Genomic DNA, 288,358 nt, shown 5'->3' with positions numbered 1-288,358 from the left:
ATCTTAATCATTAGATTGTCTTTTGACTTTCTTGATGGTATCCTTTCAAGAACAACAGTTTTTAATTTTGTTGAAGTCCAATTTACCTGTTTTTTTATTTTGTTGTTTTTGCTTTTGGTATCATATCTAAGAAATCATTGTCTAATCCAAACTTACAATGATTTACTCCTATATTTCTTTGAATAGTTTCAAAATTTTAGCTCTTACTTTTAAGGCTTTAGTACATTTTTACTTACTTTTTGTATGTAGTACGAGAGTATAGTATGACACAACCTTGGGCGCTGGAAGTGAAGAGGATGTGAAGCACTTACTGATGAATAGCAAAGACTACAGGCTTCAGTATGGATTACACCTCAACATAAAGAAAACAAAAATCCTCACAACTGGGGGGTGGTGCCAAGATGGTGGAGTAGTTAGATGCTTCCGGTGAAACTTCTTACAACAAAGACCTGAAAAAACAAGTGAAAAGATTACATTTATTTTGGTTTTAGAAGCCCTGAACATCAAAAGCAAAGTTAGAAAACGGACTGAGCAGCATGGGCAAGGAGAGGAGGTTCAGAAGCTGAGAGGAATTGTCAGACCTGAATTACTGGGGACCCTCAGGCACCATTTCTGGGAGTGGCTGAAGCAGGCTGGTGGGAGTGTTCAGCCAGTTTTCTCAGGGGGAAACATCCAGCTGCACATCCTACTCACACCTCCAGAACCAGAGAAGAATAGCACTCTCAGCAAAAGCTAAGTGCTTGCATGTATTTTACAGTGTCCCCACCCCCCCACCCCCCAAGCCAGCTTCAGTGGCTGTCGATTTCCCTGGGCCTCGGATAGGTCCTGTTGCACCACCTGAGCCTTTCTACCGGCCTGGGAGAAGGAATAAATTCACAGTTGGGGGAAAAGAGAATCTGCGCGCTCCACTAACCAGGGCAACTCAGGACAGAAGTAGCTCCTGTCCAGGGATAAACTGTCAATGGACTTTGAATATCTTTTCCCCCTGCATGGACGTGTGCAGGCCTATTTCAGAAAGAATAGGCCCTTGCTGGCAGACTACAACTGTTTCAGCTGTGTAGTGGAAAAGTGGATGTTTGATGTTTGACTCTGTTTTGCCTGTTAAACAGGGTCCTCACCTACCCACATCAGGGGCCTAAGGACTGGTCGTTCCCTCATGTCACCCAGTCACACACAACTAGGGTCCAAGGATAAGTGGCACTTCCCAGTCCTTACAACCAAAAGCACTGGGTGCCCATGGTCTGTCTGTAGAACCCAACCACCTGTGTGCTCCAGGGTACAGTGATGCACTTTCCTTACAGACACTTGGGGGACGGTTATCAACACCCTGCCTTGTTCAGAGTGTGGCCAGATACTGGTACCTATGCCAATCTCCATGCCCCCCTAAGACAGTAGGACAGAGCCTGTACCACACAATTGATGACCAACTACCTGGACAACTGAGCTGAATCCATACAAGAAAAGTGAAGGGACTCCTAGGCTTATATACATAGCAACACCTCTAGCCATCTGGTGGCAGGATGTTAGCGCTTCAAAGGTGAAAATAATCAAGGTAGCTCACTCAAGCAACCTATCTAGGCATATCAAAACAAAACAAAGCAAGAAGCTAGGATAGAGTAAGCAAACACAAAATAAACTAATACAATAACTTATAGATGGCTCAGAGACAAAAGTCAATATCAAGTCACATAAAGAAACAGGCCATGATCACATCAACAAGCTCTCAAAACAAAGAATCAAGGGATCTTCTACATGAAAGTGCCTTCCTGGAATTACCAGAGGCAGAATACAAAAGATTAATATACAGAACTCTTCAAGACATCAGGAATGAGATCAGGCAATATGCAGAACAAGCCAAGGAGCACACAGACAAAGCATATGAAGAAATTAAAAAAGGTTATTCAAGACCATAATGAAAAATTTAATAAGCTGCAAGAATCCACAGAGAGACAGCAATCAGAAATACAGAAGATTAACAATAAAATTATTGAGCTAGACAACTCAATACAAAGTCAGAAGAGCAGAATTGAGGAAGTAGAAGGCAGAATTTGTGATACTGAAGATAAAGCAATTGCCAACAATATACTTGAAGAAAAATCAGATAAACGAATTTTAAAAAATGAGGAAACCCTAAGAATCATATGGAACTTTATCAAGAGAAATAACCTATGAGTGATTGGAGTACCAGAACAGAAAGGGATAACAGAAAACACACAGAGAATTGTTGAAGATTTGCTGGCAGAAAACTTCCCTGATATCATGAAAGATGAGGGGATATCTATCCAAGATGCTCATCGAACTCCACAGAAGGTAGATCTTAAAAGAAAGTCACCAAGACATATTATGATCAAACTTGCCAAAACCAAAGACGAAGAAAGAATTTTAAGAGCAGCTAGGGGTAAATAAAAAGTCCCCTACAAAAGAGAGTCAATGAGAATACGCTCAAACTACTCAGCAGAAACTGTGCAGGCAAGAAGGCAGTGGGATGACTTATGTAAAGCATTGAAGGAAAGAAATTGCCAGCCAAGACTCTTATATCCAGCAAAACTGTCTCTCAAATATGAAGGTAAAATTAGGACATTTCCATAAACAGAAGTTTAGAGAATTTGGAAAAAGCAAACCAAAACTATAAGAAATACTAAAGGGAATTCTCTGGTTAGAAAATCAATAATATCAGGTATCAACTCAAGACTAGAACACTAAAAATTTAATAAGCTGCAAGAATCAGAACATCAGAACAATCAGATGTCAACCCAGATAGGAAAATCACAAAAATAAATCAAGATAAAAAAAATGCTCAAAACAGGGAAACAGCAATGACATTACGGAAAAGAAGACAACATTGAAACAATAAAGAGGGACTAAAAGAAATGTAGTCATAGATCTTTCACATGGAGTGGAAGATGTGGCAATATAAAGAAATAAAAGTTAGGTTTAAACTTAGAAAAATAGGGGTAAATAACAAGGTAACTACAAAGGAGACTAACAATCCTACTCATCAAAATAAAATACAAGAAAAAAATAGAGACTCAGCAGAAACAAAATCAACAACAACGAATAAGCAGAAAAGACAATATATAAAGATAAGATACTCAGCACAAGAAATTAAGTGGAAAAAAGAAACAGTCAACAACACACAAAAAAGACATCAAAATGACAGCACTAAACTCATAAAAAAAAAAAAAACTCATACCTATCCATAATTACTTTGAATGTAAATGGGCAAAATGCACCAATAAAGAGACAGAGAGTGGCAGAATGGATTTAAAAAACATGATCTGTCTACATGCTGCCTCCAAGAGACACACCTTAGACTTAGAGACACAAACAAACTAAAACTCAAAGGATGGACAAAAATATATCAAGCAAACAACAATCAAAAAAGAGCAGGAGTGGCAACATTAATTTCTGACAAAATAGACTTTAAAGTTAAATCTATCACAAAGGATAAGGAAGGACACTACATAATGATTAAAGGGACAGTGTACCAGGAGGATATAACCATATTAAATATTTATGCACCCGATGACAGGGCTGCAAGATAAATAAAACGAACTCTAACAGCATTGAAAAGTGAGATAGACAGCTCCACAATTATAGTAGGAGACTTCAACACACCACTTTCAATGAAGGACAGAACATCCAGAAAGAAGATCAATAAAGACATGGAAGACCTAAATGCCAACTTGACCTCATAGACATATACAGAACACTCCACCCAACAGCAGCCAAGAATACTTTCTTTTCCAACACACATGGAACATTCTCTAGAATAGACCACATATTAGGTCATAAACCAAGCCTTAGCAGAATCCAAAATATCGAAATATTACAAAGCATCTTCTCTGACCATAAGGCCATAAAAGTAGAAATCAATAACAGAAAAACCAGGGAAAAGCAATCAAACACTTGGAAACTGAGCAATACCCTTCTCAAAAACAACTGGATTATAAAAGACGTCAAGGATGGAATAAAGAAATTCATAGCACCCAGTAAGAATGAAAACACTTCCTATCAGAACCTTTGGGACACAGCAAAAGCAGTGCTCAGAGGTCAATTTATATCAATAAATCCACACATACAAAAAGAAGAAAGGGCCAAAATCAAAGAATTATCTCTATAACTTGAACAAATAGAAAGAGAGCAATAAATGAAACCCTCAGGCACCAGAAGAAAGCAAATAATAAAAATTACAGCAGAATTAAATGAAATAGAGAACAGAAAAACAATTAAAAGCGATAAGAAGACCAAAAGCTGGTTCTTTGAAAAAACTGATAAGCTATTGGCCAAACTGACAAAAGAGAAACAGGAGAGGAAGCAAATAACCCAAGTAAGAAATGAGATGGGTGATATTACAACAGACCCAAATAAAATTAAAAGAATCATATCATACTACCATGAAAAATTATATTCTAACAAATTTGAAAACCTAGAAGAAATGGATGAATTTCTAGAAACACACTATCTACATAAACTAACACAATCAGAGGTAGAACAACTAAATAAGCCCATAACAAAAGATTGAAAAGGTAATTTAAAAACTCCCAAGAAAAAAAGCCCTGGCCCAGTGGCTTCACTGCAGAGTTCTATCAAACTTTCAGAGAAGAGTTAACACCACTACTACTAAAGATATTTCAGAGCGTAATAAAGGGCGGAATACTCCCAAACTCATTCTATGAATCCAGCATATCCCTGATACCAAAACCAGGTAAAGACATGGCAAAAAAGAAAATTACAGACCTATATCCCTCATGAACTTAGATGCAAAAACCCTCAACAAAATTCTAGCCAATAGATTTCAACAACTTATCAAAACAGTAATTCACCATGACCAAGTGGGATTTATACCAGGTATGCAGGGATGGTTCAACATTAGAAAAGCAATGAATGGAATCCATCATACAAATAAAACAAAAGACAAGAACCACATGACCTTATAAATTGATGCGTAAAAGGCATTTGACAAAGTTCAACATCTATTCATGATAAAAACTCTCAGCAAAATAGGAATAGAAGGAAAATTCCTCAACATAGTAAAGGGCATTTACACAAAGCCAACAGCCAACATCATCCTAAATGGAGAGAGTCTGAAAGCATTCCCCTTGAGATCAGAAATCAGACAAGGATGTCCTTTATCACCACTCTTATTCAGCATTGTGCTGGAGGTCCTAGCCGGAGCAATTAGGCTAGATAAAGGAATAAATGGCATACAGATTCGTAAGGAAGAAGTAAAAGTATCTTTTTTTGCAGATGACATGATCTTATACACAGAATACCTTAAAGAATCCTCAAGAAAACTACTGAAACTAATAGAAGAGTTCAGCAGAGTATCCGGATACAAGATAAACATGCAAAAATCAGTTGGATTCCTCTACACCAACAAGAAGAACGTTGAAGAGGAAATCACCAAATCAATACCACTTACAGTAGCCGCCGAGAAGATAAAATACTTAGGAATAAATCTTACCCAATGTGTAAAAGACCTATACAAAGAAAACTACAAGACACTACTGCAAGAAACCAAAAAAGACCTATGTAAGTGGAAATACATACCTTGCTTATGGATTGAAAGAATTAACATTGTAAAAATGTCTATTTTACCAAAAACAATCTATAGATTTAATGCAATTCTGATCCATATTCCAACAACATTCTTCAATGAGATGGAGAAACAAATCACCAACTTCATATGGAAGGGAAAGAGGCCCTGGATAAGTAAAAAAAAAGCATTACTGAAAAAGAAGAACAAAGTAGGAGAGCTCACTCTACCTGATTTCAGAACCTACAATACCGCCACAGTAGTCAAAACAGCCTGGTACTGGTACAACAACAGATACATAGACCAATGGAATACAGTTGAGAATCCAGACATAAATCCATCCACATATGAACAGCTGATATTTGACAAAGGCCCAAAACCAGTTAAATGGGGAAAAGACAGTTTTTAACAAATGGTGCTGGCATAACTGGATATCCATCCGCAAAAAAATGAAATGACCTATACCTCACACCATGCACAAAAATGAACTCAAAATGGATCAAAGGCCTAAATATAAAATCTAAAATGATAAAGATCATGGAAGAAAAAATAGGGACAATGATAGGAGCCCTAATACATGGCATAAACAGTATACAAAACATTACTCACAATGCAGAAGAGAAACTAGATAACTGGGAGCTCCTAAAAATCAAACACCTGTGCTCATCCAAAGACTTCACCAAAACAGTAAAAAGATTACCTACAGACTGGGAAAAAGTTTTTAGCTATGACATTTCTGATCATTGTCTGATCTCTAAAACCTACACGGTACTGGAAAAACTCAACAACAAAAAGACAAAAAACCCAATTAAAAAATGGGCAAAGAATATGGACAGGCATTTCACCAAAGAAGACATTCAGGTAGCTAACAGATACATGAGGAAATGTTCATAATCATTAGCCATTAGAGAAATGCAAATCAAAACTACAATGAGATTCCATCTTACTCCAACAAGGCTGGCATTAACCCAAACAACACAAAATAATAAATGTTGGAGAGGTTGTGGAGAGACTGGAACACTTAGACACTGGTGGTGGGAATGTAAAGTGGTACAACCACTTTGGAAATTGATTTGGCACTTCCTTAAAAAGCTAGAAATAGAACTACCATATGATCCAGCAGTCCCACTCCTTAGAATATATCCTAGAGAAATAAGAGCCTTTACACAAACAGATACGTGACACCCATGTTCATTGAAGCATTGTTTACAACAGCAAAAAGATGGGAGCAATCAAGGTACCCATCAACGGATGAATGGATAAATAAATTATGGTATATTTACACAATGGCATACTACGCATCAGTAAAGAACAATGATGAATCCGTTAAACATTTCATAATATGGAGGAAGCTGGAAGGCATTATGCTGAGTGAAATTAGTCAGTTGCAAAAGGACAAATATTGTATGAGACCACTATTATAAGAACTTGAAAAATGTTTAAACAGAGAAAAAAATATTCTTTGATTGTTACGAGTGGTGGGATGGAGGTAGTGATAGGGGTTTCCACTAATTAGATAATAGATAAGAAACATTTTAAGTGAAGGGAAAGACCACACACAATACAGGAGAGGTCAGCACAACTGGACTAAACCAAAAGCAAAGAAGTTTCCTGAATAAACTAAACTCTTCAAAGGCCAGCGTAGCAGGCGGGGGTTTGGGGACCATGGTTTCAGGGGACATCTAAGTCAATTGGCATAATAAGATCTATTAAAACATTCTGCATCCCGCTTTGGAGAGCGGCATCTGGGGTCTTAAACACTAGCAAGTGGCCATCTAAGAGGCATCAATTGGTCTCAACCCAGCTGGAGCAAAGGAGAATAAGGAACACCTAAGACACAAGGTAATTATGAGCCCAAGAGACAGAAAGGGCCACATGAACCAGAGACTTATGTCATCCTGAGACCCGAAGAACTAGATGGTGCCTGGCTACAACCGATGACTGCCCTGACAGGGAACACAACAGAGAACCCCTGAGGGAGCAGGAGAGCAGTGGGATGCAGAACCCAAATTCTCATAAAAAGACCAGACTTAATGGTCCAACTGAGACTAGAAGGAGCACAGAGCTCATGGTCCCCTGACCTTCTGTTACCCCAAGACAGGAACCATTCCCAAAGCCAACTCTTCAGAGAGGCATTGGACTGGACTATGGAATAGAAAATGATACTGGTGAAGAGTGAGCTCTTTGGATCAAGTAGACACATGAGACTATGTGGGCAGCTCCTGTCCTGGAGAAAAGAAGAGAGTGCAGAGGGAGGGCAGAAGCTGGCCAAATGGACAACAAGATAGAGAGTGGAGGGAAGGAGTGTGCTATCTCATTAGAGGGAGAGCAACTAGGAGTATATAAGCAAGGTATATTTATGTTTTTGTGTGAGAGACTGACTTGGTTTGTAAACTTTCACTTTAAGCACAATAAAAAAAATTCTTTTTTGAAAAAGAAAGTGTATACTCAGAGGCAGACTGCAAAATATACATTCAGAAAAAGAAAAAAAAAATGCTCACATCTGAACCAATAAGCAACATCATGATAAATGGAGAAAATATTGATGCTTTCAAAGGATTTCAATCAACACCCATGGAAGCAGCAGTCAATAAATGAAACAAGGTATTGCATTGGACATATCTGCTGCAAAAGACCTCTTTAAAGTGTTAAAAAGCACTGACCTAAGCCATGGTATTTTCAGTTGCCTTGTATGCATGCAAAAGCTAGACAATAAGTAAGGAAGACTGAAGAAGTATTGATGCTTTTGAATTACGGTGTTGGTGAAGAATATTGAATATACCATGGACTGCCAGAAGAACAAACAAATCTGTCTAGGAAGAAGTGCTACTAGAATGCTCCTTAAGAAGTGAGGATGGTGAGTTTTCCTTTCACTTTGGACCAGAAGGGGACAATCCATGGAGAAGGAAATCAAGCTTGGTAAAGCAGAGGGTCAGAGTAAAACAGAAAGATCCCTGTCATGGATTGAATTGTGTCCCCCCAAATATGTGTCAACTTGGCTAGGCCATGATTCCCAGTGTGTGATTGTCCACTATTTTGTCATCAGATGTGATTCTCCTGTGTGTTGTAAATCCTATCTCTATGATGTTAATGAGATGGGATTAGTTGCAGTTATGTTAATGAAGCAGATCTCGAACTACAAGATTAGGTTGTGTCTTAAGTCAGTCTCTTGGGATATAAAAGAGAGAAGGAAGCAGACAGACATGGGGAATCTCATACCACCAAGAAACAAGAGCCAGGAGAATAGCATCCTTTGGATCCAGGGTCCCTGGGCTGGGAAGCTCCTCCATCAGGGGACGGTTGATGACGAGGATCTTCCTCCAAAGCTGACAGAGAGAGAAAGCCTTCCGCTGGAGCTGACACCGAATTTGGACTTGTAGCTTACTAGACTGTGAGGGAATAAATTTCTCTCTGTTAAAACAATCCACTTGTGGTATTTCCGTTATAGCAGCAGTGAATAACTAAGGCAGCTCTCAGCGAGATGGATCAACACAGTGGCTGCAACAATGCGCTCAAACATAGCAACAATTGTGAGGATGGCACAGGATTGGGAAACATTTTGTTCAGTTACATATAAGGTTGCTACGAGTTGGAACCAACTGTAGCACACCTAACAACAACATGAGGTAGAGGTCCAACTTCATTCTTTTCGTGTGAATACCCCGTCGTCCCAGCATCAATTGTTAAAGAGAGTCTTCTTTCCTTACTGAATTCTCTTGGTACTCTTGTCAAAAAAACATTGAGCATAAATGTAAGGATTATTTCTGATCTCTTAATCTACTCCATTGATTCAGATTTCTATTCTTATGCCAGTACTATACTGCCTTGACTACTGCAGTTTTATAGTAGGCTTTGAATAAGGAAGTGAGTCCCCCAACTTTGTTCTTTTTCAAGTTTGTTTACCTATTATGGGTCCCTCGCACTTTCATATTGATTTTAGAATCAGTTTGTTAATTTCTGCATTTTGTTAGGGATTGTGTTAAATCTATAGATCTATTTCAATTAATAAACACCCTATGTCTTTCCATTTATTCATATCTTCTTTGTTTTAATGATGTAGTGTAGTTTTTAGTGTACAAGTCTTGCATTTATTTTGTTAAATTTACTCCTAAAATTTTATTCTTTTTTATGCTATTGTAAATGGAATTGTTTTCTTAACATATTTTTGGGTTCCTCATTGTTAGTGTATAGAAATACAAATTTTTTTTTTTTATTATTGATCTTGTGTCCTGCAACCTTGCTAAACTCATTTAACAGATCTAATATATATTAAAAAAAACTTTTTTTTAGTTTTTTAATATATATATTGTGTGTGTGTATAACTTAGGGCTTATTATGTACAAGATCATGTCACCTATTAATAGTTTTGCTTCTTCCTTTGAGATCTATATGCCTTTTATTTTTTGTTTCTAATTGCCCCACCTAGGACCACAAGTACAACGTTGAGTAGAAGACATGAGAGTGGACATCCTTGTTTTATGCCTGATCCCCTTAGAGAGCACATCTAGCTTTCACCATTAAGTATAACGTTAGATGTGGATTTTCCTTAGACATCTTTTATGACAGTGGTGAAGTTTCCTTTTATTCCTAGTTTATTGAGTGTTTTTTATTAAGAACAAGAACTTTGTAAAAAGTTTTATTTGCATGAGTTGAGATGATCATATGGTTTTTGTCCTCTATTCTATTAATGTGGTATATTACATTGATTGATCATTACATGTTAAATCAACTTTGCATTCCTGGGATAAATCCCACTTAGCAGTGGTGTACAGCCCTTTTTGAATGTTTCTGGATTTGGTTTGCTAGTGTTTTTTGAGGACTTTTCCTTCTATATTCACAATGACCATTGGTTTGTAGTTAATATTTTCTTGTGACGTTTTTGTCTGGTTTAATACTGGCCTCACAGAATAAATTGGGAAATTGTTACGTACACTTTTTGTAGTGTTCTCAAACCACATGTGATTCTGCAATGCTCTTAAATCATGTATGATCCTGTAACGTTGCTTCCGTAATGCTCTTAAGCCACAGATACGTAAGTTACTTATAACATGAAATTAGAAATATTTCTACATTTGTGAGGCCCTCTAACATTAACTATAAGTCATTAGAAACCTGTAAGTCATCAGAAAGGTATTTAGAAAACTTCTGAACTTAGAATCATGTGAAGTAGGTGAAGAATGTAAACAATCTTTAAGTTGACTTTGACCCAGCTTTCTGTAATAAAAGAAAACATAATATTGTTAATCTTTGTAAACTAGCCTTGAGACATAAATCTAAACGACCTTCCTAATCTCTAACCTTGAAGAAAAGAAGCGGCATTTGGCTAATCTCTAACCCTGGAGAGAAGTTGTCACACTGGCCCTTATCGTGTGACGCCAAGGTGAGAAACTCACATAAAAAGCCTAAATTTCTGTTCACTCGCTGAGAGAAGGAAGAGGCAAAAGGATCTTTCTTCAGTCTCTCACTTTCTCTGAAGACTGAGAGACTTCTGCCCACTGCCACCGGCCTTAGACCCTAGCTATGAGGGACATCCACCAAGTTCCAACCTTGGTCAAACCTTCCTCCCAAGACCTCTTGTTAAAGGTAAATGCTTGAAGTCTAAAGATTTGGACTCTAACCATTGAACTAACGTTGTAATAACAACATTGTAATAGTAATTGTTAATTCTGATTCTCCAGTTCTAAATGCATGTCTTGAGGTCTTACTTGCATGCCTTGTCCTGACTACCTTGCAATAAACTAGATGAGTTTATGAATGTCAAAACTGAGTGTCTCTCTGTTGATTTCTAAGATTAAAATCATACAGGACAGAAGTGTTCTCTTCTATATCTTTGAATAATATGAGCGATTCATGTTGTTTCCTTTTTAAACATTTGGTAAAATTTATCAGGAATCCATTGAACTTGGCTTTTCTCTGCAGTTTTTTGACTGGCAATAAAATTCCTTTACTGAGATATCCTGTTTCTCCCTGAGTTAGTTCAGGTAGCTTATATCTTTCTGGGAATTTTTCCATTTCATCTAGGCTGTCTAATTTCTTGGCCAATAATTTGATAATATTTCCTTATAATGCTTTTTATTTCTGTAAGTTGACTACCATATTTTCACACAAATAACGCACTTCTATGTTTCTTTGCCTACTATGCCCTCCCCCCTTTTTTGCATTCCTGATTTTAGTACATTGAGTTTTCTTTCATCTTTTCTTGGTCAGTCTAGCTAGAGATTTATCACTTTTGATGACTTTTTCAAAGAACCAAATTTTATTTCATTCTCGGAAACCGTGGTGGCTTAGTGGTTAAGTGCTACAGCTGCTAACCAAGAGGTCAGCAGTTCGAATCCATGAGGCGCTCCTTGGAAACTCTATCAGGCAGTTCTACTCTGTCCTACAGGGTCGCTCTGAGTTGGAATCGACTGGACAGCAGTGGATTTGGTTTTTTGGGTTTTTTTTTTTTTTTAATTCTCTGTTTTCCTACACTCTGTTCCATTCTAGTCCTTATTATTGTCCTACTTCTGCTTGTTTTGGGTTTTGTTTGCCCTTCTTTTTCTAGTCTTTTATGGTGGAAAGTTAGATTATTAATTTTAGATCCTCCTTCTTTTTGATAAGGTTGTTTATAGCTACAAATTTCCCTCTGTATACTGCTTTAGCTTCATTCTATAAGATTTGTTGTGTTTTGTTTTCATTCACCTCCAATTATTTTCCAATTTACCTTTATGATTTCTTCTTTGAGTGTTTTAATTTCCACATATGTGTGAATTTCCTAAATATCCTTCTGTTATTGATTTTTAATTTCATTCCATTGTGAGCAGTTACCATACTTAATACGATTTCAATCCTTTTAAATTTATTAAGACTTGTTTTATGTCCTAATATATGGTCTATGCTAGAGAACATTCCATGTTCACTTGTGAAGAATGTGCATTCTTCACAATGTGCATTGGATGGAGTGTTCCATAGACACTTGTTAGGTCTGCTTGGTTTATAGCGTTAAGTCTTCTAGTATTTTGTTGATCTTCTGCCTAGTTTTTCTACCTATTATTCAAAGTGGAATATTGTAGTCTCCATTATTGTTGAATTGTCTATTTTTCCTTTCAATTCTGTCAAGTTTTACTCCATGTATTTTGAGCCTCAAGGTCAGCCAGAGGTGAGAGCTTAGGGGATTCTCTGGCCTTTTCTAGGCATATGCACAGCCTGGTACATGTGTGTGGCCTTCTAGATTCTTGGGAATATTTGAAACTTTTCAAAATCCCCTGCGGATATCTCATTCTCCAGCTTTTCCTTTTAAAATATTTAGTCAGCTTCTTGATAGCCCTAACTGGTAACATTGCCTCAGGGAGCTGTGATGCTGAACAATTGTCATTAATTTTATTTAGCGAATTCCCTGCTGGTAATATCATTTAGATAGAGTTAGTCAAATAAAGATAAGCCCTAAGAATGGAGCTTTTCTGTGAACTTCCAGATAGAAAATTGTCAAATAGTAACAATTTTCTGGGTATGAGATTTTCAGGGACGCTCCAAACTCATTCTGCACACTCCAGGTTCTACTAGGCTGTTACATTCACAGCTACCATAGTTGCAGGGCAGTTAATTTTCAAAGCTACCACAGAGTTGGAAACCCTGGTGGTGTAGTGGTTAAATGCTACAGCTACTAACCAAAAGTTTGGCAGTTTGGATCTACCAGGTGCTCCTTGGAAACTCTGTGGAGCAGTTCTAATCTGCCCCATAGTGTCGCTATGAGTTGGAATCAACTCAGCGGCAATGGCCTTTTTTGGGACCACAGAGCTGTGGACAGGAAGATGGAATTAGGGCAAGTTACAACACATAAATTGCACTGTTCTCATTGAGATTCAGCCATTTTTCTTGAATAAACACTCCTCAAATTTTTTTAAGATTTTAATTAATTTCCAAAATTCCGAAAGAGTTGATTTGGGCAGTTTTTGCCAGTGCTGTTAGTATGGAAGAGCAGATATTTGAAGAGTCTTACTCTGTCATTCTGAATTGGACATTGCAGATATTTTTGTATATCTTTAAAATTCTTTGCTGGTTTTGTGAGCACCTTGAAGGTAGGAACTATATATTTATTGGAGGCTGAATGGTATAAGAGAAAAATTGCAGGGGAGAAAGCACTACATTAAAGTCAGACAGACTTGGGATCAAAACCTAGCTTTGCCACTTACTAGCTGTGTGACTTTCGATAAATTATGTATCTTCCCTGAGCCTCAACTTTCTTATCAGTAAAGAAGGAAAATCATTCCCTTGTAGGCTGTGGTGAAGATAACAGATAAAATATGCAAAATCTCTAGAGTATTGCTTAGCACATAATAGTTATTTATGTTTAAATGATTATTACTGTCATTGACATTCTTGATTTTTCTCTGCAAATCTAGAGTCTCACCGTACTAATTACTAACGGGAAAGACCTGGCTTCTCTCTGGGAATTTTCATATGGGATCTTGGATTGCATTCTGTAAAGTCTCTGTTGTTTGCCCCTCAATCTGTAATTGAAGGAGCCCTAGTGGCACAAACTTAGCTGCTAACTGAAAGATTGGAAGTTCAAACCCCCTCAGTGGCTCTGCAGGAGAAAGACCTGGTAACCTGCTTCCAAAATCTCCCAAATTTTCCCATCGCCCTTAACAGAAGCTTGGTTCTATGTGACCTGCTTTCATGATGATTACAGCCAAGAAAACCCTATGGGGAAGTTCTACTCTGTCACATGGTGCCACTGCGAGTCAAAATTGAGTCAATGGCACCTAACAACAGCAACCCTATAATTAGGAATCCAAGACCAGGTTACTGTCATCACTAGATTTTACCTGCAGTGCCTATAAATTTAGGTGAGTTCATCTCTTTTTGAGGTTCCCAAAATTGGCTAAAGTTCTTGACCTGCCAAGGAGCATGTCTTTAACACCGGTCAGACTGGAATCCTTTAAGTCAGGTACCCGGCCAGTTTCTTGGGATGGCTATGCACACAAAGGTGTCACTTTGAAGACTAAGGTGTGCCTGACCCAAAACATGGTGTTTTCATTCACCTCATATGCATGTGAAAGCTGAACAATGAGTAGGGAAGACTGAAGGATAACGGATGCCTTTGAATTATGGTGTTGGTGAAGAATATTGAATATACCATGGACTGCCAAAAGAATGAACAGATCTGTCTTGGAAGAAGTACAGCCAAAATGCTCATTAGAAGCAAGAATGGCAAGGCTTTGTCTCACATACTTTGGACAGGAAGGACCAGACCCTGGAGCAGGACATCATGCTTAGTAAAATAGAAGGTCAGCGAAAAAATAGGAAGACCTTCAACAAGGTGAACTGACACAGTGGCTGTAACAGTTGGTTCAAAAAATAACAACCATCATGAGGATGGCACAGGACCTGGCAGTGTTTTGTTCTGTTGTATATAGGGTCCCTGTGAGTGGGAACTGACTCTATGGTACCTAACGGCAACAACAAACATGCTCATATTGTCTCCACATATAAAATTGATCTTTGTTCTTTATCAGTGGGCTTCCTGTACGTAGTTAAATAAGATTTATTCTCAAATGTGGCACTCTAGGTACGGCCTTGGTTATATCACTGATTTATGTAATTATATGCTGGTAAAAAAAAAGAGGACAAGCTCTTATAGAATACATACAGACAATATTGCCATGAAAAGTAAGACAATTCAGTGTAAGGTTTGTTTCTGAATTCTGAGGGGTCAGTGAAAATCAAATGCCATTTAAAAATATTTCATTTCGTAATTCTGTTATGAAAACATTCTGCATCCCACTTTGAAATGTGGCATCTGGGGTCTTAAATGCTAACAAGTGGCCATCTAAGATGCATCGATTGGTCTCAACCCACCTGGATCAAAGGAAAATGAAGAACACCAAGGTCACACGATAACTAAGAGCCCAAGAGACAGAAAGGGCCACATGAACCAGAGACCTACATCATCCTGAGACCAGAAGAACTAGTTGGTGCCTGGCCACAACTGATGACTGCCCTGACAGGGAGCACAACAGAGAACCCCCGAGGGAGCAGGAGATCAGTGGGATGCAGACCCCAAATTCTCATAAAAAGACCAGACTTAATGGTCTGACTGAGACTAGAAGAATCCCGGCGGTCATGGTCCCCAAACCTTCTGTTGCCAGGACAGGAACCATTCCTGAAGACAACTCATCAAACATGGAAGGGACTGGACAGTGGGTAGGAGAGAGATGCTGATGAAGAGTGAGCTATTTGTATCAGGTGGACACTTGAGACTGTGTTGGCATCTCCTGTCTGGAGGGGGGATGGGAGGATAGAGAGAGTTGGAAGCTGGCAAAATTGACACGAAAGGAGAGACTGGAAGGGCTGACTCATTAGGTGGAGAGCAAGTGGGAGTACGGAGTAACGTGTATATAAACTTATATGTGACAGTTTGACTTGATTTGTAAACGTTCACTTGAAGCTCAATAAAAGTTAATAAAAAAAATTTTTTCATTTCAGTTTATAAAGTCATAGTCTACTACATAAGTTAAGAATAGCTTAAGAAGAAACAGGAAGGACTTCCTCATATAGCCATAAAAAAAAATAGATCATTAAAGGTAATAACAATAATTTGAACAAATCCCAATTGAATTTCCTTCGTCAGTTAATTCCATCCTATGTTGTTTTCTTTTTTATTGTGCAAATACATATGTAACAAATTGTTTGCCATTTCAACTTTTTTTCATTGTGCAATTCAGTTGCATCAGTTATGTTTATCATGTTGTCAGACCATTACCATTAACCATTTCCAAATTTTTCCATCACCCTTAACCGGAAACTGATCCTATGTTATTGATCTGAATCTTGCATCAGCAGTCTGCTTTTGGAAGTATATAAACTTCCAGACTGGAAGGAGTGCTGAAAGTCCTAACTCAGTCCAGCATGAAAATTGTCTAAGCAATGTCAGTTTGGAGGCCTATACCCAAGAGTTTATTTTTTGAAAGATCGATTGTTCAGAGTACCTGGTACAGGCCTTTCTGTAGGGCTCTGAGTCTGTCCGTTTATGTGGAAAGCCAAGTGATAGCCTAAGGCTTATAGCAGGATCTTTAAGCAAGCATCAGAGGAAGCAAAAACCTGTTCGAGAATGAAACTGTGTGGCTGTGGTTATTTTAATCTAGTGACCAACAGTATCAGAATGAAAGGAGAGTAAAAATTTCCATCAGTGTTTGGTACATCACTGTTTCTTAAGATGCTGATCAATGTTTCCCTTGAGGGTAAGAACATACTATGGATTATGAAAGCACTGAAAAATCTCCAGGGCCTTCCCATAGAGTATAATTTGTGAAATATCCCTATGAATGGCATGTTTCTTATATAAACTTAACGTTGGAAAGGGAGAGCATCTTTTCTGATTTGACAAGTCTCCCCAGGCAGCTCTTACAATAGTGTTAATTTAATTAAGAAATATGGAGCACATCAAACAAACCTAATTATTTCTAACATCCCTCTTTTTATAAGATGCAGGAACAAACTTTTTCAATTCTCAGGGGCTTTGTTAGAAAATCACAAAGATAATTTTAGATGTAAACATATTCTGAATTTTTTCTTTTATTTTTTCTTAATTTCATATCCAGTCTTGAGAAGGAAAAAATAAATGAGTTGTAAGGAGGTATGGTAGTTTGATGAAGATTGAATAATGGATTCCCTGAGACAGAACACCTGATTACCCATTTAGATAGGTTTCTGGGTGGTGCAAACAATATGTACTCAACTACTAATCCAAAGGTTGGTAGTTTGAACCCACCCAGCAGCACTGCAGTAAAATGGCCTGGCGATCTGCTTTCATAAAGATTACAGCCAAGATAATCCTATGGAGCAGTTCTACTCTGTAACACACAGGATCTCCATGAGTTGGAACTGACTGGACAGCAATAGATTTTTGTTTTTTGGGGCTCATTTGGTTAAAATGACAATAAAATATTTCAAATAGACTGTAACTGCATATTAGGAGAAGTTAGAACTTCTGCAAGTGAGAGAATTTTTTCCTTAAAACAACAACAAAAGGGCATGATAAAGTCAACCAAAAGTAGAGCTTATTCTCTTGAGAAATGGAATTTCTGCTATTTGGCTATATTACATGGAAAGCAAGGCTCTAAAACCAATTTATTATTTTATCAGAGAGATAGCCAAATTCTATATTTGCATTAATGTAATATTTGGCAATGAAAGTTTCATGAGTTCATTTTTTTCTTAAATTAGCTTTGTGAATATGCCCATCAAAGTTGTATGAACTTTGCCAACGGTTAATACATTTCGTAGTTTCTTTTCAGATTTAAATAATATAAATCAAAATAAGTAAGTTTACCCCCTGAAGCCTTCTACATTTTTCTACTTGCTCAAGTTTTGTACTTCAGTAAGCTTGCTCATGTCCTAGAATACCCTGCGCCTTTACCTTAAGAAGAAAATACACTTCTTTTCTCTTAAAAAAAAAAACAAAAAAAACAGATAGTTGTATTTCTCCACCATTATTGCTGCTAAGATAGTCTCAAACACTCCTATTAATTACAACTTTTAAGTAAAGTAACAACTTCTGTTTGTTGTCAGGGAAGATCTCCAAGTCTGTTTAAATTTAAAAACCAAGAGTTTTATTATGGCAAAAAAAAAAGTATTTTGTGAAATGGGGGAAACACAGATCATAGAGAATCTTGACAAAGTGCTCCAAGAAGCTGCAGTGTTACACAGGTTAATAAAGGAAAAAAGCTCAAGAAAGGGAGAATACAGATGGAATATTTCTTCTTCTTCTTGTTTTTTTTTTTTTTTGCTTTTCTTCCAAATAAATTTTATTTTTAAAAATTTACAAGAAATAAATTTTGAAAGTATGAAACATCTCCCGCCTTGTCTCCCCTATAGGCAACCCCCATTAGTAGTTTGGTACATACGTTTTTACTAAGTGTATCTATTGATTCTATACCTTCTTACCGCAGACATTTTTAAACAACAAAAATGGGGTTATGGCATGTATATTGATCAGCACTTGCTTTTTCCCCTTACCGATGTATCATGGGCATCTTCCAGGTCAGTATGGACGGATCGACCTTATTTATTTATTTGTATTTTTGTGTTTTAAGTGAAAGGTTACTATTCAAGCCAGTCTCTCATACAAAAACTTATACACACCTAGCTTTGGAACCCTAGCTGCCCTCTGCCTAATGTGACAGCACACTCCTCCTTCCCATCCTGTATTCTCCAGGTCCATTTAAGCAGCTTCTGTCCTCCTCATCTCACCTCCAGACAGGAGCTGCCCACGTAGTCTCATGTGTCTACTACAGCCAAGAAGCTCACTCCTCACCAGTATCATTTTCTGTCTTATAGTCCAGTCCAGTCCCTGTCTGAAGAGTTGGCTTTGGGAATGGTTCCAGTCTTGGGCTGTCTTAGTCATCTAGTGTGGCTATAACAGAAATACCACAAATGGATGGCTTTAACAAAAAGAATTTATTCTCTCACAGTAAAGTAGGCTAAAAGTCCAAATTAAGGGAGTCAGCCCCAAGGGAAAGCTTTCTCTCTCTGTTGGCTCTAAAGAAAGGTCCTTGTCCTCAATCTTCCCATGGTCAGGGAGCTTCCCAGGCACAGGAATCCCGAGTCCAAAGGGCCCACTCTGCTCCCAGCACTGTTTTCTTGGTGTTATGAGGTCCCCAACTCTGCTTGCTTCCCTTTCCCTTTATCTCTTAAATGATAAAAGTTGGTACAGGTCATGCCCCAGGGAAACTCCCTTTACATTGGATCAGAGATATGACCTAAGTAAGGGTGGTGTTACAATCCCACCCTAATCCTCTCTACCATAAAATTAAAATCACAAAATGGAGGACAACCAAAGAACATTGGGAATCACGGCCTAACCAAGTTGATACACACATTTAAAAAAAAAAAAAAATACACACATTTTTGGGGGAACATAATTCAACCCATGACATGGGCTAGCAGAGGGTCCACAGGAGCCATGACCTCTGGGGTCCCTTCAGTCTCCATCAGATCATTAAGTCTGGCCTTTTTACAAGAATTTGAGGTCTGCATACCACTGTTCTCCTGCTCCATCAGGGATTCTCTGTTGTGTACCCTCTCAGGGCAGCCATCGGTTGTAGCCAGGCACCACCTAGTTCTTCCAGTCTCTGAGTGATGGAGTCTCTGGTTTATGTGGTCCTCTTGTCTCTTGAACTCATATTTACCTTGTGTCTTTGGTGTTCTTCATTCTTTTTTGCTCCAGGTGGGTTGAGACCAGTTGATGCATCTTAGATGGCTGCTAAAATACCCCAGATGCTACTCTCCAAAGTGGTATGCAGGATGTTTTCTTAATAGATTTTATTATGCCAGTTGACCTAGATGTCCCCTGAAACCATGGTCCCCAAACCCCCACCCCTGCTACACTGGCCTTCGAAGCATTCAGTTTATTCAGGAAACTGCTTTTGGTTTAGTCCAGTTATGCTGACCTCTCCTGTATGGTGTGTTGTCTTTCCCTTCACCTAATATAGTTCTTGCCTACTATCTAGTTAGTGAGTACCACTCTTCCTCCCTCCCCACCCTCATAACCAACAAAGAATATTTTTTTCTCTGTTTAAACATTTTCTTGAGTTCTTATAATAGTGGTCTCATACAATATTCGTCCTTTTGCAACTAATTTCACTCAGCATAATGGCTTTCAGATTCCTCTATGTTATGAGATATTTCACAGATTCATGGTTGTTCTTAATCATTGCGTAGTATTCCATTATGTGACTATACCATAACTTATTTATCCATTCATCCATTGATGGGCACCTTGGTTGCTTCCATCTTTTTGCTATTATAAACAGTCCTGCAATGAACATGGGTGTGCATATATCTGTTTGTGTAAAGGCTCTTATTTCTCTAGGATATATTCCAAGGAGTGGGATTGCTGAATAGTATGGTACTTCTATTTCTAGCTTTTTAAGGAAGAGCTAAATCAATTTCCAAAGTGGTTATACCATTTTACATTCCCACCAGCAGTGTGTAAGTGTTCCGGTCACTCCATAACCTTTTCAGCATTTATTATTTTGTGCTTTTTTTTTTTTTTTATTAATGCCAGCCTTGTTGGAGTGAGATGGTATCTCATTGTGGTTTTGATTTGCATTTCTCTAATGGCTAATGATGGTGAGCTTTTCTTCATGTATCTGTTAGCTGCCTGAATGTCTTCTTTGGTGAAGTGCCTGTTCATACACTTTGCTCATTTTTTAATTGGGTTATTTGTCTGTTTGTAGTTGAGTTTTTGCAGTATCATGTAAATTTTAGAGATCAGAAGCTGATCTGATTTGTCGTAGCCAAAAACTTTTTCCCAGTCTGTAGGTAGTCTTTCTATTCTTTGGGGGAAATCTTTGGATGAGCATAAGTGTTTGATTTTTAGGGGCTTCCAGTTATCTAGTTTCTCTTCTGGTGTTTGTTAGTAATATTTTGTATACTGTTTATGCCATGTATTAGGGTTCCTGGCATTGTCTCAATTTTTTCTTCCATGATCTTTACCATTTTAGATTCTGTATTTAGGTCTTTGATCCATTTTGAGTTAGCTTTTGTGCATGGTGTTAGGTATGAGTCTTGTTTTGTTTTTTTGCAGATGAACATCCAGTTATGCCAGCATCATTTGTTAAATGTCTTTTCCTCTTTACAGACTTTGGGCCTTTGTCAAATATCAGCTGTTCATATGTGGATGAATTTTTGTCTGGATTCTCAATTCTGTTTCATTGGTCGATGTATCTGTTGTTGTAGCAGTACCAGGCTGTTTTGACTACTGTGGCAGTGTAATTGGTTCTAAAATCAGGTAAAGTGAGGTCTCCCATTTTGTTCTTCTTTTTCAGTAATGCTTTACTTATCTGGGGTGGAGTATTTCTGGTTGATCAACATTTACAAAGTTGCTGGTGGCAGGGTCTTGGTTGACCTCCTTTGCAAGGGTGGCTTCAGGTGAAAGGATTTGGCTTGCCATGAGTTTCCTGAAACATTTTTAAAATATAGCTATTCTTAAGTACAAAGTATTGTAAATGGGGTCATGAAAACATTTTTCTAGGGGGCTCTAGGGGTATCTTCTCAGAATCTGCTTAAGCACTAAGGACACATATCTTATATTACGTCTAATACCTGTACAAGCTGAATAATCTTCTCTCAACAGGGACCATTTCTAACCACAAGTTCATCTCCTTAGAACTTTTAGAAAATTAATGTAGACAAAATCACTTTTTTCCATAGACCGGCTTGTATCTAGGCCGAAGGTACGGTGGAAAAAATTTTTTATAGAAGTGACAGATCTACATAGGGTGTCTTAAAACAAAATGGAGAGGATTTGGTTCATAATTTAGTTAGAGCCTTAGTTCTGTTAAATGCCTTAAATTTTAATACTCTATCAGTTTCACAGAGAAAACTGGAAGGTAAATGATTGACAATGGTTCATCATGCACAAGTCTTTTAGCAAACCAACAAATCCCATCAATACACATAATACATTGTTTTCTAGACAGTACACACAAGTCAGTATTTTACAGTTTCATACATTTATTTTCATACACTTTTTCCAATACAGATTTGTTCATTTTTCTGAAAGTCCACTGTATGTCAATAATCTTCATCGACACCATAATTCAAATGCACCAGTTCTTCTTCAGTCTTCCTTATTCTTTGTCCTGCTTTTGCATGCATATGAGGTGATTGAATATATCATGACTTCAGTCAGGCGCACCATATTCCTAAAAGTGATATCTTTGCTTTTGAGCACTTCATCAGGTCTTTTGCAGTAGATTTGCCCAATGCAGTGCATTGTTTGATTTTTATGACTGCTGCTTCCATGGGCATTGATTGTGGATCCAAAGTGAAATGAAATCCTTGACAACTTCAATATTTTCTCTGTTTATCAGGATGTTGCTTATTGGGCCAGTTGTGAGAATTTTTGTTCTCTTTACGTTGAGGTGTAATCCATACTGAAGGCTGTGGTCTTTGATCTTCATCGGTAAGTGCTTCAAGTTCTCTTCACTTTCAACAAGCAAGGTTGTGTCATCCGCATATCACAAGTTGTTAAAGAGTCTTCCTCCAATCCTGATGCCTTGTTCTTTTTCATGTAATCCAATTTCTTAGATTATTGTCTTAGTCATCTAGTGCTTATACCACAAGTGGATGGCTTTAACACAGGGAAATTTATTTTCTCACAGTCTAGTAGGTTACAAGTCCAAATTCAGGGTGACAGCTCCAGGGGAAGTCTTGCTCTCTCTGTTGGCTCTGGAGGAAGGTCCTTGTCCTCGATCTTCCCCTGGTCAAGGAGCTTCTCTGGCACAGGGGCCCCGTGTTCAAAGGATCCGCTCTGCTCCTGGTGATGCTTTCTTAGTATGAGGCCCCCAGCTCTCTGCTTGCTTCTCTTTCCCTTTATCTCTTGAGGGAAACTCCCTTTACCTTGGATCAGGAAGGTGATCTAAGTAAGGGTGGTGTTACAATCCCAACCTAATCCTCTTAACATAAAATTACAATCACAAAATGGAGGGCAACCACACATGACCTACAAGTTGATACACTTGATACACACATTTTGGGAGGGACATAACTCAATCCATGACAATTATTTTCTCAGCATACAGATTGAGTAAATGTGGTGAACGGATACAACCCTGACACACATCTTTCCTGGTTTTAAACCAAGCAATATCCCCTTGTTCTGTTCAAATGACTGTCTCTTGGTCTGTGTACAGGACTTCTCATGAACACAATTAAGTGTTCTGGAATTCCCATTCTTCCCAATGTTATCCATAATTTGTTATGATCCACACAGTTGAATGCCTTTGCATAGTTAATAAAACACAGTTGAACATCTTTCTGGTATTCTCTGCCTTCAGCCAAGATTCATTTGATATCCTTAAATGTCTAAATCCAAAAACCAAACCTGTTGCCGTCTCAACAGCTCTGACTCATAGTGACCCTATAAGACTCAGTAGAACTACTCCATGGGGTCTTCGAGGAGCAGCTGGTGGATTTGAAGTGCCGACCTTTTGGTTAGCAGCTGAGCTCTTAACCACTGTGCCCCAATGTTCCCCTTAACGGTCTAGAGCATTTAAAATAATTAAATTTTTCGTTCCTCTATTTTTGTGAATTGGTAAATATTCAATTTTTATAAGCACTTATTTGTCTTTATAAGCTGATCAGAACAAAACTCCTTAGTTTAAGAGATATTGATCTTATTTATTAACACTTTCCAGAGTTAGGAAAACAAACTCACACAATAAGAAGTAAAGAATTTTCTGATTACAGACACACAGGAAAATAGAGAAGTTTAGCTTCTGTTTCACAACTTCAATCACAGGTCAAAAATAAATATAAAAACACAAAAAATTCACTGGTCCATATCTCAAACAACAATTTTTCTTCCTAGTAGCCATGAAATTCTCAACCGATTTGAGCTCACAAATACACACACACAAAAACACTAACAAACTGGATTCTCTGTTTTCACTCACCCAGCAGAGAATAGATCCCTATGATCCTTTCAACAGCAATCACCCAACAGTCAGATCATAAAGCCAAAGCCCCAATCATAACTGCTGACAATAAGGAATAAATTGCCAGCCATGAGAGAATAGGAAGGGGGGTGGAGGTTTAAGATGGAGGAAAAGAACTAACTCAGAAAGTCACCAAAGTTAATTCTATTATTTGGGATTCATGCTGGAAGTCAGGAAAAGACATGTCTGGGCTTAGTAGTTCATGGGTAAGATTGACTCTGGCAACACAATATGTCTCTATGAGGTGAATCCTCTTGGGCATCTCAGCAGATCACTTTCAAAACTGTTGAAGTATAATTCTCAAAGGATGAAAAAAACATGATTAGATACAAATACAAAGGAAACATATGCCAAATATTTTATTTGATGTCTTAATTAATGAAAGAGATTCTAAAGATATTAAAACTAGTCCAAAAAACTTTGGATCTGGGTGTATGTAGGAAATTTAATAAAAGAATGTTAGGATAACTAGCTTAGATATAAAACTGGTTAAATATCTTACTGTTGTTAGGTGCTGTCAAGTTGATTCTGACTCATAGCAACCTCATGTGACAGAGTAGAACTGTCCCATAGGGTTTTCTTGGCTATAATCTTTACGGGAACAGGTTGTCAAGTCTTTCTCCCAAGGAGCTGATGGGTGGGTTTGAACGGCCAACCTTTCAAACAGCAGGCAAGCATTTAACCGTTGTGCCATGAGGATTCCTCTGGTTAATGTCTTACAGAGCAATGAATTGTCGTCTTTGTCGTATCTGATCCACTGGACAGGAATAATTTGCCTCTCTACCAGAAAGAAATCTACAAATTAACTTCTGCCCACATTGAGTTATAAAATAGCCTAGTCAATAGAAAGCCAAGCCCAAATCTGCCCTGAAAGAATATTTTGTAATCTCTTGCATATTTCCATGTTTGGGATAATTTTTCTGACTATCCATTTTCCTGTTATGAAACTTACCCCTGTTCAGCTTGCATAAAATTAATAAATTCACAGTCTTTGAGCCTAGACTCAGCCTTTGAGTTTTTATGATGGTCCTTCTTGGCTCTCTTTCCAAAATCCCAAAAGAGGAATCTGATTGGTCTGGCCCATATTTCCACTTGAGGTCATGAGTTCCTGGCCAGGCTATATCTTTTCAATCAATTTTCTTCTCCTGGTCTAATTAGCTGTAGCTAGAGGATACCAGTGGCAGTGAGTGGAGACAGTTACTTAAGGAAGAAACTAAAAGTGGAGCATATTCAGTTTCTAAGAATTATAGGAATAATACAACAAGAAAGGAATCAATCTCTTATGTGGGGATTGAGGAAGATCTCAGAGAGGGCAGGGCAGGGCAGGGCATATTATATATTTATGATTTCAAGGCTGAAAAGCAGAATGAGCAGTATCAGAGATGTCTACATTGAACACCAGGTCTTTCTGCTCCCTTTTTATCCTTCCCATCCACCCAGTACCTGTCTCAATGTTTTCTGCTGGCCCAAACCCACCGCAAGGCTTTTCTTCCAGGAAACATGCAAGCTGTCTCTTAGGTACTCATGCTTTTTATTTTTCACCCAGTTACTTTTTAAGTATAGTCAAAGATTGAGCTTTATTTCTTCAAGTATAGGTGTTCACAGCTAATCATGAACACCCTAGAGTATGGTAGATAGGCACTTGTCCTTCTTTTTGTAATTCTGCAAAGCAATGATATATTGGAGGAATGAACTGGAACAACTCTGTGAGATTAAATCTTATTATAAAAAACCATTGGGAACATGAATGCACAGAGGTAATGCATTTTTAAATTCTTTGCAACAGTTGTCAGTAACAATTTAGTGATTATTAAGGTGGAAAGAATATTAAAAATGTAATTTACTTTTTTTTTTTTTTACTGCCCTAGTTGGGTTCTGGTTTTTTAGTTTATAGTCTGTGTTGTGCTGTGCTTCAGTGATTTGTGGCTCTTGTTTATAGTCAGGAAAATTCTTTGCTCTCTTGGTGATTATGCTGCCAGAGAGGTTTAGGAGAGAATGACCTGACCAGTGCTTCTGTAATTTGTTCCAAGAATCTACATAACGAGTGACTTGATAGGTGGCTTTCAGGGTTGGAGTCAGAGCACAGCAGGGAAGAGAGAAAGGAGAGTGGTGTGTTTTGCAATGCTTCCTAGGTGATTCTGATATGCTTTCCTACTGAAAACAGCTACTTAGAAGCATTTCAAACAATAGCTACTAGAGATAAATCAGCCGTGAAACGTAAGGAGTAGGTATACATAAATTAAGCAACTCTGGAAATTTATATAACAAATAAGCCAGTGGGGGGGGGAGTTAAAATGATGACTTGTGAGATTAGAAATCAGATCTTATATAGCCTTACCTCTGCTCTCAAGAAATGATATTGATAAGTCTTTTTTGTTTTTTCTTTTCCATGTATCAGATTTCTCAGTTGGAAAAGCAAGATAATTACATAGTTCCTTTCAGGATTCATTTTTTAAGAATGTCTGTTTTCCAAAAATATGGCCAAAGTTTCTGATTCCTTCATACAAGAAGTAAACTGCTCACTAGTGCCTTTATAACAGGTCACTTCCCACAGTAAGATCCCACTCTTCTGATAATTCATCTCTGTTAAGACACTTTTTAATTTTGCTTCAACTTGTTATTAAGAACACTTGGAATTTGAAAGCAATTAATTCCTGATTAATGCCCAGATGACTTGGTGGGACTTATATGTATACTACCCAAACTTTTTCAGAGTCTCTAAATAGTAATATCCACCATTCATCTGTCAGCTTGTCGTACTGTGGTGGCTTGCCTATTGCTGTGATGCTGGAAGCTATGCCACTGGTATTTCAAATACCAGCAGGGTCACCCATGGTGGACAGGCTTCAGCAGAGTTTTCAGGCTAAGAGAGAGTAAGAAGAAGGATTTGGTGGTGTACTTCTGAAAAAACTAGGCAGTGAAAATCTAACGAATAGCAGTGGAACATTGTCTTATATAGGACCAGAAGATGAGCCCTTCAGGTTGGAAAGCACTCAAAATATAACTGGGAAAGAGCTGCCTCCTCAAAGTAGAGTTGACCTTAATGACATGGATGGAGTAAAGCTTTCAGGACCCTCATTTGCTGAGATAACACCACTCAAAATGAGAAGGAACAGTTGCAGACATCCATTAATAACTGGAACACGGAATGTACAAAGTATGGATCTAGGAAAATTGGACTTCGTCAAAAATGAAATGGAATGCATAAAGATCGATATCCTAGCCATTAGTGAGCTGAAATCAACTGGCATTGGCGATTTTGAATCAGACAATCATACGGTCTTCTACGCTGGGAATGACAAATTGAAGAGGAAGGGCACTGCATTCATCTTCAAAAAGAACATTTTAAAATCGTACTGTCAGTGATAGGATAATATCCATACCCCCTACAAGGAAGACCAGTTAATATGACTATTCAAATTTACCCACCAACCACTAAGATAAAGAAACTGAAGATTTTTACCAACTTCTGCAGTCTGAAATTGATCAACTATGTAATCGAGATGCATTGATAATTACTTGTGATTGGAATGAGAAAACTGGAAACAAAGAAGGATTGCTAGTTGGAAAATATGGCCTTGGTGATAGGAATGACATCAGAGACCACATGAAAGAATTTTGCAAGACCAACGACTTCCTTATGGCAAATACCTTTTTCAACAACGTAAACAGTGACTATACATGTGGACCTCCCCAAATGGAATACATAGAAATCAAATCCACTACATCTGTAGAAAGAGACAATAGAGAAGCTCAATATCATCAGTCAGAACAAGGCCAGGGGCTGACTGTAGTACAGACCATCAGTTGCTCACACGCTGAAGTAAATTAAAACAAGTCCACAAGAGTCAAAGTACAACCATGAGTGTAACCTACCTGAATTTAGAGATTATCGCAAGAATAGATTTGACCCATTTAACACTAACGACCAAAGACCAGATGAGTTGTAGAATGGCATCAAGGATATCACATAGGAAGAAAGCAAAAGGTCGTTAAAAAGACAGAAAAGAAAGAAAAGACCAAAATGAATGCCAGAAGAAACTCTGAAACTTGCTCTTGAATGTAGAGTACCTAAAGCAAATGGAAGAAATGATCAAGTAAAAGAGCTGAAAAGATTACAAAGCGTAGCTCAAGAAGAAAAGTAAAGTATTATAACGAAGTGTGCAAAGACCTTGAGTTAGAAAACCAAACGGAAAGAACATGCTCAGCATTTCTCAAGCTGAAAGAACTAAAGAAAAATTCACACCTGAGTTACTATATTGAAGGATTCTATGGGCAAAATTTTGAATGACATAGGAAGCATCAAAAGAAGATGGAAGGAATACACAAAGTCACTGTACCAAAAAGAATTAGTTGACATTCAACCATTTCAGAGGTAATATATGATCAAGAGCTGATGGTATTGAAGGAGGAAGTCCAAGCTGCCCTGAAGGCATTTGCAAAACAAGGCTCCAGGAATTAACAGAATACCAATAGAGATGTTTCAACAAACAGACGCACCACTGGAAGTGCTCATTTGTTTATGCCAAGAAATTTGGAAGACAGTTACCTGGCCAGCTGACTGGAAGAGATCCATATTTGTGCTCATTCCCAAAAAACAGATCCAACAGAATGAGGAAATTATCAAAAAATATCATTAATATCCCACTGAAGTAAAATTTTGCTGAAGATCATCCAAAAGCAGCAGTACATCAACAGTGAACTGCCAGAAATTTAAGCCTGAATCAGAAGAGGACGTGGAGCCAGGGATACCATTGCTGATATCAGATGGATCCTGGCTGAAAGCAGAGAATACCAGAAGGATGTTTACTTGTGTTTTACTGACTATGCAAAGGCATTCGACTGTGTGGATCATAATAAATTATGGATAATATTTCAAAGAATGGTAATTCCAGAACACTTAATTGTGCTCATGAGAAGTCCTGTACACAGACCAAGAGGCAGTCATTGGAACGGAACAAGTGGATACTACATGGTTTAAAATCAGGAAAGGTGTGTGTCAGGGTTGTATCCTTTCTCCATATTTATTTAATCTGTATGCTGAGCAAATAAACTGAGAAGTTGGAATAGATGAAGAAGAATGAGGCACCAGGATTAGAAGAAGCCTCTTTAACAACCAGTGATATGCAGATGACACCGCCTTGCTTGCTGAAAATGAAGAGAACTTGAAGCACTTACTGATGAAGATCAAAGACCACAGCCTTCAGTATGGATTACACCTCGACATAAAGAAAACAAAAATTCTCACAACAGGCCCAATAAGCAACATCCTGATAATGGAGAAAATATTGAAGTTGTCAAGGATTTCATTTCACTTGGATCCACAATCAACACCCATGGAAGCAGCGGTAAATCAAATGACGTATTACATGAGGCAGATCCTCTGCAAAAGACTTCTTTAGAAGTGTTAAAAAGCAAAGATGTCACTTTTAGAACTAAGATGTGCCTGACCTAAGCCAGGTATTTTCAATCACCTCATGTGCATGAGAAAGTTGGACAATGAGTAAGGGTGATCAAAGAAGAATTGAATTTTGGTGTTGGTAAAGAATATTGAATATACCACGGACTGCCAGAAGAATGAGCAAATCTATCTTGGAAGAAGTACAAAGTGCTCCTTGGAAGTGAGAATAGGGAGATTTGGCTTCATGTGTTTGGACATGTTATCAGTAGGGACAAGTCTCTGGAGAAAGACGTCATACTTGGTAAAATAGAGGGTCAGCAAAAAAGGGGAAGACCCTCAATAAGATGAATTGACACAGTGGCTGCAACAATGGGCTCAAACACAGCAGCAGTTGTGAGGACGGCGCAGGATTGGGCCGTGTTCCGTTCTGTCGTAGGTAGGGTTTTTATGAGTCTGAACCTGACTCAACAGCACCTAACAGAAACAACAAATAGTAATATATTACTGTCTCCATTTTTTTAAAAAGGTGACCTTTTACACCATGATGGCAAAGTAATTCAGAAGGTGCAGATTTGAATGTTATTGTATGCAATGAAAAAGATAAAGATGACTGAGTGCAAAATTAATAAAACAGAAAGCCACACAGAATGTGGCTCACACCTTGGAGATCACATGAGCGGCAGCATCTGAGCTTAAATAAAAAGCAAATTAAAAGGGGGAAATACTTCTTTAATTCATAGTGCTTTCTGCATATTTTCTGAAGTTGTATAGTATGATTTCCTTTTCAATAATAAATAATTTTCTGTGAGATGACTTCATTCTGGCCTTCAGAGTTGATTTCCCACATGGGGGTGGGGAGGGGGGAAACAGGCTGATGGTATTTGAGAGACAGTGTGGGGTAACGGAGAAAGTTCAGGGGTAGAAATGTAACAATGTGGGTACTATTTGCACTGGGTCTCTTTGGGCCAATCATGTAATTTCTCTTTAGCTTAGTTTCCTCTTTTATCTATGGAATAAAATACTTTCCTACTTACTTCACATCATTTTTAAAGGCTCAAGTAAGAAAGTTCATGTGATCACAACACGTAAACTGTAAAGCCCCATGTAAGTTCTAATTTTTCGTCATGAATATAAGTAATTGCACATGTAATGACACCAAAATGTTCCCTGAGCAAAATGTATCTTTAAAATAGCCCAATTATAATTTTTTAGTATTATTTTCTGTCTTGTAACATTTCCAAAACTTCAAAGAAACAACTTATTAGCTTCCTAGAATACCGAAGGAGTTCCTTTAACCCGTTAGTAAATTCATCTGTTGATTGCCTATTTGGAAACTATTCTCAACTAAATATGTGTATTGGTTCCTTTGTAGCAGTCCCTACTTTGAGGGATTGGATCATGTCAGCATCAAGTGTCTCTTTGGCCAGCCTGCATGGAGATACTCAGCAGCAGAAAAACAAGGTCATGCTTTGTATACATTATACTTGTTACATTGTTCCCAACTGGACAATGAAACAAGATAGGCATTTTTCTGCCCAGGTTCAACTACTCCTTTTTAATTGCCCAACATGATTTACTCAGGTGGCTTTACAATCTGACCCGAGTTCAAGTTCTAGCTTCATCAACTCTGTAACCATGTTTACCTTTGTCTATAAAATGAGGGTACTATTCAGGTTTACCTTCAAAATACATTCAAAATCTGATTGTTCTGAAGGAAGAGACCACTTACAGGATCCATGGAAGGTTATTATGTTTCAGGCCTGGAAGAAACAAATCTCACGCTAACGTCTAACCCCACATTCAGTTGGCAAGACTCAGTCATATACACAGGCCCTCCTAGATGGCAGTGGTGGGGCGCTGGAAGATGTACTCCCTGTCCGAACAGCAATTTCTCAACTTTTAACAATATCTCTACATTGTGGAAGGGGAGCATGAGTCACTGGTAGACCGCTAGTTGGTTCTGCCACATACTACTAAAAAATAAACCCCATAGCATTAAGAATTTTCTGTTTTATTCCCTGCTGTCTCTTCAGAACATAGAACTGTGCCTTATACCTAATATACATCCAGGAAATATTTTTAGAATAAATGAGATTTTAGGAGTTTTGTGGCAAATAATTAAAATACTGCCTGTAAGCACCAACACAATGCTTGGCACATAGAAAACACTATAAATGCTTACTGTGTATTAGACTATCCTGTATCTTCAGTGATCTGCACTGCATGGGATTTCCTACAGAAGAAACATACATGCACACTGCCCTGCTCACTTGTATCTCTTCCCTTTCCCCCATCTAGGAGCTTCTTCTGGTGCATGACAGCACACATCAACAGAACGTTTTGCCACAAGGAAGGATTGTGGAGCATAATATTGTAAATAAAACATCCTTACAGGTGATCTGTTACAGTTCAAGAAATAAGCTATTTAGCTTCCTTATTCTTTTGTTCTGCATGCTATATCGATCAGAATCAAACCAGGCTAAACTGTTAGAGATTCCTCAAATGTGGCTGGAGTCCATTAATCTTGGTTAAAGGAAAATGTCATTAATTCTGTTAAACAGAAATCAGATGAAGTTATCAACAGTGAGAACATTGCAAGATCTGTTCTTACGATTCACACAGAAAGGAACTTACTGCAATTGAGAAACATGTCTACTTGTTATACTTGAGCAGTAGGTATAAACACAAAATAGCTCTGAGATTTGTCAGAGAAATGTAGTCGTAATTTGTATATAATAAGATAAACAGACCTTGAATATTTATTCATCATTTTCATATACATTATCTTCCAAGGAGTGAGTAAATCATGCTAATCAATACGTGTCTACCTTTGTTGATTGGGAGATATAGAGCTACTAAAGACAACGAGTCAGGTATGAACACTTGAATTCCAGATTAATAGGTGGGGGAGGGAGGATTCTCATTTCCTTTCTTTAGGTTCTTATTGTCGTTTCAAGCCCTCTCTATCAGTATGGTTTAATCAGGAGACAGAAACCACACAATAATTTAAATAGGGGAATTTTAATATAAATAATTATTAAGCTATCATATGAGAGTAAAGATAAAGCTCGACTACCACCTATCTGTCAGTTTTTTTTATTGTGGTGTCTTGCATTTTGCTATGATGCTGGAAGCTGTGCCACTGTTTTCCAATGCCAGCAGAATCACCCATGGTGCACAGGTTTCAACAAAGCTTCTAGACTAAGACTGATGAGAAAGAAAGGCCTGGTGATCTACTTCTGAAAATTAGCCAATGAAAACCCTATGGATCACAACAGAATATTGTCTGATATAGTACTGAAAGATGAAACCCCTAGGTTGGAAGAAATTCAAAATACACAGTGGCCACAACAATGGACTCAAGCATACTGTCTTAGTTATCTAGTGCTGCTATAACAGAAATAGCACAGGTGAATGGCTTTAACAAACAAACTTATTCTCTTACAGTTTTAGGAGGTTAGAAGTCCAAATTCAAGGTACTAGCTCCAGGGGAAGCCTTCTTCTCTCTGTCGGCTCTGGGGAAATGTCTTGTCATCAATCTTCCCCTGGCCTAAGAGCTTCTCAGCACAGGGACCCCAGGTCCAAAGGAGGCACTCTGCTCCTGGCTCTTCTTGCTTGATAATAATGAGGTCCCTCTCCTCTCTGCTCAATTCTCTCTTTTATATCTCAAAAGAGATTGACTCAAGGTACAACCTAATCCTGTAGACTGTCCTGTCTCATTAACATAACCGCCTCTAATCCTGCCTCATTAACATCAGAAAGGTTAGGATTTACAACACATGGGAAAATTAGATCACAAAATGAAGGAAGACCGCCCAATACTGGGAATCATTGCCTAGCCAAATTGGCACACATTTTGGGGAGACACAATTCAACCCATAACATAAACCAACACTACTGAAGATGGCACGGGACCAGGCAGTGTTTCTTTCTGTTATACAGGGGGTTGGAGCCAACATAAATCTTGAAAAAAGAACTCTAAATGTTATCCTAGAGTTGAGGGAGAATACCCAAGGAAGAACAAATTTAAAATGGTGGTTCACGTCTCAACGAAGAAGGTGATGAACGATGGAGAAATTCACTGAGTTACACAGTTCACAATCTCCAGGCAAGAAAAAACAACCTAGTGGGTGTAGGTGAGCTGAAGTTGGAAGCAGATACACAGTGGAGTGAGTGTATGTACAGATGGAAATGCATCACCACTATGGGCTCAAGGCCTAAAGCACATGATGTCTGCATCGGAAGGCTATGAGAAACAAACCCCTAGGGTGCAGTCAAACCAGGCTGATGGGCAGACTTGCAAAGGGAGTCAGGCATGCAGAGGGACTGGGATGCCACTGTAGGCACTTCTGGAACCGGGAGCTGGAAAGGTCTCCTTTTTCAGAAACCTAGTTCATTTCTGTGTACTGCTGGGTCAGAGTAGTTCTAGGCTGCTGTTCAGAACAATGGTCAGGTGGCTGGTTTGCTAAATGGCCAGCTCCATGGTGTCCCTGGTACATGTGCGTGTGAGACTAAGGAGAAGGTGCAGGGAGCTGTAACCTGGGGTGGGTCTAGAACCATACTCTCTGGGGCCCCTGGCTATACCACCTCTGCTGATCAAATGCTGGGGAACACTATACCCTACAGGCACCTAGCACTGTATATATAAGCAGTGGAGAAAAACAGCCTCATCTTTCTCCTGCAGCGCTTCCCCGGTGCTGTCTACTGACAAAGTTTAACATCGTACCAGCTGGCAAAAGAAATATATTTAAAAGGCCCATATCCATTTTCACAGATCATACAACAAAGGGTTGCCTGATCACTGGCACATCCTCTCTACGCAGTCCTTTCATTCACTCCATTCACTCATTCATTAACTCAACAAACATTTATTGAGTGCTGACCAACAGCCTGGCCTACAGATTTCAGATGTAAACTGCCAGTTTCTAGCCTGCCACCTGACCTACAGATTTTGGACTTGCTAGTCCCACAATTACATGAGCCAATTCCTAAAATATATCTATCTTTCTATCAATCATCTATCTATCAATCATCTGTCTATCAATCATCTATCTATCTACCTACCTATCTACCTACCTACCTACCATCTATCTATCATCTATGTATGTATGTATCTATCTATCTATCTATCATCTATCTTTATCCTGTTGGTTCTGTTTCTCTGGAGAACCCTGACTAATACAGGTGGCATGAAAGTCTAGGGGATCACCATGGAAGTGCATGGCTGAGGTGGGTAGAAACAAAATCATTGGAGGAGAAGAAGTTTAGTAACTGAGAGGCCAGGATTTGGGGAGGATCATCTACGCAGGTTTTGAAGTCACTAAGACATAAGAGCTGTGTTGGAGATATTGGCAGTGAGGCAGGAGATCAAATATTTGAGAGTCAGAGAGAGTGATCTTCAATCTTTAAATAATTACATGAGGAAGGACAACAGCTGGTATATTCTACTTGCAAGAGGTTCAAAACTGGGGACGGGAGTGGTTAGTGAGAACGTTACAGAAGAGGTATTTACAGTCAATACCTTGTGTGTAACTCTTTGATGAGTTCCTTTAGATATATTTCTGAATAAAAGTCAAAGACTATGAACATTTTCGATCTCTAGATCCAATTGCCGAGTTACCCACTAGAAGTGTGGCACCAGTTTGCAATTTCACCATCAGTGTATAAGAATGCCCTTTATAATGCTCCTAGCTAACACTGAATTTTATCAGTTTAAAAAATCTTCGCATATTTTGAATGCAAAAAATATATATAACTCTCCTGTTCATTTCATTCATTAAATTCACATGTGTTGAGTGCTTACTTCACACCATGCATTGTGTTAGACTCTGCATTTGTATTGGTGAGCAAGGCAGAAATCATCCCTGTTCTCATGGAGGTTATAATCTCACCAGAGAAAAAGGCTTTAAACAAATAATTATCTAATTGCCATTGTTGTCAATTGTCGAAGAAGAGAAGAACTCGTGCTGCAAAGATGTATGATAAAGAGAACTTAACCAGCCTTAGGGGTCAGGTAAATAGCTAATAAAGAAATGATGTTTAAGCTGAGATTTGATGATTAGTGGAAGTGGTCAGAAAGACATTTTACAATGGTTTTTTGCTATTTTTTTCTTCTTTTTTCAGATTTTCCATTCATGTACTTTGCACATTTTTATAGGAAATTGTATCTACTTTTAAATAGAAAAGGTATAATTTTGAATTTTTCTCATGACATGTCTTGTAACACAACACAAGTGTTCCATAGAATATAATTTGAGAAATATAGCTCAATAACCATCCACATGATTTTTACACGAAGACCTGGAACTGTATACAGTTTTACACACTTCTTTTTTTTTTACTAATAATTTTTATTGAGCTTTAAGTGAATGTTTACAGATCAAGTCAGTCTGTCACATATAAGCTTATGCACACCTTACTCCGTACTCCCACTTACTCTCCCCCTAATGAGTCAGCCCTTCCAGTCTCTCCTTTCGTGATAATTTTGCCAGTTTCTAACCCTCTCTACCCTCCTATCTCCCCTTCAGACAGGAGATGCCAACACAGTCTCAAGTGTCCACCTGATACAAATAGCTCACTCACCATCATCATCTCTCTCCTATCCATTGTCCAGTCCCTTCCATGTCTGATGAGTTGTCTTCAGGAATGGTTCCTGTCCTGGGCCAACAGAAGGTTTGGGAACCATGACTGCTGGGATTCCTCTAGTCTCAGTCAGACCATTAAGTCTGGTCTTTTTATGAGAATTTGGGGTCTGCATCCCACTGATCTCCTGCTCCCTCGGGGGTTCTCTGTTGTGCTCCCTGTCAGGGCAGTCATCAGTTGTGGCCAGGCACCAACTAGTTCTTCTGGTCTCAGGATGATGTAAGTCTCTGGTCCACGTGGCCCTTTCTGTCTCTTGGGCTCATAGTTGTCGTGTGACCTTGGTGTTCTTCATTTTCCTTTGATCCAGGTGGGTTGAGACCAATTAATGCATCTTAGATGGCCACTTGTTAGCATTTAGGACCCCAGACGCCACATTTCAAAGTGGGATGCAGAATGTTTTCATAATAGAATTATTTGCCAATTGACTTAGAAGTCCCCTTAAGCCATAGTCCCCAAACCCCCGCCCTTGCTCTGCTGACCTTAGAAGCATTCAGTTTATCCCGGAAACTGCTTTTGGTCCAGTCCGATTGAGCTGACCTTCCATGTATTGAGTATTGTCCTTCCCTTCACCTAAAGTAGTTCTTATCTACTAACTAATCAGTAAATAACCCTCTCCTTCCCTCCCCTCCTCGTAACCACAAAAGTATGTGTTCTCAGTTTATACTATTTCTCAAGATCTTATAATAGTGGTCTTATACGATATTTGTCCTTTTGCCTCTAATTTCGCTTAGCATAATGCCTTCCAGGTTGCTCCATGTTATGAAATGTTTCACAGATTCGTCACTGTTCTTTATCCATGCGTAGTATTCCATTTTGTGAATATACCACAATTTATTTAACCATTCATCCGTTGATGGACACCTTGGTTGCTTCCAGCTTTTTGCTATTGTAAATACAGCTGCAATAAACATGGGTGTGCATATATCTGTTTGTGTGAAGGCTCTTATTTCTCTGGGGTATATTCCGAGGAGTGGGATTTCTGGGTTGTATGGTAGTTCTATTTCTAACTATTTAAGATAACACCAGATAGATTTCCAAAGTGGTAGTACCATTTTACATTCCCACCAGCAGTGTATAAGAGTTCCAATCTCTCCGCAGCCTCTCCAACACTTATTATTTTGTGTTTTTTGGATTAATGCCGGCCTTGTTGGAGTGAGATGGAATCTCATCATAGTTTTAATTTGCATTTCTGTAATGGCTAATGATTGAGAGCATTTTCTCCTGTTATCTGTTAGCTGCCTGAATATCTTCTTTAGTGAAGTGCGTGTTCTTATCCTTCGCCCACTTCTTGATTGGGTTGTTTGTCTTTTTGTGGTTGAGTTTTAACAGAATCATATAGATTTTAGAGATCAGGTGCTGTTCGGAGATGTCATAGCTGAAAATTCTCTCCCAGTCTGTAAGTGGTCTTTTTACTCTTTTGGTGAAGTCTTTAGATGAGCATAGGTGTTTCATTTTTAGGAGCTCCCAGTTATCTGGTTTCTCTTCATCATTTTTGGTAATGTTTAGTATTCTGTTTATGCCTTGTATTAGGGCTCCTAACGTTGTCCCTATTTTTTTCTTCCATGATCTTTTTCGTTTTAGTCTTTATGTTTAGGTGTTTGATCCACTTGGAGTTAGTTTTTGTGCATGGTGTGAGGTATGGGTCCTGTTTCATTTTTTTGCAAATGGATATCCAGTTACGCCAGCACCATTTGTTAAAAAGACTATCTTTTCCCCAATTAACTGACACTGGGCCTTTGTCAAATAACAGCTGCTCATATATGGATGGATTTATATCTGGGTTCTCAATTCTGTTCCATTGGTCTATGTGCCTGTTGTTGTACCAGTACCAGGCTGTTTTGACTACCCTGGCTGTATAATAGGTTCTGAAATCAGGTAGAGTGAGGCCTCCCACTTTCTTCTTCTTTTTCAGTAATGCTTTACTTATCCGAGGCTTCTTTCCCTTCCACATGAAGTTGGTGATTTGTTTCTCCATCACATTAAAAAATGACATTGGAATTTGGATCGGAAGTGCATTGTATGTATAGATGGCTTTTGGTAGAATAGACATTTTTACTATGTTAAGTCTTCCTATCCATGAGCAAGGTATGTTTTTCCAGTTAAGTAGGTCCTTTTTAGTTTCTTGTAGTAGTACTTTGTAGTTTTCTTTATATAGGTCTTTTACATCTTTGGTAAGATTTATTCCTAAGTATTTTATCTTCTTGGGGGCTACTGTGAATGGTATTGATTTGGTTATTTCCTCTTCGATGTTCTTTTTGTTGATGTAGAGGAATCCAAGTGATTTTTGTATGTTTATCTTATAACCTGAGACTCTGTGAAACTCTTCTATTAGTTTCAGTAGTTTTCTGGAGGATTCCTTAGGGTTTTCTGTGTATAAGATCATGTCATCTGCAAATAGAGATAATTTTACTTCCTCCTTGCCAATCCGGATGCCCTTTATTTCTTTATCTAGCCTAATTGCTCTGGCTAGGACCTCTAGCACAATGTTGAATAAGAGCCGTGATGAAGGGCATCCTTGTCTGGTTCCCGTTCTCAAGGGAAATGCTTTCAGGCTCTCTCCATTTAGAGTGATGTTGGCTGTTGGCTTTGTATAAAAAAAAAAAAAATTATTTTTTATTTTTTTTTTTTGTATAGATGTCCTTTATTATGTTGAGGAATTTTCCTTCAATTCCTGTTTTGTTGAAAGCTTTTATCATAAATGGGTGTTGGACTTTGTCAAATGCCTTTTCTGCATCAATTGATAAGATCATGTGGTTTTTGTCTCTTGTTTTATTTATATGGTGGATTACATTAATGGTTTTTCTAATATTAAACCAGCCTTGCATACCTGGTATAAATCCCACTTGGTCATGGTGGATTATTTTTTTGATATGTTGTTGAATTCTATTGGCTAGAATTTTGTTGAGGATTTTTGCATCTATGTTCATGAGGGATATAGGTCTGTAATTTTCTTTTTTTGTGATGTCTTTACCTGGTTTTGGTATCAGGGAAATGGTGGCTTCATAGAATGAGTTAGGTAGTATTCTGTCATTTTCTATGCTTTGAAATACCTTTAGTAGTAGTGGTGTTAACTCTTCTCTGAAAGTTTGGTAGAACTCTGCAGTAAAGCCATCTGGGCCAGGGCTTTTTTTTGTTGGGAGTTTTTTGATTACCGTTTCAATCTCTTTTTTTGTTATGGATCTATTTAGTTGTTCTACTTCTGATTGTGTTAGTTTAGGTAGGTAGTGTTTTTCTAGGAATTCATCCATTTCTTCTAGGTTTGCAAATTTGTTAGAGTACAATTTTTCATAATAATCTGATATGATTCTTTTAATTTCAGTTGGGTGTGTTGTGATGTGGCCCATCTTGTTTCTTATTTGGGTTATTTGTTTCCTTTCCTGTATTTCTTTAGTCAGTCTCGCCAATAGTTTATCAATTTTGTTAATTTTTTCAAAGAACCAGCTTTTGGCTTTGTTAATTCTTTCAATTGTTTTTCTGTTCTCTAATTCATTTAGTTCAGCTCTAATTTTTATTATTTGTTTTCTTCTGGCAGTTTTACACACTTCTTATCTCCATTCTTTACATATTCACCACACCTTTTATTTCCTCTCCCCATCTCATACTCTGGTAATAGACCCTAACTTCCAGGGTACAGGGGAAGCCATAAGACTGTGGGTGTGCTAATAATTGTACCTGACCACCTGATCCAAAGTTGGGCACACCCTCCAGGCTAATTAACCAGTTGTCATTGAGTCGACTCCAACTCATGATAACCCCATGATGTTAGAGTAGAACTGTGCTCCATGGGGTTTGCAATTGCTGAATTTTTGAAAGTAAGTTGCCAGGCTTTTCTTCCAAAGCACCTCTGGGTAGACTCCAACCACCAACCTTTTGGTTAGCAGCCAAGCATGTTAACCATTTGTACCATCCAGGGACTCCAGGTCAGTTATCCATTGTCTTTGAGTCAATTCAGACTCATAGCCACCCTACAGGAAAGAGTAGAACTGCCCCATAGGGTTTCCAAGGCTATAATCTTTACAGAAGCAGACTGCCATGTCTTTCTCCCACGGAATGTCTGGTAGGTTCAAACTGCCAACCTTTCGGTTAGCAGTGGAATACTTAAGCAGTGTGCCACCAGGGCTTCTTCCAGGCCAATTAACATTCTTGAAAATAAAGAAGATGCTTGGAACAAGTTTGCTTTCCTTTCTAAAAATAAATCTGTAAGGATTTAAGTCCAGGGCTCCCTGTGACCATAGTTGTATGCTTCTGGGAATAGGTAGCTTGAGAGAATGAAGCCAGTTGCAGGGAGAAATAAAGAGGAGATATTAAGATGGAAAAGGAGAAAGGGGGAACAAGAGTGAGAGCAAGGTAGAGAGAGGAAGAGGCAGAGGTAAAGGAAAAGATAAAGCAAGAGACAGGGAGAAAGAGCAGCAGTTTAGTCTCTGGATAAAGTCACCCGTGAGATAAGCCCAGCCCAGTACTGTGGTTGCTTGTAGTTATCGTTGTTGTTAGGTGCCATCGAGTCAGTCCTGAACTCATAGCAACCCCACGAGCAACAGAATGAAACACTGCCCAGTCCTGCGCCATCCTCACAATTGTTGCTATGCTTGAGCCCATTGTTGCAGCCACTGTGTCAAACCATCTTGTTGAGAGTCTTCCTCTTTTTTGCTGACCCTCTGCTTTACCAAGCATGATGTCCTTCTCCAGGGACTGGTCTCTCCTGATAACATTTCCAAAGTATGTGAGATATAGTCTCACGATCCTTGCTTCTAAGGAGCATTCTGGCTGTACTTCTTCCAAGACAGATTTGTTTGTTCTTTTTGGCAGTCCATGGTACATTCAGTATTCTTCGCCAACACCATAATTCAAAGGCGTCAATTCTTCTTCGGTCTTACTTATTCATTGTCCAGCTTTCACAAGCATATGAGACAATTGAAAACACCGTGGCTTGGATCAGGCACACCTTAGTCCTCAAGGTGACATCTTTGCTGGTTCTGATTATTAATGGATGTTTACAGCTGTTTCTTCCCATTTTGAGTCATGCCACATCAGCAAATGAAGGTCCCAAAAGGCCAAATCTACTTTAAGGAAGCAGCTCTTCCCCAGTTGTCTTTTGAGCGCCTTCCAACCTGAGGGGCTCATTTTTGGCACTATATCAGTGTTCTCCTGCTATTTATAAGGTTTTCACTGGCTAATTCTTTTCAGAAGTAGATCGCTGGGTCCTTATTCCTAGTCTGTCTTAGTCTGGAAGCTCGGTTGAAACCTGTCCGTCATGGCTGACCCTGCTGGTATTTGAATACCGATGGCATAGCTTCCGGCATCACAGCAACACGCAAGCTCTCACAGTGCGACAAACTTATACAGCTGCGTGGGTTGCTTAGCTGAGCCCTAGAGTTCTGACTAGCGACTCATAATTATTTGAGTACATATTAGCAACTTGCAAAGTGCCTTGTTTAATATATTAGTAGTATTTTCTAATTTACTTTTAATGTATGATACATAGTAGGAGCTCAACTAATATTTGTTGAATAGATGATTAAGGAACAAATTTTAAAAACCTAATACACAGAAAACACAGAGTTTTGTGGTTGATATATATATGTATGTATTTTTTTTTTTTTTTTTTTGCTACACTAGAAAGATCCTAACCTGATGCTGTCTGGATAGTTTCAGGAGAGCTAGACAGGAACTGGTTCCGATATAGCAAAAGCGTCAAGGCTGTAGGTTTTAATTTGATTTTCAGGATGAGATATGTTTATACTTATGCTAATTTAATCAGTGTCCTATCATAATGTTTCTTCTGGAAGCCTTCTTCCTGGTGTTCTTTTCCACTTCATGCACTGATGAATTAGTAAACTCCTATTGCCCTTCTTCCTATTGGGAGAACCAGTGACTGAGGGGAATCACTGGAGGTGGAAATGAAGAACGGGAAGATCCATCATTTCCCCCCTCCCCTCCCATGCCTGTGATTTTATCTTTGCTGCTCTCTGTAATCAAATATTATAAATGAAGACCACTCTACATAAATATTAAGGAGGAGGGAAAGACAAATAACAGTGTATGCCCTGCTACATGGTTAAAAAAGAGGAAAGGAAGGAGCAGATGGAGCCAGTAGACTTGAGCCTAGGATAAATAAAACATTTCTTTATTCCCTACTTTTAAATAAGGGGTGAAGCATCTTTCAACTGTATTTCTTACTTGGCGTTCAATCTCAAGAATTTTATTAGTGCAAAAGGGTTTTAAAATAGATAGGAGAATATACCCTTTTGTATCACAATAGAAGTTTGCACTTGGCATTGCTTTAATATGAGAAATAAATAAGTAAGCTAGAGGGGAAAACCATGTTAGTAGCAAATACTATTGACTGTAATGTCATCACAGTATCAATACTGTAAACTTTGCATAGGCAGTTTTCCTTTGAAAAGCATTTTCCTATCTATCAGCTTATTTTATCTCAACACACGCATGATGGGAAAGTCATAACTACTTGAATCAGAAAATTTACTATGCCTTTAGACAATCCCTTAAGTATCCAAGGATCTGTCTCGTGTTCCATAAAATGAGGATACCAGTTGCCGTCAAGTCAATGACTCATCATGATCCCATGTGTGTCCGAGTAGAACTGCACTCCATAGGGTTTTCAGTGATTGTCACCTTTTGGAAGTAGATTTCCGGGACTTTCTTCCAGTGCCCCCCCTCTGAGTGGACTCAGCCATCAGCCTTTCTGTTAGTAGCTGAACACTTAACCATTTGCACCGTTTAGGGACTTAAGAAAACAAAGAGTAAGCTAGATTAAATGACTCGCCCCAGGTAACATCAAACGGCTGGCAGGGGCAGAAACTGGAAAGCAGACCTTTTGCCTTTTCTATGATTTCTTGAAGGATATTGTAAATACTACTATTTTATGTACATATTTATAATATATAATCCAGGAAAAATTATTTATATATTCTGTGGAAGTTTTTGGGAATAACAACATTAATTTTGTAACACTTCATACAGGCTCATTATAAACAATACAAGCAATCAGAAAATAGAAAAGAAAAAAAGATTTTTTTTTTTTCTTTTCAGCAATCAGAAAATACACACTAAAAAATTCAGCCTGAATTTAGTCATCCATTGAGATGAACATAATAGCCAATATCTCTCTGTGCATATGTACGGCAACAGAATAAAGATCAGAACTTTTGGTACTGTCTCTCAGCATTTCAGCCAAAGGCCCAAAGTTATTGAAAACAATAGGTGAGAAATACCTATATAGTCTACAGAAGCATAGAAAGCTGCTAGATACTCCCTCCAAGGGTTTCTATCTTCAACCTCTTACTTTCATTTTTTTTCCTCATAACCTTTGACAGATCCTGTAAAAAACTAAAGTCAGTATCATCCATTCTAAATTAATTTTTCTGATTTAACAATTTGCAGATTTCGTTCTTTCATTCTCAAATTTATTTTTTTTTCTATTAATCCTTGGAGATTTTTCTGTTCTTTTGTTGTAGTCTCTATTGTTCATATCATCTTTATCATCATCTTTTTTTACATATAAATATCTCTAAAATTGCTTTACAGTTTTCATTCTTTTCTCTTCATTCAATGTGACTATTTCAACCCTTTCCTCCAAGTCAGTAATTTGAATATGAGTCATGTATATTCTGATCTTGGTGCTTCTCATTTATTTATTTATTCATTACATAATGGTGCTATTTTGGTACCAAATTTTTTTCTCCTCTCCACAATTTCCTGTATCATCTTATTCTGTTGATTTACCAAAGCTCTTATGTTCCCAAATTTGTATTTGTGTCATGCTCTTTTACAACAAGAAATGATCACAAGCAATTGCCTTCCAACCCTTGGGTTATATTTTCTCTCTAGTCTCAGTCGTCCATTATTCTTTTTCATATTCTTATTCCACCTTTTTTTTTATAGTAGATTATTTGTATGGTTTCCATACACTTTTTTTTAATGTATGTCTAATGTTAATGTTGGCCACTCTGAACATGTATATTTTATTTCTTCTAATATGTTGTAGGTGAATTATCTAAGATTCTATTCCCACTTTATTTGGGCTATATTTTGACAGTGAGGAATGGGTTTGGTGAGATATTGACTTGTGTTTACTGCAGCTTTGTGAGAGGGCCTTAGCTATGCTCTCTTTTGAAATTTTATTAACTATCTCTTAATATTCACTTGACCTGGAGTAGATATATTCTATTCATTGGGGGAGGGGTGTCTTTAGACCTTTCATTGTTGCTACCATTAATATGCAGTTTTGACACTTGTGTTTCATCAGACTTAGTCAATGCTGTTTCTTAATTTTGCTCATTTTGCCCATTTCTCCTTAAAATTACTTCTATTCCATCCAAGACTAAAGAGGGAAAATAAAAAACCACCTCCTAAATTCTCTTCTCTTGAAAAATAAGGTTGAAATGACAATTACCAGGATTTACTTTACTCATTTTCTTTCCCTAGAACTGATTTTGTGGAGTCAGGCAGGTTTAGGAGCCAAAAGAGCAGGGCTCAAGTCTTTCTTTCCTTGGCTGCCATATTCTCAAAAATTGTATTGAATAAAGCATTTCTGTTTTCCTTGTTAGGCTGCTGCTGATTATTACTGTTATTGCTAGCTTTTGTTTGTTTAATTCTTTTTTCATTCTATAAAGCACTAGAGATAGGAATTATGCTATTCAGCCTCATTTTATTCTTGGAAAAAATAAATGTATACTACACTCACCATTCACTAATCTTCAGTTTCTTCATCTTTAGCCTTAGTCATTGGTGCATAAGTGTGAGTAATATTCATATTAACTGGTCTTCCTTGTGGGAGTATTGGTATTATCCCATCACTGAAAGCATTGTACTTCTGGATAGATCTTGAAACGTTGTTTTCAATGGTGAATGCCACACCATTCCTCTCTGTCATTCCTGGCACAGTAGACTATATGATTGTCCAATTCAAAATGGCCAATACCAGTCCATTTCAGCTCACTAATGCCTAGGATATTGATGTTTATGCATTCTATTTCATTTTTGATGATTTCCAATTTTCTTAGAGTTGTACTTCATACATTACAGTTTCTGATTATTGGAATGCAAATGCTGGAAATGAAGAAGGCTTGGTAGTTGAAAAATGGCCTTGGTGATAGGAACAATGCCGGAGATCAAATGATAGAATTTTGCAAGACCAACAACTTCTTCATTGCAAATACTTTTTTTCACCAACATAAACAATGACTATACACATGGACCTCACCAGACGGAACACACAGGAATCACATTGACTGAATCTGTGGGAAGAGACAATGGAAAAGCTCAATACCATAAGTCAGAACAAGTCCAGGGGCTGACTCTGGAACAGACTATCAATTTCTCATATGCAAGCTCAAGCTGAAACTGAAGAAAATCAGAGCAAGTCCATGAGAGCCAAGATACAACCTTGAATATATCCCACCTGAATTTAGAGACGATCTCAAGAATAGATTTGATGCATTGAACACTAATGACTGAAGACCAGACGAGTTGCGGAATGACATCAAGGACATCATACATGAAGAAAGAAGAGGTCATTGAAAAGACAAGGAAGAAAGAAAAGACCAAGATGGATGTCAGAAGAGACTCTGAAACTTGCTCTTGAATTTCGAGCAGCTAAAACAAAATGAAGAAATGATGAAGTAAAAGAATTGAACAGAAGATTTCAAAGGACAGCTTGAGAAGACAAAATAAAGTATTAAAATGACATGGGCAAAGAGCTGGAGATAGAAAACCAAAAGGGGAGAACACACTTGGTGTTTTTCAAGCTGAAGGAACTGAATTAAAAATTCAAGCCTTGAGTTGCAATAGTGAAGGATTCTATGGGGAAAATACTAAACGATGCAGGAAGCATCAAATAAAGATGGAAGGAATACACAGAGTCCTTATACCAAAAAGAATTAGTCAATGTTCAACCATTTCAAGAGGTAGCAAATGATCAGGAACTGATGTTACTAAAAGAAGAAGTCTAAGTGGTCCTAAAGGCACTGGCGAAAAACAAGGCTCCAGGAATTGACAGAATACCAGTTGAAATGTTTCAACAAATGGATGCAGCACTGGAAGTGCTCACTAGTCTATGTCAAGAAGTATGGAAAACAGCTTCCTGGCCAACTGACTGGAAGAGATCCATATTTATGCCTATTCCCAAGAAAGGCAATCCAACAAAATGCAGAAATTACAGGACAATATTAATATCACATGCAAGCAAAATTTTGCTGAAGATCATTCAAAAGCAGCTGCAGCAGTATATCAATAGGGAACTGCCAGAAATTCAGGGTGGATCAGAAGAGGACATGGAACCAGGGATATCATTGCTGATGTCAGATGAATCCTGGCTGAAAGCAGAGAATACCGGAAGGATGTTTACCTGTGTTTTATTGACTATGCAAAGGCATTTGACTGTGTGGATCATAACAAATTATGGATAACATTGCAAAGAATCGGAATTCCAGAACACTTAATTGTGCTCATGAGAAACCTGTACATAGATCAAGTGGCAGTTGTTTGGACAGAACAAGGGGATACTGATTGGTTTAAAGTCAGAAAAGGTGTTCGTCAGGGTTATATCCTTTCACCATACCTATTCAATCTGTATGCTGAGCAAATAATCTGAGAAGCTGGACTATATAAAGAAGAAAGGGGCATCAGGATTAGAGGAAGACCCATTAACAAGCTACATTATGCAGATGACACAGCTTTGCTTGCTGAAAGTGAAGAGGACTTGAAGCACTTACTAAGGAAGATCAAAGACCACAGCCTTCAGTATGGATTACACCTCAACATAAAGAAAACAAAAATCCTAACAACTGGACCAATAAGCAACATCATGATTAACGGAGAAAAGATTGAAGTTTTCAAGAATTTCATTTTACTTAGATCCACAATCAATAGCCGTGGAAGCAGCAGACATGATATCAAAAGACGCATTGCATTGAGCAAATCGGCTGCAAAGGATCTCTTTAAAGTGTTGAAAAGCAAAGATGTCACTTTGAAGACTAAGGTGCACCTGACCCAAGTCATGGTATTTTCAATCACATCATATGCATGTGAAAGCTGGACAATGAATAAGGAAGACCGAAGAAGAGTTGATGCCTTCGAATTGTGGTGTTGGCAAAGAATATTGAATATACCATGGGCTGCCAAAAGAATGAATGAATCTGTCTTGGAAGAAATACAACCAGAATGCTCCTTAGAGGCAAGGATGGCAAGACTGTGTCTTTTGTACTTTGGACATGTTGTCAGGAGGGATCAGTCCCTGGAGAAGGACATCATGCTTGGCTGAGTACAAGGTCAGCAGATAAGAGGAAGACCCTCAACCAGATAGATTGACACAGTGGCTGCAACAATGGGCTCAAGCATAATAATGACTGTAATAGTGGTGCAGGACCGAACAGTGTTTCGTTCTGTGGTACACAGGGTCGCTATGAGTCGGAAACAACTCTACAGCACCTAACAACAACAACACACTCAGCATGTTTTTATATTTCATTCATGCAATATCCATTTTTGAGCACCTACTTTGTGTCAAACAATGCACCTATACTTCTATAGACCAGAAGAGAGAAAGATTTCCGTGATGCAAAAACTGCATGAGCTTTTTCTCCAACCTCTACAAATTGTGTCACCTAACACTTTTGATTATATCACTTTGGCAACTCATAAACTTTTTAAGCTCCCCAGTTAGTTAAGTATACCCTCCCCACCCCCTACCATCCCTATCCATATCTACATCGCCAGCCATGACTGCTACTTTCTCTTATCTCCTTCAAAAACTTTGACAAGAGCAAAAGCATCCCTGTATTAGAAGGAAGGCTGTTAGTATTCAAATAACTGTAGAACTGAGACCACAAATTATAATGAAAGAAATTGGTATAGGCCTCAGAGGCTGAGATTGACATTCAGGTATGAATTCTAAGAAACAAGAGAAAAAAAGAGGTTTCACTTTGTTATCTCGGTAGGTGTCTGTCAGTAGTTTTCATACCCTGGATTTTCAGGTTTCAGATGACTCCCTTCAGTCTTAGCAAAATACAGGGCTAGGAACCAGGAATGACTGGGATCATTATCCCATAAGGTCTTGCCTACCCTGAGTACTTGGGGAAAAGGATGGCATGACCATCAGTTTGTTTCCTGCTTGTGTAAAGGGAATTGTCAAGTCTGAGTGTGATTGGCAGTCTCTTCAATTCTCATTGAGCAGATCTGGGAATGTTGCTGTCAAACAACATAGCACTGTCCACATTGAGAGCTGCCATGTTTGTAGCACAGTTTATGACTGGTATGTAAAACTGGAAAGCCATTGTGGAACCAGTGAAGACATGGTATTTTTTCTTGGGCTAGAAATGCAAATTTCTGCATAATAACACTGGAAACTCCACTATTTGTGAATTATTTCTTTGCATAAGTATTTCCTGTTATACTCTGGTACCTAATCATATGCTGTAATGGGTACCACATCCTTCTTCAGAAAACTGCTTTATATGTGTATGGCAAACCTTAGGTCTTTGGCCCGTCTTGTTTTGGCACTTTCAATGGTTTCTTACATTTTATGAAATCATTCCAACTAAGTAAACTGGAAATTGGTGCATCTGTGTATCTTGTAACGAGGTACAGCAGGGACTCTCCTCTATGTTGTCATCTAGGAATAAATAAATACTGGTCTATCACAAAGAATGTGACATGGAATTTAATTTTTTAATATAAGTTAGTCAAATAACACATAATTAAAATAATCAGGAAGAAAGGTGAATTTTTCAAGATGTATAACGAATCTAGGGTCTCTCAGACTTCACGATCTGAAATTTTGCCTCAAGATTCCAAAAGCCTAATCATAGGTTGAAATGTGAATACTTTGGGATAATAATCCACTAAATTCCTGGAACTTTTATATGAATGATTGTGGTAGACAACTCTTGTTCTTGATCCTCAGCCTCTATGCTTTCTTCTCCTGTTAATGTATGTTGGTTTTCCGAAGGGAATCTAACCTCTTCGATGCTCTGGCAAGGCTCAGAGATGATGCATGCGGCTCAGTCCTAAACCAATCAACCTAATACATTCAACTGCCCACAATGCATGTGTGCAGTGCAGTCAGAGTCAATGAGATCTATCGAGATTTTTGCCAAAAATTACTCCTACTCCCAACCTCTCCACCCACTTGAACCGAAGCTGAGAGAGTGTAAGGTCTTCTGCTGGCATTTTATGATGATGAGGGGAAAATCTGACTCAAATTGAATTCAACTCAGAAGGAGTGGAGCAGGAGATGGAGAGAGAAAAACCAGATGCTGGTAACATTGTTTAAACTACTTCTTCCACCCCTAAAGCTGCATCTAATCTTAGATTTTCCCGATAAATTCCTGCTTTTCTTGTTTCAACCATTTTGTGTTGGGTTTTCTCATATTTATTCAGAAGTCTTAATTAATGCAATGAACGTGCCAGTTACTTCTGTTTTCAGTTTGGCTCAACAAACATGCATTAAACGATATTTTCCAGGACTATATTAGGATTGTAAGGAGGCCTGGTGACACAGTGGTTAAGCACTCAGCTGTTAACCTAAAAGTTGATTATTAGAATCCACCCAGGTGCTCAGCAGGAGAAAAGACCTGGTGATCTGCTCCAGTAGATTACATACAGCCTAGGAAACCCTATGGGGCAATTCTACTTTGTCCTATACAGTCGCTGTGAGTCAGAATCAACTTATTGGCACACAACAACAATGACAACATATTAGGATTGTAGAGTATATAAAGATGCTAAAAACGTGAATCATGTCTTCTAGGATTTCATAAGACATTAAGGGAAGTAAACATAAGCACAAAGAGCCATAAAATGTGATAAGTACCATAATAGAGGTGCAAACAAAGCACTCTGAAAGCACAAATGAGTGAGAGATGAATTAAAATTAGAGATAGACTAGGAGAGATTTTCTCAAGCAGATATGTTTTGAGTTGTATTGTTAAAAGCAGAAGTTCAATAGACAAAGATATGGAAGAGGAACACTTGGCTGAGGCGACTATAAAAATTGTTTCAAATTTAAAAATCTGTAAAGATATATTATGCTATTTTTATATGAATAATGGATAATAAGTCAGATTACTGGGGACATGTTTAGGTTACTTGAGAACTGTTCAAACATTTCAGAAGCATCCATATATGAATAGTTAATTCTGTACTCATGAATCATTCTTATCTAATATATGCAGGTCTATGGACTATAGTCTATGGACTATCATATGTACATGATTTTTTTAACATCCAACACAATAGATCTATACATAGTACCTCTCACCATGAGAATATTACTAGGTTAATTACATTAAATACAAATATTTTCTCCATTTGACTGTTAGCTGCATTGAATACATTTTTTTTAACTTTATTCCCAAAGAAATAAAGGTTTTTCAGTAGACTAAATCTGATATCTAAGTACAATATTAATTTTGAAGATAACAAAACAAAAATCTAATAAAAAATACAGAGAAAAGACTCCTCAACATTTCTGGAGGTAGTTTTTAACTATATAAAAGTACCAGGATGCACCTATTAGGAAATTGGTGTCCCAGAGGAAACATTCCTGGGTGAATTTATACCAGCTATATGATTCTTCTTCTGTGAGAAAATCTGGAGCTAAAGACAGCACAGTCAGGGCTATTACAAGGAATTTCTTTTATAGGAATGGCTGGAAGCTGGAATTAGAGGAATGTTCTGAGTGAAAAGTTGAGAATTATATAGAGTCTAAAGAGGTTACATGGACCCTCAACCAGGAATCAGTAATTGGAGTATATATGTGAGAATTAATCATAGAGCCAAAAATATGATAGGTTAAGCAAGTACAAAAAAGAACTATTGTCTAAGCTTAGATTTTCCTGCTTTTTGCAGCATCATTTTTAGAAGACCACTGATCGTGAAGATAGTGCAGGACCAGGCAACATGTCATTATACATAAGATCAATACAATGGCAACTAACAACAATGCCTAGATGAGTCAGCTGTATTTAAATGCAAACACCAGGTACCAACATATTATGCAATGGTACTTAGATCTATGGGTATTGTAGATCTAAGCAAAAAAAAAATTTGCTTAGATCTACAATACCCATAGAGCTAATATACACATTCTCAGATCTGAATGTATATCTGATTGTATATCTGATCATAACGCTGTCAGGTACTACAAACTTGAGCCTTATATGCAACATAACAAAAGTTGTAGGAAAAGGTGGTTTGAGGATTGGAAGGATTCCTGAAAAGCATCTTGTCGTGGTTAAGATTGTGTGTCAACTTGGCTGGGCCATGATTCTCAGTGTTTTGGTAGTCATATGACATTGTGATCACTTCTCTGTTGAGATTTGATACATGAGCACCCCCATAATGGGATCTGCTGCGAGTGGTACTGGTGGGGGAAGGGCCTGTGGCAGCTTACCACCACCTCAGCCTTCATCTCTTCACCTTCCACTGCCTAGCCCTTCCTGCTCTCCTTGTCTGGGCTTTTGCTTGTTCTGAATCTTGCAGCTGGCTCCTGTTCGTCCTATCTCCAGTTCCAGGGACTTGAGCTAGCAGCTTACCGGTGGTCTTGCCTGCTCATCTTTAGATTCATCAATCTTCACAGCCTGTAAGCAACAACCTTGTGCTCCTGACTGCTGTTCTTGGGTTTGCCAGCCCCTGTGGCTGTGTGAGTCAGGAGAGGCCTCTTTCCTACCCCACGGACTTGAGATTTAGAGGCTCTAAAATCCTCATGAGCCATTTCCTGGATATAAATCTCTCCCTATATACATACAGTTATATGTTTTGCTGGCTTTGCTTATCTAGAAAACTCAGCCTAAGACACATCCGTATGGTGATATTCTTAGAAATCACTCTAGAGGACCATAAAAAAAAAAAGACCTTTGCCACCTGGTTGGTTCCAACTCATAGCAACACTATAGGACAGAGTAGGACTGCCCCGTATGGTTTCCAGGAAGTGGCTGATGGATTCAAACTCGCCAACTTTTTGTTAGCAGCCTAGCTATTAACCACTGTGCCATCAGGGTCACAGTGGAGGCTTATGGTTAAGTGACTTATCCATTCTAAAAAAAGCTGGAGAGAAATTAAAATACTGTTAATTGTAATGTCAAATCCCCATCCCTTGTGCAGACCACGCTTAAGATTCTGCAGCTTCTAATTCAGGCAGGAGCAAAACAGAGGACTGCTGGACTTCTTTAACTAGACAGTAAGGACAAGGCCATAGCCTCAGGATCTCAGTTCTGCTGAATTCTCTATCACTAACTAGTATTTTTATTGACCAGAGGCACAAAGAATGTCAGCTATTGAAGAGCCACTCCTCTTCAGAACTCAGTTGCCAGGGGCTGTACTTCCTGGCAGCACTTGAACAGGTATCCCAGCAACAGCACGTTTCACTGACTAATTATAGCCCAACAGGTCTTCTCATCTCCTCCTTTCCTTTCTCTATCACCTTCTTTTCTCATCTTGGACTTTATTCCTTTCCTTTCATCTCCAACCAAGTCCTGTCTTTCTGTAAATCTCGAATTCTCTGTACTCTGAGTCCTCTTAAGGGGGCCTTCGCATAAAAATTTTATTATGGTTCACACCTTTGGGGCAAGCACTTATATGACAGATTTCCCTCTGTGTTCCGTCTTTTGGAATATTCCATCCTTTCTCTCATTCTTTTCCAACTTTCCCTTTCTCCCTAGCACTTGGATATTCAGCATGTCTTCCAATGTTAATAAGAGTAATTTTCATCATGATTTTTATTTCCCAGGAAAACAAATAAGCATTTAATGGAGGGGTTGCAGCAAACATTGTTTCTTGCCTACACAGCCTCCATTGCCTTCACCTTCCTCCTTTCTAGCACAACCTTGATTTTGTTCAAGTAGCTACCACTTTTTCACACAGCCATATTCCTCAGGAGAAGTTAACCCCACTTCCAGCTCCAATGGGTGAATTCTAATTAGTATAATCCAACTGAGATTATCTCATTTCCTTTTCCAAGGATTGGCTTAGAGGATGGAATATGAACTCATTCTAGCAAATGGGACATGAGAGGAATTCTGCTGGTTGACTTATGGGAAAGAAAATATCTGTGATCTCAAGGAGACCAGAGGTGAAAGTGACTCCTTTCTTCTTTTAAATGTCATCATGCTTGGCTATGATGCCTAGACCTATGGCAGCCGTCTTGTCTCCAACCTGAAGTTAAAGCCAACGTTGGAGCAAGGAAGAGCAAAGCTGGACCCCTGCCATCCTGCTCTTGGGACCACTAGACTTCCCATTATGTAAGATGATAACTTTTCTTGTTGTTTAAGAGCATTTAAGTGATGAATTTCTGTTACTTTTAGCCAAAATTATCCTAAGTGATACAAATATCATCTACTTTGGAGAAAGCCAGACTAATCCACTTCATTATGAGTTAGGCTAGTAGATTAGTTGCTCTAAGCTTCGTTATTTTTATTGATATAGCCAGAAGGTCCAAGCGAATACAAATTCATATTAATATATGAATCTTGAGGATTCTTGATATTAAGATACCAAGTCCTGGCCCACAGTTTTCTAGATGACCCTAAGGTGGCTTACATGTACTCATGAATTAACCTTAGCTTATAGTTCATTGTGTGACCTTTGTCATCATTCCATTTCTGCTGCTCAGGTGTTAATGGTACTAGAGACTACAACACCTGGATACTTCTTGTTGTTAGCTGCCGTCGAGTTGGCCCTTGACTCGCAAAAGCCCCATCCTGCACCATACTCATGATGGGTTGTGACTGTTGTGATCTATAACATTTCCATTGGCTGATTTTCAAAAGTAGATCCCCAGGCCTTTCTTCCTACTCTATCTTAGTCTGGAAGATTCACTGAAATCTGTTCAGTATCATAGCAACACACAAGCCTCCACTGACAGGTGTGTGACTGCTGTGTATGAGGTACATTGGCTGGTAATCGAACTTGGGCTTCCTGCACAGGAGAGATTTCTACCCCTGAACCACCAATGTCCCCATACCTAAAGGTTCAAACCCATCAGTCACTCCACAAGAAAAAGACCTCACAATCTGTTGCCATAAAGATTACAGCCTAGAAAGCCTTATGGGGCAGTTCTACTCTGTCCTATGAGGTTTCTATGAGTTGAAATCAACTCGACGGCACACAACTGTGTACCTGGAATACAACTCTGGCACCTCTATGCCAGGAATCTCTGTTGTCTTCTTGCAAAATAAAAAAGAGAATGCCCCTTGTGTGTTTACTTGAGGAGATTCCCACAACAAGGTTATTTGAGTCCCCAAAGAATTGTTTATTAGAGCTCAGCAAAATTGCTTGAGCTCTAATGAGATTCAGCATCTCGAGATATAACTCTGATTTCACCAACTTAGTCTGTAGCAGATGCTGCAGACTGGTTCTCTGCACTCTGGAGGCTAAAATATTAAACACAACATTTCTCCGAACTCTTTCCAGCTCATGTTCTGTGTGTGATCTGACTTATTCCAAGCAGACACACCCTTAGGAGATTTAGAAGACAAGAGTGATGTGGAGGCTACACTTCAGCTGCTTTTGCCTTTTTTGCTGGTTAGTACGATCATGGAAGCATTAAGATTTTCTCAATAGTGATAACAGGGGTCCCAGTGACAGGTTTGACTTTGTGGTGTCAACAGATAGGGCATGAGACATTCATTTTTATGACTGAAGTGGGGTGGAGCTGGAGCCACCCGTGGTGGCAGCATCTTCTAGCTCAGCGACTTGTGATGAGGTGGGGGTGTTCTACATCCTGCAACTTACTGATTGATTCCTCCTCTTCCTGATCTTGGTGTGACAGTGATGCCCTTGGCTAGCCAGTTCTACAGTGTTCTTCAGGATGTCGTTCCTGGAAACTCGGCCTAACGCTGGGTCCTCCAGTCCTTCCAAAACTTTTATAAACATCTGAGTTAAATCATTTCTGTTAAAGTAGTACCTAAGATCTGCAACTGATATTCTGACTGATATACAGCTTGTTTCTCCCCAGGGTGCAAACAAGCCAACAGAGAGCTGAGTAAGAGGAAATTCCATTACCATGTACCATACTGACACCCAGAAGAACCCAGTATGCCCCTCTGAAGAACAGTCTATATTATGATATTTAGTTTATAATACCAGACTCCCTCCTTCTATATAACAATTTTATTCTCAGGGGCTCCATTTTGCTCCCTAAAAGCCAGCATCTGTTAGGGTCACCAAATCTGTAAAGCATATTTATATAGCCTTGAAATTTAGTGACTGACAGGTTAAGCCTTTTGCCCAAAAGACTTCTCAGATTTTGTGTAGATCATAGGTATAAATGGACACAGTGGGGGATGTATGAGGAAGGCAATTCCACTTGCCAAGAGGCTCTGTGCCATATGTGCCTTGATAGAACTTCTACTAATTCTGCCTCTTAGAATTAGCTACCTAGACAAGACACCTTATGAGAACTATGAAACAGAGATGAGTCAATTGCTATGAGGACCCGGTAAGATAACACATTTGAAAATGATGAGCACAATGTCTGGCCCATGGTAGGTGCCAATAAACATTTTATTTTCCTTATTAGTTCAGTTTTGGACAAGTGGACAATCTGAGCAATTTGTATAAAATGATTTGTGGTTATTTTAAACATTGTCATGGAAGTGCTTAATTGGCCTGATATAACCTTATTTGTAATGTTCTTCACATATTTTTAAACTCAAATACTAGAAGAAAAAAAAAACACTTCTTGTCATTCGAAATATTCTTATCTCTTAATCATATTTCACAGGATCTCCTAAACATAGCTCATCATCATTTATCCGTTCATTCAACAAGTAAGTATTGAGTGCTTTATGTCACACCTTGCTTTAGACACTGGAAAAAGAATAGCGAAAAAGCAGATAAGGTCTTTGCTTTTACAAAGGTTTTATTCTATTGGAGGGTACAGATATTTGCCAAATAAGGACTCAAGCAAAATATTCCTAAACTCATGTTAGGGCCAAAATCAATTGATCTCTCTTTCTGTCTATCTTTCTCCTCTTTAATCTCATTGCAATCTCTTTCCTTTCTTCCTTCTTTTTTTTCTCCCTCCTTTCTTCCTCCCTTCCATTCTTACTTTCAATAATTGATATCCGATAATGATGTATTATCAGACACCATTCTTGGAAATAGGGATATGTCAGAGGAAAAAAAAAAAAAAAAGAAGACACATTTTGTAGCCTTGGAGTTTATATTTTAGTAGTAGGATTCAACAGAAATAAATGAATTAAAAATAAACAATAAAATTAGCAGTGAGTACAATGGAGGTTGTAAACCAGATGAATTGTTGGAAAGTGACTAGAGGAGGGGAGAGTGCTATTTTAGGCAGGATGATCAAGGCAGCTGAGAAGTGAAGGGTGAGAAGGAGCCCAGCATTTGAAGAGCTATGAGGACAGTATTTCAAGCAAAGAATAACAAGTGCAAAGGCCATGAAGCCAGAACAAGTTTGGCTCTTGAAGAAAGAGAAAGGAGGCAAAATGGCTGGAGCTTAGTGAACAAATGGAAGGAGATGAGGTTACAAGGGTGGGCAGGGGGAAGGCTATATAGGAACTCTTACGGCTAGGTTAGAAATTTAGAATTTATTATAAGTGCGTTAGAAAAGACATCAAAAGGACCTTGCTCTCATATGCTTTTCAGATTCCATGTAATTCCTAGACTTTGGAATGCTACAGTGTTAAATGTGCATGCAGGATCAGAGTGCTCAGAGTAAGCCACACATAAGAGTGCCAACATTTTTTTTGATCAAGTAATAACATTAAAAAAAAAAAAACTAACACCATTTACTATCAGCTGACTGGAATACATCCATATTAGTGCTCATTTCAAAGAAAAACCCGTTGCCGTTGAACCAATTCTGACTGATAGCAACCCTATAGGACAGAATAAAACTGCCCCATAGGATTTCCAAGGAGCATCTGATGGATTTGAACTGCCAACCTTTTGGTCAGCAGCCATAGCTCTTAACCACTACGCCACCAGGGTTTTCATTACAAAGAAGAGGTGATCCAATGGAATGTAGATATTATCGAATGATATCATTAATATCCCATGCAAGTAAAATTATGCTGAAGATAATTCAAAAATGGTGGTTGCAGCAGTACATCATCAGGGAACTGCCAGAAATTCAAGCCATATTCAGAAGAGGACGTGGAACGAGGGATATCATTGCTGATGTCAGATGGATCTTGGCTGGAAACAGAGAATACCAGGAAGATGTTTACCTGTGTTTTATTGACTATGCAAAGGCATTTGACTGTGTGGATCATAAAAAAATTATGGATAACACTGTGAAGAATAGGAATTCCAGAACACTTAATTGGCTCATGTAGGACCTGTACATAGACCAAGGGGCAGTCATTTGAACAGAACAAAGGGATACTGTGTGGTTTAAAATCAGCAAAGGTGTGTGTCAAGGTTATATCCTTTCACCGTACTTATTCAATGAATAAGGAAGACCGAAGAAGAATTGATGCCTTCGAATTATGATTTTGGCAAAGAATACTGAATATACCATGGACTGCCAGAAGAATGAACAAATCTGTCTTGGAAGAAGTGCCGCCAGAATGAGCAAATAATATGGGAAGCTGGACTATGTAAAGAAGAGTGTAGCATAAGGATTGGAGGAAGACTCATTAACAACCTGTGATATGCAGGTGACACAACCTTGCATGCTAATAGTAAGGAGGACTTGAAGCACTTACTGATGAAGAGCAAAGACCACACCCTTCAGTATGGATCACTCCTCAACATAAAGAAAATAAAAATCCTCACAAGTAGATCAATAAGCAACATCAAGATAAACAGAGAAAATATTGAAGCTGTCAAGGATTGTATTTTCCTTGGATCCACAATCAACACCCATGGAAGCAGCAGTCAAGAAATCAAATAATGTATTCCATTGGGCAAATCTAAAGTAAAAAAAAAAAAGTAAAAGACCCCTTTAAAGTGTTAAAAAGCAAAGATATCACTCTGAGGACTAACGTGCACCTGACCCAAGCCATGGTATTTTCTATTGCCTCACATGTATGCAAACATGGACAATAATAAAGAACACGGAACAAGAATTGGTGCCTTTGAATTATGCTATTGGCAAAGAATATTGAATATACCATGGACTGCCAGGAGAATGAACAAATCTGTCTTAGAAGAAGTACAGACAGAATGCTTCTTAGAAGTGAGGATGGTGAGACTCTGTCTCATGTATTTTGGGCATATTACCAGGAGAAGAACATGATTCTTGGTAAAGTAGAGGGTCAGCGAAAAAGAGGAAGACCCTGAACAAGATGAATTGACTTGGTGGCTGCAACAGTGGACTCAAACTTAACAGCACTTGTGAGAATGGTGAAAGACAGGGCAGTGTTTCTTTCTGTTGTGCATAGGGTCTCTTATGAGTCAGAATCAACTTGACAGCACCTAACAACAACAACATCATCTCATGAAAGAATAAACATTTTAATACCAGTAAGATAAAAACGTAAGAAAGACATAATCTCGGAATTTACTTATCAGACTTAAAAAATTAGCATTTTGAAAAACTCACTGTATTGCCTTTTTTTTCTTTTTTTCACCTTAAGTCAGTAAATGACACTTATACTTTGGCCAGATTTGGGGAAACATTTCTTTCTTTATTTATTCTTCTATTTCACCTATTGCTTGTAGTTTTTCAGTTCTCAAGTCTGAAACATTTTCATGTTTTCTTTTAAATCCACTATTTCAATGTACTCACCTAAGGATAGTCTCCTACTTAAGGTCAAGGTTTTAAAAAAATAAGTCTTAAGGTGAAGGGACTCCAAATTCCTAGCTGTTAATCACTTCCTAGATTTTTGAATCAATGTTCACATTTTAGATGGGCCACCTCTTTGGGAATCGAATGATCTCTTATACTTTATACCTTCTTAAAGCATATATGTTGTAGTATGAAAACATTCCCTACTTTGCTTTTCATGACATGACCACTGACTTTCATTGATAGGAAACAAGCCTTGAGTCCTTTGTCAGTGTGTTGGGATGAATGCACTCAGTTATTTATACCCCCAAATGGGGCCTCTCATGGGATGTAGAACATGTATCTTGGAGGCTTGCCCAGGTAGAAGATACAATCTGTGTCATTAAATACTAAAAAATAGCTTTTAAAACTTCTATTTTATAAAACAGTATTGTTTGGTAAAATGCTTTGCTTTTTAACCCACAGATTTTTAGCCTAAAATTTTCTGTGATTATATTCTGTAAAGATAATGGCTTGAATTCCTTATTAGCAGTAAACAAATAGTCCCATGATTTGTAATGGGAGAAAACTTAAAAATAAGAGCATCTTGGGAAACAATATTCTAAGAAAATTATCCATTGGCTTTAATTTATAATTAATTGAAAGTACTAGTACTCAGCTAAGTGTTATAAACTTCTTATTATTTTATTCATGCTTCAGTTCCTAGATTAAAATATTGAATATTTTATATGAAAAGAGAAATTATGGTCATTGAAATTGATGTGGTATCACCACCGATTGCAAGTCATTATGTGTGCTCTGCCATGCTCCATAAATATTGATTTACAAACTCAAAGGCAATATAGGTTTAGCTTGATAATTCAAAGAAAACATGGCCAATAAGAAAACAAATCTATGTATTTCACAAATTACTGAAACACACAAGAATACTGTTTTTAGAAAGTTTAAAAAAAAATCAATCTTTGAAAAAGAATGTAGTCACTTAAAATGGTCCTCGACTTCATATAGTACAGGCAATAACTGTGATGTAGTGTACATCTTTAAACTCAGAATGATGGGTTTGTGCTCTGGCTCTGCCCCTTCATATTTGTATGACTTTAGGCAAGCTGCTTACACTCTCTGAGTCCTAATTTCCTCTTCTTAAAGAAATGATACTATCTAAACTTCTTCATGGAGATGTTATAATGACCCAGTGACATTATTTATAAGAATGGATTTTATAAACCTTAAATAAGGCTTAACCAAATGCTAGTTGGTCTAATTATTATATGAATTACACATTCTTCTCCCTTTTATATATTTATAATACTAATTTACTTCTTTCCCTTCTGCCCCTCCCCATGAGATTTAATGTTGGACAAGCCATTCCATTCTCCTAGGTTGATCTTCAAACTGGGAAGTACATCTATCTCCCTGAGAGTACATGAACACTACAAATAGTATGTGCTTACTAACAGCTGCAAATGAATCTATTTCTAGGTCCTCTACTTTTAAATATAGTATTTTCTTTTTCACACTACCCTTTCTCTTATTCCCCACCCCCCCAAAAAAAGATTTTTTTTTTACAAAGGCATGTCCCTCACCACCACCTCCCACCATGCCCCCTCCAGAATCTTATCATCATGTACATACTGCCTAAGAGTATAAAAATCTCTGGGGAACTAAATAAGGGAATATTTAAGGTATTATTTTCAGGAAAGGGTTCCTTAATGCTTAATCAAGACATCATAGGTTTACAAGATGAGGTGAAAGGTGACATATGTAAATTATCTGGCCCTATATTTGGCCCATAATTTCTGCTCATTCGATGTTATTTTATTAATTCATGTTTCAAAACCCCCCCTACATAATGGAAACATTGAATAAGAGCTTTAGAGGAGTGAGGATTCACTGTGTGATCAGATCTAACCCTTTGGAAAGATGTACTTTATGTATTATATTTAATAAAAGTTATCATTTATTGTGACCATATTTTGTCTCAGGCTCAGAGATTAATTTATGTATGATCTTTAATCCCCCACAGTTCTGCAGGTATGCATTATAATCCTCTGAGATTTAGAAGGTATAAAGTCACCCAGCTAACAAATAACAAAGCCAGATATTGGCCCATTACTTTGTGATCCTTGGTACCACTGGTTCATTTTAATTAGAATTTTTTTCTTCTTTACATTTAGAAACGCTTTTAATCGTTAACATAATTATTAACTAACTGGTATTCTATAGAAAGATTAAAAAATATAATCCTAAATTAGGATAATTAATTTCCTATATCTACTATTTGATTACATTTAATAATTTTTTCTAGTTACCTGATTACTGCATAATCACTACAGAAAACTTAAAAAGTCAAAAGAATAAAAGAAACAATATCTCTTGTAATCCAAAAGTAACTGCTATCAATATTTTTGTGTTTTACCGGTATTTTTTAACTCATCTATAAGATTTATAAATGCACAACAAAATTGATATATTGCATATTGTATAGCTGAATTTTTTAATTTAGCAATATATAGTGAACAATTTCCCATGCCAAAAATACACTTCCACAACATAATTTTAATAATCTTGTTGATAAACAAATATATCATGTTTCCATTAATCATCCTATGTAATAGGACTTTAATGAAATGGAACATACAAACACCAACATCCTAAGTATTAATGAGCTGAAATGGAATAGCATTGCCTTTTTTAATTGAATAATCATATGGTATACTATCCTAGGAATGAGAACTTGAAGAGAAATGGCATTGCATTTATCATCCAAAAGAATATTTCAAGATTTATCTTGGAGTACATTGCTGTCAGTGATAAAATAATATCCACACGCCTACCAGGAAAGCCCGTTAATATGACCATTATTCAAATTTATGCACCAGCCACTAAGGCCAAAGAAAAATTTTTACCAACTTCTGCAGTCTGAAACTGATCAAACCTACAATCAGGATGCATTGATAATTACTGGTGATTGGAATGCAAAAGAAGAGTTGGTAGTTGGGAAACATGGCCTTGGTGATAGAAACGATGCCAGAGATCACATGATAGAATTTTGCAAGACCAACGACTTCATTGCAAATACCTTTTTTCACCAACATAAATGGTGGCTATACACATGGACGTCTCCAGATGGGGTACACAGGAATCAAATCAAATACATCTGTGGAAAGAGACAATGGAAAAGCTCAATATCATCAGTCAGAACAAGGCCAGGGGCTGACTGCAGAACAGACCATTAATTGCTCATATGCAAGTTCAAGCTGAAACTGAAGAAAATTAAAACAAGTCCATGAGAGCCAAAGTATGGCCTTGAGTATATCACACCTGAATTTAGAGACCATCTCAAGAATAGATTTGATGCATTGAACATTAATGACTGAAGACCAGAGGAGTTGTGGAATGACATCAGGGACATTATACATGAAGAAAGCAAGATGTTATTAAAAAGACAGGAAAGAAAGAAGAGACCAAAAAGGACATCAGGAGAGACTCGGAAACCTGCTCTTGAATGTCAAGTAGCTAAAGTGAAAGGAAGAAATGATAAAGTAAAAGAGCTACACAGAAGATTTCAAAGGGTGGCTCGAGAAGACAAAGTACAGTATTATAATGACAAGTGCAAAGACTTGAAGATAGAAAACCCAAAGGGAATAATAAGCTCGGTATTGCTCAAGCTGAAACAACTAAAGAAAAAAATTCAAGCTTCAAGTTGCATGCAATATTGAAGGGTTCTACAGGGAAAATAACAAACAACACAGGAAGCATCAAAAGAAGATGGAATACGCAGTCACTATACCAAAAAGAATTGGTCAACATCAAACAATTTCAGGAGGTAGCATATGCTCAGGAGCCAATGGTATTGAAGGAAGAAGTCCAAGCTGCACTGAAGGCATTGGTGGAAAACAAGGCTCCAGAAATTGACGGAATACCAATTGCGACGTTTCAACAAACGGATGTAGTGCTGGAAGTGCTCACTCATCTATGCCAAGAAATTTGAGAGACAGCTGCCTGGCCAACTGACTGGAAGAGGTCCATATTTATGCCTATTCCCAAGAAAGGTGATCCAACCAAATGTGGAAATTTTGAAACAATATCATTAACATCACACTCAAGTAAAATTTTGCTGAAGATCATTCAAAATCAGCTGCAGCTGTATGTCCACAGGGAAGTGCCAGAAATTCAAGCTGGATTCAGAAGAGGTCATGGAACCGGGGATATCATTGTTGATGTCAGATGGATCCTGGCTAAAAGCAGATAATACCAGAAGAATGTTTACATGTGTTTTATTGACTATGCAAAGGTATTCGACTGTGTGGATCATAACAAATTATGGATAATGTTGCAAAGAATGGGAATTCCAGACCATTTAATTGTGCTCGTGAGTAACCTGTACATGGATCAGGAGGAGGCAGTCTTTTGAACAGAACAAGGGGATACTGCATGGTTTAAAGTCAGGAAAGGTGTGCATCAAGGTTGTATCCTTTCACCATTACTTAATCAATCTGTATGCTGAGCAAATAATTGGAGAAGCTGGACCATATGAAGAAGAATGGAGCATCAGGATTGGAGGAAGACTCATTAATAACCTGTGATATGTAGATGAACAACCTGGCTTGCTGGAAGTAAAGAGGACTTGAAGGGCTTACTGATGAAGGTCAAAGACCACAGCCTTCAGTATGGATTATACCTCAACATAAAGAAAACAAAAATCCTCACAACTGAACCAATAAGCGACATCATGAAAAACAGAGGAAAGATTGAAGTTGTCAAGGATTTCATTTTATTTGGATCCACAATCAACACCCATGGAAGCAGCAGTCAAGAAATCAAAGAATGTATTGCACTGGGCAAATCTGCTGCAAAAGACCTCTTTAAAGTGTTGAAAAGCAGAGATATCACCTTGAAGACTAAGGTGCACCTGACCCAAGCCATGGTGTTTTCAACCACCTCATATGCATGCAAAAGCTGAAAAATGAATAAGGAAGACAGAAGAAGAATTGACACCTTTGAATTATGGCATTGGCAAAGAAATATTGAATATACCATGGGCTGTCAAAAGAACGAACAAATCCATCTTGGAAGAAGTACAGCCCAAATGCCCCTTAGAAGCAAGAATGGCAAGACTACATCTCACATACTTTGTACATTTTATCAGGAGGGATCAGTCCCTGGAGAAGGACATCATGCTTGGTAAAGTAGAGAGTCAGAGAAAGAGAGGAAGACACTCAATGAGATGGGTTGACACAACACAGAGGCTGCAACAACAGTCTCAGGCATAACAAGGATTCTGAGGATGGCAAAGGACTGGGCAGTGTTTCGTTCTGTTGTATATAGGGTTGCCACGAGCCAGAACTGACTCGACAGCACCTAACAACAACAGTTGGGCCTTTGTTTTTTCCAATATTTTGCTATTATAAATAATGCAATGAAAAACATACTTATACACATATTTTATCCATTCCTCTGATTACTTTCTTAGCATAAATTCCTAGTAATAGAATCTAGCAAAAGGAAATGTTTTGAAACATAGCGTGAGATTGCCCTCCCAAAAGGTGGTGTCTGCACTGCCAATAGTAGTTTATTCGAGTCTTCTCTCCCTTGACTCTTACTGTTGGGGTTTTCGAAAAAGTTGCAGAATTCAAACAAATATGAAGATGAAAACATCAAGTTTATTACCACTAAAAATGGAATTGGAAGACAATGCTTTAGATTTGCAAAATTGACTTGCTAACACCTGACCTCTCAACTAGTCGGACTTACAGACTCCATCCCAGGCCTGGGTGGATTCCACAGGTTGCCTCCCTGAGGTCCTGCCTAGGAGGCTGGCTGTATGGGAAAGCAAATAAAAGCTTCAGGCAGCTGGGCCTGCTCAGAATTAGAACACAGAAAGGGGTTAGATAAGCACACACAGTTTCTTCTTCCAAACTCACAAAATCACTCCTTCTCCCATGGGAAGCGATGGAGGTTGAGAGTGGTGGCCAGGGAGAGAGAAGCCAGAATTGTTAGCTGAACTGAAATCCCTCCACATATAAAAATGAGTCAAGGCAAATGGAGGTTCTGCCCCAACATTTGCCAATACCCTGCACTGAATTTTTTAGTTATAAAAAATATTCACTACCTTGATAGTTGAAAAAAAAGTATGAGTCTCACTTTAATCTACTTCTGTGATTATTAGAAGACTGAACACTGGAATTCTATTGGGAATTGCCTCTTCATGACTTTTGACTATCTTTATACTGGAAATTGAAGTTGTCAAGGGTTTCATTTTACTTGGATCCACAATCAACGCATAAGAGTCATTGTTGGCAGCTTAGCTCGACTCAGATGAACTGAAACTACCGTGTGCCCTATGTGAATTATACAGAACTGATTTGGTCTGTTGTAGAAGAGAAAAGCACAAAAATAAAAGACCAATTGTCCCCAATTCAGGAAGAAAATTAATAAGAAACATTTAAATCTATTGAAATTAGATGAATTATTGAAGAGAAACATTCTGAGTCTTGGAAAATTAATTAAATTCTTTGCTGAAAACATATAGTAGTCTCCTGTGTCCTTAAAGAAAAAAGTTACTTTTACTTGAATTTCATGCCTCAGTATTGTAATGATTCTTGGCTGCACAGACACATACAATTAGTGATGGTCAATAAACATTGATTGAAAAGAGGCTTCCAGTTTAGTTCTTTCCATTAGCACTAAGCTATATTTTTTCTATTTACTGTGTTTAGTACTGAATGTGTGCATTTTGTCTTATTTAAAAAATTTTTTTTTCTTGCTCCTGAATCACACAAAATTTCTTCCAACTGCTTTCTTCTTTTCAAATGTAGGTAATTCATGTGTCTGATGGAAAAATTAAAAGATACCGGTAGGAAAAAGGGGGAAAAATCATTTAGAATTCCACCACTCAGCAATAACCACTGTTAAAATGTTGGACCTTCCCGACTTGTATATATTAGACATAAATATATAAATGTTAAAACAAACATGGGATTCAATCCTACTTATTCCTCTGTACCTGCTTTTCTTTGAATATTTTCTATATCCATAAATATAGACTCATATTCTCATTTTAAAGGATTTCATAATATCCCATCTTACATATATATGATAATTCAGTAAAAACCTTATCACTGAAATTTTAGATTCTTTCACTAAGAAAAACAGGTTTGAAAAAAAATTCTTTGCATGTTTTTCCATTCCTGGGAAAGAATTATGAGTTGAAGTGTACATAATTTTTAAAGTTATTGATGCATTTTGTCAAATTAGTCTTCAAAAAGGCTGTAACACACTTTTACCTAGGTTCTGTAAAAAGCACCTGTTTGCCCACACCTAACTAATATCAAGTATTTTCATCCCTATGCGAATTTCTTTCTATGGAACATTTTTTTTCCAAGTGGTTGGTATAGGTTAAAGAAGGACAAAGGAAGGAAGACCAATACCATTTTAATGAGTCACTGAAGGATTATTGGTTGTTCCTTGTCTTAGTTATCTAGTGCTGCTGTAACAGAAATACCACAAGTGGATGGTTTTAATAAACAATTTTTTTTTTTTTCTCACAGTTTTGGAGGCTAGATGTCATAACTCAGGGTGCCAGCTCCAGAGGAAGGCTTTATCCTCTATGGAGTCTGGAGGAAGGTCCCTGATTCCTCTGAGCTTCTGCTCCTGGATAATCTTCATGTCACTTGGCATCTCTCTTCCCCCATCTCTGCTTCTTAGCTTGCTTGTTTAATCTCTTTTGTATGTCAAAAGATACCTTTGGGTACATAATTCAATCCATAACATATTTTAGGGGCACACAATTCAATCCATAACATTCCTCTTTTACCGAACCATCATGGTATTCCAACAAGTTTCTAACTAATTAATATAAATCTATATCCCTAATTATTCTTGTAGTTAAATTAAATGTATTGAGAATTGCTTGTTTTCAGTAAAACCACTATTAAACCTCAAAGTGTTATTCATTTCAAGATCGTGTGGCTATCAATCTAAAAAAGCTTTTAACCAAGCCCCAAAGGCTGAATATTGGCATCTTTTCCCAGTGGTTTAATGAAATAAGCAACAAAGAAAATAGATTTAAATTGAGTTGCCAGTTTAAGACTCAGGACTTCTGCCATCTTCTGACCGAGATTTGACTGAGCTATTTTTTGGACTTCTGGTTGATTCTATATAGGTGGTTCTTTTCCAGTATTCTTCAAGATAGAGAGATTGCTGGAAATCTTTCTTCAGCTATATTCCTGGCTCCTTGATATGGCAAAAGTAAAAGAGAAATAAAAATCTGGGTTTTTTTCTGTTCCCAACTATGATTTTTAAAAAACATAACAGGATGCTAAAATGAGACTTTTTCTTAGTTTTGACTAAAGTGTTGTTATCAACATGGTCCATATTGGACATCAAACTGCTGATTCAGCCTATAAAAGGGCTGAGAGAGTGGATATAGGGAAGGAAGGATTTCTAAAGAGATTTCTTTGGAGATAGCATGGCTTTGTTGTAAGATGCTAAACTATTCCATCCAAAATGAGAGGAAGATTTATCGCCGTCGCCTTCAGCCTGCTGAGGTGGGGGGAATACACTGGGCTAGTTGAGAAATTTAAATTTGTTCCCGGAAACTGAAAAACACTAAGGAATATTTCCCTGGCCCTTAAGACAGCAGCTGTTATCTTGACATGGGCCCACAGCTCCAGAGCCTGTCAAGACAAGGGATGAGTATCTGTGCCCTGTGATTCTGATATGAGCCACACAGGAGGGAAAGCCAGCCTAGAGCCATGGTAAGCCCTGTCAAAAGGAGTGTCTAGGAAGGTAAAGATCTCCAATAAGGAGACTCTGGTGGAGAAAGGCCTGTAACACCAGCTGCTAAGGGTGATGATGGAGCAGGGATGGCAAGCCAAAGGGACAGTTGCCTGCATCAAAGGAGCTCCATAAGATGTTACAGAAGCAACCTTAAGCCTGGTCCACTCCAAGGACCAAGATCTGGTAAGGGTAGAAATACCATTCAGGAGGAGAGGAACAGAGAGCAGGAGCACATTTCCTTCCCTGGAAGCTGGGAGCTTACCAACTAGGGGAGGGGGAGAAATGCTACTTTGAATAAATATATGTAACAGAAAATCGATCTTTTGGGCTGGACATTTTTTTTAACTTATGAATCCAGAGTGATCTGAAACTTAGAGATGAGACTATCTATTCAGACATAACAGAGATAGTTTTTCTCAAAGAAAATGAAAAATCATTACTCCTTAAAAAAAAAGTTTAAGGGAACAATGGCAGACTTAATGATAGCTAACAAATATATAGGGCTTCATAGGGAACATTGGTGGTTCAGTGGGAGAATTCCGGCCTTGCATGTAGGAGACTCCAATTTCATTCTAGCCAATGCGCCTCAGGAGCAGCCACCACCTGTCTGTCAGCGTAGGCTTGTGTGTTGCTATGATGCTGATCAGATTTCAATGGGGCTGCCAGACAAAGGCAGACTAGGAAGAAAGACCTGGCGATCTACTTTCAAAAATCAGCCAGTAAAAATTCTGTGGATCACAATGGTCTAATTCCATTGTGCATAAGGTCACCCTGAGTCAGGGGCCAGTTCAACATCAGCTAACAACAAAACAACATATGCCAGGCACTACTCCAAATGCATTACCAATTTCAACTTTTTTAATCCTAACCCTGGTGGTGTAGTGGTTAAGTCCTACAGCTGCTAACTAAGAGGTCAGCAGTTCGAATCTGCCAGGCACTCCTTGGAAACTCTTTGGTGCAGTTCTACTCTGTCCTATAGGGTCGCTATGAGTTGGAATCGACTCAATGGCAGTGGGTTTGGTTTTTTGGGGGGGGGATTTTAACCACAATCCTGGGATGCAAGCATTATTTTTATCCCTGTTTTACATATGAGCACTCTGAAATGCAAAGAGCTTAACTAATTTGACAAAGGTCACACAGCTAGTAAGTGGCAAAACTGAGATTGGAAATTCAGCAGTCTGATTCCTAAGTTCACCACATTGGATGCATCCTTTAAAAATCATGTGACAGATATATCTGACATTCCTTATCTTAGGCTGCGGTCTCTAGATGAGCAAAACCAGTGAAGCATATATATACAAATATATAGAGAGAGATTTATTTCAAGGAAATGGCTCACACAGTTGTAGAGGTTGGTGAGACCGAAACTGTGGGTCAGGCAACAGCCTGGAGGCTTCTCCTAACTCATGTGGTTGCAGGGGCTGATGAACCCAAATTCCGTAGGTCAGGCAGCAGACTGCTGGCTCATGTCCCAATAACTGGAGGTCAGATGATGATGAGACAGAAGCAGGATAGGAAGAGAGCTTTGCCAGAACATCAGCCCATACTGGATGTAGATCACACCCCCAAGGAAACTCCCCTTTCAACTGATTGGCTGCTCACATCAGTTCTCCAAATGGAGGATGATTACATAATGTCTGTCAAACCACTGAGAATCATGGCCTAGCCAAGTTGACACATAAAATTAACCGTGACTTAGCACCTATACACATGTCCTTAGGCCATACATAATCTCTAAATACACACAATTACAAAGTCACATGTGTGACTAACATGATACAACTAAAATGTATACAACCAAAAATGCACGAGACCCCTTTACATCTTTATAATGAATAACAGGATAAGGGAAGGAGTCCTAATCATGTACTTGACTGCTAACACAAAGGTTGGTGGTTCAAACTCACCAGCCACTCCACAGTAGACAGCCATGGCAGTCTATTCCTGTAAAGATTTACAGACTTGGAAACCTTATAGGATAGTTCTACTCTGTCTTATAGGGTCTGTTTGAGTCAGAATTGACTCAGTGGCAATGGGTTTGGTTTGGGATGGGGTAAGGGAGGGAAGAAAACAAAAAATATTTACTATATATGCATATCTATGTACACACATGCATAACAAAACAAAGAAAAAATAATAAAAACAATTACAGTCCTCGCTTCTGCAACTAGTCAATTGGCTGTAGCTGGTATTTAGAACAACCTTCTTCCACCACCCATTCTGAATTCCCTTTGCCCTCAGCAGCACCTCATCCAGTCATGGTTCTTTGCCTGGTGGGGTGACCCAAAACTTCATAATGTAATATAAATCCAGTTTCCCCTTGGTAATCAGTCACACCAGCCAATATGGTAACTGCCTTCTTTGTCTTGTTGATCCAGAGGCGTGAGGAACCAGAAGTGGCCGGGTGGCATTCCAGTGTTGCGTCTCCTGGTAGAAGCATTCCTCGCTTTGGAACTAAGATATCTAGACCCGCAGAGGATAAGGTCTTGACCACAGGAAGCAAATTTTGGAAGTGGGTCACTAGGTGTAATAGTGAGTGGTGCCACTCTCATTTCCACATTTTGATTCCTGGACCTGTGGATTCTGGCTAAGAGAGAAACAGCACCATATGTTGAATACTGGTTTAGAGGGTATACAGCCTCCTGGAGAACATTGCTTCAGTCCTGCAAGGTATTGTTACCTAGTTGGTCCTGAAATTGTGCCATTAGAAGGTCATTCTGCTCTATTAAGTCAGCTGCTTCAGGATGATGGGGAACAACATGGTAAGACCAGTGAATTCCATGAGCATGGGCCCATTGCTGTACTTCATTTGCTGTGAAATGAGTTCCTTGATCCGAGACAATGCTGTGTGGGATACCATGACGGTGGATAAGGCATTCTGTGAGTCCATTGTTGGTAGTTATGGCAGAAGCATCGCATGCAGGGAAGGCAAACCCATATCCAGAGTAAGTGTTTATACCAGTAAGAACAAAACATTGCCCTTTCCTTGATGGAAGTGTTTCAATGTCACCAGCCTGCCACCAAGTTGCTGGCTGATTGCCCGCCCTAGGAATGGTGCCATATTGGGGGTTCAGTGTTGCTCTGTGTTGCTGGCAGACTGGGCTCTCAGCAGTGGCTATAGCCATGTTGGCCTTGGTGAGTGGAAGTCCATATTGCTGAGTCCATCCATAACCTCCATCCCTGCGACCATGGCCACTTTGTTCATGAGCCCATTGGGCAATGACAGGAGTGGCTAAAGAAAGAGGATGACTGGTTTTCCACAGAACGTATCACCCCATCCTCTTGATTGTTAAAATTCTCCTCTGCCAAGGTCACCCTTTGGTGAGCATTCACATGAGACACGAATATCTTCACTTCTTCACATCTATCCACACGCATCTTCCCCATATCTCCTTGTCACCAATTTTCCAAACATGTTCCTCCCAAATGCCTGACCTTCCAGCCAAATCATTGGTCACAGCCCATGAATCAGTATACAATTGCACATCTGGCCATCTCTCCTTCCAAGCAAAGTGAACAACCATGTTCACTGCTCGAAGTTCTGCTCACTGGGAATATTTTCCTTCACAACCATCTTTCAGGGAAGTCTTAGAAAGCTGCTGTCCACTTTCAGGTGGTGCCTCCATACACACAGAACCATCTGTAAACCAGGCATGAGTCTTCTCTTCCTCAGTCAACTGACCACATTCACATAACTTCTATTACAATAAAATATGTTGTTATAATTGTTCTATTTTATTATTAGTTATTGTTGCCAAATCTCTTACTGTGTCTAACTTATAAATCAAACAGTATCATAGGTATTATGTAGGACAAAATATAGTATATATAGGGTTCAGCACTACCCAAGGTTTTAGGCATCCATGGGGGTTCTTGGAATATATGCCCCACAGATAAGAGATGACAACTTGTATCTATCCTTTTCCCCTGGCACATAGCATAATACCCATTGTCATTGAGTTGCCTTCAACTCATGGCAACCCCATGTGTGTCAGAGTGGAACTGTGCTCCATAGGGTTTTTGATGGCTCTGATGTTTTGAAAGTAAATCCCCAGGCCTTTCTTCCCAGGCACTTCTGGGTGCATTTGAAAGGCCAACCTTTCAGTCAGTAGTCTAGTTCATCTGTTTGTGCCACAGGCATAATAATATCACCAATTCCTTGGGGATCTTACCTTTCAGTGTTAATTAATTTGGGGGATAAAGATCATGTTTACCAGTAAGTTTTATGCTTATTGAGAGCAGAGATGATGTATTCCTATTTACATAAATGTTGCACAAGTAAGATCTAATCAGCTTTTGTAGACGGTGACACACAAATTTAAGAGAAAAAACAGTTCTTTAGTTGCCAGTGATTAAGTGTGGTTCAGAAGAGGTTCTAATGAAGAGTGGACATAGAATAGTCTGATGCATTTTTCTTATTTTCTATTGCCTCCTAGAAGTCAATATCAACTGGGATAATGAGGAGCCAACAATTATTAAATATCTCCGTGGTTACAAGCTCGGCTGCTAACCAAAATGTTGGCAGTCTGAATCCACCAGTTCCTCCTTGGAAACTCTATGGGGCAGTTCTACTCTGTCCAATAGGGTCACTATGAGTCAGAATCAATTGAACAGCAACAGGTTTGGTTTGGTTTTTTGTTATGTACCAGATGACTTCATTTTTGGTTATTACCTTATAGAATCCTTACATGAAGGTTTAGTAAGAGGTAATTGTTATCGCCATTTGGTAGCCTTAAATACTTTAAAAATTTTAATAATGTTAAAAAATCAATTTAAAATTAACTAATTGAATCTTGTAATAGCTTTATGAGTTATTATTTACTCCATTTCACAAATGGGCGAACTGGAGCACTAAGAGGTTAAAAAAACTTCCCCAAGATTTTATCACTAAGACATGGCAGAGTGGATATTTAAACCCAGTAAGTCTGTAGCAAAGCCATTATATTCGATCACTATAGTTTCTCACAGATTAAGTAAACTGGGATTCTGAATGTTCATGTAACATATCTAAGAAATCTTGTAAAGGACCAAAACCAGATCCAAAGTCTAGTCTCTTGGACTAGCACACTTTCCTGCATGCTGTCTTCCTGATCTGAAAGAATCACACACACTCCTTCCTCTCCCTGCACATGTGTGAGTCAGAGATTCAAGTAGAACTTAATTTTTAAAAATGTGTACTGTTCTGAGTTTTAAATGCAAGGGGAAGCTTGACACCATCCTGGAAGGCAACACTCAGGAGCAGGGTTTCACTTCCACTTTTAATCAGCACCTACCTCAGCAGACTGTTAGAATTTGAACTTTGACACCTTCTAGTGATTAGCAGCCTTTTCTGCTGATTGCCATTTTAGGCTGACTTGGTCGTTGAATACATGGCGTTCCCAGTTTCTCTTTATTGTATTATAGATCCTACATTTCTTTCAAAGTTCCACCCCTTTTGTGAGGAGTCTCAATGATTTCTTCTTTTCCCGACTTCTGTAAGTTGGCGGATATCCTGTATGAATTACCTAGAATCAGGCATCAGTCGTTGTTTTATAATCAAAGCCTATCTTATTAAGGTTGAGAGCAAGGACTTTGTCTTGTTCCTCTTCATATCTCCAGGACCCATCCACCCTTAGTTGTGGGACTAGTTGAGAAGAAGTGGAGACTACAGCCTGGGGGACTGGCCTTGTGGGGTTAGCTACAGAGCAGGCCCCAAGAGATGGCCAGGAATCTCCCTTACAAGGCCCAGAGTGAAGAGCTGATATTTAAAATATTTAACAGTCAGCATAAGCTTCTAACCAATCAGGATGGAGGTCAGGTGCTTAAAACTTATCAGTGTATAATGGCTAAATGTCCTCCCTTCCTAAAAGGACACTATTTATGGCCTACTAATTAGGAGTATGAGCTCTGGAATTAGATGACCTGGACTGGATCATGCTGCTATTTTACCTTAGGGCAATTTTCTTTGCCTCTGTGTACTCAATCTCCTTATCTTTAAAAAGGGAATTGTTGTTAGTTGACCTTGAGTTGGTTCGAACTCGTGGCTACCCCATGTACAACAGAACAAAACATTGCCTGGTCCTGTGCCATCTTCATGAGCACTGATGTGCTCAAGTCCACTGTTTGAGCCATCGTGTATTTTGAGTAACTTCCAGAATTATATAGGACAATATTTTGTTGTGATCCATAAAGTTTTCATTGACTAAATTTCGGAAGTAGATCTCCAGGCCTTTTTTCTTAGTCTGTCTTATTCTGGAAGCTCCACTCAAACTTGTCCATCATGGGTAACCCCACTGGTAGTTGCAATACTGGTGACCTAGCTTCCAGTACTGTAGCAACACACAAGCCATGATGGTAACAAACTGACATACAATTGATGGAAAAGGGGGTTAGTAACAGTATTTTCTTCATAGAGTTGTTATGAAGATTAAGGAAGCTAGAATAGGCAAAGCATTTAGAATTATGCCAGCCACATGATAAATCCTCAATAAGTATTGGTTATTATTGCTAATTTCTCTGAGCAAGAAGTTTCATTATCATGCAGTACAGTAGGGGGCACCAGGCAGAGGTGAAACTTGCAGTCGGGTTGTCTATGGTTGTCTATTGATTGACCATTGTGGAAGCAAAATCCCTGCAGCCCAGTAAAAGAGGGACATGCTGTAAGCCACAAAGATGAGACTGGCAGGTCCAGGCACAGAAGTGCCCCACTCTAGATGTCCTGTCCATGCAGAGCAAGTGCTAGGTGTAGAGTAACAAATTTTATTCCAGAATCCACCCACTGGTAGAAGTGTAACATGTGGCAAAGTCTTCTAACACAAGTTCAAGGATTGAATGAGGTGCTGATCTTCAGGCTAATGGTCATCGGTGTCTACTGCTAAGCAGGGCTGGAAAAAACAAGAACCTTCCTGAATGCCCTACAAAACTGGGTACTCAAGAGAATATTATTGATGATGATAATTGTGACAGTTAATTTTATGTGTCAATTTGGCTAGGCTATGGTGCTTATTATTTGGTTAAACGCTAGTCCGGATGTTGCTGTAAAGATGTTTAGATGTGATTAACATTTAAAATCAGTTGACTTTAAAATTAAGTAAAGGAGATTATCCTTGATAATGTGGGTGGGCTTCATTCAATCCGTTGAAAACCTTAAGAGCAAAAACTGAGGTTTCCTAAAGAAGAGAAATTCTGCCTCAAGACTGTAACATAGAAGTCCTGCCTGAATTTCCAGTCTGCACACACATACATATGTACCCTATTGGTTCTGTTTGTCTGTGAATCCTGACAAAATAATGATGTTGAAAAAATCATTTAGTTACTCACTCCACTCAAACATTTTATTGAGAGGGCTTACTGTGACCTAGGCACTGTCTATATAATGGGAATTCAGTCAAGAACAACACAGACATGGTCTAGCAAGTCCAGAATGAATTCTATGCTATATACCAAACTTACTGTTCTTAAAATCTTCTATTGGCAAACTAGAAATACAAATGTTCTTTACTTTGATGGAAACCACTGGCTTCTACGAATTTAATTGGCTGGTATCCTAGAAACCAGGGTAAGAAATGTGCCGATTATAAATTTCACAATTTGACCCCAAAACTCTCAACCCCAGACAGCATCTAATATTCTAACACTTCAAAATTCAAATCATAAGAGCAGCTTTAAAAAAAATTCTTCCCTAGTAATGTAGGGCAGATGTGATGAACAAAGATTCAATGTAAATTTTCATCTTACATTTCATCTCTTCTCTTAGAAAGATAACTGCATACTGAATCTTTTTTCTCTAGGGTGAGTACCAAAAGCTCTTAGAAAATAAACATATGTACCCCAGTCAACAAAGCTTTGTTTTTCTCTATCTTTTTTTTTGGAGCGGGGGGGGATCCTGTTTTTTGACTATGTGGTCTAGAAGAGAAAGTATACTCTGCCTCCCTGAGTTCTAGTTTTAAAAATGGAGAAAAGAGGTCCAGGAAGAAGTAGATGAAGGTCTCCATATGTATAGGTTAGAGGTACCATGAAAAGTCAGCATCCTGCTATTTCAGTTTCATGAAACTGGGCTTGCCCATAGTCATAAATGTCTTGGAAATAGAAGACTCCAGTTCAAAACTGTTCAACACTTCAACACACACATACACACACACACATACCTTTGCACTTTTGTTCTTAATCATTCCACAGGTCAGAGAGTGAAAGGCACACATCTGATTGAAAAAAAATTTTTTTTCTTCTTCCTCTGGACTCCTAATAAGCTGATCATCTCTCACTTGAAGGAGAAAATGCCATCATTTTATAGTACAGTTTATAGCAAACTGTTTCCCAGCAGGTGTGTGGTAGCTCAGCTTGAAGTACAGCTGGCATTAGGTTCAGGAAGATGAAACTGAGAACTGGAGTTTCATCTCCCCCTTTAATCAGTGGATCTCAGCAGCACCCAGGTCAGCAGGCAGTCTACCTTTTCTCCCGCTTGAAGGGAAACAGAAGGTGGTGATGAGAAGAGAGAGAAGGCAGCCTGTCAGGTTGGCAGTGACCCAGCCATTCTGGGAGTCCTGCTCCCCTTTATTGCCTGCCCAGCAAACTTGAGCTTTGCCTTTTCTAATCCCAACTCTATGTGCTGCTATAGAGTTGGACCCTGGCAACAGATGTGCTGAATGAAAGTCCCAGAGTCTATTCGAAAAGCATAGTGTCCTGAGCAAAATAGTTGTTCCAGAAATGTTAGGTAATGGTTATAAAGGCGGGGAATGGAAATGAGAAAACCCAAGCTCACAATATTCTAACTATTTTCATACATTCTAACAAATATTTAAAAATATAAATCATTTGTTGAATGACTACTATCCAACAGATACTGTGATAGCACTGAGGATATAAATTAAAAACAAAACAAAACAGCCATAGCCTCTGTTTCATAGACCTTACATTTGAATAAGGGGGATAGAAAATAAATCAAATAACACCACAAATTAGTGTAATATCGCGACAGTGAGCAGCGCTGCACAGAGAGCTTCACAGGGTATTTTTGAAGAATTTACCTACACTGAGGGGTCTAGGAGGCCTTCTCTGAGCAAGAATAATTGACCTGAGGCCTAAAGGTGAAGAGGAATTAATTGGGGGAGCAGGGAGGGGAGGAAGAGGAAAAAGCATTTCCAACAGAGGAAACAGCGTGGGTAGAAGTCCTTGGTGGGAAGAAGCACAGTGAGACGCTAAGGCCGTGTGACTGGGTTGCTGGGGCCTGGGGGGACGTGAGATGAGATGAGACTGAAAAGGCCTTGTAGTCCATGTTAAGGATTTGGAACTCAATCCTAGAAGCAATGGAAAACCCTTGACGATTGTTTCATGAGGGTGAAGGGGAAAGGTTTTGCATTTCAGAGAATTCTCTCTGGTTGCTGCAGTAAGAACAGATTGGAAAGGGCCAAGACTACAGAGAGTAGTTAGGAGGTTATTGCAGAATTCAAGGTTTAACAGATGCTGAATGGCGACTTGGCCTAGTGCTAACAGTTGTTGTTGTTAGTTGCCATCCAGTTGACTCATGCCGCCTCGTGGTGACCTCATGTGTGTAGAGTAGAACTGCTCCACAGGGTTTTCAAGGCTGCAGGGCAGTGACATTTCAGAAGCAGATCACCAGTCCTGTCTTTCGAGGACACCTCTGGGTAGGTTTGAACCACCAACTTTTCCACTAGCAGTTGAGGGCTCAGCAGTTTTCACCACCCAGGGAGATCTGGTATTAACAGTAGAAATGGAAAAAAGTAAGTAGGGCCTAGATGTATTTAAGAAATAATGACATATTATTTTAGTGTTCACAACTCAAATCAGATCATCACTTTTACTTATTCATTCATTAAACAAACATTTCTTAAATTTTTGCTATGTGCTAGACAGTGGAAGAATAATCATAATAGATAAGATACAGTTCTAATTGGAAAACACTGCAAGGATTCATTTAGCAGAACATGGTCTTCAAAGTCAGATAGACTGGTCTGAATCCTGACCCTATGTCTTAGACAAGTCAAAGGATCTGAGCTACTTTTATAAATGGACATAAATGGTACCTACCTCAGATGGTTGTTTCGAGGATGAAGTGAGATGATACATGTCAAATTAATGACAAGATGCTGGCATTTAGAATGTTTTTTAATAAATGATAGTTATTTTCCTGGTTCCATTAAGCAATTGAAATAAAATACATATGAAAGTTGGTTTATTTGCAAATGCCTCAGCATATTTAAAGGATTCAGGTTTAGAAACTGGGTACTTGGACAGCTCATTTCTAGTTGGGTGACATAAATTCACTGCAAGCTAACTACCCGTCCTAGGAGTTCTGCTATACTTCACACATTCTCTGTTTTTAATTTGTAAACAAGTAGAGAAGACATTTGCAACATAACCTGTGTTACATAAACATCTCCTTCCACATCCTCTATAAACACTATTCTCAAAACTCATCCATGTCTGTTATGGCAGAAAATCATGTTATTTCTTGGTCACTCAAAAGTAGCTGTAAACTAATGTTGTTGTTAGTTGCCGTCAAGTCAGTTCCAACTCAGGGAACACCATGTGTACAGAGTAGATCTGTTCCATAGGGTTTTCAAGGTTGTGACCTTCTGGAAGCAGATCACAAAGTTGAACTGTTAACCTTTCAGCTAGTAGTCAAACATTTAACCATTTTCATCACTCAGGGATTCCTTATAAACTAATGCACAGGCTGAAGCCAACCAAAGCAGTCTGACCCAAAAAAACTTTGCTGTTGAGGTCATTTTTTGTCATAAATAAAACCCGATAGTAATGATTGACATTTGTATGTATGATTGCTTAATGACTTTGACCAACTCTACCATCGATGCCAGTGCAGCAATAAGTAGGTTAGCATTGCTGACTAGCTGGTTGAAGACATGCTCTCTCAAATTGTGACTGCTCTGAGCAAGAAATCACTGAAGAAGATACAGTTATCTTGGCAACTCCCATCTACCAACTCTTAACTCCATTCAAAGGTTTTCAGAGGCATTCATGTACGTGAAATTGACCACAGAAAGTATCAGGGTAAATAACTCTAACTTCGAAAGCAGTTTGAAAACCCTTGGAGCAGTGATGGCTGTCAGTACTTGCTATAGACATACTTACAGGAAAAGAAGTTATCTAAAGTCCAAAGTGGAGTTCCTGGGTGGTGCAAATGGCCAAACTGCTTCGCCACGCTAACTGAAAAACTGGAGGTTCGAGTCCACCCAGAGGCACCTCAGAAGAAAATCTTGGCAATCTACTTCCAAAAAATCAGCCATTAAAAACGCTATGGAGCACAGTTCTGCTCCAACACACATAGATAGGGTCACTATGAGTCAGAGTCAACTCGATGGCAGCTGGTAAAGGCCAAAGTTAAATAATCCCTTCAGCCAATAAAATCAATGTAGGAAAAAAAAAAAAAAACACTTCCAATAGGGACATTTTTAACGTAAATTTCATAGTATCTTCCATTTTCTTTAATCTTTAGTAGTTGATTTTGGAGTTGGTATGGTTTGAAATAGGATGTCAGAAACACATCAAGAATTTTAACATTAATCCTGTAGAAAATAAGGATTCTGCTTACAAAGGCACACATGTCACAATTATCCAGGAACTAATTAAGTCAGTGGCTTTCAAACTGTTCTCAGAATCCTAAGAACTCTTCAGAGGTGTATCAGGCTGTAGAGGGTTTGGGGTGCTAGATATGACCAAGTGAGCACAGCAAACTCTGCCTCCTCCACCAGTTCAACCTGTTTTATGTATTGGCTTTCAGTATAACGTTTCAAATACATTTTTTACATATTGGCCTTCAGTATAATGTTTCAAATACATTTTTTACATATGGGCCTTCAGTATAAAATTTCACTTGGTGAAAACATGTCTGGTGCTTTAAAAACAGGAGAAAAGTTTGAAAATCACTGAATTCCTGTAAAGCAGAGGAAGGGTGAGGGTTTGGTTATATGTGTCCAAACAAACAAAAACCAAACCCATTACAGTCCAGTGTCTCCAAAGTCTCATATTTTTTCCTCTATAACCATCCTGTTCTTTTTATTATTTTTCCTCTTCATCTCTTTCGGCTTGCTCTTCCTCTTCCTTCCAATTCTCTACCATCAGTAAAATATTTGTTCAGTACTTAACAGCACTAGTAAGCTCTGTTGAAGATCATATTTATTCAACAAACACTTATCTCTGTAGATACGGTGATGTCCCTAGGGCTGGTGTCACCCAGTGCAGTAACTCATGGTGTCACCGCCCATGATAATTATCATAATAATTATCAGAAACGTCAGAAATTTTGACAAAATCAGCTACCGTAAAAACATCGGCAGCCATGAAAACAACAGTGTGCGCTTGCAGCGGGTGCAAGCGAAACCACGCGATTTGAAGTGCCAGGGGATAATAATGACAGCTCTGACCAGAGCACGTGAGAAGGTTCAAAAAATAACTTAGCATAGCGTTTTTGCCTTAGAGGTATATTACTACAGGTAAGCTGGACTTATGAAGAATTTTTCCCTTGTTATAATTAACTACAGGGATATTTTTATTAAAAATAATTAAGTTTTTCCTGAAAGGCTGCAAAAAAATTTTATAGGCAGTCATTTTTGTGTCACCCCCCCTCTTGACAGTGTCACCTGGTGCGGTCTGCACCCCCTGAAGCCTCTAGTGACGCCATTGCTGTGACAGCCGGAACTCCATGGTACTGCATTGTTTTTCTGGCTCTTGCTAGTTTTCTGCCTTTGACAAGGTACCGTTTTACCACTTTCCCTTTAGTCTCTACTAGAGGAAAATATTTTGAGTTTTCCTTCTCTGACAGGTTCCCACCTTACACAGGTTCTGACTTTCACAGGTTTACTTTGTTTGGTACTGGAGATTTAGTCCCTGCCCTCAAGAATTAGGGAGGAGGCAGAGTGCACAGAAGCAAACCAGCAATTACAGTAAGTTGTTTAAGTCTAAATGACATGTGTAAAGTGGAGGGTAGGTTAGCGGAGAAGACAACCTGGGTTCATAATATTCTCCCCAATTATTTACTAGCTATGTGATACTGAGCTAATTGCCTCTTGATCTCTGAGTGTAACTTATATGCATCTGTAATGGAGATATTATCCTCTAATTCATTTGGCTGTTGGGAAAATTAAATCAGTTGTCGTGTGCCCTCCAGTTGATTCCAACTCATCAAACTAAACCCACTTTGGAGTCAATTCCGACTCATAGGCATCCTATAGGACAGAGTAGAACTGCCCCGTAGGGTTTCCAAGGCTGTAAATCTTTATGGAAGCAGACTGCCACATCTTTCTTCCACGGAGCGGCTGGTGGGTTCAAACCACTGAAATTTGGGGTAACAGCCAAGCTCTTAACCGCAGAGTAGAACTGCCCCATAGGGCTTCCTAGTTTGTAATCTTTACAAGAGCACATCACCAGGTCTTTTCTCCCAAGGAGCCACTGGTGGGTTTGAATCACCAATCTTTTGCTTAGCAGCTGAGCCCTTAACTATTGTACCATTAAACCAAACCAAACCCATTGCCACTGAGTTGCTTCTGACTCATAGTGACCCTATACGACAGAGTAGAACTGCCCCATAAGGTTTCCGCGGAGTGGCTGGTGGATTTGAACTACTGACCTTTCGGTTAGCAGCCAAATTGTTAACCACTATGCCAACTGCTCCATTAGGACTACATATTAAATGAGTTAATTAATGAAAAAAGCTTGGAACAGTGTCTTGCATGTGATCAATGGTCAATGTGTGTGTGTTTGTTTTAAATGTAAGATGTTTTTAAATAATAAAGAATTCTGGAGAACAGTGATACCTACTCAGAGATTTGAAGAATGATCAGATAATTGCCTTCAGAAGACAAAGTGGGGGGGATGATATTCCAAGAAGAGAGACCAGCATTCCAAAGACTGCAAAAAGGAGAGAAAACATCATCCATTTGGGTCTAATGATAACAGTGACTATGAGCTCATCCCAACACTTAAAAAAAAGAAAAATGGAAAAGGGCAAAGAAATAAAATTAAAATTTTTCTTTAATTCCTTCGGAAACCCTGGTGGTGTAGTGGTTAAGTGCTAGGGCTGCTAACCAAAGGGTAGGCAGTTCAAATCCGCCAGGCGCTCCTTGGAAACACTATGGGGCAGTTCTACTCTGTCCTATAGGGTCGCTATGAGTCGGAATCGACTCCACAGCACTGGGTTTGGTTTTGGTTTTTGGTTTAATTCCATCATCTAGAGAAAATCACTAAGTAACTTGCCTGTTTCTGCCTAGATTCTTCATAAAGCGTAGATTTTAAAGCAACAGGTCCATAAAAAAATACAGCGCTTTATAGCCTTCTTGTTTTTCTAGTTAGAAATTAATTATGAATATTTCTCCACCCCATTACTCTTCCACAACATAATTTTTAATAGCTACATAACATTCCATAATCTCTTTAGAACTTAAGGGCATTACCAATTGTAAGTAACATGCTGGTTCATACATTTTTTAGCACATTTTAATTACTTCCTTTGAATAATTTCCTAGAATTGGATTTCTGGAGTTAAGGGGTATGCTCATTTTAAGGCGTTTGATACCAATGTGCTGGCAAGTTGCCCTTCAGAAAGAGCGCAGTATAAATATGGAACTTTCTGATTGCCCTTTTTGGTCATGATTGTCCTTTCAATCAGAGGACATGCATGTGGGCAAGAATAAGGGAATTGTATGAGTGAGGCTTGACATATACAGGCCTGGGGACACAGCAATTAATTCCACGTCCAAAGGAAAAGATAAGACAAAAACATCATACCTGTGATCAGCTTGTGAAGCATGAGATTATCATGGGTTTTTGCCTGGCAATCTGCCAGGAGCTAGGAGACTAAAACATCTCTGTCCCCAGACACATACTCAGTTTTGTTTTATTCCTGGTAACACATTTCTTTCATAAGAAGGCTCTCCTTCTATGTGGTAAATTAACTTGCATCACCCTGGTCCACGCTCATTAGTGACGACAGTCCCGTCTGCTATACTCCTGTTCACTTCTCACCCCTTGCTAGGATTGTGTTTGAAAGTAAATCTCCACCTTTTCTCTTGGGTGGATCTTGGAACTAAACTGATTTAGCTTTTTCAATAAAGAGCACTTTTGTAGCACAGGTGAATATGCAGTAAAGGACATACCAGAAGTTGAAGAAATGAAGAGGATCTAATATTTGTTGAGCATCTATTATGAACGAGCAATGTACGTATGTTGTTTTTGTTGTCAGGTGCTGTCGAGTTGATTTCAACTCATAGTGACCCAGTGTGACAGAGTAGAACTGCCCAAAGGGTTTTCTTGGCTTTAATCTTTACGGGACCAGATAGCCAGGTCTTCCTCCTGCATAGCCACTGGGTGGCTTCAATCCTTCAGCCCTTTGGTTAGCAGCCAAGCACTTAGCCATTGAACCACCAGAGCACATACATATATCATTTAATCCTCCCAATCATGGGTGGATTAACCAGTAAGGTGGGTATGCACAGATTTACAGTAAGCAAAGTGTGCACGGGCCTAATTGTGTTTACTTACTAATTTGTAGTATAGCGCACACATTCACATGGGTTTTACCACATGTGGTAAAAAAAAAAAAGTGAAATTTTGCACTACAGATTAGTAAGTAAGCACAAGTAAGCCTGTGAATAACTTGCTTATTGGGTAGTCTGTCCCTACCCCCAATAACTGTGAAACTCAAAAAGATTTGGTAACTTAAGCGATCATGTTGCAAATGGCTGGCAGAGCAGGGATCCCAAGCCCACTCTGCTGGATTTCAAAGCCCCTGGCATCTCCAAAGCCCTTATATCTCCACTGCCTCCAAGAAATGGAGAAACCACCAAATGGGAATTCTGCGCAAGCTTATTCTATCTTTCAGGGAGCTTCAGTCTTTTTCCAATATTCCTTGGGGTAAGGACCAAAACTGCCCCCCCAAAAAAACCAAACCCAGTGCCATTGAGTTGATTCCGACTCATGGTGACCCTATTGGACAAAGTAGAACCGCCCCAAAGAGTTCCCAAGGAGCACCTGATGGATTCAAACTGCCAACCCTTTGGTTAGCAGCCCTAGCACTTAACCACTATGCCACCAGGGTTTCCTGGGAAAGGAGGAAGACTGAACTGATGTTTTAAAACAAACAGTTGATTTGAAAAACAAAAGGGAGAGGTTTGGTGCTTTGGGAAAGGCCAGATGACACAGGCAACAAGGAACCTGGCATGGAGCAGGTTAACCAGTTGCCTTCAATTTGTCCCTGACTCGTGGTGGCCCCATGTGCCCATGTGTGTTGGAGTAGATCTATGCTCCAAAGAGTTTTCAATGGCTCATTTTTAGGAACTAGATCACCAGGTCTTTCCTCTGAGGTGCCTCTGGGTGGACTTGAACCTCTAACCTTTTGGTTAGCAGCCAAGCGCATTAACTGTTTAAGGACTTAGATGTTTGGCTACTATTTGTTAAATAAGACATTACAGTGTCCAAGCTGTTTCAGATTGCTGCTTTACTCTTTTCTTTCTCCACGATGCCACCAGCTGGCCTCACATTGGGATGACTTATTAAACCAAGATATCTCTTTGTGAAGGGTTTCAGGTCCTGGCTTCAGGATTTCTGACTAGTGCTGTGAGTAGAACTTCTGATCAACCTTCTCCAAGACGATTACTTTGCATCTGAACCAGAGCTGAATGGACTCTGTATGTGGCTTTGAGTGTGTGTGGTGGGAGATGAGGTGAGTGTTGGATTAGGAGCTGCAAGGAAGGTATTTGCTTCCTGACTCCTCCTTTTGGGAGGGTGAAGAGCCTTCTGCTCTGGGTTGTCTCCAGTAGCTTAAGGAACTCTGATCTTAAAATTATCCTTCTTCCTGTTCCCAGGACCTCAACTAGCCTCTGAACCTAGTCTACGTCCTTGAGGAGGTAATGGAAACTAGGAAGTTTAAGAGATGTTGGTAGCCAGGGCCATGCTGGAAGGGGAAGATGACAAAACCCCAGGACAGGGTAAAATTCTAACTTCTTTGACCAGGTTCACACCTGCTACCTAGCTAGGGATAGTTAGCTGATTCCTGAAAGCTTGTCAATGCAACCTGTACTGGCTCCAGAGAGGCAGTGGGCCCCCAATTCTCTTGTATCATTTGGGGCTGTTTTCAGCTTTTAAAGGCCCTGGGCTCTATTCCTTTTGAAGGCCTCAGGCTATATCGTACCAAGCATATTAAAATGCAGCCACATTCCATATCACATTGAATGTATGTGTAAATATAATTGACTTGAGCAACAGGTGAACTGTTTTCTTTGGGAGACATTTAATTAAACATTTATTCATTCCAGTTTTGCAGTTTTCCTTTTGTATTTTGAAACCAATATTTTTGTTCTTCAGTCTTAAAACATTTACATAAGCCTTGGGCAAGTCTGAGTGGTTGGCTTTAGCTATCCTAGCATGATCGGTCTCTTTTTACAAATTGGAAAAATTCACCTAGGCAGATGAATTTCAAAAACTTGCACCCTCCTGGGGTCAAATTCAGAGCCTTTTTTACTTGCAGCTAGGACTGTGCAGGTGGTGGGGTGCAGGTGGAGAGGCTGCCAAACTAACAAGTTGCTTCTTAAGGTCCGGCAGGTCTTAGTTGAGCCTGAGGCTCTGGGTGGGGTGAGGTCGAAGGCTCAAGCTGGGGCGTCCCCCCTCTCCCTTTAGGCAAAACCAAACAAAAACCCATTGACGTCAAGTGGATTCCGACTCATAGAGACCCTATGGGATAGAGTAGAACTGCCCCACAGAGTTTCCAAGGAGCACCTGATGGATTCAAACTGCCAACCTTTTGGTTAGCAGCCGTAGCTCTTAACCACTATGCTACCAGGGTTTCCCCTTTAGGCAAGCAGTCCCTAAAAAAGATATTCAGGGATTCCAACTCCGAGTGACTCCACAGGACAGAGTAGACCCACCCGATAGAGTTTCCAAGGCCGAAATCTTTACGGAAGCAGACTGCTACATTTTTCTCTGCAGAGGGGCCGGTGTGTTCAAACCATTAACCTTTTGATTAGCAGCTAAGAGCTTTAACCACTTAGCCCCCAGGGATTCTTAATCCAATCCCTAAAACCCAAACCAAACCCAGTGCCTTCCAGTCCATTCTGACTCATAGGGACCCTACAGGACAGAGTAAAACTGCCCCATAGAGTTTCCAAGGAGTGGCTGGTAGATTCAAACTGCTGACCTTTTGGTTAGCAGCCGAGTTCTTAACCACTATGCCACAGAGCTTCCTAAACAAACAAACAAAAAACCTGTTGCCATCAAGTCAATTCCAACTCCTAGTGACCCTATAAGATAAAGTAGAACTGGCCCATAGAGTTTTCAAAGAGCACTTGGTAGACTCGAACTGCTGGCCTATTTGGCTAACAGCTGTAGCTCTTAACCACTATGCCATCAGGGTTTCCAGGACCTCCTACTCCCTAATTAATAGCCTTTATTCACTGTCTTATCCGGCTTTTGCACAAAGATTAAGGTCAAAGTCTGTAAGGGTAAACTTCTAATGTGATTTGTATTTGAAAAAACCATGAGCCTGAGGTAAAAGGCAAGTCATTCATTAACGCCATCATGGGTGCTAAAAGCTTAGAGCCAATAAAATTCACTAAAAAGATGGGGGCAGGGAGAGATGGTGCTAAAGACAAAAACTCTCTGTAACCTAAAAATGACATATTGCAACAGGAGACAGAACTTTAGAGTATATGCAGGGACAGCAGTGACAGACACTTTCCATGTATCAAAGGCAGTGTTTACAGAGTTCAAACACCTTTAGGAAATCAGGCCTTAAGATTAATATAGGAAGTTGGAAGTATAGACTGTGTGGCATACAGTAATGTATATGACTAAAGGCATAACCAGCCAACAGTAGCCTTAGAGTAGATGCCAACTCATGGCGACCCAGTGTGTGTCATAGTAGAACTGTGCTCCATAAGGTTTTCAATGTCTGATTTTTCAGAAGTGGATCATCAGGGATTTCTTCCAAGGAGACTCTGGGTGGACTCAAACCTTTTGATTAGCAATCAAGCTTGTTAACTGTTTGTACCATACAGGGACTCCTCCTAAAGGCATAGAAAGGCACAGAAATTTAAAAAAAAAAAAATTTTTTTTTTTTTTAAACAGTTCAGCTGCTAACAAAAAGCTTGGCAGTTCGAATCCACCAGCCACTCCTTGGAAACCCTACGGGGCAGTTCTATTCTACTCTGTCCTATAGCATCACTATGAGTCAGAATCCACTTGACAGCAATGGGTTTGGGGTTTTTTGGTGGAACTTTTCTCTGAGAGAAGCAGGAGAACAATCTTCTATTATGGACACTTATATATTCAGCAAACTTAATTTAGCTCAGTAAAAAGAGTAAAGCATCCCTAGTGGACAATGCAAGAAGTAGAACATATCATTTTACCAAAATGTTTAGATGTAGACACTGAACTACAACAGGGCAATCTCAAAAAGTTGTAATTACAGAATTGAGCATTCAACATTGCCATCATTTGGTGAGCACCTAGAAAACCAATGAACTCAGGGGAAGGAAATCTGACATGACAGCATTTTCAACATCTTCATTTAACTGGGCTCAGTTTTGTTGTTTTTAAACCTATGTATTATGGCATTATTTTCTCACAGTCTAGGAGGCTTGAAGTTCAAATTCAGAGTACTGACTCTAGAGGGTGGCCCTTCCTGATCTATTTCATCTTCTAGGAGCTGCCAGCAATCTTTGTGGACGCAGCTGTTGCCGTCTGTCTTCCTCTTCTCCCTGTGTGTTTCTGTGTCCGTTTTGCTCTTTTTATAACTCAGAAGTGATTCAATTGTGAACCCACCCTGCTTCAGTATGATCTAATTAACATGACAAAGAAAACCTTATTTCCCAACAGGATTATATCCACAGGTATTTTTTAGGGGGTAGGGTTCCAGTACAATTTTCTTGATGTTGTTAGTTGCTGTCACGTTGATTCTGACTCCTGGCAACCCTACGTGCTACAGAGTAGAACCGCTCCATAGGGTTTTCTTGACTATGATCTTAACTGATCTTAACAGAACCAATGAGTGGGTGCAAAAGGCCAACCTCTAGGCCTAGTGCAAACCTTTGTGCCACTTAGGGTCTTTAACACATATTTTGGGAAGATACAATTTAATTCATAACAAAGAACTCACTATATATAGCTGACAGATGAGGTGTTTATTTTAACATAACCACAATACCAATATCACATCCAACAAAAAAAAAGTTTGTTTCTTTAATATCATGTAATTCCCAATCTATGCTTGATTTCCCTGATAATAAAAAAAAAAATCTTTTTATAGTTGAAGGTTCACACATTGCATTTTATGAATATATTTCTTGTTGTGTGCTGTCGAGCCAATTTTGACCTTATAGGACAGAGTAGGACTGCCCATAGGGTTTCCTAGGCTGTAATCTTTACAGGAGCAGATTGCCAGATCTTTCTCTCACAGAACTGCTGGTGGGTTCAAGTTGCCAACCTTTCAATTAGTAAAAAAAAGCTGAGCACTAACCATTGCATAACCAGCACTCCTTTATGTTTAAAAAAAAAAATCAAACCCACTGCCTTAGAATCAATTCTGACTCATTGTGACCCTATAAGGACAGAGTAGAACTGCCCCATAGGGTTTCCAAGGAGCACCTGGTGGATTTGAACTGCTGACGTTTTGGTTAGCAGCCTTATCTCTTAACCGCTATGCCACCAGGGTTTTCTTATGTTTGTTAGGATTCTTCTAATATATAACATTTGGTCCTCTTTTTTTTTCCCCCCCATGCCATTCATTGGTTGAAGAAAACAAGGCATTTGTTCCTTAGAATTTCCCACATTCTGGATTTTGCGAATGCATCCTTACGGTGTCATTAAATGTCTTCTTGCTTACTTCGAGTCAAATCTAAAGCAGAGGTCAACAAACCTATAGGCCTACCTTCTGTTTTTGTAAATATATTCTTCTGGAACACAACCATGCCCATTTGTTTATGTTTCTCTATAGCTGCTTACACACTGCAGCATCAGAGTGGAGTAGTTGTTACAGAGACTGAATCACGTGCAAAGCTGAAAATACCTACTATCTGGTCTTTGAAGAAAAAGTTGGTCAGCTTCTGACCTAGCAGTTTGATTAAATTCAATGAGTTGCCTGAGTTCCCGACATGATCCTCCATGTCCCCAAATGTGTAGCAATGATCCTGGCACATAATGATAATCATAGTCAATTACAGTAACCAGTATAGTAACTTTCTTTCTCGGCTTGGTGGGTTATAAGCATGAGGAGCCCAAGATGCACTGATGGCAGTCACAACTTCCAGTTCAGAAGGCTATGTCCCTTGGCTGAAGCATTCCTGCTCCTATGGGAACCAGGACCTCTAACCCAACAGAATCTAAGGTTGTGAGAACAGGAAGTATAAATCTCCAACTGAGTCACTGGGAGTGATAAGGTAAAACCTATTTCTATCACTTGCTTCCTGGATCCATATGTTCTAGTATTGAGGGCACAGTACCACTTATTAGCACATACACCACCTCCTGGACAACAGGGTTAACAGTGTACCAGCCCTGAATGGTGCTCTTCCAGAGCTAGTGCTTTAGTTAAGCCTTCAACAGCCCATTCCACTGCTATTAGGACACCCACTCTAAATGTGAGGGTAAACAGTAAGGTCATTGAATTGTGTGGCCACATGTCCATTGTTGCACTTCCTTTTCAATAACTTGGTCCTTTATTCTGAAGCAATATTGTATCACACAACGTATCAATACATCACGATTTCCAGAAGCCCTCAATAGTGGTGCTGTCAACGACACTGAGGTAGGGAAGTCCAACACGTACTTGGGTATCCATTCCTGTAAGGACAAATTGCTTCCCTTTCAATGTTAGCAGATGTCCAGTGTAATCACTCCACCAGATGGCTGGCTGTTCAAGTCTGGCTTCATGAACATGTGACATAGGACTCCCTGTGATTTAACACAGAATGAATGTCTTTCTCTAGCCACTTGCTTGTGACAATGGAAGGAGGGTGTTGTGGATTGAATTGTGCCCTTCCAAAATACACATTGTAAATCTTAACCCCTGTACCCATAACTTGCTCTCAAATGTAGAGCAGCTAAAATGACTGGAAGAAATGATAAAGTAAAAAGGGGTACAGAAGATTTCAAAGGGCAGCTTAAGAAGACAAAGTATTATAATGAAATGTGCGAAGACCTGGAATTAGAAAACCAAAAGGAAAGACACTTTAGACCTTTCTCAAGCTGCAAGAACAGATGAAAAAATTCAAGCCTCAAGTTGCAATATTGAAGGATTCTATGGACAAAATATTGAACAGTGCAGGAAGCATCAAAAGAAGATGGAGAAATGCACAGAGTTACTGTACCAAAAGGAACTCATCAATGTTCAATCATTTCAAGAGGTAACATATGATCAAGAAGTGATGGTATTGAAGGAAGAAGTCCAAGCTGCACTAAAGGTATTGGCAAAAAAAAAAACAAACCAAGGCTCCAGGAATTGACGGAATACCAACTGAGATGCTTCAACAAACAGATGCAGCACTGGGGATGCTCACTTGTCTACGCCAAGAGATTTGGAAGACAGCTACCTGGCCAACTGACGGGAAGAGATCCATATTTGTGCCCATTCCAAAGAAAAGTGATCCAACAGAATGCAGAAATTATCCAACATTATCATTATATCACACACATAAAATTTTGCTGACAATAATTCAAAAATGGTTGCAGCAGCATATCAACAGGGAACTGCCAGAAATTTAAGCCAGATTCAGAAAAGAACATGGAATGAGGGATATCATTGCTGATGTTAGATGGATACTGGCTGAAAGTAGAGAATATCAGAAAGATATTTACCTGTGTTTTATTGACTATGCAAAGGCACTCAACTGTGTGGACCATAACAAATTATGGATAACATTATGAAGAATTGGAATTCTAGGACACTTAATTGTGTCTCTATACAGAACCTGTACATAGACAAAGGCAGTCATTCAAACAGAACAAGGGAATACTGAGTTTAAAAGCAGGAAAGGTGCCTGTCAGGGTTGTATCCTTTCGCCATGGTTATTCAATCTGTATGCTGAGCAAATAAGCCCAGAACCTGGACTATATGAAGAAGAATGAGGCACCAAGACTGAAGGAAGACTCATTAACAACCTGCGATTTGCATATGACACAATCTTGCTTGCAGAAAGCTGTGAGGCACTTATTGATGAAGATCAAAGACACGGCCCTCAGTATCACAACTGGACCAATTATCAACACCGTGGTAAACAGAGAAAATATTGAAGTTGTCAAGGATTTCATCTTACTTGGATCCACAATCAACACCTATGGAAGCAGGAGTCAAGAAATCAAACAAAGTATTGCACTGGATAAATCTGCACAAAAGATTTCTTTAAAGCTTTCAAAAGCAGAGGTGTTACTTTAAGGACTGAGGTGCGCTTGACCCAAGCCTTGGTGCTTTCAATCACCTCATATGCATGTGAAAGCTGGATAATGAATAAGGAAGTTGGAAGAAGGATTGATGCCTTTGAATTGTGGTCTTGTTGAAGAATATTGAATATACCATGAACTGCCAGAAGAAAGAACAAATCTGTCTAGGAAGGACAGCCAGAATGCTCCTTAGAAGCAAGGATGACAAGACTTTGTCTCACTTACTGTGGACACGTTATTAGGAAGGACCAGTCCCTGGAGAAAGGACATCACGCTTGGTAAAGTAGAGTGTCAGTGATAAACAAGAAGACCTTCAATGAGATGGGTTGACGAAGCGTCTACAATGATGGGCTTAAGCATAGCAATGATTGTGAGGACTGTGCAGGATCAGGCTGTGTTCTATTCTGTGGTATATAGGGTCTCTGTGAGTAGAAATTGACAGCACCTAACAACAACATGCCTGTGGATGTAATCCCATTTGAGAAGAGGACTTTCTTTGTTATGTTAATAAGACCATATCTGTGTACAGTGTGTCATAACCCAATCATTTTTAAGATATAAAATAATAGATTAGGCACAGAGAAGGAAGCACAAATGGAGGGAAAGATAACACTCCACATGAAGATTTCAAAGGAAATGAGGTACAGAAGCTGAAAAGAAACAAAGACTTTCCCCCAAAGCAGACTGAGAAAGTCTTCTCCTAGACCCAGTGCTCTGAATTCAGATGTCTAGCCCCCAAAGTATGAGATCAATGAATAAGGAAGACCAAAGAAGAATTGATGCATTTGAATTAGGGTGTTGGCAAAGAGTATCAAATAAATGATGTTCCTTAGAAGTGAAGATGGTGAGACTTCATCTCACGAACTTTGGGCGTGTTATAAGGAGGCACCAGACCCTAAAGAAGGACAACGTGCTTGGTAGAGAGTCATTGAAAAAAAGGAAGCTCCTCAACGAGATGAAGTGACACAGTGGCTACAACGATGGGCTCAGACATAGCAACAATTGTGAGATGGTACGGGATCAGGCAGTGTTTCGTTCTGTTGAACATAGGGTCACTATGAGTCAGAACCGACGCAACGGCACCTGACAACAACAAACTGTGAGAAAATAAGTTTGTTAAAGCCACCCACTTTTGGTATTTCTGTTATAGTGTCACTAGGTAATTAAGACAGAGCCGTTGAGGTGGGAATGAGAGTAGAGGGTTAGGGACAGAGGTAGTGACAGGAGAGCATTAATGAAGCAAGAATGCGACCAGGCAGGGACAAGAGGCCAGTACCAGTACCAGGACTCCAGCACCAGCAGCATACCCTTCCAGCCAAACTACCAATGGCATCAAGGAAGCTGAATAATTCTGTCCACTGTCTTCAGACTGTGCTGTGAGTGAGCAGCAACAAAGCCCTCAGGAAACAGAGCTCCCCTTTTCCTCTCTGCTTTCCTCTCTTCTGCTTGGGAGACCCTAGCCCATCCCACCCACCACCGAAGCCTCTGATTGAGAGACCCTCATTTTTTTTTCTTTTTAAGTTAAAAAATATTACACCAGGAGTACATTTTCACTGCAGAAAAACTAAAAACTACATATAAGGAAAAACAATAATCATATCATCCTCAGGTAAACTGCTGGCATTTGGCCTTTTAGCAGAAAAATGTGATTGTATATATGTGAATATATGTATACACACATTGTTTCTTAATGTTTTTCCCAGATTTAGGGTGGAGAACAATGAGACAGCCTTTTAAAGTCATTAATGGATGGTGTCCAGTCTTATTGCATAACTTGGTGTGTGTGTCCGCTACTGACCTCAACAACCCAGTTAGCTGAAGCCTTGGAATAACAGGTCAGGAGCCACCCGATTGCTTCATCTGCAAATTCTACAGTGTCCAGCACACTCTCAAGTGAGGGACGTCTTCTCTTGCTTAAGTCTACGGGCCTATTTTTTTAGCCAAAATCAAAACCAAACCCATTGCCCGTCTAGTCGATTGCAACTCACAGCAAACCTACAGGACAGAGAAAACTGCCCCGTTGGGTTTCCAAGGAGTAGCTGGTGCATTCGAACCACCGACTTTTGGTTAGCAGCTGAACCCTTAACCTCTGTGCCACCAGGGATCCATTTAGCCAGGGGAGTGCTAAAATGCAAGGGAGAAGACACCAAATCCTGGAGGCTACTTCAGGCTCTAAGTGTGCTCCAAATGGGAGGACTGCAGAAGCCCAACATTTCCTGAGGGGCCTCTGGTGCAGAGAGGGAAAAGAGAACGAAGAACTCGCATTGGGAAAATCCAGACTCATGTGCCAGCCAGGCATCCCCAAGTCCTCCATGTGAATCGTCCCTTTTATTACCCAAAGGCTCAGAAGACCGAGGGAAGAGGCCGCTGCCCACATCCGATTTAAAGGCAGAGGTCCTTCGCTTAGAACTTCGCAAAGATACCTGGAAAAATAGGGAAAAGTCAGCCTTCTCAAAACAAGTCTTCTGAATACAACTGCAAATGACACTGTAGCCACTCTGTGGGTCCCGATCTGACTAGACAGCTGAGCGTTTACCAGGCATGGCAAAGCTTTTTCTGCTTTTGAACGGATTACCAGCAGGTGGCAGCAGAACATATACAAATCAAAAGCTGTGGAAAAGAGCGATTGGAACCATCTTTTTTCCTATATATATATATTCACTTCACGGGTAACTTAATGAACTCTACACCAATTGACCAACTCACCATTGTGGAATTTGGAAATTTGGAACCAAAAGGTACTGCGTCCTCACTCAATGCCCTTTCTAGTTTTTACAGCAGGAAAAGCCCTAATCTCTGAATTAAGAAGGGATTTTCTCTGAGGTGCACAGTATTTCACCAACTTGTTTTGATACTGATAGGCCTTTAGCGTGGATTCCCATCCTGAGTCTGCCACTTACTAGTTCTGAGTCGTGGAAAAGTTACTAAGCCTCTGTTTTCTTACCGGGGATATTAACCATTGTGAATATTTAAGTTATGGGTACTACTCTTGGCAAACAGAGTCCTCAATAAATTCTGGTTCTTCTGCCCCGTCTAAGCAGCATAAAAGTGAGGGGAAGAAGGATATATAATCTATAATCAGGAGGATGTAATTTCAAAAAGTTTAGAAGGGGCAGAGAAAAGAATTCCCAAACCAGAAATTTCCTAGTTGAATTATTTTTAATGCTCCAGTGGAAAGCAAGCAACATCAACACGTCTTTGTCCTAAATATTTCACTCAAATTGATTTTGTTCAATTTCAGTCAATAAAAATTTGCCCAGGACCTACTCTATACCAGGCCTGGTGGCGTAGTGGTTAGGATCTACAGCTGCTAACCAAAAGGTCAGCAGTTCATATCCATCAGGCACTGCTTGGAAGCCCTATGGGGTACTTCTACTCTGCCCTTTAGGGTCACTATGAGTCGGAATCGACTTGCTGACAACGGGTTTGGTGTTTTGGTTATAGACACTAAAGGGATAAATATAACTAAGGCACTGCTTGCTGCCAGCTTTCTGGAAATGGACAGTACAGCAGGAAAGCAACAGGACAAAAAAAAAAAAAAAAATAGACCTGCTGCTTATATTCCAGTGAGAGAGATAGACAATAAAAAATAAGCAAAATAAATATTAATGTAACTTTATTAAAACCCCAAAAAGTAACTTTATTAGTGTAAAGACAAAATTTTAGATAGGTTGGTCTTAGAAGATAGCTCTGAGAAAATCTCTTTGAGCAGAGACCTGCGTGAAGTAAGGGAGTGAACCATACAAACATGGGGGAGAACAACATGTCAAGTTGGCAGGTCCTAAATGAGAAACAGATTCCTATGCTCTGATCAATCTGACTCTAATATGCCCATATCCATATTAATCTTCTTTACCTCTTGAAAAGGATATTGGTGGGTCCTCCTTCTGTGTGGGTTTCTTCAAATTCCTTCTCTCTTTAGGAGGAATAAGAAAATACTAGTGCATTTGCACATGTATACATTATCACACCCCCATGTGTCTGTCAGTTCATCATACTGTGTAGGCTTGGGTATTGCTGTGATGCTGGAAGCTATGCCACGGGTATTCAGATACTAGCAGGGTCACCCATGGAGAACAGGTTTCAGCTGAGCTTGCAGACTAAGACAGACTAGGAAGAAGGACCCAGCAGTCTACTTTTGAAAAGAATTAGCCAGTGAAAACCTAATGAATAGCAGCAGAACATTGTCTGATATAGTGCCAGAACATGAGCCCCCCAGAAAGGCACTCAAAAGATGACTGGGGAAGAGCTGTCTCCTCAAAGTAGAGTTGACTTTAATGTTGTGGATGGAGTAAAGCTTTCTGGACCTTCATTTGTTGATATGTCATGACTCAAAATGAGAAGAAACACCTAGAAACATCCATTAATAATTGGAACCTGGAATGTATAAAGTATGAATCTAGAAAAATTGGAAATCATCAAAAATGAAATGGAATGCATAAACATTGATATCCTAGGCATTAGTGAGCTGAAATGGACTGTTACTGACCATTTTTAATTGGACAATCGTATAGTCTACTGTGCTGGGAATGACAACTTGAAGAGGAATGGTGTTGCATTCATCATCAAAAAGAACATTTCAAGATCTATCCAGAAGTACAATGCTTTCAGTGATAGGATAATACCAATACTCCTACAAGGAAGACCAGTTGATACGACTATTATTCAAATTTACACACCAACCACTAAGGCCAAAGATGAAGAAATTGAAGATTTTTATCAGCTTCTGTAGTCTGAAATTGATTGAACGTGCAATCAAGATGCATTGATAATTACTGGCAATTGGAATGCAAAAGTTGCAAATGAAGAAGAAGGATTGGTAGTTGGAAAATATGGCCTTGGTGATATAAACAATGCTGGAGATAGAATGATAGAATTTTGCAAGACCAACGACTTCTTCATTGCAAATACCTTTTTTCACCAGCATAAACAGCAACTATGGACATGGACCTCGCCAGATGGAATACCCAGGAATCAAATTGACTATATCTGTGGGAAGAGACAATGGAAAAGCTCAATATCATCAGTCAGATGATATTGAGGTCGACTCTGGAATAGACCATCAATTGCTCATATGCAAGTTCAAGTTGAAACTGTCCACGAGAGCCAAAATATGACCTTGAGTATATCCCGCCTAAATTTAGAGACCATCTCAAGAATAGATTTGATGCCTTGAACACTAATGACCAAAGACCAGATGAATTGTGGAATGACATCACACATGAAGAAAGCAAGAGGCCATCAAAAAGACAGGAAAGAAAGAAAAGACCAAGATAGATGTCAGAGGAGACTCTGAAACTTGCTCTTGAATGTCACGCAGCTAAAGCAAAGAGAAGAAATGATGAAGGAAAAGAACTGAACAGAAGATTTGAAAGGCTGTCTTGAGAAGACAAAGTAAAGTATTATAATGACATGTGCAAAGAGCTGGAGATATAAAACCAAAAGGGAAGAACACACTCGGCATTTCTCAAACTGAAAGAACTGAAGAAAAAATTCAAGCCTCGAGTTGCAATAGTGAAGGATTCTATAGGGAAAATATTAAACAACACAAGAAGCATCAAAAGAAGGTGGAAGAAATACACAGAGTCATTATACCAAAAAGAATTAGTCAATGTTCAACCATTTCAAGAGGTAGCATATGATCAGGAACTGATGGTACTGAAGGAAGAAGTCCAAGCTGCACTGAAGGCACTGGCGAAAAATAAGGCTCCAGGAATTGATGGAATATCAATTGAGATGTTTCAACAAAGGATCCAGCGCTGGAAGTGCCCACTCGTCTATGCCAAGAAATTTGGAAGACAGCTACCTGGGCAACCGACTGAAAGAGATCCATATTTATGCCTATTCCCAAGAAAGGTGATCCAACAAAATGTGGAAATTATCGAACATTGTCATTAATATGACACACAAGTAAAATTCTGCTGAAGATCATTCGAAAGCAGCTGCAGCGGTACATCAACAGGGAACTGCCAGAAATTCAGGCCAGATTCAGAAGGGGACGTGGAACCAGGAATATCATTGCTCATGTCAGATAGATCCTGGCTGAAAACAGAGAATACAGGAAGGATGTTTACCTGTGTTTTATTGACTATGCAAAGGCATTCGACTGTGTGGATCATAACAAATTATGGATAACACTGCCAAGAATGGGAATTCCATAACACTTAGCTGTGCTCATGAGGAACCTATACATAGATCAAGAGGCAGTTGTTTGGAAAGAACAAGGGGATACTGAGTGGTTTAATGTCAGGGAAGGTGTGTGTCAGGGTGGTATCCTTTCACCATACCTATTCAATCTGTATGCTGAGCAAATAATCCGAGAACCTGGACTATATGAAGAAGAGCGGTGCATCAGGATTAGTGGAAGACCCATTAACAACCTACATTATGCAGATGACACAACCTTGGTTGCTGAAAGTGAAGAGGACCTGAAGCACTTACTGATGAAGATCGAAGATCACAGCCTTCAGTAGGGATTACATCTCAACATAAAGAAAACAAAAATCCTCACAACTGGACCAATAAGCCACATCATGATAAATGGAGAAAAGATTGAAGTTGTCAAAAATTTCATTTTACTTGGACCAACAATCAACACCCATGGAAGCAGCAGTCAAGAAATCAAAAGATGAATTGCATTGGGCAAATCTGCTGCAAAGGACCTCTTTAATGTGTTGAAAAGCGAAGATGTCACTTTGAAAACTAAGCTACACCTTAGCCAAGCCATGATATTTTTCAATGGCATCATATGCATGTGAAAGGTGGACAATGAATAAGTAAGACCGAAGAAAAGTTGACACCTTTGAATTGTGGTGTTGGTGAAGAATATTGAATATACCATGGACTGCCAAAAGAACAAACAAATCTGTCTTAGAAGAAGTACAACCAGAATGCTCCTTAGAAGCAAGGATGGCAAGACTGCGTCTTAAATACTTTGGACAGGTTGTCAGGAGGAATCAGTCCCTGGAGAAGGACATCATGCTTGGCAAAATACAGGATCAGCAGAAAAGGGGAAGACCCTCAACAAGGTGGATTGACGCAGTGGCTGCAACAATTGGGCTCAAGCATAACGACGATTGTAAGGATGATGCAGGACTGGGCAGTGTTTCATTCTGTGGTTCATAGGGCTCGACAGCACCTAATAACAACATTATCACATGCTGGTGGAAATGTCTTTTTTAATGTCTATAAAGCCACTCAACTTACTTATGAATCCCCACTTCTGTTCTGCTGACAGTAGGCAAAAAAACCTCTCTGCCTTTCCTTGTCCATCCTCCCCTCTCTCCCACACTTCTCTTTGCCCCGGGAGGCTAACCTATATGGACTGCATCAACAGAGCCCTCATGCCTTCTTGATTCTGGTTGGCTATGGCCAATTGGGAGCCCTGGCAGGAACCTGGACATAGGTGAAGAGAGTGATGTTGAGGTAGGTATTCCCTTGTCTCCCTCCCTGTTAGATGGTCTCCAGCTTTCTGTGTTCTTCAACACGAGATGACTGTTCCTCTCAAAGTGATTTATTCTTTCTTTCATTCTGTTCTCTGGTAACTGCTCACTTCTGTCATCTTTTTGGGCCTACGAGTGGTAACAACTTAGCTGCTACTCTCTTGACATACTTTTGAAAAAGGAGCCCAAAGTCCCAGAGAAACAGGTACATGTTGGAATAGATCTATCATGTGCAACTTGCTCAAGCACCTTTTATCATACCCTCTTGGGAGGGCCAGAGGATACTACCCTCACCAGTTCAGAAATGTCTCAGTTTGAGGACACCTGTATCCCTGAATAGCTCCATGGTCTTCTGAGGCTGGACATGACAGTAAACCATGATGCAGTGGAACTGGGTTCCCTAATTTCAATGGGCAAAATAGTATAGGGGATTGTTAGAGACCAGGTGATGGCACTTAACAGAGATAAAGTGGTATGATTACTACTGTAAGTAGCAGGGCAGAAAGTTAACCAGGGTATTTAAAAATACCCTCAAACCAGCAAAAGAGGGAAGAAGATGCCCAGAAAATTAAAGAACAAAAGAATGCAGATTAAAGCATGACAATCTGATCCTGTTCTCTAGATCTTGTGGGGAAAAAAATAAATAAAATAAAGCTACCTATATATCATGCAGTTATCTATTTGGTCTGAAGGTCTTGGGTAGAAGGAGTTGCCTTATGGAAGACTGTCTGTTTTTGATGGTCCCTAAGAATCTTCAACTTGAAATCTGATAGGAAACACCACCCATGCAGTTCTCAAGTCTTTAACGGTAGTGATAAGCTCTGCAATTCCCCCTGGGGATGGAGCAGTCTCCATAGTTTCCACTTGGCCTTTACCGCTATAATAGTTATCACTCTATCGGTCAGAGAATAAATAAGGTGATTCTGACATAAACAAAGATCTATTCTCACTATATAGTCTGGGATTGGGAAAAAAAATACAAGTTACTATATCCAAGGCTCAGGCCAGGACTCCATCTATCTCTAACTTCCATAAACTCTACTGTAACCTGTGACACATAGTGGTATTTCTGATCTCTGGGATTCAGTGTAAATTCAGGGCCATTATCTAATAACTCCTGCAAGATCTGGGTATTTCTCTTTCCCCAGTGTATAGTCAATTTGGTAAATGGCTGCAGATCACTCAAGCAAAGGCTTGGAGGAAAAGTTACATTCCCTCAAAGGGAGCCAGCCTTGCCTTTGGTTCTGTAAACTGAATTAGTTCCGGAAACTTGGTAAGAAAATGTGATTCCCTACAATGGTACCTCGAGTTACATATCTGCTCAACAGACTCAAAAATTATCCTTCTGTTATGTCATTTCTAAAGACTCCTTGTTCAATTAGCCATCACCACAGATCCCTATTGTTAAAAACAACTGGCAATTTGTTTGGCCTATCAAGTTAGCAGGTGTGATATCACAGAAAAGGAAAGAATGTTCCTTGTTTAAAGGTGTAAGTATAAGTCCAGTTATGGTCTTAGATGTGGGTAATGTCTGAGGATTATTAGAGATACCCACTACCTGAGTAGTTTGTTGATGTCAGGGGAGATATTGTATAATTGTGGTAAGGTTTAAAGTTGATATCATAGTGCCCACATCAATAAAAAAAGTTTTTTTTTCAATGTTGTCCTTTAGTATAGTGATCTCCTTGTGAGTTTAAGGGTGAAATGGGAAATTGGGCACTTGATATCCATTAGAGGCCCTTCATTGCTCACTTGATTAATTTTCATTAATTTCTTAGCTAAGGTAGGACATTTATCTTCCAATGTCATTTCTGTAAACAGTATCTCTAATTGTCTATATCAAGAGACTCCCAGCTTTTGGATTTAATGAGCAGGGTGGGAGCATCTAGTTGTTTAATCTATAAGGTTATCCATCAATTTACTCTGAGTCTTATTTTGTTTTTGTTCAACAGCTCTTTTGAAATGTTCACTGAGGTGCTGGAAGTCTGGAAATGGGACTAATTCCCATTCTGGTATCTCCTGTCTCTGATTTAAGACCACTTATTTGGTTATTTGGTCTTTGCCTTAAGACCAAGTCAAGGAGAAAGATGAGGTCACTTCTGCTTCAGGATGAACTCCTAAATGATGTAAAGGTATTAAAGAATAGATCACTAAGGCCTCCAGAGGACTCAATCTTTCTTCACTTGTAAGAACGAATCAGGGCCCAATCTATTTACAGTTAATTACATGGTCAGTTTTTAAAAATATCCCATCCATTGATATTCAGCACAGCAGTATGATCAGTGTAGCTGACCATGTCAGTTAAAGTCAGCATATTGTCCACTGGAAGGACACAGCCAGTTGACTGAGAAAGGTAATGTATCGTCAGAGAGAAGGCAGTGCAGCAGGTTAAAAAAAAAAAAAAATTTTTTTTTTTATAAGTGCTATGGAAATCTGAGCTACCTCAATATGCATCTTACTTATGCCCTCAAGCTCTGTTTGAAGCTATTTTCTTATATCCCCTTTGCTCTTGATGATTTGTGGCTGCATTCCTCAGTCTTTGGCTTGGTGGGTCAAAGAGTACTTTATTCATAATAGGAATTTCAGGTTACATTGTCAGTCGATATCCCACGATTAAGCATTCAATGTCTACTAGAGTTGAGCAGCAAGCCAAAAGCTGTTTATCAAAAGGAAAATAATTACCTGTAGAAGATGGCATGGCCTTGCTCTAAAACTTGAGGGGCTCATGCTGTGATTCTGTTGTTGAAGTCTAAAGTGACTCTAAACAACATCCCTATTTGCCTTAGAAGGACACAGTATCTTTGCTTATGCAATGTCACAAGCCCAAGTGATGCCTGATCATGCCACAGACCAGTCTTTTGCTTTAGACCCTACTCAATAGTGACAGCCTTACAGAATGCTGGTAGCCTTACAGATTATATGTGTATGTGATGCCTCCAAAATTCAACATCCCACAAGTCTTTTGTCTCTTTTTTTATATTATGGGGTGCAAAATAGAGCAACTTATCTCTCACTTGGGAGGAAATAGCAGTATTCTTACATGCTTGGAACCACTGGACCCCTGGAAATTTCAGCCAGGAGGTAGGTCTTGATTTTTATGGGTTTTTCCATCACCATCTGGTATGCATATGTCTTACTAAGGCATTGAAGGTCTTTGGTTTTTCCTGCTCCTCAGATTCAATCAATGTGATATCATCAAAGTATTGGATCAACATGGTGTTCAGCAAAATGTCGGCATGATTAAATTCTCTTCAAACTAGATTATGGCAAAGGACAGAAGAGAGGACAGAACTCTGAGGCAAGGTGGTAAAGGTACACCCCTACTTCTGTCAGATGGAACAATACTGCTTCTTGTGTTCTTTGTAAATGAGTATGGATAAAAAAATCATTTGCTAGATTGATAGTTGTGCACTCATGGACAGGGGCTGTGAGGATTTACTCCAGTATCGATACCAAACTTGGAATAGCAGTTGCAACTACAGTAGCCTCTTGATTAAGTTTATGATGATATACAGACATTCTCTAAGACTCAAGTATATTCTGCATGTGTCCAACAGGTAAATTAAATGGAAATGTAACAGATATCCTCTGCAGTTTTCAAGAGGTAGCCCTAGTCTGTTTTACTATCCTGGTGTGGAGAAGAAGTTCCAAGGACTGGCATTTGGCCCTGCAAATCATATGCCTTCACTCCATAGATCAGGGAGCTAAGGTACAAATTATGCCAGTTGTCACTTATTCATATTCCAATTGTATATTCAGGAATGAGGAAATAATAAGGAATTTGGTTTGTAGACCTGAGGAATCCACTGATATAGCCAAAACTCTATTAATCATCTGACTTTCAAAAATTCCTAACTTCAACCACTAAATCATGATGGTGTTCAGTTCCCAGAAATCAAGGTCAATTCAGAACTTGTGTTTGTAATCTCTGAAGGTCAGGGTATTTTCATTTCTCCAGTGCACAATCATCCTAGGGAATGGCTGTGGGTTCCTTTGGGGAAGGCTTGGGAGAAGGCTTATTTTAGGTCTAAAGATAATCCATATTTCCAATCTTTTTCTGAACCATGTAAAGGCCTTAGAACACTTTAACATAGATCATTATTGTGCAATATTTAATTTCAAACTATTTATATACCCCCAATGAGTGAATATTTTCATTACTATTTAATACAATCAGTTTATCCACATGCTTACCAATTTTTTTGCCGAAGAATGCTTCTTGTATGTCACTCCATCTTTCTGGGTTTCATGTCTTCCTTAACTACCTCATTTGATGAATTTTTCAGCAAGAGCCTATCAGTGTGGCTTCCATGGTACCCTATTGTCTCTCATTATTTTACAAATACTATTCTATTGTGTTCTGGTTTCAATTGTTGCTTTTGAGAACTCTATTTACAGTCTATTTGTTCTGCCTTTGAGGGTTATTTATCTCTTTCCCCCCTCCCTGGTTTCTTTTAATATCTCCCTTTGTGTGTGTGTTCAGAGTTTGGAAGCATCATTATGTGTATAGGTATGGTTTTCCCTTTATTCACAACCTGGACTTAAGATTCTTGGGTCTTAAGATTCACGGTTTTCATCAGTCCTCTCTGTCTCAGTTTTCTAATGCTGCTATAACAGAAATACCACAAGTGGATGGCTTTAACAAACAGAAATTTATTCTCTCACAGTATAGGAGGCTACAAGTCTGAATTCAGGGAGCCAGCTCTCGCGGAAGGTTTCTGGTCTGTTCTGGTGGAAGGTCCTGGTTTCTTTTCAACATCTGTGGGCCTGGCGTTCCTTGGAAATCTCCATTGTCTTAGTATCAATCTTCCCCTGGGTCTAGGAGCTTCTCAGCACAGGGACCCTGAGTCCAAAGGACATACTCTACTCCTGGCTCTTCTTTCTTCATAGTAATGAGGTCCATCTCTTCTCTGCTCAATTCTGTTTTATATCTCAAAAGGGATAGAGGACAACCACACAGTACTGGAATCATGGCCTAGCCAAGTTAACACACGTTTTGGGGAGACACAATTCAATCTATAGTATTCCACACTTTGGCCTCCAAAAATTCATGTTCTTGCCACATGTAACACACATTCACCCCATCATATCATCCCAAAAGTCTTAAATCAACTTCATGCCCAAATTCCATCCTGGGGCAAAATTCCACTTCATCTGAGAAATCTAGAATAAAGGTTAACTGCTTCGAAAGTACAATGGTAGAACAGGCTCAAGGTAGACATTTCCATTACAGTGGGAGAAATTGGAGGGAAAGAAGGGATAGCAGGCATCAAGCAAGTCCAAAACCTAGCAGAACACATCACAGTAGCTCTCAAGTCTTGAAAATTATCCTCTCTTCTCTGAGACCATTTAGCCAATGCCCTGCCTTTCAGACTCTGGGTGTTGGCCACATTCTTCAGATTCTGGGTAGAGGCCCTTTAGCCCTGGGCTTCAGCTCCACCTTCTAGGTCCACTGGGACAACAACTCTGCATCCTCGGATTTGGGCGGCCCCATCCTCCTAGTCCGTGTGAGTGGTGACCATACCCTCTTGGCCCCAGTAGGCCCCATTCTTCTGCCTCTTGGGCAAGGCAGCCCTGCTCCCTCAGCTCTGGCCAGTGGACCAGCCCCATATCCCTGACACTCATAAAAGGCAGACCCATACTCCAGAGCTGAGTTGGTGAAGATCTGACTCTTTGAAACCTAGGAGGCCATGGTCCCACCCTTTGAGATCTAGCAGACTGTGGTTCCACCTGTTGAGACCTCAGAGGTCATGGCCCCACCCTTTGAGGATGAGGCAGCTCTGCTTCCTGTGCTACTTGTCTCTTCAACTTCTGTTTCCTGGTTCCTTGGCATCTCAGCCTCTTGGCCTCTTGGGTCAGCTTGGCCTCTGCCCTGCTCTGACAAGTGTTGCAAAGCTCTTTAGCTTTACTGATTAGTGCCTGGAGATACCCCATTCTGCCAAGAATCCTCCTACTCAAAGGCACTCAGCTTTCTCACCCTGTGGGTCAGCTCCTATGCCCTCTCATGATGATCTCCTGGTTCTGCTGCTGCCATTTCTCTGCTGTTGCTTCTTATTTGCACTGTCTTTGGTGTTACAGCTCTCCTCACTTCCTTCTGAGCCCTCACGAGAATTTTCTTTGATGTCCATAATTCCACCAACAATCACTTCAAGGCAATCTAGGATTTCAGTGTTAGGCACCTTAAAATTCTTCCAGCCTGTACCCATTCAGTTTCAAAACTGCTTCTACATTTTAAGTACCTGTTAAAGCAGCATCTCACTCTCAGTACTAAATTCTATCTTAGTTATCTAGTGCTGCTATAACAGTCATCACAGAATCAACTAGATGGTACTGGGTTACTGGTGGCTATAACAGTAATACCACAAGTGGATGTCTTTAACAAACAGATATTTACCCTCTCACAGTTTAGCAGGCTGGAAGTACAAATTCAGGGCTCCAGCTCTAGGGGAAGGCTTTCTCCGTCTGCCAGTTCTGAGGGAAGGCCCTTGTCTCCTTTCAACATCTGTGGGCCTGGAGTTCCTTGGAAGTCTCCATGAGTCTTGGTGTCAGTCTTTCCGTGGATGTAGAAGCTTCTCAGCCCAGGGATCCCAGGTCCAAAGGACACGATCCACTTCTGGTTCTTCTTTCTTGGTGGTATTGAGGTTCCTGTCCTCTCTGCTCAATTCTGTTTTATATCTCAAAAGAGATTGACTCAAGATACAACCTAATCCTGTAGATTGTGTCCTGCCCAATTAACATAACTGCCTGTAATTCTTCCTCATTAACATCATAAAGGTTGGGATTTACAACACGTGGGATAAGTACATCAGATCACAACGTGAAGGATAACCACACAATATTGGGAATCATGGCCTAGCCAAATTGACACACATTTTTTGGGGAAACAAATCAACTGATAACACTTTCCATTATCTCTCTCTAGAACTCCTATTAAGCACAAGTTCACCTTCTCTTTCCACCTCAATGTCTTTTAGCTTCTCTTTCATATATTTCTTTTCTTTATCTTTATTGTTACCCAATTGGAGTCCATGCCCTGGAGCAGTTACTCCAATGAAATGTACTAAAAGTCAGAAAGAGAGAGAGCTTATTAGGAGGTGCCACCAACTGAAAGTCCAGCATCAATGCAGGCTGTCTTTATGGAGTCCCGAAAAGCAATTTTTCCATCAGAACTTATATATCATTTTTGTAAGGATTATGTAGCCCGCAGATGGCTGAATGAGTATACATCACAAAACAACTACAAGAAACTCTTTATTAAACTAGAGATATGCATGCCAGACATCTGAACTCTAATCTGTATGTCTGCAATAGACAAAAAAAAAACTTATATAAAAATCTTTCAGCTAGTGGAACTTGCCTACCAAGTTTACTTTGACCGAGATAAGGAGCAAGAAAAAAGTTGCAGATCAAAAGCACAGGCAGCCTTCCTCGCTGCCATCTTACAGCCTGAAGGCCATCTCCCAAGAGAACAAAGAGGAGGGAGTCCAAGAGCCAAGAAGGCCCCACACCTGTTTGGAAAGAGACCAGTGCAGCTGGTATTAAAAAAAAAAAAACCAAAAGACATTGAAAGTGAGAGTATAAAAAATGCCAAGAAAAAAAAGAAAACGTATAGGTTACTTAGGGTGTCATTATGGCGTTAGTTATGTCAAGCTCTCTATCGCCGATTTTGAGAAGGAGAAAACATGTTGTATCAGGGTCACATTATGAACAGAATTCTGAGTAAATTCATGAACTCTGTATTCTAGTTCACTGATTATGTTTATTCTACTGTTTAATACTTCCATCAACTTTTTAATTGCAATGACATTTTTTAAATTTCTTGGAAGTATATTTGGTTCTTTAATTCTCCTATATTTGATTAGTAATGATTTTCTGTATTCAGAATTATTTCAATTACTTATTTTATGTCTTTATTTACTATCAGAATGCTAATTTTAATGTTCTTATGAGTCTAATCCTGTTGTTTATTGGGTCTGATGATTTATTCTCATAGTGCATGGCTTATTCTTTCAATAATTTTGATTGTGAACTTCTCTTTAGTGAAGGTTATCTGTGGGAATCAAGGATAGGTTAGTTGGAGGACATGACCCTATATAATTTTTCCTGCTAGGCACCTTAAATTTACCAGTGGCAGTCACTATTTTTTAATTCCAATGACTATATATTTAATTTCTAGACATTGTATTTGTGTCTTTTTCAAGTCTGTGTGGTCTTTGTTGATATGTCTTTCTTTTCCCATATATTTCACACCTTTCTAAAATTATGTTACTCTTACTCATTTTAGAGTCTGTATCTGATAACGCCTTTATCCTAAATTTTTGGGAGGGCTAATTGTGATATTGTTCTTCTCCCTCTTGTTCATGGCAGATCATATCCTCCTGTGTTTTATAAGTTTGGACTCTGAGTTCATGTTTGGATTATTTTAATCTGTGCCAATCGTGTGAGGCCTGAGTTGAAGATGTGTCCCTCCAGAGTGGTTTTTAATTTGCTTTTGGCAAAAGCCAGAAAGGTATTACATCACAGGATCACTTTTATGTTAACATTTTGACTTGTTGGTTTTGGAATTTGCAGACTGTAAATTCATTTCCCAAATTTGTGTCAAGACAGAACTCTGGTTAGAAATTCTCAGGGAAGACTTTTTTCCCACTAAGAATCCAGGACATAACAAATAAGCTTACTTGTTACATCCCTTTGTTAATAGCTAGATTTTGTTTAATATTCTCATTAAGTATGGAGCCCTTCAAGTAACATGATCTTAGTTCTAAACCCACGTTTCCTGAAGACCCCAAATCTCATTTTCTCTAAGATGCTACTATGATATAAGCCCCTATGTTACTTAGACGAACAAACACTGCACAGAATCAGCAATGGTAGCTCAAGGGCTAACACCTCTGGTTTTCAATTCCTGCTTGTTTTAGGCTCATGAGGATATGCCTTAATTTTTGTGGAATTATCTAAGCATTTAAAAGGATTCTTATCATATTTAATGAGCATTTCCAGTTTGTTTGTTTTTGAAGGTTTTCAAATTATTTAACACACTGTCTTAGTTATCTGGTGTTGCTATACCAGAAATACGACAAGTGGATAGCTTTAACAAATTTATTTTCTCACAGTTTAGGAGGCTAGAAGTTTGAATTCAGAGTGCCGGCTCTAGGGGAAGGCTTTCTGTCTCTGTCAGCTCTGAAGGAAAATCCTTGTCTCTTCAGGTTCTGCTTCCTGGTTCCTTAGAGATTTCCATGTGTCTTGGCTCTGTCTTACCCCATCTCTGTGTCTAGCTTCTGTTTAATCTCTTTTATATCTCAAAAGATACCCTGCACTAATCCTACCTCATTAACATAACAAAGACAACCCATTCCCAAATGGGATTATAACCACAGGCATAGAGGTCAAGATTTACAACACATATTTGGGGGGGACACAACTCAATCCATAATACCCACTATAATATTGGAAATGGAAGCCTCTTTTTCTGTGATTTAGAATATAACGCTAGCATTAGCCCTCTAAATTATGACCCTTTGACCAAACTTTTTAGCTACCAACAAAATATGGCTCTTTTAAATGAAACTCTTGCTTTCCAATCTACTGTTTTGGCCACAGCCTTTAAGCAAACAGTATTTTGGAAATTAAAGTTGAATAATAGTGACCACTGACCCCTTTGTCTGGGCTGTATCCATCACCTACTTCCCTGGGCCAATAAACTTCAGTCCATGACCTAGTCTTAGTAGGAGAATGGTTATGGAATAAGGAGGTCAGGAGATGTCCAGGAAGAGAAAGTACAGCAGGTAATACTTTAGGATATACTGACTGATAGGCTTATCTGTTCTGATATCTCCTTTTAAAACTTGTTTCTCTTTTTTTCAGCATTTCATTAAAAAAATTTAAACACACAGAAGTTAAAAGAATTATATAATGGACAACTAAAAACCTATCACCTATATTCAATAATTGTTTATTTTTTGCCGTATTTTTTAAATTATGCATTGCCTTAGTTTCCTATGAAAGAAGACTTTTTTTACATAACCATACTGTTACCTAAGAATGTTGATAGTAAGCCCTAAATATCATCTAATGTCCAATCCATTCAAAAATATCCAAAAATGTGTCTTATAGATTTTTTTCCCTTAACAGAATTTTACATAAAAAGAATACTCCGTTGTTCCTGGGTGTCTTTAATATGGCTAAAGCTTTGGAAAAAGGGAATGGCTATTCCATTACTGGTAGTCCCTGACTTATGACATATTTGAGTTATGACGAACCACACTTACAGCTATCTGTTTTTTTCCTTTTTTGTACATATTATCGCTAGTAATATGTACTACATACATGTCACAGCATTTAATTTGTTGATATCATCATTCTCAGATAGTCACTTGCAGATGCTCGATTTTGTGATTTACTGTTCAAAACACTGCCGTAGAGCAGGCTACGGCCTGGTCTACAATGAAGTCGGTGTCAGTGTTAGGAGTCGTAACAGATAGAAAGTTGGGCAATGTTCAACTCTAACAACATACAACAATTGAACTATACACGAGCGCGGCAGCCTTTACAACACTAACTTCAATGAAGACCAGGCCTATAGCATGATCTTACTCAGCATTTCATACCATAAGAAGCATCGGTTGTTAATACGAAGACAAGTTGTTCCAGTTTCTCTAACTATAACACCTGCACTGCTTAGACCCCCAACAATATGTCTAGCAAAAGAAGTCATGCCACTAAAAGTTCTAATCCAAAAAAGAAGGTGAGGAAGGCTCTAGACATGGATATAAAGATGAAGATCATTAAGGCCTATGATAATGGAAAAAAAATTGACCATTTCAACAATCATTAAGGATAAGAATAGGATTTTGGAGGCAGTTAAAGGAGCAACTGGCATAAAATCAACAATTTTAACAAAGAAAAGGCAAGGGCCAATCCATGAGATGGAGAAGCTGGATAGAAGACCAAATCCAGAAGAGGATTCTTATGAGTTCACTGAGGATTCAGATGAAAGCATACAGCCTTTATGAACACCTGAAGAAACAGCAAGGAGAAGACTCAGCAAGTACTTTAACGCCAGCAAGGGCTGATTTCATCACTTTGTATAACTGGAGAAGCATGAAACACCACCGTTGAAGCTGTCGAAAAATTCAAGGGTGAGCTGGATAAGATGAAAGAGGAATGAGAGAAGTTGTCAAAAAATTTTATAGTGAAAAGATTAGCTGGGGTGTTTTCTAAACTAAATCAGGGGCTTCAGTTGCTTGAAAACATGGACCCAAACACTGATTGCTTTTCTAAAGTTGATAGGCAGATTCAGGAAGCGGTGAGATGATACCGGGAAATATATGAAGAAAAAATAAAATGATCATACAGACAACTTTCACTAATTGACTGACTACAAGCGTCATCCCCATTCCCAGAGATGATCTAGTACCTTCCACAAATGGAGTTATTGCTGCAACTGACAAAAAACCATTGTTGTCAGTCATCCAACTCTTCATTGTTGGAGTAAATTTTTATGATTTGTGTTTTTTTATGTATGTGTGTATGTATTCAAATATATCTATAAGTTTATATGTAGTATTTCCAACCCCCAAACACAAATAAGGATCAAATTTGTAAAGACAGTGTTAATAAAAAGCAATAATAATAAAAAATTTAAAAAACAAGGTATTCGACTTACATCAAAACCAACTCACAACAGAGTCATTGGAACGGAACCCTGTCATAAGTCAGGGACCACTTGTATTTAAACACAAAAAGCCCTTGAAACAGAAGGATATAACCTACATAGATCTTCTGTGGTATGTACTCAATATTCGCAGAATACTGGAGCTTCAAAATAGTCACACAATCAACTTTAATTTTTTCAAATCTAGTTTAAATCTTCCAAACTCAGGGAATTTTTATATGATAAAATCATACTGCTTACTCCTCTTGTTGGTTCCAACTGAGTGTAAATTATTAATCTTTAAAGAATTTATGTTATACTTTCCATTTAAACTTTCAAAAATTACCTTTGGAAGTCACCTTAGGACTGAGGGTTCTGGGCTCTAAATCTACCCCTTCTTCTTTTCCCAGCTATGATCCATGAACACCCAGCTATCTAGCCAACTCCTCACTGAGCCCACTGTCGTACAAGTGAGTTGGCCTAGAAAGATGACGGATACCCTAGCTATAATGAAACAAACAACACAAAAATACACAAGCACCATCTTGGCCTGGATGACTTTATCCTTCCAGATTCAAATAAAACCATTCAAAGCTGAATTTTAACTTCTGCTAACATTTTTCCATTATTACAGAACAAATGCAACATATTTTGACTTGTAGATTCCCCGGTGTATGCCTTCCAATGGTTAAGGTGCTTCTCCTTAACTGGATAAGATTTCAAAAGTAGTGATCATGATTTGTTAGCTATTTTAAATAGGATTATAATTTCATATCTATAAGGGGTTTTGATTTTACAAAACTAATTTCCTCATATGTAAAGTTTTAGAACCGTATTTTCCCAAGGCTTTAAGAGCATATGTAGTCGCTGGGTGCTGCAAATGGTTAATAAAGTCAGCGGGAGCAGTTTCTCTGCCCAGTCTTCATGACTATAGTATGTACGACAGATAACATTATACCAGACAATGCTGGATACATATTGCTGAAATTGCTGAAAAGGGAATTTATGGAATTCAAAGCAATTTACCATAAGGACCCTAATGGGTCAGTTTTCTTGGAGAACGTAATCAACGTTTCTTATTTCAAGTACCCTCAACCACAAGCTGAACACCTCCCAGATCAGAAAGAATAGCTACTCCCCCTGCACCTCTATCCACTTCATCAAGATTTCGTTTCCTCTCGGTATTCTCCTGTCTCGATAGCCTCATTTGTCAAATATGAATCGGCTCTTCCTCTACTGTTCTGACAGCTATGCTGTGAAGTGTAAGGGATGTGATGATGCTCTGTGTCAGTGCTATAGGGGGCCTTAGTTAAGCTCTTAAAAACTTCACCACACAGTACTCAGGTGCTCTTTTACCTTGAACAATTCCCCCACCTCCACCACAGGGAAGAAGCAACAGGTCATTCTTTCCACAGGAATAGTCAATGATTGCATCAATGGTGGACACTTGACCAAGGGCCACATGAAGCCACACATAAGGAACTCTGCACAATATTAGTGCTGGAAATTAGTGAAACCAATCAAACTACCTCCCTCAGTTATTTGGACTGTGGATTACAGAGAAACTACGTATGTTTAGAAGTAGAGATGCCATGGGCAACAGCCTGTATAGGGTTGGGTCAGAGATAATGAATTAGCTTCCCTTCACCCTGTGTTAGTTCCTCAAAGATTTCTATTTCCAGTTCCAATCTAGTTTGGAATTAGTGGGTCAGACAGGTGCATGCTCATGGTTCATCACTGGGAAATGAAGAGGGGCAGACTTAGAGCCTACACCCTCAGTTCTAAAGCCATTATTGAAAGTGGCACAGTGGTTAAGAGCTTGACTACTAACCAAAAGGTCAGCAGTTTGAATCTGCCAACCACTCTTTGGAAACTCTGTGGGGCAGTTCTCCTCTATCCTATACGGTTGCTATGAGTCAGAATCAAATTGATGACAGTGGGTTAGGTTTTTGGGTTTTGGTTAAGTGGAAAATATAGCCATTCATCTTGTGTAATAACATTAGTTCTCCAAAGATTAAAGAATTTACACTCAGAACCAGCTAAAACCAAGTAATATATGAAAAGATGCTCAATGTCATTTCTCATCAGAGAAACACAAAACAATGCTATACCATACCATAATATACTCAGCCAAATGCCCTAAATTAAATACACAGACAATTGCCATAATCTGGTGAGCTATCATGGAAGCCTGCACTAAAATAATGATAACGGGGGATTGAAAATTGTGAATAGGTTTAGGAGATGCACCAGAGATAGGAATATTAGGATATGGTGATATACTGGATGTGATAAGAAGAGAGATGGTAGAGTCAAATTCCTTGGCCAAGTGTGATTCCTTTAATGCAAACAGTTTAAAGACTCCGCAGCCAAAAGCTGCGCATCTGGCCACCTTGGCGATCCAAGAGAAGTCTGGTACGGTTTCACTAAAAAGTATTTATCCATCAAAGAGTCAAAATTTTTCCCTGGCAGCCTTCCCATGAAATTACAGTACCTTGAAATATTCAGCTTTGAGGCTGTAGGTAGAATATTTACTAAACAGATTTTCATAAGGACAGACCATCAGCATTCATTTTATGTACTCATATATAAATATATATATATATATATATATGTTTTTCTCTCCATCACATATCCTGGTGTGTTTTCAATATAGTCTAGGGAAAATTGTAAGTGATTTCATCTGTCAATAGCTCTCCCTCCACCTGTATCAAGCTGTTGACAGTTCCCATCAGGTTTATCCACATGAAACTCTTTCCTCAGAGTTTTAACTACCTACTGTGGCCATAGCACATTTGTTGCATGTGGGCCCTGCTTCAAAACCTGTTAAGTGCAGCTGCAGGAGAGCTCTTGAAATTAAAATCAGCACAGCAGGAGACACCAGAGTCTTGAGTCAAAAAGAAAAATACATCAGATAGTGAAAAATGCCCCCTAGCTCAACACCTATTCTATCTTTAATATTGGTAATCTCAGTAAAGAAGAATACGTCTTTATTTTGTAAAGATATATGATATTTATTTATTGGTAAAGAAACATGGTTATAGAAATCTGGAATTGAAAGACGCTTTCAGACACTATTAAGCAAAGCAACCTCCTCATTTAACAGTTGAGGAAACTGAGGCCCAGAGAAAGGAAGGTTCTGCTAAGGTCACAAAACAAGGCAGGGACAAAAACAGACTGTAAATCTAGAGTCTGTCTAGGAATCCCCAAACAGACTGTTTGTCACTATGCTAAAGAGAAGACTTTCAGGGAAATTTCACTGGGCACTTCAGGGCAACAGTTTCCAATGGCATCCAATGTGCCTATCCTTTGGTATTGAGTCCAATTGTGAGAAGAAACTGGAATCATTCTTCCTGTACCAAATACCTTGAAGTTTTCAGCGAGAATCAGGCTGGCTGAAACTTCTTGTGTGAAATAAGCTTGCTTTATCTGTTATCTTGTCTCAGGTCAAGAACTGCTCGCTTTCTTCATATTACCGCCTGAGGTCCAGTATGCTGTGTCAGGAGTTTGTAAGTATGTAAATTGCATTCATTAGTTCTAAAAGAAGAAGTATATATTCTATATGCTTCAGTTTTATTGGGTTAGGAATTTGTGTTTACCTTTAAGGCTGTGAGTTTCCCTCAAACTAAGAATTAGTCTTTCAATTTAGTAGGACTGGTTCTCTAAAATCGGTAACAGCATAACCATCCATCCTCCTTCTGGGAATCAATCACACCACGTTGCTATTTTGTGATCGTAGTCACCCCACTGCTAAGTCAGTTCCTTTTTCTCTGTATCAGTTGAGGTGTTTTCAGATACAAGTAGAATACTCAATTAAAATGGTTTGTTGTTGTTAAGTGCCGCTGAGTCGGTTTGGTCTCATATCGACCCTATGCGCGACAGAAATATTTTAAGGTGACTTACATCACAGAAAAAAAAAAAAAAAATTCCCCTTATAGGAGTCCTGAGGTAGGCATTGCAGGATTGGTTGAGCAATTCAATATTGCTTCAAGAATCAAGCCTTTTCCATTTTTCCTCTCTGCCTTCCTTGGCATTTTGTCTTGATCTTTCCATCCATTGTAGTTTTGAAACTGTCATCTGTTCTTCGTACTCACTCTCACTAATGGGGCCTGAGCCTCTTTGTGGGTTAAGTGATTTTGTTAATGAACTTTGAGGTCTGGGGTGAGGGTAGATTTCCCCAGAGACGATTTGCATTTGTTTCTGTGAGGCACCTCCAGAGCTCAACCAATTTGGGTGCTCTTAAAACTAAATTTGCTGGCTGTGTTTTTGTGGGCCACATTGGTAGTATGAATTCCAACCTAAAACTCATGAGTGAAAATCTGAGGATAGGAATCTGAGTGGATGCAAACTTGAGGATAGGAATTCTCAGGGCAGCTTTCCTTCTTCTTCTTCCTCTTTTTTTAATTTCATCCAAAGTAGTGACTGAGACGGAGCCCTGGTTAAGTGTTTGGCAATTAGCCTTCCATGTGCCTCTGTGGGGTACAATTTTTATCCTTCAGTGGTCTTGAATTTGTAGGATGGTCTCCCCACTCTCTGATTAGGCCCGAGGCTGTTTTGCCTTTTCCTCCTATATGCTGCCCTTTCAAAATGAGGCTGTAGAATGTAGAGATCAGTTGACTCTAAAGTTAGCACATCCTCTGTTGTTCCCTTACTTTCCTTTCAGTGAAACTAAAAAAAAAAAAAAAACTATACACTTAAAAATGATTATTTTAAAACTTGCGTATTTTAAGTATGCTATATTGGGAGAGATTTATTTGAACACCTAGTTTACTCTATTGTCAGATATAGATAGCCGTTATCTTATTTTTGAGAAACAGATACCTATATACAAATAATAGCTATTTGCTATCAGACAGTTGTTTTCAGGTAACGTGATAGGAGAATTAAAACAACATTTTGATGTTCTTTAAAGGGCACCATGATTTCCAGGTGTTGTATGCCTGAACACATTTGAGAACCACTGGTACCTTACAGTGATAGAAGCCACAGTAGCAATTGTCAACAGGGCTAGTCCCTTATAGTTAGGAATGATCATATATTTTGCTGCCTAAACTGGGGAAAAGTCCCTGAGTAGCACCAATGGTTAATGTGCTCAGCTGCTAACCAAAAGTTTGGAGGTTTGAGTCCACCCAGAGTCTTTTTGGAAGAAAGGTCTGGCAATCTAATTCTAAAAAATCAGACAAATGAAAACTCTGTGGAGCACAATTCTACTCTGACACACATAGGGTCACCATGAGTCAGAACTGACTTGATGGTAACTGTTAAGCCAGGATATTTATAAAAGTGAAAGGGGTCACTGCGTATGCATAAAGTAAGACTTTGCCAGACACAGTGAGATGGATAATCACCCCATTTATAGCCCCCCATTTAAAACATAGAGTTCAGAGCAACTAGTATATTTCTATTCCTGAGTATTAATGGTGAACTCTGAGAAACACTTATTATTATAAGTAAGGTATGAATTATTTAAGAAGATACAAGTAATGTTTTCATCCCCAAATTGCTTTAAAATTGACAGATAGTCTTGGACAACTAAATATTGTAGTGATGACATTCTTCAACACTTTTATTTTAACTTCAATTAAAATACCAACAGATTTTTTAAAAAGTAAACTAAAATTACCCTGGAATGTATATTCATGAGTATAATGAACAGGGTGAGGAATCTGGCTCTCCAGATATTAAAATATATTGAGAAGCTGCAGTAATTAACAAATCTAGCACTAGAGAAGAAATATAGTGAACAACCAGTGAAAAAGAATAGAGAGCCCCCAAATAAACACAAATGCATTTGAGAATCTTTAAGTTACATTTTATATCAGTGGGAAAAAAAAAAGATAATTTGTTGGTTTGTATGTTTTCCTTGAATCAAGTTGTATTGGGACAACTGACTGGCCATTTAGAAAAAATATAAGAGCTAGATCATAATTCCATTTCTTACATCAAAATAAATTCCAAATGAATTAAGTATGTGAACATAAAATTATAGCATAGAAGTACCATAAAAATTAGATGCTATGAAAAGTGGGATTGGGAATACTTTTCTAAACATGGTGCAAAACCTAGAAGCAATGAAGGAAAAGTTGAAAAATTAAATGATGTAGGAATACAGATTGGCAATAATACTACAAAATCAAAATGTAAATGAAAAATTGTAATAAATAATTAAATATGTGAGAGATAAGGAACATATTTTTAATATATAAAGAATTGTTGCATGCTTCTGGAACTGGTAACAGCAGAGTAGTTGTTCTCCCTTAAACAAAACAAAAACTGGAAACATGCCTCCACCCCTTCCTGATGGGCTGTGCTTCACCACTAGACTGGAGAGGTACCAGCTCACTGCCACTCCCAGTCCACTCTGCCCCTACTTGCCAGCTCTCACCATGACATTTTTTTTTCCTTTTCTCTTCCTTTTTCTTCTATTTCTTTTCACCTCCCACCTGGCTCCATTCATGACATCCCTTCCCTTCCATCTATCCGTCAGATTCACTCTGCTCCTGCTAGCCAGCTTTCACTACACTGCCAGTTGTTTTTTTTTTTTTTTTTTTTTCTTTCTACCTACTACCTAACCTCATACACCACCTACCCCCCTTTCCCGCCGGCCTGCGGGTCCACCCCACTCCCAACTGCTGGTTACCTTTTTTTAAAATCTTTTTTCTCTTCTGCCCCACCTAGGCCTGTACACCACCCCCTTCCCAGCAGCTTCTGATGAACTGCCTTGGCTAGAGCATCCCCAGTGCTCAGGCCCACCACGGTACCAGGCCCGCACTTCCCCCTCCCACCACATGACCAGCTGCTGAATTCTGGGAAGCAAGCCCGTACCACTCCTCATCTGACACCCTACGTATCTGGCAAGAGGCTGTGAACACTCTTACACAGACGGACCAACATCAGGAGGCATGCATACCTTAGCCACCTCACTGAACCAAGATACCGCAAAGAAGGCTCACCCTACCTGCTGCTGCCCTGCCCACCTGGACAGGGCGGTAAGAACTATGATGCCCACAGACAAGCAAGCAGCAAAACACACCTGGCCCGCCCACCCTGACATATCAAAACAAAAAGCAGGACAAAACAAATGAACATACAATCAATAAGTAAAGAAAATAATACCTTAATGTCTCAGAGAGAGCAGAAGATATCAACAAATAAAAAATCAGGACAATATGGCTCCAGCAAGTGAACAAAATAAAGAATCAGATGACCTTCCAGTAGATGAAAAGGCAGTAGAACTATCTGAAATGGAATTCAAAAGACTAATATTTAGGGTCCCCAAGAGATTAGGAAAGAGATCATGGAAAACACAGACAAAACCAAGGAAAAAAATAGGCAGAATCATGGAAAACATAGCTGAAATCAAGAAAAATATAGACAAAGCAATAGAAGAATTCAGGAAAATAATAGCAGAACAAAACGTCAAAATTAATAAAAAATTAGAAATAATACAGAAACAGCAACTAGAAATCCAGAAGATAAACAACAAAATTTCAGAAATGGACAACTGAATAGAAGGTTTTAGGAGCAAATTTGAAACAATAGAATACAGAATTAGCAAGATTGAAGACAAATCCATGGCTGCCACTTTGAGGAAAAGCCAGAGAAAAGAAAGAATAAAAATGAAGGAAAACTAAGAACTATGTGGCACACAATCAAAAGCAAAAATTTGCACATGACTGGAGCTCCAGAACAGAGGAAAAAATTGGAAAACACAGAGATACTTGTTGAAGATTTGCTGGCAGAAAATTCCCCAAATATCATGAAAGACCAAAAGCTGACCATCCAAGAAGCTCAACAAACCCCGTGTAGGATAGACTTCAAAAGAAAGTCACCAAGACATATCATAATCACACTTGCCAAAACCAAAAACGAAGAAATAATGAGAGCAGCTCAAGAAAAACTAAAAGTCACTTACAAAGGGGAAACAATAAGACAAAGCTATGAGTACTCGGCAGAAACTAAGCAGGCAACAAAGAAACCACCAAATCTACAATTGATAAACAAAGAAAATAATTCCCGAATATCCCGGAGACAGCAGACAATATCAAAATATTTTTTTTAAAAAAGGAGAGGATGGCTCCAGAAAGCGACCAAAATAAAACACCAAATGACCTTCTACTAGAATAAAAGTCACTGGAACTACCTGATAGGGGATTTAGAACTCTAATATTCTGGGTTCTCCAGCAGGTGAAGGAAAATAGAGACAAAAATAAGGGGAAAAAATAGACAAAATCATGGACAAGACAGACAAAACAATTGAAGAAATCAGGAAAATAGTACAGAAACATAATGTCAAAATAAACAACTAGAAATCATACAAAAACAGCAATTAGAAATCCAAAAGATAAACAAGATTTCAGAAATGGACAGTGCAATAGAAGGTTTTAGGAGCTAATTTGAAACAATGAATAGAGGATCATCAAAACTGAAAACAAATCCTTGGATACCACTTTGAGGAAAAATCAGAGAAAAGAACAACAACAAAAAAAATGAAGAAGCCCTGAGAATGATGTGGGATACAAGCAAAAGCAAAAATCTGCACGTTGAAGTTCCAGAACAGGGGGAGAAAATGGAAAACACAGAGAGGATCACAGAAAATTTGCTAACAAAAAACTTCCCATATATCATGAAAGACAAAAAGCCGACTATCCAATAATCTCAACAAACCCAGTATAGGATACGCCCCAAAAGAGAAACAACCAATAAACACTTACTAAAACCAATAACAAAGAAAAAACCCTGAGAGCAGCTCAAGAAAAATGAAAAGTCGCATACAAAGGAGAAACAATAAGACTAACCTCTGATTACTCAGAGGAAGCCATGCAGGCAAGAAGGCAATAGGGTGACATATATAAAACCTTGAAATTAAAGAAAAACTGCCAACCAAGACTATTATATCCTGCAAAACTCTCTCTCAAATATGATGGCAAAATTAGGACATTTCCAGATAAACAGAAATTAGAGGAGTTCACAAAAACCAAACCAAACTTATAAGAAATATTAAAGAGAGTCCTTCAGTTAGAGAATCAACATCAGACAACAACTAGAGTCTAGGACACAGGACAGCAACAGCCAGATACCAGCTTAGGTAAAGAACTATCAAAGATAAAACTTAGCTAAAAGACTTAAAACAAGGAAACAGAGGCATTAATCTGTAAATGACAATGTCAAAACAATAAAAGGGAGAATATAAGTGTAGGTATAGACTTTCAAATGGAGACAAATCAAGGCAATATCAAGGAATAAAAGACTGGCTCAAACTTAGGAAGATACGGGTAAATTTCAAGGTAACCACAAAGACAGTTAACAAACCTACTGATAAGAATAAAAAAGAACATACAGATTCAGTAAACACAAAATCTACAATACTAAAAGAAAATCCACAAGCAAAGGCACTCAGCAAAGGAAAGTAAGAAATGAAGAAAATGTCAGCACCACAAAGAAAGCACATTATGACACCAATAAACTCAAGCCTATCAATAATCAACACTGAACATAAATGGCTTAAATGCATCCATAAAGAGACAGAGAATGGCAGAATGGGTAAAAAAAAAAAAAAAAGACCCACAATATTCTGTTTACATGAGACGCATCTTAGACACAAAGATATAAACTTATTAAATATCAAAGGATGTAAAAAATATATACTAAGCAAATGGTAACCAAAAAATGGCAGGAGTGGCAACACTGATCTCAGATAAAATAGACTTTAAGGCAAAATCAGTAATAAAAGACAAAGAAGGACATTATGTAATGATTAAAGGGACAATACACCAAGAAGATATAACCTTAATAAATATCTACACACCCAATGACAGGGCTCTAAAATACATAAAACAAATTCTAACAGCACTGAAAAGAGAAATAGACAGTCCTACAATAATAGTAGGAGACTTCAACACACTACTTTCGGTAAAGTACAGAATATGTAGGAAGAAACTCAACAAAGATACAGAAGATCTAAATGCCAAAATCAACCAACTTGACCTCATAGACATATATAGAACACTCCCTCCAACAGCAGCAAAGTACACATTCTTTTTCAATGTGCATGGAATATTCTCCAGAATAGACCACATCTTAGGCCACAAAACAACACTCAACAAAATCCAAAATGCTGAGATAATACAAAGCATCCTTTTTGACCACAACACCATAAAAGTAGGAATTAATAACAAGAAGAACAAGGATAAGAAATCAAATACATGGAAACCGAATAACACCTTGTTTAAAAGCAAACCAGCAATAGAAGAAATCAAAGAGGGAATAAAAAAATTCCTAGACTCAAGTGAGATCATACCAAAACCTATGGAACACAGCAAAGGCGGTTCTCGAGGTCAATTTACAGCAACAAATGCACACATCAAAAAAGAATGGGGCAAAATCTAAACATTAGCCCTAAACTCGAACAAATAGAAACAGCAAAAGAAGCCCACAGGCACCAGAAGAAAGGAACTAATAAAGATTACAGGAGAAATAAATGAAATAGAGAACAGAAAAATAACAGAGAGAATCAACAAGACAAAAAGTGAAAATATCAACAAAATCAACAAACTATTGGCCAAACTGACAAAGGAAACACAGGAGAGGAAGCAAATAACCCAAATAAGAAATGAGATGGGGGACATTACAACAGACCCAACGGAGATAAAAAGGATCATAACAGAATACTAAGAAAAATTGTACTCCAACAAATTTGAGAAAATAAAGGAAATGGACAAATTTCTAGAAACACACTACCTACCTAAGCTAATACAAGCTGAGATAAAATCTGAAAAAACCCACGAGAGAAGAAATTGAAGAGGTAATTAAAAAAAAAAAAAATCTACCCCACCCTGCCCCCCCCCCCAAAAAAAGCCCTAGTTCGGATGGCTTTACTGAAGAATTCTACAAACATTCAGAGATGAGCTCACACCAGTATTACTCAAACTATTTCAGAACATAGAAAAGGAAGGAATATTCCCAAATTCATTCTATGAAGCCAGTATAACCCTGATACCAAAGCCAGGCAAAGACACAACAAAAAAGAAAAGTACAGACCAACATCTCCCAAGAATATAAATGTAAAAATTTTTAACAAAATTCTAGCCAATAGAATTCAGCATCATATGAAAAAAAAAAAAAAAAAACCACGACCAAGTGGAATTTATATCAAGTATGCAAGAATAGTTCAACACTAGAAAATCAATCAGTGTAATCCACCACATAAATAAGACAAAAGGGTGATCATCTCAGTTGAAAAGGCGTTTGATAAAATCCAACACCCATTCCTGACTAAAAAAAAACTCTACAAAATAGGAATAGGAGGGAAATTCCTCAAGATAATAAAGGACATATCTACACATAATAAGGGAAATCTAGCCCTGGTGATGCAGTGCTTAAAAGTTCGGCTGCTAATCAAAAGGTCAGCAGTTCGAATCCATCACTATGGGACAGTTCTACTCTATCCTATATGATCACTATGAGTTGGAATTGACTCAACAGGCACGGGTATACAAAACCAACAGCCAACATCATTCTCAACAGAGAGAGGCTAAAAGCATTCCCCCTGAGAACAAGAACAAGTCAAGGATGCCCTTTATTACCACTGCTATTAAACATTGTGCTGGAAGTCCTAGCTAGAGCAATAAGGCAAGAAAAAGGAATAAACGGTGTTGAAATTGAAAAGGGAAAAGTAAAATTATCCGTATTCACAGATGGTATGATCCTACACATGGAGAACCCCAAAGACTCCACAGGAAAACTACTGGAACTAATAGAAAGATTCAGCAGAGTAGGAGGATACAAGATCAACATACAGAAATCAGCTGGATTCCTATGCACCAACAAAGAGAACTCTGAAAAGTAAATAAAGACAATACCATTTATAATTGTTGCTGTTCTTAGGTGCTGTCAATCAGTTAAGACTCAGCGACCCTATGTACGACAGAATGAAACATTGTCCAGCAATTCACACAATCGTCGTTATGCTTGAGCCCATTGTTGCAGCCACTGTGTCATCTCCTTGAGGGTCTTCCTCTTTCTCTGACCCTTTACTTGTCTATCTCCAGGGACTGGTCCCTCCAGATAATATGTCCAAAGTATGTGACACCAAGTCTCACCATCCTTGCTTCTGAAGAGTATTCTGGCTGTACTTCTTCCAAGACAGATCTTTTCATTCTTCTGGCAGTCCATGGTATATTCAATATTCTTTACCAACACCACAATTCATGGGCATCAATTCTTCTTTAGCCTTCCTTATTCATGTCCACCTTTCTTTGGAATAGGCACAAATACGAATCTCTTCCTGTTGATTGGCCAGGAAGCTATCTTCCAAATTTCTTGGCATAGACAAGTGAGCACCTCCAGTGCTGCATCCATTTGTTGAAACATCTCAATTGGTATTCTGTCAATTCCTGGGGCCTTGTTTTTGCCATTCCCTTCAGTGCAACTTGGACTTCTTCCTTCAGTACCACCAATTCTTTATCATATGCTACCTCCTGAAATTGGTCGATGTTCAACAATTTCAGGAGGTAGCATAACTGTTTATAACAGCCCCTAAAAAAATTAAATACCATGGCTTGAGTCAGGCACGCCTTAGTACTTAAAATGACACCTTTGCTTTCCAACACTTTAAAGATGTCTTTTCCTGTAGATCTGACAATGCAATACGTCGCTTGATTTCTTGACTGCTGCTTTCATGGGTGTTGATTGTGGATTCAAATAAAATGAAATCCTTGATGACTTCAACATTTTCTCCATTTGTTATGATGTTTTTTATTGGTCCAGTTGTGAGAATTTTCGTTTTCTTTATGTTGAGGTGCAATCCATATTGAAGGCTGTAGTCTTTGATTTTCATCAGTAAGTGCTTCAACATCTTCCCTTTCAGCAAGTGAGGTTGTGTCACCTGCATATTGCAGGTTGTTAATGAATCTTCCTTCAATCCTGATGCCACAGTCTTCTTCATGTAGTCCAGCTTCTCAAATTATTTACATACCATACAGATTGAGTAAATATGGTGAAAGGATACAACCCCAACTGACACCTTCCCTGATTTTAAATCATGCAGTATTCCCTTTTTCTCTTCAAATGACTGCTTCTTTGTCTATGTACAGGTTCCTCATGAGCACAATTAAGTGTCCTGGAATTCCCATTCTTCACAATGTTTTCCATAATTTGTTATGATCCACACAGTTGAATGCCTTTGCATAGTCAATAAAACACAGGTAAACATCTTTCTGGTGGTCTCTGCTTTCAGCCAAGATCCATCTAACAGCAATGATATCCCTCATTCTATGTCCTCTTCTGAATCTGGCTAGAAGTTCTGGCAGTTCCCTGTTGATGTACTGCTGCAACTGCTTTTGAATGATATTCAGCAAAATTTTACTTGTGTGTGATATTAATTACATTATTTGATAATTTCCACATTCTTTTGAATCACCTTTCTTTGGAATAGGCACAAATATGAATCTCTTCTTGTTGATTGGCCAGGAAGCTATCTTCCAAATTTCTTGGCATAGACAAGTGAGCACCTCCAGTGCTGCATCCATTTGTTGAAACATCTCAGTTGGTATTCTGTCAACTCCTGGAGCCTTGTTTTTTGCCATTCCCTTCAGTGTAACTTGGACTTCTTCCTTCAGTACCACCAATTCTTTGTCATATGCTACCTCCTGAAATAGGTCGATGTTCAACAATTTCAGAAGGTAGCATAACAATTTATAACAGCCCCTAAAAGAAATGAAATACTTAGAAATGAATCTAACCAGTGATTTAAAAGACCTACACAACGAAAAATACAAAACACTACTGCCAGAAACCAAAAGAGACCTACATAAATGGAAAAATATACCACGCTCATAGATAGGAAGACTCAACATCGTGAAAATATCTAAAGATATAATGCAATCCCAATCCAAATACAACTGCATTCTTTAACAAGATGGAAAAACTAATCACTAACTTTGTATGGAAAGGAAAGAGGCCCTGGCTAAATAAAACACTATAGAAAAAGAAGAACAAAATGTAACACCTCACACTACCTGATCTCAGCCATGGTAGTCATAACAGCTTGGTACAGGTACAACAACAGACATATACACCAATGGAATAAAATTGAGAACCCAAAGGTAAATCCATCCACCTATGGTCAGTTGATCTTTGACAAAAACCCAAAGTCCATTAAATAGGGAAGAGACAATCTCTTTAACAAATGGTCTTGGCAAAACTAGACGTCCATTTGTAAAAAACTGAAACAGAACTCATACCTCACACCATACACAAAAACTAATTCAAAATGGATCAAAGATCTAAATAGGAAACCTAAACTATAAAGGTCATGGAAGAAAAAAATAGGGGCCCTAATATATGGCATAAAAAAAATATATACATATATGGCATAAATAGGATATAAACCATAACTAACAATGCACAAAGACCAGACGATAAACTAGATAACTGGGAGGTCCAAAAAATTGACACTTATGCTCATCATAAGACCACAGCAAAAGAGTACAAAGAGAACCTACAGACTGGGAAAAAAAAATTGGCTATGATATATCTGACAAAGGTTTAACCTCTAAAATCTATAAGATACTACAATACCTCAACATCAAAAAGACACATAATACAATTTAAAAATGGGCAAAGGATATGAACAGACACTTCACCAAAGAAAACATTCCAGCAGCTAACAGACACATGAGGAAATGCTCGTGATCATTAACTATTACAGAAATGCAAATCAAAACTACATTGAGATACCATCACACCCCGACATTACTGGCATTAATAAAAAAAAAAAAATAACAGCTTGGATGGGTTATGGGGAGAATAGAACACTTATGCTCTGCTGATGGGAATGTAAAATGGTATAACCACTACGGAAAATGACATGGTTCTTCCTTAAAAAGCTAGAAATAGAAATACGATATGATCCAGCAATCCCACTTCTAGGAATATATTCTAGAATAATAACAGTGGTCACGCAAATAGACATATGCATGCCCATGTTCATTGCAGCATTATTCACAATAGCAAAAACATGGAAACAACCTAAGTGGCCATCAACAGATGAATGGATAAACAGATTATGATACATACACACAATGGAATACTTCTCTATGACGGACAACAATGATGAATCCGCGAACTATCTCACAATGTGGATGAATCTGGAGGGCATTATGCTGAGTGAAATGAGTCAATCACAAAAGATAAATACTATATGAGACCACTATTATAAAAACTCAAGAAAAGGTTTACAACCAGAAAGAAACGATCTTTGATGGTTACGGGGGAGTGGAAGGTTGGGAGGGAAAGTTACTAACTAGGTAGTATATAAGTGTTAACTTTGGTGAAGGGAAAGACTGTATACAAAATAGGAGAAGTCAGCATAACTTGACCAAGGCAAAATCAGAGAAGCTTCATAGAAGCATCCAAACACCCTGAGGGACAGAATTACTGGGGCTGGGGACCATGGGTGGGGGGGGGGACTTCTAGATTAATTGGCAGAACATAATTCATCAAGAAAATATTCTACATCCAACTTTGATGAGTAGCATGTGGAGTCTTAAAAGCTTGCGAGAGGCCATCTATAGTACTGGTGCTATCCCATCCAGAGCAAAGGAAAATGAAGAAAATAAAAGACACGGGGAAATAGTAGTCCAAACAACTAATGGACCACAAGTACTACAGCCTCCACCAGCCTGAACCCAGAACAACTACATGGTGCCTGGCTACCACCAGCCACTCTGGCAGGGATCACAATAGAGAGTCCTGGACAGAGCTGGAAAAAAATGTAGAACAAATTCAAATTCACAAAAAGAAGACTAGAGTTATTGTTCTCACAGAGACTGGAAGAACTTCCAGGATTATGGCTCCTGGACACCATGCTAACTCAGAATTGAAGCCACTCCTGAAGTTCACCCTTTACTCAAAGATTAGACAGGTCTATAGAACAAACCGTGGTGGTGTAGTGGTTAAGAGCCATAGCTGCTAACCAAAACGTGAGCAGTTCAAATCCACCAGGCACTCCTTGAAAACCCTATGATGCAGTTCTACTCTGTCCTATAGGGATACTATGCATCAGAATCAGGTTTGGTTTTGGTTTTTATAAAACAAACAATAACATGTGTGAAAAATGTGCTTCTTAGTTCAATCACGTATATGAGACCAAATGGGCAACATCTGCCCTAAAGAAATGATGAGAAGGCAGGAAGGGATAGGAAAAATGGACAGATGGAATTGGGGAAACCCGGGGTGGGGAAGGGGAGATTTTTGACACATGGCTGGAATTGCAACCAATGTCACAAAACAATTTGTGTATAAAATGTTGAATGAGAAACTAATTTGCTCTGTAAACTTTCACCTAAAGCACAACAAAAATTTAAAACAAAAACTGGAAACAACTATAAAACTTGATGGAATATATAACACAACTACTTTCTGGCATTAGATAGGAGATAGAACACACAGATAAGAAAGAAAACACAGAAAATGAGGCCCATATTTACAGTGGCTTTCTCCCTGAGCATATCCTCCAAGCTCAGGGAAGTGGATTCCAAGAAGAGAGCATTAATGTCATAGGCAGACAAAATAGAGGTTAGAGATTGAGAATGGTAAAGCAGTTGGAATTTGGGGGGGCCAGGATAGTTGACAGGAACAAGCCGTAGAGAGGAATCTCCAAAAATCTACATGAGGCTTTTCTTAGATCCTTGGCCAAATTCTAAGCTGTGTATTCACTGGGCGAACCTCTAAGGTCTCTAGTAAAAAAATAAAATAAAATAAAAAATCACTGCTTATAAGTTAAGAGCTAATTTGCGGCAAGAGCACAGAGCTGGGGAAAGGTTGGAGTTTCAGCCCAGCCAGAGTGGAAAGACACTGGAGAACACCCATGAGATTTAGTTGCAACCCCAGAAACATCATGTCTGTAAGTAAAGACCACGCCATAATAGTAAAGACTATGCCTAGTAATGGGCAAAACTGAAGTATACCCACTCTCAGAGAGCTTAAAATGACTCCCCGCCACCACTGCATCGCTGATAAGGAATCCTTGTGGTGCAGTGGTTAAGCATTCAGCTGTTAACTGAAAGGTCAGCAGTTCAATCTGCCAGCTGCTCTGCGGGATGTGGCAATCTCCTTCTTTAACTGTAGTTTGGGTATAGTTTGGGTAGTGTCCCTATGAGTTAAAATCAACTGGACAGCAATGGGCAAAAAGGTAGGGGTCATTGCTGATAGATAGGAACTCTGGTGGCAAGTGGTTAAGAGCTTGGCTACTAACCAAAAGGTCAGCATTTAGAATTCACCAGCTGTTCCTTGGAAACCCAATGGAACTGTTTACTCTGTCCTGTAGGGTCACTATGAATCAGAATCAACTCCACAGCAAAGGGTGTTTTTTGGTTTTTGTTTTTTTTAATAGAAGCTAATCAAAAACAACCCTGTAACTCAGAAATTCTACTCCTAGGTAGATACTCAGGGAAAATGTGTAAAACTTCATTAAATTTTATACTGAAGTCTTGTGTACTTTATAGCAGTAAATTATATCTCAGTTTAGAAAAACTAAGATTACCAACGGAACAAAGAACACTAAGAGATCAATAAAATGTAATAACCCAATAAAAAATAAGCAAAGAATATGAAGGTAGAGGGAAGCAAATGGCTTATAAATATATGAAAATATGCTCAACTTCAACCATAAAGTTAAAATGGATCCTGGCTGAAAGCAGAGAATACCAGAAAGATGTTTATCTGTGTTTTATTGACTATGCAAAGGTATTTTACTGTGTGGATCATAACAAATTATGAATAACATTGCAAAGAATGGAAATTCCAGAACACTTAATTTTGCTCATGAGGAACCTGTACATAGATCAAGAGGCAGTGTCTTGAACAGAAGGGGATACTGCATGCTTTAAAGTCAGAAAAGGTGTGCATCAGGGTGGTATCCTTTTGCCACACTTATTCAGTTTATATGCTGAGGAAATAATCTGAGAAGCTGGACAATCTGAAGAAGAACCAAGCATCAGGATTTGAGGAAGACTCACTAACAACCTGCCATATGCAGATGACACAACCTTGCTTGCTGAAAATGAAGAAGACCTGAAGCACTTATTGATGAAGATCAAAGACTACAGCCTTCAGTATGGACTACACCTCAACATAAAGAAATCAAAAATCCTCACAACTAGACCAACAGCAACATTAGATAAATGGAGAAAAGACTGAATTTGTCAAGGATTTCATTTTACTTGGATCCACAATCAACACCCATGGAAGCAGCAACCAAGAAACCAAACAATACATTACATTGGGTAAATCTGCTGCAAAAGATCTTAGAATGTTAAAAAGCAAAGATGTCACCTTGAAGGCTAAGGTGCTCCTTACCCAAGCCATGGTGTTTTCAATTGCCTCATAGGCATGTGAAAACTGGACAAAGAATAAAGAAGACTGAAGAAGAATTGACGCCTTTGGATTATGGTGTTGGTGAAGGATATTGAGCGTACTATGGACTGCCAGAAGAACAACAAATCTGTCTTGGAAGATGTACAGCCAGAATGCCCCTTAGAAGCAAGGATGGTGAGACTTCATCTCACATACTTTGGACATGTTGTCAGGAGGGGTCAGTCTCTGGAACAGGAAATCATGTTTGGTAGAGGGTCAGAGAAAAAGAGGCAGACCCTCAACCAGATGAACTGACACAGTGGCTGCAACAACGTGCTCAAGCATAACAACTATTGTGAAGATGGCACAGGACCAGGCAGTGTTTCATTCTGTTGTATAAGGGATTGCTATGATTTGGAACTGACTCGACAGTACCTAACAACAACAAGATATGTAAGTCAAGTTGAGTTGGTTTCTTATACTTGCAACCAAGATTCCTGACAAGTGGATTTGAAGAATTATGCCAAGACCTAATTATATACAAGAATGCTGTCATGGATTGAATTATGTGCCTCAAAAAATGTGTGTATCAACTTGGTTAGGACATGATTCCTGGTATTCTGTGGTTGCCCTTCATTTTGTGATTGTAATTTTATGTTAAAGAAAGCAGCACCAAGAGCAGAGCGCATCATTTGGACCTGAGGTTCCTGTGCTGAGATGCTCCCAGACCAAGGGAAGACTGATGACAAGGACCTTCCTCCAGAGCTGACAGATAGAGAAAGCGTTTCCCTGGAACCAGCACCCTGAATTCAGACTTCTAGCCTACCGGACTGTGAGAGAATAAACTCCTCTTTGTTAAAGCCATCCACTTGTGGTATTTCTGTTACAGCAACACTAGATGACTAAGACAAATGGCCATTTCAGTATTGCTCATAATAGTAAAAGGCTGGAAACAACCTAGTGTTCAACAGTGTTCAACAGTAGTGAACTGTTTAAAGAAATTATTGTATGGGATATAAAGGAATACTATGCAACCATTAAAATAATGAAGTAGATACATTTGGTTTGTTATAGAAATATTACCAAGATACATTAAAGGAAAAGAGTAATTTTAGAATAATAAGCAAAATGAAATTCCAATTGTATCAAATTTTAAAAGACACGCAGCATAATAATAATATTATATCAGACAATATTTTTTGCAATCCGTAGACTTTTCCATGGCTATTTTTCAGAAGTAGATCACCAAGCCTTTCTTCTTTGTCTTAATCTGGAAGCTCCATTGAAACCTGTCTACCATGGGTGACCCTGCTGGTACTTGAAACACTGGTAGCATAGTTTCCAGCACGATAGCAACATGAAAGCCACCAGCAAGATGAAAGACCACAAAAAATGCTGTGGTCTTTTCAATTGCCTCATATGCATGTCAAAGTTGGAAAATGAAAAAGAAAGAAGAGTTGATGCATTCAAGTGGTGGCATTGGTGAAGAATATTGAAAGTACTCTTTACTATCTACCAAAAGAACAAAGAAATCAGTCTTAGAAGAAATACAAATAGGATGTTCCTTAGAAGAGAGGATGGTAAATTTGGACTCATGTACTTTGTACTTGTCATCAGCAAAGACCAATCATTGGAAAGGACATCATGTGTAGTAAAGTAGAGGGCCAACAAAGATGAAGGAAATCCTCAATGAGATGGATTGATACAATAGCTGCAACAATGAACTCAAACATACCAACGATCATAAAGACAGGGCAGAACTGTGCACCATTTAATTCTGTTACATATAAAGTCATCGTGAGTCAGAGCTGACTTGACAGCAACTAACAACAACAACACAATAATAACAGAGGTTATTTTTAGAAATAGGAACTGACGGTTGGGAGTGGAGACTTTCACTTTCTATTTTATATTTTTCTGGACTGTTTAAATTTTTACTGTATGCATTTGTTTTATTTATATTTTTAAATTAAAAAGCAAGAGAACATGTCTGAACACTAGCTCAAATAGTGATAAAATCAAATTATTGGAAATCTAAGTAATAAAATATGTTTTCATAAAGCACTATAAATTCAAGATTTCTTAAGGAACTAAAAAGTCAAACTAAAGAGCTCTTGATTAAAATGAGTAATCTTTAGGTAGTAGACAAGTGAAGACAGGTGAAGAGAAGGACAACACGCAATACAGGGGAAGTCAGTACAACTGGACTAAACCAAAAGCTAAGAAGTTTCCTGAACACAACCAAACACTTCGAGGGACAGTGTAGCGGGTTGGAGGTCCAGGGACCATGGGTTCAGGGAACTTCTAGGTGAATTGGCATAACAGTTTATTAAGAAAATGTTCTGCATCCCACTTTGGTGAGTGGCATCTGGGGTCTTAAAAGCTAGCAAGCGGCCATCTAAGATGGATCAATTCGTCCCAACCCATCTGGAGCAAAGGAGAATGAAGACCACAAAGGACACAAGGAAAATACTAGCCCAAGAGACAAAAGGGCCCCATAAACCAAAGACTCCATCAGCCTGAGCCCAAAAGAACTAGATGGTTCCTGGCTACCACCAATGACTACCCTGACAGGGAACAAAAAGAGAGTCCCTGACAGACCAGGAGAAAAGTGGGGTGCAGAACACAAATCCTAGTAAAAAGACCAGACTTAATGGTCTGACTGAGACCAGAGGAACCCCAGAAGACATGTTCCCAGACACTCTATTAACCCAGAACTAAAACCATTCCCAAAGCTGACTCTTCAGACAAAGAATAAACTGGACTATAAGACAAAAAATTGATACTCATGAAGAGTGTGCTGCTTAGTTCAACTAGATACACGAGACTAAATGGGAAGCTCCAATCTGGAGGCAAAATCAGAAGGCAGAAAGGGACAGGAGCTGGCTGAACGGACACAAGAAGCCTGGGGTGGGAAGGAGGAATGTGCAGTCACATTACAGGAATAGCAACTAGGGTCACATAATAATTCGTGTATAGTTTTTGTATGAGAAACTAACGTGAGCTGTAAACTTTCACCTAAAGCACACACACACAAAAAAAGAGTAATCTTTTATTGTAAGTGGCTTTTTATGATGCCAGCAAGAAGTATTTGTAGGATAATCAATTGAGTCGGTTCTAGAGAAAGTAACAGTAAAAGGAGGTATTTGGATCTACAATATTTTCAACTCCCTTCCAAATGCAAGGCATTATGTTTGTAGAAATTTTGAAGACACAAAGGTTAACAATGAATGAAAATTGTATTAACTATTTACATAAACTACAAAGATGATTTCTTTATATTCTCAAATATTTGCTGAAAGTGGTGATTATATCATGGATAAAATAATACTAAAATAGCTTAAATTCCTATTAATTCTATTTGGGCTTTCCATTTCTCCAAGTTTTGACATTGCTTTGATCCATAATGACAAAAAAAAAAAGAAGAAGAAGAAGAAAATATTCACACCATAACTTAAACTGCTTTCTCTATGGTTTTGGGAACATAAAGGAGAATTAAAAAAAAAAAAAAAATCCGTTGCTGTCAAGTCAATTCTGACTCATAGCAACCCTATAGGACAGAGTAGAACTGCTCCATAGGATTTCCAAGGAGTAGCTGGTGGATTCAAACTGCCAACCTTTTGTTTAGCAGCCGAGCTCTTAACCATTGTGCCACCAGCACTCCGCCACAGGAGAATTTGAGTAATTAAATTTTATGGAACAATTAATGATACATACATCTTGACAGTTATGTTTTTATTAACACACCAACTGTGACTTAAGAGAAAGTGTTAACTACATGCCGAATACTTAATCACAGGTTTAAAAAGTACAATAGTTACAACATAGGTATTATGTTTCACTATAAAATTAAATATCTTCCAAATTGTTTCTCAATTCCAGGTTTCTTGACAAAACATATTATTTAAAATATCCCATCAAAGATCCTCATGAAATTGAATTTGATGTCATACATCTTAAACATTTTGAAAAATAGGTATCTTCAGCAACTTTCCAAAATAAATATTGATTGATAAACTTTGTATAAAAATAATTCATTCAATATAAAAACCTATTAAAATCATTTCTTGATGCTCTTATAAACACATGTAACAATATCTCAGTCTAACCCAGACTTTGTATTTTAAGTTGTTCCCCCCAACATTTTGATTAGGTACAGAAGTTCTTTAGCATTTTAAACTAATTTTTCAATAAAGGGTAAAATTATTGACTTATTAGTTTCTTTTTGATAGTTCTTTATAATTTTTTGTTAACTATAATTATTTTTTTCCTCAAATGTGGTTCATTTTAATCATAGTTGAATGGACAATTTTAACTTTATATTTTACAATTTGAGTATGTGTTTTCTCAATAATTAATACTGTAGAATTTATTAACGATCAGGATGACCCTTGAAAAATGAAAAGTAGAACAGCTTTATTTTAAAGAGTACTGGGAATAATTTAGAGAGTGGTCTTTTTTTCTTCTATGTCTAGGTGGCGTAGGAATTTGTGGTTGCACTATGTCTTGATCCATTCAGCATGTTGCCCAGCTCCACATGTGAGCCCAGCATGCATGACAACTCTCTGCTGGTCTTACAGCCTAATCTGTATACTGTGGCAACTAAAGTAGCTTTGGAATGTGGGATCAGTTTGTGGAGAAAGTTTAGCTTCCTTCAGCTTTTGAGTAGTTAGTATGGATACTCCTAAAGGAATGTGGCCATAGGCTTTATATTTGGAAAGAGGGAGTTGGTTTTATTGGAAAGGGATGAGAAAGTGTAGAAGAATATCACGCTTAGGGTCATAAAACCTTATTCTTGGTCCAGGAACCCGCTGGTTTGAAAACTTTGTCCAAGTTCTTTGACTACTTGAGGACTTGTTTTGAAAATAAAAGAATATCTGTTCTCATCCCTCTTGTCCATATGTAGCTCATCTTTAAATGCGAACAGAGGCCTCTAACAGAAGGCCCCTGCTCTTATTGGTAAGTGTACCTCAATCTTTCTTCTATATCCCTCTAATCTTGACAAATGATTTGTCTTCAAACCATCTGTTTAAACTTGAAGCCACAATTCAATTATGAATTTGTGAGTTTTTTTTTCATGAAATTGAGATTTAGAGAGATGTATTACTAACTTGTGTTGCAATGTAAGTCCTTTAGATGAAATATTCAAAATTCCACATTTATTATACATTTAAAATCCAAAAGTCGTATTTCAGCTCCTCCTTTTTTAAAACTTTTTTTAAAAGAAGCCTTGGAAAGAAATGATGAGTATTTGACCATTCTCAAGTGTAGAACATTCTCAATTTTCCCTAGGTTTTTATGATAACACCCATTATTGAATGGCAAACAATTTTCATAAGTACCCAATACAGTATAGTGATACATATATAATGAACTTTTAAAAGTGAAAATCAGAACAGAAGCACACTGACAATAAATACTATCCAAATCTATATATACCAATAGGCCAAATGTACCAATTCTGCTCTCTCCATGAAAGAAAGTCCTTTGGAATCTCAATATTTCTGATGTGTCTTTTGTTTGTCCTTTTGTTTTTTTGGGACTGAATCTGCACCAGGATGATATTAATATCTCAGGTTAACACACTGTCACGAGATTCCTTTAACCCAGACCTGCAGCACTGCAGTGGTTCTGGGACTTTTATGGCATATTCTTGGGCTGATGGGAACATCTAGCAGTTTCTGTTTCCTGTTTGGCTGGGTCTCGGGCCACAAGAGAATGATGTGTCTCAATGGACATGCTCAGTGGTTAATCTCCAACTATGTGTAGAGTAGTTTAACTTCCTATCTCTTCCATACTGTACCCTAAGTATTAACATGTCTACGGTGGCATAGTTGTTAAGAGCTATGGCTGCTAACCAAGAGGTAGGCAGTTCGAATCCACCAGGTGCTCCTTGGAAACCCTATGGGGCAGTTCTACTCTGTCTGATAGAGTCACTATGAGTCGGAATCGACTCAACTGCAACAGGTATACTCTACGAAATGGGAGAAAGATGTGGCAATCGCTTCCAAAAAGATTTACAGTCTTCGAAACTCTGTGGGGCAGTCCTATTCTGTCCTATAGAGTTGCTATGAGTCAGAAACGACTTGATGGCAGCAGGTAGGTTTATACATTATGAGAAGGAGCCCTGGTGGTACAGTGGTTAAGCATTCAACTGCTAACTGAAAGGTCAGTGATTCAAATCCATCAGCTGCTCCTCTGGAGAAAGATGTGGCAGTCTGCTTCCATAAAGATTACAGCCTTGGAAACTTTATGGGACAGTTCTACTCTGTCCTATAGGGTTGCTATGAATTGGAATCAACTTGACATCAACAGGATACTCTAAAAATGGCGATGCACAACTTAGTGAAACTTCTATTTATGTAATTATTTCTTTCACGTTACTCAATCTTTAAGCCACTTAAAAATCAATGAAAAAGTATTCTCCATTTATCTTTGCACGGAACTAAGGCTTTCATATCACACTAATTATTCGGTTAGTTGGTATGAGCCCTCTACCTCTCTCTCATAGAGGGTCATCAGTTGAGTCTGTGAGATCCTGAGACATGTCAATGACACTATGACATGTAGCAGGCTTATTGGTTTCTGAGCCACAAATGATCATGACATGTGAAAAGATTTATCATCTGGGGTCTGGGATCTTTGTCATTGTTTAGAGCTTCTCTATACATACGGCCATGACTGAAAGAGCGATGAGGCATAGCTTTATTTAGGGGAACAGTCAAATCAGCAGAATCTTCTCTCAGTTTAGTCTAAATATGAAACCTTGGTGATGTTTAGCAACCAACAGGCATATTTCTGAGCACTAAACTATTTATGTTGATGATACAGATAATATTGAAACCCTTCCTTCTTGCCATTGAACAATTAACTGCAAGTTTCTTGATTTACTTTTTGCCCAGTCTGATGTTTTTGAGTTTTCTTGTCACACCAAATGCTGAAACAATAAACTTCTGCACTGATTTTAAGTCTATAAAGATAAGGATAAAATCTGTGTAATTCTCATTAACTTTTCATCCAATATTATATTCATACTTAATATACTTTATTTGATTACAAATCAGCTCTTTTATTGATGGCAATATAAGGCATTGGTTAAAAACACAATCACTGGAGTTCAAAAGATCTGAGTTTAAATCTGAATTCTGGCCCATCACCCACTAACTTCATGAACTTGGGCAAATAACTTGATCACCCAATTTTTAAAAGGGTATAATTGTAGTATACACCTCATATAATTATTGTAATGATTAACTGTGTGTTATATTAAATGTGTATTAAAAGTATGTGAAGCCTTAGCACAGTGGTAGGTGTATATACATAGAGAGAGAATGATCAATAAGAGAGAAAAAATGTCCAGAGAAGTATGAATGGGGAAGATAATGATTCCAGAGTGATATACAGTGGTATTTGGTAACCTAACTCTTTGAAAAAGTGACAATTTCAACATCTTTTCTAGAGGAGAATAAGGTAGACAGTATGCTTTCAAAAGTGTTTATGTCACCATCAAAATAACGGTTTTAGGGCTTGCCATTTTAAGAGGTGGTTTCATCGTATGGTGTATAGGTACCTTAGATTTGGTATACAACTGTCATTCTTCACAAGTATATCTCCTTAGACCAGAGCTAAATCTTCTCTTTTTCTTTAACATGTAGTGGAATACCTACCACACAGTAAGTGCTCAAGGCAAGTTTGTTGAAATGAAATAACTCCAAATCACAGTCTGATAGCACAAAATACAAACACATCACATACTTTTAAAATGTACAAGGATATCAATTAGATATAGAGTGTGTGTGTGCGTATGTGTGTGTCTATAAAACAAATACAACTCAAAGTAAAACAACCACACACCTGAAACAAAGTTACAGCTCATAGGTGTTTGAAGTCTTCTTTCATCTCTTTCTACACAGAACAAATGTTCACAAAAGACGGTATTTGTTGAGCTTGACTTTAGCTAGAAACAAGCCACTGGAGACCTTCCTGCTCTGGCTTATAAAAAGAATTATTAGAGAGTCTGACTACATTGCTAGACTCATGAGGGCTTTCTTACATTCTTTGTCTATATTACTGAGAGAGGGCCATTAATTTTGGAACAGTCGCTTTCAAATTCAAGTCTTACAGCTTTCTTTTCTCTCCCCTATCCACAACTATAATGGAATATATTATACTTCATATGATTCATTATACCATAAAGCTGAATGGTTTTTTGAGTGACATTAGGCAGTGAGGTCACACATCTTATTTTCCATTATCATCTGAGTCTGAGTGGAGCAAGTCTGAAATTGAGGCATGTAAGAAACAAACGTCTTCTTAACGGAAGCTCCTAAGCTGAAGTTATTTCCTACAAAATGTGAGCAACTGTCCTGAAGAATCCTGATGTCAGTGAATAAACTGTGGGTTGGGAATGGACACAACACTCCTGACTCATCAGTCAAAAGCACACCACTCTCTCTTTTTTTGAGTGAGGCGACCCCTAAATAATAGACAGATCTTTCATCATCATTTTCTTCAGGGAACTTGCCCTCCAGTTTCAAAAGTTCATCAAATCCTTCTAAGAATGTAAGCTGTGGTGAAATTCTATTGGGATGCTGATCTGATAATATTAAAAATGCCTGAGTCTCTATCTCCCATGAGCTACTAGAAGAAGAATCCTTCAATGGGGGATTTTTGCTAGAGAAGCACTTGCTGACTGAACTATTTATAGGCCCTTGCTCCTCATCAGTTTCATTTGATTTAGAGTTGCTGACAAGTGTGGCATATTTAACAGATGGCTGTCTCCGGCTCTCATCCTCACAGGTTATCCTGGTGCTCTCGGGTTCAGAGAAGTTAGAACTGTGGCATTGGCCACTAACACAAACAGAACCCTTTTCAGGATCTGGAGTTGTCAAAAGCAGAGAGGCCATAGTTGTTGACTCCATCTCATCTTTATCTTTCCATGATGTATCAACACTGATATCTTCTGAAATGGTTTCAGGCTCCAAAAGAAGAGGACCAAATGTCAGTGACTCTGTATGCTTGATAAAAAGATGCTCAAACGTTTCTGGCTAAAAGAAAAGACACATTTTAATGCTCAATTATATTAACGTTTTTGCTTTGCTGTGGCATGCTTAAAGAAATGAAAGTGTAGAAGGATTAATAATAAAGGACATAAGTCAACCGCAAAATAACTAGTTTTGGACTGAAACAGAATTAAAAACCATAATAGAGAGGCAGCATAGATGGCGTTTAAAAGTGGAATGAGACTTAGGTTTGAGTCTGTCTAATTCTATGACCATGGGAAAGTACATTAACCTCTCTCTCTGTTTTCCACATTCTTCATCTGTAAAAATGTGTTCAACACCTACTTTATGGTAGTGTGGCATTTATTAATTAGATGTGTCTGAAAATAATTAGCTCTTAATAAACAGCAGTTATTGTAAATGAAAGAGTTATCTTCTAAAGGATTTCTAATGTTTTACAGCAAATTAGTTTCCCCAACCCCTCACCCTATGGCCATTGAGTCAATTCAAACTCACAGTGACCCTATAGGACAGAGTAGAGCTGCCCCATAGGGTTTCCAAGGCTGTAAACCTTTACAGAAGCAGACTGCCACACCTTTCTCCCACATAGCGGCTGGTGGGTTACAACTGCTGGCTTTTGGTTAGCAGCCAAGTGCTTAACTACTGCACCACCTGGGCTCCTTAAATTTAGGTTTCCACAAACTGAAAATTTAAGCCTTCCAAATAAAAAAGTACATTGGAATAAAATCAAATCATCAAAACAACATGTCAAAGGATAGTTAAAATAACTATTTCATGATGTAATAAGATGTGATCTGAAGGCAAAATAATTGTGACTGTCAAGAACTTATCTGTCTTACACTATATTGAGAATTTGCTTTAGGCTATCTGAAAATAAGAATATAAATTATTTGTTGAAAACAATGATGGTGAAAGAGATGATCACAGACTTGTAAGTTACTATTACTTATAAATAACTTCAAAATAAAATATACAGTATGGGACATGCGGAATGAAGACAAATACACAAGACAAATGCACATTATATTTTTTATAGGAACAGTGGTTACATCACAACAAAAATCCTGCCAAGCAGCTACAAATTAAGAATCTAAGTGTAAAAAGCTCAACTGATACATCATAAACACACTGAAAAAATAAATGCAAAATAAAAAATACTGTGGCTATATAACAACAAAAAACTAGCCAACTCAATGCAGTACAGAAAATGGGTTCATTTTATGTCATATATAAAATAAAATTTTTGAAATTTACATTTTTAAAACTAATACAATATATTCGGATTTATTACCTGAAATAATGGCATAGCAAACCATCCTTCATAATGGCAAATGTATTACATATAAAAATACAATTCATTTAGCATAGTTTCAAACTCTTAAATGAAATATATTAGTGATTAAAACCATAAAAGAATAAATATATCAAAAACTAAATATAATAGTAATAGAATTATATAGATGCTAAAATACTGCATAATGAGAATTACTGGGTTAATACAACTTTTTTTCATCACTCTAGGAATGTAACATATGAAAAGAAAGCTTTCTGTGCCCATTTTCTTCCTGAAGATTTATAATTAGGTTTATGATACTTGTTTGCTCACTTTTGTTTTTTCTTAAAGATCCTATCATATATGCACTGGTCTTAGAATTTAAATGAAGTTGATCTTAACTTATAAATTAAGATCATAAAATAAATGAATTACATACTATTGGTATGAAAACAAAAATTACATACAAATAGACCATAGTAGATAGTCAGGCACACATACGTTCTTCAAATTATGTGCTTGACATATTTTATGCTTTCTAAAGCTTCATATTTGGAATTAATTGAAAGAAACCAAATGTCTTCAAATGAATCCAAATGGGAGATTTCACTAATAATTAATAAGAAATCACACACCCATACATTATTGAAATATAAATGGGTCATAAACCTTTATTAAAAGTATTCTCTTTAAAAAAATAACTTCAATCATTATCCACACCTAATTTTTTTTGAGATTTTAGAAGAACAGCCTTGACACATATTAAATATGCATTCAGCTGATAGGATTTAAAGAATATCCTTTCATAATTTCACACTTTGATTTCCCATTCCAGTGGCATCTATTAATAGTCAATGAGGGGGAAAAAATGACATGCTCTCCTGTTGTCAAGTTTGTTTTTTTTTTAAAACATTCAAATAAAACTATGAATAAAAGCCCAGTGTAAGTGACTTATATATATGGATTTGAAAATTATTAGGATTCATCAAACAGAAGCTTTGGTTTGGTTTGAATACGAGCAACACAGTACATTTAGTACACCGAATTCATAGAACAAGTAGGCAGTCTTTTTTTCGGAGAGAAAAATCCTGTCCTCACCATGAACTATTTCTAAAAGCTCCAAAGAGTCTCCCTTCCTTACATCACTGTTCTCTCTCCTGTGTGCCAGAGTCTTGGGTGGTTCAGTGGAAATAAATTAGATTTAGGCAAGGATTTCAAAGGAGACTGGGTTGGAGGCTGTTCTTTCCTGATCTGGTCAATCTGACCTGGGTGTGTAGGGTCATCCTGATAGGAACTGTAACTTCCACTGGCCTGTGACCAGCACAAACCATAATTCTGGCTTTCTTTGAACTTAAATGGAAGTTAGCACTTAAGCCATTTTCAAGGCTATTGAAAACAGAAATTTTTGAATTGACCAAAGTTAAATACAAATAAAAGCTACAAAACATTCAAAAGAATACCCAAATGGATCAATTTAGTATCTATAAGGAACATAAGACAGAAAAACTGGGACATGAAAACAGAAACTAAATTCTCCCGTTGCACTCTGGTGCTAAAAAGCCATTACATTTGCAAAGTTATATGTCAGCAGTTGCAGTTTTGGGGTTCATCTTTGGGGTCACAGCATTACCTATGATATACTTGATAATATCTAAAGGATATGCGATGACAGCAACAGTCATAAATATTTTTTAATGTCTTATGAGCAGAAAAATGATAAATCTCAAGCCACAAAATCATGAGTATTACTCTTTAAACTTTAGGTGACCCGAAAATTAATCATATATCCAAACTGAACTGAACTCAGACCTATATCTTGACCCCAAATTTACAAACCTATTTTAAGTCCCAAATCATCATAATCCCACCATATTTTAGTTCTCAATAGTTCAACCAAAACTGTTTTTAGATTTGATCCCCTTCTTCAAAATGTAAAAATCTTCTAATACTCTAGAGTTGGGAAGTTGGTACATTGGATTCATCTGTAGTGATCATGATTAGACTTCAAAGAATGTTCGTTCTCTGTTTAGATAAAATAAAACAAAGTAAGAAAGCAAAATAAAAAAAAAATCACTCAGCAAAAGACAAAAGATTTCAAAAACATTTTCTGTCAGGCACGGTTCTGGACTATAAATCCTTGCATTATATTACAGAAACGCATCTTCCTAGAAAGGGTAAAATTTTGCCCTGAGGTGACCTCTCTCATTTTCTTAATGGATGCCTTAAGGAAAAATTAAATGGAGGGTAAAACAAGAAGACTGGAGAGTTTGGAACAAGAAAGAGTAAAAAAGTAGAGCAGTGAAAACAAAAATAAAGGGAAAGAAGAGCTGAAATAGTGAAGACAGAGTCACAGAATCACTGTCATAATGATTTTTTTTTTAACATAAAAAAAATCTAAGAAACCCCCTGGTCTAAGTCTCCCTTATTTTTGACAAAGCAATTGAGAGCCACTATAATTATTTGCTTAAAGTTACACAACTAATTAGAGCAAAGTGGGGCCCTAACTTGAGTCTTCTCTTTTCTAAGTTGGTATCATTTCTATAATACAATGCAAGATGAAAAAAAAATCTGCAGGAGAACATGTTCCTTGTTTCACTTTTTCTACTTGCTGTGATGGACAGAGGCTCATTAACTCACATCAGGACACTCTCTTCTGTGTTCTGGTTACCCAATAATATACATATAAATCATAGGAAAAACAAGAGAATAAACAAAACTGAAGGTATATTTTAGGGGAGTAAAATATATACCTCTATTTTTTTTTTTTTTTTAAGCCCAGCAATATGCATTCTGGGGCACAGAGGAGAGAACTACTTGTAAACAAAATCAGGAATTTAAAACCGTGTCAGCTCTTCCACACTTCTGCAAGGTGGGAATTTGAGGAATGAAATTTCAGGGGTCTAGATTTGTGAGGAGGATGGTGCTGTGGGAGTCCTCAAAGTTGTTAAGCTTCTTCACTGGAGGCCTACTGCAAGCTGAGGAATCCAGAATAATCTACCGGTCCCAAGGAAAAATCCATTTGGTTTTAGTTTTAGCACTCCTAAAATAAGTTGCTAAGTGGAAGGTGCTTTTGTGAAAACTGACATAAACGTAGATAACAAGGCATCAGTGTTTGGCCAAAATAAAATAAAATACAGATGAGGAGAAAAACATTTGTAAAATAAGTAAAAAATAATGAGAAGTAATGGAATAAATTAAAGGCCAATCAAAGAAGAACACAATATGTTACCAACCCTCACTTAAGCAAAATTCTTTAAGGGGAATAAAAATCCAGATCCTTTGAGTTTAGAAGAAGAAATAATAGACTAGGCAAAAATGTTAAAGAAAAAGGAACAAAACAAATTTTAAAAGGTTAAAGTCTTTTTTTTTTTTTTTTTTTTTATAATAACTTTTATTAAGCTTCAAGTGAACGTTTACAAATCCAATCAGTCTGTCACATATAAGTTTACATACATCTCACTCCCTACTCCCACTTACTCTCCCCGTCTTGAGTCAGCCCTTTCAGTCTCTCCTTTCTTGACAATTTTGCCGGCTTCCCTCTCTCTCTATCCTCCCATCCCCCCTCCAGACAAGAGTTGCCAACACAATCTCAAGTGTACACCTGATATAATTAGCTCACTCTTCATCAGCGTCTCTCTCCCACCCGCTGACCAGTCCCTTTCATGTCTGATGAGTTGTCTTCAGGGATGGTTCCTGTCCTGTGTCAACAGAAGGTCTGGAGAGCATGACCGCCGGGATTCCTCCAGTCTCAGTCAGACCATTAAGTTTGGTCTTCTTATGAGAATTTGGGGTCTGCATCCCACTGCTCTCCTGCTCCCTCAGGGGTCCTCTGCTGAGCTCCCTGTCAGGGCAGTCATCGATTGTGGCCGGGCACCAACTAGTTCTTCTGGTCTCAGGATGATGTAGGTCTCTGGTTCATGTGGCCCTTTCTGTCTCTTGGGCTCTTAGTTGTCATGTGGGCTTGGTGTTCTTCATTTTCCTTTGCTCCAGGTGGGTTGAGACCAATTGCTGCATCTTAGATGGCTGCTTGTTAGCATTTAAGACCCCAGACGCCACATTTCAAAGTGGGATGCAGAATGATTTCATAATAGAATTATTTTGCCAATTGACTTAGAAGTCCCCGCAAACCATGTTCCCCAGACCCCCGCGCTTGCTCCGCTGAGCTTTGAAGCATTCATTTTATCCCGGAGACTTCTTTGCTTTTGGTCCAGTCCAATTGAGCTGACCTTCCATGTATTGAGTGTTGTCTTTCCCTTCACCTAAAGCAGTTCTTATCTACTGATTAATCAATAAAAAAACCCTCTCCCACCCTCCCTCCCTCCCCCCCTCGTAACCACAAAAGTATGTGTTCTTCTCAGGTTTACTATTTCTCAAGATCTTATAATAGTGGTCTTATACAATATTTGTCCTTTTGCCTCTGACTCATTTCGCTCAGCATAATGCCTTCCAGGTTCCTCCATGTTATGAAATGTTTCAGAGATTCGTCACTGTTCTTTATCGATGCGTAGTATTCCATTGTGTGAATATACCACAATTTATTTACCCATTCATCCGTTGATGGACACCTTGGTTGCTTCCAGCTTTTTGCTATTGTAAACAGAGCTGCAATAAACATGGGTGTGCATATATCTGTTTGTATGAAGGCTCTTGTATCTCTAGGGTATATTCCGAGGAGTGGGATTTCTGGGTTGTATGGTAGTTCTATTTCTAACTGTTTAAGATAACGCCAGATAGATTTCCAAAGTGGTTGTACCATTTTACATTCCCACCAGCAGTGTATGAGAGTTCCAATCTCTCCGCAGCCTCTCCAACATTTATTATTTTGTGTTTTTTGGATTAATGCCAGCCTTGCTGGTGTGAGATGGAATCTCATCGTAGTTTTAATTTGCATTTCTCTAATGGCTAATGATCGAGAGCATTTTCTCATGTATCTGTTGGCTGCCTGAATATCTTCTTTAGAGAAATGTGTGTTCATATCCTTTGCCCACTTCTTGATTGGGTTGTTTGTCTTTTTGTGGTTGAGTTTTGACAGAATCATGTAGATTTTAGAGATCAGGCGCTGGTCGGAGATGTCATAGCTGAAAATTCTTTCCCAATCTGTAGGTGGTCTTTTTACTCTTTTGGTGAAGTCTTTAGATGAGCATAGGTGTTTGATTTTTAGGAGCTCCCAGTTATCGGGTTTCTCTTCATCATTTTTGGTAATGTTTTGTATTCTGTTTATACCTTGTATTAGGGCTCCTAGGGTTGTCCCAATTTTTTCTTCCATGATCTTTATCGTTTTAGTCTTTATGTTTAGGTCTTTGATCCACTTGGAGTTAGTTTTTGTGCATGGTGTGAGGTATGGGTCCTGTTTCATTTTTTTGCAAATGGATATCCAGTTATGCCAGCACCATTTGTTAAAAAGGCTGTCTTTTCCCCAGTTAATTGACACTGGTCCTTTGTCAAATATCAGCTGCTCATACGTGGATGGATCTATGTCTGGGTTCTCAATTCTGTTCCATTGGTCTATGTGTCTGTTGTTGTACCAATACCAGGCTGTTTTGACTACTGTGGCTGTATAATAGGTTCTGAAGTCAGGTAAGGTGAGGCCTCCCACTTTCTTCTTCTTTTTCAGTAGTGCTTTGCTTATCCGGGGCTTCTTTCCCTTCCATATGAAATTGGTGATTTGTTTCTCTATCCCCTTAAAATATGACATTGGAATTTGGATCGGAAGTGCGTTAAATGTATAGATGGCTTTTGGTAGAATAGACATTTTTACTATGTTAAGTCTTCCTATCCATGAGCAAGGTATGTTTTTCCACTTAAGTATGTCCTTTTGAATTTCTTGTAGTAGAGCTTTGTAGTTTTCTTTGTATAGGTCTTTTACATCCTTGGTAAGATTTATTCCTAAGTATCTTATCTTCTTGGGGGCTACCGTGAATGGTATTGATTTGGTTATTTCCTCTTCGGTGTTCTTTTTGTTGATGTAGAGGAATCCAAGTGATTTTTGTATGTTTATTTTATAACCTGAGACTCTGCCAAACTCTTCGATTAGTTTCAGTAGTTTTCTGGAGGATTCCTTAGGGTTTTCTGTGTATATAATCATGTCATCTGCAAATAGTGATAACTTTACTTCTTCCTTGCCAATCCGGATACCTTTTATTTCTTTGTCTAGCCTGATTGCCCTGGCTAAGACTTCCAACACGATGTTGAATAAGAGCGGTGATAAAGGGCATCCTTGTCTGGTTCCCGTTCTCAAGGGAAATGCTTTCAGGTTCTCTCCATTTAGAGTGATATTGGCTGTTGGCTTTGCATAGATGCCCTTTATTATGTTGAGGAATTTTCCTTCAATTCCTATTTTGGTAAGAGTTTTTATCATAAATGGGTGTTGGACTTTGTCAAATGCCTTTTCTGCATCAATTGATAAGATCATGTGGTTTTTGTCTTTTGTTTTATTTATGTGATGGATTACATTAATGGTTTTTCTGATATTAAACCAGCCTTGCATACCTGGTATAAATCCCACTTGATCAGGGTGAATTATTTTTTTGATGTGTTGTTGGATTCTATTGGCTAGAATTTTGTTGAGGATTTTTGCATCAATGTTCATGAGGGATATAGGTCTATAATTTTCTTTTTTTGTAATGTCTTTACCTGGTTTTGGTATCAGGGAGATGGTGGCTTCATAGAATGAGTTGGGTAGTATTCCGTCATTTTCTATGCTTTGGAATACCTTTAGTAGTAGTGGTGTTAACTCTTCTCTGAAAATTTGGTAGAACTCTGCAGTGAAGCCGTCCGGGCCAGGACTTTTTTTTGTTGGGAGTTTTTTGATTACCGTTTCAATCTCTTTTTTTGTTACGGGTCTATTTAGTTGTTCTGCTTCTGAATGTGTTAGTTTAGGTAGGTAGTGTTTTTCAAGGAATTCATCCATTTCTTCTAGGTTTTCAAATTTGTTAGAGTACAATTTTTCATAATAATCTGAAATGATTCTTTTAATTTCATTTGGTTCTGTTGTGATGTGGTCCTTCTCATTTCTTATTCGGGTTATTTGTTTCCTTTCCTGTATTTCTTTAGTCAGTCTAGCCAATGGTTTATCAATTTTGTTAATTTTTTCAAAGAACCAGCTTTTGGCTTTGTTAATTCTTTCAATTGTTTTTCTGTTCTCTAATTCATTTAGTTCAGCTCTAATTTTTATTATTTGTTTTCTTTTGGTGCCTGATGGATTCTTTTGTTGCTCACTTTCTATTTGTTCAAGTTGTAGGGACAGTTCTCTGATTTTGGCTCTTTCTTCTTTTTGTATGTGTGCATTTATTGATATAAATTGACCTCTGAGCACTGCTTTTGCTGTGTCCCAGAGGTTTTGATAGGAAGTATTTTCATTCTCGTTGCTTTCTATGAATTTCCTTATTCCCTCCTTGATGTCTTCTATAACCCAGTCTTTTTTCAGGAGGGTATTGTTCATTTTCCAAGTATTTGATTTCTTTTCCCTCGTTCTTCTGTTATTGATCTCTAGTTTTATTGCCTTGTGGTCTGAGAAGATGCTTTGTAATATTTCGATGTTTTGGACTCTGCAAAGGTTTGTTTTATGACCTAATATGTGGTCTATTCTAGAGAATGTTCCATGTGCGCTAGAAAAAAAAGTATATTTTGCAGCAGTTGGGTGGAGAGTTCTGTATAAGTCAATGAGGTCAAGTTGGTTGATTGTTGTAATTAGATCTTCCGTGTCTCTGTTGAGCTTCTTACTGGATGTCCTGTCCTTCTCCGAAAGGGGTGTGTTGAAGTCTCCTACTATAATTGTGGAGGTATCTATCTCGCTTTTCAGTTCTGTTAAAATTTGATTTATATATCTTGCAGCCCTGTCATTGGGTGCGTAAATATTTAATATGGTTATGTCTTCCTGATCAATTGTCCCTTTTATCATTATATAGTGTCCTTCTTTATCCTTTGTGGTGGATTTAAGTCTAAAGTCTATTTTGTCAGAAATTAATATTGCTACTCCTCTTCTTTTTTGCTTATTGTTTGCTTGATATACTTTTTTCCATCCTTTGAGTTTTAGTTTGTTTGTGTCTCTAAGTCTAAGGTGTGTCTCTTGTAGGCAGCATATAGATGGATCGTGTTTCTTTATCCAGTCTGTGACTCTCTGTCTCTTTATTGGTGCATTTAGTCCATTTACATTCAGGGTAATTATAGATAAATAAGTTTTTAGTGCTGTCATTTTGATGCCTTTTTATGTGTGTTGTTGACAATTTCATTTTTCCACATACTTTTTTGTGCTGAGGCGTTTTTCTTAGTAAATTGTGAGATCCTCACTTTCATAGTGTTTGACTTTATGTTAGTTGAGTCGTTACGTTTTTCTTGGTTTTTGTCTTGAGTTATAGAGTTGTTATACCTTTTTGTGGTTACCTCATTATATACCCCTATTTTTCTAAGTAAAAACCTAACTTGTATTGTTCTATATCGCCTTGTATCACTCTCCATATGGCAGTTCAATGCCTCCTGTATTTAGTCCCTCTTTTTGATTATTGTGATCTTTTACCTATTGACTTCCATGATTCCCTATTATGTGTATTTTTTTTTTAATTAATCTTAATTTGTTTGTTTTTGTGATTTCCCTATTTGAGTTGATATCAGGACGTTCTGTTTTGTGACCTTGTGTTGTGCTGATATCTGATATTATTGGTTCTCTGACCAAACAATATCCTTTAGTATTTCTTGTAGCTTTGGTTTGGTTTTTGCAAATTCTCTAAACTTGTGTTTGTCTGTAAATATCTTAATTTCGCCTTCATATTTCAGAGAGAGTTTTGCTGGATATATGATCCTTGGTTGGCAGTTTTTCTCCTTCAGTGTTCTGTATATGTCGTCCCATTCCCTTCTTGCCTGCATGGTTTCTGCTGAGTAGTCAGAACATATTCTTATTGATTCTCCCTTGAAGGAAACCTTTCTTTTCTCCCTGGCTGCTTTTAAAATTTTCTGTTTATCTTTGGTTTTGGTGAGTTTGATGATAATATGTCTTGGTGTTTTTCTTTTTGGATCAATCTTAAATGGGGTTCGATGAGCATCTTGGATAGATATCCTTTCGTCTTTCATGATGTCAGGGAAGTTTTCTGTCAGAAGTTCTTCAACTATTTTCTCTGTGTTTTCTGTCCCCCCTCCCTGTTCTGGGACTCCAATCACCCGCAGGTTATCCTTCTTGATAGAGTCCCACATAATTCTTAGGGTTTCTTCATTTTTTTTAATTCTTTTATCTGATTTTTTTTCAGCTATGTTGGTGTTGATTCCCTGGTCCTCCAGATGTCCCAGTCTGCATTCTAATTGCTCGAGTCTGCTCCTCTGACTTCCTAGTGTGTTGTCTAATTCTGTTATTTTATTGTTAATCTTTTGGATTTCTACATGTTGTCTCTCTATGGATTCTTGCAACTTATTAATTTTTCCAGTATGTTCTTGAATAATCTTTTTGAGTTCTTCAACAGTTTTATCAGTGTGTTCCTTGGCTTTTTCTGCAGATATCCTAATTTCATTTGTGATATCATTAAGCATTCTGTAAATTAGTTTTTTATATTCTGTATCTGATAGTTCCAAAATTGTATCTTCATTTGGGAAAGATTTTGATTCTTTTGTTTGGGGAGTTGGAGAAGCTGTCACGGTCTGCTTCTTTAAGTGGTTTGATATGGATTGTTGTCTCCGAGCCATCACTGGGAAACTAGTTTTTCCAGAAAATCTGCTAAAAAAAAACTGCAGTCAGATCCCTATCAGAGTTCTCCCTCTGGCTCAGGCTATTCAGATGTTAATGAAGCCGCCTGGGGAGGGTGGGGGAGGGAACAGAGAGATAGGAGAGTAGCACCTCAGAATATAGCCAGAGTTGCTTGTCTTGCTTGGAATGACTATTATATCTGAGATTCCCGCGGGCGCGTCGCCTATGTGTGCTGTCTGTGTGGAGATTGCCCCCGGGGGGTCTGGCCCGCTGGAGTCACGGTCAGATCCTCCGCTTCCAGCCCCACGCCCAGCGTCAAGGCTCCCCTACTGGGACGGTGCACTCTCGACTCCAAAATCAGTCGCTGCCTCCCGGGGACTTCTCGTCCCTCCAGCCGCGTGGCCGTGCCGCCCCCGTGAACCAGGTGGGCCCCCTCCCGGGGTTAGTTCAGATGGGTGGAGTAGCTCCCCGTGCTTGGGCCGCGACCGAGTGTCCCAGCTGGAACGCTGTTCTCCCCGCTCCAATACCAGTCGCTGCCTCCCGGGGACTTCTCCTACCGGCTGCGTCCCACGCCGCCCGCGCGACCCGGATGGTCACCTTCCCGGGGTTAGTTCAGGGGGTGGAGCAACTCTCCGTGTTTATGGCGTACCTGCGTGCAGTCCAAATCCCTGTGGGACGGTTCCCCGGCTCGGATGCTGCTCTTTCTGCTCCAAGATCAGTCACTGCCTCCCGGGGACTTCTCCTAACGGCTGCGTCCCACGCCGCCCGTGGAACCGGCTAGTCCCCCTCCCGGGGTTAGTTCAGGGGGGTGGAGCAGGTCTCTGTGCTTGTGCCGTACCTGACTTGTATGCTGGCTCCAGGCTCTGGAAACAATCGCTGCTTCCCCGTATTAGTTCGTTCTCCGTCTCTAAATCTGTGTTTGTTGTTCAGGGTTCGTAGATTGTTATGTATGTGATCGATTCACTTGTTTTTCCGTGTCTTTGTTGTAAGAGGGATCCGAGGTAGCGTCTGCCTAGTCCGCCATCTTGGCTCCGCCTCCTGTAGGTAGTACTTTTATATCCTGTTAAAAAGCTCTTGCCCAATCTCTAGGATAATGGTTCTCAAACTTCACCATGCATCAGAATGGAAAGCTTGTTAAAAACTTGTTAAAACGTAAATTGATGAAGCTCAAGACGCCAAAAGGTTAAAGTCTTTTACATTGTAAATTTGAATTAGAAAAAAAAGGCCAGGCTATTGAGTTACTATAATACATTTTCTTACAGCAAGAATTCATCCTTTACGTTTGTGATTTTTAAATTATCAAGACAAGTGTCATAGAGGAATGCTTTTCTGGTTCAAGATGGCAGATTGAACATACATGTTTCTCTCCAGTCTCTGTAGAGACCCTGTTAGAATGAAAATAGGTGAATAAATCAAGCAGAGAAGATGGAAAGCAATTGAAAGAGTATAGACCAAGAAAAAGATGAGCAAAGGAAGCTGTAGATCTACTTTATACCCAGTGTAGGCTGCAGCTGAGGAGAAAGCCAATTTGCCCAACTGAATAGAGGAAAATAGAGGAGAGGAAGGTAAAAGAAGAAAAGTCAGTTGCTGTTGAGGTGCCTCTGGGTAGACTCAAACTGCCAACCTTTCAGTTAGCAGCCAAGCACGTTAACTGTTTGCACCATAAGGATGCAGTTAAGAAAAAAAAAAAAGGCAGTAAAATGGTTATTCTAGCATTAATATACACTTACATAGTGAAATGATATAGGCATATTATTAGGTATATTGTAGGTATAGTGAAGCTTTTTAAATTTTACTTAGGTATTTAGATGTTTTTTAAAGAAAAACTTTCATATTAGAAAAAAAAATCTCTCTCTTATTCTTTGTCTTCTAGTTACGCAGTTTTCAGTTTCTGAACATGCTGCAGTCCTCCTGCCTTCCACAGGGCTTTGCATTTGCACCTCCCACTGCCTGCAGTCTACCCGCCTCCACAAAGCCTAGTTATTGACCATTCATCTTCCATATCATGGCTCAAATGTCACTTTCCTACCTTCACCTGCTCATCCCCCACCCACGCACTAAGCCCGGTCCCCACATTATAAGCTCTTAGTACACTGGGCCCCTTTCTCTCACAACATGTAGTTTACAATTACGGAGTTATTTCTGTGATCAACTGATTAATGCTTATCTTCCTCACTAGACTATACACTTCCGAAGTTTCTGTTTTTCTCACTGTTACAACCTCCGGGCCTAGCATAGCAACAGGCACAGAATAGGTATTCAATAAATAGCCCTCAAATGAATGAATGAATTGAACAAATGAATAAATGAAAAAAAATGAATAAACCATTTCAAAGAGGCAAAAGAAGACAAGTTCTATCTAAGCTACCTTCAGTCTAACCACTCACACTTCTGTAATCCCACTGTCTGAATTTCTAGATAATAAGGAGAAGTTTTTAAAAATCTGATTTCCCAGATTCTAGCAACAGCCTAGCCTTACACATAAGTATTCATTATGTGCTTGTTGAACAACTGAATGAATGACAAATAAAAATATAGGGCTTAAATATTACTATAACTACAGTAAATATTACTGCATAAATTCATAATGGAAGAGGAAGGGGAGTAATAAATGTTTTATTAATTGAAAAGAATCAGCAACTCTGTTTTTCTTAAAGAAACTCCATGTTTTATAGTGAGTAAGGGCATAACTGAAAAGTAGATGGGCATGTGGTTGGTCAGGCTCAGGCAAAGTGAAATTTCTATAAAATGAATGATTATAGGTAAAACTCTACTGCTGCCTGGTCCAAAGACAGAGTACTGTCTCTTCTGCTGAAAGATTACAATTTCAACTTTTGTGATGTTGGTTGTCTACAATATTACTTACTGATTGATCTGTTAATTCATTAATTGGTTGCAACTAGCGTTTTACAAAAGTAAAATAGAATTAAAAAAAAAATAGAGGACACCAAAAATAGCAAGAATAAATACTCTTTCATACTTTTTTTTTTCAGTTTTGCATATCTATATGGGTGTACTAAGTTGCAAGATAAAATGTATTTCTTACTGTAGGTCATGGTCAAAAAAACAGTTGAAAGCCACTTCTATAGAGGACAGGGACTAATATTATTGCACAGGCTCCAGAGTCAGACAAATGAGTCAACCAATCCTAATTCAGCTAACTACTTAAGTTTCAGTTTTCTCTTTTACAAAATGAAGATAATAATACCTACTGCACAGGGTAAGTGAAAGAATAATAATTCAAAATAAGTAAAATAATACACAATAATATTGTAACATAAAGGTAACTAACATTTGCTGTGACCTTCTTATGTGACAGGTACTATCTTCTTTAACCCCCCCAAACAACGCTACGAAGTGAGTACTTTTATCGTCATTTTATAGGAGAGGAAACTGAGACACTAAGAATTGAAGTAAAAATCATAAGGAATACAAAAGTATATATCACAGTGATTTACACATAAACAAATATAAATGTATGCTAGTAGCCATACCAGTACTATGAGTTACCAGGAATTATTTAATGAGTCCCTAGTTTAATACATTGCACATAGTCAGAGAAGTTCAACAAATATTTGTGATGGATAAGCCACAGTCCTTGAACTGAAGGCACTATCTACAAAAAATTAAACAACAAAATGCTCTAGGTATTTAGAGGGGGAGAAGTTGTTCTGAGCTACATTTGTTAAAAGAAATCTTGGGAAAAGATGGGCCAACAGCAAGATCTTGGTTGATGAGGAATGGTCTGTATTGGTGAGAAGGAAACAGTACAGGCATAATCAAGACCCAGGGACAGAAAAAATTGGATGTGTAGGTTGAAAAGAAATAGTAGAGAGAAGTATTTGAGTCTCAGCCTCAGGGGACTCTCTTCTTTATCTTGTAGGTAAAAGGCAACCACTGAAGACTTTTTAGCAAATGGCTAATAATATACAATCATTGTGACTGCGGAATAATCTCCAAATAATTATTGTTTTAAAAATTGTGTAGCCGTTTTCACATGAACACTAAATTCTATTTTACCAAGTTTATGGTGGGGGGGAATCAACCTTGCTTCAAGGAAGATTATGCAAATTAATAAAATATTTGTTGAACTCTAGAGCTTTTTGAGAAATTCTATTACAGAAATAAGTAAAAATTATTTTAACATAGTTAACTTACTGTCTATAAAGTACTTTAGCATGAATGAAGCTATCTCTATAAATGTGTTATTATAATAACTGAATTTTTTAGATTACGGTGCTTAAAGATAGGGTTGTTTATATTTTTAATTGATTTAAATAATTATAGGGATTAAAAATATTGATTCCAACCTTTTGCCTGAGGACAAATGGTTTATACCAAAAATGGGTATCCAGACATATATTCTCCATCAGATTTGACTCATAATATTCTAATATTTATTTTATCATGCACTGTGACACAGAAGGAAGGTATGTGTTTTGTCAGATCTCATACGCTAAACTACCGACTAAATTTTCTTTCTTCCTGTTTTTAAATCCCTGCATCCTGCTATTCTTGAAAATATAGAGTAGGTTAAACAGACTCATTAAATGAATTTAACAAAATAAGAACTTTTAAACTTTAAAATGTTTAAGGCTCTAGAAGTCATACCAAACCAAAACCAACCAATTGCTATCGAGTCAATTCCAACTCAGAGCGACCCCAAAGGACAGAGTTGAACAGCCTGACAGAGTTTCCATGGAATGCTGGCGGATTTGAACCACCAGCCTTTTGGTTAGCAGCCGTAGCTCTTAACCACTATGCCACTAGAAGTCATATGTGATCTAAACTGTAATCTTAAATATTCTGGATTTTTAAAAATCTGAAAAAAAAAGACCTTCTGAAAATTAAGTCCTTGTGCCCAGGAGCAATTCTTGGGGTTTGGAACATCTTCCCAAAACAGCTTCTTCATTCTACAAAGGATAGACATGGTATTAGAATCAGAGAAAAACGCTAATGTTAAAAATGCTGACAGCTAACAGTTGTACAAACTAGAAATTAATCTACCTCCGTAGGGTCAGATTCATTTTCACATGCTGTGCCATAGAGATTTCCACCAAAGTTCTATATATTGTTGCTGTGCGCTGTTGAGCAGATTCCAACTCATAGCTACACTACATGACAGAATAGAATTGCCCCACAGGGTTTCCTAGGCTGCAATCAGGTCTTTTCTCCCGTGGAGCAGCTGGTAGGTTTGAATCACCAACTTTTCAGTTAACAGCCAAGCACTTAACCATTGCGCCACCAGGGATCCTTAAAGTTTGATGTATACCAAAGTTAATCATTGTAATAACATAATAGTCAAGGCTTATTGAAAGGTGTATGCCAGGCACTGGGCTAAACACTGTACTCAGAGAAAAAAATATATATATATTTTTATTAAATGGCCTGCAAGTGGGTTCCAGAAACAATTGTACTTGATGTGGCCTCATCACTTGACTGAATGATAAATTTAAACTCTCCAATCTCCTCCCCCTCCTTTTTTGCTAAAAGACAAAAGTTTCTATACAGAGTTGGCATGTGTGAAATGATCTCATTGGTTCCAACAGGCCAGCATGAAGTAAGGTGACCTCATAAAACCTTCCAAGGCATTCAAGGCTATTTGCCTGACAAACCAGAGAGTCTGCAGCCACCCAGTGCCGATTCTTAAAAAGCAGAGTGCCCACTAATCATGAATGAATTCACTACTGCGGGTCAATCTTCACCACTAAGAATCCTCAACCCAAATTGCAGAGCTCTGAAAGGCATTTTTGCTGCCTCCAAGACCATACTTCCTATAATAAGACTGTTATTTCCTGAACAGATATATATAAAAATTGGTTTATGTTATCCTAGCAAAATAAAATGCTGTTTCCTGAAAATAGGCCTTTCCTTTTTAAGCCATCTTAATTGCATACTGAATATAAAGAGAAATATTTAGAATACTTTAATGCTTCTGATTCAGTTTTCAAATCAAATTTTAAACATGTTCAAGGGCTTTTGCCATGAAGATTCTTAACACCAAGTACAATACCTTTGGTGTGATATTAACAATGTTCCAAGCAGTAAGACTGAAGAGGAAATAATTATTGGCACAATTACATATAGACCTGCATCATTCTGGTGTTTTTCAATATCATCTGAAAAAGAAATACAATGCACACAACTCAGAAGCTTGAGGAAATATTAATCACTTTCCGTATAAAAATTAGAGTATTTTTTCATTTTATTATAAATTTGTAGTACCTTTAAAAATGTAAAAATAAAAAGAGGAAGAAAATATATGGTTATGATCACTTTTATAAAGTATTATTGTTGTCCAATATTATTATAATTTAGTAAAATGTTTTTTCAAAACTATTTATTTACCAATCCTCTTCATCTGATCATTTTTGGATTATAAGAATCAAAGTGCCAAGTAAAGTCTTATCATCACCATCTAAGCACAGTCTACAACACGTGCCAATCTCTATCTAGTTCACTCCAGACACATGGGCCTCCTTGCTATTTCTTGAACCACCAAGCATGCTGACTCCTCAGGGCCTTTGCAGATGATATCCCTTTACCTGGAATGTTCTTTGCCTTTGTACTTGCAGGGTTCTAATCAAGATCACCTCCACAGAAAGACCATTTCTGGCCATCCTAACAAAAACAGAACACCTTAACTCTATCTCTTCATCCTACTTTTGTTTTGCTTCATAGCACTTTTTTTTTTCTTTTTAAATTGTGGTAAAGTATATACAACATAAAATTTGCCATGCCATTTTAACCATTTTCAAGTGTGTCACTCAGTGGTATTAATCACATTCACTATGTTGTGCAAACATCACCACTATTTGTTTCTACTTATTTCTACCTGACATTGTTTTATCTGACATTGTTATACATAATTAATTTATTGTCTGTCACTCCCACTAGAGCACCAGAATTTAAGCTCCATAAGAGCAGAGACTTAATGTTGATTGCCCAGTCTCCAGTGCTTAGAACAGTGCTCAATAAATATTTGTTAATAATACAACTTGAAGTTGTCAAGGATTTCACTTTAATTGGATCCATAATCAACCCGCATGGAAAGGGCAGTCAAGAAATCAAACAATATACTGCATTGGGCAAATCTGCAAAAGACCTCTTTACAGTGTTCAAAAGCAAAGATGTCACACTGAGGAGTAAAGTGCACCTGACCCAAGCCATGGTATTTTCAACCACTTCATATGCATGTGAGAGCTGGACAATGAATAAGGAAGACGGAAGAAGAATTGACCCCTCTGGATTGTGGTGTTGGCGAAGAATATTGAATATACCATGGTCTGCCAGAAGAACAAACAAATCTGTCTTGGAAGAAGTACAGCTGGAATGCTCCTTAGAAGCAAGGATGGCAAGACCGCATCTTACATACTTTATACATGTTATCAGGTGGGACCAGTCCCTAGAGAAGGACATCATGCTTGATAAAGTACAGGGTCAGCGAAAAAGAGGAAGACCCTCAACAAGATGGATTGACACGGTGGCTCCAACAATGGGTTCAAACATAGCAACGATTGTGAGGATGACGCAGGACTGGGCAGTGTTTCATTCTGTTGTACATAGAGTTGCTATGAGTCGGAACCAACTTGATGGCACCTAACAATAATAATACATAAATGAAATATTTTAATTACCTTTATTCTAAAACCAGGCAATACTTTCTCTCTTGAAAATTCATTATTAGGTTCTTGAATTTCAAGATAATTTGAAAAGTAGTAACAATATCCAAATGTTGGTTAAGGGAACTATACTACAAGTAAGGTAATATGAATCAAAAAGAAAGAGAAGAAGTCCAACCAAATTATTTTTTCTAAACTATCTCTCCAGTTTAACTTTTTAATGGAAAAAAATATTGTCTCTAAAAGACTGATATAGTTTTTGAAAAGCTAACAAAATATATGTGCCATGGGAATGTATTACTCTGGGTCAGTGCACTTATGTGAATTGTGGAAAATAAATATTTTTCCAATTAATCCTTGTGATGCTGTATTTTATTGTGCAGTCATATATTTTCCTTTATTTTTTTTTAATAAACTTTTTACTCAATTCGAGACTGGAAATTTTACTTACTAATACAAGAATTCAATACCACCACGCACGATTACTTTCCTTCTTACTACCTCCGTGGAACCATGTGTGTACCCTTGCTGCAACTACTGCAAGACATGTCTGTATAAGACTCTGGACCCTTACATGACTGGTTATTTCATCAGAAGCAGGATAATCAGGTGGCAACACTACCATCAACAAATTAGAAAACCACACCTCTATCTAAAAAGAAAGTAAAAGTATAAATTTTACCTTGGGTGAAACCATGAATTATCTTCGGTTTTCCCACTCCTTTCATAAATACTGGGTACAGACTGAACTGATACTTCTCAATGGGGATGAAATGATCTGAAGATAAAAATATATTAGTAGCTTGTTTGTACTGAATTAAGTTAATCAGTAGTCTATATACGTGAAAAAAATTAAAGTGAATCTCCTATATTTGCAAACATACAAATTAGTTGTTTGTGGATTGAAACTGATGATTAAGAGAGTTTTCAAAAACAACCTAAGGAATCCAAATTCTCCCAGTAATGACAAAAAATTATTTTCAAAAAAAGTTTTTTTTTTTAAATCTTACCCAGATAGAGAAGGCATGTTCAAAGGCATGTTCCAGTGACAACCAACTTGTTCAAGTTCAGCATATATGGGTTGTTTCTTTCTCTTATTTCTCTCTCCAGGGCAATATGCTCTACCTTCTTCCCCTTAACCCCAATGTCAACAATATTCCCTTTTCATAGGAATTTAGCTCAATTAGTTTCCCCATGGAAGCTGGGAGACTAAAGTCTTGTACAATCCTACACAAAGAATGTGGAAGGAGGGGACCAAGAGTTCCCTTGCAATATCTAAGAACCTAGAATCCATGAAGGACTGCAATCTCCATAGCGCAGCACATAAGGGATCTACCAGTGGTTTTAATAAGAGTGTTATCTATGAGAGATAGATCTCTTTTGGAATAAAGCTCTTACATTCATAAGCCTAAATTCTATATCCCTATGGTACAGAGGGAGCCCTGGTGGCTTAGTGGTTAAGAGATTGGCTGCTAACCAAAAGGCTGTAAGTTCAAATCTACCAGCTGTTCCTTGGAAGCCCTATGGGGCAGTTCTACTCTGCCCTATAGGGTTGCTATGAGTTGGAATCAACTGGAAGGCAACAGATTTGGTTTTTTTGGTTTGGTGGTACAGAGCATAACCACTCTGGCAATAGTTCTCCATCAATAATTCGTTTCTATTCACCCTGATGCTAAATTCTATGTGTCTGAAATGAAATAAAAGTAGAAGTCCTTGGGATGATATTATACAATAAGATCATGGAAATCCTTATCTTCTCTACTTAATTCTTACCCAGATTGGAGGTTAAATATTTTGCACTTATATTTTGTATTTTGCTTACCTCCTGGGGTAACTGGTCTATTTTGGAGAGGGTTATGCTGTCCTGGTAGTGCAATGGTAAGCATTCAGCTGCCAACCAAAAGGCCGGTGGTTTGAACCCACCAGCAGCTCTGCAGGAGCAAAGAGCTGGTGATCTGCTCCTATAAAGATTACAGCCTAGGAAACCATATGAGGCAGTTCTACTCTGTCATACAGGTCACTACGAGTCAGAATTGACTCAACAGCACATAACTATACTAGGCTGGCCTACGTCACCAGGTCCTAGATCCTCAGATATTTTTGTATTTCAATAACCTGGTACTCTCACTCACTGCTACTGGCATTATAAGTTGGTACACAGTTTGGGGAAACAATTTGGCGGTAGATACCAAAAGCTAAAAAGAATTTTTTTTTAACATTAAAATAAAAGGTAAAGCTAAAAGTAACATTTAAAAAAAAAAAAAAACACTACCACCGAGTCGATTCCGACTCATAGTGACCCTATAGGACAGAGTATAACTGCCCCATAGACTTTCCAAGGAGCACCTGGCGGATTCGAACTGCTGACCTTTTGGTTAGCAGCCATAGCATGTAACCACTACACCACCAGGGTTCCCAGAAAATAACATAAATGTTCTAAAATAAGTAGTTTAAGTAAATTTTAGTATAAAATACCATTATGATCATTAAAAATAATTGTTACAGTATAAAGATTATGATGGAAATAAAAATCTGCTCATGATGTAATACCAAATGAAAATATCAGGATACAAATGACATACATATGATATCATCACAATGGTATAAAAATATTCAAATAAAAAAGAACCGAAAGGAAATAGAATTAAATGTTATAAAATTATCAAAATTTGTTAAAATGGTAGTATCATCTATATTTCTGAAGTTTTCATTAAATAATTCTATTATGCATTTTAATAATCTGTAGTATCATACTAATCCATGAAGGAAACTTATTAAACTTACCATGTATATAATACTTCTTAACAGACGAAGGGATTCTATTCCATTTAATTTCATTATCTTCATTAAGATTTTTCCACTCGACAATAAAATACATTAGATTGTAATCGCTGGGTGACAGCACCCAGGAAAGAATCACACAGCTGCTGTTTAAAGGATAAGCACTGAGTGACTGCACCATGTTTACTGAGGAGAAAAAAAGGAAAATCATTTTCAAATTCAAAATTAATGCAAATCTCCTATTGCCTATTACCCTTTAGGAACCTACAACCTACAGGAGGAGGGGAGAAGGCAGGCATTTACACAAACAAATATAATGCATAGACATTACTATGGTTTCACAAGAGCAATATTAGCAAAGAAATATGGGACTGCATGGTACAAGAAACATGATCCTACCTAAAGGTTAATAAAAACATTTTTGGATATAGTCAAAAGGTGTTCTCAGCTGGAATGTTGCACAAGCCTATTAACCATCCTCTCTGATTATCTCCAAACTCTTCTCTCTCACTGATGTAGTGATGCCTTCAAAGCATGAATCTGGTCATTTTCCTATCCTCTTTTTTTTTTTTTTTTTATGCAGAGTCTAAAAGGAGCCCTGGTTGTCCAGCGGTTAAGCGCTTGGCTGCTAACCGAAAGGTCGGCTGTTGGAACCCACTAGATGCTCCGTGGGAGAAAGATATGGCAGTCTGCTTAGATTACAGCCTTGGAAATTCTATGGGGCAGTTCTACTCTGTCCTATAGGGTCGCTGAGTCGGAATTGACTCGACAGCAACGGGGAGTTTGCAAAGGTTAAACGTTAAAGAAGACACATTTACTACTCTGCACTTCTTCTTACCTTTGCTCATAGCCCATGAGAATGTTATATTAAAATTCGTAAAGGAAGCACCAATTGAATTGATGGCCACGATTGTAACAGTATGTGCTTGCTCTGTCCACAGGAAAGTGAACTTAGTGTGGTTTCCCATGTCTTCTGACCATGTTCCATTGAGCAAAGTATGATGTTTCACCACGTATCTTCTCACACTACACAATGAGTCATTTTTTGTCAGTGGCTATAGTAAAAAAATGTGATTAGGTTAAGGGCTACAGTGCTTTTTATACCAACCAGCAACACTGTTCATGGGACTCTTATTATACATTTCCCATTAGGAGATTGGGGTCAGACCCCGACAGGCACAGCCGATTTCAAGGCTGAGGTGTGGCAGTGGGTAGCGGGGGTCTGTTAGGGTGGAGGTGGGAGAGTGGGGGCCGGCCTCTGGCAACTGTCTCTGTGAAGGTCTCTGGATGGCTCTGGAGCACAGGAAATTTATTTTCCTTCTGTTGGTTGTTTCCTTACACCTTAGAGAATAAATCACTTGGAGGTAAAGAAGTAAGGATACAATTAGGACTCTTTTCTACCAAGAGAGTTCACCGTAATTCTAGAGGAAAAAAAAAGTCTGACAGAAGTCATGAGTTTCCCCATCTCAAAAGCAAACACGGGATAACCCTTTGATTCTGCAACAACAACAAAGTAAGGAAATGTCAACCATCATTTATCTTCACCCCTGTAAGATTTGTCATTCCTGTCTGTCCCCATGCAGGGGTGATGCAAGGGTAATGACACCCAGGGGCAATGTCTTAATCCTACCCCCCCGCCAATTTCAGGATGAACGGAAGTTGATAGCGGTGACTCGTTAGCAGAAATGCCTTCCCCCTTCTTGCCTAGCTGCCTCAGTCAGACACCTTTCATATTTGTGGTACCTCAGAATGTCATTCTGCACCTGGTCTGGTACCCCCTTGGACTTGCACCCAGGGGAAAGGGTACCTCTCTGCCTCACCCCTCCCTATGCCTCTGTCCCCCGATACACTGTCACTCCAAGTAAGAGGCCATCTATATGTAAGAACAGTGTATATGGCCCCCCAGAATTTCTGTCCTACTCTGTCCTACAGTTAAAAAAAAAAGTATACCAGGTCACTGAAAGTTCCAAAATAAAATACTTAACTAGTCTAATTCTGTTATTCTTCAGGGTATAACAATATACCCACTTGCCCCATCGCTTTCACCTGCTGCAGGTAAGATTAAATTCTACCAATCCTTTGTAAATTCATAGAAAGTTTGACTCTATACAATAGATTAGAACAGGGGTTCTCAATTTTTTTCTTCCATTGAGGTGACTCTATGCCAGAAATGGAAAGGAAAAATTAACACATATACATGTATCCATGCAGGGCTTAGAATAGTCTGGGTAGGTTGAAAGTAAGATACATGGTACATTTAAATTTCACATTTGAGGTGACATAGACAGTATCTCAGGAGTCCTGATGGTGTAATAAGGAGCCCTGGTGGTACAATGGTTAAGTGCTCCACTGCTAACGTAAAGGTTTGAACTCACCAGCGGCTCCGCAAGAGAAAGATGTGGCAGTCTGGTTCAGTACAGATTTATAGTCTTGGAAACCCTATGGAGCAGTTCTACTCAGTACTATATTGCTGCTATTAGTCGGGATCAACTAAATGGTAGTTTTTTTTCTTTTGTGGTGCAATGGTTAAGCACTTGGCTTGGCTGCTAACCAAAAGGTTGGCGGTGCAAACCCACCCAGCAGCTCCAAGGGAGGAAGATTCGGCAATCTGTTCCAGTAAGGATTAAAGCCTCGAATACCCTATGGAGCAGTTCTACTCTGTCACATAGGGTTGCTATGAGCTGAAATTGACTCAGCAGCACCTAACAACAACAACAACAAAACAATGCTATTTTACTTCTCGCGTTTTATTCCCAAATCAATCTTAACTTTTGTATCTACTGACTAAATAATCTATTCACTTGGGATGGAAATCAATCCATCTGGGAGACAGAATACTTTGAAAATTGCTAGGCTAAAATCTTTGAATATTATATCCATTGTTTATGCCACCATACAAATAGAATAATTTCTTATGTTTTAGATGTTTGTGGGAAAGGTTACATTTACTTTGTTTGAGATTAAATATGAATAGAATGTTTTGACTCAAAGGAACATTAGAGATGGCTCGGTCTAATCCTACATTTATACCGATGAGGAAACCAGGGCCAAGAAATTTTAAGTGACTTTGCCAAAATAGTACTGGTATAACTAGAATAAGATACAGCTGAGAATGAATTAAAGTCTACTAATGTGAAACCCTGCTGGCGTAGTGGTTAAGGGCTACAGCTGCTAACCAAAAGGTGAACAGTTCAAATCCGCCAGGCGCTCCTTGGAAACTCTATGCGGCAGTTCTACTCTGTCCTATAGGGTTGCTATGAGTCGGAATCGACTCGATGGCAGTGGATTTGGATTTGGAATGCCATTCTAGTGCTCCATCCACTACACAACTCAGCTCTCTGTAATCGTATCTCAAAAATAAAAGGAAATATGAGATCACAGAGTTTTCTGGAGATTAATAATGAAAGTATTATGGCAATGAAATAAATCTTGTAAGAGTGTAAAAGTGAGTTGGAAGAATAACGTAAAAAGCAGGAATACCTTCCAAAGTAAGGTGACATTTTTTTCTTTTTTAGTAGCATCTTCATTAATTATTCCCCAAAATTCAGGTCCTCTGATAGGAACTGCAAAACAACAAGGAGTCCAAGTCGTACATGTGTTAGCAACAGTTCTCAGCAATATTTGAAGCATACACTTAAGCACTTTTCAAGACACATTTACAAAGTCTCTGCAGACCTTTTATATCCATGACAGCTGTGTAGGCTGGATTACTCCAATTACTCCAATATCCCAGCCCATCTAGCCTCTTACAGCGCACCTGGACAGCATAGACTGCACACAGGTCTGACACCACAAGACTGGCAGATTTTGATTTTGCATCATACACCTCATATGTCTATAAAGTAAAACAAAGCATTAGATTAATCATTGCACACATGCATCTAAACACTCTAAAGTGTACTTAAAAAAAAAAACAACTTTAACACTATTCCAAATTTTAAAGGAACTGACTTTGAATTTCTGTTTTAGAAATACTCATATTAGGCTTGGATTGTGAGTTCTTTCAAGTTAAGGATTTTCTTATCTATCTTATTATTTCCTTACTAATGACAAGATTTTGAACTTGAAAATAATGCAGAATAAATTGCTGTTGGATCTATGACCTCCAAAAACCAAACTCAGTGCCGTCAAGTCGATTCCAACTCATAGCGACCCTATAGGACAGAGTAGAACTGCCCCATAGAGTTTCCAAGGAGTGCCTGGCAGATTTGAACTGCCGACCCTTTGGTTAGCAGCCGTAGCACTTAACCACTACGCCACCAGGGTTCCCTGGATCCATGATAAGTCCCATAAAAAGACAATCCCGTTTTCTTTAAGATTTGTATATTTCCCATATGAGTACCACGGAGGATGCTGCAATTGACAAAATTAAGTAGAACAAACAAGAATTAAGTAGAACTAAGGCTACAGGAGAGGAGAAGGACATGTTTAACTCAGATGTGTCACAAGGCTTGTGCAGTGGAGAATCTCTTTCCAGCTAGAATGCCAAGGAATAACTGACTTTATGTTCAATAGTTTGAATTCTCGTTCTGTCTTCATATTTTTGCAAAGAAAAATATAGCCACCAAAGAAAAACTGAAAAGAGTGATCAGGTTTGAAGATGAATTACATCACCATCCAGTATTTCTACTAAAGGGTTGCTACGAGTTGGGATCAGCTCAACAGCAATGTTTTTGGTTTTGATTTTGGTTTTTTAATAACAAAGTAGGATGCCAGAATTGAAACTGGAATGAGCTTCTGGAGGAAAGCAGACCCTCCTGAGATAAATATATTTATATATAAAGGCTGCACCTTGGGCTTAAAAGACGTACAGAAAATGCTTAAATGATTTGCTATAACCTTATTGAGAAGTTTCAAAGATTCTCCAAAAAAGACCAGTCTACATACGAAGCTTTCTTCAAAAGAGATGAAAACACCTTCAGAAAAGACTGAAAATCCAGTACTCAATAAGCCTATTAAACTACATACGTACACACAGAGCTAACTTTCATAATTGATTTTAGATAATTCTGGGTATATGGAGATTTATGACAGAGCTCTGGGGCGCAGTGGCTAAGCGTTTGGCTGCTAACCAAAAGGTCAGCAGTCTGAACTCACCAGCCATTCTGTGGGAGAAAGATGTGGCAGTCTGCTCCCAGGAAGATTACAGCCTTGGAAACCCTATTGAGCAGTTCTATTCTATCCTACAGGATCACTAGGAGTCAGAATTGACTCCATGGCAGTGGGTTTTGTTTTGTGTTTGGAGATCTATGAGTTGGAGAGAAGCCTCAAGAGATTTCTAGATATAAGGTAATTATACCTTCCATTGTACTTCTTTTCCACGTAAGCCATAGCGAATCTGGAACTGAAGATTATTCTCTGGAAAGACTGGCTTTTCCCAAGACACTTTTAATAATCCAATGTGTACGGTAATTTCTGCTTTCACACTAGATGGTGGCTGCGGTTTCACTAGGAATTTACAAAACAGTATTATGCAACAGTAATTTAAACAGTAATAATAATTTACAAAGTAATATATCTTTTGCAAAACTTTCTCATTCTTATTCCATTTGATCCCCTACAACTTTATATGATATATAAGAAAGAGATTATCTCTATTTTGCAAAGATTTTGACTGAAAAAAGTCATTATATTTTCCATGTCACTCTGTAAGATCTGATTACAAATACAGCCACCAGTCAGCAGGAAAAACTATACCATGCTGAACACCTGATAAAAACCAGTAGCAAATTCTGTTCTACATAGAGGCAAACAGACATGTACTGCATGTATTTCGACATGTACTGGCTTCAAACTCTTCTTCTGCTATTATTATTTCTAGGGCAAGGTCAGGAATAGTCTTGCCCAGTGAAGCCTCGGTTCTCCGTAATCTGAGGAAAATGGGTTCTTGATGGCAGAAGTAGAGGTAAAGATGACCTGAATAGCAAGTAATTTTTTTAATAGCTTCTTAGGAATAAATATATAAACACATACACACAACATGTTTAAAGATTTAATATAAAAATCACGGAAATGCAAAGAAAAAGGTTGTCTTTCATGTTTCCCCACTACTTTTCATGCTGCTGCTTTCAGAGTTAAAGTCCGAAGTTCAGCTTAGAGTTACATTAAAGCTACATAAATTTCCCCCAAGTTTTTATGTTTTACTTTGAGGGCCACTCTTCCTAATAAGGAGCCCTGGTGGTGCAGTCGTTAACAGCCCAGCTTCAAACCAAAAGGTTAATGGTTCAAATCCACCAGCCTTGGAAACCCTGTGGGGCAGTTCTAGTCTGTCCTACAGGGTCACCATGAGTAGGAATCCACTCAACAGCAACAGGTTCTCGGTTTCTTCCTTATAATAAAGGCTCAGAGCACTCGTGAAACTAAAAGCCCCCGAGCTGAGCCTCTGCAGCTCCTGACTTCATCGTAACTCCAAACATCAACTTTATTCAGATAATACACGGTAATGACTCCATGTTGCAAACGTCATATAGTACATGTGAGTGTATGTGTGCAGGTGTATTTGTGTGTGTGGCAGGGGGAGAGGGGACAATGTTTCTTGATAGCCTAGATATTTACCACCGGAAAAAGAACCACTTACAGTAACATCACTTAAAATGGAACCAAAACAAATAGTTTGGGGAAAAAAATCAATTGCTTGGGACTTCAGATTAAAAAAAAGAAATCTAAAATTATGACAAATTCAGTCACTATTTAGATAAATGTAGATTTTAATTCACATGTGTGGTAATTATTTGAAAAAATACTTTTTGGTACCCAAAGACATTCTTTCACTGGTGCTACCCAATCCTGAATGGGTAAAAGACTTTCTATTGATACTGAAGGGACATGTCAAGTTCTCCAAGCACTCTCCTAATCCTTTGAAATCAAAATCTCTTTGGAAAAGAATATTTTAAATATCATGATTGGTACCATCATCCTTGATCATTTTCTCTTCATTTCACTTTAGTTATTTTGAAAGCTCCTGCTTCCCTACACAGACTCATTTATTCAAAGCCTTGGTTATAATTACTCAGATTACAAAAACACCAGAATATCCAAAGCGAAATTTTAGATTAAAAATACCCGATGTTTTCATAAGCATACTGGGAAAAGAATATACAAAGATGCCCGTTATTTAGAATAACACTACTAAATGTCATTCACAGTGACTGATATAATTTGTCAAGTTATTGTTATTATCAGCTGCCTTTGACTTGGCCCGAAACTCATGGCAACCCCACACACAAAAGGATCGTGCCATTGTGATCCACAGAGTTTTCACTGGCTGATTTTCAGAAGTAGATCACCAGGCCTGTCTTCCTAGTCTGTCTTAGTCTGAAAGATCTGCTGAAACCTGTTAAGCATCATAGCAAAATGTAAGCTTCCACTTACAGACAGGTGGTACCTGTGCCTGAGGAGTGCTGACTGGTCTCCCTCATGGAAGTTGAGAATTCTACCACTGAACCACCTCTGCCCCTATTTGTGAAATGGCATCTTGAAATGTTTTCTATTACTGAAAACGTGTACTATGAATAATTTTAAATAAAATCAAGCTATAAAAATTTCTAAAGTTGATTTTCTTCTCAATTCCACTGTAAATATATTTTTTTTTTTTTTTCAAAATCTAGTGTGATCAGGAAAATGGTAACATACAACAGTAACTCTGAATCAATCTACACACAGATCTGGCAATAAAAATGAAGACACACAACAGCTTGACATACCCACAGAATCAGGAACGACACATGTTGGCGGAGAGTCAAGTGAACCTAAAGAGTGATTGATCCTAATCCACATTGTATAGCCGGATAATAGAAAGATTGGTTGAAATATGCACTCATAAAAACCATCTCTCTGCAAATGGCAATCTTTGGGTTCAGATATGGGATGAATTGTTGGGAAATCAGAACAGTAAAGGCTGCTCCTTAAAAAGTAAGAAAATAGTCAATTAATATACATTAATAAAAGCAATTAGAAGGATTTTTTAGAATACTGCCTCTGTTGCTTAAAAGATTAGACAGCTTTGCCTCATCTAAAAAATGGATGTTCTTATGAGAAACTGAATCTTCAGCTATCTTACAATTGTATGTCTTTCCATAAAAAAAAGACAGTAGCCCTTATTAAATATTAGCCCTTGATACATGTGGGGATGCAAATGAAATAAAAAACATTGCTGTAACAAGGAGATAACAATTCAGTCAGAGATAAAACCTACAACACTTTGAAAATTAAACTAATATTACACATAACTGATAACAGTTTTTAAAGTACAAACGAAAGTAGTAATAGGGCATTCCTGAGACAGAGAAAAAGGCAAATTCCTTACACATTAAATAGGTGATTAAATTCCACTACAAATTGAGAATGTAATTGATAAGAAAAGACAGATTGACACTGTTCTAATATTTTCTAGTTAAAGCAATATAATTAGAATACTACTAACTCTAAATACATATATGAGCCATAGAGTCAATCATATTATTCATACTTTCAGAGAAGAAAGCTTTTCTTATAGGTGGGTCCCAACCAACACTCCAGCTCAGAACATACAAAGCACTTATCTTCTTTGAAATAGCCCTTCCGACACTCACTATATGGTATTTAAATAACTAAAGTAGCAATAACTGTTCCCATAGAGGTAGACGTGAGGAGGTTAGAAGGAGATGAAAAAATCTAAGTCTTTCTCTCCTTTTCAAGCTTTTTGTCAGTTTTTTTTTTTCTTTTCCCTATTTATTGAAAATTACCATCATGGGTGTGTGTAGGGGCATGGGGGTAAGGGGAATAACTGAGGGATGAGGGGTCGTCTACCTGTAGAAAATAAGAACAGCAACTTTATATAGCAACACAGTAATAATTCACTTGGAATCTAAAGGTATCATCATCAGTACCATGACAGCAACCAGCATTTACTGAATGCTTACTATGATAAAGTATATCTTCTAATTATAACCAAATGAAATATACCATTTAATTCTCACAGAAACCCTATAAATCCTATTATTCTGTCCATTCTACAGATAAGGAAATTGAGGCTTAGGGTGGTTAAGAAATTTGCCCAAGTATAGGTAGCTAGTTTCATGGTTCAGTAAATGTTATTTAGATAAATGAGGCACAGAGCTTATGTAGTTTCCATAAACAAACAAACCCAAATACCTTTTCAATGTGAAAATGTCATGGAAGGAAAATAAAAACACATTTAACTCCATCCATTTAAAACTACTTATATCAGGTAAGATGAAAGCAGCTATTATTCCCGTTTGAGAAATGCAGAAATTGCCCTTTTTTTTTTTTTTAAACATACAAATAGACTGGTAACATTAGGAATAGAATTCAGTCTACAGTATTGGGGGCATAAATTTATTTTCCAAGTAGAAAATTTTAGATTTTAAGAATGAACCAACACAAGTTATACAAATTGAAAATCTCCAACACAGATACAAATATACCAGGGCATAGTGTTTGAAAGCACTATACATACTTGAAAACTATTATGGGATATTTCAAAAATAAAAAAAAGTATCTTCTAATCAAGGTGTTATTTCATATAAAACTCTTTGTAGAGAGAAGCAAATATTACAAGGAAGATGCCTTGAACTCTTTAAAACAGGGAAGAGTAAAAATAAACAAGCACCGATTACTCCTTATTAGAACATTTATTCTTATTCACAATTAATTTTTTTCTTAAATAGATTCACCTAGTTCTAAAAACCATCAATACTGTCTCTTACCATATTTGTATCTCTACTGCTAGCCTGTTTACAAAATGTTTATCTTTAGCCAAATGATCTTAAGATTTTATAATACTCTGTATTCTCCTTTAGTCAACTCTTTAAGTCAAATTAAAATGTAAACTACTTTTTCTTGGATTTAATTAAAGAGTTAAAATGAGATTATGGACGTTTGATTGACTATCAGAAAAACAGTTTTTGTTAAAAAAATGAATTACACTTTTTTGCCTCAAGTGTGAATCGTTTTCAAGAATCACCATTTATTTAATCCCTCCAAAATTTCCCAATTAAGTACACCCTACCTTTCTCTTTCAGAAAAAAAAATATGCAAGAATACTGTTATGATATTTCTACAAAAAAACTTTTGTCTCACTAAAAAAAATTTTTTTTTATCTGACCCATAAAAATAAAACAGCAAAAGTAATACATACCTATGATACCTCAACTGCAAAGTGCTTCCCACAAGTGATTGGATTGTATTGGTTGACCATCTGCAAGTCATTTTCGTTAAGTACCCATCAGTTTCACATGATATATTGATATTGACATCTATTTAAAACACATGAAAATATTAATAGAAAGCAAAAACACCAAAAATATTTGCATGAAAAAAATTTCCTTACATCTTAAATGAAACTCCAATATAGAGTCCATAATGCAAATGTAACTTGAGGACCAAAATGAACAAAATCTCAGTATTCTTACCAATCACATATAGCTCAGCATAGCGATGGTGGCACTCATGCTCATTGCAGCAGTACACTGCATTATAGGTGAACTTTCCTCGAGGTTTGGTTGCATTCAAATTGGGAAGAGTAACTTTGCTAACACGGTCACTCATAACATTATACTGGCTTTGAGGAATTTTCTCAGCCAAATTCATCCACCAAACAATCTTTTTGGAAGACACAATCTTGTTTTCATTTTTATAGATGCAGTGAAAAGAAACATTAGACCCCACACTTGTCAGAATTTTAGGTGGAAAGTATATGACATCTGCAATAAGGGAAGAAAGGCAGAATATTCAGAGAAAGATAGAAAACAATATTTAAGCAATTTATACCATGCAAAAAAGATTCACAATGTGTTCCAGGATTACATTGCCAAAAAATAAGTGTGCTAAGAGATTAGATAGCTCTGTAATTACTCATTCATATGTATTTAGCGTCTCTAGTACCCCCATCCTCAAGTGAATTGAGCCTCCATGAAGGTCTTCAATATCTCCTACACAAATAGGTTTTAATGAGTAATTGTCACTCACGCTGGCGGTACAGTGGTTAAGCACTTGGCGCTACTGACAACGAAACGTCAGTGTTTGAACCCACCTATCAGCTCCGCAGGAGAAGAGCCCTGGCGATCTGCTCCAGTAATGATCACGGCCTAGGAAACCCTACAAGCCAGTTCTACTCTGTCCTACAGGGTCGCTGTGAGTTGGAATCCACTTGATGGCACACAACAACAACAGCTGATAGGTAGAAAATTACCTAAAATATAATACAGTCTAATTCCACAGTGACATATTCCATCAGGCCCTGATTTAAGAATCAGTGAATCCTAGGTCCGATTCTTGAAACAAATCCCTATAAATGAAAAAGGTCTGTACTTTGGTTGCCGTTGCCTTGTTTGGGTATGTGAAAACTTCAAATATGCGGGTAAATTAAAGAAATATGATAGAAATAAGAAATTTTTTAAAAAATGAATGATAAATACAAAAAGCAGGAGAAACTCTTAAGAACTGGTCTGTAATATCATTTTGAGTTATTTAATGCCAGTATCCTGTGATTGACTACAAGGGGAATCAGTATTTTTCTAAAACATGATTTTTAAATTATACTATTCCATACTATTTACTCAGTCACCTATTGCTGGAAATTTGGTTTGCCTATGTTTTCTAATAAGGAACTAAAAAAAAAAGCAAATGATTATTTACACAAGAAAAAAGTTTTCCTACCACAGTACATGACAAAGATATCAGCATATTTCATCACTGTACAATTTAAACTATTTTATGCTGATAGAATATGAATTACCTGTTTTGACACGTTTCTTCTGGATTATTTCTAAAAAAGGACTACTTCATTGTTTTATTATTTTAGTTTATTCTATTATAAAATAAAACTCTTTTCTATAATAGTATGCTAAACTCCAATGTCTATAATTCATTCAAGAAATTTGCATTTTATATTTCTAAAGTCAAACAAACAGGAAAAACCTTTGTAGCCTGATATTACTGGACAAATACCAGTCCATTACATTTATGGCTACGGCTGAGATAATCCTAGTACAGAGTGCCACTCCAGCCTCACCGGTACGTTACTTACTGCAGACGAGTACCTAGTACAAACTTGAAAGACTGTTGGCCTATCTGCAATACACTCCATACCTCATTACTGAACTGCTTCAAAAATTCTCAGAATAATTCTTTAAAAAAAAGACAAATGAGCTTTCAGGAATTAAGTTGACACTTTCAATTTTAAAGCTTAAAAACTCAAAGCATTTTCACTTCAAAATTGAATGCATGTAGTAAGGCTTAGCTGAGAAATAAAAGCTATGGTATTTAGCATGATGAATGCTAAAATACTAGCTTAAAAATAAGAAAAACAAGTTAATAAAAACCTGACAATTTTTAAAATTTACATTGAACAAATTCTGAAATTGATTATATGAAGTAAATGGTGAATATTTAATTCAAAAAATAAGATAAATATATATATTATTCTCATAGAAGATGCTACATAATATTTAATCAGTAAAATAAGAAAATGATGCCTTTCTTCTCATGACCAAGTAACAATGCAATGCAATTAGAACCTACTTTAACAGATTTTATTAAGAGGACATTCTGACAAACATTAGTGAATTATTCAAAAGAATATAAATTGTGAATCAAGGCATCCTAGTTATTTTAAAATATGTTTATTTATTACAGCTCCAGAAAGTGAACTTTTTTTAATTCTTTGGGACAGACATACCATTTTTTGTGAAGAGCAAAATATTTTCTCTAATATTATAAGAACTGCCAAGTATGCAATCGAAAAATTGTCTACCAAGTTTCTCTTCTTTTTTGAGAACGAAAAATACAGATAATAAAAGTATTACAAGAATTCAGCTCTTCTAAATTTGTTTTTAGTATGAAACATACCTGTGATATTCTTGAACTTCATCAATTCTGGCAAAAGTCCTAAATTTTCCTCTAAAAATCTAAGACTTCCTAATGGCTATAGAGAAAGAACCTAGTCAAATAATTTTAAAAGAAACCATAAGAATTCCTTGATTAGTAATAGTCAGTGCTTCATTAACTGTGCATTGGTAGGCACGGCTTTAATGTATCAGTGAATAAAAAGTAGTAGTTATAAATGCATTGATATTGGCATTCTGATGGCTATGGCTGCAATACATCAGGCAACCTCAGCTCAAAAAATAAAACTCAATAGCTCAAAGTGTTTGGAAACAGTGAACCAGGTGTGCTAATTAATTCTACATAAATTAATACCTCAGTCTTACAGAATGATTCTGTTTGGTGTATGACATTATAGCACCTATTGGTGAACAACGGGGGCAGAATCTAATATTAAATATCCAGACTTAAAGAAGAGGGATTCAATGTCCTTTACACAGGAATAAGAAGTTCCCAAGTTTGGGTAAACATACCTTGCTGTTCCACACCATTTAGGGGTCAACCTCAAGTGTGGCAAGTGCTGCGAAGCGTGGAAATTGCTGCAAAGGTAATTCAACAAACTACAACTAAACATCTAAACAACACTAAAAACTCATTTACCAGGCATCAACAAGGAAATGAGGAGTTCCATAAAAATACTCCACAGAATTCAAGCTTACTGCTTACTTGCTTTGAGTATCACAATTTTTAGTACTACCAGAAATCTTGCATAATTAATAGGTTATGCACTTAAATGCCCTATTAGTGGTTAAAAACACGGACTTTGGAATCAGACTGCCAGCTCTATTACTTCCTACTTACGTGAACTTTTGCAAGGTACTTAACCTTTCTATATCTCAATTTGCTTTTCTATAAAATAGGAATAATAGTACTCATCTGAAAGGGCTGTTGAAAAAACAGAATACCTCAATAGATGTAAATCACTTAGAACACTGCCTGAAACACGGGAAGCACTCTATAGATGTCTATTATTAATAATTATTATTTTTATTTTATAAGGAATTTTTTAACCTAATTATACATTTTCTTTGTGATTCACAGTCATCATTATAAGAGCTGATACTTTAATAGTAAAATGTCTGTAGGAACTACTGAGGTGTGTAGGAGCTTTTGCCGCTATTCTTGGTGTCCCTAGTTGGCTTTCTGCTTGAAGACTTTCTGTCCTTCCTGTTGTAATCAACTGTTACTACTCTGTGGCATCGAAGCTATCCAACGTTGTTAAATTAGTAAACTTTACATTCAATGCTAAATCAACAAGTTCTGCCTTTGTGGCAGTTAATTTGCTGCATAGATATATTTTTCACTGATTTTTGGATTTTTCTGTCTGGGATGTCTAAAGTCACTGGAGGGATGCCTCAGTGGTGAATTAATAAAAAGCTAGCTGTTAATGGTAATATCGTTGAATATTGTACAAGCAAATAAGTTGGCAAAAGTTCTTTTCTACCGAACACATATTTACTATCTTCGTGCAAACAGAACGCTAAATATCTGCATATGGAAGGACATGTATAGATGTGTTTCATAATATCTATTAGTAAATTTGATTATATTGTGTATGAAAGCACAAAAATATGAAACAACATATTAAGAAACTAAGAAAATTTAATCCTACAGATATTAAAAACATGAATTAGGAAAGCAATAGAAGTTGTATATAAATGGTTTTGTATAAAGTAAAACAGAACTAGAAATATGTCCATCCAAAAGTCTAAAAACCTAAGTTAGTCCACAACACAATCCTAGATGAAATGTAACACAAGCCACTATTATGTGACACTGGCTTCATAGTTCTCAATTCAATTCAACTGAATACATAATACTGCTAATAATCATTATTCTAGAAAGATCTTGATGTGTAACTCTTAAATCCTGGCAAACTCTGAAAACTAAATTTGATTTTTTTATAAAGCCTCCTTTTCTTTGGAAAGAGTCCATTTTCAGACCTAATTAAGACCAAAAAACCCACAAAGGATGAAGCCAGTTTTTTGTGGAAGACAAACAATTCTTCAAAAGGTGAAACAAAGGAGGCAAGCTACAGACCACTAAGTGGGGCTAGGTGCTGTGACTTCTACTTCTACCACCCCCACCCCACCTCACCCCATTTCACTACATAAAACCTCCCCATGGGACATTCTTTAAAATTTGATGTTGTTAATTGATTCCCAACTACCTACTGCTTTGTTAGTCATTAATATCTATTAATCAATGATATATAAAGACAGATTTAGTCTTTCTTAGTAAAAGAAACATTCCAAAAGCTGAACTGTCAGCATCATATTATACACATTGTAGATACTCAATAATTATCTGTGGAATTGAAATGAGAAATTAATGTCTTCTAAATCTGTTCACACTAGGCCCCTCACTCTCCCAGTCAGAATTAATTGCTCCTGTTGCTTAGCACTTTGTTCAGCTCTTTTCACAATCTTACTTGTGCTAAGCAATTAGTTATGTATCGTGTCAACCTGTTACCCTCATTAGACTTTGAGATGTTGAATACTGAGACTGTGGATTCACAAGCCATGATAAGAGCTATGAAGGACCAGGAACTGTGGTAAGTACTTAATACGTATTATATCATTTTATCTATTAAAAAAAAAAATCCTCATTTTACAGACAAGGAAATCGTGGCATAGAAAGGTTAAGAAACTTTTCAAGTAAGTGGTGGCACCAACACTTCTATAAATTTCTATCAGACTTCTAAGTCACAGTGCTCTTAAACTACTAATGCTAATTGCTTTGGAGCTAAGCAATGCTTTAAAAAAAATGATAAACTTAATTAAACATGTTGAAATGAATTTGCTTAGTGTTCTATTATTTCATAGTACTTGTTGTCTTCATATATATCATAATCTATCTGAATGAGTTTGGTCAAGAATAATTTTGTCCATTAAAAAAAAAAAGAAGAAGAATTTTGTCTATTCGACAACCAAAGAACCATTAGGTATCTTCCTATCATCACAACTAGCATGTGGCAAACCTAGAATTACCCTAAGGCTCCTAAGTATCCATTTTAAACATTGTACCTCAGCTTAAGGAAGAAGATATGAATAAGCAGCAGTTAGTCTGATTTTTAAAATAACTTTAAAAAGATGAAAAATTAAAATTTCTCAAAAGGAAGCACCTGGAGTGAGGATTATTTTATTATATAAAACATAATATTGAAACAAAATTTTATTATTTGAAATTGATGCCAAATAAATATATTTATTGCATTTATATAAATTAAGGTAATAACTTGTTAACTTATACTAAGTTTTTTATCTTTTTAATAAGAAAAAATAATTAAACAAGATACTACTACTGAAACACATAAACCTAAGAGCCCTGACAGATTCATTTTTAGCAAGTTTTCATTAACAAATTAACTTGTTCAAAATTTAAATAAAAGTTTATATCATTTCCCTCCTTTTAGTTCAGTGCCACAAAACTTAAGACACTCATAATATGCCAAAGGTAAATTCAGGAAATATATGTCCCTCTCAATAAAAAAAAAAAATTTTTTTTTCTCAATAAAAGCTACTACATTACAAAACATAAAACCTACCTTGTGTGGTAAAGATATGTGGAGTGCTCCAGTCACTCCAGATTCCTGGGCCATCCAGTCTCCTGCCCCGCACCTGTGCCTCATATGAAGACCCAGGAAGTACACTGTCTACTAGCAGGGACGTAGCTAAGACCATCTCAGCAACCTGATACATGTTAAATGATAAATGTTATTTTAAAACATCAGAACATCAAGTCAATGGGTCCTGTTATAGACTGCATCCCAGAAAAAAAAACAAATTGTGTCCCCCAAAAATATGTGTTAAAAATCCTAACCCCTATACTTGCAGATGTAATCCCATTTGGGAATAGTGTTTTCTTTGTTATGTTAATGAGACTATATCAGTGTAGGGTAAGTTTTAAGACGATCACCTTCAAGATATAAAAAAAGCAGATTAGGCACAGAGAGGCAAACATAGATGAGGGAATACAGGTGCCAGCCCACATGAAGATCACCAATGAACCGAGGAACAGAAGTTAAAAGGAGACAAGGACCTAGAGCCAATAGACAGAGAAAGCCTTCTCCTAAAGCCAACACCCTGAATTCAGACTTCTAGCCTCCTAAACTGTGAGAAAGTAAGTTTTGTTTGTTAAAGTCACCCACACGTGGTATGGTATTTCTGTTACCTAGCAGCACTAGATAACTAAGAGAGGAACCTTTATCAAAATTGACCATAAGCAAGTCTCAGCAAATCTGAAGGCATTAAAATCTTACAGAGTAGTTATCTGGCCATAGCGGAATTAAATAGAAATCAATAACCAAATAACAAATGTTCGCGAAGTCATCATTTAAATAGTCCATGGGCCCATGTAACAAAATCACAATGACAATTAGCAAATATTTTTAACTGAATAATAATGAATACATGACCTTTCAATATCTGAGGGATGCAGCTAAAGTCAGTGGAAAGGTTCGAGCATCTGTTGCCATCTATAAAACACACAGTAGAAAATAATGTGCAAGGGTGAACAGAGATAGAACTGTATATGTTTCTAGAGGAAAGCACGGATAACTTCAAGAACCTGAGCCCAGTGATAAGCTAGAGTACAGGAATCAAAATACCATTTACAAAGTATGGGTTCTCTAGAGAAGCAAAATCACTGAAGCATATATGTATGTGTGTATGTGTGTGTGTCTGTGTGTCTGTGTGTGTACAGAGAGAGATTTATCTCAAGGAAATGATTCACAAAGTTGTAGAGGCTGACAAGTCCCAAGTCTGTGGGTCAGGCATCAGGTAGCTGTAGCTGTAGGAGCTGAAGAACTCAAGACCCACAGGTCAGACGGTAGGGTGCTGGCTCATAGGCTGTGGAGGACAAAAAATTCCAAGATCAGCAGCCAATATGCCAGGCTGTTGGCTTGCATCTCAAGAACTGGACATCAGATGATAACAAGCCAGATGCAGGATCCAGTGTGAGCAAAAGCCAGCAAACTTTGCCAGAACACCCATATGTATTGGATGCAGGCTACATCCCTGAGGAAACTTCCCTTATAACTGATTATAAGATCACATCACAGAGGTGATTACATCATTATGTAACTGCCAAACCACTGAAAATCATGGCCCAGCCAAGTTGGCACACAATCTTAACCATTATAGTGCATCCCTTGTCAATTTGGCACCTGTATGTATCTCATTAAACCATACACAATTTCTAAGTAAAGACAATTACAAAATCATACTTGCCCCAACATGATACAACTAATACACATAAAACTGAAAATGCACTAGCCCCATTCATTTCTTATATTTTATAAGTGATGGGATAAGGGAAGAAAACAAAAAAAAAATTACTATATACATATATACATGCACATATACACAAATAGTAACAATTACAGTCCTCATTTCTGCAACTGGTCACGTGGTGGTAACAGGTATTTAAAACTACCTTCTTCCACCACAATTCCATATTCCCTTTATCCTCAATAAATCACCACAGCTGGTTATGGTTCTTTGCCTGGTGAAGTGACCCAAACCTTCATTCCTGAAGGGTCTGGGCCATTAGCCAACATGCTGGAATAGGATTGCTGTACTTTTCCGTTGACTTTAATCACAGGGCATGGTAGTACTAAGAGATGAATCTTGGCTATGGGAGAAATAGCACCATATATTGGATGCTGGCTTAGAGCATATACAGCCTCCTGGAGAACATTGCCCTAACCCTGCAAGGTATTGCCACTTAGCTGGCACCATATGTATGTTTTTAGAAGGCCATTCCATAATTCTATCAAGCTAGTTGGTTCAGGGTGCAGGGGAACATGGTAAGACCAGTGAATTCCATGAGCATGAGCCCACTGCCACACTTCATTTGATGTGAAGTGAGTCCCTTGATTTAAGGCAATGCTGTGTGGGATACAATGACAGTGGATAAGACTTTCTGTAAGTCCATGGATGGTAGTATGGGCAGAAGCGTTTCATGCAAGGAAGGCAAATCTGTACCCAGAGTAAGTGTGTATCCCAATAAGAACAAAATGTTGTCCTTTCTATGGTGGAAGCAGTCTATATAATCAAACTGCCACCAGGTTGCTGGCTGATCAGCTAAAGGAATGGTACCATATTAGGGACTGTGTTAGTCTCTGCTGCAGTTTGAGCACTCAGCAGTGGCTGTAGCTAAGTCAGCCTTGGTGAGCATTCACATGAGACGCAAACCCCCATCCCTGCCACCATGGCCACTTTGTTCATGAATGCAGTTGTGGGGAAAGAGAATTTCCACAGAATGCATCATTGTATCCACTTGATTGTTAAAATCCTCCTCTGTTGAGTTCATTCCTTGGTGAGCATTCACATGAGACGCAAATATCTTTACTTCTTTGGCCCGTTCAGAGAGGACTATCCACATACCTCTTCCCCATATCTTCTTGTCACCAATTTTCCAATTATGTTCCTTCCAAGTCCCTGGCCATCCAACCAAGCCATTGGCACCAGCCCATATAATCGTATATCTGGCCATTTCCCCTTCTAAGCAAAGTAAACAACCAGGTACACTCCTAGAAGCTCTGCCCACTGGGAGGATATCCCTTCACAACTCTCCTTCAGGGAGGTCTCAGCAAGGGGTTGTAGTGTTGCTACTGTCCAGTTTAGAGAGGTGCCTGCATATTGTGCAGAACCATGTGTAAACCAGGCGTGAGTTTTCTCTTCCTCAGTCAACTGATCACAGGGAACACCCCATGAGGCCATAAATGAAGGCTAGGAGAGGGCAGGTCATATGACAGGAATGGAGACCATGGGCACTTGTGCCACTTTCTCATGCAACTTGTGCTTTATGGTCCTACCCAAGGCCAATCGCATATGTACCACTTCCATTTAATGATGGAGTGCTGCTGTGCCTATCTAACTTCACGGCTGTGTGGGTCAGACAACACTCAGCTCATGATGAGTGGCTCAGGTCGCATGGTGGCTTGGTGACCCATGGTTAAGCATTCAATCTTTACTAAAGCCTAGTAACAAGCCATCAGCTGTTTTTCAAAATGAGAGTAGTTATCTGCAGAGGATGGCAGGGCTTTGCTCCAAAATCCAAAGTGTCAGCATTATAATTCACCCATAGGGACCTGCTAAAGACTCCACATAGTATCTCTATTTGCCACTGACACTTTAAGCACCGTTGGATCAGCCAAGTCACATGGCCGAAGTGGCAGAGTGGATTGCATGGCACCCTGAACTTGTTGCAGAGCCCTCTCTTGGTCTGGGCCCCACTCAAAACTAGCAGCTTTTTGAGTTACTTGATAGGCTGAATTAACACACCCAAATGAGGGATGTGTTAAGTCCAAAATCCAAAGAGGCCCACCAGGCATTGTGCCCCCTTTTAAGTTGTGGGAGGGACCAGATGCAATAACTTAACCCTCACTTTAGAAGGAATATATTGACATGCCCCACAGCACTGGGCACCTAGAAATTTCACTGAGGCGGAAGGTGCCTACATTTTTATCAGATTAATTTTCCACCCTCTAGCACACGAATGTTTTATAAGTAAGTCCAGAGTCATTGACACTTCTTCCTTACTAGGACCAATCAGCATAATGTCCTCAATGAAATGGGCCAGTGTGACATCTTGGGGAAAGGAAAGGTGATTAAGGTCCCTGTAGACTAAGTTATGACATAGAACTGGAGTGTCGCTATACCTCTGAGGTAGACAGTGAAGGTGTATTGCTGGCCTTACCAGCTGAAGGCTGGTATGGAGAAAAAGCCATTAGCCAGATCAAGAGCTGCATGCCAGGTACCCGGAGATATATTAACGTGCTCAAGCAATAAAACCACATCTGGGAACAGCAGCTACAATTGTAGTCACCATCTGGTTAAATTTTCAATAATCCACTGTTATTCTCCAAGATCTGTCTGTGTTTTGCAGAGGCCAAATAGGCGAGTTGAATGGGGATGTGATGGGAATCAAGACCATTGCATCCTTCAAGTCTTTGATGGTGGCAGTAATCTCTGCAATCCCTCCAGGAATATGGTATTGTTTTTGCTTTACTATTTCCCTATGTTTCCTATGAGTGGTTTAAAGTCAGGAAAGGTGTGAGTCAGGGTTGTATCCTTTCACCATACCTATTTAATCTGTATGCTGAGCAAATAATCCAAAAAGCTGGACTATATGAAGAAGAAAACGGCATCAGGATTGGAGGAAGGCTCATTAACAACCTGTGTTATGCAGATGAGACAACCTTGCTTGCGGAAAGTGAAGAGGACTTGAAGCACTTACTCATGAAGATCAAAGACCACGGCCTTCAGTAGGGATTACACCTCAACATAAAAAAAAAAACAAAAATCCTCACAACTGGACCAAGAAGCAACATCACGATAAACAAAGATTGAAGTTGTCAAGGGTTTCATTTTACTTGGATCCTTAATCAACACCCATGGAAGCAGCAGTCAAGAAATCAAAAGACGCATTGCATTGGGAAAATGTGCTGCAAAGGACCTCTTTAAAGTGCTGAAAAGCAAAGATGTCACCTTGAGGACTAAGGTGCCCCTGACCCAAGCCATAGTATTTTCAATTGCATCATATGCATGTGAAAGCTAGACAATGAATAAGGATGACCGAAGAATTGATGCCTTTGAATTGTGGTGTTGGCAAAGAATTTTGAATATACCATGTACTGCCGAAAGAACGAATGAATCTGTCTTGGAAGAAGTACAACCAGAATGCTGTTTAGAAGCGAGGATGGCAAGACTGTGTCTTGGGGGGCTGATGAATCCAAGATCAGCAGGTCAGATCATGGGCTGCAGAGGCTGTGAATCCAAGATTGGTAGGTAAAACGGCAGGCTGCTGGCTTACAGGCTGTGGAAGCCAGCGTATTCTAAGGTCAGCAGGAAATATGGCAGACCACGGGCTTAAGTCCCAAGAACTGGACAGCAGATAATGATGAGGCAGATGCATGATCCAGAGCAAAAAAAAGCCAGTGAGTTTTGCCAGAACATCTGTATGTATTGGATGCAGGCCACACCCTCAAGGAAACCTCCCTTACAACTGATTATCAGATCATATCATGGATGTAATTACATCATCATGTAACTGCCAAACCACTGAGAATCAGGGCCCAGCCAAGTAGACACACAACCTTAACCATCACAAGCCCAAACCCTGCATAAAACAATCACTAGCAAATAATTAATTAGCAAATAAATGTAGTTTTCCAACAAAGTCCTCCAATGCTATTAAACTCTCTCTTAGACTGCCAAGGTTCAGACTAAAAACGCTCAAAAAGATTAGGAATGCATGAAACAATATCAGATCACCCATATTTAAAAGGCTATTATCTCCATTTTACAGATGAGGAAACAAGTCCAGGAAAGCCTTAACTCTGCTTTTTCCACATACGACTCCTGCTCTTCGTGTAAGGAAAGTCTTCAAAAAATTAAAACCAGTTATGTTAAGTTGACTCCGACTCATGGCGACCCCATGTGTTAGAGGAGAACTGTGCTCCATAAGGTTTGCAATGACTGATTTTTCAGAAGTAGATCACCAGGCTTTTCTTCTGTGGTGCTTCTCAGTGGTCTCAAACTTCTACACTTTCAGTCAGCAGCCAAGTGTATTAACCATTTTCACCACCCAGGGACTCCCAGATCTAGAAACACAGGTGTCCAAGAAGTACACACTTTCCTGAAAACAATAACTATAATAAATACAGCTTTTTTCAAACTTGAAAAAATTATTATGTAAAAGAGCAACATGACCCACACCACAATCAGCAGTATTATTTATCAGGATTGAGAAAGATGAATGAAATCTATGAGTTACAAGTGATGGAGAATATCCTGAGTACTGCTAAAAAGAGGCTTATCCATGGTGATAAATCATACTGGAATATCAACACAGGACAATTCTCACTCCTAAATCTCCCAAAATGTTTCTAATTAAACCCTATTGGTTTTTGATCCATGTTTTATCTCAGATCTTCAAAGAAATTTTTAGCAGCCCTAGGTGGACGGTGTAGCTTCTAAGAAAACTACAAGGTACAGATAATATATTTAGCCATAAACATATAATTATGGCTAAAAATGTACTGTTTGTGAATTTTGTATTTTGTGGACTTAAGCTCTTAATAGAAAGTAAAAGTTTATCTCTTAGAGTAAAAAATTATCCAAAGCTCAACAATTTCATCTGAAATATTGATTATGAATCACCCTCAAACAGTGTCAGGGCATACGTCAATCTGTTATTTTTATGTTATAAATATGTCAAGGAAAAAGCAGCCCAGTAGTCAAAAATCAATGTTTATGATTTTTTGCACATGCTCTTAAAACTTAAGCTCCAAAGGAAAGGTGGTCTGTATATATCCATATTTGTTCCTATTTTCCCCTGAATTATATAACAGTTGGTTTCACAAAGTAGAGTGCCAAAGTCCTTGCATGGACCACAAGGCCCTTCATGATTTCCTCCTTCTCCTCCTCCTTGCCCTCCTCCTCCTGTCTCTGACTTCATTCACTACCACTCTCCCTCACTCACTCCCCTCAGCCACACTGGCTTCCTGTTGTTCCTCAAGCTTAGGACCTCTCCACTGCTGTTCTCTCTGCTGAGAATCCTCTACCACAGATAGATATCTATATCGCCATCTCCTTCAAATCCTTTCTCAAATGTTACCCTCTCAATTTAGCCTACCCCAACCTCTATTTAATATTACAGCCCACCATCCCCCACCAGCACTCCCAAACTCCTCTTATCTTGTTTTAGAATCCCAATGTACTTTGATGTATCCCAAGCAAGTAGAACAGGTCACTGCATCTAGTAGGTGCTCAATAAATACTTAATGAATGAATGAAAAAAGGATTTGACACACTTAACAATAAAATGCATACACTGCATTAAACAAATATATTGAGTAATAAAAAATAGGATGAATTAAAATCAGAAACCAGAGAAGGTCTGAAAGTGAATAAAATGTTAATTATGAATTCAGATTTCTGTAACAGGACTTTCTGTAGCCATGTAGTCATATATATATATACACGCGTGTGTGTGTGTGTGTGTGTGTGTGTGTGTGTGTAGGTAGACAGATAGTAGACAGGTAGACGAATAGAAAGATAGATCTAATATACATAAATTTTGGAAGAGAACCTTTTTCTAACACTAAATTCTGGGAGGAACTTATGCTTTTCAATATACAAAAATACATGAATCCATATGTCTTAGTTATCTAGTGCTGCTATAACAGAAACACCACAAGTGAATGACTTTAACAAACAAATTTATTTTCTCATATGTAGCTTGGCATCAATCTTCTCTCATCTCTGCTTGCTTGCTTGTCTTAATCTGTTCTTTTTATATTTTGTAAACGGTTGACTCAAAACATACCCTACACTAATCTTGTATCATTAACATAACAAAGAAAACCCATTCCCAAATGGGATTATAACCACAGGAATACGGGTTAGGATTTACAACACACATTTTGGGGGGACACAGTTCAATCTATAACACCATATATAAAAGATATTGAGTATTGTGAAATGATTTTTCTAAAGGTACTTCATAGAAGATGCAGGAATGGTGTTCATATGGTCATCTCCTATTCTGATCTTCAATTAGAGCCAGTGGTATATTGTATTTGAATAATAATGAATTACAACTCCTTCTGCTCATGTGAGTTTGGTATGCAGAAGGCAATTTCTGTGGGACTCAAAGGGATCTCACTTGTACTTTAGATGCTTCTCAACATTTCAGTTTATTTACTAAAATATACTTACTTCTTTTACCTTGGTTGTAGAATTTTCTGAATATTTCACTTGATATTTAAGTTGAAATGGCACTGATGTTGTGCTGGACCAAGAAATATTTAAATTACCATTGTCTGTGATTTCCATATGCAAACCTAATGGTGGATCAGGCTTCACTTAAGGAAAAAAAAAGGATGTTTTTAAGTCAAACAACTTTCATGATAAATGAAGTCACAATTAATTTTCAGCATAGTCTCTCCTTTCAACTCAGTAAAAGGTGACTTTATTCTAGGTCTAATTATAAAGCCTAAATCAACCAATAATATCATATCTTCTCCCACTTGTGCCTTATCATAGCAATCCATGCATCTTCATTTGCTTACCCCAAACGGTAAAAACTATAAATCAGTAAATGAGATTATGTGAATTCCTATGGTTAAAAAAAAAAACTGCTTAAATTTATATAATGCAGTGTTTCCGAAACTTATTTGAAGCCCGCTCTTCTTCCTGCTCTACTTGTTTTAGTAACAAGAAAAAAAATTTTTTTGCAGACCACTTTTTGAGAAATGCATACGACTATCCAAAATCCAACAGATTTATTCCTTTTGAACTATAACAATTCAGACCTACTCGAATAACCCACAGCATGAACATCTCCCATGCAATAAACAGCATTCGTGGGCTCTGGCTTGTCACCAGAAACGGGGATGAAGTTTCTTGGCCTAATAGAGAGTTAACTTCAGAAATGATTTCTGAGTTCAAATATGTGTGTGTTCATGTATTTATATGTATTTGTGTGTGTAAGTATGTATCTATATATATATACCTACCCATTGCTGTGGAGTCGATTCCGACTCATAGCTACCCTATAGGGCAGAGCAGAACTGCCCCATAGGGTTTCCAAGGATCAGCTGGTGAATTCAAACTGCCAACCTTTTGGTTAACAGCCAAGCTCTTATATATATATATGGAGCCCCATTAGGGTTCCATATATATATAATAGCTATGTACTTATACACACAGATACTATATATGTATAAAACTATATACATATATAGTTTTAAACATACAAGAAGGCCTTTAAAATATTTGTAGAAAAAATTAACAATTTACAAAAGATGATTCATTAAATAAATTATGGGTTCATCCCTCTGATGAAATCTATATAGCCATTAAAAATTATACTGCAGAACAGTGAAAATGTTTAATATTGTAAAGTTTAAAAAAGTTTATCAAACAACTTCTATACTAGGATTCCTGGGTTTTTTTAATTAACAAATAAAAAGGATATGTATAAACATGTATTAAAATAGAAAGAATGCCAAAATGTTCATAGGCATTAGTGACAAATGATAGGAAAGAGAAGACACATTTTATTCTTTGTATTTTTCCATATTTGCAAGGGTTTTACAATTAATAGGAATTTTTTTTTATAATCATTACATTCAAACATTTACTAATTTTTTTATTTTCAAGAAATAAAATGGAATATAAATATCTTTCACATTCTATATTTTCAGGAATTAAGACATAGTTGCCCCTTCTCCTTGAGTCAAAATTAATGAGGTTCTATTTTATGTGATATATTACAAATATTAATTACTTTAAAGCACAGACAGCTAAAGTCTGGAAACAATAGGTACAATCACTGTATTCCCATGACCAGAAACAAAACAAAGACACCAAACAAAGTAAAATAATAAAATTATAATCTATTATACATTTATCTGCATACAAACATGCCTTAATATTAGAAATCTACAAATAAATATTTCCTCGGACCCTCTATGCGCCCAGTCCTAGATATACCCCATCTAATAGTGCTTCTTTTCAGAGTACTATTCCTCAGAAGAGTTGGCAGTACTCACACTCTCCACCTTGCATCTCATTCCATACTCAGCCTACTCTGATCAGGTCTTGCTCCTCCTTAGCCCACAGAAATTGCTCTTATCAAGGTCACTACGCCTTTGCCAAATCCAGTGTCAGCCATCTGATTCATTTTTCTCCACCCCTCAGTAGCATTCCACACAGCTGCATATGCCGTCCTTCTTGAGATACTTTTCTCACTTGGGTTCCAGGACACCACACTCCTTTTACTCCTTCTTTCTCATTCTTCATCCCTCAGTCTTCCTCTTCCTGAACTCTAAGCAGGTGATCTCAATCCCATAAATGTTTATATGCTCACAACTCCCAAATATGTATCTCTCCTGAACTCTAGACTCATAAATACAACTACCTACTCAATATCTCTTGGGTTTCTAAAAGGCATCTCAAACTCTGTGTATTACCTTAATGTGAATTAGTGTATCCAAAAATTTAACATACTGGGAAACCCTAGTGGCTTAGTGGTTAAGAGCTACAGCTGCTAACCAAAAGGTTGGCAGTTCAAATCCACCAGGTGTTCCTTAGAAACTCTATGGGGCAGTCCTATAGGGTTACTATGAGTTGGAATCAACTCGATGGCAACTGGTTTGGTTGTTTTTTTGTTTTGTTTTTTTCTTTATACATAACCAAACTAATATATTAACTATTTTAACATTTCTCTATATTATCCATATTTGTAATTATATATTCAAGTTGATCAAAATAAATTTTGGGAATCTTTGCACTAGGAAAAGAGTATTGGGATATTATCTATGTCTTTCTTATAATCAGGTTTATACAATAAATTACTTACTTGTTTATCGTCTTATTGTTTTTCTCTGCCCACTCTTGTTTGTCCCTGCTCTATAAGACAGGAACTTTGTCTCATTCACCTGATTCCTTAACTCCTAGAAGAACACCTGATATACATGAGTCTCTCAGAAATATTTATTGAAGGAATAAGTCCAGTTTAAAAAAAATTAAAAAGGTTCTGGTTCTTTTCAGATATATTTATCTAGATGTAAAAAATGATTACCAAACAATACAGTTATATTGATTAGACAGATCCAGGGTTTAAAGAAATCAAATTGTTTTCAAAAAAGAGTTTAAGTTACTGTTGCAAAGATATGGATGCTACTGTTCAATTGCTCTGGAAGCTGGTCATAGTACTCCCTAGAACTAAAGTTACCATCACACAGCATTGGCCAAAGTAAGTAAGCTATTGTAAATTTTTGTAAGCAATTTTAACCTGTTTGTATGGCTGATGTTTATATCTATTATCTTTTAATGTAACACTTACCGATATTTATAGGCTGAACTGACATTAGAGGTGACTGAAAAGTCACTCCACCAGATGTGATATCCAAAAACATAAGAAAAGTATAGTTGAGTTTGGATATTGGCACAGGCACGTGACATTCACAACATTCATGAACACTGCAGTTGCACTGAACAATCTTAAAACTGTCTTTCTGGGGGAGTAGAGATAAATCTTCTAATACTTCAGACCTATAGTAAGAAAATATGAGCAAAAAGTTAACATAGATGGGTAACTACTGTATAAGTTTAAAAAGAAGGACACTAGAACCAAATTAAGATAAAAAAAATTTTTTTTTTTTTTTTTTACTCTGAACTCTCAGCTTAAGGAACATAAATGTGGGAAAAAAAAAGACATATTACATACAGAGAAACAAATATAAGGATGACAGGAAGTTATTTGTCAGAAATAATATAAGCAAGAAGACAGTGAACCAACAGTGAAGTGTGGAAAGGAAAAAAAAATTCCATACTTAGCAAAAATATCTTTCAAAATTAAGGTGAAATAAAGATTTTTTCAGACATGCAAAAACTGAAAGAATTAATCACCATTAGACCCACACAATAAAAAAGTAAAGGAAGTCCCTCAAGATAAAGGAAAATGGTAGCAGGTAGAAATCTAGTTCTACAGAAAGAAGTGAAGGGCACCAAAAATGGTAACTAGAAGAGTAAATATTTATTGGCTGTTTGAGGCAAAAAAAAAAAATAGCCATATACTGTGGGGTTTATAACATGTATAAAGAAGTAAAATGCATGAAAACAACAGCACGAAGATCAGGAGGAAAGAAATATAAGTTTAGAGTTGTAATATTCTTACACAATATGTAAAGTAGTATAATATCACTTAGAGGTATACTGTGATAAGTTAAAGACATATACAATGAATCCTAAAGCAAACACTAAAATAATCAAACAAGAAGTTATAGCTAATAAATTAACAAAGAAGATTAAATGAAATCATAAAAACAGTCAATCCAAAAGAAGACAGAAAGAGAGAAAAGGGAAGAAATGGGACAATGAGAAAAGAAAGACAGTAGATTTAAATCTAAAAGGAAGAAAAAAAAAATTTTTTTTCATACTAATAGTCCCACTAAATACAAATGGTCTAGACATCCCATTTAAAAGATAAATTATATCATATTCAATAAAAAATAAGATCCAATTATACCTTGCCTATAAAAAAATCTGTTTTAACTATAAAGACACAAATAAATTTGTTAAATGGATTAAAAAAAAAAAAAAAGATAACCAATATGACATTAGTCAAAGAAAACTGGAGTGCCTATATTAGTATCAGATAAAGTAGATTTCAGAGCAAAGAATATTACCAAAGATAAAGAAAGTCATTTCATAATGATAAAGGGATCAAATCATCAAGAGGACGTAACAACTCAAAACAATTATGCACCTAATAAGTGAGTTTCAAAATTCGTAAAACAAAGATCAACAGAATTGCAAGGAGAAATAGACTAATCCACAATTACAGCTGGAGATTTCCGTATCTTTTGATAATTGATAGAACAAGTAGAAGAAAATCAGTAATCATAAAGAAGATATATGGGATGTTGTTGATGTAATACAGGGAATTTATAACACTAAGTCCACCACTCATCTGTCAGTTTGTACTATTGTGGTGTTCTGTGTGTTGCTGTGATGCTGGAAGCTATGCCACCAATATTTCAAATGCCAGCAGGGTTACCCATGGTGGGACAGGTTTCAGCGGAGCTTCCAGACTAAGACAGACTGGGAAGAAGGACCTGGCAATCCGCTTCTAAAAAAAGTGGCCAGTGAAAACTTTATGAATAACAGTGAAACACTGTCTGATATAGTGCCAAAAGATGAGTGCCTCAGGTTGGATGGTGCTCAAAATACACTGGAAGAACTGCCTCCTCAAAGTAGAGTTGACCTTAATCATGTGGATAAAGTCAAGCTTCTGAGCCTTCATTTGCCGATGTGGCACAACTCAAAATAAGAAGAAACAGCAGCAAGCATCCATTAATAATTGGAACTTGGAATGTACAAAGTATGAACTAGGAAAATTGAAACCATCAAAAATGAAATGGAATGCATAAACAACAATATCCTAGGCATTAGTGAGCTGATATAGACCGGTATCGGCCATTCTGAATTGGACAGTCATATGGTCTGGACAGTCATATACCAGGAATGACAAGTTGAAGAGGAATGGCATTCCATTCATTGTCAAAAAAGAACATTTCAAGATCAATACTGAAGTATAGTGCTTTCAGTAATAGGATAATACCCATATGCCTGCAAGGAAGACCGGTTAATACTATTATTATTCAAATTTATGCACCGACCTCTAATGCCAAAGATGGAGAAACTGAAGACTTTTACCAGCTTCTTCAGTCTGAAATTGATCAAACATGCAATCAAGATGCATTGATAATTACTGGTGATTGGAATGCAATAGTTGGAAATAAAGAAGAAGGGTAAGTAGTTGGAAAATATGGCCTTGGTGATAGAAATGATGCCTGAAGTCGCATGACAGAATTTTGCAAGACCAACAACTGTTCACTGGAAATACCTTTTTCAACAACATAAATGGTGCCTATACATGGAAACCTCATCTGATAAAATTCACAGGAATCAAATCAACTACATCTGTGGAAAGAGATGGTGGAGAAGCTCAATTTCATCAGTCAGAACAAGGCCAGGGGCCGGCTGCAGAACAGACTGTCAATTGCTCATATGCAAATTCAAGTTGAAGCTGAAGAAAATTAGAACAAGTCCACAAGAACTGAAATACGAACTTGAGTATATCCCACCCAAATTTAGAGACCACCTCAAGAATACCTTCAATACACTGAACGCCAATGACCAAAGACCAGACCAGTTGTAAGGTGATATCAAGGAAATTATACATGATGGAAGCAAAAGGTCATTAAAATGACAGGAAAGAAGCAATTAGTCAACAGGACTAATAGCCTACAGGAACCACAGCCTCCTCTAGCTTGAGACAAGAACCACATGATGCCCAGCTACCACTATCAACCACTCTGACAGGGATACAATAGAAGGTCCCAGTGAGAATGGGAGAAAAATGTAGAACAAAACTCAAATTCATAAAAAAGACCAGAGGAACCCACAAGACTATTGCCCTAAGGCATCCTTTTAAACTGGAACTGAAGCCACTCCCCAGGTCACCTTTCAGCTAAGTAACAGACTGGCCTATAAGATAAACAATAACAGGTGTGAGGAATGTGTTCCTTAGAACATACAACTGTACGAGATAAAACAGGTAAGATTTCCCCAAAACAAAGGTGAGAAGGCAAAGAGGCGCAGGAAAACTGGAGTAATAGAAACAGGGAAGGCAGAGTGAAAATGGGGAGAGTGCTGACACAATGTGTGAATAGCAACCAATGTCATGCATGGAACAATTTGTGTATGAATTGTTGAATAGGAAACTAATTTGCTGTGTAAACTTTCACCTAAAACACAATTAAATATTCAAAAAAAAGAAAAGATCAAAATGGATGACAGAAGAGACTCTACAGTTTGCTACTGAATGTAGTGTAGCTAAAGTGAATGGAAGAAATGATGAAGTAAAAGAGCTGAATGGGAAATTTCAAAGGGCAGTTCGAGAAGATAGAGTATTATAATGAAATATGCAAAGACCAGAAGTTAGAAAACCAAAAGGGAAGAACATGCTTGGGCTTTCTCAAGCCGAAGTAACTGAAGAAAAATTCAACCCTTGAGTTGCAATATTGAAGGATTCTATGGGCAAAATACTGAATGTTGTGGGAACACAGAGTCACTGTACCAAAATAAATTGGTCGATGTTCAACCATTTCAGGAGGTAGCATATGATCAAAAACTTGTAGTATTAAAGGAAGAAGTCCAAGCTCCACTGAAGGCATTGGCAAAAACAAAGCTCCAGTAATTGACAGAATACCAATTGCAATGTTTCAACAAACAGGTAAAATGCTGGAAGCACTCGCTCATCTGTGCCAAGAAATCTGGAAGATAGCTACTGGGCCCACCTACTGGCAGAGATCCATACCTGTGCCCATTCCAAAGAAAGGCGATACAACAGAATACAGAAATTATCAAACAACATCATTAACACCAGGCAGAAGTAAAATTATGCTGACGATAATTCAAACACAGTAGCAGCAGTACATTGATAGGGAATTGCCAGATTCAAGCGGGATTCAGAAGAGGACATGGAATGAAGGATATCATCACTGATGTTAGATGGATCTTGGCTGAAAGCAGAGAATACCAGAAAGATGTTTACCTGTGTTCTATTTACTATGCAAAGGCATTCATTCAACTGTGTGGATCATAACAACATTGCAAAGAATGGGAATTCCAGAACACTTAACTGTGCCTGAGCAGAACCTGTACATAGACCAAGAGGCAGTCATTGGAACAGAACAAGGGGATACTGAGTGGTTTAAAATCAGGAAGATGTGTGTCAGGGTTGGATCCTTTCACCACAGTCATTCAATCTGTATGCTGAGCAAATAATCCCAGAAGCTGGACCATATGAAGAAGAATGTGGCATCAGAATTAGTCAGACTCATGAACAACCTGCAATATGCTCAATCTTGCTTGCTGAAAGCAAAGGGGACTTGAAGCACTTACTGATGAAGATCAAAGGCTATAGCTTTCAGTATGGGTTACACCTCAACATAAAGAAAACAAACATCCTCACAACTGGACCAACAAGCAACATCATGATAAATGGAGAAGAGAGTGAAGTTGTCAAGGGTTTTATTTTACTAGGATCCACAATCAACACCCATAGAAGAGGCAGCACTCAAGAAGGCAAATGATGTATTGCATTGGACAGATCTGCTGCAAAAGATCTCTTTAAAATATGAAAAAGCAAAGATGTCACTTTGAGGACTAAGGTGTGCCTGACCTAAGACATGGTATCTTCAATTGCCTCAAATGCATGTGAAAACTAGACAGTGAATAAGGAAGATGAAGGAAGATGGAGGAAGACTTGATGCATTTGAATTACTGTCTCGGCAAAGAATACTGAATATACCATGGAATTCCAGAAGCACGAACAAACCTGTCTTGGGGAGAAATACAGCCAGAATGTTCCTTAGAAGCAAGGATGGTGAGACTCCATCTCATGTGCTTTGGACACATTATCAGGAGGAAACTTCAGTGATGACTCCTAGACAGCATTTCAGGAAATAATAATTCTAATTCTATGTAAATTTTTCAAAAAAAAATTGAAGAGAAGAAAATATTTATCAACTTATTCTATAAAGGCAGCATTACCTTGATACCAAAAGCAGAAAAAACAAAATTATAAGGCAAGAAAACTATAAGACAATTTCTTTAATGAACACAGATGTGAAATTTAACAAAATTTAGGAAATCAAATTGTTTTAGTCATCCAATGCGTCTATAAGAAAAATACCACAAGTGATGGGTTTAACAAAGAGAAATTTATTTCCTCACAGTAAACTAGGCTAAAAGTCAAAATTCAGGGCATCAGCTCCAGGGTAAGGTCGGCCTTCTCATCAGTCTTCCCCTGGACTAGGAGCTTCTCCACACAGGGACCCAGGGTCCAAAGAACGCTCTCTGCTCCTGGCACTGCTTTCTTGGTGGTATGAGGTCCCCCTTCTCTGCTCCCTTCCCTTTCCTTTTTACCTCTTGAGAGACAAAAGGTGATGCAGGCCACACCCCAGTAAAATCCCCTTTAATGTTGGATCAGGGATATGACCTGGGTAAGGGTGTTACAATCCCACCCTAATCCTCTTTAACATAAAATTACAATCACAAAATGGAGGACAATCACACAATACCAGGAATCATGACCTAAACAAGTTGACACATAGTTTTGGGGGTCACAGTTCAAACCATGACACAAATCCAACAATATATAAAAAGGATAATAAATCATGACCAAGCGTGGTTACTCCCAAGATTTCAAGGTTGGTTTAACATTTAAAAATCCATCAATATAACTCACCATACTAACAAACTATAAAGAATATGATGATCTCAATAGCTGCAGAAAACCATTTCACAAAATCTAACACTCATTCCTGATAAAATCTCAGCAAACTAGGAATAGCAAGAAATTTCTTCAACTTAGTAAAGACATCTGTGAAAAATATACAGCTAAATCTTACTTAATTGTGAAAAACTAAGTGCTTTACCTCTAGCATGAGCAAAAAAAAAAAAGATAAGGATGTCACTTCATATCACTTTTATCCAACATTGTAAAGTAGGTTGCAGTCAGTGTGAAAAGGCAAGAAATAAAAAGGCATCCAGATTGGAAAAGAAGAAAACTATCTTTATTCACAGACAACATGATCATCTATGTAGAAAATCCAGTGGTATCTACAAGAGTCACGAGAACCAACTGGTGAGTTTAGTAAGGTTGAATGATATAACATTAATTTACAAAAATCAGTTGTATTTCTCTATATTAGCAATAGACAACAGAAATTGAAATTATTCAAAAATACCATTAACAATAACATCAAAATTAAAGCTATTTGACAAAAAAATAAAAGATACTTGGAACCTGTTACTGAAAACCATAAGACATTGCTGATAGATATTAAAGAAGACCTAAATAAAATCAGAGATGTACTGTGTTCACAGATCTGAAGACTCAATATCATTAATATAATTCTCTTAATTCATTGCTAGATTCCATGCAATCTCAATGAAAATACTAGCAGGCTATGTTGTAGAAACTGACAAAATCTAAAATTCATATGGAAAAGCAAAGGAACTAGAATAAGCAAATCAAAGTTGAAAATGAAGAACATATTTTGAGGAATAACACAACCTGACTTCAAGGTTTACTATAAAGCTGCAATAATAAAGCCAGTGAGGTACTGGTGTTAAGATAGAAAAATGTATTAATGGATCAGAACAAAGACAAGAAATAGACCAATACTTATAGGGCCAATTGATTTTTTTTACAAATGTGCAAAAAAAGCAATTCTGTAGCAAAAAGATTATCTTTTCAATAAATTGTGCTGAAATATTGGGTTATCTCCATGGAAAAAAATAAACTTCTACCTATACTTCACAATAGTATCAAAAATTAACTCAAAGGAATTATAGATATAAATGTAAAACTTAAAAGTATAAAACTTCTAGTATAAGAAAATCTTTTTTGACCTTACGTTAGGCAAAATAATGTCTTAAATATAACACCAGAAGCGTGATGCAGAAAATAACAAATTGATACACTGGAAATTATCAAAATTAAAAACTTCTGCTCTTCAAAAGGCACTACGAAGATAACAGAAAGACAAGTCACAGACTGAGAGAAAATATTGCCGATCACATATCTGATAAAGGACTAGCCCAGAACATAAAAAGAACTCTTAACACTCAATTAAAAAATTAAAAATCAGGCAAAAGATTTAAGCAGACACTTCCAATACAGAAGATATAAGAATGACAAATGAGTATAATAAAAGATGCTTAACATCATTAGTCATTTGAGAAATGCAAATTAAAATCACAATGAGATACCACTCTCTACAAATTCAAATGGCTAAAATTAAAAAGACATCTATACCAAAAGTTGGCTCAGATATAAACACAGCATAATAAAAAAAACATGAACCCTAGTCTTCCCATATACACTCTACCAGGGCTAAGTGTTTTGAATTATGATAGAATTTCAAGTTTATCGAATTTATTTAGGTAATAGAATTTATTACTACTTACAAAAAAATCAATCAGGCAACAACATTTACAGAGTCTCTAATGTGTGCAAAGCAGTCTACTGGGTTCTGTACCTCGGATAACATTGTTATAGAAATCATCCTAAATTAAAACTGAGACCCAAAATCAAGTACTTCTATTTGCTTATTATCCATAAAGTCATAGAGAAGTTAATCTTTGTGAGTCTCAGTTTCCATAACCAGTAAAACGTAGAAAATTCCTACACCTAGAAAATGCCTACACCATCTGTATTTAAGGGTTGTTATAAAGATCATAGACAATAATTACCTAAAAGTACTTTAAAAAATGTTAAAGTGCTATGTACATGCAAGATATTGTTTTGAGGTGGAATGATGTGGCACTTTCACTTTTATCTAAATCTTTAAACAAAGCCAGTGAAATAATATACTTAAAACATCAAGCCAGGACTTTGATGTGTTCTTCAAATATTAAAATAAAAGCTTTTTACCAAAAGGGTATGATCTAATGGAATAAATTATAGTATTTTATGTCAGAAACATGTTTGCAAGGTAATAGGCTTTGACTGAAGAATTCTCAAATTTTAAAGCAAAAATAGAACTAAACACAAAACAAAACATATAATCAACAATAAAATTTTTAAAGGATAGGAAAATCTGGTGATGTTTGCCTTTGTTAAAATAAAGGGGAAAGTTAGAATCGCGTTACCTTACTTTAGATGGGCCTACCAGTGTCATCCTTTTTAAAATACAGTGGATATTTTTGAAAGAGGGTCAATTACCAATGAAATTAACTCTGTGATTTCTCTTCCACATTATTACTGTATGTTCTAATTAATCAATCCATTTTTATTTTGTTGATAATTTACTATACACAAAGAAAATCATACATATATCTGTAACAATGACTATAACTACACGATCTTTCATAATTTATTTAAAAAAAAAAAAAAACAGGAAGGAGGTGCATCTCCCTTCAGAAATTCTCAAACCACCCCAACAGACAACCATCAAACTCTAAGAATTTAAGAAACTCTAAAAAATCAATCCAAAATTGATTTTCAAATATTATAAGCCAGGGGTCATACCAACTCTGACCTGCCACCTGTTTTTGAACAGCCTATGAGCTAAGAATGTTTTTTACATTTTCGGTTTTTTTTTAACAAAGACAATAATTAACAACACATGGAAATTATATAAAATTCAAAATTCAGGGTCCATAAACACCACCACACTCATTTATTTGAATATCAACTAAGGCCGCTTTTGTGCCAAAAAGGCAGAGTTGAATAGTTTCTACAGAGCTGGTATGGCTTTCAAAGCCTAAAATATCTGGTCCTTTAAAAAAAATTGCCAACCTCTTCTCTAGGCCAAAAAAACATTTGGTACTCCCTACTGGTGAGTGCTTGAAGAGTAAAAGACACAAAAACAGAGAAATTATATTTAATATATAAAATATACAATATATTGAATATATAAAATTTCATTATACAGCATTTTTCGAATTTATTGAAAATACACTTAGGTAGGTGTATTATCTACAAGCCTCAGGAACTAATATCACCTATTTTACAGGTAAAAAAACTGTGGCTCAGGGAGAACAGGAAGCATTGCATTATACCATGGATGTCTAATTGTCACAGGATAAATTTTACTCTTAGCACTGCCATTTTACTCTAGGAAATTTAAAAAGGCTAAGCGCCCACAATGAAAGAATATCTATAATCTGATTTATGATAATATTTCTATAAACTGGAATACTAGATGATTATATACTTACTTCAAATTATTTCTTTGAGGTAAAATAACAGATTTTCCTCATGTCTATGAGCGTAGTTTTTCCAAGCCTATGTGAAATCATAAGCGTGTGAAATCTGGAACCCACCAGCACTGTTGCATGCCAAAGTCAGCGTAAGAACCTCTTTCACCTTTTAAAGGACTTTTAAAAGTTAAGTCTTTATAAACATCAAATGACACTCTAAAAACTAATAATTTTAAAACATGAGTTTTAAAATGATGATCAAATTGTTTTTAATAAGAAGAAAATACCCTTGATTTAAAATAACCAAACCTTAAGAATTTCTGAAATTCTTAAAAGTATTTTACGCAATGACTGCCTGGCCAACACACACACACACCCCAATGTCACTGTTTATTTATTCCCTCTCCGTGTCAACACGTCTTGCTTGAAATTGGAAACAGTGAATAAACATCTGTCAAATCAATTTTATATCTGGTTTCTTTGCAGATTTTACTGTTTTGGTCATTTTTCTACTAAGCAGTTAGTTACTCATTAGTTAGTACTAAAATTTCGTTTTTATTGACCATACATGGTTTATAGAAAGCACAGTCTGTCCTCTGACTTTGGTCCAATTATTTGCTCCAAGAAAATGTCCCTATGAATATGTTAAAATTTCTCTAGGTAAAGATCCACGCTAAATTATTATAGGAATAAAAAATGGGTTCCACCCAAGTTCTTGATTACAATGTAAACTGAAAGCAAAGCATAGTGTACAGTGCAATAAAGATGAAATAAAAAATTTAGTATTAACTTTTTAAATCCTTTTATCAAGCCAAGTATTCAAAATCTCAAACCTTTAATCTATAAAAACGTTACTTAAAAAAAAAAAAAATAGATTTCATCAACCTGAAATAATTTTAAAGCCTGGGTGAGTATCCCAAATTAACCTCATCATAAGAACCATCTGGAGTACTTGTTAAAAATAGATTCCCAGACCCTCCCTAGGGAATTCTGATTCAGAAAATCTGGGGCTAAGGAATCTGTGCTTTTAATAAGTGCCTTAGAGCCTTGGTTCTCAAAGTGTGATCCTCAAACCAGCAGCATTAGCATCACCTGAGAACTTGATAGAAATGCAATTTATTTGGCTCCATCACAGGCCTACTGAATCAGGCCCAGATGAGACCAATCACCCTAGATGAATCATAACAAGGACGCAAGAAGCATTTTGTAAACTGCAAAGTACTCTTCAGGCGTACCAAACCAAAAATCAAACCCAGTGCCGTCGAGTCGATTCCGACTCATACCGACCCTATAGGACCGAGTAGAACTGCCTCATAGAGTTTCCAAGGAGTGCCTGGTGGATTTGAACTGCTGACCCTTTGGTTGGCAGCCGCAGCACTTAACCACTATCCCACCAGGGTTTCCCTTCAGATGTAAGATACTACCAAATAAATGAAAAATCAACAAGGATAAGAGGGAGGAAGAAAAATAAAGAAGGAATAAAAACAGAAACAGGTGGACTTAAGGAAAATTACATCAAATTAATAATATAACAACACTAAAGTGGGGGAACCAACCTAATTAAATTTTGAACACAGCTTTTGACCATGTAAGCTTTAGCCTTACTAAAGACAAAATGAGTATAAACAAATACTGTTTTTCACAGTGGTATGGGTTAGCAACAGTACACCTTGAGTACATTCTGCCTGAATTTAGAGACCATGTCAAGACTAGATTTGATGCATTGAACACTGATGACCAAAGACCAGATGAGTTGTGGAATGACATCATACATGAAGAAAGCAAGAGGTCATTAGGAAGACAAGAAAGAAAGAAAAGAACAAATAGATGTTAGAAGAGACTCAGAAAGTTGCTCTTGAATGCAGAGTAGCTAAAGCAAAAGGAAGGCATGATGAAGTAAAAGAGCTGAACAGAAGATTTCAAAGAGCGGCTCAAGAAGACAAAGTATTATAATGAAATGTGCAAAGACCTGGACATAGGAAATCAAAAGGGAGGAAAATGCTCAGCGTTTCTCAAGCTGGAAGAACCGAAGAAAAAATTCAAGCCTTGAGTTGCAATATTGAAGAATTCTATGGGAAAAATATTAAACAACGCAGGAAGCATCAAAAGACAATGGAAGGAATACACAGAGTCACTGTACCAAAAAGAATTGGTCAATGTTCTACCATTTCAGGAGGTAGCATACGATCAAGAACTGATCCTTCACTGTACCGAAGGAAGAGGTCCAAGCTGCACTGAAGGAGTGGTGAAAAACAAGGCTCCCGGAATTGATGGAATACCAATGGAGATGTTTCAACAAATGAATGCAGCACTGGAAGTGCTTACTTGTCTATGCCAAACAACTTGGAAGACAGCTACCTGGCCAACCAACTAGAAGAGATCGATATCTGTACTCACTCCAAAGAAAAGAGATCCAATAGAATACAGAAATTATCAAACAATATCATTAGTATCACACACAAGTAAAATTTTACTGAAGATCATTCTAAAGCAATCGCAGCAGTACATCAACAGGGAACTGCCAGAAATTCAAGCCGGACTCAGCAGAGGACATAGAACAAGGAATATCATTGCTGATGTCAGATGCATCTTGGTTGAAAGCAGAGAATACCAGAAAGATGTTTACCTGTGTTTTATTGACTATGCAAAGGCATTCAACTGTGTGGATCATAACAAATTATGGATAACACTGTAAAGAATGTGAATTCCAGAACACTTAATTGTGCTCATGAGGAGCCTGTACTTAGACCAAGAGGCAGTCATTCGAACACAACAAGGGGATACTGTGTGGGCTTAAAGTCAAGAAAGGTGTGTGAAGGGTCGTATCCTTTCACCATACTTATTCAATCTGTATGCTGAGCAAATTATCAGAGACGCTGAACTATATGAAGAAGAAGGGGGCATCAGGATTGCAGGAAGACTCATTAACAACCTGCAATATGCAGATTACACAACCTTGCTTGCTGAAAGTGAAGAGGACTCTAAGCATTTATTGATGAAAATCAAAGACCACAAAAACAAAGCAAAACAAAAATCCTCACAACTAGACCAATAGGCAACATCATGATAAATGAAGAAAAGATTGGAGTTGTCAAGGATTTCATTTTCCTTGGATCTACAATCAACTGCCATGGAAGCAGCAGTCAAGAAATCAGACTGCATTACATTGGGCAAATCTGCTGCAAGAGATCTCTTTAAAAGTATTAAAAAGCAAAAATGTCACTTTAAGGATTAAGGTGCACTTGACCCAAGCCATGGTGTTTTCAGCCCTTCATATACATGTGAAAGCTGAACAATGAATAAGGAAGACTGAAAAAGAATTGATGTATTTGAATTATGGTGTTGGTGAAGAATATTGAATACACTGTGGACTGCTAGAAGAACGAACAAATCTGTCTTGGAAGAAGTACAGCCAGAATGCTCCTCAGAAGCAAGGATGGAGAGACTTCGCCTCACATACATTGGACATGTTATCAGGAGGTACCAGTCCCTAGAGAAAGACATTCATGCTTGGTAAAGCAGAGGGTCAGCGAAAAAGAGAAAGATGCTCAAAGAGATGGATTGTCACAGTAGCTGCAACGATGGGCTCAAACATAGCAACAATTGTGAGGATGGCACAGAACTGGGCAGTGTTTCATTCTGCTGTACATAGGGCTGCTATGAGTCAGAATCAACTTGAGGGCACCTAACAATGACAACAACAACTGAAAATAGGGCGCCACCAAAATAAATGTTTTTGCCTCCCATTTTTGTCAGTATCACCCCAGCAAAAGGTCTTCACCCAGGCAGCAGTAGCTAGTACCAATAACTAGGCTTTTTCTCCATATCCTCAGAACCAGCCATAGTATGCCACCTCCCAATACCAGCAGGTTGGCAACCACATTGCAGAGATCTGAGTTCCAGCTCTGCAGGGTCCCTCCATCAAGTGCCTGAGGGACCAATACCAACCAAAGAGCAACCCATTGTCAGAGGTCAGCTTTTCAGAGTCCTTACTCCATGTTTCTAAATTCTAACAATTTTAATAATTCCAGCTTTTCCTTTTGTTCTGGCTCCATTCTCTTCTACTCTCCTGAAACAGCTCTGGCTAAAGTTCCCATTATTTCCACATTGGTAAATCAACAGATATTTTTCAGATGTTATCATACCTTTCTGCTATACCTGACACAATTGACCACTCACTTTCCCCACCCTAGACAATCTTATTTCTTTACTAATAATTTTTTGGGTCATGATTACATTTCCGGAGGATGAAATAGCATAACTTTTTAGAAAGCATTTTGGCAATGTTTATTCACTCTTTCAACAAACAGTTGGTATGCATTTGTGTGAATATTTCCAATAAATTAATTCCTAGAGTTAGAATTGCTGAATCAAAGGTGATTCATAGTAAGTGCTATATGTGTACACCTAGTAAGTGGTAGAGCCAGGATTTGAACCCAAGTAGTCAGACTTTGAAAACCCTGGTGGCATAGTGGTTAAGAGCTACAGCTGCTAACCAAAATGTCAGCAGTTCAAATCTACCAGACGCTCCTTCGCAATTGTATGAGGGCAGTTCTACTCTGTTCTATAGTGTCACTATGAGTCAGAATCAACTCAACGGCAACAGGTTTGGTATTTTTTTGGTTTAGTCTGACTCTAAAATCTGTCATATTAGCCTCTATAGCAAGGATTCTCAAACTTTAGCTCCTTCAAAATCACCCAAAGTTCTTTGTTAAAACCTACTGACAGTCCCCACTCCCAGAATTTCAGATTCACTAGTCTTGGGGTAGCACTGGAGAAGTTAACTAACAAGCTCCCATATGATGGTAATCCATTTCTTGACACTACACTGCCAACACACTTTTCTCATTAGCTTTTATTTTTTTTTAAAGATTCAGCTCAACCTCTCCTTTCTTGAATAACCTTCACTTCCCTCTCCCCTCACTAGCTGGGCTAGCTATCGCCATCTGAGCTCCCACAACACCATGTACTACCATAGCTTCATGTGCCTACCAGATACACATCGCTAACTGAAACTGTACTTTTCTGTCCCAACCACTAGCCTGTGGGCACCTCAATGGCAGCCATCACGACTATCCATCTTCATACGGGCAGTTTCTAGCACACTGCTCCTCACATGGTAGGCTCTCAATTGCAGAACTGAAGGAGATAAGTCTCTTTCTTCTTAAGCATCAAGTAAAAGAACAAATGAGAAAGAATTTCAAAGAGTTAAAATTCACATAGAAATAGTATATATTATCACTGGAGTTATTAGGAAACTTGAATGCTGTATGAAAACTAAAACCAAACCAGTTGCCTTGGAGTCAGTTCTGACTCATGATGACCCCATGTGTTTCAGAGTAGAACTACACTCCATAGGACTTCAAGGCTGTGACCTTTCAGAAGCAAATCACAAGGCTCTTCTTCCAAGGCACCTCTGGGTGGGTTTGAACCACGAAGCTTTGAGTTAGTAGACAAGTGCTTAACTGTTTGCGCCACCCAGGGACACCAGTGAATGATGTATTAGTTGTTAGAATTATAAAAGTATGGCTGTTTGAAACCACCACCCTGGCTCTCTATCTACCTCAAACAAATGTTAAGTACCTATTAAGCACCTATTTTTAAGGCAATAAAAATATCAAATAATAGCGAAGAAATCTACCTGAAAAAAGACATGTAGACTTTTTTTTTCTTTTCTACTCAAATATCTAGGGCCCCTGGATTGAATTCACAGTTGTTTCAGAATAAATGCACACCCATATTTGTAATATTTTGCTACCTGAATCAACAGGAGGAGAAAACAAGGAATGTAATGGAGAAGAATGTTGATATAAAAAAATAATCCACAAACTGCTCCCTAGAGATATACATAGAAATAAAAGAAAATGTAGGGATGGGAGACATTTATAACTCACTTTATATATGAAAGTTCTGACATTTCAAAAAAAGAAAAAACACCTTTATATACTAGAAATACCCAAGTTAATTTATTTCATACTTACAGAATATATAAAAGATGGACCTTAAGGTCATAATTCTTGAAAGAATTCTTAAGTGATGGCTCCATATAACAAATGAATAACTGCAAGTCCCCTTTCATCCAGCACTGTATGTTCCAGTTTGCACCTGAATTAAAAATAAACTACATTAAATCTGAAAAACATTCTGAACAACTCAGTAAAAGAGAAGAGCTAAATTAAATTTACCAGTGTTCTGATGCCACTTCCATTGCTAATTCTGAGAGAAAAAGAACAGGCTCTAGCTAGTGGTATAAGTTTTTCCAAGTCATTTACTCTTTTTGGCACCCAGTTTCCTTTTTTTGGAAAGTAAAAAAAATTGAACTCTACTATTGGCTCTAAAGCTTTTTTTAATCCTGAATCACTTAAGTTGGACAAACAACCTCAAACCTTACCCATCCCAGTTCATTCTCACTTTCCAAGAATAAAAAGACCACTATATATCCAAGTAAAAGCATGTTTCACCACTTGTCTGTCAATTTGTGGTACTGTGGTGGCTTATGTGCTGCCGTGATGCTGGAAGCTATGCCTCCCGTATTTGAAATGCCAGCAGGGTCACACATGGAGCACACGTTTTAGTGGAGCTTGCAGACTAAGACAGACTAGAAGGGATAACTGGCCGGTGAAAACCTTATGAATAGCAGCAGAACACTGCCTAATATAGTGCCAGAAAATGAGGCTTTCAGGTTGGAAGGCACTCAAAATATAACTCGGGAAGATCTGCCTCCTCAAATTAGAGTTGATGTTAATGACATGGACGAAGTAAAGCTTTCAAAACCTTCATTTGGGGATGTATCATGACTCAAAATGAGAAGAACCAGCTGCAAACATCAACTAACAATCAGAATGTAGAATGTACAAAGTATGAAGCTGGGAAAACTGGAAGTTGTCAAAAATGAAATGGAAAGCCTGAAGGTAGGTATCCTAGGTATTAGTGAGCTGAAATGAACTGGTATTGGCTGTTTTGAATAGGACAATCCTATGGTCTACTATGCTGGGAATGACAAATTGAAGAGAAACAGTGTTGCATTCATTGTCAAAAAGAACATTTCAAGATCTATTCTGAAGTACAATGCTGTCATTCATAGGATAATATCCATATGCCTACAAGGAAGACCAGTTAATACTGCTATTATTCAAATTTATCCACCAACCACTAATGCCAAAGATAAAGAAATTGAAGATTTTTAGCAACTCCTGTGGTCTGAAATTGATCAAACATGAAATCAAGATGCATTGATAATTACTGGCGACTGGAATATGAAAGTTGGAAACAAAGAAGCAGCACTGGTAGTTGGAAAATATGGCCATGGTGATAGAAATGACAGTGGAGATGGCATGATAGAAATTTGCAAGACCAATGACTGATTCATTAGAAATACTTTTTTTTAACAACATAAATGGTGACTATACACGTAGAACTTGCCAGATGGAATACAAAGGAATCACATCTGTGGAAAGAGATGATGGATAAGCTCAATATCATCATCCAGAAGAAAGCCAGGGGCCAACCACAGAATGGACCATCAATTGCTTATAGGCAAGTTCAAGCTGAAGCTGAGGAAAATTAGAACAAGTCCACAAAGGCCAAAACACAGCCTTGAGTATATCCCACCTGAACTTAGAAACCTTCTCAAAAATAGATTTCAACAAAAATGACCAAAGCAGACAAGTTGTGGGATGACATCCAGGACATCATACATAAAAGAAAAAGGTAATTAAAAAGACAGAAAAACAAACCAAAAAAAAGACCAAAATGGATGTCAGGGGAGACTCTGAAGCTTGCTCTTGAATGTAGAGTAGCTAAAACAAAAGGAAGAAACGATGAAGTAAAAGAGCTGAACAGAAGATTTCAAAGGGCAGCTCGAGAAGACAAAGTATTACAATGAAAGCTGCAAAGACCTGGACATAGAAAACCAAAAGGAAGAACTTGTTGGCATGTCTCAAGCTGAAATAACAGAAGAAAAAATTCAAGCCTCAAGTTGCAATATTTAAGGATTCTTTTAGCAAAATATTGAACAACGCAGGAAGCATCAAAAGAATATGGAAAGAATACACAGAGCCACTGTACCAAAAAGAATTGGTCGACCTTCAACCATTTCAGGAGGGAGCATAACATCGAGACCCTACGGTATTGAAAGAAGAAGTCCAAGCTGCACTGAAGGCATTGGTGAAAAACAAGCCTCTAGGAATTGATGGAATACCAGTTGAGGTGTTTCAGCAAATGGATGCAATGCTGAAAGTGCTCATTTATCTATGCCAAGAAATTTGAAAGACAGCTATCTGGCCAACCAACTGGAAGAGATCCATATCTGTGCTCATTTCAAAGAAAGGTGATCCAACAGAATGCAGAAATTATCTAATCATATCATTAATATCACACACAATGAAAATTTTGCTGAAGATAATTCAAAAACAGTTGTGGCAGTACATCAAGAGGGATCTGCCAGAAATGCAAGCCTGATTCTGAAGAGAATGTGGAATGATGGATGTCATCGTCGACATCAGATAGATCTTCACTGAAAGCAGAGAATACCAGAAAGATGTTTACCTGTGTTTTATTGACTGTGCAAAGGCATTCAACTGTGTGAATCATAACAAATTGCAGATAACATTGTAAAGAATGGGAATTCCAGAACACTTAATTGTGCTCATGAGGAACCTGTACTTAGAACAGGAGGCAGCCACTTAAAGAGAACAAGGGGATACTGAGTGATTTAAAGTTGAGAAAGGTGTGTGTCAGGGTTGTATCCTTTCACTATACTTATTCAATCTGTATGCTGAGCAAATAATCTGAGAAGATGGACTAAATGAAGAAGAATGCATTGTCAGGATTAGAGGAAGACTCATTAACAACCTGTGATATACAGATGATACAACCTTCTTGCTGAAAGTGAAGAGGACTTGAAGCACTTACTAATGAAGATCAAAGACTACAGTCTTCAGTATGGAATACACCTCAACATAAAGAAAACAAAAATCCTCAAGACTAGACCAATATGCAACATCATCATAAACAGAGAAAATATTGAAGTTGTCAAGGATTTCATTTTCCTTGGATCCACAATCAACACCCATGGAGGCAGCAGTCAAAAAATCAAAGAATATATTGCATTGGGCAAATCTGCTGCAAGAGATCTCTTTAAAGTATTAAAAAGCAAAGATGTCATCTTGAGAACTAAGGTGCACCTGACCCAAGCCATGGTATTTCCAATTGCCCTATATGCATATGAAAACTGTACAATGAATAAGGAATACTGAAGAAGAATTGATTCCTTTGAATTACGGTATTGGTGAACAATATTGAATATGCCATGGACTGCCAGAAGAATGAACAAATCTGTCTTGGAAGAAGTATAGCCAAAATGCTCCTTAGAAAGAAAGGAGTATGAGACTTTGTCTCCTTTACTTCGGCAATGTTATCAGGAAGACCCGTCACAGGAGAAGGATATCATGCTTGGTAAAGTAGAGGGTCATCAAAAAAGAGGAAGACCCTCAACAAAATGGACTGATACAGTGGCTGCGACAATGGGCTCAAACAGCAACAACTGACGGGTGGCACAGGACTGGGCAGTGCTTCATTCTGTTGGACAGAGGGTCTCTATGAGTCAGAACCAACTCAAGGGCTCCTAACAATAACAACAAGCACATTTGGAGGGATATTCATGTGTCTGCTTTAGCAATAAAAGCACAGTCATTCACATTTGAACTATAATGCATGCCTTCAATTCTTGTTATTGTAATACGATAGGCCTCAAATACAATGGATGAAACCATATTTCATTACACACTGAAAAACTGAAGTAATGATGATGAAGATAAGCTACTGGTGACTTGTCATTTAAAAAGCAGAACAGCAAGCACAGGCTCTGCAACCTTGTGGAGCTCTGTAAAGTGAACAGTGTACTTGGCAGAATAAGATATTTAAATCCTCAGGAACTTCCACTTAACCAAGTAATTTTAAAGCCTTAAATTCACTTTGAAGTAACTAGTTAGTAACCTTTATCATATGTAAAATTAAAACCTATGGCATCATAGTCATCCTCCCCTTGGTAATTGAAGAAAAGCCTAGCATATTTTGACTACTTTAAGGCTCATTGCAAGGGCTTCAACTTCCTTAGTCCATTCCTACAATATTTAATAATTACTGAATTGGCTAAATTCCCTTACAAGTTAAAAAAGTACTTCATTTACATACAAATTAAATAGCTACGGATTCAATAAGGAACACTGGGAATTACGACTATCAACTTGTTTTAAAAGTCTGAATTTTGCATATTGATGCTTTGTCCTTATTCCTAAACTGCTTGCAACATACTGGCATGTTTCATCTAATCAGTGGTACTCAATCAGGGGTGGTTTTGCCTTTCAGGGCACATCTGACAATGTCTGGACATATGTTTTGATTTTCACAACAAGGAAGAGAGTGTTACTAATACTCCATAGGTGGAGGCTACGGCTACTGCTAAACAGCCAAAAATATTCAGGACAGCCCCCTACAACCAAGAAATATTTGGCCCAAAATGGCAATAGTGGGGAGGTTGAGAAACCCTGAATAACCCTATGTAGGAGTGCTATACTTAGGTACTCCTAAAGGTCTCTTTATTGACTGTGCACTATTTAGCTTTTCCAGTAAGACTTGGAAATCATTTTGTTGTCTGGATTTCCAGTTGCAGAATTTTTAACTACACTAACTACATTCAGTATGCACTATGCTTAACAAGCAAACCCCCTTGATTTAAAATAGACATTAGTTACAAAGAGATTCCTTGCTTAAACAAATATTATTATTCTTAAATGTTTTAAAATGTAATTAACTCAACAGCATATTATTATTCATTTGATGTTTTATCTATTTAACAAAAATAAGGCTTTTTTCCCATTTCAAAGCAAGTTTAGAAGGCTACTAGGGATGTACTTAAGTGAAAATAGTTCCCTTAGTAGGTTTTTATTATTTTGGGGGGGATGGGGGATAGAAAATAATGTTGGGTTTATTTATTGGTTTGATCACATGATTGACCCTACTTTTATTAACATACAATGATGATATATGTTAAGAACCACATCTATAAGACATCTACTTCGTACAGGTTTTAAAGAATTACAACATTTTGTTCTATACAGCTAAAAATAGCATCAAGTGCTTCTAACACTAAAGACTTACCTATTTGTTGAAAAACTAAAGAATTTATCCTTGAAACAAATGTCTTCCCATCTGCATGTACAGAGCAGTTTTTATCTTGGTCACTCCAAAAACAACAATGGAAAGTTGTTTTGGATAAGTTAGCAAAGTAGGTACTTGAATTAAATTTAGCTTCAACAACTGCCTCATAATTTCCATTCAAACTGGAAGTGTTCTTTGACATTCCAGCAGGCAAGAGGAAGTCATAGGTCATGTTTGATGGCATGCAAGACAACGTAAATCTCCAGGGCGTAATTGGATATGCCAAGTTAAATGCAGTTATCACATAAATAAACTCTGTTAAAAATATTGAAAAAACACATGGAAAAACAGTTAATCATTTTGACTAAGATATCAATGGGAAATATCTAAGTTAAATGCGATTATGACAAATAAACTCTGTTAACACATTAAAAGGACGCAGAAAGACACCGAATCATTTTGACTAAGATATAAATGGGAATTATCTGAGATTAAATCATGTTGCGCTTAGTAGTAAATACTTCACTTTCTAAGTGCTCAGTCAGCGCCTAATGCATAGCTCTGTGCTTCCACCTTACAAAGTGATATACTTGAAAGGGTACATTTATTTAGAGAAATTACTTCACTCTCCGGCTTCTCTTTTTGGAAATTCGCACTTTGTTTTTTTCCATTAATGTAACATCTGACATGTATATTTTAATGAAAGTAAATTATGGTTTAATAATTTATTTTCCTTTTATAAAACATAATTATTTTAACTAACTTCCAGGATAAACAGGAAGTAGCGTGATGAGCAATTATATACATAAATTCAAAGTGGTGTTTTAATATTTCTTAAAGAGAACAACACCAAAATGTTAAGTCTACTTTCACTGGGTGATTTTAAAAGGGCTTGTTTTCAACCTCAGGACAGCTGAATGATCTCCTGAATCTGCCCACAACCCTCCAGATGATATGACATGTCCTTACTGCGCTCTCCAAGAGCCAATGTGTAACAACATGCTTCTTCCCGAAAACTTCTGTTGCTCCTTAAAGACCATTATCACTTTTTAAATATATAAAAATTAAGAATAATTATATAATCATGTGCCAACATAATCTTCAAAAGTTAAGCTTATTTTTAAATGTATAATTGAAAATGTAACTGTCCATAATTATTTTTTTTAATAAGTGATAATTCCTCATAATGTTTTTTACAAGCGACCCAAATAATTCAATAACTGAAAAATTAGGTGACAAATATTTGAGAGCTACCTTTTATCAAAGGGGCACTGGTTGGACAGTGGTTAAGCACTCGGCTACTAACCAAAAGGTCAGTGGTTTAAACCCACCAAGTGCTCCACAGGAGAAAGATGTGACAGTTCTTGGAAACCCCATGGGGCAGTTCTATTCTGTCCTATAGGGTCATTATGAGTTGGAATCAACTTGAAGGCCATGGGTTATCTTTTATAAAACATTGTTTTTTTCTAACATAATTACCATAAAAACACTACTTTTTTAAAAAAATTATTCCAAGTGTTACCTCATATACACAACAAATATATAAAGAGAATTTTGAACGATTATAGTAAATGTAAGAAAATAAAAACCAAAACAATCAATTCAGAAATTAATTTTCTAAATTACAAAAGTAATACATGCTTGTAAGAATATTCAAACAACACATAGTAATGAGTGCTAACAGTATGTTTCCAAAACTTTCTATATAATATACATACAAATTAATATAAATATGTATATGTATCAGATGAAGAAATTAAAGCAAAAATGCTAACATGATTCATATTATTGTGTGTACAGTGATGACAATTAGGCATCATAATGTCACCAAAAGAGAATCCCCACTGCAATTGTGTTCCTTTGGGCTTGGATCTTTCCAACATATGTTTTTGAAATCAAAACTTTCCAATGAAAACAAAATAGTTTATTTTTCATTTTATAAAACCATGACTACATAATGGTACTAATTAGCAGCATTATATTTTCTAGCCACACATGGACGATTCAGTTGGCTGAAATGGAATTAGCCTAAAATCTTCCAAGAAGTATTTGAAATTTAAAATGCAATAATGAGCTTCACGGATGTAGCAACTATTGAATTAGTTTAATTAAAAGATAATTGCATTCTGTTTACATGCTCCTTGGAAATGATCTTTCTTTCCCTCCAAATGAATCCTAAACAACAAGGGGTCCAGAATGTTCATCTAAAGGCGTATGTTATCATGGTAACAATATTCCAAGATCTCTTCTGAGTTTCAAAACTTTATCAGACCACAAACCTTCCAGAAAGCCAATGTGAAAAAACAGAGTGGAGTTGAATAAAAATTAAAGTATACAAAAGAGAATGAATATACTATTTCTCTTTGATAGTCCCTTCTGGCATAATTGCTTGGAAATCTGTAACCATGGCACTATCTTGGGTATTTTCTGTAAGTATATGGATGGCTACAGTGAAAAAGAACAGAATGTACAGCAAGGAAGATTTGCAGGGAAGCTCCATAGGAGTACCATAGGCTGGAGGGGTCAAGAAGATGCTCGAAACTAGTCGACACACAGGTAATGGCCCCCAGATAAAATGGATTTTGTTAAAGATACTGATGACCTGCATTTCAAAAACTTAGAACCCAACCTAAACTAGGTGATTTGGGTTTTAAAAAATCAGAGTATCACCAAAATGCAGTGAAGAACAAGTGAAGCCAGTGGGCACAAAAGTCATCAGCAATCTCCAGGGTGTAACTGGATATGCCAAGGTAAATGCAGTTATCGCATAAATAAACTATGTAAATATATTTAAAATATATTAATATATTAAATATATATATTTAATATATTTAAATATATTAAAAAGACACATGGAAAAACATTTAATCGTTTTGACTAACATCAGTGGGAAATATCTGACTAAGTTAAATGGAGTTATCACAAATAAACTCTGTTAACACATTAAAAAGACACAGAAAAACACTGAACCGTTTCGACTAAGATATAAATGGGAATTATCTGAGATTAAACCATGTTGTGCTTAGGAGTAAATATTTCACTTTCTAAGCGCTCAGTCAGCACCTCAGACACAGCTCTGTGCTTCCACTTTACAAAGTAGTATACTTGAAAGACTACATTTATTTAGAAATAACTCTCTGGCATCCCTTTTTGGAAATTCACACTTTATTTTTCTCCATTAATGTAACATCTGACATGTATATTTTGATGAAAGTAATGTGGCTAATTTCAAACAGAAGACTGCTATGGTTCACAGCAGTTAAAAACACAATAAGGCATTTAAAGAACATCTATTAGCTTTCTCTTAAGGATGCTCTTGCAGTTGATAGGAAGAAAAACTAGTACACCTTTCATATCTGAGTGAATTCTTCTGGTTGTATTCAAGGTGGCAATGTTCAAGAGATATGCTAGCCCTTGAAAATATTGTACTTGTCATTGTTTACCCTAATTATAACGGCGAATAGCATTTAAAATGACATCTCCCTTCCATTTGAGAATGAACCTCTCATTTTGTGTCATAGTCATTTATTATAAATATTATCACCCAGTAAATTGTCCCTTGATACAGAGAATAAAAGTTTTCACTATTGTCTTAGTTACCTAGTGCTGCCATAACAGAAATATCAAAAGTGGGTGGCTTTTAAAAACAGAAATTTATTTTCTCAGTTTTGGAAGCTAGAACTCCACCAATCAGGGCATTGGCTCTAGAGAAGGGTCCTTCTTTTTTAGGTAGCCCCAGGAGTTCCTTACTGTTGCTTGTCATTGTTTGGCATTCCTTGGTTCCTTCTCATTCCTTGGCATCTATCTTTCCCCGGTGTGTGTCTCTGTGTCTATTCTTTTAATAACTCAGAAGTGATTAAGTGTAGGACCCAGTTTACTCGAGTATGACCTCATTAACTAAACAAAAGAAAACTTTTATTTCCAAACAGATTACATTCTCAGGTAGAGGGGCCAGGACTTCAATACATATTTGGGGGGACACAATTCAATTCATAACAACTATCATCTGATATATATTTGTAATTCAATAATGCTGCATTTGCTAAATAAGGTTAAAATATTTAAATGCCATTATATCTTGTTTCTAAGTGTGTATACAGTATGTCAGAGCCCTGGTGGTACAGTGGTTAAGCACTGGCCTGCTAACCAAAACTTTGGCAGTTCAAACACACCAGCCACTCTGCAGGAGAAAGATGTGGCAGTCTGCTTCTGTAAAGATTTACAGCCTTAGAAACCCTATGGGGGAGTTCTACTCTGTCCTACAGTGTCACTTTGAGTCAGAATCCACTTGATGGCAACAAGTTTGGCTTTTATACAGTATACAAATTTTTTTTAATGCAAAAGAAAATGAGGTAAAAAAGCAAATTATCAAATTTACCACGCTAATGCAACATGGAAATAATGGGAGAAACTGTGTGCAAGTGGAAGAGGGGGAATATGAACTGCCCTCTATTTTCTGTGCAATTTTTCTGTAAACTTAAGGCTGCTCTAAAAGACGAAGTCTATTTAAAAAAAAAAAATGATGGACTGAGAGAAAGTACCTGCAAAACATAATAAACTGTTAAGGCTAACACACATTACATTTTAGAAATTTCTAAAAAACAACTAAGACCGATAAAATTCAACATTAAAATGGTCAAAAGCTATTAACTAGAAAATCACATAAGAAATATAAATATTCAATAGACAGTTCACAACTTCACTATAACCAAATAAATAAAATTGAAATGAGATGCCATATTTTCTTATCTGACAGGGCAAAAAAAGTAAAGAAATGACAGCACCTATCTTTAGCAGAAATGCAGCTGTTAGGACTGTAAATTGTACAAACCTGTGTGGAGGAGATTTCACAGTATCTAACCAAATTTTAAAATGTGTGTACTATTCAGCACAGAAATTCCTCTTCAGGAATTAACCTACTAAAATATTCACACAAGTATACAAAAATATAGGTATATGAATTTTCAAAGCAGCATTGTTTGTTACAGAAAAAGAAGTGTCTATCAATGAGAAACTAGTCACTTAAATTCATAATTTAAGATACATTGATACAGTACATTGTCACGCAGCCATTAAAAAATTAATTAAATCAGTAAATACTGACAAGAATAGCTGCCGTGATAAATTCGAAAACTGCAAAGAGTAAATAGGAAATATGCTGAATAATATGTACAGACCAATTACATTTTTGGAACAGTGTATGTGCATTGTGTATGTGAGAGAGAGAGCTAGATAGATGGAAAGAGAGAGAGATCATAGTTCTGGAAGGATATACCATCAGGTGGTTTCCAGGAGGTTGGGAAGGGTTTACGTTTTCACACTCTTTCCACGGGGTTAGGAAAGGTTTTCATGTTTACACTTAGGCTTTTGCTTGGATTGCATTGGATGAGAAGAACTCCTAACTGGAAATGGGAAATTATGTTAACCAAAAAAGGAAAGTGTGTTTCTAAGGGAAAAATATCTACCTTAGATATGGACATTAAAATAGCAAATAACTTACCCCAATGCAACAAAGCCACACAGAATTTTTGACAACTCATCTTACTTCAGAGAAGTAGACCTGAAAAACAGTAAATCTAAAATGTTAGGCCACTCTTACATACACATTTCTGTGGAAAATATTAAAAGAAAAGGATTATAAATAAGAAGTCTTTAAATTGTAATCCCCTGGATCTATATTCAGAGAGAAGGCTCACATGAAAACATAAGTTATATATTTATTTCTGTGTACATGTTATCTTAAATAAACAAAAACCATATAATAAAAAATATTCAATATTCCTTTATGTCATGGCAAACCTGAAAGGGCAGGTATCACAGGATAAGACTGAATTTTTAACTAAACTGCTCACAATGTTGATTAAATACATAACAGCCAATCTAACATCATTAATATCAGAGACTTCATCTTTTCTGGCTCACTTTTCAAATGTCTTTTATTTTTTTAAGCCTTTCTTTGCTGTGATACTACAAAGCCAAATATTATATCATAGGTAATGACTGAAAATTCATTTCCAATAAATAGGAGAAATTTTGCCAATGTGCTTTTTAAAACCCATTGTTCATATACAAATGAGGTAATATTCACATTAGAGAGTTATCAGAGTAATTCGAGGAAAGTCTGGTGGCTTAATAGATCCAGATGATAGGGATAACTTCAGTGACAAGGTTTCCTATAAATTCTATTCAATTCAAAATGTATCATGAATAAGATTATTTGTACTACTATGCCATGGATGAGAATTGTAATATAATTTTAATATATTAGGTTTGGGTTTGTAATGAAACACTAAAGTGTTCTGATGTTCCAGTCTTTGCTTTAGCTGAAATTGAGAACGTCATTCATAACATGGAGGTAATATGAAGTAAAAAGCCCTGAGCTGGATGTTGGGAGTGTTGAGTGCAGCCTAGGCACTTCCACTAATCTGTGGTGGAACTGAGGGCTTCACCACTCTAAACCTCAGGTTCCTCTTCCACAAATTGGATTGATGGTGATCTCTATGATTCCTTTCAACGCTACCTATGATGCTGAGGGATTTTATTTCAAAATAGAAATCCCAGAACTCTCAATGCCATGGAGATCTGCAACAACAACAAAAAAAAAAATTATAAAATATTAAGTGAGAAACATGTTTCATAATTCATGTCTGAGAAGTGGCACCATATAATGAGTAAATAGAAAAACTTGTTTATTTTACAATCTATAAGACTCTAAGGAAGAATACAGATGAGTAAAAAATATTTTACAGGCTGGTAAATTTGTTTTTCAGACTATCAGTTTTTCATTAGAATTTAGGTTTTTTATATACTGATATCACAAGGTTTCTCTAGGATTTCTAGAAATTGGTTCAATTTGCAATCCTCATGATCTGATATTTGCAGTATAGTGAATTACATAATATGGCCCTTCCAGCCATAGTGTCTGTAACTCCCAGTAGATGACTGGGTGAGACTATGCAAATGAGGTGCTTGTGGCCCACCAAGGGGATTGGGTAGCTTGGTAATACTGTAAATAAGATGCATGGCACCCTTGTGATGGCGGGACCATGCAAATAAGGTGTATGGAATCCCAACAAGGGGACTGGTCAGTTTTGCCATTCCACTAGGCTTAAAGGGAGATATGGAGAGAGAGAGAAAGGAGCTGTAACACAGAACAAAAAGAGAGGCAGCAGAGGTAGCAGGATCAGGACAGAGAGGGAAAGCTGTAACATCCAAACTGGCAGGAAACAGTGGCAGCAGAGGCAGAAGACGGCACAGTGGGCTTCCCAGCCCACAGGGCTAGAGAGCTGAATGTCTTTGGGCCAGGGCTTGCTAGTGGATTGGGATGGCTCCAGGCACTTATTGGTGGAGCTAAAAGAGCTTTGTAACCCTTACTCAAGCAGGGGAGAGGTCAGGCTCAGAGGTCTGAGGGGTCAAGGGCCGGGGCAAGGCCTGCCTACAGCATGGTTAAGAAGAGGCTGTCTTGATCAAGGAACTGTGTCCTCAGTGTTCCTGAACCTGAATTGTAACTTATTACTTCCCTAATAAGCCCTATAGTCATGAGTATGGTCTGTGAGTTCCGTATGACCACTGCAACAAATTATGGAGCCCAGCAGAGAAACAGAATGCTGTGGGAGGGATTGTTGGTGTCAGAATTGGTAAAAAAGGTTGGAGGACAGAGGCATGTCTGACCTCTGCCTCATAGGAATCATCCTTGAACTGCTGATGCTGATAATGATTCTTCCCCTTTGTGAAGGTAAAAGAGATCAGACGCCCCCACCATGCCATCTTTACAGTTGTCAGAAGCTGGGATCATTGCAATGGCTCCAGGCTGATGGAAGCATGAGGCTTAGGAAATGAAAAAATGAAGGGGTGTGGGAAGTGAAACTTTTGATGTTTAGATGGATACTTTGGTTCTTGTTATCTGTAATAGCTGAAAGGAAAGTAAAAGATGTTATGCTGCAGCTGAGGAAAGAAAACCTGAATCTGGAATGGCTTGAGGCAAAAACCATGCCAGATAGGCAAGATGATTGATAGGGGGCCAGGGTCAGCCAAAAGCCTGAGACCACAAAAGCCTGAGACCATATGCATATGAACGGGAAGAAAGGCAAGGGATGGAGAAGATGAAACTGGAATGTTTTTTAAAAAGGGCTATGTGTTTATTTGAATGTACTATGGATAATGAATGTTTCTCCTCCCTAGTGTTGTAAAGCAGACCTAAATGTATGACAGAAATGAATATTGGGTATTATAGATTACAAAGAGCATGCAACTCTGCCTTCAGCCAATACTTGATTGGATATGCTAAAAGGGGAACTAGAATTTGCCTGAAGAAAACACATGCTATTTGAATGCAGTAGCCTTGTATATAGAGTATTGTGTGGGTAAAATGGCCTGGGAATGGGGAAGAGACCTTCCTGGGGCTCCTGAACACAGGAGCCCAATGTATCATAATCCTAAAACCTATCAATTAAATCTTGAAGAGACCTTAGTTTAGACTGGTGGAATTAGGCGATGTAATGGTTGATGGGACTGAGGTGAAAGTTTGGATGTGAATTGAAAGATCTAAACAGATCTTCTCCCATGTGTCTGTCAGTTTGTCCTACTGTGGGGGCTCACGTGTTGCTGTGAAGCTGGAAGCTATGCCACTGGTATTCAGATACCAGCAGGGTCACTCATGGAGGGCAGGTTTCAGCTGACCTTCCAGACTAAGACAGACTAGGAAGAAGGACCCAGCAGTCTATTTCTGAAGAGCATTAGCCAGTGAAAACCTTATTAATAGCAGCGGAACGTTGTCCAATACAGTGCTGGAAGATGAGCCCCCAAGGTTAGAAGGCATTCAAAAGATGACTGGGAAAGAGCTGCCTCCTCAAAGTAGAGTTGACCTTAATGATATGGATGGAGTAAAGCTTTCAGGACCTTCATTTGCTGATGTGGCATGACTCAAAATAAGAAGAAACAGCTGCAAACATCCATTATTAACTGGAACCTTGAATGTATGAAGTATGAATCTAGGAAAATTGGAAATCATCAAAAATGAAATGGAATGCATAAACATTGATATCCTAGGCATTAGTGAGCTGAAATGGAATGGTATTGGCCATTTTGAATTGGACAATCATATAGTGTACCATGCTGGGAATGACAACTTGAAGAGGAATGGTGTTGCATTCATCATCAAAAAGAACATTTCAAGATGTATCCTGAAGTATAACACCATCAGTGATCGGATAATATCCATACGCCTACAAGGAAGAGCAGTTAATAAGACTATTATTCAAATTTACGCACCAACCACTAGAGACAAAGATGAAGAAATAGAAGATTTTTATCAGCTGCTGCAGTCTGAAATTGATCGAACATGCAATCAAGATGCATTGATAATTACTGGTAATTGGAATGCAAAAGTTGGAAACAAAGAAGAGGTATCAGTAGTTGGAAAATACGGCCTTGGTGATAGAAACAATGCCGGAGATCAAATGATAGAATTTTGCAAGACCAAGGTATCATTGCAAATACCTTCTTTCACCAACATAAACGGCGACTGTACACGTGTACCTCGCCAGATGGGACACACAGATATCAAGTTGACTACATCTGTGGAAGAGACGATGGAAAAGCTCAATATCATCAGTCAGAATAAGGCCAGGAGCCGACTGTGGAACAGACCATGAATTGCTCATATGCAAGTTTAAGCTGAAACTGAAGAAAATCAAAGCAAGTCCACAGGAGCCAAAAAATATGACCTTGAGTATATCCCACCTGAATTTAGAGACCATCTGAAGAATAGATTTGACGCCTTGAACACTAGTGGCCGAAGACCAGATGAGCTGTGCAAGGACATCATACATGAAGAAAGTAAGAGGTCACTGGAAAGACAGGAAAGAAAGAAAAGACCAAGATTGTTGTCAGAGGAGACTCTGAAACTTGCTCTGGAACGTCCAGTGGGTAAAGCAAAAGTAAGAACTGATGAAGCAAAAGAACTGAACAGAAGATTTCAAAGGGCCTCTCGAGAAGACAAAGTAGTATTATAATGACATGCGCAAAGAGCTGGAGATGGAAAACCAAAAGGGAAGAACACGATTGGTGTTTCTCAAGCTGAAAGAATTGAAGAAAAAATTCAAGCCCCAAGTTGCAATAGTAAAGGATTCCATGGGGAAAATATTAAACGATGCAGGAAGCATCAAAAGAAGATGGAAGGAATACACAGAGTCATTATACCAAAAAGAATTAGTCGATGTTCAACCATTTCAAGAGGTGGCATATGATCAGGAACCAATGGCACTGAAGGAAGAAGTCCAAGCTGCTCTGAAGGCATTGGTGAAAAACAAGCCTACAGGAATTGATGGAATATCAATTGAGATGTTTCAACAAACGGATGTAGTGCTGGAGGTGCTCACTCATCTATGCCAAGAAATATGGAAGACAGCTTCCTGGCCAGCTGACTGGAAGAGATCCATATTTATCCCTATTCCCAAGAAAGGTGATCCAACCAAATGTGGGAATTATAGAATAATATCATTAATATCACACGCAAGCAAAATTTTGCTGAAGATCATTCAAAAATGGCTGCAGCAGTATATTGACAGGGAACTGCCAGAAATTCAGGCCGGTTTCAGAAGAGGACGTGGAACCAGGGATATCACCGGTGATGTCAGATGGATCCTGGCTGAAAGCAGAGAATACTGGAAGGATGTTTACCTGTGTTTTATTGACTATGCAAAGGCATTCAACTGTGTAAATCATAACAAACTATGGATAACATTGCGAAGAACGGGAATTTCAGAACACTTAATTGTGCTCATGAGGATCCTTTACATAGATCAAGAGGCGATTGTACAGAACGAGGGGATACTGATTGGTTCAGAGTCAGGAAAGGTGTGCGTCAGGGTTGTATTCTTTCACCATACCTATTCAACCTGTATGCTGAGCAAATAATCCAAAAGGCTGGACTATATAAAGAAGAATGGGGTATCAGGATTGGAGTAAGACTCATTGACAACCCGCATTATGCAGATGACACAACCTGGCTTGCTGAAAGTGAAGAGGATTTGAAGCACTTACTAATGAAATCAAAGACCACAGCCTTCAGTTTGGATTACACCTCAACATAAAGAAAACAAAAATCCTCACAATGGGACCAATGAGCAAGATCATGATAAATGGAGAAAAGATGGAAGTTGTCAAGGATTTCATTTTACTTGGATCTGCCATGGAAGCAGCAGTCAAGAAATCAAAAGATGCATTGCATTGGGCAAATCTGCTGCAAAAAAAAAAAAAAAAAAAAAAACTGCAAAGGACCTCTTTAAAGTTTTGAAAAGCAAAGATGTCACCTTGAAGACTAAGGTGCACCTGACCCAAGCCATGGTATTTTCAATGGCATCATATGCATGTGAAAGCTGAACAATGAATAAGGAAGACCAAAGAAGAATTGACACCTTTGAATTGTGGTGTTGGCAAAGAATATTGAATATACCATGGACTGCCAAAAGAATGAACAAATCTGTCTTAGAAGAAGTACAACCAGAATGCTCCTTAGAAGCAAGGATGGCGAGACTGCGTCTTACATTCTTTGGACATGTTGTCAGGAGGGATCAGTCCCTGGAGAAGGACATCATGCTTGGCAGAGTACAGGGCCAGCAGAAAAGAGGAAGACCCTCAATGAGGTGGATTGACACAGTGGCTGCAACAATGAGCTCAAGCATAGCAACGATTGTAAGGATGGCTCAGGACCAGGCAGTGTTTCATTCTGTTGTGCATAGGGTCGCTATGAGTCAGAACTGACTCGACGGCACCTAACAACAACAACAACAAACAGATCTTGTATGAAGTAGTTGCATCTCCCTTACCTGAATGTATTATTAGTACGGATATTATGTCTAATTGGGAAACACTCCTTCTACCTTTTATTGTAAAACCGAAGGCATGTAAGTCTGCCCTTAGCCACGTATCAATTGAACACACTAAATGGAAACCTTTAGAATTGTCCAAACCCACTCAGGTTGTTAATTTGAAACAATATAGGATACCTGGTGGACAAAAGAGATTACTGCTTTGATTAAAGACATGCTAAAGTTTTTTTTTTTTAAGGTTGGAGTGTTGGTGCCAACAAGTTTTCTGTGTAACAGCCCTATATGGCCTGTAGAAAAGGCAGATGGCTCATCGAGGCTGGCAGTAGGCTATTGAGGCCTAAATAAAGTAGTGCCAACTGTGGCTTCAGCTGTTCCAGACATGGTATCAATGGTGTAGAAAATACAGAAGGCTAAAGGAGACTGGTATTCAGTGATTAATTGTGCAAATCCATTTTTCTCTATCCTAATTTTCTAAAACAATCAGCTGTAGTTTACTTTCATGTAGGAAATATCCCAATTTACTTTCACTGTATTGCCACAGGATTACTTGAATTTACTGGCTTACTGACATAGTTTGGTTAGAAGAGTCTTGGACTTGGTGGCAATCTCAAGTGTAATGATACATTACATTAATGATATTATGTTAATATCAAACACCAAAGAACAGGCTAGGGCTGATTTGAATACAGTGGTGGCCCACATGATCAACAGAGGGTGATTAAAAAATCCAGTAAAAATCCATGGCCCTCCTCAAACAGTGAAATTCTTGGGAATAATTTGGGCAGAAGCCACCTGTGAAGCCACCTGTGACATTCTGCAGGCAACCAAAAATAAGATTCTGCTGCTATCTATCCCCAAGACTAAGCAGGAGGCCCATTTAGCTGGTGTATTTGGATTTTGAAGAACACATATTCCACATCTGGGAATACTGCTGGCTGCCATCCATAAAACCACTCAGAAGGAAACTATTCAAATGGGGCCAGAGCAACAGCAGGCTATGTCAGAATTACAGAAAATGGTCTCACTGTCCCTGCCTTTAGGCCCTTATGATTCACATTCAGACATGATTTTGGAGATATCTGCCACACATGCTTATGCAGACTGGAGCTTATGGCAAAAACCAGAGAATGCTCCCCTACAGTGACCACTGGGATTCTGAACTAGAAATTCTGTAGCATGATACATGCCATTTGAAAAGCAATTACTCACCCGCTATTGAATGTTAATTGAGACTACCTCACTGACAGGATATAATATCATAATGAGACCTTAAATACCCATAATATGCCTTGGGCGATGTCAGAGAAATACGTTAACAAGGAAGGTGGTGACCAAAATAGTTCCATAATAAAATGAAAATGGTTCACACAAGAACAAGCTACTGGGGGAATGCAGGGAGGCACCCACCATACCCACAAGCAGGTAGCTTGTTTTCCCATAGGTCCTAACCTTAAACCACCTGAGAAGATGCCAGAGCTCACTGCCACACGGACAGTGCCCTATGAAAAACCTTAATCTGACCAGCAGAAGGCATCTTGGTTCATGGATGGCAGTTCCAGCATACATGGACAATGTGTGATGTGGAAAGCTGCTCCATTAAGACCAGCAGATAGAAAGACCCTTATTGAAGAAGGTAAGAACAAGTGAGCTCAATGGGTTGAGCTGCATGCTGTCTTCCTAGCCATGATGGAAGAATTGGGCAATGGTGAGAGTCCATACATTTGGATTTTTACCATTCAGGATCCATGGTCAGGCAAATGAGTGATAAAAAGTTGGACTATTAAGAGAACACCCATGTGCGGCATGAACCTATGGAAAGCTCTCTGGAAATTCAGAGGGCACATTAGACTAGGATACGTCAATACCCATCACAAAAAAAAAAAACCCTTCCTAGTCCAGGAGGTGACTGGAATCAGCAAATCGAGCTTTTGGTACACTCACTTGACGTGGCCAATTGGGTGCATGAAATGAGCAGGCATTGGGGTGCTTCAGCAAGGCAGAGATAGGCTGAATCTAAACACATCCCTCTTGCACCCTCGAGGCACAAAATTCCAATAAGAACTGCTCTGTTGCCAGCAACAAAGACAGAGGTTGCAGTTGGCTATGGCGAAGATTCCAGGGCAGGAAGGCCCTACACATAGCTGGCAAGCTGATTATATTGGACCAATGATGTCAGTAGCACTGGTGGTTACAAATGGGTCCTCACAGGAATAGATACTGACTCTAGACTGGGCTTTGCATATCTCGTGACAGATGGAAATGCCAAAAACACCATTAAGGGACTGGAACAAAAGATACTGTACCAATTTGGGTCACTGAGTTATATTTCATCAGACCAAGGAACAAATTTACAGTCCACAGGGTGCAGCAATAGGCCAAGAAACATCACATTACATGGACATACCACATTACATACTGCCCTCAGAGTAATGGTTTGATAGAAAATTGGAATGGGCAATTGAAACATTTGTTATCTAAAGTGGGGGCAGATAAAGGCATGAAAGCCTTGCTCATACACCTTTATGAGTATGTGCTCACACACAACATGAGGGAGGCAAAGGGAGGATCACCACTGGACAGATTACTACACTTCTCTGGGGGACCCAGGAAAGAGGGGCTGGGGGAGGACATTAGTGCCACCATACACTTCTTCCCCACATCACCTAAAATTGCTTTTTTCCTGCCAGATGCTGTGATCCCAGGACCAGGGATACAGCTGCAGGTTCCAGAAGTACGGGTGATCCCTAAGCAAGAGACTATAACTATACCTCTGAGCCTATATGCCAGAATTCCTAAGGACCTTATAGGATGGATTGTACCTTCCCCCATACGGCAAAATTGGGGTTAATAGTGAATACTGCCATACTGCCTAGTGGTTGGGATAGCCTTCTAGTGTTGTAGCTATGCAACCCTACCTAACATGAATGGGAGTGGCTTCAGCCACTCAGGGGAAAGCACTTGCTAGATTGGTCTTGCTACCACCAATCTGAACTGGCACAATAGCTGAACCTAATGTTCCTTCCCAAGGTGGAAAATTTTGGGTAAAAATAAATGACAAATGGAAGGAAGAAGAAATAATAGCTGAAGGTAAAAGGAATGAATAAATGGGTTATGCATCAGGGGAAATCTAACAGAGATTCAGAGCAAGGGAATAATCTTCTCTCAGTTAAATTTTATCAGAGGCCAGAGAGGGTAAAGCCGAGAATACTTTTGGAGAACCTGACCACATCAGATGGATACCTGCAGCAGGCATGAATGCCTGGTACCTCTAAGTAGCTTCACCCTGAGTACTTTTTGTCCTACTGAAGGACAAATTGTTAGTGATTGTTTTGGACTGGTAAAATGATTAGGAGGGGGAAGTTATCCTCCAAGTACAAAAGAACTTTGGTTAGAAAAGCCATAGGGTGGCCTGGGGTATGATGGATCACATTTATATGGCCTTTCTGGCCATGATTTTGTAACTCCCACCAAATGACTGGGTGGGACTATGCAAATGAGCTGCTTGTGGCCCACCAAGGAGATTGAATAGCTTGCTAATAATGTAAATAAGGTGCATGGCCCCCTTGTGGAAGTGGACCATGCAAATAAGGTGTATGCATCCCTAATGAGGGGATTGGTCAGTTTTGCCATCCCACTAGGCTTAAAGGGAAACAGAAAGAGAGAGAGAGGAGCTGTAACATGGGAGACAGTGCGAGATGGCAGCGTGAGATGGCTGAGGGCTTGCCAACCCACAAAGCTAAGAGGCGTAACCCTTGCCTGAGAAGGCCCCCAGCAGGGCCCTGCAGCAGAGGGCGAGAAGGAGCTGTCCTGATCAAGGAACTGCATCCTGAGTTGTTGTTCCTGTTACTTCTAAGTTGATCACAATCCCAAGTTGTACCCTGTTACTTCCCTAATAAACCACTTAGCAGTAAGTACAGTTCATGAGTTCTGTGAGACATTTCTGTGAATTACTGAACCCGAAGACAGAGTACTGAGGGAATGGGGAGTAGTTGATGTCAGAGATGATGGAGTTGTACAGCAGTTTGGAAAAGTTGGATATTTGGGACATCTTTAACGTCCACTTCATGGGAACCAGTTTTGCATTGATCCTTATAAAACAAATTATTCATTTATATTAAATGTGTGCAGATTCCTTCCAGTTTCTTATGCTACCTGTTCCTGATCTAAAATTTTCTCATAAAATAAACTCAAGGACATGTTTCATAATCAGGTGTGAGATATGACATATCACTAAACTGTTTTGATTGAACTATGACCAGTAATTCAGTCCAACAATTGACTTGACTCATTTTTAATTCAGCTCATCTGCTGACTTAAGTGACCAAACAGATCACTGTTTCCCTTACATAAGACAATCATTCTTTTACATAATATTCTATGCAAAACACAAACTATTCTATTGGCTTATATTCTTGAAGCCAGGTTTTATTCTTATATAACAGAGAACAATCATGAGTGTGGAAAGGGCATAGATGCAACCTTGAAGAGATTGAAAATGGTGACACTTTACATAGATCCAAAAAAAGAGAAATATTTATATACACTCTCAATTGTACTAACAAGGAATAAAAGGAGATTTACAAAAACACTTATAATACAGAAAAATGACAAAATTTAAAACTATGCAAAAAAAAAATGAACCAAATGGAAATTTAATGGTAGGATGACTAAAATAAGTCTAACAGACAAAACACAACATACCATTAAGTTGAATTCACTTCCTGAATGAGCCATAAATTTGCTTTAAACTTTTTTTATAGTCAGATTGTTCAATTACAAATGCAGAGTTCTTTAAGAAACTCTTTCTTAAAAAAGACTTCTTAAAGTAAAATGAAACCATCCACTCAGGAAAAAAATACAAATACTCCTAAGACTAAGGCCAGAAAGAAATTTCTCCTGATTCACTTCATAAGATAATAGATAATATTCTCATAAACCTCCTTACATGAATATTCCTTCTATGTGTATGTGTCTCTCCATATCTGTTTTCCCTTTTCATAAGACACCACTTAGAAAGAATAAGGTTTAGGACTCACTCTACTGTGACCACATTAATGTTAAAAAAAGAAAACCCCTATTTCCAAACAAAGTCACATTCCCAAATACAGGGGTTTGAACATCAACATATCTTTTGGGGGGACACAATTCAATCCATAACACCCTCCAATTTATCAAGTAGGAAACTTTCATATTTTAGGCAAGAATAGCCAATTCATTAACCAAATTGGAAGAATGAAATATTGCCCATTTAAAATTAATGGAATAAAATGAAGTCTGGATAAAATCCATGATCACGAAGTTGCTAAAAGGAATGAGTTAGCAAGGATCAGGAAACAAAATTTAGGGTCTTTTTTGTTGAATTCTGGGACAACAAATCTTTTTCAGGTGCTTTATTCAGCTTAAGACTTGTCATCGACTAGACTACATTTCCTGAGAACCAGCAAGAAAATATCATCAGGCTTTTAAGAAATGCTATCCAATGAGGTCACAATTAGGTAGAAGGATTAGAAAATATATAGTTGTGGTGAAAAGAATAAACTTGAAGCTGTTGTTGTTTTTACAGTATTTTCTTATGTTTTATAATCTTAAAGTATTAATAATATAATAAATACTCTCTTATTCTTTCACATACGCTACTCCCTTGCCTGTAATGCTCCGCCCCACTAACCTTTGTGGCTAGTTCTTTCACATCCTTTACAATTTGGCTTGTGTGAAACCTCTTCCTAAATTGTGAGGGCCTGCCACTCTTTTCTGGTTGTGTCCTGCATATCCCCCATTAGAGAAGCATCATTGAATGGTAGTCATTTACATATTAAAAGTCTCCCAAAAAATAGGCTAGATTACTTGATAGCAGAGAAGATTAATTTCACCATCATTCATTTATTTTACTTTCCAAACACCTAAAAAGTAACTACTATGAGCCCAGCACTGTTATCAGTGCTTTAAAATCATTGATGTATTGATATTGGTAACAACTCTGGAAGGCAGTTGCTATGATTATTATTCTCATTATACAGAGGAATAAACTAAGGTACAGAGGTGTTAAGTAACTTGTTTAAGGACACATAGCTAGTAAGTGCTGGACCTAGAATTCAAACCCAGACAGTTTGGCTTCAAATTCTATTCTCCACAATACTGTGCTATGCTGCCTCCCATACAATAAGAGCTAACATTTATTGAGCATTTATGGAATGTGCCAAGCACTTCATGTACACAATATCATCTAATCCTCACAACCACACTATGAGGTAAGAATTATTGTCACCTTCATTTTACAAACATGGCAATAGAGACTCACATTGATCAAATGGCTCGAGGTCTCAAATCATTCTGGATTCACGATGGAGAAATCCAAGCATGTTTACTAGACACAGAGACATTATCTGAGTATCTGCAGCTTAGTGTCTAATATATAATGTGGTAGGCGGAATAATGCTCCCCCAGAGATGTCAACGTCCTAATCCCCAGAATTTGTGAATATGCTATATTACATGGCAAGGGGGGATTAAGGTTGCCAATCCACTAAACTTAAAATAAGGAAAGTACCCTGGATTATTTAGCGGGGCTCAGTGTAATCACAAAGGTCCTTCGATGTGGAAAAGGGAGGTCGAAGAGTCAGTGTCAGAGTGGCACAGTATGAGAAAGACTCGACTGGCCACTGTCAGCTTTGAAGACAGAAGGGGGCCATGAGCTCAGGAACGCAGGCAGATAAATTTGTTATTTTAAGCCACAAAATTTATGGTAACTTGTAACAGCAGCAATAAAAAAGCACTTCAAGTTAATAAGTGGTGGTGATAACATATGAACTTGTAAAATAAGCCTCACATAAGCGATTCTCAAGTACTCAGTGAATTAATAATTCACTCACAATAATCTGTCGGTTTCCTCTTCTTCCCAAACACTGGTTGTTGGTCATTTATCTACACATTAGCATTAGAGCTGGTATGAAAATAGAACATAAGATGTAAGCCAAATCTACACTTAATTCTATAAAAAGTTTGATGGGATAAAAATATCAAACTATTTCTAAAAATCAAGTTTATAATTTGTCTGTTTATAGTAAATATCAATGTAATAACTACAAGTTATTTTTCAACTCCACAAACATTTATTTAGGGCTCATAAACCTAGGTTGGAGCTCTGGTGGTGCAGTGGTTAAAAATTCAGCTGTTAATCAAAAAGTCGGCAGTTCAAATCCACCAGCCACTCCTTGGAAACCCTATGGGGCAGTTCTAATCTGTCCTATTGGGTCACTATGAGTCGGAATCAACTCAATGGCAATGGGTTAACAGGTAAACCTAGGTTAGGTACTATACTATGTCTGAGAATACAGATGAATAAGAAACAATGCCTTACACCAGTCTATCAAGAGAAAAAAATCCTAGTATCAGATTAAACGAAACAATAGCTCAATTGTTCTCAGTAAAGATCAGACCACCTTGGAAGTACACTGCTCTTCCCCAGGTACCATGATTTATAAATAATACCAAAAGCTAGAACAACATCACAAAGAGGTAGTTCAAGATGACAAAATTTGAAAACTGTAACTGAAAAAAAAAAAAAGAAGGTGTTAGGCTAGTAAAAACTTCGCGGGGGTGGAGGTTTGATAATTGTCTTCAAATATTTGAAAGGGGATCATAGATTCCATTGTTTTTACATATTTTAAAACTAGTAGAACTCTCTTTTCAAATGAAATTTATGTAACATACAAACACACACACACAAAAAAAGACACGTGGAGCGGGGAGCCAGAGCCCTGTCTATTCAGACTTCCCCAGACTCTCACTGGGGCATTTCAAATACAGATTGAAAATCATTGTTCTGGTTGATTCTAAAATCTTGATTCTCAATTAGATTTTAAATTTTCTGAAGTTAGAAAATTATTTGTATACAACACAGCACATAAAACAACATTGTGCATACATTAGGGACTTCATATATGTTTATTGGTTCCTTATAAGAGAACACAATGTTGCTTTGTGCAATAAAGTAAGTTTGGCAAGAAGAAGACAAAAGAACAAATTTATGTTTCTCATTCATATTAGACTTTTGAAAAGTGGGCACTTTAATAAACTCTTTGAAACACAGTAAGTACAGGTAAACATTTGTTGAATCGATTAACGTGGATAATATCCACTCCGTTTTTAAAAACTCCACTTTTATCAGCTATGCTTAGGAATTTAAAGGAAAAAGAGCTTGTGCTGAGACACACAAACACTTGAAGAATTCTTTATAAAGTATACAAAGAAACATTCATAATCTTATCTAAACCTACATTTTCTTGATACTACTATATTATGGGTTTTCGGAGGAAGATCAGACTATTTGACTAATCTCTATCTTAAAGAATTCTTTTGATTCTGGAAGTACAGGCAATAATTTAATTTGCATAACACACCAAACACAGTGTCTTAGTTATCTAGTGCTGCTGTAACAACATAAATACCACAAATGGGTGGCTTTAATAAAAAGAAATTTATTTTCTCACAGTTTAGGAGGTTAGAAGTCCAGAATGAGCAGAGCTGTCATTCCAGTAGGCCTGGAAGGCAGAGCCGAAGCCCAGGCCTAGGGGCTTCCACCCAGAATTTGGAGAGTGTAGCCAATACCCAGAGTCTGGAGGGCAGGGTCATTGCCTAAATGGTCTTAGGGAACAGAGGATTATTTTCAAGGCTTGAAAACTAATGTAATGTGTTCTGCTGACTTGATTGGTGCCTGTTATCCCTTCTTTCCCTCCAATTTTTCCCATCTGTAATAGAAATGTCTATCTTGTTCCACCATTGTAATTTGGGAGCAGATGACTTGTATTCTAGATTTCACAGATGAAGAGGAATTTTCAGATTTCGGACTTCGAGTTGATTTAAGACTTTTGCTATGATATGATGGGGTGAATGTATTTTACACATGGCAAGGACATGGATTTTGGAGGGCCAAAGAGTGGAATGTCATGGATTGAATTTTGTCCCCCCAAAACATGTATCAACTTGGTTAGTCCATGATTCCCAGTATTGTGTGACTGTTCATCATTTTGTCATCTGATGTGATTTTCCTATGTGTCATAAATCCTACTTCTATGATGCTAATGAGGTGGGATTTGGGCAGTTATGTTAATGAGATAGGACTCAATCTACAAGATCAGATTGTATCTTAAATCAATCTCTTTTGAGATATAAAAGAGAGAAGCAAGCAGAGAAACAGGGAAACCTATACCACCAAGAAATAAGAGCCCAGAGAATAGCAAATCCTTTTAACTACGGATCACTGCGCTGAGAAGCTCCTCAACCAGGCAAGATTGATGACGAGGAACTTCCCCCAGAGCAGAGAGAGAGAGAAAGCTTTCCCCTGGAGCTGGCATCCTGAATTCAGACTTCTAGCCTACAGACTATGAGAGAATAAATTTCTCTTTGTTAAAGTCATCCACTTGTGTTATTTCTGTTATAGCAGCACTAGATAACTAAGGCACACAGTAAACATATTAAACATATCACTAATTTTTCAGTTATTACTATAAACATTAAACAAAGAGAAACATTAAAATCTCCATTTACTTGATACTGCTATATCATGGGTTTTCAAAGGAAGATAAGACTTTGACAAATTTCTTTTGTCAGTTTGGCCAATGGTTTACCAATTTTGTTGATTTTTTCAAAGAAACGGCTTTTGGTCTTGTTAATTCTTTCAATTGTTTTACTGTTTTCTATTTCATTTAGTTCTGCTCTAATTTTTATTATTTGTTTTCTTCTGGTGCCTGAGGGTTTCTTTTGTTGCTCTCTTTCTATGTGTTCAAGTTGTAGGGATAATTCATTGATTTTGGCCCTTTCTTCTTTTTGGTTGTGTGCATTTATTGATATAAATTGACCTCTGAGCACCGCTTTCTCTGTGTCCCAAAGGTTTTGATAGGAAGTGTTTTCATTCTCATTGGATTCTATGAATTTCTTTTATTCCATCCTTAATATCTCCTATAATCCAGCCTTTTTTGAGTAGGGTATTGTTCAGTTTCCAAGTGTTTGATTTCTTTTACCTGCTTCTTCTGTTATTGATTTCCACTTTTATGGCCTTATGGTCAGAGATGCTTTGTAATATTTCAATGTTTTGGATTCTGCTAAGGCTTGCTTTATGACCTAATATGTGGTCTATTTTAGAGAATGTTCCATGTGCACTAGAAAACAAAGTATACCTGGTTGCTGTTGGGTGGAGTGTTCTGTATATGTGTATGAGGTCAGGTTGGTTGATTGTGGCATTTAGATCTTCCTTGTGTTTACTGAGCTTCTTTCTGGATGTCCTGTCCTTCACCAAAAGTGGTGTGTTGAAGTCTCCTACTATTATTGTGGAGCTGTCTATCTTACTTTTCAATGCTGATAGAGTTTGTTTTATGTATCTTGCAGCCCTGTCATTGGGTGCATAAATATTTAATATGGTTATATATTCTTGGTGTATTGTCCCTTTAATCATTATATAGTGTCCTTCCTTACCCTTTATGATGGATTTAACCTTAAAGTTTATTTTGTCAGAAATTAATATTGCCACTCCTGCTCTTTTTTGATTGTTGTTTGCTTGATATATTTTTTTCCATCCTTTGAGTTTTAGTTTGTTTGTGTCTCTAAGTCCAAGGTATATCTCTTGTAGGCAGCATACAGACGGATCGTGTTTTTTAATCCACTCTGCCACTCTTTGTCTCTTCAATGGTGCATTTAGTCCATTTACATTCAGTGTAATTATGGATAGGTAGGAATTTAGTGCTAGCATTTTAATGTCTTTTTTTGTGTGTGGTTGACAGTTTCTTTTTTCCGCTTAATTTTATGCGCTGAGTAGATTATCTTTATATATTGTCCTTTCCTCATATTTGTTGTTGTTGATTTTGTTTCTGTTGAGTCTCTATTTTTTTCTTGTATTTTATTTTGATGTGTAGGATAGTTCGTCTCCTTTGTGGTTACCTTTTATATACCCCTATTTTTCTAAATTTAAACCTAACTTTTATTTCTTTCTATTTCCTCTTTATACAGAAAATCTATCACTACATTTCTTAGTCCCTCTTTTTTGTTTTAATGTTGTCTTCTTTTACGTAATAACATCGCTGTTACCCTGTTTTGAGGTTTTTTTTTTTTTTTTAATATTGACTTATTTTTTTGACTTCCCTGTCTGGGTTGACTTCTCACTGTTCTGCCCAGTGTTCTAGTCTGGGGTTGATACCTGATATTACCGATTTTCTAACCAAAGAACTCTCTTATTTCTTGTAGTTTTGGTTTGGTTTTTACAAATTCCCTAAACTTCTGTTTATCTGGAAATGTCCTAATTTCACCTTCATATTTGAGAGACAGTTTTGCTGGATATATGATTATTGGCTGGCAATTTTTTTCCTTCAATTTTTTATATAAGTCATCCCATTGCCTTCTTGCCTGCATGGTTTCTGCAGAGTAGTCCGAGCTTATTCTTATTGACTCTCCTTGTAGGTGGCTTTTCGTTTATCCCTAGCTGCTCTTAAAACTCTCTCTTTATCTTTGGTTTTGGCACGTTTGATTATAATATGTCTTGGTGACTTTCTTTTAACATTTACCTTATGTGGAGTTCGATGTGCATCTTGCATAGATATCAGGGATATCATCTTTCACGAATCAGGGAAGTTTTCTGCCAATAAATCTTCAACAATTTTCTCTGTATTTTCTGTTATCCCTTCCTGTTCTGGGACTCCAGTCACTCATAGGTTATTTCTCTTGATAGAGTCCTACATGAATCCTAAGGTTTCTTCATTTTTTTTAATTCTTTCATCTGATTTTTCTTCAAATATATTAGTGCCAGCTGCTTTCTTTATCTTCAAGTTCAGAAATTCTGCCTTCCATTTCCTGAATTCTGCTTCTCTGACTTTCTATTGAGTTGTCTACTTCTGTAATTTTATTGTTAATCTTCTGAATTTCTGATTGCTGTCTGTCTATGGGTTTTTCCAGCTTATTAAATTTTTCATTATGTTCCTGAATAATCTTTTTAATTTCATCAATTGTTTTATCTGTGTGTTCCTTGGCTTGTTCTATGTATTGCCACGTTTCCTTCCTGATGTCTTGAAGGGTTCTGTATATTAATCTTTTGTATTCTGCCTCCAGTAATTCCAGGAAAGCACTTTCATCTAGAAGATCCCTGGATGCTTTGCTTTGAGAGCTTGTTAGAGGTGATCATGGTCTGTTTCTTTATGTGACTTGATATTGACTGTTGTCTCCGAGCCATCTATAAATTACTGTATTAGTTTATTTTATGTTTGCTTACTGTGTCATAGCTTCTTGCTTTGTTTTGTTTTGATATAACCAAATGGGTTGCTTGAGAGAGCTAGCTTGAATATTTTCACCTTTGGAGTGCTGACGTCCTATCCCCAGATGGCTAGAGCTGTTATCAGGTATATCAGTCTAGGAGTCCACTCAGTGTTCTTGTATGAATTCAGCTCAGGTTTCTAGGTATTTTTTAATCATCAAGTGTGTGGTACAGACCCTGTCCTACAGTCTTAGAGGGGCAGGGGTGATTGGTATGGGTACCTGTATCTGGTTGAAGAAGGAGGTCACACTCTGAACAAGGCAGGGGGCTGAGAATCATCCCCCATGTGTCTCTGAGGAAAGTGTGTCCCTGTTCCCTAGGCCATACAGGTGGGTGGGTTCTGCAGACAGGCCATGGGCACCCAATTTTTTTGGTTGTAATGATTGGGAGGTACCAGTTATCCTTGGACCCCTGTCACAGGTGGCTGGGTGACCTGAGTGGAGCTACCAGTCCTTAGGCCCCTGATGTGGGTAGGTGAGGACCCTGTTTAATAGGCAAAGTAATGTCAAACATCAAACACCCACCTCTCTGCCACACAGCTGAAATGGCTGGAGTCTGCCAATGAGGGCCTATTTTCCTGAAATAGGCCCACACAGGTCCATGCAGTGGGGAAAGGTACTCAAAGTCCACAGACCATTTATGCCTGGACAGAAGCCGCTTCTGTCCTGAGCTCCCCGGGTTAGTGGAGCTAGCAAATTACCTTTTCCCCCAATTGCAAATTTATTCATTCTCCAAGGCTGGAAGGATGGCTCTAGGCACTCAGCAGGGCCTATCTCAGGCCCAGGGAAGTCAGCTGTTGAAGCTGCCTTGGGAGTGGGGCCGTGGTAAAATATACACAAGTGCTTAGCTTTTGCTGAGAGCACCGTTCTTCTCAGGTTCCGGAGGTGTGAGTAGGCTGTGTGGTTGGCCGCTTCTCCCAGAGGAAACTGCAGCTGAATGCTAGTACCAGCCCACCGCTGCCACTGCTCTGGGAATGGTCCCTGAGGGCTCCCTGCGATTCAGGTTTGGTAACTCCTCTCTGCTTCTGAACGGTCTCTTGCTCCCCCTGCCCCTCAGTTCATTTTCTAAGCTTGCCTTTGATGCTCAGGGCTCCTAGCTTGTCATAAATATACTCGTTTCACTTGTTTTTCGGCTCTTTGTTGTAAAGAGGGCTCGCTGGAAGCCTCTGTCTATTCCGCCATATTGGCTCTGCCTCCTATTTGACTAATTTCTATCTTAAAGAATTCTTTGGGTTATTTTTATGTATCAAATCATACTTAAATATAAAATAAAATAGTCTCAATCAGTGTCTGAATGAGTTATCAGACAGAGTGATTATTTACAACTTCCTACAGTGATCTCAAAAAGTCTCTAGGTTTTAAAAAAAGTTTATGAGTAAGAAAAGCAATTCTGACAATTTTGTTGCTTTAATGAATTAAACTCAACAAGTTCCATCTGCCACTAATTTTTGCTTTTACTTTCTGCTAAAGAAACGTTCATCTTTCACTTAAGTAACAACATTTAAGCATTTTATTTACATACAAACAATAAACACTATTTCTTCAAGTGTCAAAATTTAACAAAATAAATACAACTTGGTCTATTTCTAGTAACCTTGTCATTTTAAGTATGTTTACTTTCATTTCTTCACTTAGGATGGAATTTTTTCATGTTGTTTCCATCAAGTAGTTGTTAAAGACTTATTTTTAGAGCTCAAAAATATATTTCTTCCATCACTGCGGCATAAAGCATTTGTCACTTTGAAAACATAATTTCAAGTACTTAACTCCTGATATAACTCTACTAATGTGATACTGTCACAAACTAATTCCTAAAAAATCAAAAGGGTAAGCTATGATTCAGAGATCTAGGTGTCATTAAGTCAACAAAGTTAGTCAGAACAGGCATCTTACTTACAAAGTAACTTAAAAGCTGTACATAAATCTATGCATCTAAACACTAACTGAATATTTAGAATATTTAGTAAAGCACTAGGAATATAAAAATAAAGAAGAAATTATCATTTACTTTAAGAAACATATCTTTTTTACATGTTAAATACTATAGTTCCAATATGAATAAAGTGCATTGAAACTTGAGATACAAGGTGGCAAACTGAGCAAACAAATTGATCTTCTCTTCCTCCCAAGAGTCCATTAAAATTATAGTAAAGGATAAGTCCTATCAATCCAACTAAGGGAGAGGAAAGGACAGCAACAAAAGAGAATTTTTTTTTTTTTTTTTAATTTCTAGAAGATGGACCAAAGGTTAATGAAGTAGAATGAACTTATCCACCTAGAATATTTGTAGAGGAAACTTCCATCAATGAGAAAACAAACTTACTTAGCAAAACCCTAGAGATGTTCTGAATGGTGTCATGGGCTAAAAAGAAAGAGCATTTTGGTCTCTCTATATTTTTTTTATATATAATATCTGACTTCTTTATTCCAACAAAAATAATTCACAACAGCCAAATGTCTAGCTCCCTGTAACTAGGGGTATGAGGGATGTGGTTTGAAACTCTGGCTAGTTTAAGTGGCATCTTAGTTATCTAACACTGCTATAACAGAAATACCACAAGTAGGTGACTTTAACAAAGAGAAATTCATTCTCTCACAGTCCAGGAAGCTAGAAGTCTAAACTGAGAAAGTCAGCTCCAGAGAAAGGCTTTCTCTCTCTGTTGGCTCTGGGGGAGGTCCTTATAATCAATCTTCCCCTGCTCTAGGAACTTTTCAGAGCAGGGACCCCAAGTCCAAAGGACATGCTCCTGGTTCTACTTTCTTGGTGGTATGAGGTACCCCCCATCTCTTTTCTCGCTTCTCTTTTTTATATCTCCGAAGAGATTGACTTAAGACACAACATAATTTTGTAGATTGAGTTCTGCCTCATTAACATAACTGCCCAAATCCCACCTCGTTAACATCATAGAGGTAGAATTTTTGACATGTAGGAAAATCACATCAGATGACAAAATGGTGGACAATTACACAACACTGGGAATCAGGGACTAGCCAAGCTGACACACATTATTTTGGGGTGGCAAAATTCAATCCATAGCAAGTAGAAAAGTAATGTATTAAAGGTTATTGGGGAGCTCATGAGGCATCAGGCAGGTCCAGAGAACCAGGAGAGCAGAGCATACAGCAGAACCACACACAAAATTCCACATAAATTGCTCGAGAGAAGACAGCCCTGCCACCATGCCAGAAATGACTACAACCTCTATCCTGCTACCTCTGAGTTCCTGGAAGCATCTGCTCTTTCATGTCCTAAAGTCTAATCTAAAATTGGCATGAATTATTTTAATTGGTAAAGACTAGTTCATAGGCTATATGCAAGCAGCCAAGAAGTGTTGGAAGTATGTTTCTGGCTTTTACCTTGGAAAAATAAGGATTCATCAGTTGAGGAACTCCCCCAAATATTGGCAGAGTAGTCCGAGTGGTCGGGGCCAGGGTGGGGGCTGGGGGTGGGGGACGATCATATACACTCCTGAATGTTAAGGGGAAAAGTCTGATATAGGTTTGGCACAAAGTAAAGCCCTTATTCATTCTGGCATTTAGGAGACTAGGCCTTCAGCATAAAAGGAAGCTCCTCATTTAGGTGCGTAAAGTAAAACCTATCAGCTAACAAACCCTGCCTATACGCAAAGAATTCACAATTCTTCCTGTTTCTTCATTTAACAGCCATGATGAATGGAGACAAAAAGAGAACCCTCAGCATAATAGAAATTAAAAAAAAAAAAAAAAAATTGACCACAAGACATAAATTGTGAAAAAAAAAATAACTTTAAAAAATATTTAACAACTGTCTCCAGAGACATTCTAGAATACACTCACAAAAATCAGACTGCTCTGAAAAAAGAATAAAAAGGACAATTTTTTAAACCAAATGTGTAGTTGCAAAAATAATTTCAACAGAAAATAATAGAAGACAAATTTGCAAAATTTATGTCCCTCAAGAACAAAAAGAAAAAAAACATTTAAAAAAAATAAATGATAAATCCAAGAGATCCAAATTCAACCAACAATATTTCCAGAAAAAGAATAAAAAGAGGAAATGATCGAAGAAATAATAGATGAAAATTTCCCAGAGCTAAAGAGAGACACAACTCTTCCAACTAAAAAAAAAACACTTCATTAACATCATAGAGGTGGAATTTATGACATGTAGGAAAATCACATCAGATGACAAAATAGTAGACAATTACACAATACTGGGAATCAGGGACTAGCCAAGTTGACACACATTATTTTAGGGCGGCAAAATTCAATCCATAGCAAGTAGAAAAATAATGTATTAAAGGTTATTGGGTAGCTCACAAAGCATCAGGCTTAAGGAGGATAAATATAAACCTATCCTAGACATATCATTAAGAAATTGCATAAGAGCAAATATAAATAAAAGATACAAAATGTTTTCAGAAAGGAAATCACTAAATGAATAAGAAACAGAATGGAAATAAATGTTACATCTCAAAACACTGAATGCTGTAAGCAAGGCAGTAACTGCCTCATTAAAGGTTATTTTCAGTGTGGAATTTGATATTCAGCCACACAAGTATCAGAGCAGAACAAATATATTTTCCGTAATATAACAACTCAGAAAATTTATGTTCCATAAATTCCTTTCAAAGAAGGAACTTTACAAGATATTCCAGCAAAATAAGTAGCAAACCAAGAAAGAAGGAAACTTGAAAACAACCAGTCCATTTAGGAGTTGGGCCCCCAAAAGGAGATTACAAGGAGGAAGGCAGGGTGACATGGTAACTTGATATTTCATATAATTCAGAAACTAGAAAATCTTGAAAATACAATAATAATGCAAGAAAAAAAGGAAGTCATCACTGACAATTTAAATTGCTGGATTAGAAGTCAGTGGGTTTCAAAAGAAAAATGAGGTAGATTGCAAAAAATAAAGAGAATGCATAAAAAACTGAAAATTACTTAGAATATGACAAAAGCCCATATATCATCTTCCAACAAGAAAAAAAATTAATAGGAAAAAGCTTTATAGACAGATATGGACCAAAATAAAATGTGGCAAAATCCTGAGCAAATGCTGGAATTAATTAAGTAATCCATTGATACTAGAAACATTCTCCTTTCTGTGAAATGTAATCTTAGCACATTTCTTGGTTCTGCAGGGAATAATATTTATAAAGTCATAATAACAACAATGCTATTCACCAATATCTCAATTTTGGGGCTCCATCAACAACCAAAAATGAAAGATTTAATTATGAATATTAAACAAATAAAAAAAACAATATTCCCAATGTCCTATTGTAAGAATTTGGGTGGTAGCGTTTTACGAGGAGAGAGGATAGCAAAGAGAGAAGGTGAGGGGTGAAATTTTCCCACCTCATGAAGTAGGGAGTTGAGAGAAAGTGTAGTTAATGGAACAGGAAATAGGGGTGGAAATTATAAATGTAAACAATAGAGGAGCTGAGAAAATTAATACGATTATAAGAAGAAGAGGGAGAAAGGGAGGTAAAAGTAGTAGGCTAAATTCTCTTCTACCATTTTATTTCTTTAAAATTTGTAAATGGAAGGGAAAAAGCAATATAAACATTTTATTTATCCCAACAGAAGTAACCATCAAAAAAACTAAAACCAGAAAGGGTTCAATTTAGTTGTCCCTAGGGGCAGGAGGGTAGTGTAGGAAGGGACTACTGTTTTTATTACGATAGATGTTTTCTTTTTAACCATGTGCATGTATTATTTTGTCTTTTTAATTAAATAAAATGTTATGGAATTTCAGAGAAAATAGCTACTAACAAAGACCTAGGAACAAACAAAAGTTGATAGAAGTCAAATTTTAGTGGAACTCCAAGAAAAACAAAAAAAGGCAGTGCTGTTGTATTCTTCTATCTCAAGATTCACAATATTTTAATACCTCTAACATAAGGATCAGTGTTAAAATTGATGACATCTTGCAATTACCAATGGGCTTATTGCAGGTGTGATCTAGTTGTCACTGTTGCATGCATAAAAACTGGAGTCTTTTCCTAATAACAGGACAATTGTAAACTACTTAAAGACCATTTGAAGAAGGAATATGAGCCTAAATCTTGTTTGAAAAACTTGTGTTGACATATTGTGGTAAGACCAATAAAAAGCTGGCATCAAAATTTGCAAGAAAACCTCAGAAACAACAGTGAAGCATTTTTTTATGTAGTGTTATATAACAAACATTCTTGATAGCCTCAAATATGATATTATTTGGGAAAATATTGGCATCAACAACTTTGTGTTGAAAAGTAATTAAAAAAAAAAAAGATTCTGAATGGGAAAAAAGAATTCCTTAACCAATTTCATTAAAAGAATGACATGATATAAAAATTGGTAAATAATTCTAAAAGAGCTCTTTCAATATGTATAAAGCAAAAATTGTAAATAATGATAAAACATTGTAAAATGGTTAAGTGTGGCTTTTCCTTTCTGAGTGGTATAAAAATAGTGATGTTTCTTAAAAATTCATCATGCCTTAGGTTTAAAGAATTATAATAATTGCCAGATGAATATGATAATTAGGAGAAATCAGAGAGATTACCTCTAGTTTGGGAAAATCATAAAAGAGTCCATAGAGCAGTGGGGATTTAACTGCTCTTTGAAGAAAGAGAGAAATATGAAGTATGTTATAAATATTATAAAAGAGATTCCCACTAAGGAAATCAGGAAAATGATGTAAGAACAAAGCAAGAATCTCAACAAAGAGATTGAAATTTTTAAGAAAAACTAAGCAAAAAGACAGAAGCTGAAAAGTACAATAACAGAAATAAGAAATTCACTAGAGGGGTTCAACCAGATTTGAACTGGAAGAAGAAAGAATCAGATAATTTGAAGATAGGGCAATAGAGATTATCAAGTCTGAAGAGCAAAAGAAAAGTGAACAGAGCCTAAGAGACTTGTAGGATACCTTCAAGTAGACCAATACACACATTACTGGAGTCCCAAAAGGAGAGATGAGAGAGAAAAGGAAAGAAAGCATATTTGAAGGAAAAATGGCCAAAAACTTCCCAAATTTGAGAAAAGACATGACTCTACCCATCCAAGAAACTCAATGAACTCCAAGTAGGACAAACTCAGAGAGATCCATACCAAGACACATTATAATCCAACTCTCAAAAACAGAAAAAGAGAGAGAAACTTGAAAGCACCAAGAGAGAAGAGAATCATCACATTTAAGAAATGCCCCACAAGTTTAAATGCAGCTTTCTCTTCAGAAACCAGGGAGGCCAGAAGGCAGTGGGATGACTTATTTAAAGTGCTGAAAGACAAAAAATGTCAATCAAGAATTCTGTATCTGGCAAAACCGTCCTTCAAATATGAGGGTGAAATTAAGACATTCCCAGATAAACAAAATCTGAAGGAATCTGTTACCACAAGACCTGCCCTACATGAAATGCTAAAGGGAGTCATTCACATGAAAAGAAAGGACACTAGACAGTAACTCAAAGATCTATGAAGAAAAAATAATGTCCACTAAAGGTAATATGATAGGAAAATACAAAGGTCAGTTTTGTGGTATTTTAGTGTGGTAGCTGTTTATGTGTTACATGATTTAAATGACATCTACATAAAAAATAATTGCAAATCTATGTTATTGGACACACAATGTATAAAGATGTAATTTGTGATAATACAGCATAAGAGGGGAGAGTAATATAAAAACAGAGTTTTTGTATGTTATAGAAGCTAAGTTGGTATCAATTCAAACTATGTTGTTATGATTTAGGATGTTAAATGTAATCCTCATGGTAACTACAAATAAAATATCTTTAAAAAATACACAAAAGGAAAGATTAGAGTATCAAAATGATCCACTACAGAAAATCAACTAAACACAAAATTAGGGACTAGTGGATGAAACAAGAGACAATAAAGATATGAAACACACAGAAAACAAATAGCAAAAAGCTGAAGTCCTTCCATACTGATAATTACTTTAAATGGATTAAGGTTTCCAATCAAAAAGCAGATATTGGCAGATGAATAAGAAAACAAGACCCAACTATATACTGTCTACAAGTGACTCACTTTAGATACAAGGATACTGGTAGGTTAAAGGTGAAAAGATGAAAAAAATATTACATGAAAATAGTAGCAAAAAGCAAGCAGAGGTGGCTATAATAATATCAGACAAAATAGACTTTAAGTCAAAATCTGTTACTACAGACAAAGAAGGACACTATGTAATGATAAATACATCAAGAAGGTATAACAATTGTAAACATATATGCACCCAAAATACATGAGGCAAACGCTAACAGAATTGAAAGTAGAAACACACAGCCCTACGATAATAGTTGGAGACTTCAATACATCACTTCTAATAATGGATAGAACATCCAGACAAATCAGTCAACAAATAAAGGATTTGAACTATACTATAAACTGTCTAGACACATATAGAACACTCCACCCAGCAGCAGCACAATAGACATTCTTTTCCAGTGTACATGGATCACTCTCCAGGACAGACTATATGTTAGGTCACAAAACAAGTCTCAATAAATTTTAAAAGACTGAAATTATATGAAGCTTCTTCTCTGACCACAGTGGAATGAAACTAGAAATCGATAACAAAAGGAAAACTGAGAATTTCATGAATATGAGAAAATTAAACAACACACTATTAAAAAACCAACGTGTCAAAGACTAAATCACAAGGAAAATTAGGAAAAAGATTCCCAAACAACCTATGGCCAGTAAAAACAAGGATCAGTATTAGTAAAGGGTATCAGTTAAAAAAAAAAAAAAAAATTTTTAACAGAAACTCATATGTAAGAAGTGATTTGCAAGTTTAGAATCTTATTAGTCAAAAGATCAGGAAGCCACTGACCTAGATGACTGCTTTTAATAGAAAGAGCTTTTTCACATCATGGTTGTTCTGTGCCAAAAACCTTTCTCCCCACAAACAAGAGCTTTGACTAGCAGTGTTGTTGCAATACATCCATGTCACTAAAGAAATACCCAGCTACCTCTTCTGTAGGTCTAATATAATCAGTATGCCATAACTAAAAAAGAGATAACATCTTAATATTAACAGCAAGTACAATTATTGTGTGTTTATTATATATGTGCCAGGCACTTGTTTTCTGTACCTCTGTGTGTGTGTGTGTGTGTGTGTGTGTGTGTGTATACACCTATATATGCATGTGCAATTTATTTTCTCCTTCATCTCTTAAGCAATGACCAGTTTGGTTCAGAAACGTTGTTGGTGCACACAGAAATCTAATTGTTCAATTATCTCATGTTTATAGTTTCTTAATTTTCATAGGTTTAGACATCCAAATAACAGCTGCTAGTTAGAGTAAAATGAGAAAATATAATTCTGAGAAAAACTAAGTTGTCTTACGCCTTCACAAAACAGATATTTGGTAACAGCTGTTCTTAAACATGAGTTCACATTTTTAAAGCCTATTATAATACCATTATAGAAGCTACTGAAAATCTCTATTTGGCTCAAACCTTTAGCTATTATCTAGTAGAAAGACAGAAAACACATTCCCCCAATTTATAGAAATGATTGGCCCATGGGCAAGGCATGCTACCTCACTTTTTTGTTTGTACTTGTGTGCTCTCACTCACTAGTTCATCTTCTTCTCTTTCATTCACTGCTATACATATATGCATACACATTCATAAGTCTACATTATTTCTGAATTTTTCCCCATTAACTGGAAAAGATTTTTATTTTTTTAATAATAAGGCTTTGCAATGTCACAATGCCCCTAAAGATTGTCTCCTATTAAGTTATATGTGAAAGCTAGACTGACAATAAAAAGGAAAACAGAACTGATGTATTCGAATTGTGGTATGGTTGAAGAATATTGAATATATCATGCACTGACAAAAGAACAAATAAATCGGTCTCATAAGAAATACAACAAGAATCCTCCTTAGAAGCAAGTATGGCAAGACTTCGGCTTGCTTATTTTGGACACATCACCAGAAAAGACCAGTTGCTAGAAAAGGACATCATGTTTGGTAAAGTAGAAGGCCAACAAAAATGAAGGAAACTCTCAATGAGATGGACTGACACAATAGCCACGACAATGGACTCAAACATACCAACGATCATGAAGATAGCACAGGACCAGGCAGCATTCATTCTGTTATACGTAAGGTCTCCAAGAGTTGGAGCAGACTTTACAACAACTAACAACAACATCAATTAAAAAAAAAGAGTCTGGGGTACACACTCACAACATCTTATATTTAAATCATGCAGATACACATATATGCTTTTTAATGATACATTATTATGTGATAATACAACCCAAAAATGACATAAAGTAAAGAATATTTCTTAAATGCTTCCAATCACAATGACTTCTTACCATCATTAGGAAATTTCACAAAGGACATATAGTTAGGCTGCTGTTCATCAGTAATAATAATGACTATAGATCTCACTTCAAATAGTTTTACTTATAATTTTTTAATTTGTCAGATGTGCTTAAATCATCACCATCCTCTCAACTAGCAATGTGGCTTATTGTAGAAGTTACGGTGAATTTGCTTGCATTTTTATATTTTCAATCTGCTGTTTTACCACAGGAATCTTTATGATCCACTTGTCCTTTTGGTGAATACTATTTTAGTGAACACTAGATAATATAATCCCTTAATAGAGTTACAAGGGCACAGTAAGGTTTCTTAATGTGATCAAAGCCTACCAGCAAGTGGGGGTGCCACTGTCAACACCTCCTCAGGACAACTGACAGAGTGAGGAGGCCAGTGTCAATCAGTATAGTAAATATTAATAAAGTTTAATCTCTTTTTCATTTAAAAAACATATTGATAGAAACTTCAATAATTTCAAAATACTACAGAGATGCCTCATAAGAGATGTTTTGAGCAATTCTTGAGGTTCATGGCGCCTCACTCTGGAGCCACTGTTCCGGACTGTTATGTAAAAGCTGCTGTGGAACTTAATCTTCTGGTGCCTTAGCTTACTCTATTTATGATGTTAATGACACAGTCGTTCTGTCACAAAACAAAGACAGAAATAATCAAAAAGCAATTCTCACTGATATTTCTATTTACCTTCATAATTAGATTTTATTTAGATTAATAATATGATTATTTCAAAATTTTACACACTCAAATTTAGCATAAGAAGATGACTGAAGTGGTTTTCTCAGTGTCAGGAAACCAAGTTTGTCATTAAAAATCAAGCAATGATAATACACCTTTTGATAAGAGACACTCTATTATATTTTCTACTCTTTCTTTTCTTTAATGTTGCAGCTCTACATCTCCAATCATGGCAAATTATATTATTCAAACCAGCCCTACTGCTGAATAAAACCTCTTCAAAGATCTGAAGTGCTGACACGCCAAGAAAGTTAAAGGACATAGCCACCCGAAATATGAAGGAAAGTGAGAAAACAAAAAAACTAAGTAGAGTGATGGGTTCTCCATTCTTCTAGTTGTTCAGACCAAATGTCCAATCCACCAGCAAACATAGCTGACTCTTCCTTCAAAATATATCCAGAATCTGATCACTTCTCAAGACATTCATTGCTACTACCCCAGCCTGAGTCACTATAACCTCTTGCCTGGGTCCAAAGCATTCCTAGCTATCTCCGTTCTCAAATCTAGGTTCTTACTGTATAAATTCGGGAAATTAGTAAATTCAGATAACTTTTTTGAGGTATCTCTTGAAGTCCAAACTCTTATTGTTTACTACCCAAAAAGCAAGTACCAATCATAGATAATGCAGTATTCCTTGTTATCCAAGGTCACTATCCAAACTCTCATTATGTAAACTCAGAAACAAAAATAGTCACATACTGAGGGAGACTCGTACATTAGGCACCTCACAGGTCACCTGATTCTACCCTACCGTCCTGTAGTCTATTTTCCTGTAACCAAAGTATTCCTTTTAAATACAAATAGATCACGGCATTCCTCTAGCCAAAACAGTGCAATGTCTCCCCATTACATTAAAAAAAAAAATTTTTTAAGCAAAATCCTAACAATGTACTGTTATTGTTGTTGTGTGTTGTTGAGTCAATTCCGACTCACAGTGACCCTATAGGACAGAACAGAAATGCCCCATAGGGTTTGCTAGGCTGTTTTCTTTATGGTAGCAGATCATCAGGTCTTTTATCCCACAAAGTCAGTAGTGGGTTCAAACTGCTGACCTATCAATTAGTAGCTGAGCACCTACCCACTGCAGATACTACAAGGCCCTATATAATCGAACCACCTCTGACCTCATCTGGTATTAAACATTCCTCTACCCACTGATTTCTTAACTCAAGTACACCATACACACTTTCACCTCAGGGTCTTTGTTCAAGCTGTTCCCCCTGCCTTTTTCACCTCAGTATCCACTCGATTAACTCCCTCATGGCCTTCAACTTTTTGTTCAAATGTCACACAAAACAAGGCAGTAATGATGGACCTGAGAAATAAAAATATATAGGACATACAGAAAATAAATAGCAAAAAAGTGTGTTCTTCCTTATTAGCAACTACTTTAAATATAAATGGAAACCCTGCTGCCGTAGTGGTTAAGAGCTATGACTGCTAAGCAAAAGGTCAGCAGTTTGAATCCACCAGCTGCTCCTTGGAAACCCTATGAGGCTGTTCTACTCTGTCCTATAGGGTAGCCATGAGTCAGAATCGACTCGATGGCAATGGGTTCATGGGTAAATGTAAATGGATTAAACTCTCCAACTAAAGGCAGTGATTGCCAGAATGGCTGAAAGAACTATCACCCAACTACACTCTGTCTACAAGAAACTCACTTTAGAGTCAAAGACATAAATACGTTGAAAGTGGAAGGATGGAAAACAGTATTTCATGCAAAATAGTAACCAAAAGAGGTTATACTAATATTGAGAAAACAAACTTTAAGTCAAACACTGTCAAAGAAGAATATTATATATGGATAAAAGGGTCAACCCTGTAAGATAATATAACAATTATAAACATAGGTGCACTGAGCAACACAGCCCAAAATTTATGAAGCAGAAATTGGCAGAACTGAAGGAAAAAATAGGCAGTTGTACAAAAATAGTTGGAGACTTCAAAATCCCATTTTCAATAATGAATAGAGCAACCAGATAGAAGATCAATAAAGAAATACAGGACTTGAAAAACACTGTAAACCCACTAGACCTAACAGATATATACAGACCACCTACCCCAGAACAGTAGTATACACATGTATCTCAAAGAACATGAAACATTCTGCAGGATAGATCATATGTTAGGTTGTAAAACAAGTCTCAATAAATTTAAAATATTGAAATCATACAAAGTATCTTCTCTGATACTTTGAAATAACCAAAAAAGAAAAAAAAAAAAAGAACCCAAACCCATTGCCATCAAGTTGATTCCAACTCATAGTGACCCTATAGGACAGAGTAGAACTGCCCCATAAGGTTTCCAAGGCTGTAAATCTTTACAGAATCAGACTGCCACATCTCTGCTCATGGAGTGGCTGATAGGTTTGAGCTGTCAACCTTTCAATTAGCAGCCCAGCACTTAGCCACGGCACCACCAAGGCTCCTCACTTTGGAATGAAGTATTCCACAATGGAATTAAACTAGAAATCAATAACAGAAGGAAAACTGGAAAATTCAGGAACACACAGAATAGAATTAAATAACAGACTCTTAAACAACCAAAAAGTCAAAGAAGAAATCAAAAGGGAAATTACGAAATATTTTGAAAACAACATATGAAAACTTATGGGATGCAGCAAAAGTGTGTTCAGAGGAAAATTCATAACTGTAAATATCTGTATCAAAAAAGATCTGAAATCAATAGCCAAACTTTATACCTTAAGGAATTAGAAAAAGAAGATCAAGCTAAAGTCAAGAGAAAGAAAAACAATCAAGGTTAGAATGAAATAAAAAAAAAAATAGAAAAACAATAGCAAAAAGCAATAAGATCAAAAGTTGGTTCTTTGAAAAGATTAACAAAATTGACAAACCTTTAGCTAGGTTGACTAAGAGAAAAGGAAAGACTAAAATTACTAAAACAGAAATGAAAGTGAGGACATTACTACCAATCTTACAAAAATAAAAAAGATTATAAAAGAATACCATGATACAACAAATTAGATAACCTAGATGAAATGGACAAATTCCTAGAAAAACACAAACTACCACAAGTGACTCAAGAAGAAATAGAAAATATGACAGACTTGTAACAAGTAAAGATATTGAATCAGTAATCAAAAAACCTTCCAACAGAGGAAAGTCCTGGACCACATGGCTTCACTGGTGAATTCTGCCAATGATTTAAAGAAGAATAAATAGTTATCCTTCTCAAATTCTTCCAAAAAACAGAAGAGGAGGTTACATGTCCTAACTCATTCTACAAGGCCAGGATTAATCTGATGCCAAAGCCAAATAAAGACACCACAAGAAAAGAAAACTACAGACCAATATCCCTTATAACTATAAATGTAAAAATCCTCAACAAAATATTATCAAACCAAATCCAACAGTACATGGAAAGGATTATACACCCTGACTGAGCAGAGTTTTTTCCTGGAGCGCAAGTGGTGTTCAACAAATGAAAATCAATATTTATTCTTTAATAGAACAAATTAAAAAAAAAGCCAACACGTGATTATCTCAATTTATGCAGAAAAAGCATCTGACAAAATCCAATACCCTTTCATGATAAAAAACACTTAATAAACTAGGAATAGAACTTCCAAAACCTGGCAAAAAGCATTCACGAAAAACTCACAACTAATATCATATTCCATAGTGAAAAACAGAAAATCTTCCCTCTAAGATCAGGAATAACATACTATTCAACATTGTACTGGAAGTTCTAGCCAGAACAATTAGGCAAGAAAAAGAAATAAAGGCATCCAAACTGGAAAGGAAGAAGTAAAGCTATCCTTATTTACAGATAACATGGTTTTATATTTAGAAGATCCCAAAGAATCTACGCACACAAAAAAACTTAAAGCTAATAAAAGAACTCAACAAAGTTGCATGATACAAGATTAACACACAAAACTCAATAGTATTTCTACACAATAGCAATGAACAATCCCAAAAGGAAATTAAGAAAACAATTACATTTACAATAGCACCCAAAAGAATAAACTACCTAAAAGCAAATTTAACCAAGGACACTGAAAATTATAAAACATTGCTGAAAGAAATTAAAGAAGACCTAAATAAATGGAAAGATATCCCATGTTCATGAACTGGAAGACTTAATATTGCTAAGACAGCCGTACTACCCAAGGCAACCTACAGATTCAATGTAATCTCTACCAAAACTGCAATAGCCTGTTTTGCAGAAATGGAAAAGCCAATCTTCAAATTCATGTGGAATCACAAGGGGCTCCAAATAGCCAAAAAAATATTGAAAAAGAGAATACAAAGTTGGAGGACTCACATTTAGTAATTTCGAGTTATTACAAAGCTACAGTAATCAAATCAGTGTGATACTAGCACAAGGACAGATATATAGGCTAATGGAATAGAATTGAGAGGCCACAAATAAACTCACACATCGATGGCCAATTAATTTTTGACAAGGGTGCCAAGTTCATTCAATGGGGAAAGAACAGTCTCTTCAACAAATGGTGCTGGGACAACTGAACATCCAAATCCAAAAGAATGAAGTTGGAATTCCACCTAACACCAAATGCAAAAATTAACTCTAAACGGATCAATGAGCTAAATATAAGAAATAAAACTTTTACAAGAAAACATAGAGATAAAACTTGGCAACCTTTGATAAGGCATCAATTCTTAGACACGACACCAAAGATATAAGGACAAAAAAGTAGATAAATTTCATCCAATTTTTGTGTTTCTGTGCTTCAAAGACACCATCAAAAAGTGAAAAAAAAAAAAGCCCACCAAATGAGAGAAACCATTTGCAAATCCCGTATCTGATAAGGAACATGTATCCAAAATATATAAAGAACTCCTAAGTACAACGATAAAAAGACAAAAAAAAAAAATTGAGAAGATGGGCAAAAGATTTGTGTAGACATTTCTCCAAAGAAGATATACGAATAGCCAATAAGCACATGAAAAGATAATCAACATCATTAGTCATTAGGAAAATGCAAAACAAAATCACAATAAGCTTCCACTTCACACACACTAGGATGGCTATCATAAAAAATATATACAGTAACATTGGTGAGGACATGAAGAAATTGGAATGCTCATTCATTGCTAGTAGGAATGTACAATGATGCCGCCATTATAGTTCAGACTCATGGTGACCTTATGTATAACAGAATGAAACATTGCCCAGTCAGTTTGTCGTACTGTGGTGGCCTGGGTGTTGCTATGAGCCTGGAAGCTATGCCAGCAGTATTTCACACACCAGCAGGGTCAACCATGGTGAACAGGTTTCAACAGAACTTCCAGACTAAGACAGACTAGGAAGAAAAGGCTAGAGATCTACTTCCAAAACTTAACCAACAAAAACCCAAAAAATAATGTTACCATATGACCCAGCAATTCTAATCCTAGGTACATACTCAAAGAAATGAAAACCCATGTCTACAAAATAACTTGTACACTAGCCAAAAGTAGAAATAATGCAAATGTCCATCAAATAATAAATGGATAAATAAAATGTACTATATCCATGCACTAGAATATTATTTGGCCATAAAAAGCAATGATGTACTACTGTTATCTGCTACAACATGAATGAACCTTGAAAACATGTTAAGCAAAAGAAGTCAGCTACAAAAGGACACATGATTCCATTTACATGAAACATCCAGAATAGACAAATCTATAGAAACAGAAAGTGAACCAGTGGTCGCTAGAGAAAGGAGGAAGCGGGGGTTGGAGAATGACTTCTTATGGACACGGGGCTTCCTTTTGGAGTGATGCAAATGTTCTGTAGTGATGGTTGCACAACTCTGTGAATATATAACAACCACCAAATTGTATTCTATAAAGGGTGAACTTTATGGTACATAAGTTTAAAAAAAAACTTAAAAAATAAAGATATTTCTATATGTCAGCAATAAACAGAAAATTTAATTTTCTAAAAACATATATCTTTTAAAATAATTTCAAAAAATATAAAATTTCTGGGAATAAGTCAACAAAAGATGTTCAAGAACTCCTAAGGAAAAAAAATAGAAAATGTTTTTTACATTTGAGAAAACCTAAATATATGTAGAGAGATACTCATGGGTTGTAGGAATCAATATATAAAAGATATAAATTTCCTTTTAAGTTTTTCATAGACTCAAAACAATCTCTATCAAATTCCTAACAAATTTTTTAGAACTTGACAAGCTGAGTTTAAAACCTATATGAAAAGGCAAAGATCAAAGGTATGTTATGGCACTCCTCAAAAAGCTGTACAAAGTGGGAGTACTTGCTCTACCAGATAAAAAAAGACATAATTTAAATCTCTAGTAATTAAAACATTGGGGTATTGGCAGAGAAATAGAAAGAGACCAAAGAAACAAATAGAAAGCCCAGAAAAAAAAAAAACACGCATAAAGGAAATCTTGATATTTGAAAGAGGTAACACTACATCACTGAGGAAAGACGAGGTTTTTCAGTGAAAGGTGCTGAAATACTTGACTATCCAAACAGGAAAGAGAAAAATGTATTTCTGTCTCATACCAGACATAAAAATCAATTATTAACTGTGAATGGTCAAATGTTAATGCTTTTAGATGAAAAGATGGGAGAATATCTTCATGGCTTCAGTGTAAAGAAGGACTTCTTAATCAATATCCAAAAGTACTAACCCACATAGGGAAAAAAAATGATAAATTTGAGTACATTAAAATTCAGAACTTCTGTTTATCAAAAGACAGCATGAATAAAGTATTTTTTAAATCAATAACCCAGGACCCAGTCCCGTATTTAAATCGATAGCAAGACAAAATACAACATACTTATACCAACAAAGGACTGGTATCCAAACTACATAAAAAATGCATATAAATAAAAGACATTACAAATTAAAATACTGGTAAAAGATATTAACAGGTGATTCACAAAAGAGGAAATTATATAGCTAGAACCACATAAAAAGATGTTTGTAGTAGATATCCTTGTGATTAGCAGCCTCTATAATGACTCCCAAAGATTTCTACCTCCTAGTATTCATATCCTTGTGTAACTAATACCCTCCTCTTGGGTGTGGACTGGACCTAGTACTTGCCTCTAGAGAATACAATGCAGCAAAAATGACAGCATATCACTTCCAATTTTAGGTGACAAGAAGACTATGTCTTTCACCTTTCTTGCTCCATCTTGTTCTTTCTTGCTTACTCCCTCTGAAAGAAGTTAGCTTCCAGATTATGAGCCTTTCTATGGAGAGGCTCATGTAGCTTCTGGCCAACAGATGGCAAGGAACTGAGTCCCCCATCCAACAATCCATGAGGAAGTGAAGCCTGCCAGCAATCATGTGAGTAAGCTTGGAAGTAGTTTCTCCCTCAGCTGAGCCTTCAGGTGAGACTGCATCCCTGGCAAACATTTTATGTCAGTCCCATGAGCCTTTTAGGGAGAGGACCGTGCTAAGCCATCCCCATAGTCCCAGAAACTGTGAGATAACAAATGCTTATTGTTTTAAGGCACTACATTTTGGGGAAATTTGTTGCACAGCAATAGATAACTAATATGCCCCTCCTCACCAGTATTTCCAGATTTATTCTCCTTTCAGCATAGACAGTTGATCTTTCCTACCTCCTTGAAGTTAGGCATGACCATATGAATTCTTCTGCTTCTAAAATGTGAGTGGAAATAATTCATGTCACTTCTAGATGGAAGCATTTAAAGCTGGTACATGATTACCCATGCTCTCTCTTCACCCACTATACCAACTGAGAAAGTCCTGTGTTCTAGATTGTATAGTTACAGAATGGTGTAGCTTCCCTGAACTAAGACCTCTGAGTTACAGCATGGAGAACAGCTATCTGGACAGTCTCACGAATCCATAGGGGACTCTGCATAAATGAGAAATAAACCTTTATTGTATTAAGTCAATGAGATTTGGGGATTATTTGTTACCACAGCATAACCTAGCCTCAATTTAACTAGCAGTTAAAGAAATGAACATTAATGAGAAAACAGATGGGCAAAAATTAAATGATCTGATAATACTGTTTTGGCAAAGATGAAAAACAATGAAAGCAGGAATGTAGATTGGCAGAATCACACTGAGAAAATGAGAGATTATTTAATGAAGGTGAAATTTGCATGTCTTGTGACCCAGAAATTTCACTGCTAGGTTGTACTCTAAAGAAACTCCTGCTCCTGTGCACCAGGATAGTTGTAGAAGAATGACAACAGCTGTTTTATTTAGAGTCGCAAAAATAAGACGAAAAGAAATAATCCAAATATCTACTAACAGTAGAATCAATAAAAAATAAATGTTATATTCATACAATGGAATATATCCAGCAATGAAAATGAACAAATAGCCACTGTCAGTAACAGTGTTCAATCAATAAAAAAAAATTATTGAGCCTCTCTCATGTGTATCTAGGCATACAACAGTGAGAAAAACAGAAAAAAAAAAAGTCCTGTCCTCAGGGAGTTTATATTCTAGTGGGAATGAGACAGAAAAAAAAAGCCATAGCAGTTAGAAATCATACAGTATTTTAGAAGGTGTTAAGTGCTAGGCAGCAAAATAAAGCAAAAGAAGGGGAGATAGAGTATATTGCAAGGTAAAAAGATGTAAAATTTCAAATATGATGATCAGGGTAAGCCTCAATGAAAAGGAAATATTTGAACAAAGACTTAAAGGAAGTGACAGTAACAGAGCAAGTCATGTGGATATCTAGGAGAAGAGCATCCCATACAGAGGAAAGTGAATTGCAAAGACCATTTCTGCTATATATGCAAGGAATAGCAAGGAGCTCAGTATGGCTAGAACTGAATGAGTGAGAAGAAGAACAGGAGGAAATGAGGTCAGATAAGTAAAGAGGAGGGAAGAAAGGTCAAAGAGAGCCTTGTGAGTCATTCTAAAGACTTCAGTTTTTATTCTGTGTGAATTGGAAAGCCATTCGAGAGTTTGGAGCATAAAAGTGACATGACTTGACATGTTTTAAAAGAAAAGCTCTGATTGCTACTTTTAGAATGGATCGTGGAGAGCAACGGATGAAAGCAGGGACACCAGTTAGGAGGTCCTTGCAATAATCCGTGTGGTAAATATGGCAGGCTAAACCAAGGACCAGTCAAGGAAGTAACGTAGAAGGAATTGTATTCTGGGCTCATTTTGAAGATAGAACAAAGTGGATTCTGACACGTTACTTGAAAGATGGGAATGATGGCAAAGACTTCAGACAGATAGGGAAGACTGTAGATAGCGTAGGCTTAGACAACATGAAGATTCCCTGTGGGGCATGTTGAACTGGAGATGTCTATTAGACATCCAAATGGAAACGCTAAGTAGGCAATTGGATATAGAAGTCTAAAGTTCAGGGGGAAAAGTCAAGTTTTTGGAGTCTTCCATATATAGATGTAGAAATTGCATGAAATCATTAAATGAGTGAGTATAGGTAAAGAAGTAGTTCCAAGGACTAAACTTTAAGGCACTCAAGGTTAAAAGCCCTGAGAGAAGAGGAGAAGCCAGCAAAAGGTTTGGAAAGGAGCAGCCAGTGAAGGAGGAAAATCAAGAGCGGATGGTGTCCTGGAAGTCAGTAAGGAAATGTTTCAAGGAGGAGAGAGTGATAACTGTGACAATCCCACCAAAAGGTGAAGTAAGAGGAACACTGACAAATGACTATGTGTTGGATTTACCAAAAATGATATCATTGGTGACCTTAACAGGAGCAATTTTGGCAGAGTATTGAAAACAAAAGATTGGCAAAAATGGATTTCAGAGAGGATGTGAAGGAAGACGATTGGAAACAAAACCTCTCTCAAAAGTTTTGTTTTAAAGAGGAGTAAAGAAATGGCATAATCTCACAAATATAATCTTGAGGAAAAGAATCTATGAAAGAATGCCCTACTATATATATTCATATAAAATTTAAGGGAAAAGAGATGTCAAGAGTGGTAAGTTTATAAAGACAACAAGAAAACGATAATCACCGAAGTCAGGATGGTAGTTATTCTAGGGGAGAAGGAAAATTTGTGATCAGGAAGGAAGATACAAATGGTTACTAGGCAGTGGAAATGTTCTCTTTCTCAGGTGATGAGTAATGGGGCAGATGTTTTATAATTATCTGTTACAGTTATTTGTCAACCAGTACATTTGTTCAATGTACTTCTCCCTATACATAGTATACTACGAAACATTTTTTAAAATTTTTAATTAATAAGATCATGTGTGTGAAAAGACAACAGATCATAACACTGAGTCCCAAAAGTGTACAAAAGTGTTTCTTCCTCTCCCCATGAAAGGAATTTTTCAAATTCTAAGCAGACCAAATTTCAATTGGCATAGAAACTCCAAATGGTTGTATGTACTAAAGCCCGTAGGTGAACATTTGCACCTTTATCATTTAATTAAAAGCGAATTTGTAAACCACATAAAATCTTAAGAATTAGAACAGACTATAAACCCTTTTTTTTATAAACGCTTTTGTTCATTTTTAACTCCCCAGGACATGTTTTTTAGCATGTGTATTTGGTTCTCAGCATGAAAAATGCAGTACAGTATCTGCCAAGAGAATTTTTTTTTTTCTGGGTATTTTTAGATTTTATTTCCAAGACCTCCCAGAGATAAAGCACTTCACAAAAACAAACCATTTAGTCACATAATTGTGATCTAAGTGTGAAGAGATGAGTTTTTTCTTGGTAAATTCGTGGGAGAGTAAAGCCCCACTTTACAAAAGAGGAATAGCGCTTCTGCCAACCATGATGACACTCCTAAGTCATGAATGAGCTGGCTGTAGACTGGTCATCCACCCTGTGTTTCAGTTGTTTTCCAGCAAACAGCTAGAAGCCAGGGTATCTCAGTTCTACTACTCCCTGTTTGGAAACCCTGCTATGGCTGCTAACCAAAGGGTCAGCGGTTTGAATCCACCAGGTGCTCCTTGGAAACTCTGTGGGGCAGTTGTACTCTGCCTTATAGGGTCGCTGTGAGTCGGAATTGACTCAATGGCAGTGGGTTTGATTTTGGTTTGGCACTCCCTGTTCATTCAACAAGCAACTTACTTAACTCTTTGAGTATCTGTTTCAGAGGAAATAGTCACCTACTTCACCAAGGAATGTGAGCAAAGACAAATGCCTGAAAGGCACTGAAATTAAGTTAAAATGTATTCATAAAAGAATACTTCAAATCCATTCCACTCTCCCAAATTTCATACAGAGCACACGCTGGGAACAGATTATTTTATTATTTTAGGTCAAAGCTGCCAAAAAGAGCCAGAGACACTTCTAAACCTACCCTAACTACTGCTGACTAAATTTGAAGATGCTTTTGGTAAAACATTACAAGTAGCAACAAAAGCTATTCTAGCATTCTCTGGCATTCTCTGTCTACTTAAACAAGCCAACCGTTTTTTTGTTTTTTTTTTTTTTTTTTTTACTCAAAAAAGAAAACAAAAAGTTCACTGACACTTCATAGTACACACTTCCGGTACGACTTTTTTTTTTTTTTTTTGGTCAGTTCCTAATTTCTGGTTTATCTGTTTAGTTAACCTTTGCTATTTTCTGGGATTTGTTCCAAGACAACTAAATGCATTACTAGAATTAGCATCTCTGCTATTAAGCTTAATTTCGGAGAAGCTCTGAAGTGGTCTGAAACCATTTTTTTAACATTCTGCACACAACTTTATGCTAAAAAGTTACAAATACTGTTCAGGAGCAGTGGTTGATAGAAAAGGTACAATTTTTTTTTTCTGCCAAAACAATTTTTATTCCCTCCTAATGTACAATACTGAAAGAAAATAAGCGCTATGCTAAAGCCACATGTTTTCATGCCGTGTTGCAAACATTGGCTAAAAAGTGAAATGATTCTTTAAGTAGGGTGGGAGATGATCTAAATATCCATATAAACCAAAACCAAACCCGTTGCCTTCGCATAGATTCTGACTCTTAGGACCCTATAGGAGAGAGTAGAACTGCCCCATAGGGTTTCCAAGGAGCAGTTAGTAGATTTGAACTGCCGATGTTTTGGTTTCCAAAAAAACCAAACCCTTTGCTGTGGAGTCAATTCCAACTCACGGCGACCCTATAGGACAGAGTAGAATGGCTGCATAGAGTTTCCAAGGAGCACCTGGTGGATTTGAGCTGCTGACCTTTTGGTCAGCACCATGCCACCAGAGTTAACTCTTATATAAATTGTATATTTCTAAACTCTTTTTAAAATGTTTTCCTCTTTCATTTTTTGGTTGGAAAATCTTAAAAGCATAAACCATAAATGCATATAAACCAAATGCCAAGATCAACATAGACTTTTTTAATTTCATGAAATTATGAAACCAGCAATGTTTATAACACATTAGTTAAAGAATTATAATTTTTAAAGTAGGAAACATCTTAGTATTAAAAGGCCCTCTGAAATTACCTTAGTTCCTACCCTCTAGTTTGATAGATGTGGAAACTGAGGCCTAAGGAGGTTAAACAATCTATCCAGAGTCACAGTTAATAAATGAGAAATCAAACTAAAACTCAGATTTTCTGACTCCAAGTCCAAAACTCCGAAAGAATATTTTTTCAAGATACTTCAATACTTATGGAAATAAATGTTAGCAGAGGAGACTCCAGGCAACCACCTCAGCATAAAGAACCCTCTCCGGCTTACAAAAGCCATTCTCATCTTCTGTTTGCAAGCACATGTCCTGGAAAAAAAGCCACCAATAACCAATTTCTTAGATGCCGTCATCCTATCTAGGGTTTCCAAACTGATTTCTCTGGCTGGTTCTCTTTTTCTCACTTCTGTAAATCCCTTAGGAGACCTGGTGGTGCAGTGGTTAAAGCACCTGGATGTTAATCTAAAGGTCGGTGGTTCAAACCCAGCATCAGCTCCATGGAGAAAGATGTGGCAGTCTGCTTCTGTAAATACTAACCCAGTGCCGTCGAGTCGATTCCGACTCATAGCGACTGTAAATACTACAGCCCTGGAAATCCAATGGGGCAGTTCTACTCTGACCTATTGGGTCGCTACTAATTGGAATTGACTTGATGGAAATGGGTTGGGTTTGGTTCTGGTTCACAAATCCCTTTAAATAATTGCTCTAGTTGGACTGGGGTAATTCTACTTGTTTGCATGAGTGGAAGGCTGAGGTGGGATAAGAAACAGAAACTCAAGTCCAAACCACCCTAAGTGCACAATTTTTTTCTTTGGTCTTCCAAGCCAACAAATCCTACCTCCCAGCCCCAGGGCTTACTGGGTTAAGTAGCAGTCCCCTCCGTTTCCAAAATGGGAAGGAGGCCTGGAAAAGAAGTTAGTAGGGTGGCACGTCTTTTGGAGGCGCGCGGCAGGTGACCGCCCAGGCTCGGTGAGCTGCCCTCGGCAGTGCGCGCCTCACTGCCACCAGTCAAGGGCCTCCCAAACCTTAGAGTCCTCGGCGTCCCTACCACCACCTGCCTGGTGCTGGCCCCTCAGGTGGCGTCGCCGGGCCAGTCTTAGGCTCCCGGCCCACAGGTGGCCCGCGGGTTCCACGCCGGCCGTGCGCGCCCCAACGCTCTGCTTCTCGAGTTGCCCCGCCGGGGAAAGGCTGACAGTAGGATGTGGAGGAGGAGAGGAAAGAGGATCCCACCTTGATTCCAGGGTCCAAAGCTACGGGTGGCAGAGATGGCGGCGGCACCGGGCTCGGGCACCTGCGTCGCTTGCGCCCGGCAGTCCGTGGGCTCTGCGGTGCGGCGGCTCTGAACTCCTCGCCGAAGGTGCCAGGAAACTCTCAGGAGAGAGGAGGACAGCAGGGTGTGTGGCGAGGAGGGGCTGAGGAGGAGCGGGAGGGGGTGGGGAGAAAGGAGGGAAGAGCCGGATGGCCGCCAGCGCGCGCCCCGCGCCCTCCGTAGCTGTTCTGGCGCGAGAGGAGCGGACCCTGAGCTCCCAGGGTAGCCGCACAGGTGACTCGGGGTCAGTGGCCAGGAACGCCTCCGCGCGTGGCTGCAGGCCTGGGAAAGAATGGCAGAGAGCTTGCAAAGAGGACCCCTCCTCCTGCAGGGAAGCCGAGAGCACAGAGGAACCAAGCTGGAACACAGCCCTGGTAATTAACAGGCAGTCAGCTACAGCAATGAGATGGATTGACAACAGTGGCTGCAACAATGGGCTCAAACACAGCAACTATTGTGAGGATGGCCCTGGACCCGGCAGTGTTTCCTTCTGTTATACATACGGTCGTAATGAGTCAGAACCGACCCCACGGCACCTAACAACATTAACAACAGCTACAGGGCGCCCACCCTGAGCCTGGGGTTCTCGGACTCTCAATTAGGCATCGGGGCTTCCTCTTCCAGCCCACTGTGGCAACAGGTGTGGACAATGCTGCAACAAAGCCTACAGTAATTGGGAGAAGTGGGAAAAGAAAGTGAAATGAACGGACCAGAAGTAGTGATGAGTTACCTGTCACTAAGGTTTTTTCAGCTAGCATCTGTGTCATGCTTGTCAGGAAAGATGAAGAGGGCGTTAATGCGTCTATTTGGGGGTTGTGGGGGTTGGACTAAATGGGCACTCAAAATTTTCATTCATTTGTTTATTTAATATATTTTTATTGAAGACCTACTATGTGCCAGACAGGCTATTATGCATATACAGTATGTATGTATATGCATACACACACACACACACACACACAGTGAAACCTGTGAGAGCCAGAACTCAATGGGACTGACTTGTTTTTCCTGTTCTTGCAAGTTTTCCATCTTTGACAGTGTGCAGTTTTACCACTTTTCCATCACTTGTTTTAGTGGTAGACTATTTTAGTTTTCCTTCTCTGGCAGGTTTCCTCCTTACACAGGTTCCTGATTTTGAAGGTTTTACCATATATATATATTTTTTTTATGTGTGTGTATATACATGGTTCTTGTTGTTGTTAGGTGCTGTGGAGTTGGTTCTTACTCACAGCGACCCTGTACAACAGAGTAGAGCTGCCCCACAGGGTTTCCAAGGAGCAGCTGGTGGATTTTTACTGCCAACCTTTTGGTTAGCAGCCGAGTTCTTAACTACTACACTACTAAGCCACCAGGGTTCCTATATATTTGTTAAAGCCTGCAAAATATATACATATATATACGTGTGTGTGTGTGTATGTGTACCTGCATATATATACATACACATTAATGAATAAAACTGTTATGTTCCTTGAACTTCAGCTTGGGGCGGGGGGGGGGAGATGACAGCCAAACAAGCAAGTGTTACGTGTAATTCCTAATTGTGATCTCGTGATAGGTGATAGGAACAAAACAAACAGGATAAGGAAGAAAGTATAAAGGAAAGTAAACATTCTCTAGATTGGGTGGATGGATTAATTTTAAAAGGCTTTTAGAACTTAACCTGCCTAACACCCTCATAGAGTCCTTGGATGGTGTAAGGAGTTAACTTGATCTGCTGCTAACCAGAAAGATGGAGATTTGAGTCCCACCAGAGGCACCTGGGAGGAAAGGCTGGCTACCTACTTCTGAAAAATCAGCCATTGAAAATACTACCGAGCACAGTTCATACATGGGTCGTCATGAGTCAGAGTGGGCTGGACTATAACTGTTTTTTGTGTTTCTTTCTTTTTTTTTTTAAGACCGTCATAGGAAGAGATATCAGAGATACAGACAAAAAGTGACACCCCTGAAGTAGCTAGAGTTCTCTAGGACCAGAAGCAAGGTCTCCTGGCTCCCCTGTCCCAGCTGACTTTGCATTACTCTAGGAAACTGCTCAGTTGGTGTGGGGTTTTGTAAATGAAACTTTCCCCTCATAGTCCTCTCAGGGCCAGTGTCACCTTTTTGAAGATAAACTCCAGACCATTTGTTGAGGTCACTTTATTCAGAAATTTTGCATTTGTGCACTGGATGGACTTCCTGGGGCATCTGTGGTAGGCAAAAATAAACCAGAAATGCTAATCTTTGGCTTTTCGACAAACCTCAAAAAAACAAATGTTTCCATTGAATGGAGACAAGAATTGCAGTAGAGATACAGGCTTTCTCAGATTATGACAAAACAGAACAACATAAAAAGAATCCTTAATTAGCTAGTTCATATAAACAAATATATTAGTTTCCTAAATTCGGTGGCTTAAAACAACAGAAATATATTCTCTCACTATTCTGGGGGTCAGAAGTCCAAAATGGAGGTGTTGGCAGAGCTGTATGCCCTTCGAGGACTCTAGGGGAGAAACCCTCCTTGCCTCTTCCCACTTCTGGATGAAAGGAAGCTTCTGGTGGCATTCCTTGGTTTGTGGCTGCATAACTTCAGTCTCTGCCTCCATCTGTACATGGCCTTCTCTGTGTCTATGTCTCCTGCAATTCTGCCTCTTGTAAGGATAGTTGTCCTTGGACTTAGGGACCACTCAGATAATCCAGGATGAATCTCATTTTGAAATCCTAAATTACTACATCTGCAAAGATCCTTTTTCCAAATAAGGTCACATTCACAGGTTCTGGGGGTTAGGACGTGGACACATCTTTTGGGGGAGCCACCATTCAATCCACTACAACCGGCAAACTGATAGGGACAAAAATTCACTATCTTCTGTGGTATTATGATGATATTCCAGCTTCATTTAGTAATTCCTATTGATACTAAGTATAGTTAGTTATTTCCTTGTTAAATGTTCAAAATAGGTATCATTAAACCTAGGCATTATGAAGGATAACTGCCACAAGGAAAAGAAGTACACACAGACATATGCCTTCAACTCATGTTTGAGTCACAAGCAATACTTGATGGCCAAGTACGGCTCCTCACAAGTTACCAGTATTAAAATAATTTAGAAACATATCCCACAAACATGTGTATGGATTTCTAAGAATGTGATCCAATAGGATACCTGCTGTGTAACAGGCTATGAGTCAGCAGCCTCTTATGGAGTTTACACTTTAGGGTAGAGACACCTTTGGAACTCATTCACCTCTAACACAATGCCTAGTGTATATCTGAGGCTTGGTAAAGAATTATGGAATGACTAAATGAATAAAGTAAACCTTTTTCAACCAGCTAGGTAGTTATTATCATACTAAAAAATAACCTTCATAATAACATTGGACTTACTAGACCCAAACACATTAACACTCTGGCTCATTCAGTATTTTCTCAAAGGAAGAGAAAATCCCTAAAAGGAAATCTTAAATTTTAAGAAAACATTGATGAGATCACCCATTTCACTTAAAAAAAAAAAAATTGATAATATGCCTACTTACACCGATATGGATCCTTCTAGGAACAATCAATCATGACTGAATTTCTTGTTACTTAAAGTGAATAAAATTTTTATGTCCAAGTATTTTGGTTGTTAGTTTCAAAGACATAAACATTGTTCATCTATTAACTTGACAATGTTGATACATTACTTCTTGAAACTCTCTACAATGATTTCAATGACTCCACTCTCTCCTGATATGCCTGTCCCCTTTTAGACCTTCCTTCTTACTTTTATACTTTATCATTTTAAACTATCAACCAATATGTTGACCAATAGGTACCAAACTAAGTCTTATTCACTAACTTACTTGGGTCACAGGCATAGCTTGAACCAGTTCCGGTGGCCAGTGAGTTGAATTATGATGCCTGTCCAGGTGTGAGTCATGTAGCCACTTTTGGAAAATAGAGGATGAAAGGAGGATTGGTTTCAACCAAAACTAATAACTGAGAGTGGGGAAAAGCGGTACCCCAAAATAAAATTAGGGTGCTCTTACCTAAAGAGGAAGTGGGCATAAAAGCATAGCTGTCTACTACAATACCCAAAATTCTCTGCCATCAAGTCGAATCCAACTCATAGAGATCCTACAGGACAGAGTAGAACTGCTCCCAGAGGGTTTCCAAGGCTGTAAATCTTTACAGAAGCTGACCGACACATCTTTCTCCCGCAGAGCGACTGGCTGGTGGGTTTGAACCACTGACCTTTTAGTTAGCAGCTGAACGCATTAACCAATGCACCACCAAGGCTCCTATCCACTACAATACACACTCAAAAAATTTGTTGTTGAATTGAATGTAGCTGGTTATTGTTGTTGTTGTTTTTAACCAAATGTAGTTTTAATTAAAATAGCGCTTCATTCAGTTTGTGGTACTCTAAATGTTTTCCAGAAAGTTTTTCAAAATAGAATTATTATAACCTTTGACTGTCTGTTTACCATATAAATCTTAAAAATCTACATTTGTAAATGATATTGCAAAATGCCTTTATATGCATCCTAACCTACCGGTAGAATAGAAGGGCAGTCAAGCACGTGGGACCTAGAGTTTTTAGGCACACTTACTGTAAGTCCTTAAACAAGTTCCGTATCCTCCTTCTCAGTTTCCTTCTTCGTAAAATGGAAATGATAATAATCACCTCACTGAATTGTACTCAGAAGTAAAGAGATAATAGCTATGAATTTGAAAAAGTACTTGGTACATAGTACTCCATTATATTACCTTATTGTTATCTCATTTAGTCTTCACAACCTCCCTGGAAACATTTTTTAAGTAGTTGTACTTTGATCATTTATTTTTTCACTTCAACAGATAATTAGTATCTATTATGTGTCAGGCACAATTACTGAGATAAACAGCATGGATCCTTGCCCATGAGTTGCTGAATTAGGATTCCCTCAGTAACCAGGCATATAAAGGGTACTTCAGGCAGAGGAACAGAGTGTAGAAGGAAAGGCACAGAGGAGAAATGGCACGATATCTCAGAGAACCACAAGTAGTGTAGCTAGAGTCCAGGGTGTGTTCAGAAAAGGGAGCCTGGAAAAGTAGATAGATGACCTGCCCTAAGGATTTCGGACTTGTCTGGCAGCCCTCATGAAACTCTGCTGGCATAATGGTTAAGTGTTACTGCTGCTAACCAAAAGGTTGGCAGTTCAAATCCACCAGGTGCTCCTTAGAAACTCTATCAGGCAGTCCCACTCTGTCCTATAGGGTTGCTATAAGTTGGAATCAACTCGACCGCAATGGGTTTGGTTAGCAGCCCCCACAATCACAATCATGTGAGCTACTTCCTTGCATAAATCTATTATAATACATCTCCTATTAGTTCTACTCTCTTTTTGAACCTTGGTTTGGTGCCTGGAAGTAGTGTGCTCTGAAACAAAGACCTAAAATTGTGGAAAGGGCTTTGGAATTGGATAGTAGGCAGAGGCTGGAAGAATTTTGAGGAGGAAGAGAGAAAAATCCTAGTTGTTTTGAACAGACTGTTCATAGAAATATGAATGTTAACACCTTTGCTAGTGAGGATTGAGGAGGGAGCGAAGAGCGTGGTAAAGAAAATATACATCAATTTGCAGAATACCTAAACTATCATGAATAGACTGTTGATAGAAATATGAGAGTTATGGTGATGAGGGCTCAGAAAGAAATGAACATATTACTGGAAACTTGAAGAAGGGGAATCCTTATCATATGGTGTCATTGTATCCTGCACTTACGTGGAAAGAACTTGTAAGTAAGGGAATTGGACATTTAGCTGAGGAGATTTCCAGCAAAGTATTGAAGGTTCAGCATTGTTTCTTCTTGCTACTTATAATAAAATGTGAGGAACAAGATAAATTGAGAGAAGAAAGGAAGAATTCTTAAAAAAAAAAAAAAAAACCAGATTTGAACTCTTATCCATTGCAGGTGGGAATATAAAATGGTACAACCGCTAAGGAAAACAGTTTGGCAGCTCCTCAGAAAGTTAAACATAGGCCTACCATGTGTTCCAGTGATATCAATCCTAGTCATATACCCAAAAGAATTGAAAACAGGAATGCAAACAGAAACTTGTATACCAGTGTTCATTACAGCTCTGTTCACAATAGCAAAAGGTAGAAACAACCTAAATATTCATCAACAGATGAATGGATAAATAAAATGTGGTACATACATACAATGGACTGTTACTATGCATAAAGGGAAATTAAGTTCCGATACATATTGTAACATGAGGAATCTTAAAAACATTATGCTGAGTGAAGTAAGTAGGTCACAAAAAGGCAAATAATGTATGATCTCACACTATATGAATTGATATTTACCATAACAAAACAATTTTAAAAAGAGGAGAGGGAGACCATTACCTGATGATTTGGGTAAATCTCAGCCTATTCAGTTTGCAAAAGACACTAAAATTAAGAGGTTTCACGGTCAGGGCAGCATTCTCAAGAGAAAAAGCTGGGAGTGTGGCTGGTCAACATTTAACACAGCAGAAAGATCAAAAGGACAGAGTACTCAGTCACATGAAAAGCTCTTTAAGAAGATTAAGCATGTGACTCATAGACCCCCCTCAGCCATCTCAAGAGAAGCCAAAACCATAGATGGGATTATCTATGAAAAATCTATGGCCAAGCCTCTTTTCTTCTGGAATAAATCCCTGTGACATACACAGGAGACCCACAAGGTTCTTAGAATTTTATATCAGCTGAAACACAGTTTGGAGCAAAATTGACAGAAAGTGTATAAAATAGTAAAGGCTGCCAGAATCCAAAAATCTACAGGCAAGAAATAGACTGATAAAGAAATAGACTGATAAGATTACTCAGTTGTAAACACATGATATCTTTTATGAAAAAGGAAGGATAGCCCAGAGGGCAGAGCTGTGACAGTTGGGGTAGATCTGTAAATCTGAAACAGAGGAAAATTAAGTTGTGCAGATTGTTATTAAACACACATAAACAGACCTTGACTTTAACCGTCTCAGATACGCAGTCAAAGAGCCGTGAAGTAACGTGAAAGCTTATGATGTGTCTGTCCTTTTTGTCTGGGGCACCACTACCCAACAGGAACTGCTACGTCTATGGTTAGATGGGTATTTAGCATAACTTCCATGATTTTGACCAGCTTTCTATTCCATATCCCTTAGTAATGTTGAAGAGGTCTGGAACAAACTGGTAGAGGTTATTAGTATCTGAAAATTATGGGAGATTACCCAAACATTAAAATTTCATGAGAATAATTGGAGACTATTTGGCTATTATTTTCCTGATGAATACCACTAAGCTTGCTTTTTATTTTGTGTTGGTACAATTATTCTGATTTATTCTTGTCTTTGGAAGGGAAAAGGTGATAGAGTAGCAAAAATGGGCTTTCAGCGTGTGATGAAATAAGTACACAAGTATTTGTATCTAGCAATAAAAGAGCTGTATTTGTAAACTTAAATATTATTATGGTAAAAAATAACTAATCAATAAAAATAACTACAATAAATATTCAAGTATATTCTTGGATTTGAGTAGATAACTTCTTATACTTAATTGCACTGAATTGCATTAGTTGGATAAACAATATAACTGCTTATTTAAATAATGAATTCTAAGACCGAAGTAAATGTTCCAAGAGAAAATGTTTTACATAGAAGTGTAAAACTTTGGGGTCACTTGATATGCCATTTGCAGATAATTAGCAGGCCAACTTTTTTAAGTAAATGGTAGCCAGTGCTCTGCCTTATTCCAAAAACACACCTAGCAATGGAAAGGTTAGAACAAATAATGTAAAAACTATTTTAATTAAAGCCTAAAATCAATTTCCCACATTAAATACAAAAAGCATCCCTAAGACACATTTCATTTTTTAAAAGGTTTTAGCAATTCAAAGTTAAGTGAAGCAGTTGATGAGCAATGAAAGAAAAACACTTTAAACTTTTAGAAAGGACATGGACAAACAAATAAGAACAATTTAAGTTTCAAAATAATAAGCAGGATAATTAATATCAAACAACCAAGTTTGGCTATCTTAAATGTTAGCAATTTTTTCTTCAAATAAATGGTATTCAAAATTGTTCTTACTAAAGTCCTCTCTCCAGGCCCAGAGTTTTACCCAAATTATGCAGAAAACGTGGACCCTTTCATGCTCATTATACAATACAGGTACTCAATAAATGCTTTTTGAGTGAATGGCGCATTTTATGAAAGAAAAACAAAGACACTAATTACACAAAGAATAAGCAAACACTTGTTGAGCCGCAAGTTGTGAAAAACAAGTACATATGATAAGGAAATTTGGACAGTAAAATACTTCAAGAAATTTGTTTGCTCTTCTAAATTCTAAGAAAGTATTCCTGGGGTACAGTAAGAAAAATAAAAACATATCTACGATTTATATTTAAAGAAGAAAGAGATACTTAGAAACAATTATTACATAAACATCTACCTACACACAAATGGCTGTCATAAAAGGTCCATTCCTTCTAGGAATTCTAGGTCCCATACAATCTTCTTCAGCTCCAGCCCGGATCATTGTATGCCTCTGCTCAAAAGTATCTGTGGTTTTGCATTACTTTTTTTTGGGAGAGTAAAGGTTAAACTCAGCCTGCCATTCAAATTCATCCACCATATATGGTCACTTACTTTACCAGTGGTCCCACCCCCCCAACACACACACACACACACACACACACTGCAGGGGACAACTCACAGTTACGCAAACACACCTTTTTATTTTTTCACCTTCTGTCTTTGTTCATGTTATTCCACCCTGGATGTTCTTCCTCCATTCCATGACACCTCTCCCCTCCCCCCTGCATCATCACTATCATCATCATCAAATCGTCACCTCTTTTTAATTGCCCTAATTTAAATAGAGCTATGCTACCTATGGTCTATGATCCTCTGAAATTCATTGTCTCCAATTTTTCATGAAACACTTTCTGATTCATCCAATTGTTAGTAGTGCATAAAAAAAAAAAATCATGCATCTATATAAATGCTCTGAAGGCAAGGGTTGTGTCTTATCACTGTTTTTTATTCCCTAAAGTATTTATCACAATATTTTAGACATAGAATTTGTTCAACGAATATGCATTGGACTGGAGTATCAAGGGCAAATCTTATAGTTTTCCATTTGTATAACTAAAAAGAACAAAAACGCTGCATTTTATAAATAACTGTTTCACAATTACATACCTATAAAAACCAAAACCAAACCTGTTACTGTCGAGTTAATTTTGGCTCATGCTGACCCTATAGGTCAGAGTAGAATTGCCGCATAGATTTTCCAAGCAGTGGTTGGTGGATTCGAACTCCTGACGTTTTGGTTAACAGCTGAGATCTTTATCACTGCACCACCAGGCTTCTTATATAACTACAGTACCATTAAAATTTTGCATAACGAAGAGAGATTTTTATCCTGAGTTTCCAGAGAATATATATAATAGGAATTAAATACGCAGCATAATCTCAATGGTTGTACAGGAAAAAAATTATGAAAAAATGCAACCAAATATTAAGAGTAAAAAAAAAAAAATTTTTTTTTATCTTGGGTTATAGAATAATAGATGAGATTGCTTTCCTGCTTATGAATTTTACCTTTCCAAGTTACGTACAATGACCATATGTTATTTTTATAATCAGAAAAAAAAAGAGTTATTTGAAAATATTTTGTGAGAGGGTATGTTTTTGGGAAACCATTCCTGGGAACTAGAGCCATTCTGAGGCTCCTTAAGGCCCGGGGCAGTTCTATGAATGTTGGATGCTGTTCACTGGCCAGCTGCCCCAACCCATAAATCATTTAGGCTCCTAATCTGTTGGAACACCTTTCTTCACCCCTTGGAAAGCTTCTGGCATGATTTAGGAGAATTGTATTACTTTGACTCTCTAAAAAGCTGAAACGAAACTCACAGTAACTGTTTAAACTGATCAAAAAGCTTTTTAAAGTTGAAAAGCAAGTCAACTGGATGGTTTATTTACAATTTGACCAAGAACAAATATTACACCCCAAGGTTAAAATTAGTACCAGAGCTTGGATGAAAATATAACTTTTCCTCAAGGAATTTTTTTTTAATATTTTTGTATTCTATGTTACATCCTTAATTCATTATCTGTTTACCTAGTATTAGAAGCAGGCACCAGGCTGTAAGAAAAACTATAAAATTCTCCAAATTTTTTACATAAGCCAAACTAATTATAATGTCTTTGCATCTGAAAAAATAAAATAAGAAGTTAAGAGAAAAAAACTGGGAAATTACTCCTAGAAAATTGCCTGAAGGGAGTGCTATGAATAAACAATTGGCTGGATAAAATAATTTTAGAATTATGCAGCAAAAGGAAGCTTTCCTAGAAATGAGTTTCAGATTTAAGTCCCTATGGACCTTAAAGAAAAGTGGCCAATGCTTCTGATAACCCTGATGATAGGTACACAGATACTATAAACCAGTTTTCACATAGCACAAAGCACTTTGTTCTCTGCAAGAGTATAATGGGAGCAAAAATACCAGGTTTATTCACTGACTTATAAGCCAACTCTAGTAGTTAAACTGCTGCAAAGTTCACAAATTTAAAATGTAATGGCTAAGCTTTTTTTTTGTTTCGGAGCCCATGCTCTAGTTCCGAGTTAATGGATCATAAAAAAAACGTGGTCGAGTATCTTGTTAATTATTTTAGATTCTTGCCTTGATCACATTGATGTGACATTAAGGAAAACTTGTCCCTTGCGTGCAAAGGGTTAAATTGCTTGGCCGCTAACTAAAAGGTTAGAGGTTTGAGTCCAACCCACAGGTGCCTTAAGAAAGGCCTGGTGATCTTCTTCCAAAAAATCAGCCATTGAAAATTCTGTGGAGCACGGTTCTACTCTGACACACGTGGTATCACCACCAAGTGGGAATCGACTCAACAGCAACAGTTTTTTTTTACTAGTTTAGAAAACCTTTATTAGTATGGTTGTAAGGGCTAGATAAGGAGCCTCAGGAGCACAAATGGGTAAGCACTCAGCTGCTAACCCAAAAGTTGCAGTTTGAACCCACCCAGTGGCTCTTCAGGAGAAAGACCTGATGATCTGCTTCAGTAAAAATTACAGCCAAGAAGAGCCTGTGGGGCAGTTCTACTCTGTCACATGGAGCCACAAGGAGTCAGAATTGACTCGATGGCATCCAACAACAACAAGAGCTAGATACCCAACTCAAACTGATTGTAGAGGACACATACGGTTTTTGTCAGCTAACTCCCTTTCTCCCCTTCCTGTGGTCAAAGAATTCCCTTTTGACAGGCGTATGGCTTCAACTGTGTCCCCCCAAAATATGCGTTGTAAATCCTAACCTCCATACCTGTGGATCTAATCCAATTTGGAAATAAGGTTTTCTTTTTACATTAATGAGACCATATGAGTGTAAGATGTGTCTTAAACCAACAACTTCTGAGATACAGAAGAGCAAAATAGGCACACAAAAAAAAGCAGACACAGACAGAAGACCAGCACTATCTGAAGATGATGAAGGCAGACCATTCCACAAACCCAGGAACTTCAAGGATGGTCAGTTAGAGAAGCTGACACCAGGATTTCCTCCCAGAGCAGTCAGAGACAGCCTTGAATTCAGACTTCTAGCCTCCTAAACTGTGAGAAATTATAAATTTCTGTTCGTTAAAGCCCCCACCTATGGTATTTCTGTTACAGCAGCACTAGATAACTAAGACAACAGAGGAACTGCTCCTCCCCCATTGCCAAGCACATGGATGGGGATTGCCGCTTACAGCGTCCTGGCTTCAGAGGTTACATGCTATCTGGCCCAGACGGGACCTATCATAGTACTTCACACTCCTGTCTCTGTAATTGGTCACTAGGCTGGGAACATGACTAGAGGAAGGTCAGTCACTGTTATTCTCTGAAGGGTTTCAAACAGGAGCTGGGATAAGGGGTCCAGGGAGGTGAGTCAAAGTGGTACAGAGCCTTTTCCTCTCAGATGGTGAATATGTGAGTTCGTGAGCTGCAGCTGCCAGCAGCCAGGTTCTCTGCCATGTAGAAAAGCATGGTCTACAGTAGCAAATAGAATTTGAATTTCAGGCCACATAAGCACATGTTCAGAAAGTGTGACTTCATTTTTATGCAACTAAGCTTTTTTTTTTTTTAAGCTTAGCTTCTTCAATGAGATCCTGTTTCACCAACTGGTATAAAATAAATTTTCAATGAATTCATGTTCCTGCTTCTTTTCCTTGTGGTCATATCTAACTTTTAAGTAGGGTACAGTGGAAAGGGAAGGGTGATGAAACCCCTGACGAGCAAAGATTCTGATCCTTGGTCATCTGTTGACTTTGGCATCTGACACTTCACCTTGTCTGGTTTTTGCATGTTGATCCACGTGAGTCCATGCCAAAGGCCCTTCCACGATCAATGACTCTCCTTGCTTGCCCCTGATGCCCTTCTCAAATGCACAGAAGGGTGTTCTCCAACATTACTCTTGGCCGTGGGCACTCCGTGAGACTTTCAAAGGCCCAGCACCATGTACGTACTACTCTCAGGAATTATTCCACTGTATCTGCACCTTACTAAGTTGGAACTCTATAAGGCTGCTTCAGATCTGACTACCCTCATCATACAGCTAGTTCTAAGTACTTTTCCATACTTCCCAAGTCTCAGGGAACATCGAGATCTTCTCTTCACCCCTAGCTCTATCTAGGATGAGGGGCAATGGCTCTTTCCACTCTGAGATTCTCTAAACCCTTGGATTTCCCCCAAATTCTTCAGGAGTTTCTGTTGCACCTTCCCAATGGGGTTCAGTTCTGAAATACTTAACTTCATACAAACCAAAAAAACCAAACCCAGTGTGGTCGAGTCGATTCCGACTCATAGTGACCCTGCAGGACAGAGTAGAACTGCCCCATAGAGTTTCACACAGTACTTAAAAATTTTTATTTTGGTTATAGATTGGCTGTACTTGATAGTACTAATGAAGCACATTCAATTTAAAATACCTATAAACACAATGCCCACTACTGGAATCATTTCCTGGGTTAGGGGCCATTTCCAGGGGTATACCAACTTAGCTCTCTTTGCTTCCCTCTTGGCCTTCCTCTTTTCCCCCTAATTTGAGGAAGCTCTTATAGTCTCCAAAGCCTGAATTATCTCATGATTTGTGTTTTTGAGACTCAAAAGCCTTTTATTGCTATAACATCTCCTTTTATGGCAAAGGACACTAACATGGCAATGAATGGAAGAGGGTCATGGGATAAATAAAAGAGAACTGGGGAAAAAGACACCAGGTAGCATATCAAAATATCATTCCTCCACAGAAGGCACAAAGTCCAGGCAGAGAAGTGACAGAGGCCACACTTGGAAAAAGTAAGTCTTGGTTATGCTTAGTACCTGGCCCCAGGCTCTGAACATCCCTCCCTACCCCATTCCTGAGCCTCACTCCTGCCTTCCTAAGGCTTAATTGTTCAACTCTTCCTTTAATTCGAATGAAACTAATTCAGGTGAAGCAAATGAAAACTAGAAAACAATTATGGGTTAATGCTTTTACAGAAAAAAAATGTAATATGATATGACACAAGAAGGATATTACATTCTTAGCATAGAAGAATTGGAGCTACCCCAGGATCTTTCCTCAGTTCCCATTTTTACTTAAGCTAATTCAAGCTATGTTTCTGACACTTGCAACTTATAGAGTCCTGCTCAATATATGAGCCTAGCCAGAAAGAGGAATTTTTATTTCATGGAATTTCAAGAATATTCGGGCAACCAAATAACAGGAAGAACAGACACATAGCTAGTCTTCAGGAACACTAAGACCACCAGTAACCTTGCCCATCACTCATCTCTGATGATCTCTACATGAGCAGGCTTCATTCCTTCTTACTAATTCTCTCCACATGGTGAAAAAACATGGTTGTGACCATTACTAGGTTTTCTATCAACTGGTTTCTACCACCAGATAAAGAAGGAAACAGATCAGGGTTTAAAGTTTGAATTCATTTTTTTCCATAGTAGAAATATAAACAGAATATTCTTGAGTTCACCAATTCTTCTTCTATGCCAATTGGACAATAGCCTGTGTTTGGATTATAACTGTGCAAAAAAATTCTATGATTATTCAGCCTTTTGAAAATTCCCTTTCAAAAGTGTATAAAGGAAAGAATAAAATTTTAAAGACAGCATTATGTTTTTTCTTAAACTAAATGCAGAGAAAAGAAATGAGAATAAAAACAACAAAAGCTGTTTTTAAATAGATTAAAACTAAAACATGCAACACAACAAAGAAGAATATTGTATACTCAACACAGAAAAATTTTAAAGTCAAGGAAATTGAACTATGACAAATATATGCCTTATGTTTTCCTGTCCTGCCCAAGAATAAAACAAAAACCAAACCCATTGTCATCGAGTCAATTCCAATTCATAGCAACCCTATACGACAGAATAGAACTGCCCCATAGGGTTTCCGAGGCTGTAAATCTTTACAGAAGCAGACTGCCACATCTTTCTCCTGCAGAGTGGCCGATGTATTTGAACTGCTGACCTTTCAGTTAGCAGTCAAGCACTTAACCACTGTGCCACCAGGGCTACTCGCACAACCATAGGGCACTTCAAAATTTTTATTTCAATTACAAATTGACTGAACTTGACATTATGAAACACACTCAATTTAAAATACAAGTAAACACAAATACCTATTGCATGTTGCTTAGTAATGGAGTGTCATCTATAAACAATCTTATGTAATTATTTATAATAAAAAGTAATTGAATACTGGATCTATGAACATGGAAGTTCTAAGTTACTGTCACCAAACATCCACACTTCATGGAACAGTCCTTTCAACCTCTTGCTGTGACGCCTGGATGCACTCATTCTTTTCCTCCAATCCCTTCCCCCATTGTCTAGCCAATGAAATGCAATACTGAGAGATGCAGACAATAACCACTTTGATTTTTATAGTTTTTCCTATTTTCCTCTGGTAATTTTTTCCCATTGCCAGGAGCAGGACAAAAGTTGTGCAAACAAATGAACACCAGCGACTTGAGGGCCTACTGTGATAGCCCTTGGCAACTCTCACTAAATTTGTAAGATTCTTGTGGTAAAATGAATTACAGCTGAATTCCCTTAATGTTTCAAAGTCAAACACTCCATTGTATCAATAGCTTCTAGACTTCTGGATTTCAAAAGTGAAATTTCAAAACTGTGTGAGAACCCCGCATAGGTTTGCCAACATTTTTGTTTGCCAAGTAAGCACTTAGGGAAAAAGATGTTCTCTACAATCAGCATCTAATTTAGCTTCCTAGAGCTACCGTAACAAAATACCAGAGTGGCTTTGAAGAACAGAAGTTTACTGTCTCACAGTTCAGGAGGCTAAAAGTCCAAATTTGGGGCCGCAGCAAAGTCATGCTCTCTCTGTCTTTCCTTGTCTCTTTATAAAATGATAGTAACATCAGTACCTAACTTCAGGGGAGATAATGAGAATCAAGACCAGCCCAAAGATGATCCCTAAGAGGTGGCAGTCAGACATACTTCCATTCTTCACCCTTTTCCCAATTCTAACATCAGCTGTCCTTGCCACGGCACTGTCTATTTCTCTTCTTGGTTTGATAATCCATTGCAATGGCCACACAGAACTCACAGACTGTACTAACAGTTTTGAGTGGTTTATTAAGGAAGCAACACGGTACAATTCAGCATCAGGATCAACAGGCCACAACTCAGGATTAGGATTAGGAAGCACACAAGCAGTCTGGAAGGCTCCCCCAGAAACCACTGCATTCAAGTCAATTCTGACTCATAGCAACCCTATAAGACAGAGTAGAACTGCCCTCAAAGAGTTTCCAAGGAGTGGCTGGTGAATTCGAACTGCAGACCTTTTGGTTAGCAGCAATAACTTGCTGTAACTCTTAATCACTGTGCCAACAGGGCTCCAAGGGAAAGTATATCTCTCCCTTCTTCAGTTCAGTACAGCTCTCTCTGCTCCTTTTGCCCATTCAAGCAAGCAGACCCTTCTCTCTGCCATACATGTCCCCTCTCAGTCGTGCAGGCCTCCTCTCAACCCCCTCAGGACAGACCTTTCTGTCTTCAGCCTCCCTGTCTTCAGCCTCCCCACTGCTAACTGACCCAGTTTACAGCCAGTGTAGCAGTTTTGTTCAGCTCTCTTAGCTGCATTCCTAATAGCAGGTTTCTGCCGTCACTACTGACTCTGCCACAAGGCCGTTTCCGGGCCTCTCACTGTCTTCGGTGTTACAGCTCTTTAGGAGTTTCCTCACCTCTTCTCCCTCTCTCTTTCTCTGCTTTTTCTCTTTTCTTACCTTTTCTCCTTTCTGCCTGTAAACCTCTGTGGGGTTGGCTGCATATGTAAGCAAAGTCCTGGTCAATTTCAAGGCATGGTTCTCCCACCAGGGACACAAACTGATCAATCTCCTCTTGGTAGGCCACCGACAATTCATTTGCTTAGCAGACTGGATTCACTTCATTTGCATAAGTATATTGACCAATTCCTGCAAGGAGCATAAAATAGACTAATCACAGGGTAGGCTACAGCCCAAGGCCAGGTGAAAAGTATCATACCAGTATCAACAAGTTTACAGCCTATTCAGGAAATGTCAATCAATCTGGACAAAAGTGACAAATCCTCTGAGGTAGAAAACTAGGGCAAAGGTAACTCCTCAGAGCTTAGGGGGAAAATCTCTCAAGCTGTTTTTCCAAAGAACCACGGCAAAAGGCCACATAAAGGAATTCATTTCGCCATACTGTTCTAGCTTCTGGTGATGGTTGTTGTTGTTGTATGCTGTCGAGTTGATTCTGACTCATAGCAACCCTATGGGACAGAGTAGAACTGCCCCATACAGTTTGCTAGGCTGTGATCTTTATGAGAACAGATCATCAGATCTTTTCTCCCACAGAACAGCTGATGGATTCAAACCACTACCTTTCAGTTAGCATCTGAGTACTTAACCATTGGTAGCCCCTGGCATTTCTTGACATTCCTTGGTTTTTTTCGATGCATCTTCACATGGCCTCTGTCTTCCCCCTGTGTGACTCTTATTCCATGTCTGTTCTCTCCTCATAAAACATCCCTCAGTGGGACTAGGATCTACTCTACTCCAGTATGACCTCACTAACTTAACAGATAACGTCTTCAAAGAAAAAAACTGTTTCCAAACAAGGTCACATTCAGCTACTGGGATTGGGACTTGTTTTAGTTACCTAGTGCTGCCATTACACAAATACCACAAAACAGGAATTTATTTTCTCACAGTTCAGGAGGTTAAAAATTTGAATTCATTGTATGGCTCTAGGGAGAGATCTTCCCTTGTCTATTTTAGCTTCCAGTAGCTGCAGCAATCCTTGGAGCTCTTGATCTTGTAGGTGTGCCTGCCACGTGTGGCTCTCTTCATATGGTACGTTCCTCCTGTGTGTGTCTTTGTGTCAGGTCTGCTCTTTTTATAACTCAAAAGTCATTAGGCTTAGGACCCACCCTACTCTGTTATAACCTCATTAACATAACAAAATAAAACCCCTGTTTCTGCATAGGGTCATATTTATACGTACAGGGTTAGGATTTCAACACATACTTTGGGAAGACACAGTTCAATCCATAATATTATCACTTCACAAAATAAAGAACATTTTAAAGGCCAAAAAGTTGATAGGACATTATCTTAGGATAAAAAAAAAAAAGGCAAGAGCAGAGCCTTGACAATTATACACTGATGTATCAGTCAGAGTTCTGACAGAAAATGGATGGCACCCTCAAAGAGTTACACTAAAAATATTTCAATGATAATAGTACTTACAAAGGTGTGGGCAAAGTTAAAAAAAAAAAATCGAAGGAGGACTGGTGAGTTATCCAGGGGCTAGCAACAGCAAGGGGCCATTACTTTCCCTTGGACTGAAGGGGTACAGAAAGGGAGCGGTATTTCCAGAGCTAAGTGAGAGCTGGAATTGACAGGAGCTGTGACAAACGCAGACACTGCCAAAACCATACGGAGGAAGGGGAGGAAAGTGGGGCTAAAATACCTGATATCTATCTCCCCCAGCCCACCTGAAACCAACTGAAAATCAGATGAGAAGGGGGCCTGGGTGTAGCAGTTCATAGAGTCAGCCTCCTGGAGCACAGGTAGGTCTAATGCTGGTGGAAAATGTAACAGTGGGGGTCCACTGCAGCATATTGATTTTTTTTGGGGGGGGGTGGGTAGAAGGGGCCAAACAGATGAAAGGATGTGCCTGTGTGTGTCTTTTTTTTTTTAATTGAAGGAAAACTACAAGAGAAAATTTAAGTTATAATTTAGCTTATAATTATATGCTTGATAGATTTGTCAGTTAGTGGCTTGATATTCAAAGGGGTAACATCAAGTGGTACTCAAATGTGCAACTTGTTCCAGTACTTTATTTTTATCACATTCATTATCAAAAATTCAACTTCACATAGGTAGGAAATAGGTGCAACTAACACTCAACACATTCATTTAGCTCAGAACATTTTGTACGAATTAAGGAATGTCAAAATAAGAGCCCCCATACACTCCACTACTAACCAAAAGGTTGGAGGTTTAAGTCCAACCAGAGGCATCTCAGAAGGAAGGCCTGGTGATCTACTTCCAAAAAATCAGCCATCGCAAACCCTGTGGAGCACACTCATGAGGTTGCCATCAGTCGGAGTTAATTCCATGGCAACTAGTTCTGCCTCAGGGGCTTTTCCTATCCCAGTAGTCCCCCAAATTTGCTGTGCATTGAAACCATCTCCGGATCTTTACGAAATACTGATGCCTGGCTCGTACCTCCGGACATGCTGATTTAATTGGTATGGGGTGAAACCTAAGCATAGAGATTTTTTTAATCAACTTTTTTTTTTAAGAATATCTTTAATTTCCAAAACAGTTGTGAAGATAGTACAGAGAGTTCTCATCTACCCCATACTGCATCTCCCCTATTATTAACATCTTATACTGGTAGGTACATACGGCACGTTTGTCACAATCAATGAACCAGTATTGATACACCATTATTAACTAAAATCCATACCTTTTTTTATACCTTATTCAGATTTCATTAGTTTAATGTTCTTTTCTGTCCCAGGTTTCCATCCAGGATGCCACATTACATTTATTTGCCCTGTCTCCTTAGGCTCCCCTTGGCTGTGGCAGCTTATCAGACTTTCGCCTTGTTTTTAATGACCCTGAAAGTTTTGAAGAGCACTGGTCAGGTACCTTGTAGAACATCATTCATTAGGATTTGTCTGATGTTTTTCTCATGATTAGACTGGGCTGTGTGTTTTTGATACACACGGAGTCACCATGAGTTGGGACTGGTTGGTTTTTTTTCGTCTATGTTTTTTTATGCTAGCCTCCCTGCTGGCTGCATTATATATGTTATGGTACTAAACCTGACAACACCTCTCTGTAGTAGAATTCACTAACTTAAGTGTATCTTGTGGAGACTGAAACTCAGAGACATTAAGTATCTTGCCCAAAATCACATCGCTAGTAAAAAGTGAGGTTGATACTAGTACCCAGAAAGTTGGTATATTCTTAGGCGCTTGCCTCATCAACTTACCCCAACCGACCCTATTGCTCTTGTTGCAAATTTTGGATTATTTGGGAAAAACTTTAAATGAGGTTCTACACACTTCTCAATTTCATAACAACAACAAAAAAAAAAAAACAGAATATTCTGAAAACAGCAATTCTTGTCGGAAAACTCACTGTGTTCTTGACTTGCAGTTGTTTTGCCATCCATTTTCCCCTGTCTTTCCTATCTCTTAAAATACAATGTTTTGCTGTCACAAGCATTTAATAGCTTCCTTTTTCTTACTGCCACCCAAGGACATTAGGGACATTTTGACATAGTAAGGAAAAGTACAATTTGAACTATCTATGAAGTGAATGCTGCTACTCAAGTGCACATTGGTTTTCCTTTCAGCTGAGAGTCACTTAGTGTTTCTCTGTCAGACACTCACTGATGGCCATTTACCTTTGAGATATACATAGATGAATCAGACAGTTTTCTAATGACACCAAATAGGAAAGAAAACTCTACCTTGATGCCTGCTTGGAAGTTTGTTGCCTCAAAATAAAGATAAAAACTTTTGAGGAGAGCACTCTTCAGTGCTTGACGAAATAGTACTCAATCTATTTTTCAATGAGCTTTTAAAGAAACCCTTGATTTATTTATTTTTAAGTGGCAAAATATTGTGGCATCAAGATTATACCTGTATATCTTAGAGATTCAAGGAAATGATCAATGGTATTGCAAGATAACTGACTGCCATCTTTTGAGAATCTAAACCAAACTAAAAACAAGAGAACCTGAGGATTAGGAAAGAAAGGAAATCACAGGGACTAACTAATTGCCATTTCTTCTTCTGTTTATATAATAAGTCACTTATTGTTGCCATGGCAAAGGAGCTGGTGTGTTTTTCCCATTCCTCTGTCTCTACCCGTTATTATGTCCAATATCAGAAAATGTCATATTTCACTACTATCATACTTGCATCATTATGTTCATCCACCTGCTTTGCATTTACCACTGTCCCAACAGTTTTTTAAATAGTAATACTTACTTGGAGCCCTGGTGGTACAGTGGTTAAGAACTCGGCTGCTAACCAAAAGGTTGGCAGTAGGAATCCACCAGCCACTCTTTGGAAACCCTATGGGGCAGTTCTACTTTGTTCTATAGGATCACTATGAGTCGGAATCGACTCAAAGGTAACAAGTTTGTTTTCTCTTTAGGGGGCAGAATACTTACTTAGAGAAAAACTGACTTCAGGTAAGGGCTTCTGATGCAGTTAGAAGAAAGAGGAAGAAGCAAAGAAGGAGAAATTAAAAGGGAAAATCTCAGCAGTAATTTACCTAAGGGGCCTTCCAAATCTTGGAAAGCTCCTTGGATCCCAAAGAAAAAACTCTAAAAATATAATTTAAAGCAAATCCCACCTTGTTGATAAGCTAAAACAAATCTAAACTAAAACAAATCTATTTTGGCTGATAACCATGATGATGGGGTAATATTCTCTTTGGTCATTATTAGACTGAGCTCATCAAAACATAAAGCCTAGGTTAGGGGAAATCATACTACTACTACTGTACAATAGTCATACAACATATGGAATATTCTGCCGAATTTATGGTGCCACATTTTAGCAGGGACAGAACAAATTAATGTGCATTCAAAGATGGTAACCACAGCCTTGCAATCATATTTTCCCATTCATTAATTTATTAATTTTTTATTTATTCAATAAAAATTTATTGGAATCATATTATGCACTAAGCTCTGATCTAACTTGAGATAAAACGTGAGTAAGGCTTTATCTGTTCCCTCAAAATGAAGTTCTAATCCTGCTATGCAAGAGACAGTTGGATGAACTGGATGTTTTTAGTTTAGAAAAGACAAGACTAAAATTGAAGAGCTGTCCCTTAGAAGATAGTAAATTTAGGCAAATGCAACAATCTGTAAGAAACAATCAATAGGAGTGATATAATGTTTTCATCCTGTTTATAAACCCTGAGGCTTGAGTGTATAAACAATTAGCTCATGACGTTCTTTCTTGTTCATTCCTATTCCACCAATCATGAAGACAAAGAGATGAGGTAAGTTGCCTTTCCTTTCATAAATCCTTCAGTTTCCAAACTCAGGTGTTCATGTTAAAACAAATATACAGGACAAATGTACTATGGGAAAGTCCAGGACATAAATGATCCCTAGCCTTGAGCAACCTAAGAAGAGCCAACCAAGGAACAGCCTGGATTCTGCCTTCAAATATTTGAACAGCTGCCACATGGGATGAGGAACAGACTAGTTTTGTATAAAGTTGCCAGAAACAAAATTGAGACCAGTGAGTGGATATTATAAAAAATAAACCTCGGGTCATACATAAAACACAGAAAAAAAAAATCAAGAGAATACTTCTTGAATTTTAATGTGCATATGAATTACCAGAGGATCCTGTTAAATGTAGATTTTAATTTAGTAGGTCCATTTTTGTCTAACAAGATCCCAGGTTATGCTGATGCTGTTGGTTCTAGGACAACATCTTAAGCAGCAATACTCTAGAGTTATCTGGTAATAGGTCTCATTGGGATACACTAGTTTGCCAGTCACTGGATCAGCGGTTCAATGACTACTTGTCAAGAATGCAATAGAAAGGATTTCTGAACTGTACATAAGAGTGGGCTAGATGTACCTTTTCAAATCTAAATGGTTTGACTCAATGTTTTTATAACAGAATTAATTTTACATGTGATTGCTTATTTTAAATAGTAAAATACTTTCACATAAATAATGACAAAGTAATTCCCACATCAATAGATGTAGAAATGGAAGACTGTAGACATTAAGTGACTTGTTCGAAATTTACTCCTTTAACCTCTGGCACAGTGCTGGACATCCAACAATGAACCAAACAGAAACAGTTCCTGTTCACCAAAGGCCAGCCTAGCTAATCTGCACACAACACACCCATGTGATAAATCTCATTTGCTATTAGCTCATTCAGTAGTCATACAAAGACTCTGGGATCAAAAAAATCTTGTTGGGTTGACAGTGAGACCAGGATAAATATATTCCATTCTTTGAAGTGTCCAGAGGAGTAGTAAATGCCAGAAAAGAGCACTGTTGAATTTTCTCTGAAGCTTTGGCTCTGTTAGAATGGACAGCACCATCCTAGCACTTCAACAGGTCAACTTTTTACCCCACTCCAATTAAGTATGATATTCACAACGATGAAAAATCATCCAAAAATCCTGTCTACTCATTTCCCCATCAGCTAATCCCCACTTTGTAATATGGGACAGACAACCTCCCATTAGACTTTCTAGCATCCTTCAAATTACAAAAATTGGCAGACTGAGACATTAGGGAAGTAAAAATTAATCAAGACATTGTAGGCTGATTAACATTTATGTGTTCAGTTTTGGTTAAACATTAACCCAGAAATCCCTTTCTTTACTGCCATGGATTGAATCACATCCTCCAAAAATATGTGTCAATTGGGTTAAGCCATGATTCCCAGTATTGTGTGGTTGTCCTCCATTTTCTGATTTTCTTACATGTTATAAATCATAATCTCTGCCTGTGGTTAAAGAGGGTTAGGGTGGGATATAACACCCTTGCTCAGGTTATATCCCTGATCCACTGTAAAGGAAGTTTCCCTGGGGTACGGCCTGCGCTACATTTTATCTCTTAAGAGATAAAAGGAAAGGGAGGCAAGCAGACAGTTGGGGACTTCACACCACCAAGAAAGCAGTGCCAGGAGCAGGGAGTATCTCTTGGACCCAGGGTTCCTGTGCAAAGAAGCTCCTAGTCTAGGGGAAAAATGACAAAAAGGACCTTCCTCCAGAGGCAACAAAGAAAGCCTTCCCCTGGAGCTGATGCCCTGAATTTGGACTTGTAGCCTACTTTACTGTGAGGAAATAAATTTCTCTTTGTTAAAGCCATCCACTTGTGGTATTTCTGTTATAGCAGTATTAGATGATGAAAACTTTCAGTAATCTGGTTCATTACAGCACCTCACTGTTAGTCTCTCTTTAATTAATCCTTTCAAAAATTCTGTGGATGATCCCCATCATATTTTATCTGCCTTTCTAAGGCTAGGCCCATTATGGATTAATGTCCTCTGACTTCTGCCTCACTCTTAGTGCAAGGTTTCCATTCTTTATCCATTTCCCTACATTATCATTATACTCTAACATTCAACCCACCATTTCTCCCATTAAAGATTTAAGCTTATGCATTAGAGAAACCTGTACCTACTGCTGTCAAGTTGATTTTGACTCATAGCAACCCTATATGACAGAGTAGAACTGCCCCCTAGGGTTTCCAAGGAGTGGCTGGTGGATTTGAACTGCTAACCTTTTGGTTAGCAGTCATAGCTCTTAACCACTGTGCCACCAGGGCTTCACATTAGAGAAAAGATTAAGATAAGCTGAAATATCTTTATATATTCTTATGTGTCCTTATTGTGTCTCGTAGGTTGGATTTCCTGGAAAACAGACTCTGAGGTAGTGATTTGCATACAGATGGTTTATTAGGAACTGGTCTGTGGAACACCGCCTGTAAGGGAGAGAGGGAAGAAGGATTAGACATCAGGAAAAGAAGAAAGGCAACACAGATGCCACACCCTATGGGGAGCTCTGAAGATGTTGTCCCTTCAGAAATATATCTAATTGAGGTAACAACAGCAAGCCTTTCATCCCCTGCATTGATCAGTTATAGGATATGGGTTGCCCTCTGGGTAGAAGTATAAACTCGGGTGAGGCAGCTCTTTCACCAAGGACAATTACTAAAGTTGGAGATGGCTGTGAGCTGTCAGCAGACTGAAATCCAGGTAGCTGGAATAATGAATCTGAATCCTGAAGGTGCAATCTGAGTGGCATTATCAAAGCATCTACTACAATGCATCCCTTAGGATGTTGGGTCTATTTCTTCATATAATAAATTCACTCCAACTGGGAACAGATCTTCCAAGATTCTGATTGGTCTCTTATCCTGGAAAAACTTACAAGATGAAAGTTAGTGCAACACACTAAAGTTTCCACCTCTTCAGCTAATCTCTGGGCCAGAATTAATTCTAATCATCTCCCTCTAAAACTTCCTATTCTAAATTCCCTCTGCCGTCAGTTAGAATTCCTGCTACTATAGGCAGCTTCAGTGGTGGGTGACCCAAACTCTCATTCCTCGATGTATGAGCTTCTGGTTACCCTGCCTTTCTCAGGCCAGGGCCACTTCACTTGTACATTTACTATCAGCTTAGGAAGGGTACTATCAAGAAATAACCCACTGTCATCAAGAGATGAATGAATAAACAAAATGTGGTGTATACACACTGTCTTAGTCATCTAGTGCTGCTATAACAGAAATACCACAAGTGGATGGCTTTAACAAAGAGAAATTTATTCTCTCACAGTCGAGGAGACTACAAGTCCAAATTCAGGTTGTCAGCTCCAGGGGAAGGCTTTCTTTCTCTGTCGGCTCTGGAGGAACATCCTTGTCATCAATCTTCCCTTGGTCTGGAAGCATCTCAGCACCTGAACCAAAGGACGGACTCTGCTCCCAGCACTGCTTTCTCTAAGAAAATGACCTTCAATAGATGAATAGATAAACAACACTATGGTACATCCACGGAATGGAATACTATTCAAAAATAAAGGAGAATTAGCTATCAAGCCATGCAAATACACAGATAAATGTTCAATGCATATTTCTAAGTGAAATAAGTCAGTCTGAAAAGGTTATACAATGTATTATCTTAATTATATGACATTCTGGAAAAGGCAAAACTATAGATAGTGAAAAAATAAGTGGTTGTCAAGGATTCAGAAGGAGGGAGGAGGGATAAGTAGGTGAAACACCGTGGACTTTTTTAGAGCAGTGAAACTTTTCTTATGATACTGTAATAATGAATACCATTTGGATTATGCATTTGTCAAAACCCATAATGCTTTATAGCACAAAAAATGAACCTTAATGTATGAAATATTTTTAAAAATCATTTAAGAGGTCAGAGGATACCAGGAAGAAATACTGAATGTGACAAAAAAAAAAAAGTCTAAATGTATTATGAATGTATGAAACAGCCTCACTAAAGTGGGTGGAGAAGAAAGGTGCAGCTCTAAGTAACTTTGGAAATGAATGGAGTATCTAAGAATAAAGCCAAAAAAACTGTACATAAGCACTGTACTCTAGCTGATAAAATCATATCCCACTGGGGAATGAGCTAAGAATTCTGAAACCACTAGGCATGTATGCTGTGATTGAACAATTAAGTCAAAGTTGGAGTAGGAGGTTACAGACAAGCAAGTGGAGAAGGCTAGGATGACCCATGTGGTAGTGGGTTAGAGTTGGAGACATCACTATAAACTCATTCAAAAGCGTTTGCAGCAGTACATCAACAGGGTAATGCCAGAAGTTTGGAAGAAAATGTGGAATGAGGATATCACCACCAATGTCAGATGGATCTTGGCTGAAAGCAGAGAATACCAGAAAGATGTTTACCTGCGTTTTATGGACTATACAAAGGCATTCAACTGTGTGGATCATAACAAATTACGGATAATACTGCTAAAATCAGGAGTTCCAGAACATTTAATTGTGCTTATGAGGAGCCCGTGCATAAACTAAGAGGCAGTCATTTGAACAGAACAAGGGGATACTGCATGATTTAAGGTCAGGAAAGGTGTGCGTCAGGATTGTATCATTTCACCATGCTTACTGAATCTGTATGCTGAGCAAATAATCTGAGAAATTGGACAATATGAACAAGAACGTGGTATCAGGGTTGGAGGAAGGCTCATTAACAATGTGTAATATGCAGATGACACAACTTTTCTTGCTAAAAGTGAAGAGGACTTGGAGAACTTGCTGATGAAGATCAAAGACTACGGCCTTCAGTACATATTGCACCTCAACATAAAGAAGAAGAAAAAAAGCCTCACAACTGTATCAATAAGTAAAATAATGATAAATGGAGAAAATATTGAAGTTGTCAAGGATTTAATTTTACTTGGATTCACAATCAACACCCATGGAGACAGCAGTCAAGAAATCAAACGACGTATTGCATTGGGCAAATGTGCTGCAAAAGATCTCTTTAAAGTGTTGAAAAGCAAACATGTCACTTTGAGGACTAAGGTGTGCCTGACCCAAGACATGGTATTTTCAATCACCTCATATGCATGCAAAAGCTGGACGATGAATAAGGAAGACAGAACAAGAATTGACACGTTTGAATTATGGTGATAGCAAAGAATATTAAATATACCATGGAATGTCAGATGAACAAACAAATCTGTCTTGAAAGAAATACAGCCCAAATGCTCCTTAGAAGCAAGGATGACATGACTTCATCTCAGGTACTTTGGACATGTTATCAGGAGGGACCAGTTCCTGGAGAAGGACACCATGCTTGGTAAAGTAGAGGGTCAGTTGAAAAAGAGAAAGACTCTCAACAAGATGTATTGACACAATGGCTGCAACAATGGGATCAAGCATAATAACGATTGTGAGGATGGTGCAGGACTGGGCAATATTTCGTTCTGTTGTGCATGGGGTCACTATGAATCAGAGCTGACTTGATGGCACCTAACAATAATAACAGCATGATAAGGTGCAATATGAATGGCACTTTACCTCTATGGCTTTCCTCTCACATACTCCATAATCCCAGTCTAATCATGGGAAAAATGTCAGACAAATCAAAATGTACCTGATCAGTACTTCTCAAAACTGTCAAGGTCATCAAAAACAAGGAAAGTCTGAGGACTTTCTTCCTCAGGAATGGAGGAAGACTCATTAACAACCTGCACTATGCAGATGACACAATTTTTCTTGCTAAAAGTGAAGAGGACTTGGAGAACTTGCTGATGAAGATCAAAGCCAAGAGGAATTCTCAACTGGGAAAGACAGGATATAGGGGAACTCTGCACTATTCTTCAAAATTTTTCTGTAGATCTAAAACTTTCCTAAAATAAAAAAGTTTATTTGGACTAAATTCCTCTAATGGAGATAATTGGCTTCTTAGCGAAAAAAAAAAAAAAAAAAAGCCATCATTATAATTACAGAATGATAGTCCCAAAACATGGCAGACAGAAACTACAGCAAGACAAGTAGAAGATTAAATTTGGAGGAATTGTGATATTTCAAGAACAGCCCAGCAGAAGGAGATGAGGGGCCCAGAGATAAGAGACAAAGGAAATAAAAAGAAGTCAGTGATGTGACAGAAGACCCTGGGAACTTGAAGGAAGAAGTCAGCCCTCAAAATGTTTCCAGTGATAGGAATGGCTAAAGAAGTTTAAGAACAGTATGTCTAATGCCAAAAAAAATCCAAACCTAACCCCTTCTGGTCGAGTTGATTCCAACTCAGTGACCCTATAGTACAGAGTAGAACTGCCCTATAGGGTTTCCAAGGAGCACCTGGTGGATTGAAACTGCTGACCTTTTGGTTATCAGCCATAGCACTTAACCACTGTGCCAATATTCTGTATCATTATGAAATAAGGTAACCTCCACCTTTGTGCTACCTCTTTCTCTATATCTCCTATAGGTAACTGCTTAGAGGAAGTCGTAGTTTTGAAAAATCAAGGAAAATGTTTTCTTTTGTTTTTTTCTTTTTGGATGCATGTAGGGTGGAGAGTAGGGAACAGCCACAAAAGGCTGTTTCTCATTTTTGCAAATGAGAAAAAGAATTCAGAGAAACAGGAAATCAGAGCAAAAGGTAAGTGCACGAGACATAAGCCTTCCAGGAATCTGCAAAGATATGCGGAAGGGGAGGCTATTGGGTATTTCCTAAGTCTGAAGGATTTGGGAATCAGGTAAAGCACAGTTCTGTGAGACTATTCTGTAAAGGAATGCATTACTGGCAGTGTCCAAATTTATATGCCTATTTTTAAAAAGAAATCATGAAAGTATTTGTCATGTGCAATTTTATGGGTGTAAAATATTAAAATCTAGTTCCCGTCAACAGCTTCAAACAAAAGGAAGTTGCAAAGTATTTTTTGCCATCTTAGTTGGAATAATAATGTGCCAGCACAGAAACTTCCTTTCAATTATGTGTTCCTGGCTTGCTGCCTTCTTAAAATAAATAAAGCAGCACTGTCCCACCTCCCAGAACAAAAACAACAGCACCACGTAACAGTTATGCCAAAAAGCAAAACTTCCAAAGCAGATACAATGAAGCCCTTAGGCCAACTTCTAGCTCTGTTGACTTTCATCTCCCTTGCTTACATAAGTGAAAATGTTTTCAAGATGTGCACTGTTTCACTGATAGCAGAACTCAGGTCTGTTCACGTTCCTGTAGAGAGCACATTAGATTAGAACATAGAAGAAACTAGGGTCAATTCAACTTCATGGTGCAATTAATTGATTATACCAGCTAGTTTGCCCCTGTCCTCAAGAAGCTCTTGGTCTAAAAGACAAGGTAAAACAAGCAAATAAAGGTTGTTTAAAAATCTGAAGAAAGATTATTGATCAACCATCCCTTTTGGGAGAATACGGAGAGAAAGACTAATGTTGGTTCAAACCCGGGCAAGATTGGATTCTGAGGAGATTAGAAGAGAATGATCTTACCTAAGAATATCTGCTTGGGGGAAAAAAACAGAGAAGTCAGTTCTAAATCTGCTATGGAGAATCAACTATCAAATGCTAAAGGAACAAGAAGAAATACCAAAAAGACATAACTGGTGTGGAGGTGAAGGGAAAAGAGAACAGAAATGAGTAGAGAATTGGCAGAGTACAACAACATACCAGAAATAAGAGAAAAAAACCTGGAGCAATTGCCAAGAGCTGCTTTGGGCATCTGTAGCTCCCTTTCTATGTTGCTAGTTAGTTTTAGTTAGGTAATTCAGAACATGTAGAGGCAAAGTCAGGATAGCTAGATAGTGAGGGTTAGTGCTGGAGAATAAATTCTAAGGAGATGCCAAAGTGGAAAGGGGAAGGAAATCACGAAAAGCCTCATGTAGAAAATGGCAAAGTGAATTTTAAATGATGGATGAATTTTGGCACATGGGATGGAGAAAAGCACATTTCCATATGACAAGAAGAACATGAATAAGGCCACTGAAGTTGGGAAAGGCCAGAGATCATGGGAAAACACCTAGTAGATGGATTTATTGAAAATGCAGGAAAATTAAGAGAATAATTTTAGATAACACTGGGAAAAAGATTAGGGTCACATTATTGGTTTCTTAGGGACTCCAAGAATCTACTTCCAAAACGTCAGCCATTCAAAATGCTATAAAGTACAGTTCCACTTTGATACACAAGAGGTTGTCATGAATCAACTCTATGGAAACTGGTTTTTATTAGTCTTACAAGCTAGAAGGAGGCATTAAAGAAAATTAATCTGGCAATAGTGTTCATAATGTATTGGAATAAGGAGAGAGAATACATAAAAAAAATCTGCTTAAAGACTGCTGTGACTCAAATGAGAAGACTGTACTCAGCATGAGGGTTCACCTTGATTATTGCTGGTATCCCTAGCTGCTAATGCCTGGTGCATAGTAGGTGAACAATAAAAGTTTGTTGAATTAATAAATTAATGCATAATAAGGAATGAAGGAGTGCACAAAATAAGAGGGTCTGAGCTAAGATAATGACAATAAAAATGAAAAATAGGGGACTAGTGGAAAAATATTTTTGAGACAAAATCAACATGATTTAATATCATCAGCATGGAAGTGGGTAAGGAATATATAATTTTGAACTTTGGAGCCTGGATGCTTTGGTGGTAGGGTGAGAAAGATACTGAATTTTCCACCACCACCCATGCTTAGAAATGATTTTTCATTTAACCTTTCTCATTGTAGGTATAGACTATGGCAGAGCTTGGTATATATTCATAGCACAGGAAAGATCATAGTAAGTATAATAGGCATGAAATTAAATTTACAAATTATTCAGCTATATTTTTTGGAATGGCTGGCAACAGTTTCCTGAGCAATCCTAAAAGGATTCTAAGCAAACCGGATGCTTCAATGAATGCATAGCATAGGTCCCACTTAGTTTTTCTCAGCAGAAAATACGAACAGAGAGAAAGCTAATTAAATAGAAATGCTGCCCTATAGTGCATTTCACAATTTCAAAAGCAATCCTTTTTACTCTAAGTACTCCTAACAGATACCTTCTAAAAGGCAAGGATACTGGTTAAAAAAAAAAAAACTCAGTGTTCCCAGCTCACAGTGTTTACATCTCTGCCCAGATGGATGGTAAAATAATCAAGATGATCTATATACTCTCTATCATAATATCTGGCTATTTGCTAAAGAGGATGTTTGCTTCTTACACCAGAGATACCCTGAGGTTCCCCTAGACAGTCAATTATAAAAGAAAAGCAAGCACTCTCCCTCAACAGAGAAAATGTAAGAGTGAATTATATTGATAAATCTGACCACACTACATTTTTTTTTATTGTGGTAAAATATGTATAACAAAACATTTCAACCATGTTTACATGTACAATTCAGTGACCCTAATTACATTCACCATGTTGTGCAACAGTCACCACTGTCTGCAAATTTTTTCATCACCCTTAACAAAATCTCTGCACCCCTTAAGCTGTAGCTCCTTCTTTTCCCCTCCCACCTGCCCCTGCTAACCACTAATAAACTTTGACCCCTAGGCATTTGCCTATTCTGGATATTTCACTTAAGTGGGACCATACAACATTTGTCCTTTCATGACTGACTTACTTCACTTAGCATGATGTTCATTGCAGCAGTATTCACAATAGTCAAAAGGTGAAAATACCCCAAGTGCTCATCAACAGATGAATGGATAAAGAAAACTGGTACATGCATACAATGGAATATTACTCAGCAATAAAGAGAAATGAAGTTCTGATACATGCCACAACATGGAAGAAGACATTATGCTGGGTAAAATAAGTCATACCTCTTTCCAAAATCTTAAATGAAAGCACAGGTAAAGCATGATATTTGATTATCTTAATAGTTACTTAGCAGTAGTTAGTTACTTAGATATTCACTAACTAATCTCATTTCTTGCATCAGAGTAACATGATTTTCCTGACGTTTTACAATCTAAACACAAATAGGCCCAGACCTGTTAACTGGGACTAGGGACTCTTCTTAGGGTTCTTTGGTTCCCTTGATAGGTTCTGTGTAAATAGGAAAATGATTGCTTGGACCATTTACTATAGAGATTTTGTATATATCGCAAACCCTAACCACTTCACATCTGAAATAACAGCAACAAATTTTTAAGGCCGATCTCCCTGCCACCCAACAAGGACCTAGTTAGGGACAGTAAAGGAATAGAAGTGGTTTGCACAGCCACATATAAAATTATGTATTGCTCAGCCAACATTTTTTGTCTCAGTATTGTAATTCTTGTGGTCATTTGATCCACCCAGTACCCTGCTTTCCAAAATATTGTCTTATCCTGTTATTAAAAACCTACAGGCATACAGATTCCTCAGTCTTCCTGGGATTTTGGCTCAGTGTTCCACCAACATGATAAGTGATTTACACTTCTGCAATAATCTGTATAATCACAGTTCTTTCTAATTCTTAATTTAAATCTGAGGAAACTCAGGAAGGAGGTTAGAAGATACTTCCACAAGTCAGCCTCAAGAGTGGAGACCACAGCACAAGCACTTCAGCCTTTAAAGGTACAGCGGCTGGCTGGTGAGAACCTTTTCATGAATCTAAGGCTAAAAATGCACAGGACAGGACATGCTCCACAAAATGTCTAGAAAGGGACTAAAAAGTATTGTAGAATTGTCTGTGGTCTTAAAACACAGCATTTGTCTTGAAGAGCTGCCATTTCTTGTGTATTTTCTTTAAATACCATTCTCACCACAATCTGATTGAAACTACTAAGATTGAAAGAATAGTTCAGAAAACCCACAGTGCATTAGGGAAAACAAACTCTCTACCAAGAAAACAGATAATTAAGAAGCATAAGGGAATTTGTTCTCAATGAAAAGAGCCTGGGGT

General features: G+C 37.8%; 1 protein-coding gene across 1 annotated transcript; it reads right to left on the bottom strand.

Moving 5' to 3' along the window:
• Positions 1–139,386: 139,386 nt before the first annotated feature.
• Positions 139,387–256,202, bottom strand: LEPR (leptin receptor). The gene is made up of 19 exons (XM_049879508.1): positions 255,871–256,202; positions 212,616–212,675; positions 207,116–207,430; positions 201,937–202,060; positions 186,516–186,724; positions 183,383–183,528; positions 175,201–175,345; positions 169,181–169,471; positions 168,907–169,024; positions 166,472–166,671; positions 164,068–164,216; positions 162,444–162,603; positions 162,249–162,331; positions 159,607–159,823; positions 158,772–158,954; positions 156,670–156,765; positions 154,379–154,484; positions 153,203–153,278; positions 139,387–140,717 (listed from the first exon to the last, which is right to left on the bottom strand). Exons 2-19 carry the CDS (start codon positions 212,653–212,655, stop codon positions 140,700–140,702), a joined length of 2,676 nt encoding a protein of 891 aa, XP_049735465.1. The 5' UTR covers positions 212,656–212,675; positions 255,871–256,202; the 3' UTR covers positions 139,387–140,699.
• Positions 256,203–288,358: the final 32,156 nt, after the last annotated feature.

Source organism: Elephas maximus, chromosome 3 (assembly GCF_024166365.1).
Source record: "Elephas maximus indicus isolate mEleMax1 chromosome 3, mEleMax1 primary haplotype, whole genome shotgun sequence".
Taxonomy (NCBI): Eukaryota; Metazoa; Chordata; class Mammalia; order Proboscidea; family Elephantidae; genus Elephas; species Elephas maximus.
This window is presented reverse-complemented; position numbering and strand designations above follow the sequence as displayed.

Bases quoted from the DNA above. Each gene is read 5' to 3' on its own strand.
- LEPR (XM_049879508.1), bottom strand. From the start codon at position 212,655: ATGAGTTGTCAAAAATTCTGTGTGGCTTTGTTGCATTGGG. The intron at 207,431-212,615 runs GTAAGTTATTTG...TATTTTTAACAG, and splicing joins TGTGGCTTTGTTGCATTGGG to AGTTTATTTATGTGATAACT. The intron at 159,824-162,248 runs GTATTCCTGCTT...TTTTTACTATAG, and splicing joins ATGTCACCTTACTTTGGAAG to CCACTGACAAAAAATGACTC.